General features: G+C 43.1%; 4 protein-coding genes and 5 long non-coding RNA genes across 30 annotated transcripts; 5 read left to right on the plus strand and 4 right to left on the minus strand.

The window, feature by feature from the left end:
* Positions 1–3,979: 3,979 nt before the first annotated feature.
* Positions 3,980–9,958, minus strand: LOC309353859. Of its 2 annotated transcripts, XR_014162086.1 has the most exons (3): positions 9,664–9,958; positions 8,530–8,593; positions 3,980–4,162 (listed from the first exon to the last, which is right to left on the minus strand). It is a non-coding gene; the product is annotated as an uncharacterized lncRNA (long non-coding RNA). The 2 variants fall into 2 exon arrangements; XR_014162085.1 differs by lacking the exon at positions 8,530–8,593 and having other exon boundaries at positions 3,980–4,206.
* Positions 9,959–36,425: 26,467 nt separating this feature from the next.
* On the plus strand, positions 36,426–135,522 carry OSBPL3 (oxysterol binding protein like 3). 5 transcript variants are annotated; one of them, XM_081883187.1, is made up of 24 exons: positions 36,426–36,544; positions 72,858–73,066; positions 90,928–91,044; positions 91,203–91,256; positions 91,480–91,593; positions 93,293–93,466; positions 94,611–94,737; positions 97,161–97,264; positions 97,377–97,469; positions 98,778–98,876; positions 100,009–100,165; positions 103,792–103,922; positions 112,486–112,593; positions 120,590–120,724; positions 121,239–121,332; positions 122,749–122,999; positions 124,623–124,760; positions 125,866–125,929; positions 128,111–128,189; positions 129,449–129,593; positions 129,806–129,950; positions 130,545–130,671; positions 131,073–131,195; positions 133,377–135,522. In XM_081883187.1, exons 2-24 carry the CDS (start codon positions 72,974–72,976, stop codon positions 133,471–133,473), a joined length of 2,769 nt encoding a protein of 922 aa, XP_081739313.1. In that variant the 5' UTR covers positions 36,426–36,544; positions 72,858–72,973; the 3' UTR covers positions 133,474–135,522. The 5 variants fall into 5 exon arrangements, with proteins under 5 accessions (XP_081739313.1, XP_081739312.1, XP_081739315.1 ...); XM_081883186.1 differs by lacking the exon at positions 36,426–36,544 and adding an exon at positions 37,749–37,884; XM_081883189.1 differs by lacking the exons at positions 36,426–36,544; positions 112,486–112,593 and adding an exon at positions 37,751–37,884.
* LOC309353826 lies at positions 135,311–138,517 on the minus strand. The gene is made up of 2 exons (XR_014162031.1): positions 137,155–138,517; positions 135,311–137,110 (listed from the first exon to the last, which is right to left on the minus strand). It is a non-coding gene; the product is annotated as an uncharacterized lncRNA (long non-coding RNA).
* A 222-nt stretch (positions 138,518–138,739) lies between these two features.
* Positions 138,740–153,559, minus strand: LOC309353824. Its single transcript, XR_014162029.1, has 3 exons — positions 153,439–153,559; positions 151,717–151,807; positions 138,740–139,102 (listed from the first exon to the last, which is right to left on the minus strand). It is a non-coding gene; the product is annotated as an uncharacterized lncRNA (long non-coding RNA).
* A 7-nt stretch (positions 153,560–153,566) lies between these two features.
* On the plus strand, positions 153,567–168,612 carry LOC309353783 (uncharacterized protein). 3 transcript variants are annotated; one of them, XM_081883453.1, is made up of 14 exons: positions 153,567–153,678; positions 154,935–154,970; positions 157,220–157,268; positions 157,365–157,431; positions 158,412–158,462; positions 160,636–160,663; positions 160,930–160,960; positions 161,426–161,483; positions 162,295–162,325; positions 163,513–163,549; positions 163,907–163,942; positions 167,121–167,156; positions 167,778–167,805; positions 168,467–168,612. In XM_081883453.1, exons 1-14 carry the CDS (start codon positions 153,594–153,596, stop codon positions 168,479–168,481), a joined length of 588 nt encoding a protein of 195 aa, XP_081739579.1. In that variant the 5' UTR covers positions 153,567–153,593; the 3' UTR covers positions 168,482–168,612. The 3 variants fall into 3 exon arrangements, with proteins under 3 accessions (XP_081739579.1, XP_081739577.1, XP_081739578.1); XM_081883451.1 differs by having other exon boundaries at positions 153,670–153,834; XM_081883452.1 differs by lacking the exon at positions 153,567–153,678 and adding an exon at positions 154,320–154,363 and having other exon boundaries at positions 154,897–154,970.
* Positions 168,613–169,364: 752 nt separating this feature from the next.
* GSDME (gasdermin E) lies at positions 169,365–195,489 on the plus strand. 3 transcript variants are annotated; one of them, XM_081883346.1, is made up of 11 exons: positions 169,370–169,495; positions 171,291–171,328; positions 177,245–177,484; positions 178,272–178,464; positions 181,871–182,042; positions 184,183–184,303; positions 190,312–190,488; positions 193,105–193,232; positions 193,381–193,576; positions 194,235–194,308; positions 195,013–195,489. In XM_081883346.1, exons 3-11 carry the CDS (start codon positions 177,274–177,276, stop codon positions 195,250–195,252), a joined length of 1,512 nt encoding a protein of 503 aa, XP_081739472.1. In that variant the 5' UTR covers positions 169,370–169,495; positions 171,291–171,328; positions 177,245–177,273; the 3' UTR covers positions 195,253–195,489. The 3 variants fall into 3 exon arrangements, with proteins under 3 accessions (XP_081739471.1, XP_081739472.1, XP_081739473.1); XM_081883347.1 differs by lacking the exon at positions 169,370–169,495 and adding an exon at positions 169,975–170,121; XM_081883345.1 differs by lacking the exon at positions 171,291–171,328 and having other exon boundaries at positions 169,365–169,495.
* Positions 195,490–196,226: 737 nt separating this feature from the next.
* Positions 196,227–234,116, minus strand: PALS2 (protein associated with LIN7 2, MAGUK p55 family member). 12 transcript variants are annotated; one of them, XM_081883308.1, is made up of 13 exons: positions 233,830–234,116; positions 231,372–231,445; positions 216,908–217,008; positions 215,215–215,367; positions 214,570–214,722; positions 213,758–213,985; positions 211,619–211,750; positions 207,479–207,578; positions 207,007–207,075; positions 205,992–206,153; positions 205,194–205,396; positions 204,595–204,723; positions 196,227–203,191 (listed from the first exon to the last, which is right to left on the minus strand). In XM_081883308.1, the coding sequence occupies exons 3-13, from the start codon at positions 217,004–217,006 to the stop codon at positions 203,015–203,017; spliced, it is 1,605 nt and encodes a 534-aa protein (XP_081739434.1). In that variant the 5' UTR covers positions 217,007–217,008; positions 231,372–231,445; positions 233,830–234,116; the 3' UTR covers positions 196,227–203,014. The 12 variants fall into 12 exon arrangements, with proteins under 12 accessions (XP_081739434.1, XP_081739433.1, XP_081739432.1 ...); XM_081883307.1 differs by having other exon boundaries at positions 216,908–217,011; XM_081883306.1 differs by having other exon boundaries at positions 216,890–217,011.
* On the plus strand, positions 217,022–222,965 carry LOC309353892. Its single transcript, XR_014162122.1, has 2 exons — positions 217,022–219,155; positions 219,300–222,965. It is a non-coding gene; the product is annotated as an uncharacterized lncRNA (long non-coding RNA).
* Positions 234,117–234,379: 263 nt separating the features above from the next.
* LOC309353858 lies at positions 234,380–237,313 on the plus strand. 2 transcript variants are annotated; one of them, XR_014162083.1, is made up of 2 exons: positions 234,380–234,485; positions 236,971–237,313. It is a non-coding gene; the product is annotated as an uncharacterized lncRNA (long non-coding RNA). The 2 variants fall into 2 exon arrangements; XR_014162084.1 differs by lacking the exon at positions 234,380–234,485 and adding an exon at positions 235,215–235,305.
* Positions 237,314–288,358: the final 51,045 nt, after the last annotated feature.

Below are 288,358 nucleotides of genomic sequence, written 5' to 3' on the forward strand. Positions count from 1 at the left end.
TTGCAGGGGGGTGCAGCATCCGGAGGTGCCACCATGGTTTGGCTACTGGATGGTGTCTGTAATTTATCTGTGGAGAGGGTCTGGGTTTGGGTCTGGTGTGGTTGATTGGTGATGGCGTTCTGTGTGCCTCTGGATCTGGTGTCAGTTTTTGTGGGGAGGGCTAATTTCCAGATGTCTGGCAAGCGGGATGTGTCGTCACGCTTGTTCATGTTGTGAGGGTGTTTCTCTATCTCGATGGCTTCCATGATTATTCTCTTGTGGTGATGTTCCATGTTAAAGAGCAATTTGGAATCTGCAAAATTAGCAACTAATCCACACCTAATGACCCACCTAAGTGGTACTCAGGATATCACTCAAGAAATCACTCAAGATATCCCTCAAGTAATTAAGGAACAAAAAAAAAAGGCACACTAGCCTGGGAACTTCCTCTCTGCCCAGAACATTGGAGGCTATATACACCACACCCCCTCAACAGTATTTATAGGAACTCAAACACTGAGATCCTGCTCTGTTCCAGTAACAAGAAGCCGAAAGCACCAGCCTGAAGATGACGAGTGAGACCTCGTCGAAACGTCGCCTAGACACCCCAACTTTTACACGGGAAGACACCCGAGGACACCAAAACCTGCATATATATATATATATATTCATTTTTTAACATATCATTTTCAACAGTAATTAAACATACTTTCACATCTTATTCAAATTTTTGACTTCCATCAATCCTGTCTGAAAATTTTCCAATCTCTCAGTATGTATTTCTTATCTTCCCTATTACATTTCAAACTCATAATCAATATCTATCTTTGTAACACTTCGTATATTTCTCCTTACAAAACTTCTTGTAGTCCTACTAGCGTAATTTGTTGATTACAGTTGTTCTTCAAATAATTCATAAACGTCTTCCAATCTTCTGTAAATCTCTGGTCCCGCAGATTTCGAATCCTTCCTGTCATTTTGTCCAATTCTTCATAGTCCATTAATTTCGTCTGCCATTCTTTCATCAGAATTTCTTCTTGTTTCCATTTCTGGGCTAATAATACTCTTACCGCAGTTGTTGCATATAAAAACAATTTAACATCTTGCCTATTAATGTCCTGGCCTATAATACCAAGTAAAAATGCTTCTGGTTTAAAAATAATAATAATTAAAAAACAATTTTTAAGTCAAGAAGGATGTTGACAAGCTGGAATGTGTGCAGAGGAGAGCTACCAAGATGATCAAGGGTCTGGAAACCAAACTTAGGAGGAACAGATGAGGGAGTTGGGCATGTTTAGCCTGGTAAAAAGGAGACCATCTTCAAATAGCTGGGATAGCTTAGTCAGTCAAGCATAAGACTAAATCTCAGGGTTGTGTGTTTGAGCCCAACATTGGGCAAAAGATTCCTGCATAGCAGACAGTTTGACTGGCTCCTGTTGTCCCTTCCAACTCTACAGTTCTATGAAATACCATATTTTTCTCTCTATAGGACGCACTTTTTCCTCTCCAAAAATAAAGGGGAAATGTTTGTGCATCCTATGGAGCGAATGCAGGCTCCTTGGCTTCAGCAAAAGCAACGCGAAGCCTCCAAAGCGCAGAGGGAGCGCTCCCTCCGCGCTCCGGAGGCTACGCGTTGCTTTTGCTGAAGCCTGGAGAGCGAGAGGGGTTGGTGCGCAGGGATAGCTGCCTGAAGCCTTTGAAGCGCAGTGGGACCTTGTGCTGTGCTCCAAAGGCTTCAGGTTCCTTTCGCTGAAGCTGGGACTTCCTTTCAACCACTGCTGACTTTAATCATCTATTGAATACTCTTTAAATACCTGCTTTTGACTTTGTTTTATCAGTCATTTTAATATTCTTTTGTATATTTTTGCAAACTGTTCATAAAGCTCTCTTACCATCATGTGGTTTATAATATATAATAACAAATTCAATTAAAAAACACCCACACTCCTCTTTTCCTTTCAAACAGAGTTTGAGCTTTACTATTACATATTATTCAGTAACTGTATGTTGGTTACCGTACTTCTGGGCCTGGCATACAAAAAAAAATTGCCTTATGCTTTGCCCCAGCTATTGTCACATAGATTTGGAAAGGCCAGGGCGGGGAGGACAGGTTTCCCCCCCCTTTTTCCCCCAAAGCTGTTTTTTAGAAGTCCATGAGAAAAATGACAAAGAGCAAGAGCAAGAAGAAATGGAAAATGATAGCAGTAGTTCAGAAAATGAGATAGAATAAACTGCATGAATATGTTCTGTTTTTTGGGTTTTTAAAAAAGCACTACTCAAAGGGTAGACCTTCTATGGAGCTTAAATATTGAAATGGACCTTAACTTTATTTGCTGTTGGTGCTAAGCGGCAAATCTGATTATTTTTTATGTTGTTGGTTTCTTGCTTTTTTGTTGCTTTTGAGGGAAAGGGGCTGGTTACATGTTTTATTGCAAGCATAATACTTTTATCTACACTGTGTTTCATGCAATTTGTAAAACTACTCCACACTAAACTTTTTTTAAATTTTTCCAAAATTTCCATTTTTTTCTGGGGAAAAACATTCCCCCCCCCCCTCATGGCTTCAAAATTTCCGGATATTTTACATCTCTACACCGGGCACCTCTGAAATTTTATAAACCATCCCTGGGAGGGGGCAGAGGGGGTGTCACTTGTTGCTTCAACATCTTAGCTCGTGCCTCTCATACAGCTGCTGAGCCTTGCAACCTGTGATTTACTTTTCGTACCATTCTAATCTGAAATTCAAAGCAAAACCGGAGTCACGAGTTCCAGTCCCTCATCTGACAGGGAGGGTTAAGACAACTGGCAATAGTGTCAGGCATCTGTTGCCTTCTTGCCTCCTTGTGATCTTCCGCTAGGTGTCTGGTTGACCACTGTGTGGAAAAGGACAAAGGACTAGATGGGCCTTTGGACTAATCCAGCAGGGTGGCTGTTATGTACTGAGTTGAATAGGATCAAACATGCAGCAGTCTGATTGGTCCTAGAACAATAGGATTCAGAATGCAGCAGTCTGATTGGTCCTAGAACAATAGGACCCAGAATGCAGCAGTCTGATTGGTCCACAGGAGCCACCCAATCCAGCTCCAGGTGGAAGTGAACCCGCAGCCTGATTGGCCTACAGGAGAATCCTGGAATTAGCCAATCACGTGGGGCCCATTGTGCAAATAATGTATATAAAGCAGACATTCTGGGGGAACTTCCATTCCTCCTCACCACTATGAGCTGAATAAAGAGCATGAAATCCACTCTCGACTCCAAGTATATTTCAGTGGTTCTTAAGGGAGTGCAGCCAGTTCAGCACATGCTCCAGAAGCTTCAATAGAAATGTACTACCAAGAACTCTACTTACGCAGCCAAAACATGAGATAAAATTCACCCTGCAGGGAAGCATTCTGCCGCAGCTACAGAGAATCCATCTTACACTCTTGACCTTTCTTTTATTCTGTGGTTTTTGATATCCTCCTGTGTTCATTTTTGTTTGCCTATTCATAAGTGGCTGGCGAAACAACAGTGTGACTGTCGCTTGCTGCATATATCAAATGGCGGCTTTGTGGAGTTCAGACTCTGATCCCTCTTGTGAAATGCTAGACTCTTGGGTCCTCCATTAGATGGTATGATTGAATTTCAGAACACTCAGTGTTATCCTTTGATTTCTGCTTGGGATCAAGTATTTATATACAGTGTCTGCATTTGCTTATTGCGTTGAGCAGCAGGCAGGCAAACAAAGGAGAGAAAACGGAGACTGCCTCTATGGATTGCACTTGTGGCTCACTTTAACATTCACAGGATAAATAATCCAGAATGCCTCTGAACAGAGCAAGCAAGACTTCTGGTCTGCAACGCTGGAGGGGGTTTGGATGCAGCAGAGATGTTTCACACCCAGACCTGCCAAACTCTGGGAGATGGGAACCCCTGTTGAAGTTAGTGAAATTTCAGCTAAGAAGCTCAAATCGTATATGTGACTGACACCCTTCTTTGGAAATTAAACCAATGTCAATACTTTAACATTCAAAAACTTTACTTGCAGAAACTTAGTTATAAATGAATTAAAACAGAATATTTACAGTTACGTGCTTCTCCAAGCATGGGCTTCTTCTAACTTCCAAACAAACTGTATTTTAATCCCTTTCCAGAGCTCAGTACTCAGCCTTCTGTATCTCAGTTAGGCCATGCCTTGCAGCTCCTATGAGAGATTTCCACTTTTACCTTTTCCTTCTGCTTTTCTGTCTTTCAAGCAAAGACGAAGCACTCAAGCATTCTATTCAATTTAGCAGTATTCACAGTGGATTCTAAAACACAGTCATCTTGCCTGACATTAAATGGAGTCTCTCATTCACTAGATACCTCCCATGTGACTACTAGAGAACTCTCTAGAACAGTGTTTCCCAACCTTTTTTGGGCAAAGGCACACTTGTTTCATGAAAAAGATTTCGAGGCACACCACCATTAGAAAATGTTTAAAAAATTAACCGTGTGCCTATATTGACTATATATAAAGTAACTCTCTTTAATAGGCATCAAATAAACACAAAGAAAGTATTTTATAATTACTTTATTATGAAATAGGACGCACCTACTTTTTTGGGGGGGGAAATAAAGGAAAAAAATTTTCCCTTTATTTCCCCCCCCCCCCAAAACCAGGTCGGGGAACAGTGGGATGGCAGTGCTGCGCCTCCCCGCTGTCCCCCGAGCTTGTGGGGCTGGCCCATGTCTGCCTGGCGCGAGGGGCGCTCTGCTTCAGGGCGCCCCGCGCGTCGGACGGCAGGCTAAAGTCCGCAGCATGGGGAACCCTCTGTTTCAGGGCGCCCCACGCGCCCCCAGGTGCGCAAGGCTGGCGAACACCAGCGCGGAGCACGGGGCGTCCTCCAAAGGGCGCCCCGTGCTCCGCGCTGCCAACTGCCGCCCGCAAGCCTTGCGCTCCCGCCGCCCGACTCGCCCGCCTCCCTCCCACGGCACACCAGGCAACGTCTCGCGGCACACTAGTGTGCCGCGGAACACCGGTTGGGAAACACTGCTCTAGAATTCAGTTACCAATCAAATTTAAATACATAGTCATGCTTAAAAGTATTTATAATCTCGGTCAATTAAATTACAGTGGTACCTTGGTTCTCGAATGGCTTAGTTAACGAACAAATCGGCTCCTGGATGCCGAAAACCCAGAAATAAGTGTTCCAGTTTTCAAACTTTTTTGGAAGCCGAATGTCCGGCACAACTTCCACTTGAGAGCAGGAAGCTCTTGCAGCCAATCAGAAGCAGCAGCTTAGTTTTCGAATGGTTTCAGGAGTCGAACGGACTTACGGAATGGATTAAGTTTGAGAACCAAGGTTCCACTGTACTATACTTAACAACCTCCACGGAGAGCCCCAATACACCTGCCAAACCAGATATAAGTTACTGCTGGTGGTAACCCATGCAACTGGGTGTTTTGGAGGTGGAGAGTGAAGGTGGCAGGAGCTGGAGCAGCACAGAATCTGCTGTGTCTTAGGCTGGCCCTTCTACCAATATGTGAGGGCAACAGTTGTTTGTGACAAGCCAGAAGCTGGGATTGAAGAGTAAATCAAGACAAAAAGATAAATCAGGATTGATGAGCAAGCTCACTACCCAGGAGTGGCTCTCTCAGCAAATTCACTCCATATAAACTGTCTTGCAAGCTTTTCCTTAATAGACTCCTGCTATGCAAGAGTTATGGAACTCTGCTGATGAAATCAAAATAATTAAAATTCTCTTGCTCGGAGATGAGCGCGTATAGTGAGGCTGCATAATTGCTTCCAAAAGAATTAGAAAATATACATTTTCTAATAAAACTCCCTAAGCTCTTACTTCTGGGAGAGATAATTCTAAGAATTCCTGTAATATATGCTTTCAACTGTGGCAATGAAGATGAAAGACTTCCGTTGTAAGGGTTTTCTCTGAATCTGTTTTTTTTTTTTTTAATTATGATTTAATGCTGTTCTCTGCAAGGAGCTGGAAACTCAACTCATATCTTTGCTGTTATATAACATATTACGAGGAGATGTAATACAAGTGGGGTGAGGGAATAGCCCCACATCACAGAGGCCCCAGGGTGCAGGAACGAGGCAATGGAAGGTGGCGGAAGTCAGTGGGAATGTCAGGGGATGAAGAGAAACAAGACATGGGTAAGGGAGTTGAGAATGAACCGAATCAAAAAAGCAAATACATAGTGGCATTTCAGCCATCACTATGACACAATTATGTGCTGAATATTTGGTACTAATCTTTTCTATTTGAATTCCATCACTTGACAAACATCACATCACAGCAAGAAGAGAAGAGTAGAGTTTGGATTTGATATCCCGCTTTATCACTACCCGAAGGAGTCTCAAAGCGGCTAACATTCTCCTTTCCCTTCCTCCCCCACAACAAACACTCTGTGAGGTGAGTGGGGCTGAGAGACTTCAGAGAAGTGTGACTGGCCCAAGGTCACCCAGCAGCTGCATGTGGAGGAACGGGGAAGCGAACCCAGTTCACCAGATTATGAATCTACCGCTCTTAGCTGCTATACCACACAGGCAAGATGGATTTGTGCTCTTGATTCAACCAAAAAGGTTGCTACATTGGTGCTGTGATGGCCTGGGACTGGGGCTCGGACTCGGAACCGGAGGAGTCTCGGTCCGCACTGGATCCTCTGCCTCAGGCGGCATCTGAACCAAATCTGGGGCCTGATCTGAAGAGCCCCAGTCTGCACAGGTTCCCCTGCAAAAAGCACCATTTGGGCCGAGTCAGGAGCCTGAGCCTGCCCTGGCTCCAGATGTGGGGATTACCTCATTGACCTCTGCTGGGCAATCACGTACAGCTGCTCCACTACCAGTTGGGTCAGGAGAGGCTGAGGCGTCCTCTGGGTCTAGTAACCCACTGATATCTCCCGAGCTGCAGAGACTCAGGTCTGAGAGAAGGAGAGACCTGAGTACTCGCAGGAGGAGTGCTCACCTTTGGACGAGACAGGGTGAGTCACCAGGGGATCAGGACCGGCCATTACCGCATCAGAGATAAATGGCTGCCAGACCCTGCCCCAGGTTACGGGAGCAACATTGCTGCTTGCTGGAACCTGCCTGTTACCCTGTGCCTGTCCTAGCCTGGTTTCCTGCCTTGGCCCTGTTGGACTGACTCCTCGTGGAATCCTTGGATTCGGAACTGGACCTGGACCGCGTTGCTCAGGTTAACCCCTGGGCCCAGCACAGGTGCATCCTACTGGGTCCTGTCTTTACCATTCTGCCCCCCAGGTATTTTGTTGTTGTTGTTTAGTCGTGTCCGACTCCTCGTGACCCCATGGACCAGAGCACGCCAGGCACTCCTGCCTTCCACTGCCTCCCGCAGTTTGGTCAAACTCGTGGTGGTAGCTTCTAGAACACTGTCCAACCATCTTGTCCTCTGTCATCCCCTTCTCCTTGTGCCCTCAATCTTTCCCAACATCAGGGTCTTTTCCAGGGAGTCTTCTCTTCTCATGAGGTGGCCAAAGTATTGGAGCCTCAGCTTCACGATCTGTCCTTTCAGTGAGCACCCAGGGCTGATTTCCATAAGAATGGATAGGTTTGATCTTCTTGCAGTCCATGGGACTCTCAGGAGTCTCCTCCACCATAATTCAAAAGCATCAATTCTTCGGCAAGCAGCCTTCTTTATGGTCCAGCTCTCACTTCCATACATCACTACTGGGAAAACCATAGCTTTAACAATACAGACCTTTATTGGCAAGGTGATGTCTCTGCTTTTTAAGATGCTGTCTAGGTTCGTCATTGCTTTTCTCCCAAGAAGCAGACATCTTTTAATTTCGTGATTGCTGTCACCATCTGCAGTGAACATGGAACCCAAGAAAGTAAAATCTCTCACTGCCTCCATTTTATTTGCCAGGAGGTGATGGGCCCAGTGGCCATGATCTTAGTTTTTTTCATGTTGAGCTTCAGACCATATTTTGCCCCCCAGGTATAGGGTGGTATATAAATTCAATAAATAACAACAATAATAATTGCTGTTATGGCATGTTAATGTAGCCTGATGAGTCTTAAAAATTTCAAAATAACGTGATCTACTCCTCAAGCCAATAGTCAAACCAAATAAATTTGTATTTTCACCACTTTTCTCAGTTTCTCCAATGCCCTAGTCTAGCCACCAGAGGGAAATCTTCCTCTCTCTTTTTCATTAAATTCAGACACAATATAAACAGATCGGTCAACCAGATTTTCAAAGCGGATGTCTTGACACAACTGATAACTGATATTCATTCAGTCTGTCACAACAGTAAAATAAAACTGACGTTTCATATGGTGTCCAAGGTGATAAGTGTCAGAACACTGTCATGAAGCACAGAAGACATGCAGTGTTCTATAGAACACTATTGTTAGTTCAAATCTTGGGGAGGAGAAAGCATTATTTGCAAAATTTGATGCCCTCAAAGAGCACCCGTGTTCATTTTCATCTGTATATAAGAACATTACACACACACACACACACACGGTAGATTAAGTGACTATCTCTGGATCCCTAGGGATGGGTTCTGGTGACTACTTAAAATTTTGCAGATGGCATTAGACTTACGTTCCATTGGTTTGAGAGGACAAGGTAGATGGTCACAACCAAAGTGTTAGGTTCTGATTCTATGCTGGATTATGTACAAAGATTGGCAGAAAATATTAGTTATTAATATTAATATTAAATATGAGTAAAACTGTTTTTGCTTTTAAATACGTTGTCAGCCCTGTTATGCAGCAGAGTGGATTGACCTGCTTCTGGTGGTAGTTTCAAGGGGAACAAGCAAAGGCAAGAACTGGTATATAAACAACGCCTTCCTGTATCATACAAAGTGTTAGCCCTAGATGAATAGCATTTCAGCTCTGCTTCAGGCAGCAAAAAAACTTACATTGGCACTGAAAGTGCTTTTCCCCATAGGAAAATATGACCAGTTCTGAAGATGTGCCATGATCCACAGATCTCTTGGATACCAATGGACACTGTATGCTTTTAGTACCACATACAGGGCTTTGGTGACCCTAGTCATAGCTGCTTCAATGTGGCACCCATAGATGCAAAGGCACCCCGAGGGCTTCTGTTGCTCACAAAGCCTCTCCTCCCTCTCTCTCACAAATGGGATCATCTTAATAGATGGTCCTGGTTGCGGGCAGGCCCTCAAACCGGTTCCCCCCACCCCACCCTGGTGTGGGTGGAGCTATCACCCTTACGCCAGGGTGGCACCACAATCACCCAGGGCTATTGCCCAATCATTTTGAAGGGTGGTTGTGGGGAAAAGTATAAAAGCGGCAGCGCGATATGTGCCAAGCACCTGCTTCGCACTGCCGAACAACCCCTAAAACAGCAATTTAACAGGAATTTTACTATCTAACGAGACCATTGATCCATAAAATGAAAGCAATAATCAATGTACTGTACTATAAAATAAATAAGACAATAGTGTAAACGATAAGAATTAAAATTATTCTTTTTTCTTACTCTCCAACTCCAACTCCAATCACACACACACCCTGCCAGTTAACTCATAGGTTTATCTGGAGGGCATTCCTAGAAGCGTGGCTCAGGATTCATTGCTCTAGGGTACCTTTCCATTCCAGTTTTACCGAGATCGTCATCTAAAGTCTTCACTCTGGTCAGCTTCTACTTGTTAATTTGACCTCAGTTTTCCCCAAGACTGCTGCCAGAGTCCTCCTTAGTTCTCACCTCAAATCATTTCAGCATCCAGCAGAGGTTCTCCATTTTCTTCAGTTTGCTTCGGGCTCAATCTCTCGGCTTCCTTTTGGCTTTCAATGTTTCTTTGCCCATTCTCTTCATTGCCCACCGATGACTGTTCAACTGACCCCTCAAACAGTGCTGATCCCGGCCTTATATTCCCCTCAGCTGGGACCTCCAGCCAATCAATTCGTATCTGACGGAATTCCAAATTCCAAACCTTTGTTGGCCTACAATTATGGACCAATAGCTTGGGATGGAATGTCCACCAAATGACCAACCAGACTGACCGTTTTTGGGTGCTGTGTATGAAAGGCCAAACCAAGCCATCACCTTAGCAACAGTGAACAACTGTGACAGTTTAACTGCCAAGTGACAGGCCTCATATACCCTGTATCTGTAGAAGATGATTCCTCTTCCCATAGCTAAAGGCTTACATTCCAGTCTCTGTTTAAAGCCATCACAGTGTTCCTAGCAAGACAAATGTACCTTACAAAAAATATGGTACCTACACATGAGCTACGGGCATCTGTGAAGAGTGGAGTCAGGAGCTATTGCCAAGATGCAAACCAGCATATGACAGAGCAAGGAATGACTCTTCTTATCTCTGCAGCCGCTATCTCCTGGGTGACATGGATGCCATTAGCCAGCTGAATGCGCATGCGCACTCCATCCATTTCCCTCCCCCCCCCACCCATCTGCATAGCCCCAGGCACTGGCAACCCACACTATGCCACAGTTCCAGTACAGCTACAACAATGCCCAATCTCCTACCTAAACCATTAAAATAACCGTTAGAATGTGAGAAATGCCTTGTGGACCTTTATGCCTCCATGCTTGGGGATGAATCCCACTCTCCCCTTCATTTTGGGTGCAAACTGTGGTTAACGACTATTATCTTTGCACTGGAGCTTATGAATCATGCTTTTAATTTTAAGCACGTACTTCTAACAACCATAGTTTGCAACTAGCCACATTTAGATACCAGCTATGCTATCCATGGTTAGCTCTGAAAATGAAAGGGAGAAGATAAAGCAGGAGTAGTAAGTACCAAAGCCCTCACTTTCTAAACTATGATGAGAGGACCAGGTAGCTTTATAACTGCTCTCAACCTCAAAGTTTGCAATAGAAACCCTTATGTATTCCAGCAAAACTATTGTCAGGCTCATTTGCCTGTCCATTTAACTTCCTAGAACTAGATGTTCCAGTCCAATCTTGGAAAGCAGATGAGGCTGGGTCAGATTCAGAGCCAAGAGACATGACCTTTGTAATTAAAAAGATAAAGCACTCTGGTGGAGTAAGTCAGGTGTGTTTTTTCTATTGCTTGCTTCTGCACAGCAGCAAATCATCTTTGTGACCCAGAACACTCAGTGACTTAGCTGAGTTGTACTTCCTGAGCAGTCGTGAGGAAAAGACCTAGAAACTTGTTTACTGAGTCATCCAATGGTGCACAGTTCTAAGAACTGCTCCGTGATGCTTTGCTGAGCTTGGCATGGCCCATAAACTCAGTGCCAGCAGGGAAAACAAGAACAGCAGTAGTAGCAACTTACCCTGTAGGGAGACACATAGCCATGTGCTTTCATTGAAGTCAGACCCAAGCTAGGGATCCTTGTAAACACAATTTTTAATCATTGTGTGGCCAGGCAGAGACGCTACCCCAAACCCCAGGCAACCCCCATGAGGAATAATGACTCATGACAATGTGTTATGGGATTAAAATTGACTACAACTTTATTAAACTTTCAGATGTAGGGAGACCTTGGCTTAGGCATGGGGCGTTTATCTCTCCCCGTCCCCATCCGGGGATCTGGGAACATCAGGGTTATCCAAACTGTGTGGGGATCGGGCTGGCTCTGGAAAACCTATGTTTAAGCAGAGAGCCCGCCCCCCATTTCGCCACAACACAGGGGAGAGCACTGACAACATAATGGCATATGGCCAGTGACTCCCTTCCACACAACCCCTTTAACGGGGAACCCTGGGATCGCAGCCACGGGGGGGGGGGGGCGTGGGTCACCGCTTCGCACACACACACACACACACCCATTTAGGGAAGATAGACTAAAGGATTCTGCCCAAAGCCTGAAGTTGTGATGTTTTGCTACGGGGAAGGCAAAACCTGTGAATGCAGGAAAATTCCTTCCCGATCCTTCAACAGCAACCATCAATGACTGTAGCAACACCCGCATACTTGTAAAGAAGAGGTTAACCTGCAAAAGGAAGGCATAAACGGAGGGAGGGCAGGGTGGGAGACGCTCTGGAGCCAACTGAGGACTCCCAGGTAAGTTCCACCCTCTATTGTGTGTGCAGGGAGGTCCTAACCCTACCAGGTCAACTCCCCTGGCAACACCTCCCCAGCTGGGGATGGCTAACTGTCTGAGGTTGGGCAGGAACCTCCAGGTATCCAGCTTGGGGAGGCGAAGACAGGCTACATTGCCGGGGATTGTGTAGGATCAAGGGGCTGCACGCAACCCCGCAAAAAGCACCCCCCATTTGAGGTGGGGAGCAGTCATTACTACTACAATGGTTAAGATCCTGTGCTATCCATCCCCAAAGGATGCCCAAGGTAGTTTACAAAACAATCAAAACCGTAGGTCCCTCCAAATACCTGCGTAATCAGAGCATTCATCATGATTTGTGATCATGATGTTACTGGGACAGTTATACACAACCCCATTTTGAATACCCTTTTCACCTGTTTTGCAGCGGTCGTATTGCTTCATTTGCCTCAGGCACATGACCCATAATTTCCTGATAAAATCCTATAAGTTTTACATCACAAATGTTTAGGGGCAGGTGCCGGGAGTGGGATATATTGGTACACTATAGTGCAAGAATTCCCTTCCAGGTGTCAACAGTGCAGCAATGTTGGGGAAGCATCACAAAAGAATGAATAAAAAGGAGTGATGCGTAGAAAGTCTGTTTTGTTTTGTTTTATTCACAATGAATGACATTTTATTGGCATTTAAAAAAGCCAATAAAATGACTTTTTAAAAACACAGTGTTACCTATCCTGTGAAATCTCTATGCCTGTGCAAGATGTGACCTGCAATGGTGAATGCAGAGTCCATGATTCATGTACCGTGGGCTTGCCAGGTGTCCAAAAAGCCTCCTATTCTATAGTGCCAAGCAAGGAGCAAAAACAAAGAAGTGAGCGCCTGATAGATCATGATACATGGTTCTGTTTGCCCTGGTGAGTTAAGGTAAAAGAAGGACACCTGGATGGTTCAGTCCAGTCAAATGGGGTTGCAGCGCTCATCTCGTTTCAGGCCAAGGGAGCCGGCGTTTGTCCACAGACAGCTTTCCAGGTCATGTGGCCAGCATGACTAAACTGCTTCTGGAGCAACAGAACACCATGACAGAAACCAGAGCACACAGAAATGCCATTTACCTTCCTGCCGCAGTGGTACCTATTTATCTACTTTCTTGGGATCAGATCATCCCCTCTGTGACACTTCCATAGGACTCATGAAAGTGACTCAATCTCATGGAAATTTCTGTTTGTGTAGGTGAGTTCTGCTATCAAAGGGTAGCATCCCTAAAATAGCCATCTATGAATCCTGACTTTGCAAAAATAAAAATCTTTTCTGTGACCCTGGTTGGCATTCCATCTTTTCCTTTAGGTGTGTTGAAGATCAGGATTTAATATGCTAATGACAAAAGTCGATATTTAAATTTTTAACAATAAAAAGTCTGCACTTTTACTCCAAAGTGGCTACTGTTAAGTTGGCTTTGAGAAGCAACGTGCTTGATGCATGAATCACTTGGTGCCCTGCTGCTGTCACTCCATTTAGAATCCTTTACTCCAGTTTAGCAAACTTCCTTTCCAGCACATTTGAAAAATAACTTGGACTTGAGTGGTGCTTAATGCCCTCTGCTCCTCTGTCAAGTATATCAGGAATAATGGCCCTTGCAATTAAATAGAAGGAACACACTATTGCTGTTTTCCTAGGGCACTCTGCAGCATTCGGGTTTAATGACTGATCTAAAATTTAAGCACAGTGTTGGAACAGAAAGATATAGATTCCACTGGAAGACAAAGTTGGCTGGAGAATCAGATTGAAAGTGCATTAGCAAGGCATTACTTCATTTCAAGGCATTAAAAAGTTAGTATTTACAGGAAGGCAAGAATGAGATTGGCAAATGTGACTGAGCTGCTGGTTATTTAAAAAAAAAAATGACAAAAGAGGTGGCATCATCTTGAAACCATCATTTCATTCACCTCTTTCATGTTAGAGCTCCAGTATAGAGAAAATATAGAGTTTATTTGGGTGGGCTTTCTAATACCACACATGAGAAAAGTCCAAACATCTCAATGTTGGGATGCAGCAATAAAGATGAAGAGAAAGACAAAATTCCCAGTCAAATGCACTTGAGAGAAATGTACTTAAAGCCATTTGCAGCCAATGAACTTCAGCCTGCCTGAAGGCCTCTCCAGATGTCCTTTCTGCTGGACATACATGATGACTTAGACTCATGATGCTTTCAGGATGTCAATAAATACAATCACGCTTTCAATACTGTTTGCATTTGCAAGGCTCTCAGGGTGGACATACTGCTTCGTTTCCAGCTGGTGCATGCCCCATAGCTTCCTGCTGAAATCCTGTACCTTCTCATCCCACAAATGCTCTGGATTGTTGTATGTGTCCCACTTTTGTTGTGCGATAGTGTCAGAGCGCCCCTCCAGAGGGCATTCAAGTAGCCACACTCAAGAAGCATTGCAGAACAACAAATAAAGATGGATTGCATGTGGTCAGTCCAGGATAAAGCCACCACTAATGGGCTATCAATGCATCAACGACATGTTGCAGAATGCGCCCATAAAAAGCACCGATCAGGAGGAGCCTCATTTGCTGGTAGATTGCTGTACTTCTCAGGCATTGCTATGGATAGACCTCCCTCCACCCTGATCAAAGTACCGTTACTGGCTTCTCTTTGCAAACTGCTTATATAATTCCTTCCTCTTCTTTGCTGCAATGCTGTCTGGCCTCCCGGCTCAACTCTCTCCAGCCCCAACAAAGTGCAAGCTCCCTCCAAGGCTGCTCTGTCCACTTTGAAGATTAGTGATTGTGGCACCCTTCTATGATGACTACCGGGTGTTGGGCTCAAAGGGCGAAAGGGCATTTTTTTGCTAGTCTGAAATGCAGTCCTTGGGTTCCTATCAAGGTTGCCTTCGTGATGCTGCACAAAGCCAGCGCAGATTGTGAGGTGTTATGTACTGAGTTGAATAGGATCCAAACTGCAGCAGTCTGATTGGTCCTAGAACAATAGGCTCCAAAAGGCAGCAGTCTGATTGGTCCTAGAACAATAGGATTCAGAATGCAGCAGTCTGATTGGTCCTAGAACAATGCAGCAGTATGATTGGTTAGCAGGAACCACCCGATCATGCTCCAGATAGAAGTGAATCCACAACCTGATTGGCTTTCAGTAGAATTCCGGAATTAGCCAATCATGTGCAGCCCATTGTGTAAATAATGTATATAAAGAAGATACTTTGAGGGGACTTTCATTCATTCCTCCTCACCACTATGAGCTGAATAAAGAGCATGAAATCACTTTGCGACTCTGAGTATATTTCATGAGGTTTCCCTTCCAACTAGTCAAAATGAAATCAGACACTGCCTCACCTTTTAGGATGGCGGTATGTAGTATTTAAAGGGACGCGGGTGGCGCTGTGGGTTAAACCACTTGGGCTTGCCGATCAGAAGGTTGGCGGTTTGAATCCCCACAATGGGGTGAGCTCCTGTTGCTCTGTCCCTGCTCCTGCCAACATAGCAGTTCGAAAGCACGTCAAGGTGCAAGTAAATAAATAGGTACCGCTCCAGCGGGAAGGTAAACGGCGTTTCCGTACACTGCTCTGGTTCACCAGAAGCGGCTGAGTCATGTTGACCTCATGACCCGGAAGCTGTACGCTGGCTCCCTCGGCCATTAAAGAGAGATGAGCGCCACAACCCCAGAGTCATCCACGACTGGACCTAACGGTCAGGGGTCCCTTTACCTGTACCTATGTAGTATTTAACTTGCTTCAACATGTGGTAAGAGGTCCCTACTCTGCGTGCTCCATCTGTTGAGCGAGGCCCTGGGCTTCTGCCCTAAAATCCTAGACTGAGGGCCCTTTGGACAGCAATCATCCTTTAAGAACAAGCATATTTCTTCTTTTCCATTCAGCTGCACGTTGGTATCAGTGACTAGATGTCAGGTTTCTGTCCCCATTCCGTCCTCATTTTTCATTTTGAAAGGCTGATAAATTAGGGGATCTGGAGAGGTGGCTGGGACTGAGAATTGTTGACTGTGCACCAAAGAAAGAAAGCACTCAAAAGCAGTTCAGTATTACACAACCCCACTATCAGCTAGGGATGAGGTAGAAATTTAGTTCTGTCCTCATTTAAATACGAACCTACCAAATGATTGAAAAATAGGATGTGGAAATCCCAAGGGAGCAGAACAGACTATTTATGTAAGCGACCGCAGCTGAGCAGATGTTATTGGCCCAGAGATGGAAATAAGATAAAGTCCCTACCAGAGAAGAATGGCAGATCAAGTTGATGGATTATGCTGAAATGGCTAAAATGACCAGAAGAATCAGGAAGACCAAAATTTTAATAAGGAATGGAGAAAATTTATAATTTATCTTAAAAGCCATTGTAAACAGTTAAAATTATTAGTAGGATTGGAATAACACTTGTACAGTGGTACCTCAGTTTAAGAACAGTCCTGTTTAAGAACTATTCGGTTTGCAAACTCCGCAAAACTGGAAATAGTGTCCTGGTTTGTGAACTTTACCTCGGTCTAAGAACGGAATCCAAATGGTGGAAGGGCACCGGAGGCGGAAGGCCTCATAAGGGAAAGCACGCCTTGGTTTAAGAACGGTTTCGGTTTAAGAACGGACCTACGGGATGGATTAAGTTCGTAAACCAAGGTACCACTGTAGTTTAATGATGAATTTTGGACACAGTGGAGAGGTAAAATATCTGGATTATTACAAAAGATGCAGGAGGAAATGATTGACAATAGGAGGGAAAGGAGATGATTGACAAAAGGAGGGAAGTCCAGGAGATTCCTTGGAATCTTGTTTCTGTGTTGTATGTTGGATATGTGACTGTAAAACTTTAATCTGAAAAACCAAATAAATAATTTTTTTATATATATAAAGGAAAAATAGGATGTGGAAATGTAGAGAATGAAACTTAAAACTGGAAAAAAATGAAAAACTGATATTGTCAGATTTGTCCATAAGTAGTCCCAGCTAGCCAATGTTCAGGGATGATGAGTGTGGGAGTGTGAGGCAGGGAGAGCTTCCAGGATCAGGCCATTGGCCCATCTAGTCCAGCATCCTATTCACATATTGACCAGTCAGATGCCTGTGGGAAACCGGCAAACAAGACCTGAGCACAGCATCACTCACTCTTCCTTCCTCTGGTTTCCAGAATTCCAATCTCTGGACAGCACCATACAAGGTAAAGGTAAAGGTACCCTGGCCCATACGGGCCAGTCATGTCCGACTCTGGGGTTGCGTGCCCATCTCGCTTAAGAGGCCGGGGGCCAGCGCTGTCCGAAGACACTTCCGGGTCACGTGGCCAGAGTGACAAGCTGCATCTGGTGAGCCAGCGCAGCACACGGAAACGCCGTTTACCTTCCCGCTAGTAAGCGGTCCCTATTTATCTACTTGCACCCGAGGGTGCTTTCGATCTGCTAGGTTGGCAGGCGCTGGGACCGAGCAACAGGAGAGCACCCCGCCGTGGGGATTCGAACCGCCGACCTGATGATCAGCAAGCCCTAGGCGCTGAGGATTTACCCACAGCGCCACCCGTGTCCCGTACCATACAAGGTACTCCTGTTCTAAATCCCCATGGTCAATTCCCATGGTTTTGGGGGCAGGAGTGGTAGCTGGGAGAGAATAGCTGAATTATATATGGGACAAATTATATTTGAGCTCCATAATCAGAACTTCATTTGGTATGAGGCTTTTGGACAAATATTGAGAAAGGACGGTTGCCTTGGTGCTCGACTGCTCTGTGCCACAGGTGTCCGAGTCCCAAGCAATGGTTTGATTACTCCAAAGAAAAATGAGAAAAGAAGGTCCCTCATGTATTGCAGTGCACACCCAGGGTTCATAAGTGGAATGCCAAAGAGAACAAGGAGGATTAGCCTTAATGAAAACAGAGGAGGTCCCTGCTGAAATAGAAAAGAAAAAGTTTTACTAATGTTCGGAGTTACTTAACAGAAGTCCTTTTGCATTCTTTTAGAATATTTACATATTCTCACCTCCAGAAATCTCAAACAACATATTTAATGATAATTTCTGAGGTCATAAGATGGTCATGCACTTCAAAATGTCACTTGCAAGGTCTTAGCACAGAATTTCCATTATTTTAAGCCAGGATTCTGTCTCTTTAGACTGGCATCCCAGTCTCCTCCTAATCTTACTTACTAGGATCTAAGACCTATTAAAATCAGTGCAACTGACTCCCAAGAAATATGCTAGGCATTAGCCTGCCAGCTACCTTCAACAGTTCCACACACCAACATAACATTAAATGGACTCTGATAGCTGGATCCTAAATATGTTTACTTGGAAGTAAGCCCAAATGAGTTCAGAGGGACTTGGCTGTCACTAAGTATTAAGCCATTTTCAAATGCTTCAGAAAAAAAGAATTCTAAAGAGATATTATTATATTAGCCAAGGGTAGGAAAACTAAGGCCAGGGGGCCGGATCCGCCTTCTAAATCCAGCTGCGGACAGTCCGGAAATCAGCATGTTTTTACATGAGTAGAATGTGTTCTTTTATTAAAAATGCATCTCTGGGTTATTTGTGGTGCATAGAAACCCACATGGTCTGAGGGACAGTGGACCGGCCCCCTGCTGAAAAAGTTTGCTGACCCCTGATATTAGCTTTCTTTGGAGGGGGGATTATTGCTTTTATTTTGATTATGTATTTTATGGTTTTATATTTTGAGTTTATTCTGTGAACCGCCTTGAGACCTCAAGAAGAAGAAGAAGAAGAAGAAGAAGAAGAAGAAGAAGAAGAAGAAGAAGAAGAAGAAGAAGTTCCTGCATTCTCCCATGTACTTTATGCAGTACACCACACAAGTTCTGACAACAGGTTGTAGTCAATGGAATGGCACCTCCCAGGTCTGCTCTTGGAATTCCCCTAATCTTTCCTGGCAGAGATTTGGGGGAAATCCCCCTGAACTAGTGCAAAGCCTTGTGTTAGTGCACAAATCTAGTTGAATTGTGCCCAATAGATCAGCCTTCCCTAGTCTCATGTCCTCCAGATGTTCTGGACTATAGCTTTCATCATCCGAGACCACGGGCCATGCTTGCTGGGGCTGTTGGGAGACACAGTCCCAAGTTTCTGGAGAGCATCACATTGGGGAAGGAAGCTAAAGACGGGGTTCTGTTGTTAACATATTTCAAACAGGAGTGAATCAGCTCTCCTAATTTGCTCACTAGGTTTAGAGAGATGAAAGTGATCGATGGAAAGAAATTTCAAGGGCATGACTGATTATCAGTTTATTTATGGAAAGCTAGTGGGTAGATGTCAGATATGGCTATAGATAACGGAGTCAGATTTTCAGAGATTGGGGGGGGGGGAAGAGGCCTGAAACTGAAAGTTTTAGAACCCTTGTTGGAGTGGCCTGCAAGGCTAATAATAATAATAATTAATTATAATATAATATCAGATTATTATTGTTATTGTTAAGTTGTGGGTGAACATATCAGACCACACAGCGATTCTTCAAACAGAGAGCCAGTGTGGTGTAGTGGTTAAGAGCGGTAGTCTCATAATCTGGGGAACCGGGTTTGCGTCTCTGCTCCTCCACATGCAGCTGCTGGGTGACCTTGGGCCAGTCACACTTCTCTGAAGTCTCTCAGCCTCACTCACCTCACAGAGTGTTTGTTGTGGGGGAGGAAGGGTAAGGAGAATGTTAGCCGCTTTGAGACTCCTGAAGGGAAGTGAAAGGCGGGATATCAAATCCAAACTCTTCTCTTCTTCTCTTCTCTTGTTTATCCATAGGCCAGAACAGAACTGAACTGAAGGGTTCAGCCAGCCTGCTTATATAGAGCTCCACTACAACGCAACGGTAACCACTTTCTGTAACTATCCAATCACTGAACGCCACTTTCAATCCCTTATTTGCATATGTGGACCTGAGTGAAAACTATCTACAGTATCCCCCTGCTGGCCCAGGGTGAGAACTTCAGTACATAACAATTATTATAATTTCATCATCATCATTCAATTGATTATGTGCCCTTCACCAGCAGGTCCCAGGGCAGGCTGCAACAATTTAAGATTTAAAAATGAAAAGCAGTTAAAACAGATAATAGTCACAGGAATAGAGTAGGCCCTGAGAACACACACCTCATGTGTCAAAGGCCAGGATAAAGATGTCAGCCATGCTGGTTCTGTCACCATTTTTTTTGTTTTTTGTTTTTGCAGGTATTTCACCAATTAATATAAATGACCTAAGCTTCTATTGAATCTTGTTAATGCCACATCCCCTCCAAAGGGATTTGCCACAGTGAATCAGTTTCTTGCCCAGAAAACAGATGCTCTCTGGAGATGGTAATAATGGATGAGCGGCATCTGTCAAAGCTTTGCTGTTAATGCTGCTAAATCATACCAGGCCATATGGGGTGGTATCTTGCTATGAGAGAAGCTAAGCAGTGTGAAAATACTAGTGCAGCTATTATCTGAGGAGACCGACTGAAGGGATTCTGATTCCCCATGCATGTTGTGGGTTCGTCTGGCGACAGAATCTCGCTGTAGCAAAACCTGAGCATTTTATATCCTTTTATATCTATCTTCAAGTCATGAACTCTCCCTGGGCTTTCTTAACCTGCAAGAAGTGGGGTGTGCAAGCAATGCCCCCGATGCAATGTATGAATAGCAAGGCTGTTTTCTTGAGAACTACTTGTGGTTCACCACATTCGTCACTGAAGAAGTAGGCAAAGCTGACGTACAACAAATATTGCCTCATTCAAGAGCTTTCTCACATATTCCATCCAGAAATGGAAGGCTAGATTGAACTGATCCCAAAATTCATGGAAGAAAGAGTTAACAGATCAGTTAAACTCCCAACGTTTAGGCAGTTTCTGTGACTGAAATTGTGACTAAATTTCTAGCGTGTCCTACTTACTGGTTGCTACACAGAAACTTCCTCTTGGAAATTCAGAAATAATAATATTTTGCTCAACAGCTTTTATGGTTTGGGACATAATTCCCAAACCATCTCATTTAAGACCCAGAATGAGATAGCCTGGAGATTTTCTCCAGGCTATCTCCAGATCTAGATATATGGAATAAACTTTAGCAGAAGAAGATAGGAGGTTGTTTCAGACCTATTGGAGGGGAAATACTAGAGGTTTTATTGAAGTCCTGTTGGAAGGTGGTTGCTACAATTCTGCTTTGACTGAAAACAGGCAAGGGGATATAATCATATCCACCTTTTTCTAACTATTGTTTGAGATACAAATTTAATAATAAGAAAATAAATAAATAAATCTTTAAAAATGTGGATTCCCTGGCAGTTATACTGCTTTTTCCTTTGCTCTGGAAATCACTTGCTTGAGGTACTCATCAAATACAAAATGTCCCTTGCCGAAACATTACATTTTTTCCTTATCATAAAGTCTTTTCCGTGGCTTTGGAGGGATAAAATAACAAAGAATCTAGAAACACCTTAACAGATTTCTTATTGTGGCATAAATTTACAAAGACCAGATTCAATGATCAGAAGCGTGAAAAGCTATCTCCAGTTAGGTCTGACGTCTGTCTGTCTGCCCCTATATAAAATGGTAAACAGTGGAGACAAAATACAGCAAAAATAATACATCATTATTAATGACTACCATTCTATGTAAAGCTTAGATGTATACTTTCTAAGCACCGTGACCATATCCAACAGTAGTAACTGGTGATAACTGACCTAATAAACTCTGTAATCCTTTAATCTTGTAAAAGAAGAGCAGCTGAGGAATCTTTTTAGCATATTAAATCCAACTTCAAAGAAATTATTGTCAATGCACCTGGCTGTGAGGGTCTTGTGAACACTGATCAGCATCCTACATTGGCTCAGATCCTCGGAGTTGATTGGAACCAGTTGTCTAGAAGTTAAATCCCTCCTTCTCTAGCACCCACTTTGAAAAAGGTTTGGCAGCTACTGATGGGTAAATGTCAGATCGCTGTCCATTTGTGGGAACTGCTGTCCATCCTGTTAATGAGATGTGAGTACAGTGGTACCTTGAGTTACATACGCTTCAGGTTACATACACTTCAGGTTACAGACTCTGCTAACCCAGAAATAGTGCTTCAGGATAATAACTTTGCTTCAGGATGAGAACAGAAATCATGCTTCGGCGGCGCAGGAGCAGCAGGAGGCCCCATTAGCTAAAGTGGTCTTCAGGTTATGAACAGTTTCAGGTTAAGAACGGACCTCCGGAACGAATTAAGTACTTAACCCGAGGTACCACTGTACTGGAATTCTACCCTAGTAACTTGCTCACTTTTAGAAACGGCACAGTACTGCAGCTGGTGGAAAGGACGCAAGTAACTTTACTCTCTTTTTGGCTGCTATCGCCTATTTTCATTTTTCTACGCCTTATCAACACATTGTGTTCTAGACAGGTTGTCCCTGAAATCTCTAAATCCACACATACATGTTTAATTAGTTGGTGACATTACGGATCTGAGAGGAAGAAGTTTAAGAGGGTACCTGCATGCGGGATATATATATTCCCTGATGTATTCAAGGAAGCAGGTTTCAAAGGAGTCAGTAGCAGCTGAATAAAAACACCCCACAGCATAGCCCAGAGAAGTAAGTGTGGCGTTCGTACGGAGCCCCTGGTTGTCTCACGGACTATTGACCCGCACACCACTAATCCGCTGCCACTAACCAGGTCCTCCCCGGTAAAATCACTTCAGTCTCAGTCAGGTTCTCAAGGTAATAAAGAAGAGTGTGTTTTATTTCAGACACAAACTTTTATGGAATTCCAAATGTTGTTACTCTTTACTTTCTTAGTCTTATTTTCCTCTCTCTATCTCTTCTACCTCCCCTCACTCAAGAACCCACTGCCCTAACTGTCTCTCTATTTCCAACTGCCTGCCAACTGCTTCTCCAACAGCCTTTCCCAACCAGCCAATCCACCAAAACCAACCAACTACCCACCAACAACTCTAACAAACTTTGGGCTAAGCCCTTTTATACACGTGTAGGCTCCGCCTCCAGCTTTCCTATTGGTTTACATTTTTAACCCTTTCTTTTCCCCCTTGTACAGACAGGCTCTAAACGAACGGGCAAACGCCACATCAGGTTTTGTGGGAATGCACAAGATCATATGTGGGGTTGGGTAAAGCTCTTTAGGATTAGGATCATTAGAAAGAGTGAGGTGGCTTCTTCAGGTGGCAATTGTGTGTGTTGTCCAACGCCTTCTGTACTCCCTAATCTAGCTTGCTTTTCTCATACGCAGTGGAGGAAACTGTCCTGTTGCCAGTGCAGAAACAAGATTAAACTGACTCTCTGGTCAGCATCTGCACATGGAACAGAGGGAGGCCCCATCTTAGAATCATAGAATCATAGAGTTGGAAGAGACCACAAGGGCCATCGAGTCCAACTCCCTGCCAAGCAGGAAACACCATCAGAGCACTCCTGACATATGGCTGTCAAGCCTCCGCTTAAAGACCTCCAAAGAAGGAGACTTCACCACACTCCTTGGCAGCAAATTCCACTGTCGAACAGCTCTTACTGTCCGGAAGTTCTTCCTAATGTTTAGGTGGAATCTTCTTTCTTGTAGTTTGGATCCATTGCTCCATGTCCGCTTCTCTGGAGCAGCAGAAAACAACCTTTCTCCCTCCTCTAGGTGACATTCTTTTATATATTTGAACATGGCTATCATATCACCCCTTAACCTCCTCTTCTCCAGGCTAAACATGCCCAGCTCCCTTAGCCGTTCCTCATAAGGCATCGTTTCCAGGCCTTTTACCATTTTGGTTGCCCTCCTCTGGACACGTTCCAGTTTGTCAGTGTCCTTCTTGAACTGTGGTGCCCAGAACTGGACACAGTACTCCAGGTGAGGTCTGACCGGAGCAGAATACAGTGGCACAATTACTTCCCTTGATCTAGATGCTATAGTCCTATTGATGCAGCCCAGAATTGCATTGGCTTTTTTAGCTGCTGCGTCACACTGTTGGCTCATGTCAAGTTTGTGGTCAACCAAGACTCCTAGATCCTTTTCACATGTACTGCTCTCAAGCCAGGTGTCACCCATCTTGTATTTGTGCCTCTCATTTTTTTTGCCCAAGTGCAATACTTTACATTTCTCCCTGTTAAAGTTCATCTTGTTTGTTTTGGCCCAGTTCTCTAATCTGTCAAGGTCGTTTTGAAGTGTGATCCTGTCCTCTGGGGTGTTAGCCACCCCTCCCAGTTTGGTGTCATCTGCAAATTTGATCAGGATGCCCTTGAGTCCATCATCCAAGTCGTTGATAAAGATGTTGAATAAGACCGGGCCCAAGACAGAACACTGTGGCACCCCACTAGTCACATCTTGTCCTGCAGGAAGATATCTTGGACCAGCCCTGAGAGCCCTTTCAGGGATTGGAACCTGCATTAAAATTACCATTATATTTAACGAAAGAGAATACAGTGGGATAGATATAAAACATATGTTCAAAAATACAGTAAAGGTTTGCTATCTATGCTAGCATTTGATTGACGTTGGAGTGAGACTGAGTTGAGAAATAAGACTAAGAGCACATATTGATATAGGAATGAAGAAGAAGAAGAAGAAGAAGAAGAAGAAGAAGAAGAAGAAGAAGAAGAAGAGCAGCTTGGATTTGATATCCCGCTTTATCACTACCCTAAGGAGTCTCAAAGTGGCTAACATTCTCCTTTCCCTTCCTCCCCCATAAAAAACACTCTGTGAGGTGAGTGGGGCTGAGAGACTTCAGAGAAGTGTGATTGGCCCAAGGTCACACAGCAGCTGCATGTGGAGGAGCGGGGAAGCGAACCCGGTTCCCCAGATTACAAGTCTACCGCTCTTAACCACTACACCACACTGGCTCTTGAATGTATTAGATATTATGTAAAGAAATATACAATAATAAGAGTACATTCATTTGTAAAAAAGGAATATACAACAGGAAAGACAGGAAGTCTAGTATGTTGGTATGTATATGATTTGGGGGGGTGGAATTGTTTTTGTTTTTTCTCTTTGTTCTTTCGATTTTTTGTTTGTCTGTTTGTTTCATTTTCTTTCTAGGTATATAAATTTTGTATATAATTATACAATTGTATATAATTATATAATTATAATTATATAATTTTTGTATACATGTTGCAAATTATATTATAGTATGTCCTGTAATGTAACATGACAACGTTTACCAATGTAATATAAAAATGTTAACAAATAAAAAAAATGTAAATTTAAAAAAAATGAAAGAGAATACATTGGCTTATGTTCCACCAGGAGAGCACTCCTGCCAGGCCTTCTCACTGTGCACTCACGTCCTGAAATAGAATGGGCAGCCATAAGAGAAAGTCTGTGGTGGCTGATACCCATGGAAGCGGGTAGGACAAAAGGCAGGGAGCCCAACAGCAGGTGGCGCTAGATCCAACGACAGGCAGAGCCGACTAATTGTAATTTTGCCTCCATCCAAACTGCTGAGTTCTACTTCTTCAGCTAAGAAGGAGGAATCTGACAGCCAGTGACAACAGTACCATTCCAGAAATTGGCCACAGAGTAAGCTCTTTCATGAGCCACTGTTCCCTGAATTTCACCTACCAGGGAACCATGAGTAGTGCACATCTTAACGCACAGGCATGGCAGTATAGTGCTTTTTAAAGAACAATCTAAAGATAAATGGACATTAGTGAATTCTATGAACCATTTTAGGTGTAACTTCTCCCCTCATCTATTTAAAATTTATATTTTAGTCAATAATTTTGTATTTATAAGATCGTATGCAAACATAAAAAACTCTCTCCTCCCACCCTTCTGCGCTTGTTTCCATCATTATTTTGAATTTCTTTTGGGAGGAATTTGAAAAACACTCCTGTCTATTGGGTGGCTGAAGAATACTGTTTCTGGTAGTTTTGAGATCACTGTGCGGAGGCATGTTTTTAACTGTAATTGTTGTTGGAAAGTTTTAATCTGTTTTAGCATGTTTTCGTTTTTATATTTTATATCTGTTTGCCACCCTGGACTCCTTGGGGAGGTAGGGTGGGAGAGAAATCCAAGAAATAAATAAGTAATTATTTCACTTTCTCTCTCTCCTCCGTCTGCCTCACCCTTTATTGGTCACCTGTTTATTTGGCAATTAAACACACAAGGACAAATTTCAACAAATGGAGGGAAGGATGTTTGGGGAAGAACCCAGCTACAGGACGGCTTGGGGTCCTTTAGAAAGTGGCGGAGGGTGGGAGGAACTACATGAGCATATCGTAACCCAACAGTTAATTAAACATCAGAATATAAAAAAGAGCATATTTAATCAAATATGCTGCAAGCTTTTGAAGACACTTTAATTAGTTTGATAACGAAATTATTCCGCCACTTTTTTTTCCTAAGGAATTTCAGAGAGTTGTTCAAATATGTTGATTTTGAGCTGGACTGAAGCCAAAGTGCTATTAAAGCCAAAGGGATTAATGGACTGGTTAAGTGTGCTGAGCAACCACACTATATTGGCATGAAATACTAGAGCCAGAAACACTTTTGCCTTCCTTTCCTTCCTCCCGTTAAACCCCTCTCCTGCATTCTTAGCCAGCTGCTTCTCTGCACACCCCTCTTGTGCTCCTTGTCCCTTCTGTGTTTTTCCTTCCCTCCCCATTTAAAACATGGTTACAAAGCACGGATCCACATGGATCCTCAGGATCTTTGCATTGGGTCACCCCAAATTCACCATCAGATCACATGTCTGTGGCCACAGCATGAGGCACAAAAATGATACATCCACTGTTTCTTCAGAATTCCCCCCCCCCCTTGTTTTCCTCCTCTAAAAACGATGTGCGTGTTATGGTCACGTTCATGTTATAGAGCGAAAAATACGGTAAATGAAATTTGCACTGAGCTAATTGCATGAATTCAGCCACAATATTAACCCAACTTTCTGTCTGTGCTATTTGCATAAGCGCATTTCCCCTCTCCCTCCCTCCCTCCCTCCCTCCCCTTCACAGTTACAAATTCCAGAGTTTTAAACTAACTTTAGCTCTGGGAGGGAAACAGAGGTCTCCTGACAACTCTCAGCATCCTTCACAAACTACAGCTCCCATAATGCTTTGGGGGAGTCAACAGCTGTTTAAAGTAGCATCTTAAGTGTGAATGTGGCCCTCTCTGTCCTCTCCTGTTGCCATGGCTGTTGCTGTTTTGTTTTTTTCCTTGGGTCGAACCTGACTTGGCAGGGAGAACACAACTTCTAGGAATCTGCAGCTATTTAAGGCAGCTTGTAAAAATATTTCACAATGTGGAAAGACAAACGCGTACTCAGTATCGATTGAAAAGACCGCTCGTGAGGCTTGGGCGGATTCATTTTGCAAGGCACTGACAAGTGGGAGAGAGTTCAGATGAAAGGGGTGTGGGCAGGGTGTATAGGCAGCGAACAGGATGTGACATGAGCCAAACTTAAACCCCTTTCAGTCTTCTTCTGAGGATACAGTGAATGTGTGGGGAAGTAAGGAGCCCGGATGATGCTGTTGACCAGGGATGAGGAACCTCAGGCCCTGGGGGCAAATCTAAACCACTGAGCCTAGGGCTTGCCGATTGGAAGCTAGGCGGTTCGAATCCCCACAACGGGGTGAGCTCCCGTTGCTCAGTCCCTGCTCCTGCCAGCCTAGCAGTTCGAAAGCACGTCAAAGTGCAAGTAGATAAATGGTACCACTCTGGCGGGAAGGTAAACGGCGTTTCCGTGCACTGCTCTGGTTCGCCAAAAGCAGCTTAGTCATGCTGGCCACATGACCCAGAAGCTGTCTGAGGACAAACGCCGGCTCCCTCGGCCAGTAAAGCGAGATGAGCGCCACAACCCCAGAGTTGTCCACGACTGGACTTAACGGCCAAGGGTCCCTTTACCTTTAGGCCTATCTAGGTCACATCCTGCCCTACCCTCCAGAACATGGGTAGGCAAGCTAAGACCCGGGTACTGGATCCGGCCCAATCACCTTCTAAATCCAGCCCATGGACGGTCCAGGAATCAGTGTGTTTTTACATGAGTAGAATGTGTCCTTTTATTTAAAATGCATCTCTGGGTTATTTGTGCGGCATAGGAATTTGTTCATCCCCCCCCCCAATATAGTCTGGACCCCCCACAAGGTCTGAGAGACAGTGGACCGGCCACCTGCTGAAAAAGTTTGCTGACCCCTGCTCCAGGTCAAACCCTTCACTGGTTCTGCTTTGCACCCAGAGGATTCTTGCTTGGTTGGAACGTCTTCTTGAATTCTGATCATGCCTCTTGCTTCTTTGGATGGAGGATTCAGAGGGGCACATGAGCATGTGTAGATACCGGCCTACTGTTTACATTTGTTCTCCACCCACTTCAGTCTTTGGTCCTCACTACTGGCATATGGCCCTCAGGAGGTTGTCAAGAAGGGGCTGCTGACACTGCCCACACACTGGGAATTTAACACCAGGTACTCACTGAGGCCCATGCCCTTGGATGGGACCCGTTACTTAGAGTCTGCTAGCCCTGAGGCTCTTCCTCTTTACTGTTGCCACTTATTGCTTACTCCATCCTTTGGCCCAGAGAGTAGGGGCATGTAAGTGGTGACCAGCGGCGTAGTGTGGAAGGAGGCCACAGGGGCGGGTGCAAAAATGTACAGCTTTGTACAGTGGTACCTCGGGTTACAGATGCTTCAGGTTACAGATTCCGCTAGCCCAGAAATAGTACCTCAGGTGTCAGGGAACTGCCATCGGAGCCAGAGGCGGAGGGAAGGCTCCAGAGGGATGCCGGAGAGGGTCCCAGTAGGGAGAGAGGCAGCCCATCTGCTGGGGAAGGAAATCAGCGTAGCACCAATGGAGAAGGGGGGCAGAAGGGGGAATCGGGGAGGGGGCTCCAGGACTCCTCGCCGGAGACCAGTGGGAAGAGCACGGGTCCTCCGCTGCCCGCACCCTCCCTGCACAGAAGACTTCCGCGCAGGGAGAGTAGGAGGAGACTTGGTGTCAAAGAACTTCTTTGCTGGAAGAAGTTCAAGAAACGCGCACTGACGGATTCTGCCAGCGACTGAGACAGCCACGGGTCAGTGGCTGTCCAGACAGAAAGGGTTCACCCAAGTAGCCCAGCCAGGTGTGGCGACAATTTACGCACGAGCAACCCCTAGAACCATTACATCAGGTTAAGAACTTTGCTTCAGGATGAGAACAGAAATTGCGTGGCAGTAGTGCAGCGCAGCGGCAGGCCCCATTAGCTAAAGTGGTACCTCAGGTTAAGAACAGTTTCAGGTTAAGAACAGACCTCTGGAAAGAATTACTGTATTTTTCGCTCTATAAGACGCGCCAGACCACAAGACGCACCTAGTTTTTGGAGGAGGAAAACAAGAAAAAAAATATTCTGAATCTCAGAAGCCAGAACAGCAAGAGGGATCGCTGCGCAGTGAAAGCAGCAATCCCTCTTGCTGTTCTGGCTTCTGTGATAGCTGCGCAGCCTGCATTCACTCCATAAGACGCACACACATTTCCCCTTACTATTTAGGAGGGAAAAAGTGAGTCTTATAGAGCAAAAAATACGGTAAGTTCTTAACCTGAGATACCACTGTACTTCCGTCACTGGGCTCTGTTGAAAACAGCTTCTCCATACAAACCAGGAAGTGACCTCTCCAGACAACGGAACAACTCTTCTTTTCTTATTTCTGTGGCTACGATCTCCTGGGTGATGGGGACGCTGTTAGGCAGTTGAATGAGAATGTGTACTCCATCCATTTCCCTCCCTCCCCTCTATGCGGCCCTGGGCACTTGCAAACCATGTTATACCACTGGTGGTGACCCCTGCAAGGACCAGGAGTAGTTGCTGCCACTCACCTGCTTACTCATAGCTGCTGGAAGCTACCAGCAAAAATGTTGAGGAGAAGGCCCAGTGAGAAGAACCACACTAAATGTATTTCCCAAGCTGTCCCTCACACAAAACTTGACTTCAGCACTGCTGTGCCCTTGACTTGCATGTCTCTGTGGCTCTACCCTCTGACCTTGTTATGCAGAGCAGAAGGTGGGTGGATGTTGTCAGTGGATTTGTCATTACATGAGAAGAATTTGACCTTAAAGGTTTCCTAGGTTGTGAAGTTTATTTGAGATCACTATATTCCAAAAATTTTCAGCAGGCTGGAAGTGTTTCCCATCTGTTTTTTATTTCCTTCCTTTCCTTTAGAAAAGCAACTGAATAAAACAAAAATATTTTATCAGGTGTTTGGTTTTTTAAAATAAAAATTCTGCAAACCTTAAAATAGCTGACATTTCTGCTGGGCCCCTGCAAACAAATTGCAAGGCTGTGCCTGCTACCAGAATTCTTGATGTCAGGAACCGACCACACTATGTGTTATCCAGCAACAAGATTACAGCGGCTTTCTGACAGGTCATTCTGGTCTATCCAGAAACTTTATCACCTTGTATTCTACCAATCCATTCTCAGCTATTAATAATATATTGAATATTGGCATGGAACACTGGTTCCAACTCTGAGCCATTGGACGCTCCTCTGTTAACTTCCTCCCATGCTGAAAACAGGTAATTTATTTCTACTCTTTGTCCCCTATCTTCTTACTAGTTTTTAATTCATGACTTTCCTAGATCAAGTCATCAAGTTTCCTCTGATCAGGCTTTAGTCAAGAGCCTTTTGAAAACCTATAGAAATTATATCCTTTCATTCTCCTTTGCCTACTGTTTGGGGTCTTTGTTATCCCTTGATTTGCTTAGATGTGGCACATTTTATGGGAAAAACCATATCTGCCCCCAACTCCAGCTGAGGAAGGGTGTTTTTAAAACACAGTTGCTTGCATTTTTGTCCTCCAGCAAGCAGCTTATTAAGTTTGACCCTGATAGGTTTTCTTAAAACAGGCGAGTCAAAAGTTTTCTGATTCCCTAAATGTGGAAACTGTATGAGCAAACTTTTCTAAAGATGTCATTTCCATATAGGAAGTGACATCATTTCCACAATTAAGTTGTAATGTGAAACAACCCACATTGTTGCATGTGCTTTTTGATATGTGTAGGACTGTCTTATTAGATGCAGGAATTGTGAGCTTTCTAAATTCTGTTCGCAGAGAGAAAGGGGATTTGGTAATATTGGTAAAAACAGCGTGATGCAGCAGCAAAAAAAGGGCTAATGCTATTCTAGGCTGCATCAACGGAATTATAGTGTCCAGATCAAGGGAAGTTTAGTTCCACTCTAATCTGCCTTGGTCAGACCACATGTGGAATCCTGTGTCCAGTTCTGGGTGCCACAATTTAAGAAGGATATTGACAAGCTGGAACGTGCAGAGGAGGACAGCCAAGGTGATGAAGGGTCTGGAAACCAAGCCTTATGAAGAACGGTTGAATGAGCTGGGTATGTTTAGCCTGGAAAAGAGGAGACTGGGAGGCTATATGATAGCCACCTTCAAATATCTAAAGGGCTGTCACATGGAAGATGGAGCAAGCTTGCTTTCTCCTGCTCTAGAGGGTAGGACCCAAAACAATGGATTCAAGTTACAAGAAAGGAGATTCTGACTAAACCCCAGGAAGAACTTTCTGGCAGTAAGAGCCGTCTGACAGTGGAACCGTCTCCCTCAGGAGACTGTGGACTCTCCTTCCTTGGCTGTTTTTAAGGAGAGGTCGGATGGCCATCTGTCATGGATGCTTTAGTTGAGATTTCTGCATTGCAGGAGGTTGGGCTAAATGACCCTAGAGGTTCTTCCAACTCTATGGTTCTACATCTGATTTGGCCTTTTCAAGAAGCTGAACATCCCTCACCATGCTGAGTTGCTGTTTCTTTGTCTCTTCCGACTGTTGCATTGCAAAAGCAGTCAGCTTTTTCTGAGTGGCGGGGGAAATGACAAAAGACGCTGTCTCCCGGTTGGGCAGTCAGCTCATTTGGCACCTAACAAGACAGATATTGTACACACATCTCGTGCTCAGGAAGAGCATATGAGCATGAGAAATATTGTGTGAGGCAACTGATTTGCATCAAACCGTTCTGCATTTCCTCCCAATTAGCCTGCCTCGTGTTCTGGAGTTACAGATGAAGGGGGCTGATCAGATTGACAGTGGTACCCAACCCAGCTACTTGGTTTTGGGTAATGATGGACAGCTTGGTCCTAGGTTAATGAATGGCACTCAAGCTTGCACAGAGCCTGCAAGTCAGAGCTTTCCATCTTCCTCTCGCCTCTTCTTTGTTTTCCTTGCCCACACACTGTGCTAGAGGCAGAAACATGTGGGAGGCTTTTGCATCTGTGTTCACAATATTGGTTGATCTTCTTAGATTCTGGAAGGGATCACTTGCAATATTATTGCTTTCGTCCCACTCAAAAATATTCTTATGCACAGATAGAGGGTTTTACTGTTTTGATATTTTCACTTCTGCCTTTCCATCTAGATGGCAATTGTTGTTCAGGGAGGAGGAAGGTGAGGGGTGAGGACTTGGAATCCTGGACCGTGACAGCAAAGACTCATGAATGAACTTAGGAAGCTGCCCTATAGCAGCTCAGACTATTTGCTCATCAGGCCAGTCAGGGATACCAGGTTCCCTCAGCCTCACTCGTATATACACATGTTTATTCATCTTCACTTCTTTAACGTTCTCCTGCCATCAATGTTCTCCTGGGTGCATGACTGAGAAAGTAAATGTGCATTTAGAAGCCTTCCCGAAGTACCAGGAATTGGGGGTGCGGGACAGAAAGCCATTTTAAAAAAGAAAAAAGGGGTTAGGAAGGAGAAAGGTTTATTTCCGCTTCTCCAAAATGCCTTTTCCTTAAGTTGTTTTCCCCTATAAGAAGTGGCCATTTGGGTTTTAGACAGTTATATAAAACCCTTTTCATAGTATGGAAATCCAGGTAGCATAGATTTCCCAGCAGCCTATCATGAAGAAAATGATGTGTCTTCAGAACACATCATAGGAGATACACACACAACACACACACCCAGAGAAGGCTCTGTATCTTCATATGTGTCTGTATATAATAGTAGATATTGTATACATAGATATGCTTTTACCTAGGTATACTGGTCTACTTTTACAGTAATGATCAATAATACATTTTCTACTGTCCTAGATTTCAGCTGTCAACCCCAGTCACACCATGGGATTCATTGTGCTAATAAGGATGTCCAAACTGTTTGGCCATAACCAGCCCTTTGAACTGGGTCCGTTTAGATAGTTCCATAGCAATGTCTGGCTCTCCGTAAATTGGTGCCATCAAACAAACCATGACTGTTAAATGACAAGCTAATTTATGAAAGGCAAACTGCGCTTAGATGGTTGCGATAGCTTAGCTTTTATTTCAGAGAACGATTTGCCTTTGTGATCTTGCAATTTAATGTTGTAGCTAATGTAATTCAATAATGCCTATCAAAGAATAATGGGGACTTCTCGTTCAGACTAGAGGCCAGAGGCAACAATCAAAAGCTCAGCTGCACTCGATTCTTATAATAGGTTCTGGGTGTCAGCTTCCACTACTGGGATGTCAGATGAAAAACTGGAACAGGGCTCCCCTCCTCTCTGCTCCTTCTTCCAGGGCCTAGCAGCTTTTCTGAAGTCATCCTGTTGGACCACTTTGACCATGGCTCCGTCCCTACTTGCTCAGGAGTTTCTAACATGCTTGACCCTTGTCAGTAAGTTGCAGAATCATGATATTTGTTCTCAGTCCAATTCCATCAGTTAGTTCACTTGTGTTTAGAAAGAAAAATGAAATGCAGTTTCATTCTAGAAAGAGTGGTTATCCAACTCAGTGTCTCTGTTTTCCAGGGATAATCCTGCATTTGCAGAAGCCATCCGTTTCTGATTTGATGCTGGAATGTCCTGTTTCCCCAGGACGTCCCTATTTTCATCAGAGAAATGTTAGACGGTATGGAGTTATCCGACCCCTGAACAATCTGAAAGCAGCTCTATATAGTGGTACCTTGGGTTACATACACTTCAGGTTACAGACGCTTCAGGCTACAGACTCCACTAACCCAGAAATATTACCTCGGGTTAAGAACTTTGCTTCAGGGTGAGAACAGAAATGGTGCAGCGGCTCCATTAGCTGAAGTGGTGCTTCAGTTTAAGAACAGTTTCAGGTTAAGAACGGGCCTCCAGAATGAATTAAGTTCTTAACCCGAGGTACCACTGTATAGTGAAGGTTTTTTAAATGTTTGATTAAAACTGACTGCGGAGAGTTGGGAGAACCCCCCAAAACAGATTGGGGGGGCAATGTGGGGAAGAGGAGAGGGAGAGGGTGTTCCTTTGCACAGCCAAAAATTATTGCACTGGTGGTTTGATTTTGCTGGACACTATGCAATATTTCCTCCTTTTTCTGAGGGCAAGGAAGAATGCTAAATTTCCTTTGATGTGAAGAGCATCTTGTTGTTTCCTTCCATCAACACCAAAAATACTGGGCCTCAGAGCTGCATAAGCAAGGCTCTGAAGAACAGCAGGCATGAGAAACTGATGGGGAAGCCCTGCTTTTCTGTATGGCTTTGATGTTGAGTGAAAGGGGTTCTATAATGGAAATAAACGCTGCCCTTGGGACATTGAAGTTCTGCGATAAAGTTCAATGCAAGGTGAATGAGTATATTGTGAAACATGTCAAAAGAAGAACAGGAGAAACCAGCCCCATACGCCATATCAAAGAGAACTACCACTTCCTAGAAAGAATGTTTGAAAAATACTGGCTTCAAGGATATTCCTATTAGCATCCCTTTTGCTCCCAGTAGATTCATTTCCTGCTGAATCTGTGATCTAGAGGATCAAAGTTTGCATTATGTCAGGAGCTGCACTTGCATGGATTCCAGAATACTGGTGCAAGCAGTCAATGCCTGAGATTCCTCCGGTGTGTAACTGTTCTAACCAAATTACATATTTCTTACCACTGGTTTCTGATAGTTCTGCATAGCTAAAGTCCCACAATATAATGAGTGACTATTATTTAAGTGTCCTTTTTGCTTGGTTTCAGCATTTGGGTCAGAGTCCAGTTGCTACTGTGACATTGCAGCTCCTTGCCCTTGAGTAAGGCTATAAAAAGACATTGTGCAAATGCTTCGAAATTAGCAGTAATTAAACCAGCCCACTTCACTGCTCTTACATCTCTGCTCTTAGTCAGCCATCCCCCTCATTGTCAGGGCTCTGGAGCAAAGACCATTGTAGTGCTCTGCACAACTGAATCTCCCTTTTCTCCGTATGCAAATGGTGCCTTCCAGGCATCCGCTATTCCCTAGGGAGTGCAAATAGTATTCATCCTGAATTCTATGCATTGCAACCCACTCTTAAGAATGCTGCAGAAAACTAGGCCCCACTGAAATGGATGGCACAAAATGCTTGGGATCAGGTAGATGCCAGTGCCGTGTGTGTGTGTGTGTGTGTGTGTGTGTGTGTGTTGCTTAGATCTATAACTTGACAGCTGATAATTTACAGCGGGGGGGGGGGGGAGGCAGGGGGAAGCAGGGGGGGAAATATTGGCTATTTCGGTTGTGCATACAGTGGTACCTCGGGTTACATACGCTTCAGGTTACATACGCTTCAGGTTACACATTCCGCTAACCCAGAAATAGTACCTCGGGTTAAGAACTTTGCTTCAGGATGAGAACAGAAATCGTGCTCTGGCGGTTTGGCAGCAGCAGGAGGCCCCATTAGCTAAAGTGGTGCTTCAGGTTAAGAACAGTTTCAGGTTAAGAACAGACCTCTGGAACGAATTAAGTACTTAACCTGAGGTACCACTGTACTTAGGTTTAGTTACAATTGGGCATGAGCGAGAAATATTTTTCATTCTAAGGGCCACTGATTCAGATTTTGGTCTTATAGAAACTTAGAATAGCACAGATGAGTAGTCAATATCCCTCCCAAGAATGCAGGGAGAGAAAATGTGTTTCATCCTCCATTACCTTCTTTAAGAATCCTCACTAGGATTTCTGTTTCGGAAGCCATTCTATTATTGCCCAGCAGCAATGCTGGAGACAAGGAGTTCCGCAGGTCAATTCTGCGATAATTACAGCTGCATTTTCTTACGTTTATTTTCTTGAAGTTATCCTGGTTTTCTGCACCCGGAAGCATGCTCCGTGTCATTTTAACTGTACCAGGGCAAAAACAGACGGAAGGAACTTTGAACAGTTGCTTTCAGAACGGTAAGCAGCGTAGTTTGGGCCCGAAGTAGCATGCAATCCGTTCTTTGCTTTCACCCACGCAAACTGCAAACGTAATATTTTTAGAATGCCCACGTTAAAGGCTGTGAGAAGCTTTCATTTGGATATTTGCATCTTCAGTAGCAAAAATACCTCGCCGCCCTCTGCTCGATTCCTTTTTCGAAAAACAACCCAAACCCCAAACCTCCTGCTAATTTTAACATTGCAATGGGTTTCTATTTTGCGCGGTTGGGGCAGAAAGTGCTCTAATCGGAACCAACGGCGTCCCTGGCATGCGGCAGTGGAATGTGGGAGCCCATCTCAGCCCAGAACTGGGTGTTTACGGGGCAGCGCCCTAATGAGCTGTCTGTTCTTCCGGGGCGAGAAGCGCCACAGTTGGCTCCTCGTCAGCCCAAACCCTGAATGGTGCCAAGGCGTTGATGAGATTACTTGAAGAATGCAAGGCGAAACCCCGCCTCCTTGAAAGCAGCCAGTAAAACCCGCCGCCTGGGCGGAATCTGGGTGGGACTGGCGGACTCTTTCCTTTGTCGCTGCATTGAGAGAACTCACAGAATGGGAAGGGAAGGAGTCTTCTCGAGAGGCAAGTGTCCGCAACTCTGAAATCTATGGCTGGGGCAGTTTGAATATGCCTGGGGGTGCTTCCAGCTTTTTAATGTCTATATGCAAATTAATAATCTTGAGAGCCTTTCTGCATTTTGCATTCTGTCCTTCAGTCTTTGTGGAGTTTGATTTCTCACTCGGATGGTTTCATGATAGCGAGGGGCTATTTCTTAAAGGTTTCATGGCTCTGCTTTAATTATGTGTACAGGCTGCGAGTTCTTGTAGCTAAGTTGTGGAAGTGGTTGGGCTTCTTTGCAGCAGCTTTTTCCAAGCTTTTCCAGCTGAGTTTTCAAATCTGGGCTCGTGTGTTGCAATTATTCCTTAGCTTAAAATGCCTTTGCTTTGCGGTTTGAATGGTTTTTTAAGGTGCTGCGCGTTCCTCGCTGGCGAAATGGGCATTTTTTTTGGGGGGGGGGGAGACACACTTTGGCAGGACGGGCGATTGCAGAAGCGGGGGTTCTTCTAGAATGGTGTGGTCATCTGACCGAGCCGCACTGCAAAGAATGGGAAATATTGCATGCGTTTTGTGGTGCAAATCCGAAGTAATTATGGAAACTGTAAATCGCTAAGCTCAGGAAGAGGTGCAGTAAAGCTGGTTCGGGATTAGTTTGTTGCACTGAAATCCTGACTCTGTGCTGTAACAGAGAAGCGTTCTCCCGACTCTAAATCATGCCTCTTTGCCTTGGCCAGTTTAAGCCCACCTTTCGGGTTAAGCACCTTTGCCTCAGTTCATCCGAGTGAACTGCGATCGCACGCGAAAGTCTTGCCCCAGGGTGACGGGTGCCTCGACTCGCTCTCCTTGGTGCCGGCCCGCCCGCGCCGCATCTCCTCTTCCTACCTGTCCGAGAAACAAGGCTCGCTGACATCATGGAAACACCCGGCGGCTGCCCGCGAAAGCGCGAGCGAACGCCGCCTTGGCGCTCATCCGTCTGGAGGTTCCCCTTGGTCAGCGCCGCTGTCAATCAACCGAGACGATTCTTTGCCGTCTCCGGAACCTCCCTGGGAGGAACCAAGCTGGGTCTGGCCGAGAGGCTCCGCCCCTTTCTCGCCGCCGAAGGGAGTAGCAGGGAGCAGGCAGGTAGAGCTGCTTAGAGGGTGCATCTTTGTGTTTGTCGCTCCCGCCCGCTTCGTTGTCGCGGCTGTCTGCCTGTCAGTGGCTTCTCTGACTCCTGGCTGTGCTTTGGCAGGTTGCTCAGAGGTGAGGAAAAGCCGCTTGGATCTCGCTCCCTCCAAGCCCTGCCTGCGGTGGGGGCACAGCCGCGGCTCGGAAGAGCTTACTTTATAGCCCGACTGATGCTTGCGATCGCTGTCAGTTCCCAGGTAGGAAGAGGGCTGAGTTTCCAGAAAGCTTGTTACTTGTTCTGCTGTAGTTTCCCCCTGGGTTTTCTTTGAGGGGTGGGAGAGTAAGCAACTTTCCAATTGCATACATCGATTTACTGCTCCTTATTTTCTGTCCCTCTCTGGTTTTCCTCTGCAATTTGGCTTGTGTGAACGCTCAGCTGTTATGTAGCTTCGTTTTATAACTACATGCATTGACACTTTTAGCCATAAATATGCCACTGGGGAGGGGAGAAAGGGAAGGGTGTATGCCAAGTTGGTTTGGGAAGATTAGTGATGCAAATAAAAGGACTCTCACTATTGTTTTGTGAGCTTCTACTATCTTCTGGCTGCTAACTGCCAGAATACAGTACTGGGTTAAGGAGACTCTTTGGGTCAATCCAGCAAGGACATCCCTACCCTTTCCTTTCCCCATCTTCACCCAATGGTGGTATCTTACTAGGTTTGGGGAGCTGTATGATACCTTGCAAAACTCTTATATTCTGCAAATCTTATATTCTGTGCACAATTTTTTCACTTGGTTGCTGGAAAGGTTTGCAAAAGGTTTTTTTTTAAGAGCTTGATAATTTGTCTGTGAAGTTATACGTGGCATGAGAAATACTTGCATTGTTTCTTCCAGTACTGAGCTAAATTAGAGAAATCTCTGAGAGAGGTCTTTGCTCAATATCTGGCTGCTACTTTTTATTTTGCCAGAGTTATGTGGATTGATTTGTTGAAAGCTTGAGTACTTTTTCCACCGATGGTAGTTGGCCCTTCAAAAGAGCTTGTATTATTTCCGTAGTTCTTAGGAGGTTTTTTTTTTTTTTGTACTGGTATAGTTCCTGTGGTTCTCAGCATCTCAGACCAATACAGTAATATCACTCTGTGTCGAGAAAGTACCTATTTTCTCCCACAGCAGGCTTGGTGTTGGGCAGCTGGTTTCCTGTGCAGAATTTGGGAGTCTGTGATGATAGCATGAGAGGCTCTGGTCTGGATGATTAAAATAAGAGTTGCTCCATATAAAGGCATTCAAAGTATTAAGCTGGAAGTTCAATGCCCCTGCCATCTGCAAGATACACAGGAGTTCTCCATACTGATTCCTGCTGCCCCAAATAATACACTGGTTCTATCAGGATCACAATAAGGGTGGCACTTTCCATGTTGGGTATTGTAACATGAACTCTCCAGGCCCACTGGTAGTATTTATGAGGAGTAGTAGCAATAAACCACATCTAACTGTGGTTCAAACTGCCATTTGGATGCAGCCTAATCATTGCTTTCTTATCTTTCTTTGTGATGCTGTGCAGCAAGCATAAATGAGCTCAGATCTTCTGAAATGTAGAGTGCAGCTGCATGGTTCCCCTGTTAGCCGTTAACTGGAAATAAACTCATTAGCCTGAATAGGCATGAGCAGATGTCCTAGTTTGCTTGCATTCTCTGAAACGATTCAGATTCTGAACATCAGTCTAGTCATCTCTCATAAAATCTATTGCAATCCTCAGTGGTGCTGTTAGAGAGCAGTATTTGATGTTCCTGTATTTGTTTTTATCCCTTCAAGAATATGTCTGTAGCAGCTTGAAATGGAACTGCAATGTTGAGGATTTTTAATACAATTCTTTTGTTTTGTTTTGTATAATTGTAAGAGTTTACTTTGTGCACTGAAACATATCTAATTCTGGATTAATTGATGCATTCACCATGTATTGCTTACTACATCTGGGGGTTGAATTCTGAATTTCTGGGAGGCTCTTCAGCAGGGAACTCCCACAAATCTTGCCTTCTTGCTGTGTGCCTTGGAAATGGCAATAGACAACCAGCTGGATGTTGAATGTAAGAGATCCTGAGAATATCTGCACTTTTGCAGAAATAGCTTGTGGCCACCCCCACCCCCCCGGTTTGCATCAATGGAAAATTTCTCCTTTCTTGATCACTTCTTAAGACAGGGGAGTAATTAAATCTAGTTTCTTCTGGACACAGTGCTACTGATTTCCTGTTTATTGGTTTCAGAGAAAGCAGCCTGAGCTCATGGCCAGGACAATATGGTCACTGCAGTACCTCTGCATACAGTGATGCAAACACATTGGTGTCAAACTGTCAGCAAGGGACTAGCAATTTTAATGCTAGGCCCAAACTGGTCCTCTGGTATCTCAAAAGTTTTCTTCTTCTGCAAATGGAGCTTCCATTTTTCTGTTTCATTTCATAGGCACTTCAGAATTTGTTTAGGGTGTAGCTTTTGAGCTGGCTGAGGGTGGTATGTGTGTGTGTTCATCTTTCTCTAGCGCTCTGCAGCTTCCTTGATTGCCCACACTTTCTGATCTCAACAATCTCTAATGGAGGATTTGCCTCATGATGTCTTCTCTTGGGCCTCAGTTGAGGAAGGGCTCAGTGGTAGAACATCTGCTTTGCATGCAGAAGGCCCCAGGCTCAATCCCAGGCATCTCCAAGCATAGCCCCCTGTCTGAAACCCTGAAGAAGCACTGTCAGTTAGAGTAGACTATACTGAGATAGATGAACCCAATGGTCTGAGTGTGGGCACCCAAGAAGAACGTACAGTGCAGATCCCCAGTGAGGTTTGTAGAATGTACGAAAGGACACTCCTTTGGACCACCTCAGAAGTACAGGTGAATCATAGAATAGAATCAAAGAATCATAGAGTTGGAAGAGACCACAAGGGCCATCGAGTCCAACCCACTGCCAAGCAGGAAACACCATCAGAGCACTCCTGACATATGGTTGTCAAGCCTCTGCTTAAAGACCTCCAAAGAAGGAGACTCCACCACACTCCTTGGCAGCAAATTCCACTGTCGAACAGCTCTTACTGTCAGGAAGTTCTTCCTAATGTTTAGGTGGAATCTTCTTTCTTGTAGTTTGGATCCATTGCTCCGTGTCCGCTTCTCTGGAGCAGCAGAAAACAACCTTTCTCCCTCCTCTATGTGACATCCTTTTATATATTTGAACATGGCTATCATATCACCCCTTAACCTCCTCTTCTCCAGGCTAAACATGCCCAGCTCCCTTAGCCGTTCCTCATAAGGCATTGTTTCCAGGCCTTTGACCATTTTGGTTGCCCTCCTCTGGACACGTTCCAGTTTGTCAGTGTCCTTCTTGAACTGTGGTGCCCAGAACTGGACACAGTACTCCAGGTGAGGTCTGACCAGAGCAGAATACAGTGGCACTATTACTTCCCTTGATCTAGATGCTATACTCCTATTGATGCAAGTGGTATGAGAAAAGCCCTGTACTCCATCCACTGAATTTCTTTCTCTCTCATATACGCACATACACTTTGAGCATTTTCAATTGCACTTTCTTTTCTCATTCATTGAGAGAGAAGTGGAAATAACATTTCTGATGTTCTTACTAGTGCTGAAAATTTGACACCAACCGCAGTGGTGCTAGTAGCAACCATGTACTACAATTAGCCATTCCCACAATGGTTCCAGACTGTTTCTCGCTATCATTTTTAAATATCATTTTTAAATATTTGCTCCCTGCACCAAGAGAAAGTGGTGCCAGGATTCCTGGCAGTTGGCGCCCTTGGAAACAAATCTGCAGCTCACAAAGAATGGGTCTGGTGGTTTTCCTGTATGTAGTTGGCTCACACATGCTATGAATCAGGGGTCAGCAAACTTTTTCAGCAGGGGGCCAGTCCACTGTCCCTCAGATCTTGTGGGGGGCCAGACTATATTTTGGGGGGGAATGAACGAATTCCTATGCCCCACAAATAACCCAGAGATGCATTTTAAATAAAAGGACACATTCTACTCATGTAAAAACACACTGATTCCCCGACCGTCCGAGATCCGGCCCCCGGCCTTAGTTTGCCTACCCATGCTCTGGATTGTGAACTACTGTATATGAAGTTGTGGGAAATTAGTATCCCTCACTGAATCCTCCTTGAAGAGCCCTATGCATGTGGGAATGCGACATCTTAAAACAGAGAGACAGGTGAATATAGCCAAGGTGGGTAGAAGGTAGATTGGGATTTACAGGCAGATCTCTGGGTGATCTGTAGTAGACTGGCAAGGATTTTAGGTCCCTGATGGCTTTAACAGCAGCAGCAGTAGCATTTCCCTTGCCCTAAATTATACTACTAAAATGAAAAAAGCTTGGAATAATCAGGACTGGGTGTATGTGTGGAAGGACAATGAGCTCAGTTTATGCATCATAAATTACTGGGTTCTGAATTCCTTAATTCAAGGCCTTTTCCTTGCAAGTTGGATGGATCTTGATGTTGTAGTAGCATAACACCTGGAGGCAGCCCTGTATAGGGAAGTTTTTAACGTTTAATGTTTCATTATGCTTTTGTATATGCTGGGAGCCATGCAGAGTGGCTGGGGCAACCCAGTCAGATGAGCAGGGGTACAATTATTATTATTATTATTATTATTATTATTATTATTATTATTCAATCACATATGCTTGTGTGCTTTTCATGGCTTAGCCCACAACTTTTCAGAATGAAGAGTCTGATAGTTAGTGCTGTTTTTCCAGAAAAAGAGGTGCTGGAACTCACCTTGTTCTCTTATAATGGCAATGGCACCCACCTGAGAGGTGCAGGAACTGAGTTCCGGCTGAAAAAAAAGCCCTGCTGCTGACACTACACTGCATTTTAGCAGATCTTGTAAACTAAGTTCTGTATTTAATGCATGAGCAATGACTTAACAGTCGCCTGTGGCGATCTTGAATCTATTTCTAGTTGCGCTTGGAACTATTTAATACTGAAACCAATACAGTAGCGCCCCAATTATAGCATTCTCCACATTACCAGGTTTACTCTGTTATTTTTTTGTTTTCTATATAAGCTCAGCAGCGCAGTGTAACTGGCCAAAGAGCTCTGTTTTATTGATTTTGGCCAAGGCTCTCCACTCAAGTTCTCAGACACATTTCTACCTCAAGGTAGAAAAACCTTGCATAGCCAAGGTCTTTTTCACTTTGTCCTCCATTACCTGTTTCACTTGTACGCTTTCTAAAAAAAAGTTGGCTGCTGGGTCATTTTCTCCAACCTGTTCTCCATCTCCTTCACTGGGCTGTGCTAAGTGCTTCTGGTCCTCATCATGGCCCCCAGACACAGATTTCAGGGACCCCATTTTGCAGGACAAACCAAAGACAGGCTCCCTGAGGTAGAGCTGGCAATTGTGCCGCACCAAGGCCAGTGAAGTTGTTTTGGTGCCTGAGGCTGAAAATCCCACAAGCACCTTCCCCGCTTCTTTGGCAAGACAATAATAAATTGAATAACTAAGTGCGCTGCCCTTTCTGACACCCCAAACAACTGCCTGAGGTGAATATCTTACTCTGCTTAGCTGTGAAATTGTGTCCTAGATAAGTGAAGATGCACCTGATACATGGAAGGAGAAAGACACCCCTTGTCTTAGACCTGGAAATAAGACGCCCCCATGTATAAGGCATGTATTTAGGGGGATTCAGATTTAAGAAAATGTGAGGAGATGGCCCAGAGTATAAGACGCCCCCTAATTTTCGACATTATTTTTTAGGGGGGGGAACCTACTCTTGTACATGGAAAAATACGGTAATTTCAGGCCATACTTGTCCCAGTGCTGTATGAATCTGCCATTTTTCATCCATTAAAAATTACCCTTTTTTTGGATACAGTCTTTCGTAGCCCCAGCTTCTGCTTTGTGGCGCTGTGTGGTATCGTGGCAGGCTTCAATGTGTGTAGGTTGAGAAAATGCTCAATAAAAAACCTCTGTTACTCTCAGTATGAATGGATGCAAGGAAGAGGAGATTGGGTAGGGGGACGGACTTTGCAGCCGTGGTAAATCCTTGGTTTCCGGCTACTCTCAAAGTACAGGAAATATGGATGAGGTTTGTCTCTTTAAAAAAAAGCTTAGCACATTCTACTAACACTTTTGTGAAACAGCTTGGAAATTAGAATACTATTTGTAAGTACTTAAGGGTTGTTGGTGTGTGTGTATGTTTCTTTTTAGTTATAAAAATAACGCTTTGTTGCCTCAGTTGAAGCTTCAAGGATACTTGTAAAAAGAGAATAGTTGTAATGTGTGTATTTTTAAAATTTGAATGCATACTTTCTGAGAGTCGTGGAAAATGATTTAGATTTTTTACAGCAACTGTAACAACCCCAGTTGTCGAAAAAGAATGGCATTCATATACTATAAATGGATTTTTAAGGAGAATATGCATGTACACACACATACACAATATTTAATGTCCATTTTCAGGGTGCTATAATGGAAGATAGCATGAGTGACACTTGGTTATGTATTCAGTCTACAGACAGATTCTGATTCTACTGAGGGTCATGGGGATTTTGCTTCAGTCAAACATTTGAATCCTATAATTCCTCCAAGGATCGTAGGCATTCAAGTAGTTATGCCAGGGGTAGGGACCTCTGACCCACGAGCCAATCTTGGCTTGCCAGGGGGTTCAATTTGGCCTCCCAGGCAGTTTTCACCAAACCACACTTACCCACCTATCAGCTGACATATCTATGGATGGATGAGAGGACAGGGTTTAATCCTGCATCTGCTGCTCTGCCCATTTCCCAGCAGGGAACAGGATCATGCAGCCTAGGCAGCAGGATCGAATCTCTGGGCATCAGTTGATGAGTGGAGATTAAAGATCAGCATGAGATTGGGAATTTAGAAGGGAGTAGGCGAAACTCTCAAAGACTTCCCATGCAAGCCTCTTCCCTTCCAAATTCCCAAACTCGGAGAGTTGGCAGAGTCTCCCCACTTCTGTTCTAAATCCCCAATTTCACCCTGATCTTAAAACGTGTGTATGAGGGAGACACCCAAAGGCTTTTGGATGCTTCCTTCAGCTTCCCTTTTAAATTAACTCGGCTCACAGGACTATTGGATTAAGGTAGGGTGAGAGATAGTGACTTTGCCCTGTGAGCTTCATGGCTGAGCAGGAGTTTCCAGTCATAGACCTGGAACAGACCTCAGCAGCCTTCTGATGCAGAAAACCCATTCTTTCAGCATCCTTGATAGGTGGTTCTCCAGCCCTTGATTTGATACTTATCATACATTGAAAGAAAATGGCTTCCCTCCAGTAATCCTGGGAATCGTAGTTTAACTCTTGCAGATCTCTAGCACCCTTAACAAACACAGTTCCCAGGATTCTTTGGGGGAAGTCATGTGCTTTAGTTGTGTGATGTGTATCAAGTCTCTTTCCAAGTCTGAATTATAGCCAGTCTAGCACATCACAAATATTTGTCGTAGCTCAGAGAACTTGACTAGAACTAGCCTTGTGTTTCAGTCTTACAATTCAAGGACTTGCTTACTGATAAGTACATTTTCTCAGGTGCCCTTCAGTTATGGTCCTTGGGTACATGGGACCCACTTTTTCTATGATGTGTCCCCATGTGATTTGCTTTGTCCTTGTGCGATGGTGCTGTGAAAATCAGCTCCTGCGTGGCTGAGGTTGGCAGCTGAAGGGCACCTCCATAATGCACATAGTTTATATTTAAACTGTAAGCTTGCTTCTTGTTAATGCAGTTGTTACTTTTAAAATCTGCTTGGTCTTTATCTTGCCAGCCAGGTGTTTGGTTATGGGATATGTTTAAACACGGGAATAGCGGTGATTAGATAAACTGCAGTGAAAATCTGTCATTTGAGGTAGGCAACGTAACAGCCAGTGTGTATTTCCTTAATTTGCGGTCATCTCCTCAATTTGTGGCTACACTTCGAAATGCAGCTAAAACTTCTGAATGAAAACTCTCAGTTGAATATATCACCATAGATATATTCCCTGAACTGCACATGCTTAAGGCAACAATCTGCAGCCGCTTAGTTTAGTGCAATCCCAGCGACTTTAATTGAACTGCTCTGGAGTAAATGGGTTGTCAATTACAGCCCAGTTTTCTGGAGCTGCTTGGATTTCTGGAATACAATAGCAGTTTGTGCTGCCACAGTAAAGCCCACATTCTCTATTAAGCCAATGATCCAAAGCCATATGTCTCTGGCAGTGTTCGAAATTAGCTAGGTGCCAGGATTGCACCTAACATCTCCACCATTTGGAGGTGCGTGCCTGGGGATCATTGGATCTGGACCGTTTTCACACACTAGCAACACATCCTGTGGAATTCTATCTACAATATTTTATCTGCACCATCAGAATGAATTTCAGGAACCAAAATGCTTTTTCTGTGCAGCCTGAGCAGGATCAGTGAACAACATTACAGCTAATTGTTGTAGCTGGTCTTCACCCCACCACACTGCCCTGCTCACATGTTGTGAAGACTATTCTTACAGTACGAATGGTCCGTATCACCATTAAGAAAAAGAGGTAGGAATAGGCCAAGATATATGTGGACTGTCCCTGGATTGAGAGACTTTTCGAATTCTCAAAGCTGTAGCAGCATAGTGGATTTAGAAGCTGACATAGGAAAGGGTTGCTTCTCTTCTAAACAAGAAGGCAATTTGTCAGCCTGCAGGCACATTGCATTGTTAGACTCTTACTGTGGCTGAAGCCTGATTTACCTTGAATTAGGAAGTCTTGGCAAGGTTTTATTGCCTGTGTGTGAGAGAGGTCAGCTAGAGATCTTTGCATGCCTTTGGTATACTTTTGAGAGATCAAGGGTTGATCTTTTTGCAAAATAACTTTAGCGACTGTCTTCAGGTGGGAACAGTATCTAAAGGCTTTGTATTTTCTTGTGAGCTCCAGCAGCTGCGCCTTTAACTGAAAAAAGGGCATAATTTGAAGAAATGCATGTGGCTGTTTATAAAAGTTCTTGAGATATAATTGTGGCGTAAGCAATTGTCTTGCCTAACCACAGTTTGGCTGCTGGATGGCTGTATGCCCCCTCTGAGATCAGACATGCCTATTAATACAGGTATGCTGGGAAGCAGAAGTAGGAGAGAGTTATTATTGTCCTCACATCCTGCTTGTAGGTTTCTCAGAAGTATCGCATTGACCACTGTAAGATATAGGGTGCTGGACTTCATAGGCCTTGTGTCTGCTCCAGCAAGGCTGCTTTTATGTTTTTAAGCTTGAAAGGTGAATTCCAGTTTCTGAGGGATTACTGTACTGGAGGAATGCATAAATGCAAGAAAGAAGCTAGCTTGCGGCATCCCTGCTTTTCAGGAGGCAGCTATGATTCAGTAAAACAGGTTTATTGTTTTCACTCCAGAGGATTCTCTTGCAACAAGTATTGGCCTGTCCTAGTCAAATTATTTTGACCATAAAAGCCTGCTCATGCTTGCTTAAAAGCTGATAGGAACCCTAGTTGATAAATTTAACCAATTACCATTTTAAAGATGATTATTATTATTATTATATTATTATTATTATTATTATGTATATGCTACCCATCTGACTGGGTTGCCTCAGCCATTCTGGGCAGCTCCCAACAATGTTAAAAACACAATGAAAACTTTAAAAACTTCCCTATACAGGGCTGCCTTCAGATGTCTTCTAAAAGTCAGATTGTTGTTTATTTCCTTGACATCTGATGGGCACGCGTTCCATAAGGAGGGTACCACTGCCAAGAAGGCCCTCTGCCTGGTTCCCTGTAACTTCACTTTTTGCAGTGAGGGAATTACCAGAAGGCCCCTGAAGCTGGACTTCAAAATACCTATGTGTGCATATGTATGTGTTGTTGTTACATCTTTGGCATGAGAAGGAGAGAGGAAAAGGGAAGAATTCTCCAAGGCCACTGTATGAAAAACCCCATTAAAATATTTTAGGTAATAAAAATAAACTATGTGAAAGCCAGCATCCCACTTGGAAGGAGTCCCGCCATGTTAATTGGTGCTTGCTCTCAGGTAAGTTTGCCTTGCGGCCATCTTCCTTTACAAAGGGTATCAGACAAATTCTATCAAACTATTTAATTCTGCCCTGGTCCCCCCCCCCCCACTTCATTAGTTTTTCCACAGAGCAAGAGTAGCCAGCTGAAGAAGAATAATGTTGACATCTTAAAGGGGAGGCAACATTGATGGACTGCTCATTCCCACTTACAATTAGTCTGGCAGTTCAGTTTTATTTATTGGGGTGGTGAGTTCCTCTGTTTGTCCGATGAAAGACCATCTCTCTGCTGTATAAATAGACATCTCGTGGCAGGGATGGAGGGAGAGGGAGAGAGAATATAAAAGTGATTGGTTGGTAGTGTCTGCCTGTATTTTATAGGTTGTAAAATTTGTGGGAGTGTCATTGTGTGTGCACTCTGATTAATTTTAAGATGCACTAATGTGTTTCACAGCTTTAGTTTGTGCTGAACATCACGGCTGACTTCGCTCAATATTGTGACAGTCTTGCCAGGCACCTTGTTTTAAACATTTCAGTTTAGAGCTTGTTTTAAAACAAAAACTTAGCTTTCCAGCAGACATCTTCTCCAGAATCACATTAAATAGGGTGGTGATGGCAAGATTATCAGTGCCGGTGATACCTTCATTCTCTCATGTGCATTATGCTTCTGAGAAGAGAGCATCAATTGGGAAGATAAAATCCCAGCTACTGTATACTTTTAGTTTGGATTTTGCACATCTAAAAGTGCTTATTTTTTTAAGCTGAGATTTAAGTAAGCTGCTTCTCAGTATATCATGATGTGCAGTGCTATTTTTCTAGAAAAAGAGGTGCTGGAACTCACCAGGAAAACCTCCCCCATTCTCTTAGAATGGCATTGATGCCCACCTGAGAGGTGCCGGAATTGAATTCCAGGGAGTTCCAGCTGAAAAAAGGCCTGATGATATGGTTTTAGCAGGGAAGCAAGGGCACCTATTGGGACGCGGGTGGCGCTGTGGGTTAAACCACAGAGTCTAGGACTTGCCGATCAGAAGGTCGGCGGTTTGAATCCCCACGATGGGGTGAGCTCCCGTTGCTCGGTCCCTTTTCCTGCTAACCTAGCAGTTTGAAAGCACTCAAAGTGCAAGTAGATAAATAGGTACCGCTCCGGCGGGAAGGTAAACGGTGTTTCCGTGCGCTGCTCTGGTTCGCCAGAAGTGGCTTAGTCACGCTGGCCGCATGACCTGGAAGCTGTACGCCGGCTCCCTCAGCCAATAAAGCAAGATGAGCGCCGCAACCCCAGAGTCGGCCACGACTGGACCTAATGGTCAGGGGTCCCTTTACTTTTAAGGGCACCTATGTGCAATTTAGACATAATTTTATCCATCTAGTTTTTTCTTGAGTATATGTATGTACACAAGTACATCTATATACGTAGTGTTTTCTTACTCCTTGCTATTATTATTATTTATTAAGTTTGAACTGGGCCTAGAAACTAATCGGCAGCCAGTGCAGTCGGGTCAGGATCAGACTGCCGCCGAATTCTGCACTAGCTGGAATTTCCGAACCATCTTCAGAGGCAGCCCTGCATATAATGCGTTGCGGCAATTTCACCAGATGCGAGATATTATTGACAATGCTGCATGGTCAATGGCTGTATCTATCCGCACACCTGCTCTCCCTCCTCCCTGTTGGAAATATTCCGCTACTTAATTGGAAACTCGAAACCTGCTTGAAAGTATGGATGTCTAGTACGATGTTTTATTTATTTATTTAAAGAGAAGGTAAATTGCATCTCCCTCTTGTGACTTGATGTAATCTTGCTTCTGGTAATATAGTTGTGTTGCATTACCCAATGTTGATTGCTACGCAAACATGCCTTATTTACTGAAACCAGGATTACCTGGGTGGCGTGGTTGGAAGGACGGTTGCATCCTGCGAAACTGGGCTTAATCTTGGAGGCTCACCCTTGTATATAATGTTCTTGAGGTTTTGGGTCAGTCCTCCATCGGCTTGGCTGTTGAATGGACACGATATTAATTTTAAGATAAGCATCTTTCTTCTCCCTTTTGTCGTTCAACCTGTTGCCACTCTTGGAAGCAGTGTGCTTGATTTTAGCAGAGTCCTGCACATGCATGAGCAAGCGGCTTAGCCTAGCCCCAGTTACCTGGGAGAAAACCTCACTGAATTCTGAGTAGACACTCAGGTTTGCACTGTAAACAATTGTTGGATACATTTTGGCAACAGGGACTGTTTTGCGGTCTTCTCGCCATCAGGTAATGAACTTGTTTGGGCACATTTATTTACCTTTCCTCCTACTGTTAGTATGTGCACGCATGTGTTTGCATGTGCCAGAGACGCAGGCCAATGTAGGGTGCTGGATAAAAATGTTCCAATTGTTTGTGAAGGATCCGTACTCAAATTCCTGCAGACTCATGAAGCTGGCTTGGTTTAAGTAAGGGGTTGTCTCTGTGCAACTTACCGACTTACTGGACAGGTAGCAAAGGGGAACAAGGGAATTGCAAAGCGCTTCACAGACAGAAAACAGCCATAGGCAGTTTCTATCACACAGTAGTGTGCGCTCTCTCTCTTTCTTTCTCTCTCTCTCTCTCTCTCTCTCTCTCTCTCTCACACACACACACACACACACACACACACACACACACATGAAAATACCCATTCTCCCAACTGGCAACTGATATGATGGAAAATGCCCTTTTCTGATGCCAGGACACGTTAGTCCTGTGCTACTTATTTCAGTAACTCATTTCAGCCACAAAACGGGTTGCATGCAGGCTACATACAAATTCGAAAGCTACACATTTCTGTTCCTTTTCCAGGGCCTTCTGCCTCAGCCTCTTCCTTAACAAGTTAAGCAGAGGAAGTACACCAAGGACTCATTTAAAAGCCCACTTTTGAGAACAGTTTCAGACCGTGACATTTTCAAACCCATCACCAAGCCTAGAATCATAACAGTTGGAAGGGACCTTGAAAGTCACTTAGCCCAATCCTCTTTTCAACGCTGGATCTGCAGTTTTTAGGGAAGTTTTTAATGTTTAATTCTGTATTGTGTTTTTAATATTCGACTGGGAGCTGCCCAGAATGGATGGGGAAACCCAACCAGGTGGGCAGGGTATAAATATATTATTATTATTATTATTATTATTATTATTATTATTATTATTATTATGTAGTGTGTGTTGCAGCTACTGTGTCCTTGACATATAGTTGTCCAGCCTCTCTTGTATGAATCTCTCCAGGTAGAGAGAGCCCATTACCTCTTGAGGCAGTCTGCAGTCTCTCCTAATGGGATCTGCTTCCCTTCAATTTCCACCCATTAGCTTTACTCCTGCCCTCTTAAGCAGCAGAGAAGAAGTCTGCTCCATCTTCTGCATCACAGCCCTTCAGGTATTTGAAGGCCGCAATTATGTCTCCTATTAAATTTCTCCTCTCCAGGCTATATTTCATCGTACTAAGTAAGCAGGCTCAGGCCTTTTGAAGATGCAACATGCACAGAGACCAACATCTGTCGCTCGCAGCTGAAAATTAGGTTTTGGAATCAGGAGAAATCGTCATTGTTCACACTAGTGGATATCTGCTTGCGGCAGATTTCTCATCTAGATCGCTTGGAAACATCCCACAGTTCTATTGTGTGCTGCTTTTGTAGAATCTTGGAATTGAAGGGACTTTGAGGGTCATCTGTAGTGTAATCCCCTGCAATGCAGGAATATGCAGCTGGTCCACAGGGGGATCGAAACTGCAACCTTGGCATTATCAGCACCACACTCTAACCAACTGAACTCTCCAGGTCTTCATTTCTATTATAAAATAATGATGCCAGCATAAAATCCCTTCATCAGGTAATATTGCCATGAACAAAAGGTTTAGGATTAGGGACATATATTTTTCTTCAGATATGTTCATAACTGGCTTCCCTCCTTCCTAGAGGGAAAGGAGCAGGTGCTAAACAGGTGATTTACATAGAAACAAAAAGTTGGCACAGATTTACATAGAACTTTGGCTATGTTTTGATGAGAATTAGAGATGATTACTGTAACTTAAATAGCAATGCCATACACTTTACCATAGTGAGGAAGGTTGCAGAAAGTTGATCTGCCTGCATAGCTCAGTCAGCAGAGCATGAGATTCTTAATGTCAGGGTTGTGGGTTTGAGCCCCACGTTAGGGCAAAAGATTTCTGCATTGTAGGGGGTTGGACTAGATGACCCTTGTGGTCCCTTCCAACTCTACAATTCTACGATTCTATGCTATCCAGGTGCTAACTGCTGATGAGAAGCTCAAGGCTTAGCTGCTTCGGGTTTTTAAAAACATTTTAACCCGGTTTGAACCAGGCAGCGCTTCTTCAGAGAGAGGTGTGCCCTCTGTAAAACAGGACACCTTGTCACCCTGGACTAAAAGTTAATTAAGGATCTGTTGAAATGAAGTACAATGTTAGTATGAATTTAGCTTAGGAGAAAGGAGGATTTCAGCAGCTGATCAATACAGATGGCTACTGAAGAAATTGCTAATCATAAAATGTGCTTTGGGTTATGGATTAGGAATACTTTACAAGAGGAATAACATTTGGCATTATGAGGAGTTGGAGATTATCGGATTATCAGTCCAACGTAGGAAATACAGAGTGACAATATCGAACGAGACTCCAAAGCCTTGCCATGTAGGTTAATGTCTTGTTTGTGCAATTTTTTAATGGGTTTCAGGTAACCTATTAAGTAATTCATTGGTCAAACTGCTTTTAATAACTACCTTATACAGCATGTAGAAATGGAGAGCAAAGTCCACCTAAGTCTCAGCCTGGTTTGTGAAATCTTTTCCCAATTCCAGGAAGCTTATTTGTATGTCATAATATTTCTCCTTGGTTTAAAATAGCTTATCTTCTGCCTTACCCCAAAACAAAATGCACACTCCTTGATTGCATCAATTCCATTCTTTTTTAATAAATAAATAAATGTGTGTGGGGGGGGAGGGAAACCCAGACACAATTCTTAAGTGTTTTCCTAATTGACTTCTAGAAATATAGTAGTGAGCGGCAGGTATAATTTGTAAGTGCATGGCTAATGCTGATACTTGACTGCTCTTTGAAAGCACCGAGACGCAAGAACAAAGCTTTTCTTTACACACTAATGGACCGCAGTCATAGTTCCTCCTTTTAAAATTCCCTTGCGTTGAAAAAGAAACAAGTTCATTATAGCAATTTAACTATAGGTTTAGAGTACAGTATGTTATAGAGTTAAAATGCAAGTATGGGGAAGGGGGTTGTTCCTTCGTTTCTCCAACTCTGAGAGCACTTCCCTCTTTTTCCCTGGCATCTTAACTTGGCTAGGTTCTTTAACCAATGGAGCTGTCCCATGGTTGATGTGGTGCAGTGGTTAGAGCATAAGCCTTGGGCCGGGCATGTGCAATCCTCTTTGGGCTGTTTGCAGGGGGAATTACCTCCCCCCCCCTCAAAGAAGTACTTCTGTAAACCTTGAGGTTCCACCAAGCATGTTGATACTTCCCTCTTCTTTCTCAGTGTTCCCTTGTTTTCTGTACAGGCAATTCTCAACTTAGCTAGGGTTATACTCCAGGGATAGAGCATAAATCACGTACAGTCAAAGCACAAAGTGGTGGGTGGGATTGCCAAAGTATTTCACCCCCGGACACCCGCCTTCTTTTTGCCTCCTTTTTAATTTTTCTTTTTGCCAAGTGCATAAAGCTGAACACGCAAAAGTTAAATGTGCGCAAGTTGTGAGTTACCTGTCCAAGCCTGGCAGCGGTGCTTGCCAGCTGCATTTGCTATTAGAATAATGGAAGACGAATATATTCAGATTAAGAGCACAGGCTGGAAAACTTGCGTTTTAACCTGAAAATATTTCTCTTCCATTAAGATAAATGAGATTCGTAAGACAGTAGGGTTCTTCGTGGTTTTATTGCATCATCATCTCGAGGAAATGTGTGTGCTGGGTCCCCATTTGAGGTTGAACTATTTTCCTTGTGGCTGGTGATACAGTGGTACCTCGGGTTACAGACGCTTCAGGTTACAGACTCTGCTAACCCAGAAATTGTACCTCGGGTTAAGAACTTTGCTTCAGGATGAGAACAGAAACCGTGTGGCGGCGGTACAGCGGCAGTGGGAGGCCCCATTAGCTAAAGTGGTGTCTCAGGTTAAGAACAGTTTCAGGTTAAGAACGAACCTCCAGAACGAGTTAAGTTCTTGACCCCAGGTACCACTGTACATGGACTCTCCACTAGCCATTCTAAGGGAGCATAAGAAGAGGAAGAGGAAACCACCTTTTCTTCCTTCTCCTCTCCTAACTGGAATATCAAAAAACTGGCTCCCATATTCAACTAACATATAGTTTCTGTGAAACTAGCACTGGAGAACTTGTCTGGCAACTTTTGTAGGTGTGGCAAGTAAAGGGGATTAATGTTGTCACCTTCGCTTCCAGAAAAGAGACCAGCTTTGTCTCTGTTAATGTGTGTGTGTGTGTGTGTACGTGTGTGCATGGTCAGAAGAAACATCAGTGGATATTTGGTGAACGCAGTTAATCCACAATTAAACAGAAGTAATCCTCAACTGAGTTTCTAGTGAGACCAGTGAAGATGTGAGGCAGCTTCTTCATTGGAGGTAAAAACAGGTCTATAGATGTGAAGTAACATGTTAGCTTCATTGTTTTCTGGAACCCTATACTGTAAGCTTAGGTACGGTACGGTACGGTACGGTACGATAGGAAGGAGGTCTGCAAATAAAAAATGAAATAGTTGGATGTAAGTGACAATGAATACACACCTTCTTTTACTCTGAATCTAGACTTGAGATTACTTAGGAGTTGGATTCAGTGAGTTTCTGTGCCTAATCAGTTCATACATTCATACAAACCATGTGAATGTATTCATGGCATCTGTACATTATTGATAATACAAAAAACTTACTAAAATTCACTGGTTTGCACTGGGAAAATAGTGTCTAGAGATGGAATTATGGGCCCTTTGGATTACATCTTTGGTGTTTCCTCATAACATGGAATGGTTTACTTTGATATCCTTCACTGCTTTCCTAGGGCAGATAATATGTACAGTATGTCTCTGTGATATTCATACTGGACATGAAGAGCTGTGACCTTCTGGTTTGTATTTCTATAAGCCATAGACTTCACTTTGGTGAGTCAACAAAGACAAGTCTGTTTCTGTCTCTGTGAACACAGGGAAGGAAGTCTGACACATCTCTCCTCCCTTCACTAGGCTTTTCTGCGGCATATTTTTGTGTTGTGAGCCTACTTTTCCCATGTTTTCTTCCATTTTTAATACCAATTAGATTTGTTTACTAGGTAGAGATGTAGTTGTATCCTTTCACCTGTGCAACATCACTTATAGCTGTTGACTGGCTGTTTACAAAATCCTGCATCTTTCATACAACGGTATATGAAGCCCAACTCTGATTTCTGAGTTTTTTCATATGGACCTTTGCTTCTTTGCCTTTTTAAAAATAAATAAATAAAGGTGTGTGATAATACAAAAGCCATGTTACTCAGGTGAAAGGAAATCTTTCCCATTGTCCTTCCCAAATAACAATCCATTTTGTGTTGCTGGTACTGGACCTATCACCTCTGTTCAGGAACACAATCCTTACTGGAAACAGACTGAGGTGAGGCACAAGCTGAGAAGGTTAATTAAAAAAAACATTTTTCACCCTGGGTGACTCACAGGTACTCCACATTTTTCCCCGAGTTTCAAAAGTCTGAAGATAAGGAGCTGGTTTTTATGCCAAAGACCCATCTATTTTCTGTTAGGAAAGTATGTGTGATGCCTGTGTGCTGTGTAGAATCTGGCAAAGCCTATTTTAACATTCTGTCCTGAGACTCCTGACTATAAACGAAGGCTAGAATTGTAGTTGGCGGTGGAGGAGAACACAAGTATTTTACATGCCTGTGGCTGGTTGTGCCAGTGCTCTTGCAGCGTAGTTTAAAATCCCATTTCAGTTAAGAGTTTGTGGTTTGCAGTGCTAAGGCTATATTGCTTCCAGAAGTTGGAAACAAAAGACAAAATAAAAAGTACCCAACTGAAATTTTCTTTTTGGGGATAATCCTGGACCTCCCTTCAGTAAGATCACAGAGCAGTGAACGAGCAATAACCATTTTCCTCTTCCTTTCATTTTAGAATGTAGAAGGGACCAGAATAAAGTGGTTCTTAGGATGGCATTGTCTTGCAACTCCTCCTCACCTAAACATTTCCAGTATAAAACTTCATGATAGAAACAGCGTCCCACTTCTCAGATATAGATTTGGATGAAGATCCAAATTTACTGTTAGAAACTGAACTTTGAATTATTGCAGTCACAGATTTGGAAAGATACCTACTGAATTCACAGACTTCCTATAAGAAGATAACTGCAGAGCTGAAAATGTGCACAGTATCTTTTAATTTACAGTGGTACCTCGGGTTAAGAACTTAATTCATTCTGGAGGTCTGTTCTTAACCTGAAACTGTACTTAACCTGAAGCACCACTTTAGCTAATGGGGCCTCCTGCTGCCGCCCCACTGCTGCTGCACGATTTCTGTTCTCATCCTGAAGCAAATTTCGTAACCTGAGGTAATATTTCTGAGTTAGCGGAGTCTGTAAACTGAAGCGTATGTAACCTGAGGTACCACTGTATTGAGTTTTAGGCTACCTACATACATTTAAAGCATGCAGACCCCCAAGGATCTTGGGAACTGTAGTGTACACCTAGCAGAGGCATAATTCCTAACACTCTTAACACACTACAGTTTCTAGGATTATTATGTTTTTAAGGGAGAACATGCTTTATATGTTATGGTGCATACATAGCCTTATGTAATAACAAACCTGTTGCCCAGCCATCAAGTGAAAATTGTTAACAGCAGAATACAGGACCACAGATCTTTAACATGTTATCCTGCTGGTACATAGAAAAAATGAGTGTTGCAAGCAATGACTCTTACTCAAAGAGGATAAAAAAAACCCTCAAGAGGGTATAATTACAGCTAATACAGATTTCAGGGGAGGAGTGTGCTTTCTTAAATCGCATTAATTCCCCCCCCCCCGCACTACCCACAATTTCTTGCTTCATGCCTTAGCCCTGTCTCTTGTACAATGCTTCCTCTAAATTACGTCCCCCCCCCCTTTTCCCATCTTCCTGCTTTGACTGCAAGATTAAAAACAAAAGGAACACTCCTGTTTACTCACCCCTGAATGTTGGCAGCAGTGCTATGAAAACTGTCAACTGGCTGAAAGAAAGCATTTGGTGGAGCTGGGCAAGTCATAGGGATTTGCCAAAAAATTTCCAAAGCGCACAAAGATGGATAGGGATTTTGCAGCACTAAATCTGCGGCGGGGTGTGTGCTTGCCAATAGTGTGTATCAGATTTTGGGGATAAAAACATGTCCTGTCCTGAACTGCGTTTATAAGCTTGCAAAACAATACTTTTAATTCATTGCCCTCCTCCTTGCCATTGTTCTTCTCTTTCCTACCCTGTCAACTGCCAGGGACCGGTGGAGGGGTGAAAGAGAAGAGATTTGCATACTTGTTACCTGGCTTTCAGGGCTCGGTGTTGGATGAGCCACAGTCAATTGCAGATGAGAAGGGCACTTTTGGGGTGGGGATGATTGAAGAGAAGACTACTTGCAACTTTTTAAGTTCCTATCACACAGGAAGGTGAGGTTTAGTTTATTTACTGTACTTGTTCGTGGCATTATGGATTTCCAAACTGGCAAACAAAGGCATCCTATGATGACAGGTGTAATAATATGGCTGAAAATTCTGAATGCTTATTTTGGCCTCCTTGTGATGAACGGAAGCCTGTTTTTGCCTCTGAGTTGGAGCCTGACTTGGAAGGGAGGGATCGGTGACCTGGGGGGAACCTGGAACAGTCCGGAGATGAGAGTCCGAGGCAGGAGAAGCTGCAAGATTGTAGCCTGAAGAAGAGGTGATAGGTCAGGCTGGTGTAGAGTCAAAGGCTTCCTTCTGCTCCCAACTCTCCTGCTCCACTGTCTCCTAGGACCAGTTGAGGATTGAAGAGGGAACAGCAGAAATAGGTTACACACAGGCATGGTTTTCACCAGCTTGTGTGCAGCTCAAGTCTCTGTTGCTGCAACTGCCTCATTGGATAGGAGTAGCTGAAAGACGTTGGGTTGATGGACATGGCTTTTTCTAAGTTGTATGTGTACTTTTAACAGTCAACAGTTACTTCCTCACTCTGGACATTCCTTGCCTGGCAGCACCATGGCAGGCAAGCTTAATGAATCATAACGTGCAGAAGCTTCATGCTACTGATTTGATTCTCTCCTGGATAAACCAGGTGCATGGAACTTGTAGCACTGCAGATGCTCTTGAACTCCAGTTCCCATCAACCCCAGCCAGCATGGTCAGTGGTCAGCGAGCAGAGTTGTTGCCCAGCAGCAGGAAGTCCTCAGGTTCCCTACCCCTGGGATAAACAAATCAGGAAAGGGCTAGCTTAGCAACCCCCTGGGATCATAGTTCATTTTATCCTAGCAAAGCGCAGATCAATAAACCAATAACAAATCATGATTTAAGGCAGCCTAGTGATTCTGGTTTGTTAGGACAAAACAAACCACGATTCCAGGTTTGGCTGTAATTCTAAGCTACTCCCCTTTCTGGTATGTTTCCCTGTTGCTGGGGAAGAGCAGAGCAGGAGTGATCTGACTGAAACCTTGGCTCCCCCTTATAGGTGGTGGCAGCCTGCTCAGCCAATTATCAGTATGTCTGCACTGGGATGTCCCAATGCACAGTCAGAATGCCTGTAAAATCTGCACATGGTCCTGGTAATGTTTTGGGTGAGGAGTCTGGCACTACTTTAATTATGTTGCTCATTATTTCTAGATAGACGCCACAGAGAAAGTAGTCCCCATTATCTTGCTGCTCAGATTAGCATGGAAGGATGTCTCCGTATAAGTGATTAAGACTATTTAGCCTGCAGTCCTATGCCACTTATGTGGGACTAAGCCCCATTGAACTCATGGGACTGAAGTCTTCGTAGGTTTGTATAGGACTGCACTGCTAATGTGGCCTGCCAAGAATTTGGTTAGAGTATTTTCCAGCAAGTAATCTACTTGGCAGTAGGCAAGGTTGGCCAAATATTTTTGCCTTTTAAAAAAGTTCGCTTGCGTTCACCTCTGTCTCCTCCTTTCCCTCCCTGCTGTTGCCCGAAAGAAATGAGCTTGCAAGGAAAGGAGATAAAAAATCATGAAAGTTGATCTTGCCTGCGTGCTTCATTCTGATAGACGAGGTGGAAGAGAGAGTCACACAGCAGCAAAGGAAGGTAGACCGGGCGATGAAGGTACTTCCTCAGTGTTTCTCTTCAATTCTGTGCAAGGAAGAGGAAGTGACATTTCAGTAGATGATACTATTGTGAATAAACATCCATGAAGATTATGTCTTATGTCTGAAAATTAATTGGAAAGTATATGGGGCAGAGGAGGCAATTCTTCTTCTCTGAGAATGAATGACTTGCAAGTGGCCATTTTACAAGGGAGGGGGAACCTCCTCCTCTCTTCTTCCTCAGAGTGCGTCCCTGAGACAATCGAATTGCTGACGTGTGCATTGTACCAGTATGGAAGCAGTGGTGTTCTGAGTCAATGTGTAGATTCGGAACATCTTACCATAGACTTCCAACCTTTAAATACGCCCAAATCGTAGGCAGCTATGTCAGTTCATTGGGGAATAGTTCAAAATCAACAGTAGGGCAATGCCTTTATTAGGCCCTACTACGAGTCTCAGAGTAGCGAGAAGGCTTTTGCGTTGTGGAAGGCACATCTTCAATATGGATATTAAGCAATCAATAATGTGAGGAGGACAAAAAAACCTGGTAAAGATGGGGGGGACACACCAAAGTCTTCTGTTTGTCTTAAGACAGAATGCTGGGAATATTATCGAGGTTTAATGGGATTAGAGCAGACATAGACAAACTCCGGCCCTCCAGATGTTTGGGACTACAATTCCCATCATCCCTGACCACTGGTCCTGTTAGCTAGGGATGATGGGAATTGTAGTCTCAAACATCTGGAGGGCCGGAGTTTGCTTATGCCTAGATTAGAACATGCTATTTGACATTTTGACTTGCATAAATAAACATATCTGGGTGAAAATGTTGCAAACAGAGTTTAAAACACTATTTAAGTGGAGCTGTTTTCACTATGGAAATATTCTTGCTGGAACACAATGTGATTGAGCAACCCTCACCATAATACAGGGTGCATGAACTTTCTTTAGTCTCTGTAAGTCATCTTCAGGATTGATGTCTTAATAGCTGCACTGTTTTCATCACAACTGTTGATAGCAGGGGCAAGTAGGTATGGTTCAGGTTTTTTAAAAAAGATTGCCTAGGTAACAAACATATAAATATTCTAATAAATTGGAGTACTGTTTGTTTAGAGCAAATGAAATTTTATTATGTTATTATTCTGCTTCTTGACCAGATGGTTGAAAAATTAGGCATGCTGCCAAATCAGCGAGTTGCTTTGTATATAAGTCCTGGTGGGCAACTAGTTTCAATTGGAGGTCTCTGATCCAATTTCCTACTGCATAGCTGCAGCTATACTTCTGAGTAGGTTGGATACAGGAGAACTTACAAGTCCATTTTCTTAGCCATTCTCTGGCACAGTTCAGATGCACTGCTAAGACAAACCATGGCCTAGCATGAGCATGTGGGCTCCTAGAAAGGCGATGGCAACCCCTGTGCTTTTCTTCTGGGTCTGATGCCGTGCTACCTGAAGCTAATCCATGGTTTGGTTTAGCATGTTGTCTGAACTTGGGCTCATGGTTTGTCTCCTCCAGACAAACCATGAGCTGTGAACCAAGATCAAACCTTGGCTACAGCTTCTAGGAACCCACACACTCATCCTTTTGTGTGCCAGCTGTTGTTTGACTTAGTGTTACATGCGAACCAGGTTTCACTTTATAGTTTTCCTGCTAATTTGGGTCTTTAAGTTGAGTAATGAGCTCATTCTGCAAGAGGGGGAAATGGGACCATGCCCAGTAACTGCTAGCGTGTGGATGGCATGGGCAACATATGTAGAGAGGAACTTGCTGTATCTGCTATGTGCCCCCCACCAAATGATGTGGAACTCAAATCGATCTGGGTTCCACATCTTGGAAAGGGCCTGTATACATAAATCAGGCTGCGCTTTGCACTCATGCTGCCTCATTAAATGGATGGGGTGTAGGATCAGTGAATACCACTCGGCTCCCCCCTCCCGCAACTTGTTAATCACTTAAGAATGACTGGACAGGGCTTTGCACTTCCAGCTCACAGAAAGGGTTGAGATTAAGGCCTTTAAAGAAACTTCATTACAAATTCTCTCCATAGCTGTCAACTTTCAGATTTGAAAATAAGGGATCAGCAGCCTCACCTGTCCCAGGGACAGTCTACGGGATATCTAACAATGGCGTTGGGAATAAGGGAATTTCCCGCAAAAAATGGCGCTGGAATAAGGGAATTTCCCGCAAAAAAAAGGGAAGGTTGACAGCTATGATTCTCTCTGTGCTAGGTTATGGGGTATGGAAACTGTGGACTCCGTCTCCCATCAGTGCTAGAAACTCAGATATATAAGATAGACACCAAATGGCTCCTTAAACCAGGGTTACATTCGCCAAAATGGAATGCCTAGTTTGCCATTTTGGGGCCAGACAGTCGTATATTTCAATATGGCTTTTTGGTTCCTGAAATTCAGTCTGATTGTGCGGATATAATATCAGAGAGAGAATTCCACAGGATGCATTGCTAGTGTGTGAAAACAGTCAAGATCCAAGGATCCCCAGGCATGCATCTCCAGATGGTGGAGGCCTCAGGCTTGTCATCTTCACTCGTCTACGAGTGATCAATAGCCAGGTGTAAAATGCGCCTAGCCCCTGGCGAATTTCTAATGCTGCTTCCCATCCGCCACAGGCAGTGTGGCCAGTGGCGAGGGGGATGATGGAAGTTGTAGTCCAACCCCCTGTGAAGTTGATAGGAGCTGCGATATGAACTCCAGTAGCTGAGACTAAAGTAGCAGAGCCCAAACTGCAGTGGTAGAACCTCTTCTGCCTCCCTTCTGTCAAGTTGTGTTGATTCAGTTTATATGCATGCTTCCTTCAGGCAGTAGTCAGCTGCTACATTATCCTCCCAAGGACACAGCAAGTGAGCTGTACTGAAAGAGAAGGTCATAGCTGGGTAACTTTGACTGCACTGGTCTTCTGTTTTTGCCTGGGATATTCCAGATAGGTTTTTCATTACAAATCTGTACTTCGTTGCTGAGTACTCGAGTGTTGCAGATGGTTTCTGGCCATGGAGTCACTGAGGTGCCAGTCATGCTTTCTTACACTTTAATGGTTGAGAAGAGAATAAAAATTATGAAGACTCTTCAGCAGAACTGTGAACAAGTAATTACCTCCGTTTCCACACCCAGTGGTTAGGAGCCAATCAAACCAGATCAAAGATCCCTGAATAATGCTTGTCTGGTGAATATTAAGGAGATTATCTCCACAGCCACCAAAAGATAAATAAATTTGCAAGAATAAATTGCCAGTGGTAAGCTACAATATTCTTTCTCAAATCAGAAGCCGCTTTCCCCTGAATTCCCTTTGCAGTGTTTCTCTTGAGGAGTAGTTCAGCTTAACTCCTTGTTAGCACAGTTTTGTGTCAGTAAATTGCACTATAATGAATACCTACTCGGTCTGCTGTAGGGATGAGTAATGTTGTGGCTTGTTAGACAAGCATAAATCTGTGGAATCTCTCTGCTGTGTTACTGACAGCTTTCTTTTCTCCTTATTAGGCATGGGAAGGAGAACTAAAACTGATCAAGAGATAATATCCTCATAAAAGACAAATAAATGTATTTGCAAATTGGTGCCAAGTGTGTTCCATGCTTACGACTGCCAGAATTTATAGCATTAACCACACGCTGTTCCCTTTTCAAAAGGGACTGCATTACACGTTGAGTGTATTGGCAAGTAGAAAAAATGAGATAATGCGGCCCTGTAATTAGTTCCCCAGCCGAGAACAGCAAAGCTCCTCTGAGTAGCCAGCTCCATTATTCCATGTGCCACGGTGGGGAGGACTGAGCCAGGCAAAAACTTTGGGAGCTGGTAAAAAGCTTTCGGCTTACCTGTGCGGCTGACATTCAAGAGAAACACAAAAGAATGCACTAGAAGAACTAAGCGTGTACTCAGCAAGGGCTCTTAAGTTTGGCTGCATCATTCATGCGCTATGATGTTATCCTAGAGGAATGCATTCCAAAACTCTACCTTCTCCGTGAAGCCTTTTGGGGAAACCCCTGGAGCAGCAACAGCTAACCTGTGGCTCTCCAGATGTTTGTCAGGGACAGGCTGGATGAGGAGGAGTGATGGAGCTGCCAGCCCAAGAGCCCCCCAAGGAGGACTCCGAAGACGACACCCTAGAGTCCGGAGCCTGGTGGTGGGACATCGAGGAGCAGTTGGCAGAAGGGATGAGCTGGGAGCTGATAGAAGCAGGAGACTTGAGTGATCAAGGGGGAGTCAGGAGAAGGAGGGTCCTCTAGGACATGATTAGAAGCTGAGAGTCACTCCGTATATGCGGACAGTCCCACTCCTGCTGTCTCTCCTCCCCCTCTGACCCCCAGCTCCAGGAGGGTCCTGCACGTTGCTGAGCAATGTGTCAGACAGGACCAGAGGAGGAGCCAACCTGCTCAACACAGTCTGCTTGGGAGGGATCCAAAGTGAGAGGCTAGAAGGAAAGGGAATGCCCAGAGCTTAGTTTCAGCAACGCCTTTGTTGAGTTAAGATGAACCAAGGACACTGCAGTCTTGTTTTTTCCCTGCTAATAAAAAGCTAATTGCATCCTGGGTCTTCTGTGTGTATGCCTGCCTGGTAGATGACCTGGCTCATGGACAGCTCCTTGAAATTATTGAACTCCCATTTCCAATCCACCTTAGCTTGCATTGAGTCAGGGTTGAATGGAGTTGGAGTCCAGGAACATCTGGAGAGCAACAATTTCCCTACTCCTTCCACCACCACCACCATCATCATCATATTTATACCCGCCCATCTGACTGGGTTGTCCCAGTCCCTCCAGGCGGCTTCCAACACATACAAAAACAAAATAAAACGTCAAACATTAAAAACTTCCAAATGCAGGGCTGCCTTCAGTATGCTACTAAGGTTGCAGTCCTATACACCTGTAGTAGCTAATCTATTTCATCCTGACAGTATTGACAGTCACCAACATCTCCAAGACCACATAGCAGCAATATAGGCTATCTATGGACACTGCACACACACATCATTCTCCCCCTCTTTCACATACACCTTGCGCCCACAAAATCATCATTTCCAGCCCCCACCCCAGCAGTTCGAATCCCCATGATGGGGTGAGCTCCCGTTGCTCTTTCCCTGCTCCTGCCAACCTAGCAGTTCAAAAGCACGTCAAAGTGCAAGTAGATAAGTAGGTACCGCTCTGGCGGGAATGTAAACGGTGTTTCCGTGTGCTGCTCTGGTTCGCCAGGAGCGGCTTAGTCATGCTGGCCACATGACCCGGAAGCTGTATGCCGGTTCCCTCGGCCAATAAAGCGAGATGAGTGCCTCAACCCCAGAGTCGTCTGCGACTGGACCTAACGGCCGGGGTCCCTTTACCTTTTAGCCATAGAATTACTCTTCACTACAGGACCTGTCAAAGTAAAATGCAGAGTTTCCATCCATCCCCGCTCCATTGTTGAGCTGGGGGCAAATGCTGCCTTTTGCTCCAGAAGAGCAGTTGAAATGTTTCGTCTCTAATCTTTGCGCTGTGGTGCTTTGCGCTGAGATGGAGATAAAAGATCCCCCAGCGATGGACAGATAAAGCACTCTGTCTGCCCTTTAGAGAGTTATCTCCCAACCAAATGGAAAGATAAAGCTGTGGGGACTGGGAGGCGACATTTTGTGGCTTGGCGGCCATGTTGTCACTCGTGGCTTGGCCACCCATGCTATGCATGCTTACTCACTCAGGCGCAATGGGAAACTATGGTTAATGAAAACTTCCTGCGTTACCCAGCACACTGAGGAGAGGTGGGGTCTGAAGGCACAATGGCTTATGCACATCTTGGCTTATTGTGCTGAAATATGGTTGGCTGAATGCAGCCTGTGGCAGAAGCAAGGTCCAAAATACTGACTTCACAGGTCACTCTTGGGTGTGCAAACTGTCTGCAGCCTTCTAGCTTTGAATGCAACTGCAAGGGATATGCATGCTCTCTTCTGCATTATTTATTTATTTATTTCGTACACCTAGCAAAATCTGAAAGTTTTCTCTTGCTATGAGGGGTAAATAATATGCCCATGAAAATTTGTGAAACAAAAGATCCAGTAGCTGCTCTGTTTTCTGTTTTCTTTTAAATGAAAAACAGCTTTTTTGTGAGAGTCATTTTGAGCAAAGAATTGGCTAGGGGAGGTAGTGCTTGCCTTACGCCTTTTGCCTGCCTGCTGTTTTACCCATCCAGATCACTCCCAAGTTGTTGTCCCTCACTCCCCAATGCTCTAGTTGCCTCTCTGCTCATAGGCATAGCCAGGGGAGGCAGGGAGGGGCAGCCCCCCCCCTCAATAAAATTCAATAAAAAAAATAGCAAACTGAGGTTCTGCCCCCACAAGCCCCCCCCAAAAAAATCCTGGCTACTCCTATGTTTCCACTCCTCAGCATTGTCCCTCCCAAAGCTTGCTTTTCATTTAAAAATCAAGGAAACACGCGCTGGAGTGCAATGTGTTTGCCCGTCAATAAATGGCAGCTAATTCATTTGTAAGTTGGTCTGCCATATTGTCTCTGTCTGGATTCCAGAATCCAATTAGTACTGGAAAGTGATGATACCTGAGCTTTTATGGCTTTCAGACTAACAAGGGAGGACAGCAGGCTATAAAATATTTAAGAGCCCTAGCAAAAGGACGCAACAGCCATGCACTAAATAAAAGAAAGGGCTGATCACTTTGTTCAAGTGTGGTAAAGGCTGCAAAGTGTTTTCAAATTGACGCTCTCTTCAAGTCTGAAAGGCAGCATTTGTGTGTTTTGAAGAAGCATGCTTGCTCAAAGAAGAGTGATGTATAAACGCCAACGGCCCAATGGGGAAGCTCACTTTGTTTAGGGTGTGAATCGGAAACGGACAAGCTATGTTTCGAAAATCCAAGCAAGTTATTTTTATGAATGTGGAATATATTGGAGGTTAATGGGGGCAGATGGTTGCGCTTGCAACCCACAAGCCGTTCTTCCTCAGTCTAAGCTGTATAAAAGCACCTTCTGGCAGTTGTGCTAACTTAGACGCACTGCAAGGATGAGTACAATCTGATAAGCTGGTAAGGAAACCCATTGCAGGATGCAAGCAGCATGGACTGCTCACATTTCGCTGTTAGGTATCTCAGGCAGAGAAACTGAAGATGAAATTGGCACAGGAGAAGATGGTAAGGAAGGATAGGTCCAAGTGGGCTAGCAGAGGCATGGAACCCAATATGGGAAATCTCTGGTCCTCCAGGTGTTGCTGAATTACAACTCCCATCATCATTGACTGTTGGCCGTGCAGGCCAATGGAATTGGGATTCCAACAACATTAGGAGGGCCAGAGACTCCCCAAGTTAAAGCAAGATGAAAGATGAGGTCGCTGTGTGGAGTAGTAGACTGAGGCATCAAGAAGGAATGATTGGGCCCAACAAGAGAGGAGACTGGAGCAGAATGGCAGCAACAAAAGAGGCATGCATTTGTAACTGGAAGAGATGAAGGATGCAGCTAATGCTCTTGTTCCTGGGGAGAGAACCCAACACAGCCAAAGAGAACTTTCTGCCTTAAGGAAGTAAGGTGGCAAGTAGCACAGAGACTCAGAGTGGGTGGAGAATTTCTGAGCCTGTGGGGCAAGAAAGGCACACGAGGATGATCATTGTACCTATGTTGTTGTTGTTTAGTCATTTAGTCGTGTCCGACTCTTCGTGACCCCATGGACCAGAGCACGCCAGGCACTCCTGTCTTCCACTGCCTCCCGCAGCTTGGTCAAACTCATGCTGGTAGCTTCAAGAACACTGTCCAACCATCTCATCCTCTGTCATTCCCCTTCTCCTTGTGCCCTCCATCTTTCCCAACATCAGGGTCTTTTCCAGGGAGTCGTCTCTTCTCATGAGGTGGCCAAAGTCTTGGAGCCTCAGCTTCATGATCTGTCCTTCCAGTGAGCATTCAGGGCTGATTTCCTTAAGAATGGAGAGGTTTGGTCTTCTTGCAGTCCATGGGACTCTCAAGAGTCTCCTCCAGCACCATAATTCAAAAGCATATTGTACCTATAGCTATGGCTGTTTCAAAAGAGAGCTTGCAAACGGTTGCCAAGACTCAGCAGTGGTAGAAATGTGGAATCTTATGGTGCAGAACTATTCCCCGTGAGTCCTGGGGGGGGGGGGAGTCATTTCTAGGACTCAAAAGACCTTGCATCCAGATGAACCCCACACACTGATTGATAAGCTGTTTTTATTATGAGCAGCAAGGCGATCAAGCCGTTATGATTACCTGAAGCCATGTATGAGCGACTGTCGTGCTGAAAATTTCTCTGGCAGTTTCTTTTCTTTGTAACCATTCTGCATCAATCGACAAGAAAATAAATTGCCTTCGGAAATTATCAGAGGGGAGAGATTTTTTTTTAATGAAGTTCTCAAAAGTGGGCGTATAGGATTTTGGTGGCACCTACCTTACTGATGTGATGTCCTCAGGGGTTTTGTGTGTCCTTTCATTCTACATGCCTTCAGCCTTTTCAGGTCCACCCACTTTCCCCTTTGGCCCCGCCCACCACGGGATTTTGTTCAGAAGGGAATGTGGAAACCTTGGGTTAAGAGAGATTCTGCAACCCTGGTTTACTGGGAATAAAAGCACATCTAGTACACAGGGGGTTTAAAATAAAAAATAAAAAATTGACTGTTCTGTTTTTCCTCTCTTGCTTGGAATGACCAGGGTAAGAGCAGATGCTAGCAGAACACACCAGTTGTAGCCAAATCGTACTTGAATGTCTATTTTTAGTTTCCTACCTGCTTAGGGAGTTCAGCATGTGTGGTGCATTTTGGGAAAGCTCATCAGTTCTTCATAATAGATTCCATATGGCTGGCAAAAGGCTGGGGGGTGGGGTGTCCAGGGTATTTAGGAATAAAAAAATTAAAAGGGTAGGGGGAAGGAAATGCTGGTCGACTGGTGCTCAGGGGCTGTTAATAGATTATAAGTAAACTAATACAAAATGTGGTGTTGCTAACCAACCTATTTAAATGATTTTTTTTTAATTAAAGAGAGAGAAATCCATTTTCTTTCCTTTGTCCTTGTGAGGTCTTCTGTCAAAATCTTGAAATGAGCAACCTGATGGAACATAACTGACTTGATTTTTGTGGATGTCCTGGAGCTGGTCACATTGGGAATCCATTACTACTCTCCTTTTAGCTACTTAAAATACTCTGTGTAGACAAGACCTGAAAATGAGTGTGTTTTCTTTATGTTATTTCAGGAAGAATTGCATGAATGATCAAGCAGGTTGTATTTATAGATACAGTTTTGTATATTCTAAAAATACAGTGGATAACTACTGGGTTAGAGATGAGCCATAATTTCTAAAGAGCTGTAGAAAGTGCTAAGCAACAACAGAAAATTATAACTGCTCCATGGCAACTCCACCGCCAGCTTTCCCCTCTAATATTTCTTTCAGAGGATCTGAGAGCAAAGTTACGCATTGCTATGTAATAATAGTACAACAGATTGTAACAGTGAAGCATTGTGAACATGAATGCAAAGGCATACCAAAATAGTTCTAGTGTCTTGTTGAAATTATTGAAATTTCTAGATATATTTGGAACTTGAGTGTATCGACCAGGGAGGGTGTGGTAGCTGTTCAGATATTTTTGCTGTTTTCTCAACTTCCGTGCTGCTCGCCTTAAAGGTAAAGGTAAAGGGACCCCTGACCATTAGGTCCAGTCATGGCCGACTCTGGGGTTGCGGCGTTCATCTCGCTTTATTGGCCGAGGGAGCTGGCGTACAGCTTCCGGGTCATGTGGCCAGCATGACTAAGCCACTTCTGGCGAACCAGAGCAGTGCACGGAAACGCCGTTTACCTTCCCGCCGGAGTGGTACCTATTTATCTACTTGCATTTGACATGCTTTCGAACTGCTAGGTTGGCAGGAGCAGGGACCGAGCAACGGGAGCTCACCCCGTCGCGGGGATTCAAACTGCCGACCTTCTGATCGGCAAGTCCTAGGCTCTGTGGTTTAACCCACAGTGCCACCCGCGTCCCTTTGCTGCTTCAATTAGGAACATTTTTATTAGGACCCCCTCCCCAAACCCCCCACCACCACCAACGCAACCATTCAATAAACTTGAAGTATGATGCAAATAACCTGCTACATCACATGACCTACTTCCGTAAAGAACTTGTGGTCACATGCAGGTGAAAACTGAGTGTGTGGAGCAGAAATTTGCAAATTGCTGAAACAGTTCTCTGGAGCGAATTCTGTGGCCTTGATGCTGCTTAGCTGTTGCATATTGATTTCCAGAACTGTCTGAAACACCTGCACAGGCATATGTCTGCCTTCTTTATCCTGGGAGATGCTTTATGCTATAAAGTTCTCTGCTGCGTGGTCCCCCCCTCCCCCTTTCTTCTTTCCAGAACAATTAGAAAGAGTGTTGAAAATAGAAAGGCAGAGCTCATTAACCTCTAGGAGGTATTCGTGCAGTTTCCCATATGAAACGCCTAAGCAGTAATAAATTCAGACAGCAGAGCATGATTGTATCTCTGCCCCAAGACTAAATTCTAGCAGCTGAATATGCTGCTGAATTTTGTGGATGCAGGAGGTACTGTTTCATGGTAACAGAAAGTGAAATGGGTTTCACCAGGCCTTGACAGTTGAAATAGGTAATTAGAGGATTGGCTCTTCCAAAAGAGCTCTTGGGAAAAAACGGAGAGTTCCTTTTTAGAACCTCTAAAAAGAGAGGATTTGGTGCTTTAAAAGTAAACCTTGAATCATAATGGAAGAACCTTATTCTGCTAACTGAGAATATGCCCATGCCCAAGAGTCCTGTCTGGGGTTTCCCCCACTCGCTAGCAACAGTTATCCAGCGTGGCACACTATTCCTTCTCACACTTGGACTCGTGGTGTCAGGATCTTGGTCAAAAATAATCAATTCAAGAGAACCGTAGCTGGCCATACAGATGCATCAGTGCATAACTGCAGGTGTCTGTAGTTTTTGTACAGTGGTACCTTGGTTGTCGAACAGCTTGGCTCCCGAACAAATCGACTCCTGAACGCTGCAAACCCGGAAGTAAGTGTTCTGGATTAAGTTTGACAACCAAGGTATTACAGCCACATTAGGCAACTTTATAGCAGAGTTTTTAAATATCCCAGTGGTGCTTCTTAAATGTTGGTTGCTGCATACTAGCTATTGGCAGCCATTCACAAAGGCACTTGAGATGTTGTTGGTTTTTTAAATAGAAGAACGAGCATGATATGTAGTGTTTAGATCCCAGCACTTACGATGAGATGCCTTCTCCTTTCCACATCCCACTGAATAGGAAGAAAACAAATGGGGCCTTCAACAAAATCTTGTAGTTCCATTCTTTCCCCTTTCCCAGTGGCTGGACTCCTATAAGGTGTGGTAAGGCTAAAGCAGTCCGATTCATTCATCTCTATTTACCAGCTGGTTTTCTTTTCCAATTGCCAACATTCCATGGTCCCTGGAATGCTTGAGCAATACTCAATCTTCACTGGACTGTTTCTGAAGGTGTTCAGATGTTTTGTACTTCCTCATACCTCGGGGTTCAGCGGAACATGCTGAACTCTTCCTTGTTTCTCAGTAATCCACATTTTGACGCCAGTGCTGTTGGCACTCAACCACCTGAGTTCACTGTTGGAGGGAATGATGACAGATCTGGCGCCGGATTCACTGAAGCTGACCTTGCCATATGTTGTCAGTCAGGCAGCTTGGGTGAATAAATGTAGCCATGGTTCTTAATTCAGCACCAAGTAGCCAGGCATGTAATGCAACGCTTGCTTGCTGCAGACAAAAACAAAACAAAACAAGGTGAACTGGGGTTGTCTGGGGAGCAAGTTAGTAGAACACACTGCATGAGGCATAAGACCATAAAACTGATTTTAGCAAGAGCATATTCTGTGGCCATTGTGCAGACAGGAAAAACTGCAGCGGCGATATCCGAGCATTTTTTAAAAAGCAAACTCTATAAACTAGACATTGGTGCATGGCATTAAAATGATTGGATTTCATATCCTGAAAAGAGTTGTTGGCAAGACGTAAGAAATGCTTTGCTTAGATTGTTTATATATCGTCAGCTTATATATTGTCAGCACTACTAGAGTCCAAGAGGACAAGATGAAAGTTAAATATTGATCAGTATTCTGAACCCTCCCCCACGTATTACATGTTACATATTACATTACGTATTTTGACCACTGTTGAATAATACAATATTTTGTGTAATAGTACAGTAAGAGACTTTCTTACCTTCGAGTTTGTGAAAGGTGCTGCCCTTTAGTCAAGCTTTTATGAAGTGGGAAAAATCTGTTGCCATGGTTACTCTGGCTCACGTTTTTTACATTGTCACTGGGACTACCAGCAAGGTTCTCGATGCAGACTGCCACCTTGGTGCTGCTATTAAATATTGTTTTCTGCCAGACTCGACAACAGATGCCTACTTAAATACCTGACCTCATCATGCACTGGGATTGCTATTGTGCGGCAGTTAAAGGTGTTGTGTTCTTCGGCAATTTCCATAAATGGGTTTTCCACCAATCTTATTGACATTGTTAATACCTTTGCCTCCTTCTCTATGGAGGTCAGTTATTGCTCTCTAATCATTCCCTGTGGGTATTTTCTGTTGTTTATCTATGCACAGCTGACAGGTTTTTAAATGCCCACACCTTCAAGTGCTGCTTCAGTAATTGGGCAAAAAACACAACATTTTTAAACAACAACTTGGATGTGTTTAAAAGGTGAAAATGACTCCCCTGATCACCTATAAAGATAAGGTGGTCCTAGAAGTATTGTCTTCTGGTAGAGGTATGGTTAGTATGGTCTGTGAGCTCTGTGTATCTGTATGGATACATCAGAACAAGCACCCCCAAACTCGGCCCTCCAGATGTTTTGGGACTACAATTCCCATCATCCCTAGCTAACAGGACCAGTGGTCAGGGATGATGGGAGTTGTAGTCCCAAAACATCTGGAGGGCCGAGTTTGGGGATGCCTACATCAGAAAGTCAAAATCTCTCACCTAAACATCTCTGCACATGGAATCCATGCAGATCCAAGAGCTGGGAAGCATTCCCACAAATCATTCCACCCTCTGCCCCATGCCTAAAACATAGTTGAGGGCTGACATAGCGTACTGGCTTAAGCATGTGGGTTCGAAGACCCTGATTCAAATCTTAGCTTTGGACATAAACACAGTGGGGCTTGTTGCAATTAACAAGGGCTTATCCAGGCTTAACTTTTCCTCGGCACTATTGAGACATGGTCTGTCCTTTAAAGCTTTATGTCTGAGTGCCCTTTCTTTTGCTACAGAGCTTTCCCCACAAAAAAATGTTCTTTAAAGCGGGGAAAGTTTGGGTGTGTGTGTGTGTGTGTGTGTGGCCAGAAATGCTCAGCCATGGAGTTTTAAATCGTGGACCATGCCTGGGAAGAGTGGAGGAAAGTATGGATAAGCCTCAGTATGAAGTGTTAAGAAATACACTCCGGCACTATGTAAATTATTCTTCCATTGCTAATTTTTTTAGTTCTCCCCCCCCCCCTTTCAGAGCAAGCTCTCTCAATTATGCTCATGAACAAAAGATAAAATGATATTTCATGATAAAGAAATGTACAAGAATTAAAACTTCAGCAGGTAATAAACCTTAAATTGAAAAAGAAAGAAAACCCTGCCAGTCTTTATTTTCCGACCACTTCTATAAACTGTCCGAGAAGTGGGGCTAGCAGGTTGTTCCACAGTAATCAAAGGCCGTATGTATCCCTAATATTACCTGGTTCCTATTCAGTTTCTTTTTTAATGCCTCCGAAAAAGGTAGAACATTACGCTAAATAATACTTCATGTCCATCTGCCTTCCCTTTCTTTTGAGACCTATTTCAACACTACTCATCAAGTCTTGAATGGTACCCTTCATAGCTTATTGGTTTGCTAATTTTATAGCAATTGTGTCACGTTGCATTGCTGAAAATTTGAACTCTTTATTGTTGTTAGAATTGCTATTGACTAAAATTGATGGTGTGCTGTTGTCTCCTTTTCCTCCCCTCACCCTCCTGCTTTGTCTTTTAGGAATTTCCTTTGAGCACCGCTGGAATGCATTTGGAGATGCGATGACTCCTGCCTTTCTCTCCCATGTCTTCTCGTTTTGTCGTTGAATTGGTACAGAAGAAACTGTTTCGGAGACCATGACTGAAGAAAAGAATCTTGGTGTGTCTCAGAAAGTCTTGTCGCCTTCAAGAAGTACCAGCAGCTGCTCCTCTAAGCAGGGGAGTAGACAGGTAAATATAAAGTGTTTTTATCATCCCCATTGTGGTGTAGTGGTTAAGAGCAGTAGACTCGTAATCTGGTGAACTGGGTTCGCTTCCCTGCTCCTCCATATGCTGGGTGACCTTGGGCCAGTCACACTTCTTTGAAGTCTCTCAGCCCCACTCACCTCACAGAGTGTTTGTTGTGGAGGAGGAAGGGAAAGGAGATTGTTAGCCGCTTTGAGACTCCTTAAGGGGAGTGAAAGGCAGGATATCAAGTCCCAACTCTTCTTCTCCTTTGTTTAACACCACTGATTGAAAAATATAGATCAAGATCTGTATAGAAATAGAGATCAAGGTTGGAAACCTGTGGCCCCCCAGCTGTTGTTGGTATGACCAATGGTCAGGGATGATGGGAGTTGTAGTCCAACAACCTCTGGAGGTACCACTGTTTCCCCACTCCTGTTGCAGATGATTCACTACCTGATTGCTTGCCCTTTTTCACTGTTTCTGGTACTTAGGATTAATTCACATGACCAAGCTGGTGTTCAGAGTATGTGGGTTGAGTTGATCTGTAGTGAGTTGGTTCTGCCTTGGTTTCACACAACAGGCCAAGTTCACAACCTGGCTTTCAGTAACATTTTAATTGGCACTGCTAGTTCCCCCACCCCCTGCCGTGGATTTCAATACAGTGGTACCTCAGGTTACGTATGCTTCAGGTTACATACTGTGATGGGACGATGAGCTGCTTGTGCGTAAAATGCAAGTCCCTCAGAGTTTGATCAGGCTTTCAAACCTCTGCCTGTGACGGAGCCCCTCCAGCATGGCTGCGTCAATCACTAGTAGAATCCGAAAGTGGCTGCTTTCGGAAACGTTTCCAACATAAAAGCTCCTTAACGGAAACACGTCGTCTGGCCTCTCGGCGTGACAGTTTCCGTCGAGGTGTGGGTGTCCCTATAGGAGGTCCTGAGACCTCCCCACTGGTTTCGCTTGAAGCGTCTCTGAGCCATCCCTCCGACTCACTTTCCCTTGGATTTCTTGCTCGCCCTCTACTGGTTCCCTCTTCCGCTGCTACTGCTCTCTCACCCTCAGTGAGCCTTTGCGCCTCCGGCGCTTTAGATGTCAGTTCCCTGACATCCACCTCCCCTCCAGGGCCCCCTTCACCCCCTCCCGTCTCCTCTCCTACTGGCGGTGAGGAGGTAAAACCCTTGAAAGAACCTCCCTCATCTTCCGACGTCGCGAACACTTCCTTCCACTTGTTGCTGTTCCTACTCTCTAGGTACTCTTCGTCATCAGAGTCCACTCCCTCTTCCAACTCCGACTCCGCGAACCCTTCCATTTCCTCTTCCTCATCGGTGGTGCCGAAATACTCCCTCCTAAACCTTGCTATCGGCTGAGGTTTCCTCGGGAACCTTTGATGGAACGTTTCTGTTAAAACCTCGTCATTGACTTCCTGCGCACTTACCCAGGTGTTTTCTGACTCCGGTTCCCCTTCCCACGCCACTAAATACTCCACCTGATTTCCCTTCCACCTGGAATCGAGGATTTCCGCTACATGGTTGCGGCGTTCCCTCTCTTCCAAGGCTGGTCCCCTGACGTGCTCCCCTTCACCTCCTCCCCTGTATGGTGACAGTAACGACCTGTGGAACACTGGGTGCAATTTCATGTGATTGGGTAATCGGAGTTTGAAAGCTGCCGGGTTGACCTGCTGAATCACCTCAAAGGGTCCCAATCTTCTGGGCCTCAGTTTCTTACAACCCCCTTTGAACGGCAACCCTTGGGTTGACAACCACACTTGATCCCCCACCCTTATGGTTTCACCTTCCCTTCTGTTCTTGTCTGCCTGCTTCTTATATTGTGCCTTAGCCCTTTCTAAGTTGAGCTGGAGCTGCTGATGGATGGCTTCCATCTCTTCTACAAAATGTTCAGCCGCTGGGACGCTCCATCTCTCCCCTCCTTCCCCTGAAAATGCCCTGGGGTGACACCCGTAATTAGCCAAAAAGGGACTCATCCCTGTGGACACATTCTCCGCATTATTGTAGGCAAATTCTGCCAACGCCAACTTTTCGACCCAATCGTTCTCTCTGTCATTGACATAACACCTAAGATATTGTTGAAGAATGCCATTTGCCCTTTCCGCCTGCCCGTTGGTTTCAGGGTGCCGGGCAGTTGAAAAATTGACTTCCACGTGTAACAAGCTCATGAGCTTCCTCCAGAACCTGGAAGTAAATTGTTTGCCTCGATCTGAGATCACCCTCGAGGGAGCCCCGTGCAACCTAAAGATATGTTCCACAAACAACTTCGCCGTTTCTTCCGCTGTGACTGCATGTGAGCATGCTACAAAGTGGCACATCTTAGTTAACAGGTCTACTACTACCATGATGGCTGTTTTCCCCTTGGACCTTGGCAGATCCGTCATAAAATCTATTGATATCGCTTCCCAAGGCCGTTCTGGTGTGGGTAAAGGTTCTAATAACCCTGCCGGCGCCCTTCTTTCCCCTTTGGCTCGCTGACATTGGTCACACCCTCTTACATACTCCCTTACATCTTCCCTCACCTTAGGCCACCAAAATTCCCTGGTAACCAACCACATGGTCTTGTGTTGCCCAAAATGTCCCGCCGTGGGGCTATCATGCAACTGCTTGAGTACTCTCCCCCTCAATTCACCTTCGGGTATATACAGTGCCCCTTTGTAATACAATGCCCCATTTCTTTCCTCAAAACCTCCGGGGCTCTCGCCCTCCCCCCTGAGACCTCTGAGCTTATCCTGGGCATATTCATCATTTTCCGTTTCCTCCACCAGTTCTCGTTGCCCCACCATCGCCGCCCCACACACCCAGCGGTCCTCCGGGATGACATGTCTCTCTTCGATCACCCCCTCCCCTTCCCAATATTCTGGTTTGCGTGAGAGCGCGTCCGCCCTGACGTTTTCTGGGCCTGGCACATAACAAATCTCAAAGTTAAATTTGGAGAATTCCTGTGCCCATCTCACTTGTCGTTGGTTGAGCACTCGAGCTGTTCTCCAATACTCTAAATTTTTGTGGTCGGTGCACACTTGCACCTTGTGTTGTGCCCCAATTAATAAATGTCTCCACCTCCGGAATGCTTCGTGAATGGCAAGTAGTTCCCTGTCATACACCGTGTAATTCCTCTCGGACTTATTCAGCTTCCGCGAGAAGAAGGCACACGGTCTCCACTCCGACGCACTCCTCCCCGGTTGAAGAAGGACCGCCCCTACCGCCCGGTCGGATGCATCTGTTTCCACTCTCATGGGTTTTCGTAAATCCACATGCAGAAGTTGTTCTTCCGAGGCGAAAGCCCTTTTCAGTTCTTCAAAGGCTCGATCCGCCTCTGCCGTCCAAACAAATTTCTTCTTGCTGCTGAGACAGTCGGTGATGGGCGCCGTCAAGTGGGCAAAGTTCTTGATGAACTTCCGATAAAAGTTCCCAAATCCCAAGAATCTTTGCACGTCCTTCTTGGTCTTCGGTGTCTTCCATTCCAGTACCGCTTGGACCTTGCCTGGATCCATGGCCAATCCCTTGTCTGACAAGCGGTACCCCAGGAATTCCACCTCCTTGGTATGAAACTGGCACTTCTCCAGTTTCACCCACAGCTGGTTGGCTTGCAGCCTGCCCAACACTTCTCGAACGTCCCTCACATGCTGTTCCTCATTTTCCGAATACACCAACACGTCGTCTAAAAAGGCCACACAATTCTTGTAGAGCAAAGGTCCCAGAACGTGGTTTATAAAAGCTTGAAAACACGCGGAGCCCCCTTGTAGACCGAAGGGCATAACGAGGTATTCAAAGGCTCCCAACGGGGTAAACATGGTGGTCTTCCATTCATCTCCCTTCCTTATGCGTATCAGATTGTACGCCCCCCGCAGGTCCAGTTTTGTAAAAATCTTTCCCTTCCTTACTCTGGTCAAAATGTCATCAATTCGGGGCATAGGGAAAGCCAGGGGCTCCGACACTGCATTGAGGGCCCTGAAGTCACACACCAGTCTCGGTTTGTCTGTGTTCTTTTTGTCCACAAAAAACACTGGGCTGCCCCCCACCGCTCGGGACTCTCTGATGAAACCTCGCTTCAAGTTTTTGTCAATGAACTCCCTCAGCTCCTGCATCTCCCTGTCTGACATGGCGTACAGCTTGCCTACTGGGAGTTGGGCCCCTGGGAGTAGGTTGATTTGACAGTCAAAGGGTCTATGCGGTGGCAGTTTGTCTGCTTCCCTTTCGCTGAATACGTTGCTCAGATCTGCGTATTGCGGGGGCACCTTCCCTTTGTCCATCACTTCCATCCCCGCTAGGGTGACTCTGTCTCCTCCCGAAACCTTCCCCTCCTTGCAGTGTTCTAGGCAATGCGCTGACCCAAAGGAGACCACCCTCTGATGCCAGCCCACTAGCGGATCGTGTAGCGCCAGCCAGCTCATCCCCAAAATGATGGGCGCTCCTCCCAGGATGGCCACATTAAACGCTATCTGTTCGGTGTGCCTTGCCACTCTCATTATCATCGGGACAGTCTGTTGGCTAACTTCTCCCCCCAACAGCTCTCTGCCGTCAATCGTAGTCACCTGCAAGGGGTTACTTAAAGGGATAGTCTGTATCTGGTGCTCAGCTGCAAACTCCTTACTCATGAAATTACAGGAGCTGCCTGAATCCAAAAGCGCCTTGACCTTTAGTGGGTGTCCGTTTGGCAGTTCTAGTAACACCTCTATCACTAAAGCGGGTCTGGGGGGTTCTGGCATGGGCACTTTCATTGCTCTTTGGCCTGGCTGCTGTGCCCCAACGGTGGCAGCCAGGCGTTGGCTTTTACTTGCTCCTTGCCTTCCTCTTCCTTTCCCCCAACAGCTCCTGCCATCCCTTGCCATTCCTTTCTTTGTGGGCAAACTCTGGCAAAGTGCCCTGGCTGTTGGCAGAGATAACATCTCTTGGCGCTCTTTCCCTCCTTCTTCCGCCCTTCACTGGGATTTGAAACTGCGCGCGCCCGCGCTGTTCCAAATTCCATCGGCTCTGCCGGCGGGAAAGGTGGCTCTGGAATGTCTGGAATGCGGAACTCCCTCCAACGGTCTCCTTTCCCTTCCCGCTTTTCCATAGCCCTCGCCTCCTGGCGCGCTCCTATGGCCAGCGCAGATTTGGTTAACTGGTCCATAGACTCCGCCCTGGGGCCCCGGGAAAGCTCATCTTTGACGGTTGAAGAAAGCCCCTCTTCGAAAAGCATTTGGATGGGCTCCGCCGATAGGTCCCACCCCAATTTGTGAATCAACATGGTAAATTCAGTCCAGTACTCACGGACAGATCTGCTTCCTTGCTGGCAAGCCATTAACTGCCTTCGCACCACCCCCTGCTCAATATCGCTGGAAAACATCAGGTCCATGGCACGAAAAAACTTCCTCGTGTCCTTTAAGATCTCATTATTCGCTGCCATCAGGGGTCTAACCCAATCTTTCGCCCCGGATTCGAGATGGCCAATCACATACGCCACTCGCGATTCCTCATCGGGGAAGTCATCAAACTGCAAGTTTAGAGCGTATTGCATCTCTGTTCTAAAGGCATGATAGTTCCTGGGATCCCCCCCGAATTTCTGCACCAATCCTGGCACCTTTCTGGCGAGCGGGGTGGTTTTCTCCTTTCCCTTTTCTGCATCCTGAGCCCTCCTCTCCTCAAGCCTCGCCGTTTGCAGCGCCAACTGGATCTCCAACGCCCTGTACCTTTCTTCCAGGCTTGGACCTCCTCCAGCTGCTCCTGCTTCCCCGGTTCCGGCTGGATTGCTCATGATGCTTCTCCCTGCACAAGCTGGCTTTCGGAGACTTTCGGATTGCTGTGATGGGACGATGAGCTGCTTGTGCGTAAAATGCAAGTCCCTCAGAGTTTGATCAGGCTTTCAAACCTCTGCCTGTGACGGAGCCCCTCCAGCATGGCTGCGTCAATCACTAGTAGAATCCGAAAGTGGCTGCTTTCGGAAACGTTTCCAACATAAAAGCTCCTTAACGGAAACACGTCGTCTGGCCTCTCGGCGTGACAGTTTCCGTCGAGGTGTGGGTGTCCCTATAGGAGGTCCTGAGACCTCCCCACTGGTTTCGCTTGAAGCGTCTCTGAGCCATCCCTCCGACTCACTTTCCCTTGGATTTCTTGCTCGCCCTCTACTGGTTCCCTCTTCCGCTGCTACTGCTCTCTCACCCTCAGTGAGCCTTTGCGCCTCCGGCGCTTTAGATGTCAGTTCCCTGACACATACGCTTCAGGTTACAGACTCCTCTAACCCAGAAATAGTACCTTGGGTTAAGAACTTTGCTTCAGGATGAGAACAGAAATACGGAGCCATGGCAGCAGTGGGAGGCCCCATTGGCTAAAGTGGTACCTCAGGTTAAGCACAGTTTCAGGTTAAGAACGGACCTCCAGAACGAATTAAGTTCTTAACCTGAGGTACCACTGTAGTAATATTTCATTTTCAATTGTGCCAGAAAGTACATTTGTATAAAAGAGAACATGATGACACATTCTTAGGCTGTGTGTGGTTGAGCGGAGACGTATAAAAAAATTGGCCATGTATGCATGCTATAGATAATTGCAGACCAGATAAGGAAAGTCGATTATGCAAGGACATAAGAGCGTGCTGGATCAGGCCAGTGGCACTTCTAGTTCAGCTTCCTGTTTTCTCAGTGACCAACCCGTTGCCTGTGGGAAACCTGCAAGCAGGACCTGAGTTAGTGCAAAAAACAATCTTCTCTCCTGCAGGTTCCAGATAATATGGTTTCATATTATCATGGCCCCTTGCAAATTCCTTTAGAAAACCAAGATCATGTTGATACTGGCTTTCGTTGTAAAGATCTACCAAAATCCATGGCACTTACCACACATCCGCACTTGAGTGGACGTTCAGAATTTGGTCACACACTTGGAATCCTAAGGACTGGAACCTTTTTTAACAATCAAAAGAGGCAGAAGAGGGGGGTATGATGGATTAACCAAAGATCTGTATCATCCATTGTTTTGTTTCTAAATGCTAGCCATCCAAATGCTTCTGGGAAGCTTATAAGTTCACTCTTGTTTGCTCCCAGCATCTGTTACTTAAAAGAGAGAGAAAGGGAGATTCTGAGCACAAAGATCTCATATTAAAGTGAAACCTGAGATTCTCAAATACATTTCTGAATGTTTATAAAGTAAAAATACACATGCATATAATTTTGAATCAAAATCAGTGCAAGAACCCACACACCCCAATGCAATTCCTTATTTATGAATATTTAGAGATTTAGCAAGACTTGCACTTTTCCTCTTCTGTTCCATTTGGCGTAGTTGCCCACCCCCACCCCCCTTTCAAGCACATACAAATACTGGTTTTAGCCGGACTTTCTGCTTTCTTATTAACCGGCCAAGTTGTCTGGGAACATTTCCCACTTTTTCACACTGTCTGTGCCGCTGATCAGATTAAGTAAATCAGATTATGTGGAAGAAGACTGTATAAACAGCTTCAAGGGATAACAGGAAGTGGGCAGACATTTTGTTTATGTTTTGACGCATCCCTTTCCAGTGGTTGGGCGCAAGGAAATATCTCTGCTGTTAGGGTTGCCAGGGCAACCAGGATATGGGATTTATCCTCGGCTGAAGCCCAATCTGTCTACGGTTGGATTTGGTCACTTTATTAAACACCTCCCTATGTTGTCTGCATGAAGGGGGGCACCACGTGATTATTGGGGAGTTGGGGTGCACTCCCGGTCCCCATGCTGCCTGTCTCTGCTGGGGACATCCATATTTTAGTGTGGTTGTCTGTAATGAAGAAGCCCATGCACAAGTAGCCATTGAGGCTGGCCCATTGAGATAAATGGGGCACTGCCTTACCAACCTCAACCAGCTTACACCTGCCTGCCTTCTTTCTTACATCCTGTCACAGGGTGTCTCTTCCTGTTCTTGGCTTTGGCTCCCCCTACTGTTGGTCTTCCTGCCGTCTGCCCTATCAGTCCCAATTGAGGACAAACCACCACTGCGATCATCTGCTTCTGCCTAGGTGTCATGTACTGAGTTGAATAGGATCCAAATGCAGCAGTCTGATTGGTCCTAGAACAATCCAGCAGTATGATTGGTCCACAGGAGCCACTCAATCCAGCTCCAGATGGAAGTGAATCCACAACCTGATTGGCCTACAGGAGAATCCCGGAATTAGCCAATCACATGCAGCCAATTGTGTAAATAATGTATATAAAGCAGATATTTTGGGGGAACTTCCATTCCTCCTCACCACTATGAGCTGGATAAAGAGCATGAAATCCACTCTCGACTCCGAGTATATTTCAGTAGGCTTCCAACACAATCGGGAAAAGAATAATTGAGAGCCCCTATCTTTGAACTCCAGGACAAAGCATACCTTTGTGGTAACTTTTCCAAACTGGCTTTCCAACTTGCTTAGTTTTATTGGACAAAGTGCAGAACATGTGTAGCAAATCTTCAGCTGGCGGTGGATACCCCCAAACAAGTCTGGAACGTTCATGAATTAAGTTTCAAGCACGGAAGTGTGGTGTTAAATAAAGCTATATGAGACTATTGATTGTCACTTTAGTTTTGGCACAGCGCGGCCTTTCAATATAACTTGGGTGCTGAGCATTGTTCACAGTACATGGTGGAGGTAACCAGAACAAACCAGCCATGCCTACTCTTTTTTAAAAACCATGCTCATTTATTTCAGGGAATGGGAAGGCTGTGCTCAATGCCCATCTGTCCCAGAACAAAGAACCTCTGAAATGTCCCCATGCCACATCCCTACTAATGCTATGGTAGATTTGTTGGGTGCAGAGAGGTTTCTCACATCTCTTTCCAGTTCAGTCCTTTTAAATGTATTGTGTGGTGGGGGTTGTTGTGTTGTCTTTGTTCTTATTTTTAGCATGCATCTTGTGTTTTTTTTAATATTGTAATTTTATGCTGTGAGCCGCCCTGAGATCTACGGGTATAGGGAGGCACAAAAAATTAATTAATTAATTAATTAATTAATTAAAAAAAGTAAGCATATTCCTGGGTCACAAGGGGAAAATAAGAAGGGGGTGTATGATGCATGCTTTCACAAGACAACAACAGAGAAGCTACAAACTCCTAATGCGATACGATATGATAACACGATACGATAATCTTTATTGTCATTGTCCCATACAGAACAATGAAATTGAAAAAATCTACATCAATTCAAAAACCAACAAGCCTGCTATCCCAGCCTGATTAGTCCCCTAAAAACTCTGATACCCCATAATTAAATACAATATACTCCCATAGAGACTACCTTACACTGTGTTTAAAACCAAAATCGCATTTTAATGGAAACTCTTTCTCAGGCGGCTAGGCCTAGACTTTATAACCCTGTACCTTCTTTCAGAAGGCAGAAGCTGAAAGAGATCATTTCCGGGGTGCGCACTATCCATGCGATGAGGTTCATGGAGATTTTACTTCCCTTGAGAGTGCCTCTGTCCCTCTTTCTTTCCCTTTCTCTGATGCCCTCTTGCATCTCTGCCTCCCAAAGGCTTGCACAGATGTTTGTTGCAGTGGCCCTGGCTACAAGCTTCCCAGGCGAATGGTACTTCTGGGGCTGGTTTCCTAGGCCCCTGTGGGGCAGAGTAAGAAGGCGCTTCTCTTTGGGGTGGGGTGGGGGGCAGTTCAGAGACCAAGGATGGCCTCTGCAGCTGCCCAGAGGACTCTGAAGGAGAGGGGAGAGGAGAGGAGAGAATGCTCCACAAAGGAGGGTGTTCAAAAAAGGATGAGAGGCTGCCAGCTCTGCAGGCGAGAGGTGACATAACTGGGTTTCTGAGCCCCACAGGGGTGCCGCAGAAAGAATGTAGTTGGTCAGGGTTGAAAACCTCTGCTCTAACTAACCAAACCTTAGCTCTTGGTCCTCCCGTGACGTTCCTGCTCTTTTAGCTCGAGGTCATGTTTCTATTGCAATATTTATGAGCAAGCAAGGGATTACAGGTACAGCTGAAGACTTCTTTTAGTTTAGTTTACCACCACCTCCACCCCCGCTTTAGCTCCCATTTTTAGAGGGAAGCCATTGTTTTCAAGCCATCATTTGATGGCACTATTCTTTTGCTAGTGCATAACTGATGACTTTGGACTGTGGCCACAACCTTTTGAGTTGCTAGAAGAATCTTTCATGGGTATGAAATAATAAGTTTATTTGATGGTGATTATTGATACCATTTTGTAGGCATAAGATAGGGTTTGGGCATCACTTCTTTGGATCGGAGGCTTCTTTGTTCCGGCCCACATTCGAGATGCCCCACTTCGCTTTGAACCCAAGGCAAAGCTTTGCGCTGGTTTCCCCAAACTTCAGATGTCTCCCCACTCCTATGAGAGTAGCCAGTGTGAGATCAAGCAGGAACTGCCTCGAAGTCACGAAAGAGGAAAATACAGGCTTGTTGTTGTTTAGTCGTCTTAGTCGTGTTCGACTCCCCGTGACCCCATGAACCAGAGCATGCCTTGGAGAAACTAAATTTCTTCTCAAAGCTTCTCCTTTTTCATGTCCACGGAGTTTTCTTGGCAAAATACTGGAGCGGTTTGCCAGTTCCTTCTCCAGGTGGATCACATTTAGTCTAAACTTTCGGCTATGATCTGTCTGTCTTGGGTGGCCCTGCATGGCATAGCTCATAGTTTCTTGGAATCATTCAAGCCCCTTTGCCACGACAAGGCAGTGATCCATGAAGGGGAAAATACAGGCTACATCCCTGTAAATGGCTGGAGCTGGGGAAAGCTAACTAAACAGCAAGGATCCTTGGGCAGTGGGGTTCATGTTAGGTGTTGGGCTTCCCTACAATCATTTTTTTAGGTGCAACCTTTATTTTTCCTCTTCATGGCATGCATCCATGTATGTCTTCCTATATGATAGATTCCCAATATCCTAAGTTCTGAAATTGATTCAAAGCTTTGGGCACAGCCCACTTTGCTTCTGGTTGCTTCAGAGACAACCTGCTTCACTTCAGCAGAAGTCCAAATGCCTCCAACATGACCCTCTTCAGTACAATATTTGGCTTTATCCAAAACGGATGCAACCTCCTTCTACAGAAGGTGGATTACAGAGTTTGTTTCTTGTCACTCAGAAACAAGCAAGCAAGCAATCATTTTATTTGTATGCTGCCTTTCCAAAGTTAAAACCACGCTCAAGGTGGCTTACAACATATTACAAAATACGTAATTAGACGTAAACAATAAATGCAAACATCAAAAAGTGCACAACCAAATTGAACCATTTCCACATAAGTCATAAGATCTAAAATAAAGAGACAAAAAATTGATATCAATACAGTGGTACCTCGAGTTAAGTACTTAATTTGTTCCGGAGGTCCATACTTAACCTGAAACTGTTCTTAACCTGAAGCACCACTTTAGCTAATGGGGCCTCCTGCTGCTGCTGCTGTGCCACCGTAGCACAATTTCTGTTTTCATCCTGAAGCAAAGTTCTTAACCTGAGGTATGATTTCTGGGTTAGCAGAGTCTGTAACCTGAAGCGTATGTAACCTGAAGCGTATGCAACCCGAGGTACCACTGTAATGGCAACAATAGCCCAATTGTTGTTAAGGAGTCTCAGCTTTTGTAGTTGGAGTCAGTCCCTCCCTGGTCAGGTGGGAAAAGGCCTGCAAGGCAGGGAGCAGGTCTTCCAGGACTCACAGCCAAGACAGTCTCTAGCCTCTTCAGCAGCCTCATCTTTTGTAACTGGAGTATCTCCCGATCTGCTTTAGATTTTTTATAGAAATTGAATGCTGTCTGGACTGTAAATATGAAACCCAGGGGATTTGCATCTGGTTACGCTGGGATTTGTTTCAGCTTAACTTGCAGACCTCTTTAGCTTTATTGTGTTAGATGTTTTGTCTGGGGACAATTCTTACCTTGCAACATGCAAGAATTGTGGCTGTCTGCTGATGTTTTTATATTCCAGAAATGTGCTAGATGTGAATTGGAGGAATTACTGTTGGCAGGATACTGGAAGGGAGCAAGACCCTGTTCAAATTATTACTGTTTGGGTCTCCATTTATTACCTTTTCCCCCCCTTCCACCTTGGCTACTCATAAAACCAAATCTGGCTTCTGCCCCCATCATGGTGACTAAACTTTTTGTATCACTTGGAAGACTCTGACAGTGGATTCCATTTCTTTATTGTAGTTCACTGTAACAGTAGCTACTAATGCAAAGCAATATTTGCTACCGCCACTGTATTCTGAATTTAAGAGTCAGTGACTTTGCTGAGCTGCAGAATGAAAAGTAGCAAATCAGTCCTGTGCTCTTTTCTTCAAAACTAAATCCCAGTGAGTTCAATGGGGTTACTTCCAAGTAAGTGTTCTTACAGGCATAGATGCTTAAGAGTGTATACTAATGACAAAAAAGAACAATATTGAGAATATTTGGGTCATGTGTGGTACCAGAGAGAAAGCGTAGCAATGCTCTGGTGGGAGTAAAAAAGAAAATTTAAATTTAAAACCATTTGTGCCAATTTTATGAACCGTAACAAATGTTGGTGCTGCTGATGTAAAACTCTGTCTTCCCCCGCAAAGATGCTTTCTATTTTTGGCGCTTGCAAATACTCACTACAACAGACTGCGTTTTATTCTAGACAGAAGTCTGGCGCTGTCATCTGGTACATTCGAGGAGCTATAAGAACAAATTTCAATCTGATAGTTATTCTGGTTCATCGCTTCATTCTTTTGATATGGCTTCTACACAATATGCATACTGTGCATTGGAAAATGGGTGGCTTCTAGCTTTTTGCATTTAATATCATTTTAGCATCCAGGGCTTTTAGAAATGGGCTATAATTGTCTTACTAGATCACTCCAGCAATCCATCTTGTCTAACATTCTGTCTCTATGGCTAAATGCCTACATAAGCTAACACATAGGACATGATAGAGATATGGTGAATGGGCTGGCTCCCAGCATCCTTCAGTACATGAACGGTCCACCTTAATTATAATGACTAATGAGCATTGATAGATGTGTTATTCATTAATTTGTACAATCCTTTTAAAAGCCATCTGAGTTTCGGGCCATCACCTTTTTGGGCCATCAGATCATCTCATGGCAGGAAATTATTTCAACAGTTCGTAGTGTTTCCTCCTCCTGCGATGAGGCTACATTTTAATATTTTAATGTTTCAGTATTTTAATGTTGTATTTTAATTTTGTTTTTAAGTTGTAATTATTCAACTTGTTTTTATTATTGCTTGTAAGCTGCTCTGAGCCCCGCCTTAGCTGGGGAGGGCGGGGTATAAATAAAAATTATTATTATTATTATTATTATTATTATTATTATTATTATTATTATTAATACCCCACCCACCTGGTCCAGCATTGGACTGACTGGGTGTTGCAATTATAGAATTATTCATATGGTATCTGCTCTGTCTCCTAATACATCAAATATGCATGGTGAAGGGAGCAGAAGGCCGGTGGTGATCCTGGTGTTTCAAAGAAGAGGCTATGGTATTTGAAAGAAGAAACGCTGGAGCAATGTTTACTTTCCTCCGGGCTTCAGCCTAGCGTTTCCAGAGGTTGTATAATGTTGGGCTGTGATATGTTTCTGGAATGTGAACTGGCCACAAATTGCATATTGCAAGATGAGAATTTTCCCGGCAGAAATGACATGAACTGAAATCCTCATCGTGAAGTGCTAGTATCTATTTCATGAACCTTACTTGTTGTCCTAGAATCCCACAGGCTGCTAAATGAATATTTTTAATGACAGGGTTTTGATTTTCTGATTCTTCAGCTGGGATGCGTGGCACCATTTCCACTATCTTGCATCCAGGAGCCAGGAATACCTGCAGATATTCCTACAGTCTTGCTGCCTAGTAGCAGCAATTAAATCCATTGCATTCAGCGTGAGATTAAATTGATTGTGTGGGGCACTCAGCTAGTAGCTGGACTCAAAATCTGAAGAGGCAATTTATAATGCATCATATTAGCTAATTTTAATGGAGAAATCCATCTAAACAGCGAAGCACTTCTATTCCCACAACAAACAATTTGGTGCAATTGTGCTCTTTTTAATGTATTCAGTTGTTGTACAGGCGATCACAGGTTTCGTACACTGGTCCTAGTCTAAATATTATATATTTATGTGGGGAAAATGTTAGGAGACCTCTATTCCCTTCAGCGAGCTGGTTACCAGAGTCCTCCCAGAGAAGGGATTGATTTTTAAACTACTCTGGGAATTGTAGCTCTTTGAGAGGAGTAGAGGTCTCCCTGCAACTTACATCATCCTTAACAAATTTCTGTTCCCATGATGTTTTGTGGTGGGGGAGAATATGACACTGATTTAAATGTTTAGTGAGAAAGGGAATCACTGTATATGTGTGTGCAAAATCTTGCACTCAAGGGTAGAACTACCCTGTTAAGGTCATGCATCATTTAGTCAATCTTAAACTGCAGAATTGTAGGTTTCAAAAGAATACTTTCATGCAGAGCAACTCTATCTTTAACCGAAACGGAGCCTAGTTTTGTGACTTTCTTTTTTTCCTGTTTTTGTTAAAGGACAGATCTACTTTTATAATAGTCCTCTTCTGCTCTCTATTACGCATGTTTTCAAATGCAAAGATATCTTTTGCCTCCGTGATGACTGAGACTTCAGGCTCCAAGTGACAGACGCCATACCTTTTGTCTGCTGAGAATTGGTAATCTGCCCCCTCAGTCCCATTTTAATTAGGTATTGTCAGTTTTAATGAAAAGGCTCATTGGCAGGAAATCTGATGAAATATGAACCTTCAAGCATCCGCAAAGACTCTTTGAGTTGTAGTCTTTTTTTTTTTCCTTTTTCCCTCCTTCCACAACAAAATAGTTGATGGGGAAGCCAAAATGTCCCTCTCTGAACTATAGCCATTTATTTCTGAGGGCCTCGTCCCACACGCTCATTTTGTTTTCTGGCGCAGGTATCTGACAGCCATACCCTCACGTCTGTTGAAAATGCATGCATTTATATTGCTACTTTCGCCCCCGCATAAAGCCATTCTTTGCAATTTCGCCGAGGAAAGCTCTGATTTTAAGTGTACATGCACCGTTCCCTACAGAAGATATGAGAATCTGTTTTGTGCTCTGGTGCCTGCTCCAGACTATAAAAGCGCAAAAATGAGAAAACAGTCCCCCAAGAACATGTTTCGGATGCGAAGCCGTTCTCGCTGTTCTTTGTTTTTAATTTGCTGCTCACAGGCTGTTCTGCTGGTCTAGGCAACCTAGTGAGATTACAGGGGCTTCTCAAAGGCATTATTAAAAGGTTAGACTTCAGACGGTGGAACACATGTTGCTCAAAATGTTGTGGTCTTCCTGGCTTTTAAAAGGTTTGTGTCCCTCATACATGGCAGCTCCTGGAATGGAAATGTTTCCTATTCCCCATTAACCCATCCTAGGAAGCTCCTTTCCAGAAGGCCTATCTGCCTCTCTTGTGGGGACTGGGCCTGCAGGCCTGAGACTCTTTGATGCTCATGAAATCCAAACAAAGCATTTGTGCCATTTCATTTCGCTTTATCAAATCCTTTGCAAGATTAAATTACAATTTTGAAGAAGGCAAGGACAGGTGGCTGAGGGGGATTTGCCTTTGGCCTTGCAGTTTCCAAACCACTTTCAGTGATTTGTCCCTGTTTTCCATGATGAATATGTTCCCTCCTATCTTGTGAAATTAATGTTAGCATTCTTTTGTTACTCCTTATTAATGTGTTTATATACTGTGGTTTGCAGTGTTAAAATACTACAGCAAATCAATGATATTTTAAAAATGGACCGTTTGCCCGGGTTGAGATGGTTTCAAATGACTAATTTTTAACATGTAGGAGTTATTCCACTGACATTTCCGCAAACTTTGTTGCCAATTTGAAATGTGATCAGTTCAGTAACTCCTATTGCTCATTGCTTTCTCACTTGTTGGGTTTGATTTGGGCTCTGAATGTTGTCATACGCATTTTCCTGTTGTCTTGCAGCTCTAAAATGTGGAATAAACAGTTACTTTTCTGCATGCATATTTCATTTGAGGCAACAGAGCATTTTAGGCTTTGTTGTTAAAATCTCTGTTTCATTATTCAGAAACGGGGGAAGGAAAATGGGTAATAAACGTTCAAAAATTTACAAGGATCTTCTGGGCACAAAATATCACATATGGTAGGAGCGGATGAGATTACAAGCGGTAGTTTAGTATGGAATATTCACACTACCATGAGAGCATGCAATGATCATTCTTGTATTGATAAAAACATTAAAAATATTCCTGTGTATTGCTGTATTAATGTACTTCATGATATTGTGTCTGTGTTTGTATATTCATTATGGAAATGAACTTGGGAGCTTTAGGGGTTGCAGGCTCTCTTTCTATGGTACAACTACGAGAGGCAGATCAGAAGCTTTTGCTTCTTCTTTTTTTGGCAAACCACAGTTTACCATTATGAACTTGGAGAATGTCTGGATTTGGACAAACCATGGTTAGTCTTAATCATGGTCCATTAAAACAATTTCCAAACATAAAGAAATTTCAAAGCATGGTTTATGAAGCCTGTTCGTTTTAATAGACCATATCTAGATTAGAAACGGGTTTTTCTGCAGTTATAGAGGTATAATTTCTGTTGTCTCCAGATTTTTTAGCACACTGCCACATTCCATTATTATTCATCTAGTGTTCTGGAACAAAGACCATTTTTTCTTCTGACCTACGATTCTTAATAGTTTCCATTTGTGTACAAGTATTGCCCCAGTTTTTGTGTGGACGTAAGGTTGGTGAGCGTGGTTTGTGAAACATCTGTTTCACTCCACTTCCCTATGACGGTGCAAGCTGTCAGTTTGCGAGCTCAGTTCAGAGGAGAGAGATTGCAGACTGAGATGGTGATAATGATTCAGAGTTTTGCCCATGACAGCAAAAATTAGCTGCGGACAATATACCTCACAATAACTAGGTTCACCAGACACAGTAGTTCCTCTTCTTATCTGCTATACTATTAGAATTCCAGAACACCGTGAATTAAATACAAAAAAAGAGCCACAAAAGTGATATTCCTTGGACATGTTCATAATTCTTACATTTACCAGAGGAATATGAGAGTATGTAAGGGGTGTGACCGGAACCATAGAACTTTTCTCAATTCAGATACAACCTACTATTGTAGAAAGAAAATCTTTACTCGTCCCTCGACCATCAGCTCCTCGTCCCTCGACCATCAGCTACAAATTCACTCTTAAAAATATTGGACCAAACAGCAACTAGACCAGGCATAGGCAAACTCGGCCCTCCAGATGTTTTGGGACTACAACTCCAATGATCCCTAGCTAACAGGACCAGTGGTCAGGAATGATGGGAATTGTAGTCCCAAAACATCTGGAGGGCCGAGTTTGCCTATGCCTGAACTAGACCACTACAAAGGATAAGTGCGGAAAGGCCCATAAGTTCTCACATTTCACTGAACTGTGCAGAAGTGAAAACAGAAGCAAAAACTTCCAGACTTTCCCTCCTGGTTGTGCCTGAGGCATAAAAGGATGCCCTATTCCAAGGCTTACTTAGACTTGCTCCCATAACCATTCAATATAGTTTATTGTTTCATCGGAATGCAGCTGTTGCATATTAAAAGTGTTTAATTTACTTGGCATGCTGGTAGATGGGAATTGTAGTTCAGAACCCCAGGATGGCAAAGACTGCTCCAAACAAATGCATTTATATGCGCCTTTTTGTATTCTGTCCATAATGGCAGTTCAATTCAGAGCCCACTTAGACTGAATTAGCTGCTCTCAATCTGGAAACCCAGTGGGGCAGCCATCTTAAACCCAAGGGACTCCAGTCTGCTTGGGTTGGGATTTTGGCCTGCTGTTAGCATGTTAAAGTTGCTGCTTTTGTTCACTGTCCTCTCATTTGACGAAGGAGAAAAAAGACACTGTTATATATTCTGGGCCTTGTTTCTGAACAGGACAGCTGGGAAATTGTGGAAGGACTGCGGGGAGCCATGAATTACACGCAGGAACCACCGAAACAGGAAGGCTACCTGCTGAAAAAGAGGAAATGGCCTCTGAAAGGTTGGCACAAGGTGAGGACATCTGTCATTGTTGTTTGTTCCCATTAACATTTAAGTCACTTAGTCTGGTGCCCTTGTTGAAAGGCTGGGTGAAGGAGTATTACAGCTCCTCAAGGAACAGTCGCACTGTCTTATGCTTCCTGACTAAAAGAGTTTTCTCTGCATTACAGAGATGCTTCTTTCTGGATAAAGGGATTTTGAAGTATGCAAAGAGCCCAGCTGACGTAAGTACCTCAAAGACACATTGTGCAAACATTGCGTGAATTAATTTGATGTCTGCTTAGGTTTTTGTGAAAGAAATCAGTGATTGTTTGAAAGGATATCAGTAGGCAGAAAGAGGTAATCCTGAAAATAGGGGGTTTTTGTGGGGGGTTTTTGCAGTCTTCTCCCTTGAATTGGGAGTTCAATTGGGAATTGAAATAGTTATTTTTCAATGACTCTTGACAGATAGCGCGAGGCAAGCTGCATGGGTGTATAGACGTTGGGCTTTCGGTGATGTCTGTGAAGAAGTCAACAAAATGTATAGATTTGGATACAGAAGAACACATTTATCATTTAAAGGTAATCCTGTTGTTAAGTAATATCAGAATGTCTTTCTGGTGCTGGAAAAGATTGCATTCAACCTAGAGATCTCCATCTGTTTCCCCAGAATCCTGTTGAATTTGCTATATTTTTCCCTATTTTGCCCAGTTCGCTTAAAATGCAATCTTACTCTCAACTTGCTGCAAGGTCATATCTTACTCTAAGCTTGAACCGAAGGTGTCGTATACGGCTTTGAAAGTGATTGTTTAACTTGAATTCCCACACATGGGAAGAAAGTTTGAAGAACAGCATAGTTTTAACTACTAAATATTATTTTGATGCTTAATATACATTTAAAGTATGTAATCGTGCCAAAGATATATTATTAATAGGCTAAAGATTATTATATGCTTTTTAGTGTGAACGATCGTGATTTTGCATGTTAATATCAAAGGATGTTATATATCGAAGGATATGGGCATAGTGTAATATGCTGCAGCACGGTGCGTCAGAAAATCAGAGTTATACAAGATCTGCTTTTAATCTTTGGAGGGGTGATTGGACTGAGTGAACTAGAACCTCTTTTGCCTGTCAGTAATATGTGTGTAGCTAAGGGAAATCACGCTTCTGCAGTTGCCACTGCTGTTTTCCCATGGTGTTCAGTACTCTGCTTTCAAAGATACATATACAGTTTAACTTTATGTTATCAATTTTCAGCTGTAGGGTATTTCTTAAAAGCCTTTTGATCAGAGCAACCCTGGGGGATAGAACCTGAAGCTGGAATTTGTATTTAGCGCTGGCTCCAGATGAACCCACAGAAAAGGAATAATGATTTGAAGTGGAGCCGCAACTGAGTCACAAGCCATAGAAGACAAAATTGGCTGATGGGGAGTGCATATAAGAAACTCTGCCTTAAGACAGACATCGATTTGTTTTTGTTTTATGCGTGACTAGAGTGTGATGTATTTAATATGTTTTAAATCGTTATAAACTTATATAATTAAGTTGGACTTGGGATCCAAATTGCTGCCCCTGAACTTCAGACTCGAACTTTGGTTCAAAGAATTTGTGTTGATCAGTACAGAATACAACTTGCATATATGGCAAACTCAAAAAGAAATGCAATAGGAATTGAGTATTATGGTGTAGAATCCGCTGCCACTTTAACTTTGGTTCGCTGGTCTGATTGGTTATTTGGAACAGGACAGGCTGCCCATGGTCTCTATGTCATCCCTTGCTTTCTACACGTAGCCTATAGCTTTCCCTTGGTTCTGTAGGTGCCTGGGCCAGGCCCTGTTTGCTACCATAGAGCACTGTGTTTGCTGCCTTTCGTCCTTCCTGCAGCTCAGCATCCCCTTCATAACTAGGCTGAGAAGTAGAAACAAGTTACTAGGACCTCACTAGGACAATTTCCTTCCATCTATTGCAGCAAAACCTCCTCTGTCATTCAGTTCAAAGGAGCGGTGTGGAAGAGTGGTGTTTCACCCATGTCCTGTTTCTGGCCACTGTGAGAACAGAATGCTAGACTAGTTGGGCCTTGATAGGTGTGGCCCAGCAGGTTGCTTCCTATGTAGGTTTTCCAGGTTGCAAAGCAGTCCTAGACTGCAGAATTATTCATTTAGTAAAGACTTTGAACCAACTGAGGGGAGATAAATGAGATCTTTCATCCCACTTACGCTGGGTAGTAGTAATGTGAAAAAATATAACTCTTGTTTTTATAACCTCTGTTTTCCACTAGGCAAAATCTCAGGAAGTCTTTGATGAATGGGTAGCAAAGCTACGCCATCATAGAATGTATCGTCAAAATGAAATTTCCATGTTTCCACATGACATCAACAACCATTTCTTTCCAGCATCAGCTTCTGTTACAGACTCCGTAACTGGCTTTATGGAATCCACGGCAAGCAGAAAGGTAGAAACCACAGGAATGGCAGATGATGGGCTTCCCTTGGGGCTTAATTTGGTCTGACCTCTGTGTTCAGAATAAAACAAGGAATAGAGCTGATATTTGAGGAATAAACGCAATATGTTCCTTTCAAAAAAACCACTGTAGTGCTCATTCTTTTTCCAGTACCAGTGGAGGTAAAGAATGAATATCAACAAAAGCTGAGTGTTTTGTGGCGATTTGGGAATTTGGTGGCTTCAAAATAAAACAAAGAAATCAAAACAAAGCTTCATCCAAGTCAATTGATACTAAGCAGCATAGTTTACGTTTCCATTAACTGAAGAAAGGGCTACTTTTCATGCTTTCTTTATGTGCTGTGTGACCTGATGAGTATATGGATAAGCAACACGGTGCCCTTCAGACATTGTCAGACTACAACTCCCATCATCCCTTCCCATTGTCCTAGCTGATTGAAACTGATGAGAGTTGGAGTTCAGAACACCTGGAACACACCAATTTGGCTAGCCTTTTTCTGTGGCGTTTGGGAGGATACAAAGTGCACTATAGCCCGTCTCATTCTTGTTGTTCACTTTCCTCACTTCCTGTTGTTCTGGCAACAACCTGGTCATTTAGGTAGAGAAACTGTCTTCACTAGGGCTGTCCAGTTGCCTTCCTGACGGACCATGGATTTTCTTTGCCCAAATGTCCGTAACGGCCTGAAGGCCATTGATAGGAAATGTCAGTGTTGAAGCAGTTGGGAAGTATTTGCATTTTTGGCTTGTGGAAATGACAGCATGAATGGGTCTTTACTAGTATGTAAGAATTTAGCTTGAAATTTGGTAATTTTAGTGGGGCAAGGCCACTGAGTGTACTTTATCTTTCAGCCAACCTGCAGCTAGCAATGGCGCAGGTTGAGCTTTACTTCAGGGATGGAGAACCTGTGGCTGCCCAGATGTTGGACTCCAACTCCCATCAGCCCCCGCTCCAGGTTTCCCATTCCTGCTTTAATGCATGCAGCTTTGGGGAAATCGCTTTTGCAAAGCCTTTCCCACCTGGAGTTAAACATCTGTGCTTGCTTTTAAGTGTCATTCATCATAACAAAGCATGCAAAGTATTTCTCCCCTTACTGGAATATTTTTATTGATGATGTAATCCTGTTTCCACGCAACAGCGAGGCAGCATGACTCAACAGAATTCATTGCAGACTGGAAGTAGTTTGTCATTCTCCTGCTCAAACAATGACTCAAGGATCCCACCTTGGCTGCAGTCTTCGGAGGATATGGAAAGATGTTCAAAAGGTAAAAAGTAGAAATTCAGTCTTCTAAGTTACTTAGCGTTTACAGAACGTTCTTCATGGTTCTATGGCCTGATGCAACATCCGCCTTAAAAAGCAATTTTTAAGGCGGAAATTGGAAAGCAATTGGAAAGCAATTTTTAAAACAAGCTTTGATAATAGACCATGTGACTCTGAAGTTAGGGTTACTTCTCCTCCTCTCCATTTCAAGAGCCTATCACCTGCCTTGTCAATTGCTTCAGCCTCTAAAATGGACTGGACTCCAAATAACAGGTGACTGAAGTTCAAATGGAGAGTTTGAAATAACTTGTTCCTAGGTGGGACATAGATGGGTGGTGGAAAGATGTGTAAAGCGTGTGTGTGTGTGTGTGTGTGTGTGTGTGCACCCCCTGGGAATGAAAATGGGGGTGGGGGGTTGGTTTCTTTACAGCCTTTGGGCTGGAGTTCCTTGGGCTAAAGGTGATATTATCAGAGGTGTTACAAAACATACGTTAGGCAGCATAGCTAATGATCAGGGTTGGTGAGAACCACAGGGCAATAGGTTCCCCACCCCTGGCGTAAATCATTGTCCTAGCACTATGCTCACCCCAGCTGCAGGACTCCTCACTGTGAAACTTCTTTTTTAAAAAACAAACAAACCCTGTTTGCTGCTAGTGTCCTTTTTAGGCTAGGAAGGAATGAGGAACGTGTGGTTGAGTACTCTCAACATGGGGAGAAAGGCAGAGAGGACATGCAGGTGCATAGGAACTGAAACTGGGTTTCAAAGCAGATTAGGAACATGGGCAGCAGCCTTCTAGTGAGTCAAGCCAGTGAGCTACAGCCCTTCCTTGGTTTGAGAAGAACAGGTGGAAGGCGATTAGAATGCCCTTGAAAAAAAGATTTGTTCCAAAACACATTGAGCCTAATAAATCCTCTTCCTATGTACTTCGGGGTATACTCCATTTCCTTCCTCTGACTGGGGTCTTCCTCACTTCTGAGCACTGCCAGGATACCAGCATCTTCTGCTATTGTGTTCCTCTCTGCTTTCCTACCCAAAACTCTCTCAGGAGCTCTCTTTGAGTAAGCAACTGGGTCAGGCATGCGAGCTACCTTTAAAATACCTTTTTCTCCTAGCCTATGTTTTCTAATGGAGTGTGTATGGGTTTGTTTGGGGTTTTTTTGGTAGGCATGGAGAGGGAGGGAGAAATTCAGCCGTTCAAGAAAAACTAGCCCCCAGAGCCTAGTTTGTGTGGAACATCTTCTCCAGTCTTGTTTACACGTCACTCAGTTTTACTGCTTCGGTTTTTGATAGGGCTGTTTCAAGTTAAATTCTTGTAAGAGAGTGCTAACTTAGCTGCGTATTAAGAATTAGACAATCTCATCCAGTCTCTTGAGGAAGCTAATAATTACAGTGAGAACAATGCTTTATGGTGCTATTAGTCTAAAGAAATGGAATAGAGGAGGGCCAGGACTCCCTCCGAAGGTCGTGGACTCTCCTTCCTTGGAGGTTTTAGATGTTGGATGGCCATCGGTCAGGCATGCTTTAGCTGAGATTCCTGCCTTTCAGGGGGTTGGACTGGGGGGAGGTCCCTTCCTACTCTATGACCTTATGCTCAAAGATGCTGCTTAAACTCTCTTCTCCCTGCAAACGTTATTGCAACCTGTGAGGTGAGAGTGTGGTTGCTCACGAAGATAACAGCCAGGACTCCGGCCTGTTTTTACAGGTTTTATTGAGTGCAAAACTTATGTACAGTGTAGAAGTCCAAAAACCACGTCTGCCTTAATCGCTAGCAGATTCCGGAAGTGCCTTCTTCCTGTTTGCCCTCCAGCATAAAAGCCCGGGAAAACCTCCTCTTTTCCTTACGTGAAATTCCCTGGCGAAAACTATGCGACGGAAGAGGCACATCCACTTCCCTGGGAGTAGTGTCTTGGCTCCCCTCCGCCTGACTGAGCCTTTGCCTCGTCTCCCCCCAACCTTTTCTCTCTTCGTCCGTGTCTCCTGAAGGCTTCTTCTCCCCAGACTCTGAGGAAGTGCAGCTGCTCAACAGAGGAGGAGGCTGTCTGTACGTTCCTGTCCCCCCCCCCCCCCCGTGAATGCAGACCCCTGACACAGCCCTTTTAAACATGGATCATATATTTCATAGGTGGTATGTTTTTGCGCCACTGCTTTGTGTGTGCTAAAATCCTACCCACCTATTCGTAAGCTTTGCTTTTAATAGCTGTTTCAACAGATCCTGGGAGAGTAACCACAGAATCAGAATGTAACCGACAGCCAGACACATCTGTCATAATCTTCTGAATTACCTAGTAATCAGTTACCATTAGAGTTCTGCTGAAAGATACATTGCGCATACACTAGATAAATGGAGGGGTAGATAACCTCTTCCTCCCTCTCCCCTCCCCCTCTCTTTTACAAAGCACTGAAAATCGTTTCTTTCTTCCCAACAGACCTCTCCCACTGTCATAACTATCTGCTGGAAATGAGCCAGCTTCTGCAAAGCATGGAAGTTCTCCACAGGACATACTCAGCGCCCGCCATAAATGCCATGCAGGTTAGTTGTGCAAATTGCTACCTCTGTTCGGTCATGCTGCTAGCTCGTGTCAGCTTTCTTCCTAGAGTTGTGATAAATGCCGTTCTTCTCTTTCCCGTGTGCTGTTCTAAAGGGCATCCCCTTTGAAAGTCCTAAAAAGGAAAAAAGAACACACAGGAGGTGGCGTTCCCGAGGTCTTAGTAAAGATGCGAAAGGAATGTTGCAGGTAACCAGCCTCTCTTCACCCATCCTCTTCCAGGCTTAGCCTAAAAATGTAGGTGTGGATGAACTGGTGAAAACTCATTTTCTCCAATATAATTGACGGTCTTAGTAATTGCTCTCGGTGACAGATGGTGATTCCGTTCTGCTGGTGTGATATAAGCAGAGGGTGCTGCATTCACTAATCTATTGAGCCTTTCGTTCGCTGAACTTTTGACAGCATAATAAATAACATTTATATCCAAGATTGGCTCCATCCATCTGGAGAATGCACATTTATTTGGGTTGCTGAGTTTACAGGGGTCTGCAGAAGGGTGAAAGGGGTAGCGCAGTCGTAAGAGTACACACTTTGCATGCATAATATCTCACGCCAATGCCAAACATTTCCCATTAAAGAATATCTGGTAGTGGCTTCTTAAGCCTTAGAAAGCTGTTGTCATTTTGGGGTAGGGGAACTAGGCTAGTTTTGGTCTGACGCAGATGAGGCTAGGGATGTCATGCTGGTCAACTGATTGGTCAAATACGATTAATTGGCTGCAGTCCAACATGTTAGGAGCACCCTGTGTGACTAACAGCTTTCTGTTGCATCCCAGTGTCATTTGACAGCAATACAAACAGTGAGAGTCCCTTGCTGTGCAGCCCTGAAGGAATCAGGGCTGAGCATGCGAGTCCACTCCTCACTTTTGGGAACAACTATTCCTTGACTTCCTGCCTTCTCCCTCACTTTTAAGCAGCATGGGCGAGCTTCTCCTACTAGTCACGTATTGTAACCACAGCCATACATTCCAGTAGCAGGTGGGACCAGACCCACACACCATTGCACAACAATAGGTCTGTTTTTATTATTTAAACTTCACTATCATTAGGTCTTTCAGGAATCCACTGCTTATATTTCAAATCCTGCCCGCAACTTCATATCTGGGTGATACTTTGATAGATAATCCATCAATGGTCCCAATTCCTCCTTAGTCATGATGTCCTCTTAGTTTGGCAGTTAATTTCGCCGTTTCAGCCTAGTCCATCAATTTCATAAGCCATTATTCCTTTGAATTGTTTGCGTTTCCTGTGGGGAGGAAGGGCTTCAAGTGTTCGTTCTTTCATAGTGCTCTATAAAGCTTCTGGGAGGTCCCCTCGTTCTTTGGGCAGCTAGCAAATTCTCTTTATAGCATACATGTTTAAATGCTTGTCTATTATTTGGCCAGTCAATTGACCAAGTTTTATGTTTTTGTTTCATTTTTTTTTATGTTCTTGACCGGTCAAATACCACCCCCCTAATATACTGGCCAATACGCTTTCTGCCATGTCCGTACTCCAGCCTAGCAATCCCACCACCCCTTACCTTTTCCTTCCCCATACCTCCAATCCTCTGAATTCAGCAAGGCATTTAATGAGGAGCATGAGCACATCCTTTCAGGTGAGTGATTGACAACTTCCTCCGCAGCTTAGGTGGGGACTTTCTGATAGAGAGCAGGAAGCTTGTTTATAGCTAGGAAAGGAGACAGTTGAACTGAGGGGGGGGGTTGCATAGATCAACATAGGAAGGGAGGATCGAATCCTGGACCAGAAAAGAGAGTTGAATGGTGTACTCTGTAATCACCTTTTAAACATGAGTTAATTGACATTTGTGATGGGTATTGGCATGGCCTCAAATTAACCTCATGTCCCCCCCCCCAATGCACAAGCAAATCCCACAGTACTTACACTTATTTAATGTTACAAAGAGTCTGTAAAGAACATAGAAAGGATCGCATTAGGCCCAAGCACATGGCTTGGCATTTCCTGTTTCAATTGTAAGCTGCTGTGGGCATCTGCTTGTGAAGTGGGGAATAAGTTTTGTTAAATAAATCAAGAAATAAGGAGAAGGGAAGGAAGAGATCAAGGGGTGGTAAGTAAGTAGTGAGGCTAAGGAAGGGGGAAAGCGAGGTGTGGTATAGCCGTTGTTCCCAGTGATGCTGTGATTGTTCAACCACGGTTTTGCCTGAAAATGTGGGTATTGAGGGAGAAGAAAGTGAAGGTGTTCAAGGAATAAGGAAGTTCCCAGGCGAAGGAGGCAGAAGGAAATTGTTGGCAAATGACTGGGTAGAATGGAGTGAGCAAGTGAAGGAACTATAATTGTGGATAAGGAGCAGGAGAGTTTTCAGGGTGAGGTCTAGGGAAGGAAACTGGAGCAGAGGATTCAGGATAGAGTGGATAACTTAATGGAAAGAGAGTAGCTCAGCATCGATTTTTCTGAGCAATCTGAAGTGAGAAGAGAAACAGCAGGAAGGAAAGCTTCAATGCGGAAGGTGCAGAGATGAAGAGCACCACTTGAAATGCTCAAGCAAAACTTCAAAACCCTTAACTAAGGGTTTGGGTAAGCTCCACGGACAAATCTGTGGCGTAAAATGGGGGTGCAGTAGGGTACGGGGGGTTCTTCTGGTTTGCGAGTGGCAATGGTCTGTTTCAGATCAATGTCTTTCCCTTCCTTTCTGAATCTTGAATGTAAGTTGCTGGCAAGCTGGAACCTTTTGTACTAATATCGCACCGCTGGTGTGTGTTCCTTATAGGTACCAACTGTTCTTTCTGCTCCATTGAGACTGCACGCTTCCAACCCCAATTTATCCACATTAGATTTTGGCGAAGAGAAAATTTACTCTAATGGTTCCGAAACAACATCGGAATTCTCTAAAATGCAAGAGGACTTGTGTCACATAGCACACAAAGGTAAATGGGATTTTGCTCAGTGTCAATTTTTTTTAAAAAAACCAACAACATGGAAGTTAGAGGTGGGGTTTGTGAGAAATCCAGTAAAAAAGTGATGTGCGGTTAATGTTGTAAGAATTCAGATGCTTTTAAAATGCCTCTTGCACAATGAGTTATCAAAGTATGGAATTGTGATTTGAGCTTTGGACTTTCTTTTGAGCAGCTTGAACCAGACTAATTATTGTTTCTTTCAGCCTTATCTGAATTAATGCATAACTTTATGTATGCGCACATATTAAGGAGGCATCTAGAAAAGAACGCTCAGGTCCATTTTGCAAATCCTTCCCATTCATCAAAATTCTCTGAAGCTGGCCTTCATCCAACACCCCTCATGAATAGTTGTGGCAATCTAATCCATTTTTGAACTGTTTATGTAAGTCTAGGGAATCTTCTAACCTGAAGAGCAGTTGTGAAAGCCTTTATCTGAAAATGCAGCTGCATATTGCATCTGGTTTATGTGTACAGATGTTGAATGTAGCTTCCTGAATTTTAGAGTTGGCATTTGTGATGTAAGGGGGTTGCTATGGTAGTAACCTATTTTTAGTGGATGCAGAAGAGAGGGGGGGGGTCATTTTAAGGCGCTATGAGGCCAGCTCAAGCTGGCACTAGTCAGCCCTTTTGCAAGATTAATAAATAAACCAGCAGCTCACACTTTATTAGTATGTCTGCTAAATCGTGCCATCTGTATTCATTTTAACAGTGTTCTAGTAGCAAAGGGAAAGGGAACCTTGGAAATGACAGAGATAATTATTCAAGTCTTTTATAAAAAGGATTTTTTTAAAAAACACATTTCATTAATCACAGAAAATATTCCGTGACCTCACACCTTACACCATCTTGTTTGTAGGTAAAACTTTGGCTTTTTGAAGCTGCTTTAAATCCCCATGTTGCTTTGTATGATTAAATCCATTATTTAGTTCAGGCTTTGCTTAGGGTTAGGTGTGAAGCTGTGTTTGTGCAGAATCACAGAACTGTAGAGTTGGAAGGGAACCCCAAGGATCATCAAGTCCAACCCCCTGCAGTGCAGAAATATTTTCCGCCAACAAGGGACTCAAAACCACTGCCTAGAGATCGAGAGTCTCTTGCTCTACCAATTGAGCTATCCCAGCATAGGGGAACATGGGTGGCGCTGTGGTATAAACCACTGAGACTCTTGGGCTTGCCGATTGGAAGGTTAGTGGTTCAAATCCTCGCAACGGAGTGAGCTCCCATGGCTCTGTCCCAGCTCCTGCCAACCTAGAAGTTTGAAAGCACACCAGTGCAAGTAGAAAAATAGGTACCGCTGTGGCAGGAAGGTAACCGGTGTTTCTGTGCGCTCTGGTTTCTGTCACGGTGTTCCGTTGCACCAGAAGCGGTTTGATCATGTTGGCCACATGTCCCAGAAAGCTGTCTGTGGAGAAACGCCGGCTCCCTTGGCCTGAAAGCGAGATGAGTGTCGCACCTCATAGTCGCCTTTGACTGGACTTAACCATCCAGGGGTCCTTTACCTTTACTTGTCATCAGCATAATGATGAAATACTTAATTATGCACCCAGAGAAGCCATGCCTCAGAGGTATCTTGGTTCCTCCTGCTGCCGTCCCTCCCTGTATCGTTGTTAGTATATATTTCTGGTCTGTCCCTCTTACAAAGGATTCAGGTTAACACATTCATATAAGGACTGAAACTGTGACCTAGAGCCCTGTAGCTGTCATTACATGGTGACTTTGAACATTGACTTCAGCTGGGAAAAGTGCCCAATGACAAGGTTACAATTAAGCAATGGGTAGTTACGTCATGCAGGCCCACCATTAGCTGGTGTTACATATTTCCTGGTATCTTGCAGTGATAACATGTCAAGTTATTTTTTGCTCAAGGCTGTAGATGTACATAAAGACTCTCCTCCCTGCAAGAGAGGGGAGTGGTTGTGGGCGGGAGCCTGAGCTCCGCCCCTAGCAGGGGGCGTTAGCCCCCTGCCTTCACCTCACCTGGCTGGCGCCCACGCCCCTCAGCAGGCATCCAACCAGGTGTCTGAGGGGGGGCGTGTTCAGCAGCCTTTTGCTGCGGCGACAGCCTTCGCCCAGCCTCATTCTTCGTCCTCTCACCACGAGTCATATTTCCTGGTATCTTGCAGTGATAACATGTCAAGTTATTTTTTGCTCAAGGCTGTAGATGTACATAACATGAAAATAACTAACCTAACCCTGAGCTTTGCATTCCTTACTTCCTGTTCATTTGTATTCTGTTGTTTAGAAAATGAACACACCGAAGATCAGTGCTCTTAAAACTCATTTCAGTTTAGGTGCTTACTGCTTTTTATATTGTTGAGAAGCAGCCTGGTGCAGCAGTTCATATTGGACCTAGGCTCCAATCCCCGCTCGGCTGCGATATCTCAGCTTAACTCTATCCCACAGAGGATAGAGTGGGATAACTCCAAATACTGTATAGTGCCAAATACAGATACAAAAGTTATTAGATCAGTAGAGAAGCTTTGCAAACAAGCCCAGAAAAGTTACTAAGCTGCAGTTCTATTAGCCTTCTAAGAAGCCTAGTGCCTAGTGGTGTGTCAGGGGCAGCAGGCCTGAGAGCCAGTGTGGTGTAGTGGTTAAGAGCAGTAGTCTCATAATCTGGGGAACCGGGTTTGCGCCTCCGCTCCTCCACATGCAGCTTCTGGGTGACCTTGGGCCAGTCACACTTCTCTGAAGTCTCTCAGCCCCACTCACCTCACAGAGTGTTTGTTGTGGGGGAGGAAGGGAAAGGAGAATGTTAGCCGCTTTGAGACTCCTTAAAGGGAGTGAAAGGCGGGATATCAAATCCAAACTCCTCCTCTTCTTCTTCTTCTTCTTCTTCTTCTTCTTCTTCTTCTTCTTCTTCTTCTTCTTCTTTGTAAATCAGTTGCTGGGATTCACATGGGGTGAAAGCACTGTTGCACCCAGGTCCTGCTTCCAGGCTTCCCCTTGGCTGTCATCTTGTGCTGGACTAGATGGGCCTTTGGTCTGATCCATCAGAGAGAGCTCTTCTCATGCTCTGAGGTTTTTAAATTGTGGATTTCCCGCTGTTTTGAAAATTGTGCGAAGCCGCAAGATAAATGAATAGTAGATTGCATTTCCATACTGTCCGTAGAAGACGGAAAACCATCTCTTCTCTAGCCCGCATGGAAACTTGAGCTACCAATTGCAAAGGAGGGATGGATTGCTCTGTCTCTTGTGTCAGCTCTTGCATTTCCCTATTGACCACCGAGGGAACAGGCTGGTGGGCTGGAGCGATTTGTTGCTTCTCTGCTAGCCTGCTCACTCACCTGCATGAAATTCATTAAAGCTGCCAAGTGAGTAATTAAATGCAAAGCTTATCTGGTCATGAGCAAATAATCATAATCATTGCCCTCGGTTGCATTAGATTGTGGATTTGGTGTGTGTGTTTATTTTATGAATCTGTATCCCCCCCCCTTTTGCATTAAAATCTTGCAAAGCACTTTGCTTTGTATTTATGTAATCAGCAACAGAAATGTTTTCATTCTCGCTTTTTGCCATGCTGTGTTTGTCTCTCCAGCTGCTCTTCTGCACACATTTTGCCCTGGTGTCATTTCTGTAACTTTGACTATTTTCTATAGTGTACTTCACCTTAAAGTCGGCTTTCAGTACGATCTCGACGGAGAGAGAGAAGCTGCAGCAGATGTTTGAACATGATTCAGCCTCATCTCCATCTGCGCAAATAGCTGGACTGAAGAATGCCTTATCATCTGTAAGTGACCCACATTGATCGCTCTGATGTTCAGAGGCATGCCTCATAAATCACTTGCTTATCTCGTCTTGGTTTGATCTTTGCCTGTGTTTACAACTCACTGAAATAAGACCGATGGAATGCCATCGAATGCATGAGGAGCCTTTCGTGTCCTGAACCTTTTGATGTGTGCATATTCATTTCTTTCAGTCATGAGTTGTCAATCATTGGAGTGCCAGTTTACATATGAACAACCTTGTATGCCTAAGGGGTGTTCACAGGAGACACGATGTTTGTCTGTGTGCTGCACATACAGATTTATGTTGCAGACCCCTAAACCAACCTTCCCCAGCTTGGGGTCCTTGAGATATTTTGGACTATAAATTATGCCGGCACAGCTAATAGTTGAGGATCATGGGAGTTGTGGTCCAAAACAACTTGAGGGCACCTGGTTGGGAAAGACTCCTCTACGCATTGTGTGGGCAGGTCTTGCATCTTCAGCAATGTTGCGTCCCAAGTGCTTTCCTTTTTCCTCGTGGGAATGAACGATAGCCTTTCTGCTACATGGCGGAATGAGAAGTAGAGTAGTTGAAAGCAACAATAAGGGCTACTTGAGACATGAATCTGATTATGTCCAGAGTGTGTTCCCAACACACTTAACCGCGGCTCGGATTTTAGCCCTTTTTTCTTTGCTTTATATAGTTCATTGAGAGATACTGAGAACTATCTGCATAGCTCTGGTGTGTGTTCTACTTCTTGGCTGAATGCTATTTTTCTGGGCCATGGGATCAGGTGACAGAACTCAAGGCAGCTTTATAATGCACAGGGATATTTTTTTTTGGGGGGGGGGGTAAAGTAGACTAAACCAAGCGTCTCCATTGTTGGAATCCATCTGTCTCAAGAGACAATGGAGTGCACCTCCAGGGGTGAAGTTAAACTGCTGGAGAATCACAGCGCCTGTTGTGGCTGCTGAGACCAGTTACTCATAACTGCTGCCTCCAACATTGTTTTTGCTGTGTTAGCAGCACTGAAGTGAGCACAAGCCTGGGCAGAGTGTATGGAGGTCCTGGGCTGTCCAAATGGCAAGATCCTGCCCCCCGGCATCGCTTGTGGGCCAAAGGAAAGCAGAGCAATACATTTGGCATCAACTTGGCTACAGGAGTTGGAAGAAGGAGACGTACAAGGCACCATCCAACCGTCTTAGGGACGCCACTCCAGATTTGTGTAGGGTTTACTCCTTAACCCTTTCTTCTCCCTAAAATATCCCACAAGGCAGTGGGTAGAGATTTTTCCTTAGGGTTTACTCCCAAATCCTTTCTCACCAATGAGTATAGCTGCAAAGCAAGTGGAGGTTTAGGTTCAGAGTTCTCCTACTCCTCCCTGATACCAGGTGTATCAGTGATGGCTTTTTCAGCCCATGGCCAAGATGGGTAGTGGGCTCTTGCTCACTCTTCCACAGTCTTCATGCAGAGGCTGGATTATGGAGGATACTCAAACTCTGGATTTTCTGCATTGAGCACTAGAGGCCGCCTATAACTCGAAGACTCTAGGCAAGCAATATGTGGGCATTGTATAAATATTAATAAACTTATTCAGTACCTATAAAGTAGTTTTTAGAAATTGTGAGGAATTAGTCAACAACAGATTAAACTGAGTATTTCTCAAAGTTCATGTAGGTGTAGTTCATTTTTAAAATAATAATAATATAATAATTTATTATTCATACCCCGCCCATCTGGCTGGGTTTCCCCAGCCACTCTGGGCAGCTTCCAACCAAATATTAAAAACAATACAGCATCAGACATTAAAAACTAAACAGTTGTTTATTGCCTTGACATCTGCTGGGAGGGCATTTCATAGGGCAGGCGCCACTACCAAGAAGGCCCTCAGCCTGGTTCCCTGTAACCTCACTTCTCGCAGCGAGGGAACCGCCAGAAGGCCCTCGGCGCTGGACCTCAGTGTCCGGGCTGGATGATGGGGGTGGAGACGCTCCTTCAGGTATACAGGACTTAGGCCGTTTAGGGCTTTAAAAGGCTGTTTTACTTTTATTGTGAAGATTTTTTAGTGTGTGCCCTGTCTGCAGCGCTATGTGTTGGGTAGAATGCACTTCACACTTTCTTTCTTTTTGTGATAACAAAATCAGGCGAGGTTTTTGCTAACTTGATGCTACTGCCACTAAACAAGCCGGAGCTTAAAAACCGGATTACTCTTCTTCCTTGGATGCTCAGTGACATTCCAGCATTCACCTGCTCTCCTTGCTCGGTTCTCTTGGCAAACCTACGATGTTGGCTTACAGCTTAGGTCCTGCGTTGGAAACCAGCCTGAGACCTGGGGAAGATGAGAAGATGACTTACCGTTTTATGTATTTTTATTACGTGCGTGGCTTTCTTCCCAGGAGGCATCTCAAAGTGATTAGCAGTGAAGTTTGGCTTTTGAATACCTTCTGCTTGGGCTGTCTGTGATGTGAGTCATCAGGTTAAGGGTTGTTAGCTTTGACAGGGGAGAGAACGGCATCTGCTGCTCTCCTAGGTTAGAACATATGGTGTGCACTTGTAGTTGGAAGGCAGGAATGAATCAAGGACCGGTTAACTTGACAGAAATGCATATTCAACTGGAGTAGATGCAGGGTGGCAGCTACTGCTCATTTGGTAGTTGCTTTCTGAACACTTTTAAGGTTGCAAGCATTTGGATTTTTCTGCACCTTAGGCCTCTGCATGGAGCAGGATGAACTGGTAGGATCCTGTAGAGCCAGCTTGAAGGGGTTGGGCCGTTTTTCATGCTCCCCTTAGGTATGTCATTGAAGCAAATTTAAAAAACCAAGTACATCAGGAAAAGGGGTTCTAGACCAGTCCTCTAGTTTTCTGCTGGCTTGAAAATGGTTGTGCAGAGAAGAACATTTTTTAAAAAAATAGCACTCCCTATCTGAAGGGATGCTGTGCATTTATCACTTCATGACTCTTATTCCCTCTTTATGCTGCCGCATTTATAGGCCAGGCATGAATCGGAGAGCATCACTTCCTAGCACTAGTTCAAGTTCAGTTTCTTAGCCATTTTAGCCACTGACTTTTGTAAAGATGGATGAGAAAACGGCAACAAGCAACATTAAAATTTTTCTCGCTTTCTGGAATAAAAACAGCCCTAGAGTGCATAAAAGTGTTACTGTATGTACAGGAAGATTACTGTTCTTCAAAGGTCCCACGAAATCGAATTATAAAATCATTTTAAAACACAGTACTATTAAATCCCACAGCAAAGTAACCGTGCACTAATGCTGCGTCCCATTTGTCTGGCTTAAATATTATGCATCCTGCAGCTCTTGATTGCTGTACACTCTTGTTCTGGATACAATACCTTGGCTTTTGTGAAGAGCTTTAAAAATTTTCGTAGAATAAAAACTCAGGCTGTGCCAAACTATTCAGCCATATTTTACGGAACTCTGTTGGAAGTACAACCTTTCAGCTGCCTGTTTCTCCTTTCAGCTCTGCCCAGCCTTGGCAAGCTGGTATTTGTGCCTGAACCAGCAAAATGCACAGGGGTTGTCAGTGGCAGATGGTTTCTCCCCCAAAGCAGGAATGCTGCAAGTCCCACACAGACTTATTAAGAAACTTCTTTCTGCTCTGTCTTATCAAAAGCTTCTCTACTAAAGCTCCACCCATAGGTAGATTCTGTGAGCCATAATAGCTAAATTGAGCTTCTAAGATCAGGAGCATTATGTCTGTAGAGAGGAGCAACAGTGAGCGTGGAACTAGATATGATTTGCCTAGGCCCTAGGACAACTAGTGATGTGAGAATATTCTCCGGACAACAAAGCAGGAACAAGGCATGGGTGGATTTCAAACCCCGAGCAGTTATCACTCTCTTCCCTGCCGTTTGTTGCAGTCGGACATGCTCTGGAGTGATTTCCTCTCTCCTGCGCCTTTCTGTACAAGAAAAAGGAGTTCAGGCAGTGTTATGAAGCAATACTGCAGACATTTTTCCCTGCAACATGTCATGTAACTTAACGGAATTCACAGCCACGAGGCACAGTGATGAAGTCCTACCAGGAAATGTTGTTTCATACCACATGTGTTTCCTGAATGTTTTAACACTTGGTGTTTGGTGCTGTCTATTTAAGACACTCGGTCAAGAAGATTTCGTTGGTTTGTTTTTCTCTGTCCAAACATAATGGGAGGAAAGATGAGCACCTTCTTTTTCTTTCTTATCTCAGAAAAGAGTATTATATTCTTCCTTCTCTTACTCTTTCACAAACAAAGTCTGCCATTATTGAGACAGTAGTAACTGGAAACCTTGCCAGATACCTGTTGGTGCTGATCCTGAACACTCTAGCCTGCACACAAACATACCCAAAGTGCACTCCTATTCTTTCCTTTCTCCTTGGTTCATAGTAGCTATAGCTTGTCAGTGCGACCAGCTCAGTTACCGTCAACAATGGTTTACCTCCGAAGTGGTTTGGGAGTCCAAAACTGGCCTTGGAATACTGTTTCAAGCTGCTGAACGCGCCTTATTGCAGCTTGTTTTTTGGCCATGTAAACACATGCAGACAGTGTTTGGTCTGACAAGTCACAGACAAGAAATGGCCTTGAAACACCTGGATGTATTCCTAGAAGAAATATTGACTATAGCTAAACGTTTCCAGGAAATGCTAGGGAGGAAGTGCTTGGCAAAAAAGGTGTAAACACGGTTGACCCTGCCAAATCCCCCTAGGAACAAGAGGATACAATTCAAAAGTAGTTAATGAAAGTGGTCCTCTGGCATTATTCCCAGCCACATAGGAAAGATTTGATGCCTGATGAGAAATGGATGCTTGGATTACCGGCGTAGGGAAGGAGACCCATCCCCCTTAACTACTGACTTGTTTCGAAGGCAGCAGAAGGAAGGGCTGTGATTTTGCTCAGGGAAATGGAGTGTGTTGGGTTTCATGTTGGGCGCTCAATAATTCTAATACTCTGGTAAATGTTAGGTGTACTTTTAGCTCTTTCTACCCAAAGAACTATCACAGTTCAGTAAATAGAACTGGCACCAGCCAGGGAGCCAAAGTCCCTGTTCACTGCTGGACAGTTTTGACAGATTTTAAAACATATTTTAAATTGTGTGTGTCTGGGGGGCAGGGGCAGGTATTGATAGAAGAATGCGGTATCTTGATTTACAAGTGTTAAAGGAGGGCTTCAGCATTGCCTCCACATTCATATCTTCTTGTTGACATCTAAGGTTATTAAAAGCCTGAAACAACAAATGCCATGGCATTTTCCTTTGCCGCTTCTTTAATAGCAACATCGAGTTCCTTTGAAATTTCATTCTGTATATGTAAAAGTGCCTAAAGATGGGACACGAGATAGAGTGGGCGAAAGAGTGAAATTTATTATCTTGAGAAGAGTATGGAGCATCTCCAACTATCTCAAAAATAAAATAAAATATGGAGACAAGATGGGGATCCTCTGACCCATGAGCGGAATGCTTTCCATCCAGCCACCAGGACTCAACTCCCTTCAGGCTACTGAGAGAAAGGAAAAGCAGGGGCCTGATGATAATAATAATAATTCTTATTATTCAAAAAGTGAACTCCTATTCACATGGAGGAAGCCTAAAAGACCATTAACTGTTAATAACTCATTCTCGAATTCCCCCCCCAATCAAATTGCCCCTCTGTGGAGCGTGTGCCCCACATTGGGAACCACGGGAGTAGATGGTGGATCAAGGGGGTGTTCTTGTGAATGTGAGAGATGCCCACATTTGACTCCACCCTGGGATCCAGCCCCTGACACATTTCCCCTGAGCTAAGATTAGTCTGTAGCTGAATATAGATCAGACCACATTAATGGGCCATTTAAGGTTGCCAGGTCCTAAACTGACCAACTTGAGAGCCCAGGGGATTTTAGGACTACACATTGGATAATAGCATGGCTTGCAGCCACAACATGTTGTTGTTTTTTTAATTAATTTGTGTGTGGGGGGGGAGTGATTTGCGTCAGGACTAGTGCCCAGGGAGAAAAGGTTTAACCCTCCTCTCCTCAGCCAGGACCCTGCTGTTATGATCCTGTTGTGGCAGTGAGTCTGAAGGTCTTCCTGGTGCCAGTGGGAGTTTTTTCCCACTCTTGCAGCACGTGGGTCACTTTTCATCAAGTAGGATTAAACTTTACCTCCCCATGCACTGGAGTACCAATGAAAATCCAGGGATCAGGAGGCCTTTGGCTTATTTTTTAAAACAACAACAACTTGATATTACAGTTAAGTTCCAAGCCTAAAGGGAACTGGTCCCTTTTTATCTAGATGCATTTGGGATTGTGCTAGAAATGACCCCCTAAAGATCAGAGTAAAAGTCTTAATTAACCAATTTTTGCCTCACCTGATTTTATCAATAAAGGAGGGGCAGACGTATACAGACTTTGAAAATTCAGATGTTTTCAACTTTTCCATCAAGTTGAGATCATCCTAGTGTAGCCTTATTTGGGTTCACCGATTGGGTCTGCGTTGCTCAGGAGGAAGGAAGTCAAATGACACCGAGGTTGATTCCAAGAAAGAGTTTATTCTGCTCTCCGGATTGCGTGATCAAGTCCACAGCAAGTCCAAAGAAATGACAAGTTTCATGCAGTATATATATCCTCCATGCACCTCTCCCTCCTTCCCATATAAATCCAACCACGTCAGCCTATGTACGCAGGTTGACATCACATATGTTCTTGCTCTGGTATTCTTAACCATAAAAGGGAATTCCTTCCTGTACTTCTGACCATAAAAGGATCTTCCTCTTCCTAGTCTTATCTTGGAGAAAGAGGTCATCATCTCTGGGACCACGCTTCTGGCATTGTTCCCGGACTTCGGTTTGTGCGTCTTTTGTGGTCAGCACAAAAGATAAGGCACAGACGTGTCTTCTCTGTTCTGCTGGTGCAGTCAGGGCCATCCGCTGTCACAAACTGATAAAGGAGAGGGCTCTGAGCCGGGTTTTTGTTTATACATTGTCTCAGAGCTCAAGTTAATGGATTTTAGCTAAGGAAAAATAGGGATTTTGGTGCAGTTTCAAACTGCCTTCACAGTCAGTTTTGGGTTTGGGAAACCCATTCCTTCACTAGCTCTGAAGATCTCAGGACATTTGTCATTCTGGGGACAATGTCCCACCCATAGAATTCATGGCATTTGCAAGTGCATTTCAGAATCCACACTTCTGGTTGCCCCGCTGCTTCTCCCTGGGGAAACCCCTGGTTTTTCGTTGAATCGGAGCAAGTGGCAACCAGGTTTTCTGTGGGTTGCTGTTGGTTTCAATTTAGCACTAAAGAGTAGGCTTTCTGGGGGAAAGGCAAAACCGCTTGTACCTACTCATAGAACTACATTGGCTGCCACTCATAGAATCCTAGAGTAGAAAGGGACTCCGGGAATCATCTAGTCCAACCCCCTGCAGCTGCCCCGTACGGGGATCAAACCCACAACCTTGGCATGATCAGCATTAATCTCTAGCCAACTGAATTAACACTACTTATCCAGAAGCAGAAGTGTGGGCGAGCCCTTAGTTTCATTCAAAATACGTCTTTCTTTTTTTTTAAAGCTAAGTAGAATAATTAAAAAATATAAATTCTCAAGTGATTCGTCATGCTTGCCCCTAAAAAACATATTCTGTTTGAGGAAAGCAAGTGTTTACTCCCACTTGCTGAAGAGGCATGTTTGATCTTGCCCTGGTTATTCATAACTCACTTTTAATGTCAGTTCGTTATTACCATCTGAGAGTGCTTTTCCTGTCTTTCATGGGCTTTGTAATGGGTTTGGCTACATGCCAGGGCCACTAGAACTTTTCTATGGAAGCAGGGCTGGTTTAGACGTTAGTAGGCCTTACGCTTTTAACCCATTGTCTTCTCCGGTCTCCTTTAACTGGTCTAAATTTGAAGACTGACAGGAGAAAAGTCTCACCCAGACACTATAATGCCCATTACAGTTTTCTAATGCAGAGCACGGTAAGTGCTCACTGGTAGATGTTTGGTTATTTTGTGTGTAGTGATCTGCAACAGAGAAAATAAATAACCAATGTAAATTCCAAAGTAGTTAGTCATATTCCGTTCTAAGGAAGCCAAGGAATGTGAGGAAATGGGTGTTGCAATGGTTTGAGACGAAGATATAACCCAGAAAATAGTATATATATATTTACCAAATATCTAATGAAGGGCCTTATCTGAAGTCACTTGCTACGTCTCCTACCTTCGTACATTCCAAAGGTGAACTTCAATGTCTTCAGGTGAAACTGGACACACAAGAACCACTTTAAATGTTACAGTGTGAAATAGGAATACAATAGTTTCATTTAAGCCCAATGTTAACCACACTTTTTGTTTCTAGAAATTAGAATAAAATATGTAGCACAGTAAGTTTTTAAGCAGCTAAGGTGCAACTCCCCGTCACCTAAATCTACTCTTTACTTTAGAGGAAAGGAGAAACTATTTGAATTAACTGATGGTGCAAAAAGACCCATGTGGGGTGGTTGTTTTTCCCTTTCAAATATCGAGACTGTGTTTTGAACCATAAAGGCAACCATTTAAGATCAGCTGAGACACCTTAATAGCCCAAATGTACTTTTTTTTTTTTTTTGTCTTAAACATTTCAGGCCATAGCACAAAACACAGATCTTAAAGACCGGTTACGCAGAATACATGCCGAATCTGTGCTTCTTGATTCAGCAGCTAATGCAAAATCCAGCCCTGATTTGGCAAAGGTGGGTATAGATTTTTCTGCCCTGGTTTGGCAAAGGTGGGTATAGATTCCCTGTCCTTCCGCAAAGCTGCCTGCTGCTTCTCTCCCCCACCTCAGCCCGACCAATGCCCTGTTTCTTTTTCCACCCCATTCAGCTGCTCCTTTTCCTGTGCTTGTGACTCATCTGTTGCGACATGAATACTTTGCATAGAACAGTTTTATTTCCAAGCATGTTTTCAGTGTTTTTTGCTGACAGCCTTGTTGCTTCCCTTCCGCTGCTAGAGTTTTGTTAGAAAAAGTTGTCCTGTCGTTTTCTTTGGTGTCGCTGAACAGTTTTGTGTCTCTAACTAGTTTTCTATAGTTCCTTCCATTACAGCTTTTGCGCGTGCTCTCACACACCCACCCCATGTGTCATGAGACACAACTTGCATTCTGTTTTGTAAATAGCCAAAGTAGAATATTTCAACACTGCTCATCAGCCTGAAAAGCACATCTCTCAAAAGCTACTGGGGGAAAAAGGTGCTATAATATGCCAATTCGCCATCACCATGCCAGGTTCTTGATATTTGGAAGAATAAGGTGAAATCGCAAAGCATCGCTGGAGCTGCAGAGTCTCCCTGCCAGTAGCCAAGTTTACCTCTTTGCGTGAACGTCTTTCTGGCACTAGCAACTGCGATTTCCATAAAGCTGAACAGAAATATATTTATAAATCGTAGCAGGTAGATGGCGGCTATGAAGGAAGCGGGGCTGTGTTACTTACAACACGCTCTCTAAATTTTGACTAGCACAATAACTTAGTCTGGTCTTATGTAATATTTTTTGAGAAGCCAGATAGAAATTGGTAGGCTGATTTAACATGGACTGACATTTTGAGTAAACAGGTGGTGCCGGTGAGCACCTCGCGATTAAACTCTGGAACGTACCTTGTTATGACTTGGAAGGGAGGCAAGATCGAAAATTAATGACCTTGTTTGAACATAGTGCTGGGCCAGTAGTGCTTCCTATGTATTTTGTTCGCTGATAACACAGAGACTCACAATAACACCACAATCACAAGAGGCGGCAGAGAATGCATGCAAGGGCTGTGACAGCCGCTAACTTAGATAGTTGGTTTTAAAAGATGATTATACAAATTCATGGAGGACAAAACGATCAATGGTGCTAGCCCTAATGGCTGCTGTCAATAGTGGCTATGGTGTACCTCAGAGGCAGGATGTCTTTGAATGCTAGTTGCTAGAAATGACAAGGGCGGGATTACCACTTTGCTTAGGTTCAGCTTGTGGGCCTCCCATGGGCATCTTTTCCACACTCTGAATATCATGCTTTGTGTGTTCTTACACCCCCACTGCGTTCTGTCCACAGCAGTAGGCATAACATAACCGTATTTTGGGGGTGGGGGGATAAAAATACACACAAGGGCACAATTTTAGCTATGAGTTAATTCTTTAAATATATATTTTTTAGATTCGTGCCCAAATGCTTCTTTGATTTCGTGCAAATTTTAAAATCTTTTAAAAACAAAACGCATCTTGTTAAAACAGCACTATCCATAAAGAATTATAATGGAGGTGCGTGAAGAGAAGAGACGTGGAAAATAGGGCTCAACCTGATGAAAAGTTTAAAAAAGATGGAAGGATTTGCACTAGCTTCTTCATTTGCAGAAACTCTGCTACTGTTCCATTTTTTATTTTATTTTTAAAGTGGTGTTTGTGAATGTTCAAAAGAAACAGGCAGGAGAACAACTGTTTGCTTACTTTTTAGCGGCTGTCTGTGTGATGTTGTCATCAAAGTGGCAATTCCAGAACCTGCTCTGATTGTTGATCAGGATGATGGGCATAGATTTCACCAGTTCTGAGCAAGTGATTTGATTTATTAGACTTGTATATCAATTTATACTTTTTTAAAAAATAAAGACGTATCAAAATGATGTACAATATTTTTAATACACCAAAGCATGATAAAACATATTAACATAGGAAACTGCCACATACAGAGTCAGACCAATGGTCCATGTAGTTCATTGTTGTCTACACTGACTGGCAGAAGCTCTCCAGCAGGAGTCTTTCCCAGCCCTACCTGGGAAGGTAGATTGAGTGACTGTAATAACAATATCACTGGAGCTGCCCAGGATGCTCAAAACATTTTTACGCAGCCCTGAAATCATAGTAAAGTAGACTCTAAGCATTCCTATCTGGGAAGCTCATTGAAAAGACAGAGAAGGCATATTCTCTAGTCACCCATTCTCCATACTTATTTTGGACACAGCAAAAGGGTGTGTCTCAGATGACAAGCGCATAGTCTAAGTGGGAAAAGAGACGATCCTTTAGGTATTGGGGTTGCAGTGAGGCTGGAGGGGAAGAAGTGGGAGTTCACAGTTTAGAATTTAAAGATGTTACCAACGGTGGCTGGTTGGTTTTTTTAATCCGTTATTTTCATAATGCATGCCTGCAAAAGACATTTGAAGAGACACTGCTCAATTAGTTTTAGAGAAGCCGGTAAACTTTAGCCCACCCTTGGTCTGGATGTATTTCATTTTGCAGCTGAACCATATGACATTATATTTATATTAGAGTTTGTAAGACGATGTTCCAAGCCCAGGTTTTGCAAAATGGGTTTTGAGGATGCATTGATTTTTCAGTTTCAAGAGATGCAATTGATCTGCTTAGGGTGGAATGTTGTTGGTGAATTATCCTTCACAACCGTATATTTCTGATTGCTAAAGATTAGTTGTCTTCCTTGAGCTGCAGGAACGGCCAAGCTATGTTCTTAGGCGCAGTGTCAGGACTTTAGCCTCCCATCAGTTTTGAACTGAAAGCCTGAGGGATATTGGGCAGTGGCTTAAAGTGCACCACCACTGAGCTCTGTTGAAAGCAGAGAGCTTCAGGAAATAGGCCTCATCTGCCAAGGAAGTTTCCCTTGCACTGGTAGGGCAGAGCTGGTCTGCCGATGCTCCATTAGCTCTGTAAAATCTTCTGGTTCAGGACTGTTAACCATCTAAGTGATAAAGTGACAAGCTCTTACTGTTTGCAGACTTCCATTCTTCCCTCTCTGTTTTTGTCTCCCCTCACCATTGGCTTTGTAGAAGTTGAGTCTGATGCACAGAAAATGTGAAAGAATCCCAGTGCTGGATCATTAAATGCAACTGCTTTACGTCGTTTGTTTCTCATCCTATACAGCGGAACCTCGGTTTTCCGTTCTGGAAGACCGTTCGACTTCTGAAACGTTCGAAAACCCGAGCAGCAATAGGCTAGCTGCAAAGTCAATGGGGGAAAATGAAAAATGCGCCTTGGAAGCCGTTCGACTTCTGAGGCGCGTTCGAAAACGGAAGCAATTACTTCCAGGTTTTCGGCATTCAGGTTTCAAATCATTTGGCTTCCGAGATGCTCGAAAACCGAGGTTCCACTGTGCCAGTCTTGCGTAACCTAGAACCCTCCAGATGTTTTTGACTATAACCCCCACCATCCCTGGTCAATGGCCTTTCTGGCTAGGACTGATAATAGTACAAAACATTTGGAGAGCAGCAGATTGAGGAAGGCCATTGGTGAGAATTTAACTTGCCTACGCCCCAGACCTCTCTTCTAGTGGTTGTAAAGCAGGAGTAGGGAGCTTATGGGTTCTCCAGATCTAGTTGGACTCCAACTCCAACCCGCCCCGCCTATGGTCAAGGATGAAGAGAGTTGTACTCTTTCAACATGGAGATCCACAGGCTTCCTGCCCTTGCAATAAAGCGTAGAGCAGCTCACAACAACTATTTGTGGTGTCCTTCCCCCCCCCCCCATGGAAAGCCTCTTTGCATTGAGTCTGGATATAAATGGCAGCAGTGAATGGGACATGAAATCTTTTTACATGATGGGGCTGAGGTTTAATACTGGGAGTTGTGTGTTTGTTTGTTTTTTGTGAACAGCTGGGCTATACTATCATATGGATACCTTCCCCAGAACCTTTGGGTCACAAACCGTGAAGAAATGGAAAAATGAGGAGTTGTAGTGATGTTTTCTATGGCATAATCGTGGCTGTAACCGCTATGTATTGCATTACACCAAATCTATTGGTTGATTGATTTTAGACATTGTCAAACAAACAAGAAACAAATGTTTTTACCCATCCTACTTTGGTAACAGCACCTCTTCTCCTTTCATGAATGCTTTGATCCATCATGGTGTATTTATTGATAAAGGTAAACCTAGCAGTTCAAAAGCACACTAGTGCAAGTAGATAAATAGGTACCGCTGCAGCGGGAAGGTAAGCAGAGTTTCCGTGAGCTCTGGTTTCCGTCACAGTGTTCTGTTGCGCCATAAGCGGTTTAGTCATGCTGGGCACATGACCCGGAAAGCTGTCTGTGGACAAACGCCAGCTCCCTCGGCCTGAAAGCGAGATGAGCGCCGCAACCTGGTTGTTGCCTTTGACAGGACTTAACTGTCCAGGGGTCCTTTACCTATTTACTTTCTTACTTGTTGATGGTGAGCTTCTCTTGCATAGGGCCAAATCCAAGAATCCTAGTAACTTACTTGAAAGCCCACAAAAAACTATCAGTGATGTAGCTAAGGCTCATGGAGACGAGTGTTCCACGTGCAGTTGACTTTAATGAGTTATTTTAATAATATGTGTAGTGCCAAGGCCTGACACATCAAATAGCTCTTGATAGTTAAGTGCCCAAATTATCAGAACTAAAACAGCAAAACTGTTGAGTGGAAAACACTCTTGTAAATGCCTTTTTTTAATAGAAAAAACACATTACAGATAAGCTTGTGGATAAGCTAAGGATGTCAGTTTCAATTAGCCAAGTGTGCTGCTTACTTCCCAATCAAAATCTATAAAATGCACCATAGAATTGTAGAGTTGGAAGGACAGATCCCTTGGGGGGGGGGTTAAAGAACCTTTCACTGGCACAAAAAGATTGCCCAGATTTTACCCACCTCAAGTCTGTGTAAAATGAAATTATGAAGTAGCCTTCCCCGTGCAAATGTTAGATTACAGCTCCCATCATCCTCAACCATCAGCCATGTTTGCATTTTGACAAGTCAACACAAGTGTATTGAGGGGTATTGATACACCTGCCCAATTCTCTGTGGTGGACAACAGGAAAAGGTTTTTAAAAAATGATTAAAATGGGAGCTCCCTCCTCTCCTTTTTTTCCTTTTTGTTTTGTAAAACCAGGCAATTAGCCTGATTTGATGAAGTGTCGAGGGCACTACCACTTTGCTGTCCTGCTTTAATTTCACAAGGGACGTGCAGAAAGTTATTCAGAGCCTGTTGTTCATCAAGCATTTATTCTGATTTGCTTGTGGGGAGTTTGTAGGACATTTGCCTCAAGCAATTGTTTTCTCATACTTCCCAGTGCACATTCCCACTAACCTAACACAAAAAGCCCCATTTCTTAAAGCAGGTTTGTTGCACAATCTGCTTTAACTCCTCGATCCAAACTTGCTGTACGTATGACTGTGTCTCATCCGTTAAAAAACACAGTAGTAATAGCTTGAAAGTGATCTTAGAGCTTAAGCCTGTTGATTTATTGTGGGGAAGAACAAGCTGATAAGGAGCGTTCTAGCAACTGTCTTTCAGGCAGTGCAAATCAAGATGTGAGGGCGGAAAAGAATTATACCAAGTACATAATGCTTGTCTTTATTTGACATTTTGCTGAATCCTTCTGTGCTTTTGCTCCTTGTGTCCTTTCTAAAGTGCATGCTGCCCTCAGTTCTTTTTACTGCAGGGAGTATCCAAGGTGCTGCTTCCCAGATGCTGGCCTTTGGCAATGCTAGCCGAGACTGATGTGAGTTGGAGCCCCACATCTGGAGAGCAACAGATTAGCTACCCCTGTTTTGCAGCCTGTACTTCAGTTTTTCCAGTAACAATCTAAGGCTCCTGGTCACTGTTCTTTTTTCCATATGAGGTTTGGCAGCATGGGGTTTCTCTTCCCTTCCCAACGTCTCCATGTTTCTCTCTTAGATACAGTAGATACAGTAGATAGATAGATAGATAGATAGATAGATAGATAGATAGATAGATAGATGATAGATAGATAGATAGATAGATAGATAGATGATAGATAGATAGATAGATAGATAGATAGATAGATAGATAGATGATAGATAGATTTAATTTTCTGTTTTACAATTTAGAATACAGTGGTACCTCGGGTTAAGTACCGTATTTTTCGCCCCATAGGACACACTTTTTCCCCTCCAAAAATGAAGGGGAAATGTATGTGCGTCCTATGGGGTGAATGCAGGCTTTCGCTGAAGCCTGGAGAGCGAGAGGCATCGGTGTGCATCAGGAAGCTATCCGCAAGCCTTGCAAGCCTGGTGGGAGATCCCGCGGGCTCACAAGGCTTGCGGGCAGCAGCCCGAAGCACGGGGTGCCCTCCGGAGGGCTCCCCATGCTTCGGGCGAGTGTCCGCAAGAACCTGGGGCGGCAGCCGCGGCTGGGGGGTGAAATAATTTTTTTTTATTCATTCCCCCCCCCCAAAAAAAAACCGAGGTGCGTCCTATGGGCCGGTGCATCCTATAGGACAACAAATACGGTACTTAATTTGTTCCGGAGGTCCGTTCTTAACCTGAAACTGTTCTTAACCTGAAGCACCACTTTAGCTAATGGGGCCTCCTGCTGCTGCCGCGCCGCCAGAGCCTGATTTCTGTTCTCATCCTGAAGCAAAGTTCTTAACCCGAGGGACTATTTCTGGGTTAGCAGAGTCTTTAACCTGAAGCGTCTGTAACCTGAGGTACCACTGTACTCATTAACATCCTTAAAATATCAATGGCTTCCCTTCTTCTCTTTCCATGGTTCATTTTTGCATATCATAAATCCCTGCATATTTTACATATTCCATTATTACATCCATCAAAACTTATTTACACTGTTGAATTTATCTTAATGCTGCCAACGTTTTCAGGTGTACACAATTTCCCCTATATATTTAATAAACATTTTCCAGTATTCCCTTATGTTCTTCTTGTTCTCTTATTCTATACGTTAAGTTCGCAAGCTGCGCATATTCCATCAACTTAAGTTGGCATTCTTCTTTAGTTGGGACCCCGCTTGTTTTCCGTTTTGGGGCTGATCAAACACAGGCCACAGTAGTAGCATACCTAAATAACCTTTTTTGACACCTGGGAATTTCTGTCTGAATTATCCCCAATCCACGTTTCTCTGTGGTTGCGGTGACAGTGGATACTCTGTTCACACCCGCCATTCTTTTTATTAGGCTTGATTTTACATATGGGGAAATGTGTCTTTTGCCAGATCACTAGTGGACCCCACAAGCAGCAAGCAGCGCTTTTAAACAAAGTAAATGGAGCCCTATGAAGTGTGACAGAATGCTGGGGCTGCTCACCCTATAAGCTTGTTTGAGCAAATAGTACAGTGGTACCTTGGTTCTCAAATGCCTTGGTACTCAAACAACTTAGAACCCAAACACTGCAATCCTGGAAGTAAGTGTTCCAGTTTGCGAACTTTTTTTGGAAGCCGAACGTGCTCTGTTTTGAGTGTTACGCTTCCAATTTGATAGCCACACTTCCGTTTTGACTGTTACACTGAGGCCTGTCTGTTTTTGCTATTTATTTTGCCTTTTTGTTTTTGTGACTGTGTGGGACTCAGTTCAGCTATTGATTGATTGTGTAAACATGGTTTATTGCTTTCATTTTATGGATCAGTGGTCTCGTTAGATAGTAAAATTCATGTTAAATTGCTGTTTTAGGGGTTGCTTTTAAAAGTCTGGAATGGATTAATTCATTTTTCATTACTTTCTATGGGAAAGCGTACCTTGGTTTTGGAATGCTTTGGTTTTGGAACGGACTTCCAGAACGGATTAAGTTTGAGAACCCAAGGTACCACTGTATGTGGCTTTTGGTATCTTTGGGGCTGAAACTCAAGGGTAGGGCATCCACTTTGAATGCAGAAGGTCCGAAATGAGACACCTGAGAGTCTCTGACAGTCAATGTAGACATAGGGCAACTCCCTCTGTGTTCTGCACTTAACAATGACACTTTCGCTGAAGGCTCTTTTCTGTCTCTCATTTGCAGGAAATCTCGGATGACGAGAACAGGGGTCTAGTTCACCAGCTTTCCAACGAAAGTCGGCTGTCTATAACGGATTCGCTCACCGAGTTTTTTGATGCTCAGGAAGTCTTGCTGTCTGCCAGCTCTTCAGAAAACGAGGTCTGGGCACCGGCATCGGAAGCAATGGTCTCATGTCGCTTGTTTCAAAGCTGTTTGACCTTTACCGTCTCTGCACACTAATTGCAAACCCAGGGCAGCAAGCGACATGTTATGTACCATTCAGAATACACAATTATTTATCACTGCTAGGTTTAAAAAGCATTTTGAAAAGGGGGGAGGAGGGGTTTGCAGGAAATGCTGCTTATAGATGTTATCATGTTTGTTTTGTTTTTTTTAAAAAGCATATGTTCAAATATTATTTGCCCTGTGTCCCTCTGACAAATGTTACTAAGATTTGTGGGTGTGTGGGTGTTAAACATTGGGGTGTGTATTTAGGCTTTTGTTTTGCTCTTGACACACAAGTAGAGTCCCTAACAGCAGGGTTTTGTCGTTGCAATATCCATTTCAAACTTCATGGCCTCTTTTTATCCACTTTTTCAGTTTCCCAAATACTGTGGTGGTGTTCTGCATGTTCCTTTTAATCAGAATGAAAGCATATTTCCTTCCGCCTCAGGTATCTGATGATGATTCATACGCCAGTGATGTGAGTGATAACATCTCCGAAGACAACCTAAGTAACGACATAGAGAATGAAAGGCAAACCCTCGGTAGGAGTTACAAATTTCTTTGCGGTCTGTCCTGAGGGTTTCTGCTTTCTCTTTACCAGAAACTTGTAGTGCAGAAATGAAGATGCAGACACGTTCAGGATCGTGTTTCCTTTTAAAGGATTATTTTTGCAACAGTGAAATGGCACACAGTGATCTCTCCCCATGTAGGAGAAACCACCTGGACATAGAGCGAAATAATAATAATAATAATAATAATAATAATAATAATAATAATAATAATAAACCCTATACCCACAGGTCTCAGGGCGGTTCACAACATGAAATCACAATACAAATGCGCAAAATACATAATATGAATAAAAACAAGAACCACAGAGCTCAGAGGTTCTTGCCCTCCCTTTCCCATCCCCTCTGTATAGGCTTTGGAGCCTGTACAGTCATACACAAATCCTTCATCCCTAGTAATGGCCTGATGCGCTGCAGCACACACTGTCAAAGAGGGTGAGGGGAGGAACATGGCTCCATTGACTCCCATGACATTGCTTCCAAATTCACAGCACTTAAGTGGGGGTGGATTGCGCCCCAAGGCCTTAGTCCAGTAAGCATGCAGCAGTTACCCACTTTTGTCACACAAGGCCCAGGTGTTTCCATTCCAGGCTGTGCTCTTGCTGAAGTGATATTTCTTTCCCCTTCCGCTTGATCAGGAGGTGCCAACTACAATAAAATATGTTGGGGCAGGTAAGCCCCCCCCCCCAAGATGGATCTCAAGGCTTGGCACACGCACAACATTTTAATGGCAATACCCATCAACTTTCGGGAGGCCCAGCCCTCTCAAATATTTAATTGGGGGGGGGGGAAGGACCTCAGCCCTTAGGAGTTGGCACTTATGCACTAGATTTACTGGTTGTTGTTTTCTCTTTCTTCACAAAGGAGGCAGAACAAACAGAGCGGTCCATAGCTATCAAACATATATGCTTTCCCTGGAATAAAAAGCCCTGCTTAAAATGTGGCAGGGTGTTGTTGTTGTTTTTTAAAAAAGTGTAGCTGATAAAACATGTGGCACCTTTGGGATTCTTCTCCATGGTTCTGTGCTGGCAATTAGCTGCACTGGTCCCACGTTGCGCATCGTTGGTGCTGGAATTTGAAAACTAATTTCCTACTTGAATACACAGAGATGATCTTCCCAATTCAGGCAAAATTAAACACTTGCTTAAAATGGGGAGCAATTCAGTTTCAGGGAAACAGATGGGGGGGATGGAGAGCCAATTTGGTGCAAGGAGTCTCAAATTCCTGCACAGCTATGAAACTTTGCTGGTTGGTCTTGGGCAAGCCATAACCTACATCCTCTTCAGGACTGTGTTGAAAGGAAGCCTCTTTGCGTTTTGCTACAACTGCAAAAGTGTGGATATTAACCATGGGATGTTGCCAAATTTAATCCTGGCCTCTGTCTTCTAGACAGTGTTCCCGACGACAGCTTGGAATGCCATTCCAAGCGGAGGACGTGTCTGCCGGCTCCGTGTCCCAACACTAGTAACATCAGCCTCTGGAACATTTTGCGGAACAACATCGGGAAAGACCTCTCCAAGGTGGCCATGCCAGTGGAGCTGAACGAACCGCTGAACACTTTGCAGCGCCTCTGCGAGGAATTGGAGTACAGCGAGTTGTTGGATAAAGCGGCACGTACACCCAACCTGTTTGAGAGGATGGTAAGAGGAAATTGGGTCCCTCGGCAGCTCTAGAAGGAAAGTGAGTTCTCTTTTGCATGTCCACAGGCATGTAATGGTTCGTGCATCAGCTGTCAGGAGCGAGCCGGCCAGCAATAAATCATACAAAGTAAGTGGAGTTAACGCTTGACCAGAAGAAACAGGAGATGAGCACAGGAACTCTTCTTCGGTAGGTCTTGCCCCTATGAAGCAGTTGCGGAGACTGAAGATTCCTGCCTTCCCACAGTTGCCTTTGTCCGCAGGTGGCGCTGTGGTCTAAACCACTGAGCCTAGGGCTTGCCGATCAGAAGGTTGGCGGTTTGAATCCCCATGACGGGGTGAGCGCCCGTTGTTCGGTCCTAGCTCCTGCCCACCAAGCAATTAGAAAGCACGTCAAGTACAAGTAGATAAAGAGGTACCGCTCCGGCGGGAAGGTAAACAGCGTTTCTGTGCGCTGCTCTGGTTCACCAGAAGCGGCTTAGTCATGCTGGCCACATGACCCAGAAGCTGTACGCCAGCTCCCTTGACCAATAAGGCGAGATGAGCGCTGCAAACCCAGAGTCATCTGCAACTGGACTTAATGGTCAGGAGTCCTTTACCTTTACCTTTACCTCCTCTCCAGGGCTTTTCCCAAGCAATCTGAGACTGTTTCTGTGTCCCTTTCTCTGCTCCTTCATCTCTCTCCTGGTTCTGGGAAACTAGGGGTGAGGGGAGCTTGGCACAGCAGGACGGGGAGACACCCATACCTTTTCACCAGCCTGACTCATCTCTTCCTCTTGGCCTCCCTCTTCCCACTCGCCTGCTTCAACTTCTGCCTCGGATTCTGGACATCTCTCTGCCACAGACTCTCCCAGCTCACTAAACCCTGCTTACCTCTTCAGCTTCTGACACCTCCCCTTCCCAGTCTGCTCCTTCTTCTCTCTCTGACCACTCATCGTCATCCCACCACCCATTGAGATGAATCTCGAGTGTGTTGGATACAGTAATGTATAAACTGTCCCTTAAAAAATAACCAGCAAGTTTTCCTCTGTTTCTTTGTATTTGCCTTCTGGAAGCTATTTGGTGGTGTTATGACTGCAGGGTGCCTGGACCCCCCATGAAAAGCACAATAAACTGTTTTTGCACCCCTTTCATTCTGTGCATGAAGCAAACATTCTGGCTGCCATTCAGAAAAATTCACGCTGACAGCTCCATCTGCCCTCGATGGAGCTTTGACATGGTTTGTCATGGGAGTCTACCTCTGCTGTTTCTATGAATTGGTCTGGAGATGCTTACTGTGCTTTTAATGAGAATGAAACCATAATAAAATCCAGTAGTTGTTTTATTCATTGCAATGGAATTTAGTTCAAAACAGCCATTTAATTTTGGTTTTCTTCTTAAAGTCTATTTCAATTCAGGAACTTTAGTGTCATTCTGTAAATACTGAGTCATGTTCCCATGCTAAAGATATTGTTCCAGATTGCAGGAAACGTATCTGCAAATATTAAAATTGCAGAGTAGAGAAAAAATGGTGTCTGCAGTCAGTGTGAGATCAGAACATCCTCCCCCCAAAAATCAAAATGCAGCAAGACATGACACATACCCCTTTATTAATGACCAACATAATATGATGTCTTCTGTTTTTAGGTATATGTGGCTGCTTTTGCCGTATCTGCTTATGCATCCAGTTACTACAGAGCTGGAAGTAAGCCTTTTAATCCTGTGCTTGGAGAAACCTACGAATGTATCCGAGAAGATAAAGGCTTTCAGTTTTTTGCTGAACAGGTACTACTTTTCTGTTGTGGTCTAGGCTGAAAAGTTTGCTAGTTCTGATTATGTGGCAGGAGGTTAATTTTATACTGAATTGCTTCAGTTGACTTTTGCATGCGTACATAGCTTGAACTGAGATTGTTGAAAGCTGTGGAATAGCGTGGTTACTTTGAGGAACCACCTCCAAAGCCATATATTTTAGAGTGGGTGCCTGGCACCTTAGTGTTTTCTTTGCACTCGCTATAATATTTCACTTTTACCACTGCCCTGTGTATCCAGATGCCAAGTGAATTATATCCCTTAGTTTCCTGGCAGTAACTATACATAAACTTGATACAAAACAGCACAGGCTCCACTTTAAAGTGAAAAGCAAAATTAATCATATTTTAAATGACTACAGTATAAATAGATGGTTATGTTAGCTTGTACTTTATGCTGAGCTTGGTTGCTATTTCTTGTAGCTCAGAAATGTTACTGTTTCTTTTCCGTTATTTAAATCTGTAGCAAATTTCCGTAAACCACTCCAACCCGATTAAACACTTCTCAGTCTAGAGACTATATTTCTCTAAGGTGAGACAGAAATGAACTTCAAAAGGGCACATTATTACTCAACAGGAAATACTTCACTTTTTCTCAGGCCTGATCCTTATCGTGTACAAAATAACACCCTCTAACAATAGCTCTGACTGGAAACCAAACTTGATGTTCAACTGCCTTCTTTTGTTATTTGTGTTTCCCTGCATCTTTATTTTATTTTATTTTTGGATTTATTTTATTTTTTTGGATTTTATTTCTTTGCAAGTGACTTGATTTAAGACAGTTTATATACCGACATTTATTTGTTTTTATTATTTATTTTAAAAAACAACAGTCCTCATTAACAAATTAGTGTTAATCGCTTTACACCTGCTCTTCTGGGTTGTTTTTCTAAAACATTTTTTTAAAAAATGTTTCGTTCTCCATATCCAACACTGGTTTTGCTATCGCAAGCTCCCTCTTGTGGTCAGTGCTGTGCTTAAAATAAAATGAAACTATTAAAATAATTCATGAGAGAGGAATGGAAGTCATTAAAAAAAAAAAAAACCTGTAGCTGTAACGGAAACTTTTCCCTTCCTCTTAGGTCAGTCACCACCCACCTATATCTGCATGCCATGCTGAATCTGATAACTTTGTGTTTTGGCAAGGTAATTTTTTAGCTTATTCTCTCTGGTTTTTACTTGACTATGAAGGAAATCTATAAGCTCAAGCTTTAGTGGCAGATGTTAGGGCAGCTTCAGATGTTGTGCTGGCCGTGCCAAAGCATCTCTTTGTAGGCATTATGGGGAAGCATAGACATTGACATAACAAACATATGTCTCCTCAACCTTGGCTAACCTCAACCAGCCTTCACCAACCTGGTGTCTTCCAGATTTTCTGGGCTGTAGCTCCCATCAGCGATGCTGGCTGGGGCTGATGGGAGTTGTAGCCCAGAACATCTGGAGGACATAAGGTCGGCAGCCTTGGACCTTAGGATTTAGTGAACCATCTGTAATTGAAACAGCTTGATGTAGCCAGTTTGGAGGGCAGTGTTGTTTTAGAAATGGCTGCTTACCGCCTTCCCAGTAAGCGGTGGTTGTGGCACCAGCCGGGTCCCCTCGCTGCACGACGCCATCTTTGCGGCCGTTGCTGCGTCCCCTCGTATGGTGCGGGGGTCCATGGGTTCCCGCGAGGACCCTCAATTCAAATAGGCCAATCTGCGGCATCTCAGAGGGGCAGGGCTTGGGGAGCGGACCTGGCTGAAGCAGGCTTCACTCAGGTCCACTTCCCACCTATTTATCTCGGCTGGCCCTGCTTGCAGCAGCACAGTCGGCTGGGAGCATCACATTTGTAGTGTTCATTCATTTAGCCCTCTCTAGCCAGGTGCATCTGGGCAAGGGGACTCTGTAGCTGGGCACGCAAGGCAATTGATATCATCTTGCTACCATAGACTTGAAACTGGTCTGTGGTATCAATACTACTCTACAATAATAGCATATACAGTGGTACCTCAGGTTACATACGCTTCAGGTTACATACGCTTCAAGTTACAGACTCCGCTAACCCAGAAATAGTGCTTCAGGTTAAGAACTTTGTTTCAGGGTAAGAACAGAAATCGTGCTCCGGTGGTGCGGTGGCAGCAGGAGGCCCCATTAGCTAAAGTGGTGCTTCAGCTTAAGAACAGTTTCAGGTTAAGAACATACCTCCGGAACAAATTAAGTACTTAACCCGAGGTACCACTGTATAAGTGGGGGGGGTTTTTTTGTGTGTGTGTCTTTTTAAACACACACAGAAACAATGTAATAATGGGATTTTACAACATTTTTTGAACAAACCAATAGGAAAACGAATTCTTGCTCTATCGAGTTTACATTTGAACAGCCCTGAGTGGGTTTCACGCAGGGAAACGAATGCAAGGACAGTTGGCTTATGCTTAAGTCTTCTGGAAACCTCCACTACTTAAGAGACTGAAGGATTGTATTCTCTGCTTGTCATAAATGTTTCAGATGACTTCGTTGTCTAAAACAAGAGTCCGGTTCCAATCTCCAAAGAGGAAAAATTAAAGCATCTAGCCAAATATGCTGTGGTTATACGAACTGCCATGATTTAGGAATCATGATATGTTTGCTTTAAGCATCTTAAGTCAGTATAACTATTTGTCACCAGGCTGAGTTTTGTCCTGGTTATATTCAGCCCCATTTGAAGCTTAGGAGCTGTGATGTTACGGTAGTGAAATACGAGATTTCACTATAGACTTACATCTGACTGCAAATCTGTAAATGAGCAATGGAATGTATACTGGCCATAGTTTTGTGCAAAGTGAATGAGCCGCAGCTAATTTCAGGCTCACACACTCCTCTATCCTCCTTCAGTGTGGCTTGTTCAGATTTGGGTGAAGCATGGTCTGTTGTGTTGTCTGTGTGGTTCACTTTAGTTATGATTCATTTCAAACAGGTCACTTCCAACCATGGTTCCTGAAGCTTCTTGTTTAAAGTAACCATTGTTATTGTCAGCCACAGTTTCAGGGCTGCACGATACACCAAGCTGTAGTTAACTAAAAGTGAACACAAAAGCTTCCAAAGTCATCATCATGGGTGACTGGGAGCATAAGAGAGAATCCATGAGCTCCATGTTTAGTGTGATTGCTCACATACCGCTAAACCATGGTTTAGTATGACATTCAAACGCAGCCACTGTTTGATACCTTTGTCAATTTATTGATGGTCTCAGGCTTAAAGTATAACATTTAGTAAACAATTCAGCTCAACAATAGCAATATGTGTTTGGTGTTAAGGATGTACTTAGTTTATTACTGACTTTTTAATTGATTTTTTTTTTTTTAATTTCAGATATCAGATGGAAAAACAAATTCTGGGGGAAATCCATGGAAATCGTGCCAGTTGGTACAACACATGTAATTTTGCCAGCGTAAGTTCTATAATTGTATGCGGGCTATAGTTCACGTTTTGCAGCTCTGGGGTTGTCAAAACTCCTTTGGCACAAAAATCTCCATATTTTTTCACTTTCCGTAACCGAGCAAATCATATGATGCCATAGAGAGAGAATTATGTGCATAACATGTATACCAGATACCTGCTATCAGAAATTCTTTTAACTAGGAATACCTTTGGACTGAACCTGGGACATACCATTATGGGCTCAACATTCTGTCACTTATAAAAATTTCACCTGTTGAGCCAACAGCTTAAAATTTATCATCCCATGATCAAAGTTTCTGAATGTGGCAAATTCAGACTGATCTGATTGCAACAGGTTTATTGGTTTTAAATTGGCTACAAATTGACCCTTTTTTAAACAGGCTTATCATATATTTCTTTCCAATTTTGATGAAAACTATAAATGCACTTTATTAAGGTTTATTGAGGAAGGCCATTGAAGATCTGTGCAGCCGTTGAAAAGTTGTTAAAGCTTATGGCAGCAACTACATGCAAAATAAGGGGTTGTGTATGCAGTTGAGTTCCGAAGGGGAAATTCTGCTAGCACTCCCAATATTTGCTGAGAGCGCCACCGTGTGGATGCCATGTGCAATGCCTATTCCTTTCATGCCTATTCCTTTATGTGTATGGCAGCGTGCTGTAATGATTAGGAGATGCAGTCGCTAACCATGTGCACAATTGGAAATCTAAGAAACGGTTCTGGGCAGCACATACCACAACCCCCAACACGCGAACACGTTGTGACCTTCATCATAACCCCACTGCCCACTTGCACTGCCATTCCCTGTGCTCCTGCACTGACACAAGCATGAGTCAATTCTAAGGAGGATTCCTCCAGGAATACAATAAAATTCAGATGCTTCAAAAGGCAATTCAGAGCCACGTATTTTACCTCTTTTAGCATCTGTTGTTTTTATTAATCTTTTGGATTTTTAAAAATACCTGTTCTGTTTTTATTGAGAAATTTAATGTTTTATATTTTTGCAAACCAGGTTTTCTTAGAATCAAGTGGTATATAAATTTTGCTAAATAAGATAAATACCAGTAAATTTGTGCAAGTTTTCTAACTCGGTGAGATATTTTCTCCCTTTGCTTTGTCTCTGCTTTTCTTGAAAGGAATCAAAATTGGATATTCAGGGTGTTTGAGATGAACGTTTTAAGTCAAACCATTGATTTTGTTAACTAATACTTTATTACAACATGAAATCACAGTCCTCTGTTTTCTTCTAGCTATAACGACCATTATGAATGGAATAAGGTGACATCTTGCATTCATAATATATTAAGTGGACAGCGGTGGATAGAACACTATGGGGAGATCATAATCAAGAATCTGAATGACCACAGCTGTCTCTGCAAACTTACTTTTGTAAAGGTAATATTAACATTACCTTGGATGTTCTCAAGAGTCTGTGCCATTTAATTTAAAAAGTCAGTAAGTTTACTAACAGAATTTCCTGGGCAATGAGAATGTTGAATAATATCCTGAAGTTGTAAGCTTACGTAGTCATTTCTGGGCATATCTATAGGAACATTTTTTTTCCTGATCTTTTGAAGTGATTTTGGTTTTGCTCATTTTATCTCCAGACAAAATACTGGAATCACAATGTACATGAGATTGAAGGAAATGTTTTGGACAAAAATGGGAAAGTAGTACATCGTATTTTTGGGAAATGGCATGAGAATATATACTGCGGAACACCATCTTCGCCAAAGTGCATCTGGAGAGCAAGTTAGTGACCAATCAACCATTTTATTTTTATGCACATATAAAGTATTTGCACTCCCTGCCTATGCTCTTCTATTGACTGCTACCTGCCACAATCTTAAGTTTCAGTACATTTTACTATAGTTCTTTACCATGCTATATACTATGGATGGAGTCTTGTAATGGATAAATCTATAATAATTCACTATAAATGACTGTCTAGATAGGCCACATTTAAGACATTGGCCATATGCAGATAATGCTCAACCATGGCAAATAGTTCAACTGCATCCATGGTTAAGGGTTATCTTCAAACCAAAGCATAGCAGTTGAAAACAAAACAGGAGTGGAAAACAAAAATAAAATTGGGTTTTAAAAGTGGCATAGAATAAAACCACAGAGACACATAAAATCCATTGTTGTTAATTTTAAAAAACTTGTAGAAAGGCCTCTTGATGTCTAAATTACTGTAACCAATTTTGTCTGGCATACAAATGGAGGGAGTTCAGAGACTGGGGTGTTGCCACAGATATGATGTATGTAATCATTGCTCTTAAGTCATGAAATTATGAATAGATTTGGGCTGGAGAAAATAATCAAATCCATTTTTATTTGCAGATCCAATGCCAAAAGATTATGAACAGTGGTATGGTTTCACACAGTTTGCATTAGAATTAAATGAATTGGACCCGCTCACTAGGCCTCTGTTACCATCTACTGATACCCGATTTAGACCAGACCAAAGGTATTATTATTATTATTGTTGTTGTTGTTGTTGTTGTTGTTAAATAATTAAGTTTCCTGTAGCTGAATACATACTGAGGCAGCACTTATTATCTTGTACCCTTCAGAGGCAGGATGTGCATGTGTTGTGCCCATCATCAAGGAAAATCAGTTCTTACTGGTTAGTTTTTTGGGAAAGACAAAAAGAGAGTAGAGATCATTACCTGCCTCTGAAATGTCAGGGTCCCTCCCCTCCCATTTTTTTGTTGAGTTCTGGAATCAGTTCACTGGTTGTTTTTCCCAATCTGTAGCCTGGGACAATGATCTGGTTGTTGCTACTTCATGGTTTGCAGATACTAAGCTAAGGGAGCCACAAAATAAAATGCCAACAATGCTTTGTTCTTTTATCGTTGCTTATGGCAGGCTCCTAGAGGAAGGGAATATTGAAGGAGCAGAAATGCAAAAACAAAGGATTGAGCAGCTACAGAGAGAGCGGCGAAAAGTTCTAGAAGAAAACAATATGGAGCATCAGCCTAGATTTTTCAGGTATTTTTTTTAACATAGCAGATTTTTTTGCTGAAATGTCTGCTAATATGCTAGAAGAGTGGCACAGAAAGTGATCCACAAGGTCCCAGTTCATGGTTCATTTCTCAGAATATTTACCTAATTGCTAAAGCCATAATTTTATTTATGTCTTGTAGCTAAAACAATGGGCTAGGAAAACCAAAGAAATTGTTTTATTGCGGTGGGGTGGCTGGAAGCTAACTCGGAAACATGTTGGGAGAAGTGAGAAACCAAGGAATAAATGGGGAATCCTGTGGCTCTCTAGATGTTGTTGGACTACAACTCCAGTCATTCATGACCATTGGCTATGTTGGCTGAGGCTGATTGGAGATGGAGTTGAATAACAGCTCAAGGTCCAGGACAGAGCTCCCAATATCCTACTCATGGATTTTTCCTCCAGAAACATTGGTTCCTCATCGCTGCCACACAGGATGGCATTTTTGAGTTGCCTAGCTAGTTTGGGAGTTGGCATACAGTTGTACCTTGGATCCCAAATGCCTTGCAAGTCGAACGTTTTGGCTCCCAAACACCGCAAGCCCGGAAGTGAGTGTTCCATTTTGCAAACGTTCTTTGGAACCTGAACATCGGACGCAACTTCTGCAGCTTCCGATTGGCTGCAGGAGATTCCTGCAGCCAATCGGAAGCCGCGCCTTGGTTTCCGAACATTTTGGAAGTCAAACGGACTTCCGGAACAGACTTCTGGAATGGATTCCGAGGTACCACTGTACTGTGATGGTGGTTTCAGTTCTAGCTATCAGAAGGTGATCATAGGGGATTACTGTTCTACTTCATGAGGTTTATTTTGTGGTGTGCCACAAGATTCAGTCTTATCCCCTGTGCTTTTCAGTATCTACATGAAACCTCTGGGGAAAGGGATTTGGGACAAAGTATCATCAGCATAGGGACGCAGGTGGCGCTGTGGGTTAAAGCCTCAGCGCCTAGGGCTTGCCGATCGAAAGGTCGGTGGTTCGAATCCCCGCGGCGGGGTGCGCTCCCATTGCTCGGTCCCAGCGCCTGCCAACCTAGCAGTTCGAAAGCACCCCCAGGTGCAAGTAGATAAATAGGGACCGCTTACTGGCGGGAAGGTAAACGGCGTTTCCGTGTGCTGCGCTGGCTCACCAGATGTAGCTTTGTCACGCTGGCCACGTGACCCGGAAGTGTCTCCGGACAGCGCTGGCCCCTGGCCTCTTAAGTGAGATGGGCGCACAACCCCAGAGTCTGTCAAGACTGGCCCGTACGGGCAGGGGTACCTTTACCTTTACCTTATCATCAGCATATGGACGCGGGTGGCGTTGTGGGTTAAACCACAGAGCCTAGGACTTGCCGGTCAGAAGGTCGGCTGTTCGAATCCCTGCGACGGGGTGAGCTCCTGTTGCTCAGCCCATGCTCCTGCCAACCTTGCAGTTCAGAAGCAACTCAGAGTGCTAGATAAATAGGTACTGCTTCGGCGGGAAGGTAAACGGCATTTCCGTGCGCTGCTCTGGTTCGCCAGAAGCGGCTTAGTCATGCTGGCCACATGACCCTGAAGCTATACGCCGGCTCCCTTGGCCAGTAAAACGAGATGAGTGCCGCAACCCCAGAGTCAGTCACGACTGAACCTAATGGTCAGGGGTCCCTTTACCTTTACCTTATCATCAGCATATACAAACCTATACCTAATTTCAGTATTCCAGGTGAAGCATTGTATGTCTTAAATGCATTTGAGATATAGTGTGGGATCCAGTGAGATTAATAAATGGAAGCAGATGTGGCAAAGGTGTGCAGTGTGAAAGGTCCAATTGATCTGGAAGTGGATGGTTCTCTTGCTCTGGATAGGGTTACACTTGCAGCCGGTTCCCATGCTTCTGAAATCTCCGGTGGCAGCTGTGCCCAGGAGTTCAGTTTTGCCAATATAGCTTGATCTGCCAACTGCTACCACTTTTAGAGAAGCATAATTATTCATCATTAGCCACTGCTGAGTGTGTGAAATGTCAGACTCAGACCAGGGAAATACCAGTTAAAATCCTCACTCAACCTGAAGCTGGTTAGATGTCTAGTCTTACTTTGCAGGGTGGTTCTGAGGATTAAATGGGGTGTGGGAGGAGTATGACTGCCACACTGAGTGGCATAAAACATGCATGTTTCACAGGAGAATTAAAAAAAGCTCTGTTGATTGTTTGACAGGAAATCTGAAGATGACTCCTGGGTCAGCAATGGAACTTATCTAGAACTTAGAAAAAACCCTGGCTTTTCCAAGGTGGATAATGCTGTCTTATGGTGAAAAAACAAAAACAAACGAAAAGGACATTATAAGCTGCTGTTTCTCTGATTATAAGAATGGAAATGCTGCGTATCACCATAACCTTCTAGACTCCTGCTTGATTTAGATTTTTGACAAGCACATTTGTGTTATTCTGTTTGTCTTTTGCTATTTTGATAGTAACCATGATTTATTTGAATGTACAAAAAACTCTAATTTTCTTGACATATATATTTAATAAATGATGGTTGAATGTTATCTCTGAAAGGGGGGTGGGGTGGGGAGGAGAGAAGCTTTAACACTATTTTTTCCAAAGGATGATGCAAGTTCAGATTTAATGCCTTATTGAGTTCTGTGATAAACAGTATTGGCCAGGAACCTTCAGCCGCACTACAGTAACTGAATGGAGGCATCTGATCCCACCCCACAAGATGTCAGGAAGCTAACCAAAGCTGGAGTGAGTGTGTTTCTGTCTCTTGCCTGAGATTCCATCTCAGTTACTGATCTTTTTGGAATCTGTTTTTTTTTTTTTTGTGGTTTGGATTTGCTTTGTTTTTGAGCACATGGGCAGAGCAATGCATAAGACCACCAGTCGCGTTGGATGAGATGGAGCTGTTCCTTCACCCAGTTCTGCCTGGCTGTGCTGGGCACTGCTACCATGGAGCGGCTAGCTGCACCCACCTCAACTGTGGATAACGGAAGGCACTCCTGTGGAATCCCTGCTGGCAGTAGCTGCTATATATCCCCAAATCAGGAGTAGAGCTGCATAAGCTAAGGATCGCTTGGATCCTCAGCCAGTCCAGCCACCAGTTACTTGTGGAAATGGGCCCAATCTGGGCCTCTCTGCTGTACCAGCCTGGAGCTGGTATAATAAGGAAGCAACATGGTTGTTGACCCTACCCTAGCTGCCATCAGGCTCTGGGATGCAGCGGTCGGTCTTCAGTGCTCTGTTTAGCCCTTCCTTTGCTGCCTGCTGGCGGTCTGGATCGCTCCTGTTCTTTTTACTCCATTAGCTAACCTATTCCAAGAAAGTAGTACTAAGCGGTAGTAGCATTGATGGTTCTACTGCTTTACAAGCAAGCAAAAGGACGCAGACACTTAGGAACTTCTCTTATGCCTTGTTGACCTTTACGGAAGCTGGACCACCGCAGACTCCAGCAGGGCTCGCACAGTGGAAGTTCCAAGTGGAACGTGTCCCAGATTTGTACAGTTGGCGTATATGAATTGTGCTGTGTAGACTGAACTTTTGAGGCACGGTCCAACCAAAGTTAGCGATGGCTTAATTCATGTTAAAATTCAATAGAAAAGCTGTTAGTTGCGAGCAGCTACCTTTTCCCAGAAAGTACCATTTGGTTAAATGCAATTTAGTGGTACTCCTAAACAGAACTTGTGGGTAAAAAAAAATGACCAAATGGAAAAGAAACACGGTTTTCTTTGGGGCTGGCGATATCTTTACAGAGCATGGACTCTTTATTTCACGATTCTGGTTTGTTTTTAATAAAAATATCCTGCTAGACAATTTTTTTAAAAGCCCTCCTTTTTAACTATTTGCAAAGTAGCTAATTGTGGTTAAGAGACAGGTGTTTTCTGAAATAAGATTTCGGTATTTTCTACCTCTTCTGAGCAGCACATTTATTATCTTGTATTATTAAAAAAAACAACCATCTGCCTTAGATACAATGTATGGAATATATGATCTTCCTTTACCTGTTTAGTGTTTTAAGGTAAATATTTGTCTTGCACTAAAATGGTTATGTTTTTCCTATATCCTCTCTATATATTCTAATATCTCCATGAGCATCTTTAGCTTGTTGAAGAAGGAATCCAAAGTAGACAAAACAGCACTTTGGAATGTAGGTGGCAGTCTTGTTTGTTTTTCTTTTGTTAAATCACAGTTTTAATATAATATCATGCTAAACAGGAAACGTGTGTGCAGAAAATTAGAGTCTGAAACACATACTTCTATAAGCTTTCAGGTCCATTGCCTACAAACTGATGGGAGAGTGGTCCTGGATTACAGTGTTGAATGGTACTTTCTGTAAATTAGTAAAGCATTCTTTCCTCATCTTAGTATGTAGTACATGTCTTGCATCCAAGTGCTGTGAACAGAAGTAAAATACATCAATTTGAATATGCTTACGGAGCTTTTCCCTGTGTGAGCTGCCCCAAATCACTTATGGCAAAGGGAGCAGCTCCATACAAGCATTTTGTCCCACCTGGTTTAGAGCTGTTTCTTCTAATAAGCAAACAGGTTCAGGCAGGTTTTTTCCTGCATACTGTATAGCGCACAACTAGATCACAACTAATTTAGCTAGACACAAGATGCATGAGGATGAGTGTTCGCAACAGCACAAGCACACAACAATACAAAACTAAAGCTAACATAGTTAACCAGTTTGTTCTGCAGATGCACATTGATGGAGTGGCGAAATAGAAAACGTTAATGACCTTCTGAACTCTCCCATTTATATATGCCTAAGCAGTTTCAAGGGAAACCAAATTTTAGCAAAACTTCATAAACTCTCCAACTGAAGTGGGGGTGGCGAAAATCCCTCAGACATCAGTTAATAACTTTTCCATTCATTTATTTATAAGATCTTCCATTACAATAATATCATGTCTATCACTCAGCATAACAATTGCTTGCTGCCTCATTAAACACTCAGGTCTAACTAGGCACTATGTTCGCCCCATATTTGTGCCCTTAACTTCAATGGTGTTGTTGTTTTTTATACAAATTGGTAGTGTGGGGTGCAGGCTCTGAATTGGGACCTTAGCATGAAGGGTTCAAGGCTTTCCGCCATTGCCCCCTGCTTCAGTCCTGGTTAGGATCTGGGCGGTCCACCAGCGATGTACATTAAAAAAAAATGTTCTCATTCATTTCAGTGGAAGCTCTTTTTTTATAGGCAAGTTGCTGGTGTGGGCAGTTCAGATTAGGATTATGGAGAGCGAGGTAAATAAGGTTACCAGATTTTTTTCAGTGAATCCGGGGACACTTTTCAACTCCCTACTAACTAGATTGATTTTGTCAGGGGACTGATTTATAAATCCGGGGACTTTCCCCGGGAAATGGGGACATCTGGTAACCGGTAATGCCCCCCCTCCTATACTAGAGTCCCAATGTGAATTTGGGACCCTATATCAATATGGAGATAACATACCTAGTTTTTCATTCATATAAAGCAATGACAGTTATTCTAACTTTTCTTCCCTACGCCCTTGCATCCACATAGCAATTTACTTGCAGTGTCTCACTATTTGACAATGTCACACATTATATGTTTTTTGCACTGATTGAGATTTCTTGTAACTTGTAATTTTCTTTGGGACAATTCCTTCTTTAAAAATGTAATTATTTTCCAGACAAAGTTTGTTCCATTTTTGGACAGGTTCACTCTTTCATTTACAATCCATTTATTTGTATATCATCTCTGGCATAAATCATATTCTGTGCTTACAGTCAGTTAAGATTTGGGTATGTAATTTTGCCTTGCACTTTCAGAAATGTCACTGCTGCTTAGCTGCTGCTGTCCTTGGAAACGCTTGTTTCCTTTTGTCTTTTATTGCTTTGTACAGTTGAAATGCAGTTTTTAAAAAAACAAAACATTTAATGCAGCTTTTAAAGAAACAGATACAATCATTGTTCATGAGCCAAGAGCTTACCGTAATGCATGCATTAGTCAGTTAATGCTGGGATAGAACTCTAGGCTCCAATTCAAAAAGGAACATTGCTCTGTGCATTGCTCCAATTTTTGTTTGCTAGATTTTGTTTTGGTTTTTAAAAAGAAAGATTTGCACACCCTGTGGGTCACCATGTTCATTTTGCTGTTTTCTCGATTTCACATACATAGAACGGGTAACTGGAAGCATGATGAAACAGTCATATGGCCAGTTCATCACACACATTGCATCACTTATGACAGATATCTTAGCATAATTTCATCTGACTTTTATCACATTACCACAGGACCATGATTTCACCTTTTACACACATATCATCCAGTCTTCTGCAAAACCCATAGCTTTTCTTTTTCAAGGGAGGGCCAAGCCCATGAATGCATCAATTGAAATTAAGGGTTTAATCACGTATTTTTGTGATCTTTTAAATATTTCCCGCCTGATCACCTCTGATTCTCTTGAGTATATGCATATGGTAAGAGGAATTATCAGCCCACCTCACTAGAGCAAAACGTGGCAGGGAAATATGACAACGATCACCATCACCATAGTAATCCTGGATATTAGGCAGCTTGGTTTCCCAATATTTGGGGGAGGATGCTCAAGGATGGTGGAAGGGCATGCACACATCGCTTGGTGCTGTCTTAGCCCTTCGGATCCAGTTATGTAATTGGACTGGTCCCACTCCACTGAAATTTTGCATGTTCATATTATTACCTGCAATTACCACCTAAACAATTAGATTACTGTAATTCACTCTAAAGGTGTAATTAGGTGTAAACCTGCATGATTTACGTGCCACGAAAGAGGAAAGGAAACCTGGCTGGGACCTGGCTGCATATCCATACCAACTCATTCTATACATATCTGATATTATTTGAAGGTTTCTGTCAGGTACCTGACAACTGCACTCTGGCACTGGCAGGACTGTCTGTTCCCTTTCTGGTTTCAGCTGCTCTACACTGATTGGCAGCATTGGCACAGGAGGAACAGCAGATCAAGGAAAGTATTAGCAGCACTCTCTTCTGCTGTGGTCAGACCACACCTGGAATACTGTGTCCGATTCTGGGCACTGTAATTTAAGAAGCAATGAAGCACCAAACCAGTGGTGGAAGCTTCTGTTAGGGTGATAATTTTTTTTTATTAAGTTCTTTTCTGTTTTTGATACCACAAACTACCCTCTGGAAGCACCCTTAGTATCTTATCAATTAAATATACACCCAGATACTACTACTACTACTACTACTACTACTATTATTATTATTATTATTATTATTATTATTATTATTATTATTACCAGCACTATATTTATGTCCTACCTTTCTCCCATAACTGGGAATCACAAAAATTAAAACAAATACAAATGAAGCACACATATAGCTAAAAACATATTAAAGTTACAGGTAGGTAGCCGTGTTGGTCTGCCGTAGTCAAAACAAAACAAAACATTCCTTCCAGTAGCCCCTTAGAGACCAACTAAGTTTGTTATTGGTATGAGCTTTCGTGTGCATGCACAGAAAAAGTGTGCATGCACACGAAAGCTCATACCAATAACAAACTTAGTAGGTCTCTAAGGGGCTACTGGAATGATTTTTTGTTTTGCTTCAGCATATTAAAGGTTATGGTTAAAAAGCAATTAAACTGTGTTGAAACTGTATCCATTAAAATACAGACAGTGGGAGGAAGGGACACAGTACATCACACTATTAAGAGCCCTTTCCTTATATGCAGTCAATTCCCAAAAGAACGAGGAATAAAAGAGTCTTCACCTGCCAGTGAAAGGACATCAAGAAGGGAGCCAATCTAGCCTATCCAGGAAGGGTGTTCCAAAGCCTGGGAAATAACATACGTACAAGTATATGAGGTTGGATCCAAAGGGACTTTCTCTGCAAAATGTTTTCTGGGGCAGGACAAGTTGAAGCAACTATCCAGGGCCAGAATTACTGGTCGCTTGCTCCGGGCAGAACCACCACTTATGCCTTGCATCACTAAAGGAATGAGTTTAAAGATGATACAGATTTGGTTATGCAAATTTAGAAATAAGTACTATAATTTAATTAGAAAGTCAATACATCTTATAGTGGAGAAGACTGTGACCAGGTGAGCTATTTTGCTGTCCAGGTATTAATCGTTGATGAGCAACTTCAAGGTCTTCTCTACTCTCCTTTCCTGTGGTTCCTAAATCTATAAACCAGACTTGAATCTGACAGTCCTTCAAATAGAGGATTCCCTTTTGAGAAATAAGGCACCCTAGCGCCAGGATAAGACCATATCATTGGTAACCTTGTCTGGGGTGTGCTAACTGACCGTGGCTACAATCAGGTGGGGTACAATCTTGTATCCATCTATCCCCACTCTTATTTTTGAATTAAATTGTTCCACCCTTGTCATTATTTTGTCATGTTCATTCTATGCTTGGTTCAAATGTACCAAGCACAGAATCTCCTCAGTATGGGGCTGGTGCAGATTTGATATATTGGATGAGTAAAAGTTAGCTGCTTTTTCTACTGGTCTACATTTTTTTCTGTTCTCTGTTACCCTATAATACGTAAATACGGTATACAGAACAGTGGAAGTTGTTTTTGTTTGGGAAAAATATATGAGGGAATTTCTTGTATTCTCTAAACCAGTGTTTCCCAACCTTGTGCCTCCAGATGTTTTTGGCCTACAACTCCCATCATCCCTGACTAGCAAGACCAGTGGCAAGGGATGATGGGAATTGTAGGCCAAAAACAGCTGGAGGCACAAGGTTGGGAAACACTGCAGTCTAAACCATCTGAAGTAGTTGGAAGGAGAAAAATAACAGTTTAGGGTGCTGTGAAGAAGGTGGATTGGATGGTCTCTCTCCATACTGAAGGACTTTGGGAAATAAAGAAGGAAAATAAGCTAGCTTTCTGTTGTCAATAAAACATAATCAGTGTTACTGCATATCTTTTTTTACTTAAAGCAACTATTTTTTCACCTAAATCTAAGGACAATAAAGCTATCGCTCTTCTCTACTTTTCTCCCTATTTAGCTGCCACATTAATATATTTCCAAATTCTTTAATATTGTTTTGAATTTTTTCACAAAATCTTGTTAGACTCCTTGCAAAAAACAACAACAACAACAAAACCAACAACAATCCTGGCCTCCTTCAGCTCCTAATTCTGTAGAAACTAGGTGAAATTGTTACCATTTCAGAATCAGGCTGATCCTTTAACATTTTGGTTTTCAAGTTACTGTTCAGAAGTTACTCTGCTTCACATGAACGCTTGATTGCTACAAATATTTCATTGTTCAAATGATAAACTCATTTGGATTGGGAAGGTACTTACTTTAACCTGCTGATGGACTGTATCATTATACAATGGTTGTTTTCACTGTTGCAATATTATTGTCTTCCAGTTTTCTTTGTTTTTCTTTTTATACCATGAACTTGCTATAAAAGTTCTGGCTCATCTTACTGTGTAACTGTCAGGGTTTCTGGGAGAGAGGAGGAGATGACAGAGGAGACGGAGAGCGAGTGGGAGGAGGGGCAGAAGGATGAGGAAGAAGATGACGGAATTCTAAGGGAATCCACGAGTCTGAGCAGCGAGTCAGAGGATTCTCAAAAGGGGGTTACCTTAATCAAGCAAAAGGGAGGAGAAGGGAGAAGCGGAGAGGAGCCCAGTGGAAGACAGACGCAGCAAGAGGCGTCTCAGCTGGAACGGAGTAAAGGGGGTGGAGTCGTCAGCCTCTCGGAGGGAGCAGGATTAGGAGAGAACAGAGAAAGGGGGTTGGAGCAAGGTGTTCAGCCGGAAAGGGTGGAGAGCAGAACAAAGGGTGGTGTAGCGGTCGAAAGAAAGGTCAGGAGCAACGTACGCGCGCCAAGTTCAAACGTAGAGGCGCGCGGAAGTGGAGAGAGCTCAGGGGAGGAGCCCGGCCCCAAAGCCAGAAGGAGGGGGGAAGAGGCGGCAGAGGATTCAGCCTCAGGCGAGTCACGGAGAGAGGGAACCCAGGGGGGCAGGAAGACCCTGCGGAAAAGAAAGGAGAGGAAGAGGTGGTCTAGAGCCAGGCTATTAAGTTGGTGTGGAAGAGGGGAGGAGTCAGAGGGGACTTCAGCGGTCTAACGTGACAGACGTACGGCCACAATGCTGAACTGTATGAGAAGCAGAAATCTTCAATAAACTTTTCCTGTAAATAAACTGCAACGGAGTGAGGTCTCTTGTGAGCTGGGACCCATCCTGGGTGGCCGTGACAGTAAGTCCCCTCTCTGAAAGCAAAAAATTTTTTTTTTGCGAAGCTCACGAACGGGAGCAGCCATGAGCGCTGAGGAGCAGCTGGTTGCACTGCGGGATCAGGTTACCGCTCTCACATCGGCAGTCATTGCTTCGCAGAAGAAGAATGACGACTTGGAGAAGACGTGCCAGGATTTGCAGGCAAGGTGGGAACACGCGGACAGGGCGGGGGCCCCAGGATCCAGAGCGGAGGGCATTGCGCTTGGACGGCGGGGGGGTGCCCTGGTTCCGCATTTTAATGGCAACTTGCAAGACTATCCCAATTTCAGAGCGGACGTCGTGTATGCACTGCATTTACTCCGTCACGATTTTAAAGATGAGGAGGAGAAAGTGGGGTTCATTGTTTCGCACCTGCATGGGGAGGCCAGGGCTTGGCTACGCAATCTGTGGCGCGAAGATGGACCGGCCCGTCGCAATTCAACTGCGTTCATCAAAGCGATGGATTCTTGTTTTCAATCCTCTGTGGATGTGGACATTGCGCGCCGTCAAATGCACGGGCTGAGGCAGGGGAAAGCGACTGTGCGCCAATACCACTCTAAATTTTTTGCATTGCTCACCGCCTTAGATTGGCCAAAGGACAGTAAACCGGTCAGAGATCTTTTTTGGGAGGGATTGAGCCCCCCCATCAAGGATGAGATCGCTAGGGGGGACAGACCCCAGACCCTAGAAGACGTGGTGCAACGGGCTTTAGCTATTGGAATTCGACATGAGGGACGTCCGTGGCACGAGGAGGGCGGGCCCCAAGCGCGTGCGCAAGCGAGGACTCTCCCTTTTGTGCACAGGGATTTCAGCCGTGCGCACCCCTCGCCAATGGGGAAGGACAGCGAGGAGCCAATGGAGATTGGTGGTGCTAGGGCTCAGAAGCCATCCCAGAGCCCTGTCCCTGGTGCAGCCAAAGCGAAGCCTCCTAGAGGAACCAGGAAGTGTTACATCTGTGACAGTGCGCACCATATGGCGAAAGAGTGCCCCCAGAGGCTCCAGAAGCACACTGCGGCACTGGCAACTGTGACAGCAGAGGTGCAACCAGGGGAGCGACTTCAGGGAAACGACAGTGCCTGGCTGGAAGCAGAGCTCCTGGGGCTCAGCCAGGCGGATCTGTAGACAAGCCCCCAGCATCGCCGCAGAGCGTGGACCCTTTGCCTCCCAAACCGGCAGTTCTGCTCACAGCAACACTCCAGCTGCCTGATGGGAGACTCCTCGAGGTTCCAATAACGATCGATTCGGGAAGCAACGCCGACTTCGTGGGACTGCAGTTCGTTAAGCAGCACAACATGGCGCTCCTGCCTGCAACGACGCCTCTGAACGTGGTCACGGTAGACGGCAGGAAGTTGCTGGGGGGGCAAGTGGTGCAGCAAACCCCTCCCATGCTGATGCAGATTGGCAACCATCGAGAACTTATTAGTTTCAATGTCACCCACTTATCGGACACGCCCATCGTGTTAGGCATGAGTTGGCTGGAGAGGCACAGTCCCGCGGTTGCGTGGTATCAGCGGCAGATCACCTTTTGTTCATCGTATTGTGCTCAGCATTGCTTTCAGACCGATCAGGGAGGAGAAGCCGAGCAGCAGTTGCATCTGGGTATGGTGCAAACAGTGCCTCACAAGTACCAGGACTTCTTGGAGGTTTTCTGTGAGAAGGAAGCTGACAAGTTGCCGCCTCACAGACCTTACGACTGCGCGATTGATTTAGTGCCAGGGGCGCAACTGCCTGCTGCCAAGCTGTACTCCATGTCGGAGGACGAAATGCAAGAGCTTCGGGAGTTCATAGACCATAACCTCAAGCGCGGTTTCATCCAGGAATCTAAAGCAGCGGGAGGCAGCCCTGTTTTCTTTGTGAAGAAGAAAGACACGCCCCAAAAAAGGCTTATAGTGGATTACAGGTTCATAAACAGCTTGACTAAGCCCAAAGCTTTCCCCATGCCCAAGATTGACGACCTTTTAGCGACCGTCAGGAGGGGCAAGATTTTCACCAAGCTGGACCTACGTGGAGCTTACAATCTCATCCGCATCCGGAAAGGAGATGAGTGGAAGACCGCCATGTTCACCCCTCTGGGCACATACGAATACAGAGTCATGCCTTTCGGCCTCCAAAATGGCAGCCACGTTTTTCAAGCATTTATGCACCACGTGCTAGCAGGTCTCCTCTACAAAAAGTGTGTCTGCTTTCTCGACGATATCCTGATTTTCTCGGAATCGCCGGAGGATCACGATAAGGACGTGAGGGAGGTCCTGCAGAGGCTGAAGGAACACAGGCTGTACGCCAAGTTGGAAAAATGCCAGTTTGATGTCAGAGAGGTTGATTTCCTTGGCTACAAGTTGTCCGACGAGGGACTGGCCATGGACAGGGCTAAGGTTCAAGCGCTGTTGGACTGGAAAAGCCCTCGAAATCGGAAAGAGGTCCAGAGGTTCATCGGCTTTGCCAATTTTTACCGCAAGTTTATTAAAGGCTTTGCGAACGCGACGGCGGCTATCACTGACACCCTCAGTTCCAAGAAGAAGAAGTTCGTCTGGACCGAACAAGCGGAGCGGTCCTTCCGGACGCTTAAGGGTCTTTTCGCCTCCGAAGAGCAGCTGCTCCACGTGAATCCCGGCAGACCCATGCGGGTAGAGACCGATGCGTCAGACAGAGCGGTTGGGGCCGTTCTTTTGCAAGAGGATTCACAAGGCAACTGGAGACCGGGTGCGTTCTACTCCCGGAAGCTCAGCAAGACGGAGCGCAATTATACCATATGGGACAGGGAGTTGTTGGCCATTCATGCAGCTTTCAAAGCGTGGCGACACTTCTTGATAGGAGCCAAGCACACGGTGCAGGTCCGCACGGATCACAAGAACTTAGAGTATTGGCGGACGGCTAAGTTGCAGACCCAGCGACACATGCGCTGGGCGGAGTTCTTCGCGGACTTCGACTTCAAAATAGAATACATCCCAGGAGACTCCAATGTTATTGCAGACGCGCTATCCCGAAAGCCGCAATACTTGGAGGAAGCAGCTCCAATCGCAGCAAAGCACATTTTCGCACCGCAGGCGTGGACGTGCGCTACCATCGCAGTCGACCTGGACGCGGTGCGACGCGCGTTGCAAAGGGATCAGTTTGCACAGTCTAAGATGGAGGAACTACGCGGAGGGTCGCGAGACAACGATGAGTTTCAATTGCAAGATGGACTTTTGACTCGTAAGGGTGCCCTTTACGTGCCCACCGACGAGCTTCGAGCCAAGGTTCTGCAACAATTGCATGACGCCCCTAGTGCAGGCCATTTCGGCAAAGAGAAGACGATGGAGTTGGTGGCTAGAGACTTTTGGTGGCCCCAGATGAGAGGAGAGGTGGCGGACTACGTCGCCAGGTGTGATATCTGCCAGAGGTCCAAACCAGTGCACCAGAAGCAGGCGGGATTGCTAGAACCGCTGGAGACACCGCAGCAACCGTGGGAGAGGGTAGCGTTGGACTTTGTTACAGACCTGCCCAGCTCCAGAGGTAAGACGGCGGTGTTAGTGGTGGTGGACTTGTTCACCAAGATGGCGCACTTCATCCCTTGTGCCAAGGTGGCGACGGCAGAACAGACCGCAAAGCTCTTCATCGATCACGTCTTCAGAGTGCATGGACTTCCGCAGTCCGTCTTGTCCGACAGGGGGCGCCAGTTTGTTTCCACTTTCTGGCGAAAGCTTCTGGGCATCTTGCACGTCAAAATCAACCTGACATCGGCGAGGCATCCACAAACCAACGGTCAAGCGGAGAGGGTCAACGCGATCATGCAGCAGTACCTGCGGTGCTACGCCAACCAGCGACCTGCGGCGTGGGTGGACTATCTGCCGATGGCTGAATTCGCCTACAACAACACGAAACACGCATCCACCGGGGTGACGCCTTTCTTCGCGAACAATGGCCGTCATCCCAGGACCTTCCCGAGATTTGCGGCACCAGGAGGGGGGGGGCCTCAAGATGCCGACCAGTTTGCAGCGGAGTTGCAAGAGGTGCACGAGGAGCTGCGGAGACATTTGGAGCTGGCAAAACAGGCGTATAAGGTGCAGGCCGATAAGCACAGGAGGGCGGGAGAGGACATCCAGGTTGGGGACTGGGTGTGGTTAGCAGCCCACGCGATGCCGGCCAGGTCATTGGCCAAGAAGAAGTTAGGACACAGGCAGCTAGGGCCATATCAAGTTGAGGCTAAGATCAATCCGGTGGCTTTTCGTCTAGCCCTTCCGGAGGGTTCCAGGGTGCACCCGGTCTTTCATAGGTCGGTGCTCACTCCCTACAAAACCCCACACAGGTTTCAAGAGTCAGGAGCACCCCCAGAGCCACGTAGGAGGGCGCCTGAGAGGGGGGAATCGCCAAGACCAGAACCTCTTAACGAGGTCACAGAGATACTGGACTCGAGATGGGGGGAGGAGGGAGTTGAATATTTTCTCGCCAGGGAAGGCACTCCGGCCTCTGCCAATAGCTGGGTGCCGGGTTACGCGTTGGACGAACCCCTGTTGAAGGAGGAGTTCCATGCACTTTTTCCGCACAAGCCCATGCCCGAGGAGTATTTTGATGATTGGCTTTTCACGCCCACTTTGTCGGACAGCACGTTCGAGGGTTTCTCCTCGCCCGAGGGCCATACGCCCGAAACAAGCCCGACCAGGGATCCGAGACTGGGGGGGGAGGAGACAGGCCCTTGTTGGTGGGTGGATCAGCCAAGGGAGGCATGGAGTCAGAGATGGATGGTAGGTCCTTGGCAGGCAGCGCCAGGAGAAACAGTGATGGAGGAAGAGACTGTGATGTCTTTGGGTGGGGAACCCGAGTTCGAACACACATATACGGAGCTGCCAGAGGAGAACGTTGAAGTGGACAACCTGTATCCTGAACCGACCCCGGAAGAACCACGTTTTCCTCAACCTGCACCCGGCGAGCGGGAGGGGGGAAGGGGGGGCTTCGAGGGGGGGATGGATGTCAGGGTTTCTGGGAGAGAGGAGGAGATGACAGAGGAGACGGAGAGCGAGTGGGAGGAGGGGCAGAAGGATGAGGAAGAAGATGACGGAATTCTAAGGGAATCCACGAGTCTGAGCAGCGAGTCAGAGGATTCTCAAAAGGGGGTTACCTTAATCAAGCAAAAGGGAGGAGAAGGGAGAAGCGGAGAGGAGCCCAGTGGAAGACAGACGCAGCAAGAGGCGTCTCAGCTGGAACGGAGTAAAGGGGGTGGAGTCGTCAGCCTCTCGGAGGGAGCAGGATTAGGAGAGAACAGAGAAAGGGGGTTGGAGCAAGGTGTTCAGCCGGAAAGGGTGGAGAGCAGAACAAAGGGTGGTGTAGCGGTCGAAAGAAAGGTCAGGAGCAACGTACGCGCGCCAAGTTCAAACGTAGAGGCGCGCGGAAGTGGAGAGAGCTCAGGGGAGGAGCCCGGCCCCAAAGCCAGAAGGAGGGGGGAAGAGGCGGCAGAGGATTCAGCCTCAGGCGAGTCACGGAGAGAGGGAACCCAGGGGGGCAGGAAGACCCTGCGGAAAAGAAAGGAGAGGAAGAGGTGGTCTAGAGCCAGGCTATTAAGTTGGTGTGGAAGAGGGGAGGAGTCAGAGGGGACTTCAGCGGTCTAACGTGACAGACGTACGGCCACAATGCTGAACTGTATGAGAAGCAGAAATCTTCAATAAACTTTTCCTGTAAATAAACTGCAACGGAGTGAGGTCTCTTGTGAGCTGGGACCCATCCTGGGTGGCCGTGACAGTAACATATTATGTATTTGATCCCCTGTAACTAGTTTAGTTAGATGTTAATAAATTTTACATCTCAAATACCATCACACATCCTGGTGTTTTGTGTTGCAGTTTTTAAAATTCCATTGCAGTCTGCCTTCCAAGTAGACAGTTGGAAGCCTGATGAGTCATATTTATACTCGCCCCAGGATATCACCATTGTACATTTTGCCAGGCAAAAATCCTCAATGGTTTGCTGTAACATCTGCACACTCTCCAGATTAATGAGGCGAATGAAAGAACATGCCATAGAAATCCCATGCCACAGCACAGATAAAAAAAAATACAGATTTCATGGAGTGTAAGAATGCACACAGGCTTAATTAAGTTGGAAAGAAACCCTGAATATGACGCACACTAGAACTTGCTCAATCTGCAGGCCCAGGTAAGCAGGCCCTTCAAATGAGATACTTCTGTTCGTTTTATTCCTTAGATAAGCAACTCTGGGGAAATAGACGGCTATTAATGGAGCTTCTGGTCTGCTCAGTCTTCCCAGTCTCCATAGTCCAGAACAAATAGATCAACCTAAGACAGTGGTGGCAAACCTATAGCAATTGTGCCAGAGTGGGCACTCAGAGCCATCTGTGGGCATGTGCGCCATCGCCCCAGCAGACGAAGTGGCCAGCCGCTCCTCCCTCTCCCCCCCCCCAAGCCAGTGCTGGCAGAAAACGCTCACTAGAGTGTGTTCCGGCCACAGGGTCATTGGTGGATGTTGCATGCCCCCCACTTCTGTGAGCCAGAAAAGTTTCGCCCACAGTGGCATTGGGAGGAGTTGCATGTAAGCATCACCCTTGAGCCAGTGCCACCAACTGGACTCACACACTTCAGCCCCTACTGGGCTAGGCAAGCTGGGTAGCACTTCCAGAGACCACCTTCTGCACAGGAACAGGTCAAAGTGCTGTGGACTCACAGCTTAGAGGTGTGAGCACCGGATTCACTTCCACAAGAAGACAGTTGTCGCACAGCAGAGTATAGCAGAGCATAAACGACTCGGAGAGCAGTTCTGTAGAATATCTTCTTTATTCTATCTACAACTAGATAGTTGCTGAGTGGGCAGGCGCACGCTGGCTGCGTTGACGTGAGGGAATTCGGCGTTTCGAAGAGTGGTTAGTGATTTTCTGTATTCTTAAAAAAAAAAAAGCTGCAGAACGCTGTGCAATTCCTTCCCCCCTAGAAAGCTCAACAATTTTGGGCAATCTTCCCCCCCAAAAAGCCCTAACCCTAACCCATCTCCCCCCATTCTCTAAAATTTGAGTCCCCAAATTCTTAGTCTTGGACACGGGGGCATAAATTGCCGTGTTGGCACTTTGTGATAAATAAGTGGGTTTTGGGTTGCAGTTTGGGCACTCGGTCTCTAAAAGGTTCACCACCACTGACCTAAGATGACATCTAGTAGGCTCCTTGACAGATGGAAACCATTACAAACTGGCCAGGCCGCCACACCTAATTTTCACACTGCATGCAAAAATGTGCTTCTCTCATCTCTGTCCATCTTCTGTGCTTCCTGTGGTGATCTGGAATTCTATTTGTGCCCGAAGGATTGACCGTATTGAGCCAAAGCTCACATGGCACAGCTCTTGCTGGACAAAGTATTGTGGTACCAGCACCAAGAAAATTGCCTCAGTGATATAAAAAAATGTCTTCAGGATTACATTTAGCCACTCCCTACATCCTCCATTGCCCCACCTTCCTCCACTGCCAGTAGTTTACTGTGCAACAACTTTACCCTATGTCAGCCCCCAAATCGCCAAAATGGGCAATTTGAAGCACACAAGGATGGTCATGTGACTTGCAGCTCAGAGGTGTTTACTGAATCCTGAAACTTTTTTTGTGTTATTGGTTTTATCTGTATGATGCAAAAATTACTGGAAATGAGCTTTAAAAACAATGATCAAGGTGCTACCAGAAACCTTTTGTTTGTGCATGTGTTTTGTTTTATGAGAACCTCTGGGTTTAAAGTAACAAAAGATGGTGAACTTATTGCTAGTGGAAAGAGAACAGGTTTGCTATTTTGCTTGCTCTGCTGTCAGCTTGGCAGCAGCTTTGACATGCTGCCATATCCCAAAATAAAGTTGAGAGATCATGCTACTGTATTTCTCCCTATTCATTTCAAAACTGTGGGGTAATAAAATATCTGCCATTTATTTAGCCCTTTGACAGTGTTCAAAGAATTACATATACATTTTCTTGTAGTTTTTATAACAGCCATATCTTATTGTAGTTTTATAAGGACCATGTTAAGTATGTCTATATCACTTACATATCCAGCAGGTTCATCTGCAGCAAAGACTTCACCTGAATTGTACACTAAGCCACTGAATAATAGAGTTCAGGTCAGTGAAATAGAGGGAGAGACAAGCAACAGCCCAGCCCAGAACACTTTAAACACCCCATATGGCAGATGGCTCATCTAAGGCATGGGTAGGCAATCTAAGGCCTGTGGGCCGTATCTGGCCCAATCACCTTCTAAATCCAGCCCACGGATGGTCCGGGAATCAGCGTGTTTTTACATGAGTAGAATGTGTCCTTTTATTTAAAATGCATCTCTGGGTTATTTGTGGGGCATAGGAATTCGTTCATTCCCCCCCCAAAAAAAAATAGTCCAGCCACCCACAAGGTCTGAGGGACAGCGGACCGCCCCCCCTGCTGAAAAAGTTTGCTGACCCCTGATCTAAGGCCATCTAGCGAGCTCAAGGCAGAGGCCACGTTTGAACTAGGAGTTTGATGATTTATACTGTAGTCTCTTAGCCCCTTCACTACATCTGGTAAAAGAAACATAATTCCTATGGTTTGAAAAGAGAAGATCACTACCAAAAGCATTAAGCGATTAACCTGTGGAAGAGTGGTGCAAAATTCAGTTTTCAGAGAATTTCAGAATCCAAGTTTCCAGCACTAATAAGCTTTAAAACTGTTTGGGTGATGCTTGTTAAAATCTCCATAAGGGTGGCTGAATAAGATTTTTGGAGACGACGGTGGGGCATCAGAGGTTTGCATGGGTCATTCGCTTTCCCTCACCCCTGAGGGGAAAATACATTATGAAAACTGATATGTACCATACTGTAGGTAGCAAGGGGCATTAATTATAAAAAAGTAGCCAACTTTCATCCAAAAATGGATTCTATGGTCACATTAAATTACAGCAAGTGGACTGTAGCATTTAAAGGAAACTTCAAACTAGAGAAACATGACATCATTACAACACAATTCAATGGTAAAATAAGATGAATAAAGCTATTCAGTGTGCTAAAAATACGGCATCATGCTCTGAAATACCTAGGCAAGTGAAACATTATTGAGTTGGTGCTTAAAAGAATACAGGCAGGGCATTCAGGAAGGCATTCCAGGATCATAGTGCAGGCTCTCTTTCATACATTTGTGTGCTAAAGATGTTGGGCTGCCATATTTCAAAAAGTAAAAACCAGGACACCCCGAAAGTTGTTGAGCTTATTTTAGGGAGACCTCTAAATTGTTGAGCTTTTTTTCCCCCAGGCCAAAGAGCCACCTTTTGGACCCCCCCCCCTTGGATGTCATTTCTGCCTTTGAAGTCCCAATAATATCCTGGAGAATCCAGACATATGGCAGCCCTAAGAGATGAAACATGGAAAAGGGTCTTCTCTGCTGATCTTGGTGCACAAGCAGGTTGATATGGGAAGAAGCATTCCTTAAGAATTTGAGACCCAAGTCTTTAAGAATATTCCAGAAGCAGGCATAACCTATGAAGGGGCTGCAAATGCCAGATACTTTGCAGATTGCTTCCAGGTTGGCTTTGGCTTATGCTTGGCCTGCAGTGCTATTAAAATATTATAATTTTCGAATGCCCATACGTAGCCACTAGATGTCACCAGAAATCACTTAAAGTGTATTGCTTTTGTAGAAGAAATAAATGACCTTAAAATTATGCAGTTTTTGGTGGGGCAAGAGTCAAGTATATGGTATATCATTGGAGTGTATTCTATATTGAAAGTTAAAATTGAGCACCATGGCAGCCTTAAAGTAATTCAATCCCAAGCCAGTCTTCATTCACCTGAGTTACAAGCTCATTTGGGAATCATTACTAATGTTACAGAAACTCTGGCAGCAATCCTTAGATCAGCAGCTCCCAAGTTAGGGGTCAAGGTACACTAGTGAGTTGAGAGAGATCTGAAGGGTGCATTCAAATTTGAAACAACAATCTATGCCCTTTGGAAGAAGTGAGGAGACCTAGCCCAAGTAATAGAATCAGATTTCATTGGGGAGAAATTACTGGCTCCCACTTTCAGTGAAGACACAGATCCTTCAATGCAACATACTTGAGGTAGCATCTGGTCTGTAAAACTCCCTAGAAGAGCTTGCTGTTGTCCTGTTCCCCTGCCTTCAGAAGATAGGTCAAGCAGCTGCTGTTTGGCTTGGGCAATCCACTGATAGGCAAGGAGACCTCAGGAATCAGTGATCCCTGCTCTGCTCCTTATCTCCAGGGCATGAATATAAGCGCACTAGGATTCCTTATGCATCCCATGCTGCAGCTGACTGGAGTCAGGGAATCCCAGAAGCAACACCATTGCTCAGAAAGAAGAATCCCATGACTGCCTGGGAAAGTGGAGGAAAAAATCTTGGAAAGCAATGTGAACAAAGCTATCTTACAGTTGCAGGTGGGATGGCTGGTGGTGGTTCTAGGGACTGGTTGAGAAATTTTGAGCTGGATTCAGACAAACTCAATTCCTGTTTAATTTAAGAGGGCTTGTTAAATCATTACTTATTTGTTCCATTGATTCCAGTGGCATCCAAGTTTAATGGAACAAGCTATACATGACTTGGTAAGTCCCACTGATTTCAATGGAAGCGAAGCACAACTAACACAGGCTGGTTGCAACCAATATAAGCAAGGATAAAGTGAGAAATCAGTGAAAGCCAAATTGACAAATGGATTTTCAAGAGTGCAGCTCACTGGGGGCCTTTAGCTAGGTTGAAAAATATTCCTGGATTATTTGGGGTTGGTTTTTAATTGGGGTGGGGAGCTGGGAAAGGAAGCATGTTTGACATTCAACGTCATCTAAAGCAAATATTTATACTGAAGTCAAGTTACATGGTAACATAACATGCATGAAACAATGCTTTATCGGGTGGTTTTTTAAAAAATCTTTTTTATGACTAAGCCCTAAGGCAGCAAGTGTTGGAAAAATACAGATCCAGATGGTTCCTAATAAAACATGAATGAGGCCAGATGGCTCTTAACAAAGTACTGCTGAGGCAAATCTTTTAAGATATATCAGGGACTATTGTTCAAATTTTATTTGAAATTCACAAAAGTGAACAATCAAGAAATGAGAGATCAATTTATGTTTGATCCACATAACATGCAGGTGGTAACCACTTAGATTATAAAGGTGCAACTATATTATCTCTGTATTTGTATGCCCTGTGGTGTCTATTGCTCACAAGCACAATACTAATCCTGCAAAATAATTCCCTCATGAATGTGAGTTGTACAAAAATACAGATCTGTTCCAGGGTTGTTCCCTCTCACTTAAATAGTTCTTGTACAGAAAAAATGCTCCTGCGTTAAGTTTAAGCTGTGTACATCATTTCTGAAATTCTTTGGGGAGGGGTCCCTCTGTCTATACTATATACCCATAACTTTCTGCAAGGATTCCTACTTTTTGTATACATGAGCAAAAAAGGCCCATCTGTTGCAACAGTTGGTAGATATTACTTGGTTAAATTGGCCTCTTGGACTATGACACCTGGTGGCTGAAAGAAATAACTGACACAAAGTTCTGAATGTGTTCATGAGTAGATTTTGCAGCCAAGCAACCTCTCTACCAAATCTCCCATTACTGTATTATCATAGTCTATTGAAGTTATTTCTTTAGCTAAACCTTCCTGGAATGCTGAAACAACAGAACCCATTGGGTTGTATGTATCCAGTGCTTTTTTTTCTGGGGGGACGCATACCCCTAAAAATTTTGTGAATCTTTGTACTTGTGCCCATTTACTATATCCCCCCCCCTCTGAACTATAAAATGGTAATTTTCTGGAGTCGAAATGAGAGTACCCCTAAACATTTTTTAAGGGGGGAAAAGAGCACTGGTTGTACTGTATCTCTGAGGTGCAAGTAAGAAACATTCCTTGGGGGTGATTCCTTTACAAAGAAATGAATATCAAGAGGGTTTTGTTGTTTTTTCCTTCCAAACATTCGGGAAAAAGAAGGAAAATAATTCCAAGGGCGCTTGTGATTCAGGCATTTGAGATCTATCTCGCAGTCCCTTCAAATCCACCAGTCAAAATCCCCAACTATATTCAGTGGCAGCTAAGGCAGCACTGATTTCAACAGGACTTCCCCACGGACTGACCTAGGAAACCCCGCTGCCCAGGTGCGTGGCTGCGCGTGCGCAGTTGGTATGGCAATGCGTGAGCCCCAGGGCGACCGTTGGAACCAGACGTCCCTCCCCCGCCCGGCTACTAACGGGCTTTTAACGCTCGCCTGGGCCTGCTCCGCCCCGCGCGCATGCGCACCTCTGGCATGAGAAGCGCGGGAAGGCGCCGTGGAGTGGCTGGTGGGCGGGGCAAAGAGAGAGCGAGACGCTGTCCGGGTGGGTGGAAGGAAATAATAGCAGCAGCTAATGCGCGCTCTTCCACCTCATGGTCCCTTTATTTATTTTTATGGTCGCCTTATTTTATTTTACAAGACACTTTCAGAAAGGCAGCGAGAGCTTTCGAAATAGAGGGTGGTAGGGGGGATATGGAGGGTGAGAGGAAATTTATTATTGTTATTATAACGCATGGATTTCCCCTTATTATCTTTCTCTATATGGGCTTGTTTAGGGGAAAAATTGGGTAAAATCCATTAAGGAATGCAGTACAATATGAGATCATCACCACCCGAACTTCAGAGCATGGGAAGTCACCCAAAGATATAGAATTTGGCATAAAATTTGGCTTTTTAATTGTATTATAATTTGGAATGTTTTAATGTGGATTTTGTTGGATTGTTAAAATGGAAAACTTAATAAATATATATGTATATTTTTTAAAAGGCGGGGTGAAATCCTTAGGGCTAAATGGGGCTGCATTTTTACGTACACCCGCCCCCAAAAGAAGAAAACACCCTGAAATGATTCTGCCCTCACTTTTCTGGACCTGGGGAGAAGGGCATATCATGCCTCATTCAATTCACCTCCACCTTTATGGATTTAAAAGGTTTCAGCCCCAACTTTCCACCTGCCAACAGGCCTCCAAGGCAGCCGGCATGAAGAGTGGTTGGGGCAACTCAGCCTGGTGGGTGGAGTGTATATATAATGTAATTATTGTTATAAGTGACAAAACATTATACTAAATTTAAGGCAAGGTTCTCTCCTCCCCCTGACTTTTGATGCATGCTTATTTATGGTGAAATAGGGGTTTATTTGTTTATAAAATTTGTATACCTCCCTTCATCAGTAGATCTCAGGGCAGTTCACAACCGAAATTAGTGATTGTAAATGAGGGGAGAGGGATTTATTCCAGATTAATTTGCAGAGTGCATGGGGCTGTGACCTTTTTGTAATTGTATCACCATATACAGAGACAATGTTATCTGGTATCTAATCTGGATTCTGTACATCTGAAACATTCTGTTTCTTCTTTGTTGCTCACTGCCAATTGTTCAGATTAGTTATAAAGTTGCTATTCCACCCCCAAGTGCAGTTAATAATTTGTCTTGACTATATATAAATTAGGGTATTGATGCTCCCACACATCTTGCAAGCATTTTAAGGATTGCAAGATGTGTGAACAATAATAGTCTTTAGCTGTAGGTTGTGTCTTATCAGGTTTGATCTGATGGCTTCATGTTTATTCCTGGTTCCAGGTTTTTCTTTTAAAATGCCACTACTTGAGAAACAAGGTAAGACAGACTTATTTAATGCTTTTAGTATCAGATAATATCTGCAAAGAGTGTTTATCAATATAGAATTGTACTGTGGTGAGTGTTTTGCTAGCTGATTAACAGCTCTGGCAATAATTTTAAGAGCTATTTTATTTGTATGTATGATATCTTCTCATTTATAGGCATCTTTTAAAGCTCCCCTTGGCTAACCCTTAAGCCTGTTGCAAGGTATTGTGAAGGATTTCTGTAAAAGAGATATTATTTGGAAGACGCACTGTGTGCAGGGCACCCCGAGCTGTCCTCTTTATGTACGGTATTTGTGGCCAGGGAGAGGTGGAAAATACTGTTAAGTATGTATTTATTACTCCATGCATAATTGTCCTAGGGATAGATTTCTCAATGTGAATCTTCAGAATTTCCGTTTTGAATGGTAGGAAGAAAAATTGCACTTCCTGATGGATATACTACATAGAAGGTTTCTACATTTCCTTTAAGAGCCCAACAGGTTAAACAAAATTTCATTTTACAGCATGGGTTCCAGTGTGCTAGGGACTGGTTATGCTAAAATGTACCTCAACACTGTATTTTTGTGATGATCAATAGTTTTTAGAAAATAAATTTGACTGAGTGATAAGGAATTATAAGTCTATCTGAAAATATTGCCTTTAGAACATACTGGCCCATGGCAGTGATCTATTAACGCAACAGCAGCACAATAGCAAGGCTGCTAATGGTGGTTAACTAGGTGTCTCAAAGTCATTCACAATTGGGGTTTCAGGTGGCGCTGTGGGTTAAAGCCTCAGCGCCTAGGACTTGCCGATCGAAAGGTCGGCGGTTCGAATCCCTGCGGCGGGGTGCGCTCCCGCTGCTCGGTCCCAGCGCCTGCCAACCTAGCAGTTCGAAAGCACCTCCGGGTGCAAGTAGATAAATAGGGACCGCTTACCAGCGGGAAGGTAAATGGCGTTTCCGTGTGCGGCTCTGACTCGCCAGAGCAGCGATGTCACGCTGGCCACGTGACCCGGAAGTGTCTTCGGACAGCGCTGGCCTCTTAAGTGAGATGGGCGCACAACCCCAGAGTCTGTCAAGACTGGCCCGTACGGGCAGGGGTACCTTTACCTTTACCTTTATTAATATCAGACACTTTTTACCTCTATGACCCAATTTCACAAGATGTAGAGAAAGAGCACATTCTGAAAGTCTATTCTGAGTGGAACCATTTGCGATACAGATTTGAATGATACCCCATGTTAGCACCTCACTCCATGTGAAAAACTAGTGCATTAGGGACCAAAGTTTTAGCCTAGCCATAAAACATTCCATGTATGCTTTATGCAGGGAAATGATCAGATTTTTGTCATTTTCCTGCATTTTGAAGTAGAACAATCTAAGGCAGTATCACATGCTACTTCTGCAAATGATGGGCCGCACTGTACAGTCTCTGGAGATGAGGGATAATTGCAGCTCAGCTATAAAGGTCCATCCTGCAATCTGTCTTCCTATTTTAAAATCTATTGATCCTAATAGTGAGTGGAAATGTATTCCAAGTGTTGGTTCTTCCAGATATGATAATTTAAGGAAAGGGTGCTCTGTATGTAAACTGCCCTAGAATCTCTTCTTAATGGTGGTCCATAAATTTTTCACAGAAATAAATGTAACATTGAACAATCATGTTCCAAAGGAACTTGCAAAATGATCCATATGACCTGGTTCCATAAAATTGCTAAGGTGTGTGTGTGTTATTATTTGAAAATGTCAAAGCAATTAGTATCAAAACTAGCAGATACGATAAAGTGAAATACAATCTACAACAGAATTAATCAAATAGACAACATTCTTCCCCCCACAGTAAGTATTGTGTATCAAACCGAGCACGTCCCTTTGCAATTTTCTGCAAGCAGAGCTTCTGAATTTCAATTGTATTTGGCATAAAATGGTCTGATTCATGCTGGTAATTTCTCATCATGCTAATCATCAAGATTCTGCAACTGTTTCTTAACATCCTGGCCTCCTTCCGTGACATTTTGCCACCATTCCCACAAATATAATTCTTTATTAGCACTTTGCCCTCACTGATATTCTTAAATGTTTTTATCTTGTAAACTCCACTCTATCTCACAGATCTGAGTGGGGGTTAATATATTCAGTATTATATTCAGATGCAGTGATGAACTAACTTATGTAAGCAAGTAGTACAGACACAAATATATTTGTCTCTAATTACCTGTTTGTGATAGTATAACCTACCATCTCTGCATGTTTAACCATAGAAAATAGTGAGCAGATGCTAGTGAAAAATGAAACCTATCTGCAGATTTTGTAAGTACTCCCATTTGAAAGATTGATGTGACTTTTAAAAATTAAATTGTATGTAAATTAAAATTCATTATAAAAATGGATTTTTTTTTATTTAAGAAAAAACAAGGACCAGAGAAAGAGGCTTGTACATGAAATCTGCACCTTTTTGGACAGCAGCCAATCTGTAAGTAATTTATGAAACAAATCTTGCCCATGAAAATGAAAACTGTGTATATGCAGATAAGGAATGTCTTATGGAGCAATGCTTAATTTTATGGGTGCTCTTTAATTTTCCCCGTGTCTTTGTGTTGTGTGAGAGAGGGTTGTATCTGCTCAGAGTAAATGCCTAAGTTAATAATGTCTGTTAATTTCAGTGGGTCTACTCTGAGTAAAAGTAACACTGGATACAACCTAGAGAGTGTCGTCTTTGAAATAGTTGGTAAAGCCCACTTACATCTCTTTTCAAAATGTAGATTCTGCCAAGAACTTTCACCCACTGGCTTTTACTGTACATACAGTTACCACATTATTAGCGCAATACGTTTGGCGTATACTCTGAGATACTATTATTGCACCACATACGGTAGTCTAGGCCTGTGTGCTCATCATTCCTGGCTCAAACTGAGCCCTTGGAGTTGCCTATAGCTTCCTTGAGGTAAAGTGTCAGTGGGCCACATTTTAAAGGTGCCATAAAATTTGGACTTTTGGGGAAGTGGATTGTGTCTGTTTTGGAAGACTATGGCCAATACTAAAGCAACATTGCTACTTAAAGCAATCCTAACCGTGTCTACTCACAAGCAAGTCCTGTTGAATTAAATGGAGCTAACTCCCAAGTAAGGGGGGTTAGTGTTGCAACCTAAATTATTCCACAACTTTTTCAGAATTTAATTTAAAAAAATAAAAATATTTAATAAATAATAATCTACGTGCTTGGCCACATGTACCTATATATCAGTTGAAAGCCTAAGCAGTGGATGTTTCTCAGAATTGTGATATGTCAGAAGCAAGTCTGGAACTGCCAAATTCCACGTATAAAGCAAAGAGCAACCATTAAAGCCTTTGGAATTACAATTATCTGAGAAAAGCAAACCTGAGCTTTGAGATATGTTACTTGGACTGCAACAATAATGTTTTGTTTGGTTGTGTTTTTGTTTGTTTGTTTAGGTCCAGGAGATTGATGCTCTGAGAACAGAAAATAGGAAGCTAAAAAATGCGGTACCTATCTGACATTTTATATACATTTTATGAATGGCTTAAAGCCTGTTCTTATGCTTCGGTGCCAGGGTTGGGGGAGGTTGTTTCAATCAGAACTTTACTCTTGGTGGCCAGAAATAATCCCTTGCTTGAGTTCTGAATTAAATATTAGCAACAGAGGTAATTTATGCCAATTCATAGGATCTAAGGCAGTAGTTCCCAATACCCCACCCAACAGACCTCTTGGAAATAGCTGAGGTACTTGGCAGACCACTTAATGACATTTCTGCCTGTTGTAGCCATTGTAATACACTGTGCCAAGTGCTGTCTGATTTTTAATTGCATGTTAATTGCTTTTATTTCTTACATATTGTATTTTAGTGTATTACAATTTGAATTCCATACAATCGAAAAATTGAAATCAATTAAAAATAAAAATGAATATGTTATGCAATCAACGTGCCACGTACTGTTTTCAACTACAAATTAATTAACATGCCACACACCACCTGAATGAAGCTTGTGGATTACTGATGGTCCATGGACCACAGTTTTGGAACCCCTGATCTAAGAGGAAATATATCCTATATCTCAAATCTTCTGGTTTTGGGCAAGTTGTTGGAGCATGTGGCTTCTCGGCTTCTGGTAGTTTTGGATTATTCCAGTCTGCTTTGGGGATGGAAGCAGATTTGGTCATGCTGGTGGATGACTTCTGCTGGGAAATAGATGCAGAAAGTGCTACCCTGTTAGTTCTTTTGGACCTCTCAGTAACACTTGAAGTCATTGAAGATGTCATCCTTCTAAGTTGTTTATATGGGTTGAATTTAGGATGCATGTTATTCTTCCAGTCCTTCCTGGATAAGCAGCCATAGAAGGTGGTGTTGGGGAGCTACTGTTCCACTCCATGCCTATTGAGGAGCCGCAATGCTGATGCTTTTTTAACTGTTGCAGGAAGTCATCTAGAGGTTTGAAGTGTCATCAGTATGTGGATGACACCCAGCTCTGCATCTCATTTCTATCTTCCAATCCCAGGAGGCCTGCTGAGCTCTTGAATGGGTTTCTGGAAGCAGTTTTGGTGGGGATGAGGGCAAACAACCTGAGGCGGGATGGCGTGTCCCATTTTGCAGCTTGAGGCAAAACTGGAAGTGCCTCCCCATCCTACTGCCGCCACACCACCTCACTGAAGCATCCCTTACCTGGGTTGTATAGCATCATTTCGACATAAATTGGCTCCAATGCCAGCACCACTTCTCTGCTGCTGGCAGAAGCAATGGGGCATGAGGGGTGCCTTGTGGGTGAGCTGGCTCTGACCTGAGACTGCATCCAGGTAAAATGGAGGTATTTTGGTAGTGAAACTGACTGCTCTGGATTGAGGTTTACAGTTTATCTTTGATGGGGTTGCAGTCTCCTTTAAAGACCAAGTGTGTAGTTTGGTAGTTCTCTTGAACTCAGCACTAACAGGTTAAGGTTAGCTGGTGGTGGTAGCCAGGAGTGCTTTTTTTAGCTTAGGCTGGTTTGCTAACTGCAGTTTTATCTGGAGAGGTTAGACATTATCTTGGTTATCCATGTGCTAGCCGTGTTCTGGCTGGACTACTGCAATGCACTCTGTGTAGAGCTGCCTTAAAATACATTTCGGAAACTTCAGCTGATACAAAATGGATCATGTGATACCAATACTGTACTAGTTGCACTAATTGCTGGTGTGTTTAGGAGCTCAATTTAGAGTTCTGTTTTAACCATTAAAGCCCAAAATGAATTGTGTCCAAGTTATCTGAAGGATTTCCTCCCCGCATACCAGTCTGCATGTATTTTGATATTCTTACCCACACACCTCTGAGAGCAATTAGGTTTGTAAGCATGAGGGAAAGGGTCTTTTATGCTGTGACCCACATTGCTGAAATTATTTACTAGCTGATCACTTCAGGAGTTCAGGAAGGTCCCCAGACCCACTTGGTTTTGTCTGCTTTTTCTTGAGTTGTGATCTGTGGATGGCTTTTGTTGTAGTTATTTACTGTACTTTGTGGGATGGGATGCTTGTTGATTTTTTAGTGGTTAATTATTTTGTTCTACTGTATTGTATTTTAGTTGTATGTGGCCTTGGTGAGATTTTCCTCTTAAAGGAAGTGGCTTAAAATAGATAAAATAGTATGTAAATATTTTGATCTAATACTGTTCTAATTCTTTTCCACATTAGAACTCCCGGTTGCGTTATAAAACAAAAGGTATGTATTTACAAAAGTAAACCCATTGAGGAGCATTCTTAGAGACGCAGCATATTTTATTTTGTGATAGGCAATAAGGCGATAAGGATGAAGATATATTCAAGCAAGTAAGTAGGTTTCAAAGAGTAGGGGGTTTGTGGGTAAGAGAACAGGTAAGATTTGTAGTGATTATTGCAATACCATGTTGGGAGAGGGTACTTTTATCTTAAAATAGCAACTAAAATTCCACTTGCAAGGAGCAGAATTATATTTTTCTTTCTTCTTAGATTGGGCCCTAAAGAAAGAAGAATATGAAAAGTAAGACATGATATGTTAACACAACATTTTAAACAACAGACTGTGGTTGTATCTAAACTTCCACAATTTTATGGATATGATTCAATACACCTGGAAATTTAGGTTGCACAATTGAAGTAAATTTAGCATTCTTGCACAACAACCACATCCCCCCCCCAAAAAAATACTCTGGATTTTTTGTGATAAGATATGTGACAGGGAAATGTATGGAACTGTGTGGGATAACACTGACAATTAACAGCATCATATAACTTCTGTGCATTTCGGAACAGAAAGATCACACACACATGCACACATTCATGGGCTTGTGGTCTGTCAGCCTCCATCATTAGGCTAGCAGCTTGTGAATGCACATTTTATATTTGCTAACCATTTTGGTTAGCATCCTTCACATGATAAAGAGTAGCATTTAAATGTAAACATATGGATATGAATTTGTGTTTGTATTCTGATTTACTTTCAAAGTGAGATTGAGAGGCTTTCGGGTGAGATATCAAATTACTTGAATGTCACAAACTTCTGGGTGAGTATAAATTACTTCAGGGGTGGTATATGCACTTCTGAAAAAGTGATATCTGGTCAATTGGGTTATCAAGTCATTGGGTTGTATCCATTGCTGTGCCATCAGAGTTCATTGATTCAATAGGATTTCTGTTTGCTCTTCTCCCCTTGTCCCTCTCCGCAAATCTGCTCTAGAAGGTCTCCCAACCCAATTTTGAGAGTGCACAGAGGGCAGGAAAGGGAAAGAAGGTTCCTTTGTTTACATGAAAATTCCTGGCCCCACTGGAGCTGTAGCATTGGATACAGCCAATAGACTGGCCCAATCTAGCTAAAGAAACCCATTAAAAAGCAAGGGAGAAAGTAATAATAACTATGGACTTTCCATAGTACTTAATCATGAATACTTTTAGCTTGTTGAATCTAGAGAATGGCAGAAGCCCTGGCCATGAATTATATACATTTGTTGCTCTTTACAGATACAGTATTAGAAAATGTTTTGAAGTTTATTTCTCCAAATGCAACATTCATTCTTGGCTTATTATATGTTCTCTGCTGAATTTTTATGCTGATTTTTTTCCCTATGTTGTTCTGCTTTGTGTATGTGTGGATAGTGATATTTTTATCACTAATAATTTTGTATGTGTATGATTTCTTACTGAAGGGTGTCCTGCAAAAAAACAAAACCCTTCCACAATCTAATAAACAAATAAAAGTAGGATTGGAAAGATTGGGGTTGTGACATGTCATATATCACTTTCCATTACACTTTCCATTATAAAGACGTTTTGCTTGGTTTGCTGAAATATCAGTTAGATTGTGTCTTTCTTTTTTAGTATGAAGAGTCTGAGCTTCTCAATAGCCAAGGTATGTTGTTTTAGTGACTGTAAAGGACATTGATGTTTATTATACATCTGCTTATTTTTATGTTAGTCTGTATGCCCTTCCTAGTAATCCTACTGTGTAAGGTGCCAAAATTTCACATTACTGTACTAAATATTTTGACCCATTGTAATCAGCAATAAGAGGGGAACTTCAAACTGAACCTTCATATGATATTGAAGGCTAAACCTTGATTTTGAACTACAGTGAGATACAGTAGTAGTAGTAGTAGTAATAATAATAATTTATTTATTTATACCCCCACCCATCCGGCTGGTCCTCCCCAGCCACTCTGGGTGGCTCCCAACAGATTAAAAACAGAATAAAACATCACACATTGAAAGTTTTCCTAAACAGTCCCTCTGAAGGAGCAGGTATGCAGGTTAGAGGTACGTCTGGATCCATTGCTGTCACTTGAGACCCAGGTGGCCTCAGTGGCGAGCAGTGCCTTCCACAGCTTTAGCTGGTATCCCAGCTTTGTCCCTATCGGGACAGGGGTAGCCTAAATTTTATGTTCTGGTAATCTCTAGGTTAGATCATTGCAATGTGTTATATGTGGGGCTGCTTCTGAAGACAGTTTAAAACTGCAGCTGGTGCAGAATTCAGTAGCCAGTGGCAACACAGTTTGAACATATAACACCAATCCTAGCCTGACTGCACTGGGCATCAGTTACTTTCTAGGCCCAGTTCAGAGTGTTGGTTATGACTTATAAGGCCTTTGACTTATAAGGCCTTAAATGGCTCAGGACCGCAATACCTCAAGGACTCCCCATATGAGCCAACCTGGACCCTGTGATCATCCTCTGAGGATGTTCCTTATGTGTCCCTCCACAAGAGGTCCAGAAGGTGGCAACACAAGAATGATCGTTTACTGCAGTGGCTTCCTGTCTGTGGAATGCTTTCCTCAAGGAGGCTTGCTTGGTGCCGCCATTATATATCTTGTCTAGGGCAAGATAAAGTGACTAACAAATTTAATAAATAAAATAAAGTCTTTGGCACTGGTTAAGATCCCTGGAATTCTTTCCATCTTTTCTAATGTTAGATGCTAGAAGTATCCTCCATCTTATGCACTTGCTGACTGATACAGCAAGTTTTAGACTGTTAGACCAAGCAAAGAGATATTGAAAGATTCCCAGATGTGCCTGTGTATAATATAATATTCAATTTTACAGATAAAAGAATTCTAAGTGAACCTAGAAAACATGCCAGGTGAGGGCTTGACTTTTTCACCCCATTGTCTACTTATAGAAAGTTGTTCTAAGTGATTGACTGTGTATGAAGTTGGATAATATATTTTCTTTAAAATTCAGTTATTTTAGCTAAAATTCTGCAGCCACACTGCTTAGCATAAGACTATATAAAAAAATTCCGTGAGTTCTCACTTGTCTGTGGACATATTTTTCATATGTGCCTAATTGAAACACAGTTTTAATTAGAAGATGCCTTTTCCCTTTGAGCTCTTTTCACCTTGAACTATGTACCTGAATAACCTATCTTCTATTTTTTACATGTAAATCAATATCTGTGACTTTTTAAATGATAAAATTTTCATTTGAATATCCACAGCACTCAGACAGAGGGTGCTTTTGTGCTGGAGAAGAGGTAAGGGCAACTGCATAATTTAATTCGTTTGGAATTGCTTGAATGTGAGAGGCATATCCCTGGTGGAGTTTTCCCAAGGAATTAATGCTAGTTTGACTAAGAAGAATAAGATGATCCCTGTTTAGAAGCATGCTACGCATTTGCCACTTTCGCATAGTGCAGAGTGTGTATGTACAAATGCACTAGCATATTCTACTGGAATATTTATTAACTAAAAGGGAATGGTTAAGGAACCTGAAAATAATACAGCTTCTATTTAAACACCATTCCAGGTAATGGCAGGGTACATGCAGTTTCACATTCTCCTATGAAGTAGATGGACATTTATGACTATGTGGGATACAGAATCACTACATTTATTTGTTTTTGGCTGACTGACATCAGTGCTTACCAGCTTCTTGAGGCATTTTATGTAGCCAATTGCTATAACAATTACTTATCTCAGTGTTTCCCAACCTTTTTTGGGCAAAGGCACACTTGTTTCATGAAAAAAATCTTGAGGCACACCACCATTAGAAAATGTTTAAAAAATTAACTGTGTGCCTATATTGACTATATATAAAGTAACTCTCTTTAATAGGCATCAAATAAACACAAAGAAAGTATTTTATAATTACTTTATTATGAAATAGGACGCACCTACTTTTTTGGGGGGGGGGAATAAAGGAAATTTTTTTCCCTTTATTTCCCCCCCCCAAACCAGGTCGGGGAACAGTGGGATGGTGGTGCTGCGCCTCCCCGCTGTCCCCCGAGCTTAAGGGGCTGGCCCATGTCTGCCTGGCGCAAGGGGCGCTCTGCTTCAGGGCGCCCCGCGCGTCGGGCGGCAGGCTACAGTCCGCAGCATGGGGAACCCTCTGTTTCAGGGTGCCCCACGCGCCCCCCGGGTGCGCAAGGCTTGCCAACACGAGTGCGGAGCACGGGGCGTCCTCCGAAGGGCGCCCCATGCTCCGCGCTGCCAGCTGCCGCCCGCAAGCCTTGCGCTCTCGGGGGAGATCCCCCGGGTGCGCAAGGCTGGCCAACAGCAGCGTGGAGCACGGGGCGTCCTCCAAAGGGCGCCCCGTGCTCCCGGCTTCCGCCCGCAAGCCTTGCGCTCTCGGGGGGAGATCCCCCGGGTGCGCAAGGCTTGCCAACACCAGCGCGGAGCACGGGGCGTCCTCCGAAGGACACCCCGTGCTCCGCGCTGCCAGCTGCCGCCCGCAAGCCTTGCGCTCTCGGGGGGAGATCCCCCGGGTGTGCAAGGCTTGCCGACACCAGCGCGGAGCACGGGGCGTCCTCCGAAGGGCGCCCCGTGCTCCGCGCTGCCAGCTCCCTCCCGCAAGCCTTGCGCTCTCGGGGGGAGATCCCCCGGGTGCGCAAGGCTGGCCGACACCAGCGCGGAGCACGGGGCGTCCTCCGAAGGGCGCCCCGTGCTCCGCGCTGCCAGCTGCCGCCCGCAAGCCTTGCGCTCTCGGGGGGAGATCCCCCGGGTGCGCAAGGCTTGCCGACACCAGCGCGGAGCACGGGGCATCCTCCGAAGGGCGCGCCGTGCTCCGCGCTGCCGGCTGCCGTCCGCAAGCCTTGCTCCCGCCGCCCGACTCGCCCGCCTCCCTCCCACGGCACACCAGGCAACGTCTCGCGGCACACTAGTGTGCCGCGGAACACCGGTTGGGAAACACTGACTTATCTCATTTGATTAGTTCTTGTTTAATGAACAATAACATCAAAATAAGTTTCTTAAGAGGCCTCTGTTGCCAATGCCAGTTCCTCGAAGTACCTAAACACGAGGGGTTGCCAACAGCTACTCTACAATTATTCAGAGTGTAAATATAGAGACACTAAAGGCCAAGTATTTTTTATTATTTTCAGAATTGTATCACCTGCTTTTTTGCCTTCAAAAAGCAGTCAGTCAAAGCAGCTAAGAAGTACAAAAGCAAGAGTGATTCAACCGTTAAGATACAATTCATCAAATTAAAACATCAGCAAAAAAATGTCGTAAAGGTAAAGGTACCCCTGCCCCTACGGGCCAGTCGTGACCGACTCTGGGGTTGCGCGCCCATCTCGCTTAAGAGGCCAGGGGCCAGCGCTGTCCGAGGACACTTCCGGGTCACGTGGCCAGCGTGACGAAGCTGCTCTGGCGAGCCAGCACCAACGCAGCACACGAAAATGCTGTTTACCTTCCCACTAGTAAGCGGTACCTATTTATCTACTTGCACTTAAGGGTGCTTTCGAACTGCTAGGTGGGCAGGAGCTGGGACCGAACGACGGGAGCTCACCCTGCCGTGGGGATTCGAACCGCCGACCATATGATTGGCAAGTCCTAGGCACTGAGGTTTTACCCACCGCGCCACCCGCGTCCCTAAAAAAAAAAAAAGGCATAAGGAACAGCAAACAAACAAACTAACAAACATAGAACCAACAACAACATATTGCTTTAAAAAAGAGTGTTTTCAATGCTGGTGGAATATAAATATATGACTACAACCTAACTTATTGAGCAGGGATTTCCACATATGAGGTTCCACCACAGAGAAAGGCCTCTTGCATATGGTCATCAGTTTTGTCTTAGAACACATGCAAGAGGCAGGGGTGGTTAGATTGGCTCCTGCCAAGGGCCCAGGCATAGAGTGAAGTCAGTCTGCTCGCCTGCCTGTACACTTCCAGGGCCACTCCTTTGCTGCCTTGCGTGGCCGGATGAGGCGTACAGGCTCCTCAGGCAAGGGCACAAGGGACAGAGCGGGGGAGCACCGATACAGCTCCTTGCCAAGGGCACCAGGGAGCCAAGTTTTACCCAGACATGGGTAAAACAGCTGACCTTAAATGATAGATCTTAAAGTTCACATAAGAGGAGACAGTCAAGCAGCTTGACCCCGTGCTATTTAGGGCTTGGTAAGTAATAACCAAGACAATGAACTGCACTCTTTTGATGTAAAGAATATGTAACAAACTTCCACAATGAAATGCTTAGAATCATGCCAGATATGAAATTGGTATAGGCTGCAATCCTATACCAATTTACCTGATAGTATGCCTCAACAGGACTTATTCTGGTTTGATATGTATGGGATTGTACTATAACTGCAGGATTGACCCCTTGTTCATTTGGGGACTGTGCTATATGAGGAAGAAAGATTAAATCTTTCCTCCTGCTGTAGTCATGATAAAACTTGAAGGTTAATTTTGCTTCTATTCCATCCCACAGAACTGTTGAAACTCAGACTGGAGAAGATGGCTCTAGGTATCATACAGTGAAAAATTAATTCTTTAAAACATTAATTTGATTCTCTGTGTATTTAAAATTAATGAAGCGAGGGGGTCACTAAATAATTCAAGTACTTTGCGAATAGTAACTCTTTGGATTTTCCGTGAGGGTGACAAGGATTATCCTTGGTGGATTTTAAGGACAAGTTGCTGCCCACTGACTTAGCATGGCAAAATTGCTGAGACTTTCATATTCAGGTCAAAGAATGGTTGCTGTGGACAGGCAACTTTAGTGACAATAATGTGATGATACAGTGTAGCTATTGTGGTGTGGGGCATTCAAAACTAGTTAAATGTTGAGGCCTTAAGGATTTTGCACCAATCCTTACATGGCCACAAGTGTGCTCTGACCTGAATAGAAGAACAGGACATCTCTTATCACTCCCACTTTCCACCTTTTACCTCATTGTCCTGAAGACTCCTACAACCTTAAAGGGATTGACAGACTGTAGTTCACAGTTGCATGTTCCATACAACACAATCCACAATCTGGAATTCAAGATTGACTCTCCAGCGAGTATGTATAGGATTGCAGTCATAAAGTGGTGGACCACATCACAGATTATGAACCTGATCTGTTATTATTTCCCCGATTTAGCTATGTTGTTGAAGACTCATTATCACAGGTAAGCAAAGTGTCTGGGGCTAGGTGGGCAGCTGCTGTGCAATTCTTATACCTTAAATCCAACACACTGGACACAGAAAGTCATGCTGATTCTCTGCTGAACAATTTCTTTAATAATTCTAAAATCTGATCTGCCCACTTTTTACAGCCATACCAGTCAGCTTGAAATTTTAGCTGTTTTTGCAACTTCCTGTGGTGGCGGCAAGCTGGAATCTTGTACTTGCTGTGTTTCTGTGTTTCTGTTGTGTTTGTCACTGCCTGTAGAAGAGTCCTCACCTATATTAACAATATGAAGCAAACACAGGATCGAGTATTTCACATTTTATTCACTATAGTTTATTGTACTTATATTTTATGTATTCCCCCTTGATGCCTATTTATCCAATTATTAAAATTAGTCAGTAAATACAAATAGTGAATTTATCCAACTAACTCATACTCAGAGTAAACCTTCTGAAATCAAAGCATATGACTAACTTAAATCCATTGATTTCAATGTGTCATATGACTTAAGTTGATACAACCCAGTATTTTTTTGGGGGGGGGTGGGAATCACATCAGCTGCTTAATCTAGGTGTTTATTGGTTGAAGTGGACTTTTTTTGTAGAAATGCTTAGAATATATTTTTTAAAAAATTTATTCATCTAATATTCTCTTTGCAGGATGAGTTTGAATAGCAGAAGTCCAGTGTGGTGTAACAATAACCTATTTGAGTGCTGGAGAGCTTTCATGTTTGACATTTTAAATTTTGGTGAACCATATTAAAATGTTTATAGCTATATGCCAAATAAAGATATTTTAATCCTGCTATAGTTTGAGTTAGTATAGTTATTAATAATAAATTGTTGGTGTGAAAAGCATCAAAGATATCTGTCTTCACTTGGACAAAATTGCATTTCTTCTGGTGCAGTTTAGAGATTGTTTATCACTACAGTAAAGCATCACATAGGCATTGGGTCCATAGGGGCTATGCATGATCTCTACCACTTGTGAATAGGCAGCAGCTGCATGTTCTACTGAAAGCCACTCCTAAAGACTGAAATGCAAAACGTACAGTCTGTGACTGCATTGAAATACATGCAGAGTACAGTAGGCACTTTGATTACTAACAATTCTAATTGCAATAGGTTAATAGTGGATTCAGGGAACCATTGTCTCTATTCGAGGTCAAACATGAGAGTTAGGATTGCTTTTGACATCATTAGAGTATTTTACCCTCCCTCGCATATAAGAAGCCCCTTCCCATTTCATGCTGGCCAGACTGACAACTATTTTTAGGGTGCTTCCTAATGGGTGTTTATTGTAGAATGGGCGCGCCTCAAATGCGCGCATCTTTTACAGCGCATATTGTTGCCATCAAATGCCAGCCTGTATTCTCCCCCCCCCCATTTAATTTTATTTACCATCGCAGGAAGTAGCCTTAGTTAACCCCAAGAAATCGGTGCAAATCCACCCTTTCCCTATCTCTAGGCCCGCCCTTTGTCCTCCACGCGCTCTTCCCTTTTCCTAGCCAGCGGCATACTGGGCGGGGCGGGGGGGGAGAAAAGGGCGTGGCCCCGCCGGACTGGGCGTCGCGGCCTGGAGTGAGAGGCAGGCGCAAACAATGAGTTGCAGTCCAGCTGCGCCGAAGAGGGTCGCGCAGACGTCGGGTTCGCGAGCGGCGGCGGCGCGCGGGCGAACGCGGAGCAGCCGTGAGTAAAGGGCCCTCCTCCGCGCGTCAAGTCTCCACAGCTTCCCCCCCTTCGCCTCTTCTGTCGCTCGCGGAGTTCTGCCTTCCTTTCTCTCTCGTGCTCCTCTCGTGTAACGCCCCACAGCCCTCCCTTTCGAAAGCCTTGCCTTAAAAAATGGAAAAAGACAACAAATTCTGGACGTGGGTCCGTCTCTCCCGCACCGAAAAACCTGCTTTTCCTCAGGGCTCGCGCTATAAGAACGCAAAAGAGCCCCACGGTTTGAAGGGCAAGGCTGCTGAGACTGCAGCCCTTGGACCTTGTCTCCTCAGAGGGAAGCCTTCCTCCCAGGTCAAGGGGCTTGACGCTGCAACCTCCAGTTCCCCACAAGTGGCCAGGCAAGGGAAGTCCACAAGCAGGGATAAAGCCAGCAGTGGAGGAGACGGCTATAGATGGCCACTACTGGCAGCCGTGCCTCTGAAGACCAGTGGCTGGAAAACGCAGGAGGCGCGAGGGCTCTCGCTTGTGCTCCAATCCTGCTTGCACTGTTCCCTCAAGCATCTGGTTGGCCGCCGTGGGGACGGGATGCTGGACTCATCCAGCACGCTCTTCTTATGTTCCCTCCTTGTTTGCTGCCCAACACCTGATGAGTAATATTGGCTAATACATTGTTTGTTTTCCTCTTATTTTCTTGCCTATCTTCTGCCATGGAGCCAGCCCCGATGGGCAGGGTACAAATAATAAAATCATCAGCATTATTATCCCCTGAGGTAGTGTTTGTGTGGTTCCCAGGTGGTCACCCATCCAGGTATTAACCTACACAGCAGGGCCAAAACTCGACTTTATTTCAGCTGGGTTCAGCTTGACACCTCTCCCCCCACCCCACATGCATTTGTGTACACACACACACACACACACACAGGATGGAAACCTCAATTGTACCCTTATGGAGACTTCATCTGGGGCAAAAAACCCAGCTAGTCCACCCCCAGTAGCTACGGTACTGTACACAGACTGGTTTAGCTTCACTGAGCTGGTGGCCTCGCGTTTCTCCAGATCATGTTGCAGTAGCCATTGATAAATTTGCTCTTAGGCTTTCCATTTCCTTTTAAAGTCATCCAGGGCCAGCAGGCATTGCCACATCATGCAATGGTCAATTCCTAATATTAATTATGAATACGCCGAAGAGCTACTTCCCTTTGTCCTTCCTGGAACTTCTGTGATGTAGTTTCATCCTGTCTGCTACTTGCCCCGCAACACTCTAGTATTGAAAGAGGAAGAGGAGGATCCTCTTTATCCATGTTCTCTCAACTATACGTAATTCTATAATGTCACGGCACCCCTAAAATCATTTAAAAGTGTTTCGGCTAGTTTAAAAACTTAAGTTTTTGTGCCCTGTGGACACCATATACTATATTCCATATTGAGTTGCTTCACCTTTTTTTCTCATGCACACTCTTAAAATAGAATTGCTGTAAAAAAAAACCAGCAACCTTCACACACATATGCACCATTCCCTCTTCCACCCACATATTGTATACCAGTGATATGTTTTCATGGGTCTTATTTATACACAGCCATGCTGATTTTTCAGGCATGGTTTGTAGCCACACAACAGTGTTGGCCTCTTCCCCATACATAACTGTATAGCAATGATGTAAACGATTTACATTTATCTGTATCCTGCCTTTCTTCAAGAAGCTCAAGGCGGTATACACAGTTTTGTTTATTTAAATACTTATCTGTTGCCTTTCTTGGCCAAGTTAATTTCTCTCTTTGCATTTCATTCACTCCGTGTTTGTTCTTCACAAGGACACAGTGAGGTCTGAGAGATAGTGACTGCCCCAAAGTTAACAGGTGAGTTTCATGACTGAAGTCGTGGGTGCAGTTTTCATTACAATTGCCCAACAATATACTCTGCTCTGATTAGTCTTTCTTTTGTCTTCTGCCATCAATGCATTTCCACTTCAGGTTTCCTTGTAAATGCAACTGCATTAAGTATTGGTAGGTTTCAATCACTTGTTACCACATTTTTAAGTATAGCAGTTTGGCTGGCATTACTGGGACTTGTATAAGTATTTTACTATCCTCTCTTCCCCTGCGCCACAAGATCCTACATATGATTACTCAAAAATAAGCTCCACTTAGTCCAATGGGGCTTATTCCCAGATAAGGTGGTGGACTCTCCTTCATTTGAGGTTTTTAAAAAGTGTTTGGATGACCATCTATCAAAGATTCTTTAGCTGTGATTGTTTAGCAGTGACATTGCAGGGGGTTGAACTAGATGGGCCCCTTCCAACATTACAGTTCTACCATTCAAAATGAGAGAAGTCTTCATCTGTTACAGCCTTCTCTCACTGTGCAGATCATTTGAAATGTCTGTAAAATTTGGAACCAATTCATACATTTATTTTTGAGGTTCAGTAAAGTTCATGTGATGTCTTGACCACTTCATTTTCACCTCTGAAAATAAGGAGCAGTTTGTGTGAAAAACAAACTGTTCCTAAGAGCACGAGTGTATTACGTCGATTAAAAAACAGTTATTTCATTCAGGACTACTGCAGCTTTTCAGCTGTAGGGAATTTTGCACAAATGGCTCCCTGTGTGAAAATAAAAAGTACGAGGCCATCACACAAGGGTATTGCAACTTCAAAATAGTTATGTGAATTGTTCCTATGTTTGACTTGGAAGAACATATCCAGGGCCCTCCACTGCATTTTAAAATAAGGAGAATGCAAGGCGTCCTGGGAACTGTAGTTTGTTATGGATGCTGCAAAGGGAGTAACTACAGTTCCCAGGATTAGGGGAAAAGCAATGTACGGTACTTTAAATGCGCATCGAATACACTTTTAATGTATGGTGTGGATCTGCCCACAGCTTACTTTGTTTGCATTTAAAAGATATAATTTTAACTCAAAAATGTGGGCACAACCTACTGATGACCAACCACTTTCCATTATAATGGGGAATTTGGTACCCATATAATTCTCCCATTGAAATAAAAAATATTTGAGTTTAGTTGGTATGTGCTCTTGGAAGGGACTACAACTCCATAGTAGAGTACAAAGGGTTTGAAATCCTGGCCTCTCCATTTAAAACCACCTGGCAGCTGGTGAAGTGAAGTACACTCTCCCTGAGACCTTGGTCTAGTGCAAGGCACAGGCAAACTTGGCCCTTCAGATGTTCTGGGACTACAACTCCTATCATCCCTAGCTAGCAGGACCAGTGGTCAGGGATGGTGGGAGCTGGAGGGCTGAGTTTGCCTATGCCTGGCCTAGTGAATCAGAGTTGACAATACTAGGCCCGATGGAGAAATATAGTCTTCCTTGCAGTAAGATTATGTGTCTTGTGTTTTTTTAAAGGTAGAATTTAATTTATATTAGTAATTTTTGGGGGACGGACAGACATGTTTTTAAGTGAAAGTTGGAATTGACTTAGTGAAATGGTTTTTGGAGGCACTGCTTTACAGCAGCCACAATCTTATTTCCAGGGTCAAATTATTGGGTGATTGTCTTTTAGCAGTAGTGCTGTGGGGTGCATCAAGGTACCATCGTGTACCCAATGTTGATTAACATCTATATGAAGCTGTTGGGAGTGGTGGTGGACTGGATGAGGGCCAACAAACTTGACTCTGAATCCTGGCAAGACGGAGGCATGGTGTGTTGCTGATCCTCAAGTCCAGATAACTGGTCAGTTGCCTGCTTTGGATGGGGTCGTACTCACCCTGCAATAGCAGGTTTGTAGTCTGGGGTGCTCCTGTGTCCATCTTTGCTTCTAGAGACCCAGGGAACCTCAATGGTAAAAGGAGTGCCTTTTACCAGCTTCAATTGGTAAGACAGCTGCAGCCATTTCTGGACCGCATTCACTGTCCACTGTTGCCTGTGTGCTGCTAAACTCCAGGATTACTGCAATGTGCTCTTTGTGGGGCTCCTCCTGACGTTGGTTCGGAAATGGCAGCTACTGCAAACTACGGAGGTTCAGCTGCTCCCTGGTCACTGCCTTAGTACGTTATTGCTGAAATAATTCCTCTGCTAGTTAGCAAGTAGACAAAGTTTAGGTTTTGGTGTATAAAGTCCTATACAGCTTGGGACCAGGATACAGGAAAGATTGTCGAAATTTGTCAGGTGCATTTTGCAACTGGCTATTGGCCACTTGCAACCAAGTGAAGATGCTTGGGTGCCAGGATGACGCCTGACATCACCATCTGGAGGTGCGTGCCTGGGGATCCTTGGATCTTGTCTGTTTTCACATACTAACAACACATCCTGTAGAATTCTATCTGGGATATTTTGTCTGCACGATCAGAACGAATTTCAGCAACCAAAAGATCATATTGAAAAATAGAACCTTCGAGCTGTCTGGCCCGCAAACAGCAACTAGACATTCCTTTTTGGCCACTTGTAACCCTGGTTTTAGGGACACGGGTGGTGCTGTGGGTTAGACCACAGAGCCTAGGACTTGCCGATCAGAAGGTCGGCGGTTTGAATCCCCACGACGGGGTGAGCTCCCGTTGCTCGGTCCCAGCTCCAGCCAACCTAGCAGTTCGAAAGCACATCAAAGTACAGGGAATAGTACCTAGATAAATAGGTACCGCTCTGGCGGGAAGGTAAACGGCGTTTCTGTGCACTGCTCTGGTTCACCAGAAGCGGCTTAGTCATGCTGGCCAGATGACCCAGAAGCTGTACGCCGGCTCCCTCGGCCAATAAAGCGAGATGAGCGTCGCAACCCCAGAGTCGGCCACGACTGGACCTAATGGTCAGGGGTCCCTTTTTAACCCTGGTTTAAGGAGCCATTTGGTGCCAGGCTTACATATCAGCGTTTCTAACACTGCTCCCCCATTAATATACCCAACTGACCATTGTGAGCTACAGCTGAGGGCCTCGTGCTGACATTATTTATGTGTTTGCCATCCTGAGCAAGTGCATATTGATTGAAATAATGGTAGTAGTAGTAGTAGTCGTCATCGTCATCGTCGTAAGGAATTTCCAGCCTTCCTTTAGCAAGTAGTTTAGTGTGTGTTAGAATGATATCTGGAAAGCCCAAATGATTGTTGAGGGTGGGGCAGACTTTCACTATAATTCCCACGCAGAAATATTCTAGTGCAGCAGCTTGGATATTCATTCCTGCACACAAGGGTTCCTCCACAAAACAGATGGTTGGCACTGCTAGCTTTGGCAGCGCTGATCAGACATTTGGGCGGGGGTGTATTTGGAATTGGTCTTCCGCCCGAAACAGATGATTAGAGCAGGGAGTGCCAACCATCTAGAGCAAAAAGCATTCTCCATTCCACAAGAGTCTTTAGCTGAGATGCCGAATGCCCTGCCCCACTTTATCACAGTCTAATGCAGGCCCTGTTCTAGAAAAACTATCCATCTGCTGGTCTGAATCTGTTTTGAATGAAGGTGATGGTGTTTACTCACATTATATTTTTTAAAATGATTTTAAAAAATGTTTTAAAAATGATTAAATTTCAAAACTTGGCTTTAGGCAGTAGATCTTACATGCTACAGTTCAGAGAAGAACATTTGCTTCACGCTTCATTTAAATTCAGAGAAGTTAGGTGTTTTGATTTATGACAGTTAAATAACTATCATGCTATTAATGTTTGGCAAATAGCATGCTTTTTAATAAATCTCATCTCTGTCAGAAGAACCCTGTCAGAAAGGAACCTCCCCCCCATCCATTTGTTGTCAATGTGCTGCAGCTATTCAGTTCATTTCACAACAGTTATTCGCCTACCAAAATAGAGATAAAAATTAATAGCTTGCCCATTGCTACATGCATGAATTTTGGTGTGGGGGAATCTTTAATTTCAGTTTTAGAAAACACTGGTTGTAAATAGCTAGTTGTTCTGAGGATTACCAAACTTTTCTTAAAAGAAGAAACCCTTAAAAGGGATGGGGCAGGAAATACTTTGACTTTTTTTTTTTTTTAAAAAAATCACTTTTATGTAACCTCAAAGGAATATATAGAAAAATCACGGCCAGAGTCTGAAAGAGAGGCTTTCATTTTATGTTCTTCTTTAGGAATTCTAGCTGACCAGTGCAGGAACAAAAAACTTTTTTGCCTGAACTCTGACTGTGGGAGTGTCTATATACAGTGGTACCTCGGGTTAAGAACTTAATTCGTTCTGGATGTCTGTATAACCTGAGATACCACTGTAATCTGTACAGGTAAACTGTACCTTTGTTGTAATCTCCTCTTTATCCTTCTTATAAGTACAGTGGTACCTCAGGTTACATACGCTTCAGGTTACATACACTTCAGGTTACAGACTCCGCTAACCCAGAAATAGTACCTTGGGTTAAGAACTTGGCTTCAGGGTGAGAACAGAAATCATGCTCCGGCGGTGCGGCAGCAGCGGGAGGCCCCATTAGCTAAAGTGGTGCTTCAGGTTAAGAACAGTTTCAGGTTAAGAATGGACCTCCAGAACAAATTAAGTTCTTGGCCTGAGGTACCACTGTATCTACAGGGAAACTCCGAAGCACTTTATATCTGAGTCAGCCCTGATGTCTTTCTAGTATAAGAAAGAACAAGGGATAATTGGATGACATTTCTACTTCACTTCTGGCACTCAGAACTCTTTTTAGCTGAAAACTATCTCTTAATATTTTTGCTTAGAATCGAATCTAGACCACTAGTCTGTCAAGGAGGTCTGGCACTTGCATCTGACACTTTTTGTGCTACAAAGACACATGTTGTGTCTTCAGCAAAGTGAGTTGTTTGCTACATTAGTTAAAACTAATTAGTTCCAGTTTTAAGGATTATATGTTGCCTGTTCCAATACATGCTGCCTTGCGGCTTGCTTGGTTCAGTATTTAGTCACATGTTCCAGTCAAATTGTGGTTGTATAAAAACGGCAGATTCATCAATTAAACTCAGAGTTGTGCACATAAATTATAACTGGCAGTTACATTAATATAAGTTGTTTACAAATTGGATAAAACAAATTTCAAACTACTTTACAGAAATGTATTCGCAAGTGCTTTACAGATGTTGGTGGTTTGGGGCTCTTGTTCTTTCCCCTGAATGTTCCAAAATCTTTCCCATATAGAATCATAGAATTGTAGAATTGAAAGGGACACCACAAGGATCATCTAGTCCAACCCCCTGCAATGCTGGAATCTTTTGCCCAACGTGGGGCTCGAACCCACAGCCCTGAGATTAGGAGTCACGGCTTGCTTGATAGGCACTCTGTCCTTGGTGCAATCATTCTTCTTGCTGCATGGAAGTTTGTACTTGGTAGTGGCACCCAAGCATACACACCCTATCAGATATAAAGCGTGCTTATGTATGAAATGGACACTTTCGCTTTAAAATAGGTTTATTTAAGCAGAAACGCCTTTCCCAGTCATCAAGAACATGTTTTTTGGAATGAAAAGTAAGAATTTACATGTGCACATATTGTTTTTCGTTTATTGTGACCATTTGTAGTCTGCTGTTTATTCAAAGGTCCCAGTGTAGAACATACATAAATATTTAAAATCAGAAATTAACAATATAAAGCCTTGCAAAATACAACATCAGTACAATTCGCAACATTATTTATTTATTGGTTAAATTTGTATCCCACCCTTGCTCCCAATAGGGCCCAAGGTAACACCTGTAGTGTAAACTTTGATACTGGCAATGGAGGTAAAAAACATCACCTAGGGAAGCAACTTTTTTCCTTTCTCATATATTGCAGTATACCTGCACTGTTGCAATTAAAATTTCCCCAGGAAATCACCTATCCATGCCTGCAGCCATCATGTCTTGATTTTGCCCTTTCAGGTATTTAAGAAAGTGAAAACAAAACCAGGATGTTTGCAAAAGCAACGAAGAATTTTGTGAGAGAAATTGACTGTGGAGGAGACTTGATCCCCGTATCTCAGCTCAATAACTTGGACAAATTACAGTTCCTGAACATAGTGACAAAGAAGAAGAAAACCTGGTGCTGGCAGAAACCCAAGTATCATCTCTTATCAGTCACATTGAATGATGTGCTTGCTAAAGATGAACCCATAAAACCAGGTAAAATTAGTTACACGTTGCCACAGGAGATAAGGAAGTATAAAGTCCAAGCCGTTAATAAAAAAGTATTTCAAATCAGACTGCAGAAGATTTGCCCGCTTTAATTTTTGAAAACTTTTAAATATTCAGTTTCGTAAAGGCAGATGTTGCCATGTTAATGCATTTTAACATGTCCTTTTAAAGTATATATAAGATACTAATAATTTTTCCAATGCAAACACAAGTGGAATTTTATTGCACTGATGTTCTTAAGTGGCTATCAGGCTTTTCTGTATTTCAGATACACATCCTCAAGTTAGTAACTTTCAGAGGAGTAAGTCTGTTTCAGAAGAAAAACCCACAGCATTTTTATATGTATTTGTTTATTGATAAAAATATGAATATACCACTAACTTTATAGAAAACATGTACAGCAAATATGAAACCCACAGGAAACACAAGAAAAATGGGAAAGCAAAAAAATTACAAGGAAATGGCCAATCACATAATATTCATCCAGTTGAAAAGTCCTGTTGACACACACTCACAAATAATGCTAAGTATAATACTGATGGCACTTCACTCCCAATGTTTCCAGAGTCTTGTGACACCTCACAGACATATAAGATTTATTGTGGTGCAAGTTTCTGTGAGCTATAGTCCATTTCATCATCAGGTGCAGTCAGGATGAAGCAACTTCAGCAGAACATAGAATCGTAGAATTAAAGCATTCTATGATTTCTACTTGTGTTTCCAATCTAATGTTTTGATGGCTAAGCTACTTCTATGTTTTTGCTTGTTTTCCAAGTGGTTGTGGAGTCTGATTTTGTGAAGTACGAGGGGAAGTTTGAAGACTATGTCAAAGGAAACATTGAAACTTCATTTGGGACGATTAATCTAGGAGCTGGAGGAAGAGGTGTTGTGGAAAGCCAGTCGTCATTTGGAAATCTGAAAAAGCAAGAAGCTGACTTACAGAAGCTTATGAAGGATGTCAAGGGAAAGTAGGTATTCAGCTTCAAAGCTGAATTGTGAAGTTTTTTTTAAAAAATGCACTTAATATTAAGGCAATGTAGTTGAAGGTGCAATATTTCCACCGTATATTCCAAAATTGTGAATTTCTTTATATACGGTAAGTATGTATTTGTTATGAAACAATCTGCATACTTAAAATCAGAATTAACTGACTTTACAATATGTTTTGCCATTTTGCTCTGATGGAAGCTCTCAAGGTAAGCTTTTTTTTTTTTAAAAATGTCCATAACTTCTAAGGGGTAATTATTATTATTTCAGGACACTTTTAATGTGTGATGTTCTGTTGTGTTGTTGCTGGGTTTCTGTACATCAGAGATTTCCAAAATTCTTGTTGTGATATTAGAGTGTTGGCTGCAATGTGTAGGTGCGTTGCACAAATGCTCTCCGCACTCCTCACGGGGCTGGGAAGGGGTTAGTTTAACCTCCAATTTGCTAGTAATACTGACTATGTCGTGAAATGATGCATATCTAAAAAGTGTGACACCAGCATGGAAAGTTTGGAAAGCTCTGCTGTATATTATGTTGGAAGCTGTGCAGAGTGGCCGAGGCAACCCAGTCAGATGGGTGGGATACAAAAAATAATATTTTTATTAGCTGAGTTAGTCTGCTATGGCAAAGGCAACAAAGGGTCTTCTAGCACATAAAACCTTAAAAACCCAAAAACCTTATGCCATCATAATTACGGTAGCATGGTCGTTGGTGCCTTTACTGGTCTTTCCATAATTGCAGTGAGCTAAGTAACCACCCAACTGGGTGTGGCTTTTAAATGGTTTTTAATTGAGGAAGATACAGAACAAGGTACTGCCACAACCCGGTAAGCTGTTGGGCCAAACTGAAGCTTTATAGTACGGATCGTGCTTTGTAAGCATGCCTGAAATTAATCCACTGGAAAGCTGTATTTTGAATTGGATTAATAGACGAACTAACATGGGGCTCTGCTTGGTGGAATGTGACAGAGGATTAGATTAGTGTGTGCTGGTCTAGTTAGCTCCCTTCCAAGGGGATAAAACTTGGCTTTATATAATTGCAGACGGTGTTTTGGGTAGAGGGAATGAGGTGGTGGCTTATTGCTCCAGCACGCTGAGGAGAGACAAGAAACAAGATCCAGAGTTCAAACCCCTTTGCAATTTCATAACTACTGTATTTTTCGCTCTATAGGACGCACCGGACCACAAGACACACCTAGTTTTTAGAGGGGGGGGAGAAATCACTTTTTCCGCCCCCAGCCCCAAAGAGCCTGTCCGCTTCTTCCAGAGCTTCTCGGGGCTGCAGGGGAAGCCTGGGCCCCCCCCAGCCCCAAAGAGCAAAGAAGCCAAGACAGCGAGTGGGATCCATCCCGCTGGGTGTCTTGGCTTCTGCCATAGCCATGCAACCTCTCCAGCCGGGAGCTAAACCTCTCCAGCGCAGCTAAAGAAGCGTGGCTAAAGAAGACAAGGCAGCGAGCGCAATCCATGCGGCTCGCTGCCTTGGCTTCCTCTTTGGCCTTGTGCAGCCTCTCCAGCCAGGGGAGGCTGCGCGCGGCTATGGCAATTCCCCCACCTCCCGCAAAAGCCCATAGGAGCCATGCACCCTTTAAGGACTGACTGTGTCAGTCCCTTCTCCCTCCTGGGGAGAAGCCCGCAAGAGCCGCGCGAAGCTTGTGTGCGGCTCTTGGGGGCTTTTGCTGCCTGCCTCCCCCCTGCATTCGCTCCATAGGACACATAGACTTTCCCCCTTAGTTTTTAAGAGGGGAAAAGTGTGTCCTATGGAGCGAAAAATACGGTATATACTATGGGGTTTTTTTCCACCAAAACAATAATTCTTCCCACCCCCCACCCCCACTTCCTTTGTGTATACTTGTGCTACTCCTGATCAACATCTGTAGAAACCTACTGCTTCCTATGGAATTGAATAGCCGTAGAATGAATTATCCTTGGTGTTGACCAATCATATAGACTTATTTACTGATATATGTCAGTTAGGTAAAGTCAAGAGGGGATAGGTAGAGTGCATACTATAGATTATAAATAGTATTTGTACAACCTTGAAGAAGAGAGACAACAGCAATGTGTTTGGAATCCTATGCAGAGAATGCGTATTTGGAATCGCACAGAGCAGGGCAGTAGGTAGCAACAACAACAAAAGGGGGTAGTGAAAGGACCGAGTACTAGGTCCTGCTTCTCACCTGTGCACACAAACCTTCTGCTTCAAATACAACCTCCTTAAGTGGCTTTTCCTTGGAGGACCATCTGGGATTTGTTACAAATGTTTGCATGTAACATCTAGTTCAGGTATTGAGTCTCCTTGAAACAGAGGAAGGAGCAAGAACTTTTGCACTTAACTGTGCAAAAGAATGAATATATCCTTAGTTGCTATCCTCTTAGATTTACCTGTTAATTGATATTAGGATGCATTTTCTAGGCACTGTAATAGCTAGCTTGTAAAAGCTTGCTGTAATTGACATTATTAGCTTAACAGTGTGCCATTAACAGGTTTCTTTGACTATAATGAATCCTGCTCTCTGGAGATTATTAAGGAAGTCTACAATCTTCTTTGGGGAAATATTTTTTCCCATTCTCTTGGCACATTGGGACATGATTACCTATTAATACCATTAGATTTTTGAAAGGATTGCTTGCTCCCATACAAACCAGCCTTGTTGAGACTTTCATCGGAGGTTCTTCTTGTGAATGCCCCTGCTAGCTCACGTGACGTGGCTGGCTGCCAGGCATAGGGTGATGCCCCAGCTATGGAATTGCATCCTCAGATTGATTTACCAGACACTGACAAACTAGCAAGGAACATCTGCTTGCAAAACTCTTGTTTGTGCCTCTCTGGTCTGCAATTTGCCACCAAAGAATGAACACTTTATCAGCCTCTTACAGATCAGTGCTCTGCACGTAGTTCACAGGTTGTCAGCCTGGTCCCTACCGACCACTAGTGGGCGTTTCAGGATTCTAGTTACAGATAGGTAGCCGTGTTGGTCTGCCATAGTCAAAACAAAAAAAATTCCTTCCAGTAGCACCTTAAAGACCAACTAAGTTAGTTCTTGGTATGAGCTTTCGTGTGCATGCACACTTCTTCAGATACTTCAGGTATCTGAAGAAGTGTGCATGCACACGAAAGCTCATACCAAGAACTAACTTAGTTGGTCTTTAAGGTGCTACTGGAAGGAATTTTTTTTGTTCAGGATTCTAGGTGGGTGGTAGGGAATTCTACAACACAAGCTGAATCATCCTTCCATTGAGCACTGATGGGCAGTAAGGAGATTTTTACCATCAAGAAAGATGCATTAGTGGGCGGTAGGTATAAAAATTGTGACTACCCCTGGTGTAGTTAATAAAGATATTTTTTTCCTGGGTAGCAATTTTTGTCTGTTTCATACTCCTTCCTCAGGGCTGTTAATCTGCACAATACATTGCTGCAACAAATGCTTGAAAGAAAGCATGAAGTTCTTTGTATCCTGACAAAAAGAATAGTAACAACCCAGAAATGTTTAATATCTGAACATATTCAGACAGAAGAAAAAATGGCTAGTATGGTGGGGATAAAGACAAAAGTTATCAAGGTAAGAACTGGGGGAAAAATGAATGCAGTTCATTATAGATACGTACTGTTGAATTGCACCTCGCACACATTTAACTTGAGTGATTTCAGCTTTACGTACTTGGTGTCTGGCCAGCTGAAATCATAAAAATTAAATGCACGCAAGGCAGAGAGCTGAAGAACTCTCAGAATGGCTTGCCAGGCTTTGGGAAGCTCTTGTGTGGACTCTGGGAGGCTGTCACAAGATCTCAGATAGCCCTGCAAGATCTGGCGAAAACCTCCCCAGAGCCCAGTAAGCAAGGCGGAAAGCACCTTGCGTGGGGCAAGATCTGGGCAACTTCAAAAAGGTAGGGATGCTTGCACGGGATACATTCCAGGGTTGTTTGGACTATACACAATTTTGGCTTTATGCACAATCCCCGGAACATAACCCCTGCATAAGTTGCAGTTTGACTGTGTTTTCCTAAAGTAAACTGTGACATGTTCCATTTAGCTTCTTAAGATTATCTGTGCTGTTATAGGCCCCTGTAGCTTTCCTGCTTCTGAACAGTTCTTCACAAGTATGCAGTGATTCCACATGCCGAGGTGCAGCTCTGTGGGACATTCTCCTACGGAAGCTCAGTTGCAAGGAAAGCTTTGCAATGATACATTCCTTTAATTTCCTTGTTTCATTTCGGCACATACTAAGTCTAATCAGGGGTGAGAAAATCTTTGGCCCTCCAGATTCTTTTGGACCACTACCCCCCACCATCTGTAACCTTGGGCTGGGGTAGCTGGAGCCCCAACAACATCCAAGGAAGCCACAGGTTCCACATCCCTGGTCTGCTTACTAAAAATTACATGGCTTCATAGAACTAAAGTTCTGTATACATGTTTGTGCCTGCCCAACCCCCCAGCCCCACGACTTTCTGCTGGCAGGTGTTTAAGAATATTGGTGCCTATGAAAAGAAAAAATCAGGATTACTCTGGAGCAGTGCTAGCTGGGGTGCCTTTGGGCAAGATACCTCGAACAGGCTCCGCTCTCTGCACCCATCTCCACCTTGCCACTGCCCATTTGCTTGCCCTCTCCTTCTGGCTGCAATCTGCACGACCACCCAGAGGGAGAGTGCAAAGCAAGTGGAGAACATTGCTTTATTCTCGCCCTGCTTAGGGAAGGGAGGCAGCCAAAGAAAGGAAGAGGAGCAGCAGCAGGGCCACCAAGCTCAGGAAGTCAGTAGCTGGTCTCTTACAAAGCTTTGTACCCAGGTGCCCAGTGATGCTGGCCTCTGCCCTTGAATCTGCTCCAGATTAAGATTTTGAGACTGCTCCTTTAAAAGAGTGAACCCTGAGCGATCTGAGGGACGTTTGTCAGGATGCTTTTCCTAAATGTGTACTTAAGACACTGCAAAAATGGTGCACCATCTTTTCAATGTGGAAATATTCCTCTCCAGGTTGGAAGCTATATATTAGCATAGAGGTGCTTTGCCAAACCTATATCACAAACTCAGGCTAACAATATAAAACACTTGCGTTGGACTGAAGTCCTATTAAGTCTACTGCTCTGGTCAGCGGTGTAGAAGCTCACAAGCAGTGTTACAGAGATGGTCCCACATGGCTGTGTCTCTGGTACCCTGGTAAGCAGAAAGTTATATACTGCCTCTATTGCTGGATGATCAATATATAGCCATGGAGGATCATTCTTATGGTAGACCTGTGGGCAATTCCGATAATGGTTTAAAAACCAATTTAAGCTGTTTGGGCAAAGCCAACTAGCAGAGGTTGGTATATTAGGACAAACGGGGCACTGTCCTGCCAAACTCAGCTTGCCCTCTGACATTCCTCATCTGTCTACCCTCTTTCTTCTGCACCAGGCAGAGCTCTGCCTGTCCTTTCACCTAAGGCTTCTCTAATGGGCACCAGTAACTACCTGTGGCCAACCTTGTGGAAACAAATTCTGTAACGTCTGCACCCTGTGAAAAAGAACTCTTTTTTGTTTTCTGTTTCATCAACTTGTGTAACTGGCTTAGAAAGGATGGAGACAGCCTTTTTTGTGGTGTGTTTGTTTTCTGTAGTGCTGCATAACTAAGTATGTTGTTTATCTTGACATTCATTTTGTCTGCAAGTTATTACTGGCACTGAATTAAGCCAGTGTAAATTAAAGAGCGGATTAATATCTCCCTCAGGTATCAGTGAGTGAAAATGGGAATGTGATAAAGGATTCTAATGTGATCTTGGAGATCCCTGCTCCCACAGCTATTGCTTATGGTGTAATAGAACTTTATGTAAAGCGTGACGGACAATTTGGTAAGTAATATGTTCATCTTCTTCCCTTGAGCAGCATTACCAAGCTCTGTAGCTTGATGAGCGATGCATTTTTGCTAGGATTAGGACATGATACAGTCAATCAAGTTGTTCACTGTCCGATAACTTTTGAATAGAGTTAGAGGGGAGAAACAATACAAGGATTTGGAAGTGTACACAGTTGCTTAAAGCCATTCTTGCCTTTGCTGAATTTGAAAATGCACTTACTTTTAAGAGGGACTCTGTCCACAGTGTGTTGTCTTGGGCGTATTACAAAAGAGTCTTTCTGTTATCGTAAATGAGCAAACGTATTAGTGACACAAGAGTCTTCCTCCCCAGCAGATCCATCTGTCAGAGTCGGTCTTGTTCTTTTGCTAACTCATTCAGCTGCTATAATCCATTGTTGCTCATACACCATCTGCTTTTACAGTAGAGTTTCTCCTAGCCTTTTTTCCAATCATTCCCCTCCTGCTGAACCTCTATAGTACTTCATAAGCACCCTGCAGGGTTTTGTGTATTTTTTGGTGAAAGTTTCAGCAATTTATGGATGTGCAACACAAAAATGGAAGCAGAGAAAACTTCTTCCACTCTGTTTACTGCCTCTGCCTCCCAAACCTCCCACGGGACTCAAAGCATCAGGCAGGATCGAGTTAAAGGAGTTCTTGAAAGGGAAATTCACACCTTTGCAGTTGACATCATCCAGTGAGGGTTGCCTTATTTGACCTGCAAAGGATGATCTGACTAGTGCAGGGGAACCAATTTGTCAAATGGGTAGGACCACCCGCCTGTCAATCAACTGACATCATAATAGTCAGGGGTGGCCCAAGACATTTGGGTATCTGAGGTGGACCCCAGAATGGCTCTCTCCCTATCAGGGAAGATCTACATCAGGAACAACGGGAAGAGAAGGAAGATCAACCCTGCCACCTTGCCCCATGGGTGGGCTGGCTCTCATAATGGTGTCAGGTGGTTTGGCACTTTGACGTTCCAAAGTCAGGACTTCGAAGCACCTTGCATGCAGCAAGGTGTGGCTATAATGAAGGTCTTTCCCTTCATTTTAGCTGCTGCTGTGCTGTGCTGATACAAGGAAGGAAAAAGCTATTTTAGCATGACTTTACTGCTTGTGAAAGTGCTTTGAAGCCCCAACTTGAGGACTTCACAGCACATTCAAACTGAGCAGGATTCAGGATGGGGTTGCATTGAAACCACTGCTTGAAACAAAGGGGAGAACTTCATTTTAGCAGAGGTTTCTATCCTACTTAACACTGGCTTAACCCGAACCATGCAGGATTGACCTCCCTGGCCAATTCTGCTTTGTACAATGCTTTAGAAGCTCCGAATAACCAAGTGGTGGTTTGGCACTTCAGAAGCTGCCCAAGGGGGCTTTGTGGGTGTAGGGTGGGTGAGTAGGTGTGGCTTGCCCAAAATGGCTTTGTGGGCAGGCAAAGTTTGGCCTGTGGGCAAGACGTTCCCAATCCCTGAACCAGTGAGAGGAATCAAAGGTTTCCTCATTACGTCCCTCCAGAGTTGGTGACCTGCAGTGCCTCAGACTTATATGTGTCCATGTCAGAATTGATGTTCGAAGGACCTGATGCCTGAATTGACCCTTGCCTGCTGGGGATCTAGTTTGCAGTGATTTCAGACAGAATTTCTTTTCTACCATTTATGATCCTCTTCCACTTGCTCATCCTTCTCAGCAGTGCAAGAGTATCTTATAGGCTTGCCTGGAACTCATTTGACATTGGCAAAAGGCCAGTGAAAAGATCCATCTGAGGGGCAGGTTAAATGCAAAGCCTTCAAGCACCTCATTTGTTTGCAATGTTCATTGGTGCTAGCATAGGAGTTTTATTTGGCTGATATAAGAGAATGGAGCAGATATTATTGTTGCTGTAGTTGTCAAGATATTCTGGTTCATCTCCACATATCAATTTTAACACTATGGATATAATTTGATAGAGTGCTTGTGTGTATGCACAGATCTTAAGATGACAACTAAGCATGAACATTAATGATAAAATATTAACATTTCCAGCCTCTATATCTTCTCCCTATTGGAATGGTTTGTTTGATTGAGATAACAAGTGCAACACCCTTGGGTTTATTAACTTATGCCCTCGTTGTTGCTGCCCTGCCCTTTTTGGTATTTGGTGATCTTATCTCTCAGGCGTCATATAAGATGGATGTCTCCACTATCTCAGTTTATGTATAGGGAAAGTTTTTAATGTTTTATTATGTTTTTATGTGGGGTCTGCCACAGAACAAGAGTCCACAACCCTACCTCATGGGGGGATGTCTAGTGAACGAAGTGTGTCATCAAGCAAACCATATTTCCTCTAATACCCAGTTAGTCACTCCTCCCGCAGGAGCTAGTGAAATAAGTATGTCAGCATGGGAACGTAGATGCTGCAAGGCAAACTGTTTCCACTATTCAGGGAGAATACGCTATAGCAGAAGGGCGTTCCTGATCTCTTTCCTTGGTGCCCAGCAACTTGAGCAAAGAATAACTCCCTTCAAATTGGGACCATAAAAGTTTTATTGACTTGTGTAGTAAAGTTTTATGGCAGCAAATTGCAAGGGATTATTGTATGCATGATGCTCGATCAGTTTTCCATACAGTGGTACCTCGGGTTAAATACTTAATTTGTTCCAGAGGTCCGTTCTTAACCTGAAACTGTTCTTAACCTGAAGCACCACTTTACCTAATGGGGTCTCCTGCTGCTGCCACGCCGCTGGAGCATGATTTCTGTTCTCATCCTGAAGCAAAGTTCTTAACCCGAGGGACTATTTCTGGGTTAGCAGAGTCTTTAACCTGAAGCGTATGTAACCTGAAGCATATGTAACCCGAGGTACCACTGTATTCTGTTTCTTCCCATTGAATTGCAAAAAGGACCAAGTCTCAAGTTCTGGATTAGCACCATCTGTACCCTTGGTATATCATCTCCTTTATACTGTTGCAACGCTCTTCTGTTTGCTATATTTAAATTTCACAGTACGTTTGCCTCTCTGTAGCCCTGCCCATTAAGATGTCCTCCATATGGCCAGAATGTGTATGAACACAGTCTCGGCTCACTTACAATCCCCATCTCAGATTCTTGCTCACACAGTGAGCCTCTGGTTGCAAATTGATATATCAAAGTGAGGTAGAAGTAAATCCTTGCCACATAATTTCAGGGTATCTTGTATTTGCTCACAAGGGGGTGCTTTGCTTTATGCTTCTATGTTTTCCTTAATTTCCAGTGCTCTTTCTGGTAGTATTGGTAGCACATGTGGCTCTTGAGTGCTTTATAACTCTTAGCAAACCACAGCCCATATTTCTTCATGGCTTTGCCAGCATGGAATACACAGTGCCTTTTTGCCTGCTAGAATTAGGGAACTGTAATCATGCAAATAGGCTTTAGGAAGAGTGGGAAGGGGAGTGCTCTAGCAGCCACTGATATCACATAGCTGTGAAGCTTGGACAGTTGACCAGCTATGATATGATTTGTCCATATTGATATTTTGGGGGAGGTCCTTTGGCTGTATGTACACTCTACATTTAAAGCACATTTCGCCGCCTGCCCCCCTAAAAAAATAATAATATTGGGAACTGCGGTTTGTTAAAGGTCCTGGGAACTGTAGCTCTGTGAAACGTAAATTGCAGTTCCCAGAATTCTTGGGTAGGCAATAAGTTTTAAATTTGCTTTCTGTATGGTGCATATCTGGATCACAGGTCCAGATGCCACTTACTCCTCACTGCTTCCTATCTGGCTTATGAAGATATCTTTTCCTCCTGCCGGATCCTGGAGTTCAGAAGGATAATGCAGGCTTCCAGACAGACTTACTCACTTGGGACATTATTAGATAAGATTGCCCTGGGAACAGAAGTTAATTCAATAGCGTTACCAATATCTCTTCTTTCCAATGTTCGCAGCCAGCTCTTATTAGCTTTAACAGAGGCACGAGGAGCGCCATGGCGGAGTCTCATTACTCTTGGGAATAGCTTTAATTTGTATTGCTCTCTCTCCACACCCCCCATCTTGCCATGTTGCTTGCCTGAGTCTCAAAGGGTTTTTAATATGCCAACAGCTCCACAAACAATTGCTTCCTTCATCTCATTCTCCAGCGCAGAGGTTTGTGTGGCTGCGGCCTTTTTTATCTTTGATGGAAATGCTTCTTTCCTGGTTCTCTGTTTGTATTTCCCTTTTTATACACGTCCTCAATTCAGCGAGAAGGGATATGGATGTGGAACAGTTATATTTGAATTCCGAACATGGGCTGTGAAGTTGACAGTTAGCATTGCTCCTCCCGTCTCACATTTATCCTTAAGTCGGCCGTTCTCTTCATGCAGATTTCATTACAGTTTTGCAAGAGTGCTGGGGAAAGTGAAATCTCTTCCATTTTCTCATAGATCCGTTTCTCAAAACATCCGTGTTGTTAACTCTGGCTCTGATGAGAATTTATTTTCTACGCAATTGACATGGAATCAGTTACCTAGATGATTGATGGACTCTCCCTCACTAGGGGTCTTTAAAAAGAGCCAGTGGAAAGCTATCATCCGTCGAGGGATCTTCTAGCTCTTGAGTTTTTTCAGAGGAAGGAGTTGAGCTAGAGCAGTGATGGCCAAACCTGGCCCTCCAGCTGTTTTGGGACTACAATTCCCATCATCCCTGACCACTGGTCCTGTTAGCTAGGGATGATGGGAGTTGTAGTCCGGAAACAGCTGGAGGGCCAAGTTTGGCCATCACTGAAGTAGAGGGCCTCCAAAAACCACTCCCACTCTTTTAGAAAGTTCCCATCCACACTACAAATTAAAAGAGCATGGCTTCCACCCCCAGAGAATCCTCGAAACCATAGTTTGTTGAGGGTTCTGGGGCAAACTACAGGAATCTTTGGAAGAGGCAATACGCTTTAAATGTATGGTGCAGCTGCATCCAGAAACAAAGCATATAATATTATTGTAGTCTTTCCTTCTGCAAAATGAGAGTGCTGCAATCTGACTTCTATATGTATTTTCTAAAAGCTTATAAAGCATAGAGTGAATTGATGGTGATACTCAAAAGTGCTTGCCCTCTCTTTCTCTCTCTCTCTTTTTCAAAGAAGATCACACCTTGAATAGAAATGGGTGGGTCGTTTAGCTGCTGCCTCTTCAAGATTCCATACGAGTTCTCTGAAAAGTCAGGAAAAACCTCCTTGACTCAAAGTCCTTTCCTGGCTGAGCTGCATGTGTGTCCTGATGTCCACTAGGGGGAGAGGTGGAGCCAGATCCAAATCTAACCAGTTCCATCCTTTGTCAAAAGCAAATCTGCACATATTTCTGTGTGGGCCACGCAGAGCAAACTTAACCCAAAGGTGTGTAGTCAAGTAGCCCATCCTATGGGAATGGTACTGAATGATAGCAAGCCACACTATATTTAGTTTTTCATTCCACTCTCTTTCTGTACAAATGGGACAAAGAGGGAGTATGAATCCTGAATCGCTAGGACTTAAGTTCCTTTCGGTGACAGCAGAAAAACTGTTAACGGTATTCATCCTAGTAGTTTGCTTCTATTAGCAAATGTGTATTTTGATGAATGGACAGCTGAGTAAATGGACAGTTAGATACAATCTCTTTCACATAACTGCGGGTCTCGTGGTGTGATGTGTTATTTACCGTAACATGACGGGGGGGGGGGATGTTTCTCATGGCAACCTTCACTAGTTAAAAAATAAAAAATAAACTAGGTACTTGGATCCAATTCTCATTTATATCTTTGAGGAGCTGTAAACTAAACATACCATGTTTTAGCAAACTTGCTAATTAGCTACGATTGTGTAGCCCTCCTTCTCAACCAGTTAAAGACTTGCTGGGCAGTAATTTAGCAGTTTTCTTTTTCTCTCTAAAAGGTGCACAGGAAGAAAAGTTTAACGTGTGTGTGTGTGTGTGTGTTTGGCAGGCTAACATGTAATCAAAAGGCATCTGCTGGGTATTTTTGTTGTTGCTGTGTTTCCAAAGTATTTCTGGATAACTCAATCAAGCCCTTTCTGTTTGACAGAATTCTGCCTGCTACATGACCAAGAGGGTGGCTTTGAAAGGGACAGCATGGAAGGAACGGCTTATCATTCTGCAGCTTTCCGATATTCTTTCTTCCCCCATCTTCTGGATGCTGTCGATAGTGAGAATCCGCCGGGCCCTGTCCCCAGTGATGCCCCATTAAGTGTTTTGAGCAAAGGTAGGACTGAGTGGAAAGTGTTAAGAAGTACAAAAGAAAACCTGGCTCACATTAAGAACAAAATGGGAGATCAACCTGTTTTCAGTTTTAAATAGGCCTTCTGATTTTTTTTTTAGAAATCAGGGTACACAAAGGAATGTTGGGATGTGCGTAGGAGAAGAGTGTTGGAGATAGTTTGCCAACCTGATTGCTGCAGCATGGAAAGAGGGGTTTAAAATTCCCCTCCTGGTCTGTATTTCCAGCTCTTGAACCTAAGAAATAGAAAATTATATTGGTATTGCAGCAAACCTCACACCCAGCCCTTAGCCTGAGCAAGACAGTGTTGTGCAATTTACTGTTAAATGGAGAGGAAAACACTGGTGTCAGCTGCTGTTTCATAAAATTCTCATCCCTCCGAGTAGAAAAGGCCACATGCTCCACGTGTTGATATGTACAAAATAAAGAGGGGGTGTTTTGGATTTGGGCAAGGATTTTTTTTTTTGTTATCAATGAATTGAGATCCTCTCAATGGATTTGAGATTGGTGTTCACCATTGGATCCATTTATACCACTCTTCCCCTCAAAGTACATATGTGGGTTTGCTTTGTATTCCACCCCCCAAAATGGGAGGAGGAACAAATTATATCTTCCCCTTTGTCCACCTCCAAGTTGCTCTGTACAATTGCATTCATATTTCTGGAGTGTTTTCTATGCACACGTTTTTCAAGCTTTGGTTTCCTTTTACATAGCATGCTATTGGTCTATAGGCTCCTCTCCTGGACAACCGTTACGGCATGTGAAGGTACCAAATGTCAAAATGTGGTGCTTTGGAACACATGCTTCCTGTTCTGCTCGGAAGGTAGATCATCCCTTGCCGTGAACTTAATTGCGAACTATTTTGGCTACGCTGTGCCCCTTCCAAACTGTTCCAAATTAATGTTTTAGGATGCACGCATGGAATAGCAATTTTTTGCAGAGCATTTGTTGCACAGCATGGAAACATTTTCTTAATTAAATTCCCCAGCAGAGGCTTACTTAGCACCTTGACCCTGCAGAACCTTGTTTTTGCTCAGGAAGCGCCGCCTTACTCGACAAAGCCATGAGAGAGGTAGATGCAGAAGCTGTAAATGAGGGTCAAATTGAGATTTAGGGCAGCGAAAATTGGTTGCTGGTGTGCGCTTGCTGTATCTTGCCCAATTAAGGTCTAGTCAGACAAAGTTGTGACAAGAAAAAGAATTAGTTTGCAGGACAGGGGAGAGCAGGTTGCAGCTTGCTTTGCCTTACAGCTTTGTAGCTGCTTTTCCTGCTTCATCAAAGCGTTTCCATAACACCTTTGCATAAGGCCTCTGAATGTGGTCTTTTCCCCAAGTTCCCAAGTTCCAGAGCTATGATAAAAATCAGCCATTTTTCAATCAATGAAACAAAATAGGACTTTCTTTGGAACAGGTAAATTGATTGAAAAAAATGAATCTCTTTGTATTGCTGAAATTGAAGTGATTTTTGTTGAAAGTCTCCCCATGACTGTTTTCCTAGTTTGCTGCTCTGTGTGACTATTTCAAAGCCTTGTGGCTGCTTCTTGATTTCATTGGCTTACTCTAGCCAGTTCAAACAATCCTTAAACATATTTGCAACTGATCCAAATTTAGGCCTCATTTGCCATTCAATCCCAGGTTTTATTATCTGCTCTATAAATGAATAGCACATGAATGTACTATGGGTTTTTCTCTTTTACTGGCTGAGTGCATCCAGAAAAAGCATTTATGTTGCAGTTTGAGTTATGTTTGAGTTCCGGGCATTCACTGTGCTAGCTACTCTTCATACATTTTCTGCACATAAGAGCTTCCTCTTTCTAGAAAGAAATCAGTTTTCAAAATAAATGCTGCCCCATATACACCCTGATAAATCATAATGGAGTAAAACATGTACAATATATTTACCGTATATAGATGTAGCATTTATTAAAATGAAACAAAAAACAAGAAATAAGTGGTGCATTGGGTGAAAAAGGGCAAATTCAGCATTAAAAAAAAGTTTCTGTTAATGAAGAAGAGGCACAACAATAAGTAGGAACAGATATGCTGTTAAAACAAAGGTGAGGAACCAGGGGCCCTCCAGATGTTGAACTCCAATTCCCATCAGGTCCAGCCAGCATGGCCAATGGGAGTTGAAGTCCAACTTCTGGAACAGCACCAGTCCCCTGCACCCCTAAACCATTTGCAGAGTTTTGCCTCTCTAGTGCAGTGCAAGCTTTCCTGCAACAAAACCCAGAAGTGGAGTGCAAAGTAGTTAACAAATGGAGGGCAAATTTGGCATTGCGCTGTGATTTCTGTCCCAGGAAAGATTGTATTATTACGGCTTGGAAACATATTTAGTAATGCTCTAATTCAGAAATGGAGATTTTGTCGTTGTCCCCCAAACTGCAAGCCCCAGCCCCAGCCAGCATGGCCAGTGGACAGAAATGATGGGAGTTGCAGTCCAATATCATCTGGTGCCGCATCCCTGCTTTTAAAAATGTTTCCTTGAACTGGTAACCTTTGGTTGAGATGCTGTTGAAAGTGTTGCCCCTTCAAATCCCTTTTAGTGTGGTTTCTATCAGCATGTAGTTGCTTAATGTGTGTCCCCTTTTGTCTCTGAAAGATGCCTTGCAGTTCAAGACCCATTTCCAGCCCTTCATGAAGCTAACGGAGGAAAAGCAGGGAACTTTATACCAACTACTCTGTGATTTTCTGCTTCAGGAAGAAATGGTGACTGAGCTGGAGGATGTGGTAATCTTTTTCTTTCTTTCCAAATACACAAACGTTCTCCTTTTTATTTATAAGCAATAATAGCTGATTTTCAAACCACCACCCCCATGGGCTGATGTATTTCTGGTCCCATATTCAGCATCCCATCAACATTGTCTGTTCTTTACAGCTGGACCATATATGTACAGAAGACAAACCAGAGCTCCTTGTAATGGTGGAATCAAAGCCATCAGAGCAGAAAAACATAGAGGATTTCTTACAGCTTGTTGGAATCCGTTTACGGAACAAACAGTTCCTGCAGAAGGACCCACTTTCCAACAAAGAGCTCCTCTTAGCGGCTCACATCCTCCTCAGTGCTATAGCAGGTACAGTAAGAAAAAAGAAATTAGCTGCTTGGTGGTTCTAGAACTGGGAAAGAAACACCCACCCTGAAAGACTTTGGAAAACGGACAACAGCTGTAGGCTAGATTGGGTCAATGGCCAAATTTTGTGTGAAGCAGTTGCCATTTCTTCCCTTCCGTGACATCATTTGTCTACTCTATTGCAACTCCCTGCGATGAAGGAATATTTCGCCCAACGTGGGGCTTGAACACTCAACCCTGAGATCAACCCAGCAGATGCTCTGCTGACTGAGCAATTTTGCTTTATCCTGTGATAGAAATAGCATGCAGTCTTGAGCAGCAGCATTGTGAGTGCAAAGCTCAGTTGCCTGGTTCAAGAAGCCAGTTTGCTACATTTTGTGAAGTTGATGGCTGGTAAATTGAGGCTGGGAAGAGAGATGTTCGCTTCTGCTGGGAAACTTGTTAAGCTATTGCTCATTCCTGAAGAATAGCGATGTCTGTTCTGCTACTTGATTATTATTTTTTAGGATTATTTTTCTCATTGCCTCCCCCGTCCCCCAATTCTAGATTTCATGAGTTTACATTGTTAAGGTTTCCATATAGGCTTGTTTCACTGATATGTACAAATTTTCAATTTCATCCTTCTGAAAGTTTCAGTTTGCCTCTTATTTCCTTGCTGCAGAACTGTCCGATTATGCGCTTGTCCTCCTTCGCGCCTGCTGCGAACTCCAGGTTGTCCCTGCTCTATGTTGCTTGGTAAGTCCTGCAATCGCAAGTGTGCAAAGTCACGATAGCAGCATGGCTTTGCCCCTTGCATCATCTGCGGCTGGCATGGCCAGTTGACAACTGTCATCAGTAGCATGTGGATGGCCAGAGGCTGTGTCATTCCTGGCACATATGGCCCCACCCCAATTATAGCCTCACATGAGCCCTAGGATAGGCTGATACTGACTGACAAGGTCATCTAGTGAGTTTCCTGCCCGAGCGGGGATTTGAACTCAGGTGTGGGTTAAACCACAGAGCCTAGGACTTGCCGAACAGAAGGTTGGCAGTTCGAATCCCCACGAAGGGGTGAGCTCCAGTTGCTCGGTCCCTGCTCCTGCCCACCTAGCAGTTCGAAAGCATGTCAAAGTTCAAGTAGATAAATAGGTACCACTCCAGCGGGAAGGTAAACGGCTTTCCGTGTGCTGCTCTAGTTTGCCAGAAGCGGCTTAGTCATGCTGGCCACATGACCCGGAAGCTGTATGCCGGCTCCCTCGGCCAATAAAGTGAGATGAGCGCCACAACCCCAGAATCGGCCACGACTGGACCTAATGGTCAGGGGACCCTTTACCTTTACCCTTGTTCAGCACTCTCTCTAGACACTTCCTAAATATTTTAAGTTCACCCTCGCTACTGAAGGGGTTCACTTGAAACTTCGTTGTAAATGCCTCTTAACCTTTCTCTCTATCTCTGAACAGCCTAACAGGACCTCGGCGGATGGCACGCTAACACTTGCAGATCCAGCGCTAGCTCCCCTTGCTGACACCCAAAGGTTTCAGATAGCACAAAGGCTGTTTGCTTTATCAAACATTAACCTTGAGATGACCGAGTCTTGCATAAAAGCTGTAACCATGAAGAAACCCAGATTTTCGCCAATCATTCTCTATATAGCATTGTATGGACTTCATGCATTAGGCTGTAAAACAGTTCAGGCTTGAAGCAGCGGCCTGGGTGGTTTAATAGGATAACTAACGGCAGTATTTAATATCTGTCATAATAGAGTTGGACCTGGCTGATTTGCATCATTACAATGGGAACATGGGCAAATTGGCTGTGCCTCTGGAGCATGGCAGAAGTTGAAATGGAGTGTATAAATGAAAATATTGAAGAGCCATGCAAGGGCGCTTCATCTGCAATGCACATATTAAAATACATCTTTAGTTTTTGTCTCCTCAGAGGTTACTTCAGAAGCATTTATTTGTTCTATAAGCAGCCTTTGCTTTATTGCTTGGTTAGCATTTGTATATACTAGAGCAGAGGTCTTCAGTGAGTTGGGGCCAACTAGTGGGTCTCGGCCTGATCTACCGGCATTGCAAATATATGGTGAAAGAGTTAAGGAAGGAGTCTCCAAATGCATGTTTCAGTTAAAAGTGGATCTTAGGCCTGAAAAGGTTGAAGATCCCTGTACTAGAGAGTTTTGTTATCCAAAACATCTTTGTGGAAAGAGTCGTTTCAAATCTAACCCAATTCCCTTTCCTTGAGGAAGAGGTTGTAGCCACACATGCTTTGAGTGCAAAAGACCCTTGGTTTAATCTCTGACATCATGTAGGTGTTAGCAGAGACTTCTCCTTGCACCCCTAGATTTCTGCTAAGTGGGCATAAGGAAACATTGTGTATTCGTCCTGCTCATCTGTGTTCCACCCCATCCTTTAAAACAGATTGCTTTTTCCAAAGGTCAAAACCAATGGGTTTTGAAACATGCTCTATGTTAACTGGGATGGCGTATTCAATAAAAGAGGGAATTCACTCACATGGCTAATCTATACATTTCTGTATGGCCCCCTCTTTGTTTTCCCCATTTTCTCAGCAAAGCAGTGATGTTCAGTGGTGACATTTACCCTACAAAATGATGTTCAGCAACATTCCGTCACAGGCATTCAGGAAAGGGCTAAGAAAACTTGCAAGGCAACCCTTTTTCCAATATTAAATTTATTTCATATATACAAAAATACTTTATTAGGAGTTAACAGGATTTCACAGCTTTGTACATTTCAACAATTATACAGAACAACATATGCCTTTAACGTGAAAACATTGAGGGTTTTAAAAAAAAGTTACTGTAGTTTAGCTGAGTAGCACTTAGCCTTGTTCTATGGAACTACTTTAGCAGTTAATCAATTTCCCCGTGGTCCATCAGAATAGTCTAAATTGATCAATGTACCAGACAATATTTTTCTGGGATTAGGCTATCAAGGGACATCTTACAATTCTTATCGACGAAAGTCCTCTTCGGGTGTGACTGCCCAGTGAGGCAACATGCACAGAATGGAGCTGCAAGGCTGTGCACTTAGCTCTGTCTCTTGAGGCCATGCAAATCCTTCCAGCCCTTTGCACAATTGAAATAAACTTCTGCAGCGAGGAGCCTTGTTAGTTCCATTGAAGCTCCCCATGATACCGCAAACATTGACTTTCCTGGTTCTCAGTTGTATAGGAAGCCTCCAGGTTGGTACAAGTCTCCTCACCACAGAAGTTTACTTAAACTACACAGCGCCTTCCTCTACCAATGCTGTCTCTTAGGGCAATAAGGCCTGGAGAGGACTAAAGTCCAAGGTTGAATCAGATTGCACAAATAATACATATCAACTTCAGTGCACATACAGAAACCAAATAATAAGTGATAGATGCTTCATAAAAACCTAAAAAGTACCAGCAATCTAAATTATGAATTGTATAACCTTGACATAATTCAAAGTTTTGGAATCTATCCTTATAAAATACAAATAATAATAATGTACAGTTGTGTAGGACTTGAATATAAAAAATGCATGTTAGTGGCAGTTGATATGCTACGTTAGTTTGAATACTGATGCCTGTACAAAGGTTTGTTTTTCCTGATCAGTGCACTACCCATTTGATAAAGCTTACCAATTTTCTAGTAGCATGTAAGAATGGCTTTAGGACAGCCTCAATGACACATTTCTCTTGTCTTTAAACTGAAACAACCAGGTTAAAATTAATTCATGGAAGACTGATCAAAGTTCTCTGCCACAGTCCTGCCAAAACAACAGATCCATGCCTATTCAGTAGGGAAAATTAAGGGGAGATTACTCTCCTAGCTGCAATAAACTATTTGTTTGTCTACTATAGAAGCTGCACTATAGCATTCTACAAAATAAACCCATAGGAGGCAAAGCCCTTCAATACTTTTTTATAGATCTTTTAAATACAAAAAAGCACTTACCGGTATAACTAGATTGTGGCCAACTGTTTTATCCTCTTCATAGCTGCTATTTACTTAATTTTTATAATGACAAAGTTCCTCTTTAGCAGCTATAGTCATAACACTGAACTGTAATTTAAAATGTAAGCCAAAGTTTACAGCCAAGACAAAAACTTCTGATTAAAATTTGGGAAAATATTTAAAATTTGGATCAGTGATACCAAAACTGTGATTAACTTCTCCCAGTTAGACCACACAACTTCCTTACGGCTTATGGAATGCTGTACCTTGCTCCGAGGGTATAAAAAAATACTCAAGATCCCAAATCAGCAAGTTTCATACTATTTCATTACACCAATGACGTTTGCTTGCCTTTTTTGTTTGTGTCTAGTATCATCATTCCCAGAGTGAAAACCAATATGGACTTCCTAGTTGATACCCAATTCTGTGCACATCTGTGTCATTTGAAGAACAGAACAAGATCATCTTTCTCCCTTGCTCACAAGACTCCACTGGAGTTCTTGAAAGCAGCTGCCACTACCCTCCCAAAGATTCTACAGCCTATATAAAATAAAGTACCCAAGCCGACATATAGTTTCTTCTGCATCTGTAGACAGTATAAAAACAAAGCACTGAAACCCTGGATATACCACCGCATCTTCCTTTTGAGATTTCTAGCCCATACATTTCACTCAGACTTGATTTTTTTTTTTTATGAAGCCTTAAGTTGCTGGGTTTTCTTTTCTAAAAAAAAAGTTCCCAGGAAAAACTCATGCTTGGAAATCTGTGACCCCTAAAGCAAGATCTAGCAACCTTCCTGTAGTTTTCTCCAAGGTTAAATGGCTTCAGTTTATTCATAGATTTTCTTAAAAGAGAGTTCATTACAACTGTAGCAAAGTTGTTAGCACAAGACAAACAGGGCCTCATACTTAAGCAAAGGGATTTGTGTTTTTGGCATACACACCCAGTAAGTTTCCAGGTTCTGCATTGAAGACAAAGAGATACATATATCTCTAAGGCATCACTGCATGATGTGAAGCAGAAAGGGAAACACTTGCTCACCAAAAACCCCTAGACTCAATTCCCCATGCCTTCTGCCCTGCCCTGGCTCTACCTCCACCCTTGTAGTTTTACATTGCAGACTTATAGTCTGTCACTAGATACCTTCTACTCCTTACGTTACAGTATAATATGGAAATGGCCCAGGCAATATATTTACAAATTACTTGAGAATATTTTAACACTATAGCAGCTCTGTTGTTCAAAAGATCAAGTAACCGGATACATACAAAAAGCCATATATAAGCTAAACTTAACTTTGAGTAGATCTGAATCAGCCTGATCCATATTGTCTGCAATCCTCAACATTTTGGTGTGAATTTTTCAAGTGAAAAAACTGCAAGCAGAATTCCAATATTCTCATTCTAAGCTTATGTACAAGTATTAAACTCTGTATGGCGCAATGAACTGCATAGTACCCAAGGAAGTCAAAATAAAACATTTTCTTTAAAAAAAATACAACCATATAAGTTGGCTTAAGATCTACAGTTCACTTTTAGAAGATTGCCAGATTTTTATCCCTCAATAAAAAGCTCTCTCAAGAGACACTGAGCACATATTTCTTTGAAGGTGGGTAATAAAATGACCAATGCACTTTTAAAGGTGTTCCATTTGTTTTCTACCAGACTTACCTACTACTGTAGGACATTTATACCCATCTTTCTAATTCCTGCTGATCTGTGTGACTTTAGACTATGTCCAATAGAGTCGGATAAACCAATCCTATTTTTATTGTGGCGCTGTGGGTTGGCGCTGTGGGATAAACCACAGAGCCTAGGGCTTGCCGATTAGAAGGTTGGCGGTTTGAATCCCCATGACGGGGTGAGCTCCCGTTGCTTGGTCCCTGCTCCTGCCAACCGAGCAGTTCGAAAGCACATCAAAGTGCAAATAGATAAATAGGTACCGCTCTGGCAGGAAGGTAAACGGCATTTCCGTGTGCTGCTCTGGTTCGCCAGAAGTGGCTTAGTCATGCTGGCCGCATGACCTGGAAGCTGTACACCGGCTTCCTCGGCCAATAAAGCGAGATGAGCACCACAACCCCAGAGTCGGCCACAACCGGACCTAATGGTCAGGGGTCCCTTTACCTATAGGTGGCACACAGCTGATCATGTGCAGTTCAGTAAATGAAACAAAAAGCGGCAAGCAATTGTGTTTTGGCAGAAGTGACAAGTGGCTTCATTGGGTAATTAGAATGTAGAGCACAACCCTGTATGTATGTATGCATGCATGTATGTATTTGAGTTCACTGGTGCTTACTCTCAGGTAATGGAAAACACATGTGAAGTTGCCCGCATTCTTCTCACTTTAGAAGGGAGGGAAGCAATTTTTTTAAAACCCAGCTTGAGCCCCTAAAAGTACATAATGTAGCAAGTGCTCTTTCCAGTATCGTTTGGGATCATTATGCACTGGAAACTGCAGAGGCATATGGTCATCTGCCTCGGACTGTAGCTACACTGGCAACAGTTCTCTGAGAGTTCAGACAAAAGTCTTTCCAGGACTACCTGGAGGTGCCAGGGATTGAACCTGGTACATTTGCATGCAAAGCAGATTCTCAGCCAATGAGCTGTGGCCCCTCTCTTTAAAAAAAGTCTTGATACAACAACAGTACAATACTGAGCACATCACCATGGCACTGTCCTCAGCAGAAGGACCGGGATTTTGGCTGCTATTATCTGCCTCTCCCCTCCAAACGTATGATAACAATACAAGGGCTCAACATTTGAAAATGCTGCAAGCTCAGCATTTTAAAGTACAAGTACAGCAAAAGTTGATTTAGTGGCACTGTGGTGTGGAAAGTAAAATCACTTTTTGAATATTAATTAGGGAGGAGCTAGCTCGACCCTCCTTTGGCATCACAGTTCAAAAAGTCAGTTTATTCTGCCATCTTGTGAAAAGGCATGATTTCATGTTAAACACAGTTGTTCCTAGATCTGTTTCCTGCTGGAGAATGGCAATGACACGTTGTTTTAAACACACAACAGACCACGGTTGGACTCAAAAGGATTAACCCATGGCGTGGCTATTGCTGCTCCTAATGACACAGTTTAACCAGTTCTTCCAAAATCTTCACAGTAGCAGTATAAAAACTGCATGTCCACAGAGCTTGCTAGCTCTCTCTCAATGTGCCTGACTTTAGAGGCAGCCGTTAAGACAAACATTAGTGCTTCCTATCACTTTTCTTTTCGTCTACTGCCCCTGGGCAGCACTATCCATTTTCAGAGCTTGTGGGACTTATAACCAACATCTAATTCCTGTTAATTTTTCATGAAACTCTGACCTATTTGCTAGTAGCTCTTCCTGCTTTCCAACCCAAGTGAGCCATACCCATCCACTGTGCTAAAAGCAGAACAGAACGCTAAGAGGATAGGGAGCAGATTATGTGGCTATTCAGTCTTAGGATTCTCTCTCTCAAAAATAGTTCATGTTTGGAATCTGAGCAAGAAGAGCCCCAAAGCCCAGGCTTCCTTTGCTCAAGCTGGTCCAAAGATGATGCACCAAACCTACTGAAGCACTAGAAAACAAAGGAGCAGGAGTTAACATCTGAGGTTAGGATTCACTGACCTCTTGCAAGGTGCCATTTAAACACAGCTTTGTCCACCAAAAGTAATCATCACATTGTGCCTCATCCTTTAATCCTACAACAGCATCAAAACTGCAGACATATTCTTTTAAAGTGTCATTCTGGGTACCACACAGGAATATAATCTTTCCACAGTCTCAGCTGAATACATTTTTCAAATACATAGCCTAGAGATTTAACATAATAGAAGTTTTTAAAAAATATGTTATATTGTTAAAAGCTAAAATCTTAAGTAGCAACAGCAATTAAGACAAAGGTATGCAATAATCTGCATAACATTTACAAAATATACTGAAGTATTTAAAAAAATACCTTAAAGGTTTTAAATATATAATACCTTTTTGGTGTCTCATCGTGTCTCTGTATAAGGTAAAAACTATCCAAACCCTGTTTTCTTGTGCACAATCAAAAAAAATTATAAAACATTTTAAGAACTTGTTTGCACTGTCTCAGCCTTTTCCAAGCTTCTCCTTTGTTGGCATCCTATGTATGGAACTTTGGTGTTGAAAATAAAATCTGAAGCCAAGTGCCTGCCTTCACATGGAAAAAATAAATGAAATGGCAGATGACACCCAATTCAGGCACCTAGCATGTTAGTGATGAATGGGCGTATTTACAACAGCAAGCATAATATAAACTATGGTCACCAGACTAGTCTGTCTAAGTGACAATCTGCATTTATATTCATTAAACAGAATATACATCAGCAAAAGTATTTAAGTGAATATGAACCTAAGTTAGTAGATGAATTAATTTTGCCGAAAGAGAAGAGTTACGATGAACACTGGAAGAAAAAGAAACATGATTGTAAAACATAAATAAACCCACTTATAAATAACATTGATTTTTAGGAACTGACAATAATTTTAGGTTCACAAGCTATTTGGTGAATAACACAAGGTAACATGTAGCTCAGAAGTCCCATCACATCATATTTCATAACACACATAATCACTCATAATATTCTGGCATAAAATAAAAGCGCGTCACAGAACAATATAGAAATACAGAGCAAAGTCATTGTAAAGGAGCAGGTTCTGTTATTTTAAAGCAATGGTTTTTCACAAGTGAGAACAAACATCCTACATGCTGAGCCTCACTGCAAGGTTCTGTGTTGTAAGGCTCTCTTAGGCTATTTCACCATGATCCCAAACACAATGAATCACATTACATAACTCAGACAGTAATACTTGTTTCTAATGGGTAGAAATGTTGGCTCACCAGAGCAGCCTCCTAGGGAAAGTTCAAGGTATTGCTTTTACTGTCAGTAAAAAGATATACAGGGAAGTCTACAGTACATCTGCCTAAGACAAGACAACTGCAAAACATGTCTATAAACATTAAGCAAAAAGGTGTCAGTAACATGGCTCAGTGCTGGTTGCTTAAGTATTGAAAATTCTGATCACGTCAAGGAGAGATACATGTTTATTAGGATAAGGATTAGTGTCTTCTTCTAAATAAGAAAAAACCAGCCAGATAAAACACTTGATTTAAACAGAGTTTTACAAAAAACAACAACATTTTTTCAAGTATTTTTCTCCTTATCACAGTGAAAATGTAAGACCAGATGTAGAAGTGAATGTTCCTTAGATGAGTAAAAGGCAAAGTAGTAAATCAAAACATTTATAAAAATGCTTCAACGCATTTCCTTCATGTGGTATGAATAGAAAGATTTGTAAAAAGTTAGAAAAATTAAAATAAATTACATATTAAGTACACTTTCCCTTCAATATATTGTATAAAAACTTGGAATAGCATACCATTATCTAAATATACACAGAATACAAATGCATCAGGTGCTGTTAGTGACTGGCACCTCTGTACAATGTGTTATCGGTATAATGTTTATGATGTGCAGAAAGCCTAGTTTGGTGCTTACACCAGTCTTCAAAAAGAACTGTCAGTATACCCAGCTAATTGGAACCCACTGTGGTTCCGTCCTCAGCTTCTCTGTAGCGGTTTGCAACTTTTCAAAGGCTTTGTCTAGATTGTCATTCACAATGATCAGATCAAAATAGTGGCTGTAAGCTCTCTGAATCCGTGCACTCTCATCAACTGTTTTCTTCAAATCAGTGTCCTGTTTGAAGATTGAAACAAATAAAAACATGATCTGAAAAGCAAAGGAAACTATAAATTCTGCTATTGTTTTACTTCAGTTAAGGTTTTAAAACTAGCACCCAGATTTTAAACATAATTTATTCAGAAGACATTCTTGAGGATCTCAGTGGGAACTGCTTCCTAGCAAAATGTGGTAGAGGCAGGCTTAGAAATGCAATGATATCCTAAAGAGTACAAGTTTTATTCAATGCATGAAAATACTATATTTATTATATGAAGGTCTAAAATCCTCGATGCCCATAATTACATATAAACACTCTAGAATAATATTTGCATGTTAGTAAGTTGACTATAGCTCTGAATCAGCCAACTCTGAAAATATTTTTTTTTCAAGTAGCACTATTGCCTCCAGCTCAGATTACAGCAATACAATGTACATGCATTTGAAAAAGCCCTAGAAAACTTTAGTTAGCAATACAGTGAAGCAGCTGCATCTGTACCAACATATCTCACCACTAACACTAACCCTACAAATGATGCCAGTTTGTTGCCAAAGACATTTCAAAGAGCTAGTGATTATATTATAAAGCTCTAAAAAGCCTAGGACCCAAGTACCTGAAGGACAGCATTCTACCACACAAATCTGCTCAAAGTCTGGGATCATCATCTAAGGCCCTCCTCTATCTGAAGTTTTATATGAGTGGTGACTTGGGAGATGCCTCACCTGAGAAATATGCTTCCCAGGGAGCCTTTATTCTTTAAGTTCTTTTTATGTAATTTTAGCACCAGGGAAATGCCTTTTAATTTGCCTAGCTGTTTTTAACATGTAAAGCAAGTCATCACTCATACTGGTGAATTTATGGGTTGCCTTCATTGTTCCTCCTGTTTCATTATGCAGCTTCTATATACTTTCTGTTTTCATTGTTTTAATGCATTCTACCCCCAGTGATTTTACTGAGGGATGGCAGGAAAAAACCCAGGTGCCATGCTATGATAAGTAGATAATATAATGCATCTTTAAGATCACATCCTTTCACAGAAACAAGGTGTATGGCCATCTTTCAATTAAACAGCCACATTTCTTGGAAATGCCGCATTAACTTTATTTCCTGCATTAATCATATTCACACACCCCAATCCTCGTGTATTGGGAGGTTAAAAAAAAACAAACCCCATTATGAACATCACTTAGGAAAGCCATCTGCCTACCTAGAACTTGTGTAAGGCAGCAGTTATGAAGGGGAAGGAAAAGTACCACCTGCAGCAATGTATGGAAGCGTTCATGGTGTAAAAACCCAGGAAAGGTAAGAAACTTAGGGACTGAAGGTGTCCACCAAGTACACAAGGCATAGAAATGTTAGTGTTGACGCAATGGGCCAGGTTTGTTCATATATACATTTTTTAAAGTTAGATTTGCCTTACTGTAAGAAGTTTGGTTGTAATCCCCGCATCTACCACGGCTTTGTGCATGGCACGCAATGTCTCAAGTTCTGGAGCAGCAATGAACACTACGTAGGGCATAAACTCTGAAGTCCGCAATATTTTCAGTGCCTAGAGAAAGAGAGCATCAGCTAGATCACACAACATTCTGAGATAGAAAGGAACATTATTGAAAACAACTTCATACACTAAAAGCAGGAAACTTTAAGAGGCTGGAAAGTGTGCAAAATATATATCCCCCATTTAAAATATTAAAATTCAGCCTTGCACGATTCAAAGAAATTAGCAAATAGGGAGAATAAATTATGTAACGTCGCAACTGAGTGTTACTTGCTTCTCTAATGATGACTAAAGGCTGCAACCCTGGAGTAAAGTATCTTTAGCTGCACTTTTAATGAGAAGGGTTCTGCTATGCTTTGTCACCTGCAAATCAAATGTTCTCTTCACTGATTAGTTAATGGGATTATAGTCACTATCTGTAATGCAGAGGCTCTCTTAAGGTTAAAATTGCCTTCATATGGTCAGCTATACAATCTTTCCTTTCGATGCTTCTTTTTGAATATAGTATTACTCCAGCATACCTGTGGATTTACATCCAAGATGCACGTCCTTCCAGTCTGAACCACTTCAAGGATAGAATCTATTTTGGTGCCATAAAGGTTTCCTTCATATTCTCCATGTTCCAAGTATCTTCCAGCTTTAACATCTGCCTCCATTTCAACTCGGGACACAAACCTGTAGGCTTGACCATCTTTTTCATCATCCCTTGGCTTTCGTGATGTAACTAGATAAGTTTGACAAATGCACAACACATCAAAAGTTAGACTGACATGGCCACTTGTGTATTCATGCAATTAGATCTTACAGGGCTCAGATCCAAAACGTGTCCTACATGAGCGGAATGGCATTTCATCCAAGGGTGGGGTCCCAATTTTTACCAATTTGTATTCTCAAATGTTGGCACCAAAAACCTGAGAAGTTCCTGAACAGGAACATCAAATGTCACTCTTAAAATTATAAACAAAATTGTCAAGGTATTTTTAAACTGGAACTGCAGACATTCTTACATAACATACAGCCCAATGTTGAATCAGAAATAAATCCAAGCTCCATGCAGCTTATTCTCCCCAAGCGAGTGTGTTTTGGTATGCAGTTTGCTGGCACTCAATTACTGCTAGTCAGACAAAGCTACACCACCACCCCAAAAGCACTGTAAAAATGTTTACTTACAAAATATGAGCCAAGTTTATTTCTAGTGTTTTAATCTGCAGTTACTCTAGCTTTCTTCTTGCATCACAATATATAATACCAGCCTGAATCTAACATCATCAGAGAGAAAGAAGGGAAAGATCAGAATCAAGGGTGACAGTATAACTTACATGGCACTGTGGTTCCAAACTTTGTGGGATTTAGTACAATAAACCTGTTTTTCAAACTTCTTCGGCCCACTCCCTGGGCTCCTATTAACACCAATGTCTTTCTTTGAAACGGAGGCATTTTGGCTACTTCCTCATATATCTGAATTTCATGGCGGTCAAATTCTGGACACATTTAACATAATAAAAACAAGACAGTGAGGCATTATACAGTTTCAACACTGTTCAGTGCTCTTTCTATACCTTAGGATACAGACAATTTCCTCCAGAACTTTTGCAAGGATGCTAACATCCTTGCTGGGCTTTTGGCGGTATACGGATGTTCTCTACATACTCATACTGAGTCATAACATCCAGGCATTGTGAAAGGGGTTCACTCCTTCACACAAATTAGGAATAATAATGACCCCATGGTTCCCAACAGAATGGAGGAACCTATGCACATGGGACTCCTTGCTCACTAGTGCTGAATACAGACACAGAGCAGAGCCAGTGGATATACTCCCACTCCCTACATTTATTGCATATGCATGGAGCTGCTTGCACATCACAACACTAAACAATATGGGGAAAACACTTTGCAGTTTATTATTTTTACTATGGGTTCTGCATTTACTTTGTTATGTCCTGTATTTTAATACTACATAGAAGCCATTGGGAAGACAGCTATCATAAAAAGCAGCATATAAATATTGTGAATTTCAAGAATAATATAAAATATTCCAAATATGATTTGGAAAACATTATGTTAGATTGCAAGAATATACAAATGGAAATAGAGAAAAGCTAAATTTCCCCAGGAGCCATTTTCTGGACTGGTATGGATAAGAACAGGTGCTCAATATAGAAGTATCGTAACAGGAGGAAATGAAGATAAAAGCGCTTTTTTCAAATTAATATTCTCCTTGTGTTGAAAATTATAAATTAAGAAACAAAATACAAATCAAGCACAATTCAAAATGTTCATACTGGGTTTGTTCTGTTGTGATGCAGTATTTAATGCTAAAAGTTCATATACCTGCATTTCTAGTTGTGAGATACATCATCTTTTTCTTCTTTTTACTACTTATTGTTCCACAAAAAGGACCTGAAAATATATGTGGAAAAGTAAAAACAGAAAACCGAAAGTTTTAAATACTCCATGGCAACTTAGAATAAACTTTCATCAATGCTAGGAAAGATTGGAATTATCTTTTACAAGCAAAAGCTATGCTACCCTTGAGTAAATTGGGTTTATGAAGCTGTAAGCAGACAAATACTTGTGTTTATAAAGTCAGTTTGCTTTCTACTTAATATTGCCTGTGTACCAGCAGGTGGCAGAAAGGCCTCAAATTTGCAAGGGAGTGAATATTTTAATTGTTGCTTTTTGTTTTATCTCAGGTCAAATAATTTGTAATTGCCAAAACCACTGATGCACTTCCATTATTCATACCTTCTTGAACTTGAAGATTCAGAAGTGATGCAAAGTACTACACTGCTGTGCTCCTTACCTGAATTGTCCCAATCCCGTCGAACAAATGCTTTCCTTTTTTCTTCCAAGAACTGGCTAGGGATTAGGCCTGCACTTCCTCCTTCTTTGACATGGCTAGCCTGGAATCAAATTAAACATGTTTTGGCACCAACCCATAGTAAAACAACAACTACTACTACTAATGTAACAAAGATCTTATTTAATATGCCTCAGTTTAGCTACATCAACATGTTTGGATTTAAAGCAATACCACATACTGCTACTAGGTAATAACTGGAACATTTAGTTCAATGTGGGTGTCAGAATAGATGGGTCTTCTGAAACAGTGATTTGAATTTTCTCCCCTGTACTCCACCCAAAAAACCCAACTACAACTCACTCTTCAATGAACATTCCCAGAGTATAGTTTTGCTAGTTTATTACCAGTTAACTATTTAAGCATTCATTTCATAGTCTTATTTCTAGTATGAAATGTTGACTCAAGTGGTTCATAAACAATTTCAAACATTTTATAGCCAGATTTCGACTGAGGTCTACATGAATCTTCCAATTTCTTCAGAAATCTCCCAAGAACTTCATTTGTTGTTATTTTGCAAACTAAAATGTCATCCCAACACAAGGAAGAGCTTTGCATAATCAGATCAAAGATCCATCTATTACAGCATCCTGCTTTTTGCTGCGACCCAGGAGATGCATTTGGAAGCCCACAAGCAAGAAATGAAAGCCATAGCCTTCTTCTGCTGTCAAAATCAGCTGCTGTGACATATTGTCTCTGATCCTGTAAAATGCATCATGACTAGTACTCCATACTAGACTTATCCTCCATGAATTTGTCTATTCTCTAAGAAGCTAGAGGCCATCTATTTAGAGGTCACCTCCAGAACTTGTGGCAGCAAATTTCACAATTTAACTGAGCACTGTATGGAGTCCTTCCTTTTTTCTTTCTTCCTTTTTTGTCTCTCCTTTATCTCTTTTCAATCAGCTTCATTAAATTACTTCAGAGTACAAGTATTACGAGAGAGAAAGAGAAACCTTTGACCATTTTCCCCCCCTTAGACATAATGTTCCTTTGTTCATCTCCCCCCTCCCCTTACTCACCCCTTTTCTAAACTAAAAAGCCCCAGATGTTGTAGCCTTTTCTTGCAAGTTACATCCAATCCCTGTTCATTTTGACTGCCTTTTTCTACACCTTTTCCAGCTGTGGGGTATCATTTTCTGAGATGCAGCATCCAGAACTGCACAAAATATTCCAAGTACAGATGGACCAACAGAGCACATCATAGATTTGTATAAAGGCACTACAATGCTGGAGGTTTTATTTTGGACCTCTTTCCTAATCATTTGTAGCATGGAATTCACTTTTTTCACAGCTGCTGCACATCACAGCATCTTTAGGAGCTATCCACCATAACAAAAATGTCTTTCCCGATTAGCCACCACTAGTTCAGACCCCAATGTGAAGGTATGATTTTCTGCCTCATGTGCATCGCAGGACAGCACAGAAGCCTGCAGGATCTGATAGCATTAGCAACAAGGAGTCGGACAGTAACTGCCAAAGCCCCCTTCTAGAGCCCCTTCGTGAACCACTGCAAAACCCTCTTAATGCCTACATCATAAAGCCTATACAGAAAGAAACCATGGTCAACAGTTATCAAAAGCCACTGAGAGGTCTAGAATGTTTTGCTCTCCTTCTGTTTTTCTCCCAGCCTAGGAAGGACAAAGCAGTCTCAATAGCCTGCCCATGCTTCAAAAGCCAGACCTGACCCTGACTGAAGAAGATCTGACTGATCCATGTGCCTGGAGTTCTATAGCAACCTTGTGCTTGAATATTCAGCCCAGAACAGGAATATCAGCAACAAAGCAATAATTAAGAACTTCTGGGCCCAGAGCAGGCTTATTCAGAAGTAGTCATGCCACTGTCGCTTTTAAAAGTAGGCCACTTTGACTATCAAGCAGATGTTTAACACCTTCCTGGACACAGCTGATGAATCCCTTGCTGTTTGTAATGAATCAAGATGGGCGAGGGTTGAAAAGTGGGCTGTACTTGTCCAAGCAGCTAGTCCACATTCCTCAACCTCAAAAACTGAATCCAACTGAATCAAGACCACAGGACCAAGTAATGTTCTAATCACTTTATAGACGGACATGACTAAAATCGTTGCATCTGATAGACAGCAGACACAAGTGCCTTTATCCTTGGAGTGCTTTGCATACAAGTCCCACTGGATTCCTTATCATCAGCATATGGGCCAAATTGCAGACCTTGAACCACACAGAAAAGTTCCATTGGAAAGCACCCTGAAGATAAAACATTGTTGAAAAAGAACTGCTTCTTTACTGACATTCCAGCCATGGGGTATAATCTATAATGAGCTCCAACCAGTGATCAGATCCACTGGAAGTCTTCCACCCCCTCCACAAGTCTTCATAATTGATTCACTGTCGTCAGCTCCCCCGAATACTAAGGAACTGAAGTAATTCTCAGTAGAAAAATGGTGCTTAGGAACAATTGTGCCAACTGCCTAATAACTCCACAGAGTGACCAAGGTATTGACAGAAGCATTAAACATGCCAACCAGAAAATCCCAATGTTTTTGGAATGCTGTAACTGCCAATGACATGTGTTTCCCATTCATCTAGTATGGAGAGTTCCATTTAAAGCTCTTCATTCTGCTTTTTTTAAATAAAGTGCTAAGTAATTTTGTGTCATTTCTCACTTCACTGCCCACCCCTAACTTGAGATCACTTACCAGCAACTTAAGAAGCATCAGTTCCAAAAATGATCCCTGGAGAATCCTTCTTATTATCTCTCTATGGTAAACATTCAATTTATTTCTACTCTTCGCTTTCTGTGTTTAACCAGTTATGAATCTCTTATTCCAAAGTTTACTCAGGAAACACTGATGAAGACTAAATCAAAGGCCTTTTGGAAATCCATGTACAGCACTGTCTACGTGATCACCCCTATCCACATGCTTGACACTAAGAACTAGAAAAGTTTAGTGGGTGACTCCCTTTGCAGAACCCATGCTGATTCTTCTTCTGAAATATTAGTTCTTCTATATGCTTGACAAAATCATATTTAATAAAGCTTTCTACCAATTTATTTGGAAGAGAAAGCAACACAAACCACAACTATTTCCTCTAATTTCAGTAGATTGTGGCCTTAGAAAGTAACCCAACCATAAGTGTTGAAGATAGCAGGTGTCGTTCCTTCTCCTTATACTTATTCCTAATACTGGTGTATAAACTTAAATCCAGTTCAAATTCAAAAACTTGCATATGTTGCCAACAGCCCGTAAATAATGTAAGAAAATGCAAATCAATCTAATCCAACCAACTTGAATAAAATCACAATATTCACATGAAATTCAGGGGTGGGAGAGTGAGGGAAAATGGAGCAAAAACAGAGCAAAGCTGCTTATAGTACTAAGCTATATGGAAATAAGGCAAATAATTCCATAGGAAGTGTTTCTTCCATCTCCATTTCTCTTGAAATATCTGGGCTGATCTCCACTTACACAGCAGGATCCCCAGTCATGCTGTGGAAAGAAAGCTAGAAAAAAACTAGAATGCAGTGGGCAGAATGCTAGGATACACCACAGCTGCTAGAGCAGTGAGCCTAGTGAAATGAGATGCTTTGAATCACAGAGCCAAGGTAATATCAAAGTTCGATCACATCCTTTTTTGCTCAATAAATACACAAAATCTGCCAACCTCGCTAGCCTAAAGTTATATAAGAAACCTACCACCTCATACATTGTTCCTCACTAGGTTTTCTATAAAACATTCATGCTATATTCCGATTGAATAAAGCAGCCTCAGGTAACCTGGCTAGTAATCAGCAGTGGACCAATTTAAAACATTCCTGTCTCTCTCATTCCATTATTTTTCTTGATATAAAAATTCATTGCAACCATTTGGAATGAACTAATTCTGACCACGAGGGGATGTACATTAAAAATAGCTGTCTACAATTGAAGTTTGAAAGCAATCCCTTATGACACTGAATCATAGGCAGATCAGTCTTTAAAAATACTGCAATGTGCATTTGAATAGGAAGACTTTGCACAACGATAAAATATGCAACAAATAAATGAATAAAGCTAAAGAAATGACAAGTCTAGAGAAGATTGTATTAAACTTATTGTCTTCTAACCTGCCACCAGTTTGGGTCTTCACGATTGACAATTTGAAGAATTTCTCCTTTAGAAAACTTGAGCCCTGCTTCTTTGCATGGAATCAGGTTGTCGTTATATGGATTATAATCAAAGTGACACTTAACAAATACCTGTAACGAATAATGAAAGAACTTAGCAAGTTCACATGGTGCTTTCTGCTTAACTCTAGACAATGCACAATTTTAAGAAGACAATTAATTTTCTAGCAAGTATAAAAGCAGTTAGCACAAATGGGCACAAATTACTGACATTGGTCTGCATTTCACATCACACTTACCCCGACCATGGCTAATCATGGCTTAGCCCAAATGAGTAAGTGTGTGGGCTCCCAGAGAGCAGAACACAGCCAGCCTGGTCTTCCCTGGTTGTTTTGTTATTGTGCTTTGCTAAGCCATTGTTTTGCTGAACTTGTTGTCTGAACCCAGACTTGCGCTTTAGCTCATTCCAGGCGAATCACAAGCTGTACACCATAGGGTAAACAGTGGTTAAAGATTGTGGCTTGTCTAGAGAGAGCTGACGCACAAGCCTGGGCTCAAACACACTAAGCCAAACCATGAACTTGTCTTAGCAAAGCATATTAATGAAACTGGAGAGCAGCACAGCAGCTACAATTTCCCCTCTGAGTGCCCACACATTCACTCATGCACATTTGACTTGTGTGATGTATGAATGAGGGCATTAAACTTAGTGGCTGCATAAACTATGTTTTAAGTGTTAAAAATATTTCCCAAACATTAGCTAACAATAATCATAGGAGGTGAGAGCAATGCTTAGTTTTTAATTAAGAAGGGTGCACTACTGAAACTTGTGTGGCGATCTCTGCTATCTATCATGAAAAGAAACCTGCTCCTTAGTTCCAAGTGCAGAAAGGCTGCAGTTGACCAATGGAATGAGGGAATGTACTCTTTACATGCTCAGCTAATATGGCTTCCCTGCTCCTCCTACTACAACCACCTCGGTTATCAATGGAATAGTAAGCCTTAAGAGACTTCTTTTTGAATGCATTTAAAGTTTAAATTTATGTGGTGTGCTTTATTCCAGTTTTTCTGCAGGTCAGCAGAGCATATATGGGTGGTTCTACACTTTATGCCGCATATTGCTTTTTTTATATATGTAAAATGCACACTGCCAAGAGCCTTTTTGGGAGAAAATACTAGGAAAAAATCAAAACAAAAAGGTAAACACTAGTCAGATACATATTACGGAAAAATTGAGAACACTTTGAATGTCTGCCAACAATTTATATTTGATGACAAAACTAATACTTTCCAAACATTTCATCAGTATAGTTTGTTCTGTGCTTTTCAAAGAAAAATATCCCTTTTGACATAACAAATTGATCCAGCGAATCCTTCTTCTGTAAAGATGGGCTCCCTTCTTATGCAATGAGGTTTTCTTTTCTACTCTGCATATTTGAGAACTGGATCAGAGCCCAGCCAGCCAAATGTAGCTTCACAACATGTTAGTACTGTGTAGACTTAATATTTTTCATAAACTTTTTAAATATAGAAAGCTGTAATCTTGAGCAAAAACAAAATGCTAACCTAAGAATTTATAAAAGAAGACTAAATGTAGCTCATTTTTTGTTTTAACTATAAACTGTATATAGTTTAAGCATATGTTGGACACAAAGGTATCAAAGTAAATGATACACTTTTTCTCATTTAAGAGTAATTCACAAAAACAGAACTCCTTTAGGAAAGTAATATAAAGCCCTTTTGTAGACAGTAAAGAGCAGCTTCAGAGGTGATCTCCTGCTCTGTTGATACACTGACGAGTTGTGGCAATGTATGTATTCTAAGTGAAAGAAAACCTTGTGCAATTATGGCACATTATAATCTAACAAAACATAGTATAATCTAATCTAACATAGTATACACTCTACATAAGGATTTTATATTCCATCAAGTGGCCATTGGTCATCAAGTGGCCATTGGTGATCCATTGATTGTAGACAACTGATTACTAGTTATGAGAATACACACACACACACAAATATAAAGAAAAAATAAAACATATAACCAAATTTATCCCCTGCAATAGTTGATTTAATTAACATTAGAGTAAAGGAAAGGAAACAAATGAAGTCCTTTCAAGTGAAACATAGTACTACTCACCTGTTGGGGAATAATATTATCTCTGTAGCTAGGAAGGATCTTCAGAGTGACACTTCCACTAATACTTTTCAGAAGTTCTTGCAACTCTTTTGGATTGTTTCCAACTTCATGACCATTAACCTCTTTAATAATATCACCCACATGTAGAAGGCCTTGTCGATCTATCATTCCTCCATGAAGGATTCTTGCAATTACCAGATCGTTATTCTCCACCCTAAATGTCACACCCTAAATGAACAGTGGAAGGGCATCAGAGTTTACCTCTACAACATATATCCACATTTTAAAACTAGACTCTTAAGACTGATTGCGTATCACAAGAGAGTTGTTAAAACTTTTATGTTCCTGAAATCCAAAAATCGAAAAGTACTTCAAATAAGGAACTGTAACAAAAATCTATTTGTCAGGCTTTCAGCTGACAGGAATGATTCGAGACAATTCTGAGTTCATTAAGGTTTATTCCACGATGTAGGTAGCAATAATGTATGCTACCCAGTTAACATATATAAAATCAAATTTGCAGTTACCGAGGCCCCTGAGGAGTTTCTGGTAAATGGCATTATTTTACCCAACACAGCTAAAGGTTTGAACAGCTCTTGAAAACTCTGAACTACTCAGATGCACTTAAGAAGTTTCCCCTTCCCTACTTCTGTTCCACCTTAGGCTATAGCTTCAGTTGAGACTGCATTTATCTTCTTACAACATAGGTTAAGAGAAGCAAGAAAGTCAATATACACAGACATGTCAAATACTCCTCCCCTCTGTATGTAGGGAAGGTGGGAAAACTGAATGTTCTTTCACAATTTACTTACCAGCGGCTCCCCTGCTCTTTTGTGAATGCCAAGTATACGGATGGCATCCACGGGCACTATCTGATTGTTCACTGAAGAATTATTGATTTCTGGGCTAGAGGGAGGAGATTCATAACACTTTGATGCCACAATATCATGGGCTTCCAAGAGTGACTGCAAAAAACAAAACAAACAAACATACATATGTAATGGAGTGTAGCAGTGTAGTTACTAAAGTGGTATTTGTTTCTACCTAAGTGATAATTGCCCCAACAGTCATAAAAGGAGAAATGTGATAACTTCTTAACATTTCTGTGTACAAGTGGACACTGCAAAATTTCATAAGCTCAATTCGCATGTCAAAAGTGCAAGACAGTAAGCCTCTAGTTACTCCTTTTTTACTAGTTTTCATTTTAAGGTAATTGTTCCTATGCACGTTCTGCAGTTTAGAAAGTGGTGCTTAAATCTCATATAAACTAGAGCAACAAATTGTTTAAGATTAACAGAGGTTTCTTCCACTTCAGCAAGACGCAAAGCATAACTATCTCTCTGGATAAAGGACACAGTGTTTTATCTTTAATTAGATGAAAATTGATTTTGATACATTATAGTAAGTTAGTAAGTGAACAAAAGTATTTTTTATTGTTAAGAATGAAGTAATCTTACCAAAAAGTGTGGCTCCTTCAGTATACCAACCAACTCTGCAATGTTTTCATCTTTGTTTATTAATGGACTGATGTCTTCAAGAATCTCATTTACCAATTCCAGATTGTTGTCACTGACAGCCTCAAGCTTAGAATCTTCCAGTCGTTCATGAGCCTGTGAAGATTGGAAAACAGACCTTAGATTGACTGGAAAGTTTTTGATTAACAACTCTGCTTCTCCAACTGTATTGCCTCTGTTTGCTTGTTCAGATAGTCTAGCATACAACTCTATCTTCTGAATAGTTATTTGGTTCCCCTACCTCTAGCAAAACAAGCAGGATACCATGGCTAGCATACAGCTCTGTGGGAGCAATAAAATGTATCTAGCCACAGAAACAAGGTTAGCAGGTTTTTTCCTCACCTTCGCAACTGTTATGGGGACTAGTGTTCACTTAATCCTGTGCACCATCACCATACATGCAAAACTGATTTCTTAAAGCATAAATAGGCCAACAAAGTTGGCAGCTGTGGGTGATATAGTGAAAGCACCTTTTACCCGGAATCACAGAATTGTAGAGGTGGAAGGGACCCTGAGGATCATCTAGTTCAACCCTCTGCAATGCAGGAATATGCAGCTGTCTCATCTGGGGATCGAACCTGAGACCTTGGTATTATCAGCACCATGCTCTACCCAACTGAGCTATCATAAATCCTCATTGGGAAGGCTTTTCTCTGGCCTTCCTGAATTGTGATGTTGCTGTCTTGTATACTGTTTTGCTCACTGATCTATTTATGGCACTTTATTACTTTAGTCTGCTCTTCACCGCTATGAGTGCCTTTGAGCTAAAAAACCAGCATACAAATAAATTGTAATCACAATCCTTGAGATCTTGATTCAAGGAAAGTGTTGCTAGTAAAGTGTAATCTGGATATCCAGATTTCCAGCATATACATATTTTATCTTTAAAAGTCTATTAACCGTGCACTGAATAATTCTGATATGGAAACTTTAAACTCATATATTTAGTTTCTCTCTTTAAGCAGCCATCAGATTCTCTACTCGATTTATTTTTTTTGGCACAAGTATAGTTGTATCCTCAACCATTGTAAGTTTTAGAAAAACAGATCAGTGTTCCTTTACTGAAATTATGTATACAATTTTGTGATCCTAACTATCTATAATATGGGAAACTGCCTTAAGTAATAGTTGCCAGTGAACTCAGTCACCAGAAACCTAACTAGAGTGTCTGTGGGAAGAGTTGAAAGGAGCAGACAAAATCCCCCCGAAATACTCAGCCTTTCAAAAGGCTTATAATTATAATTCATTTAATTTCTATATCACTTTGTATTATTAAGGGAAAATAATCTGAAATCAGTTTTCAACACATTAAAACATCAAATACAACAATCCAGTTCTAAAACATTACACTCCTCTTTCCATGCTGGATGACATCACTTTGTACACAGGGACTTGAAGCATATTCAGCTGTGAGTGTGTGGGGCAAGTTCTTCACACTCATTGCCCTGCAGAATCTTGCTAGTTCATACCAAGAGGGTTATAGACACAGAAATCTAGGCCCCACTGCACACATGATAAAGTCCAGCAACTCTCCATATACTGAGCTCTTTCCAGCCCCACCTTCATGCTAAATTTTGAAGTTAATATTAATATATATATATTTATACAACACTGTCACCTTAGCAAGCGATCTTACAATAGGATTCTCCATAATTCCTTTCAAGAAAATAAGGTCTATTTCTTCAGCTCCTGCTGATGGAGGCAAGTCCGTAAGGTTGTCCAAAACTTGCTGCATTGCTGCTGAAAAGATGAAAAGGGAGAAGTTGAGCAAGAGCTCATTTTTTAAAAAGTTAGGCTTAATCAAATAAATTTAGCATGCCGATTTTTCCTTTAAAACTGTCATTAAACTATTTAAGGCCCAAGCACACTGTTTTCATGTCATCTGATTATCTATTTTTTAAAGAAGCATTTGAACAGTTTACATATAAGTGTGTAAAAAACTAAGTCATCATTAGTGCTTATGGCACAGTTCAAACCCAGTTACTGTGTATGTTGTTGTAAGTGGACCGATCTGTATGCTTAGAATAGAGATATAAAAGACATGGTCAAGAGTGCTGAACCTAAATGGATGTAATTAATGGTCCACAATTGTATTTGAAGGCACAAGTATACACTCACAGTTGCATTAAATTTTAGCTGATCAAAATAATCCCACCACCATTAAACAAAACATCTTAAGTGCATAATATTGAGAAAAGGAGGTATGGCGGTATTCAGAAATAAGCTGAAAAGAAAAAGCAGCTACCCCTTTCAAAACCACAAAAACACAAGCAACAAGTCTGTTAAGAACACAAATCTCATTTGAGAAAATTCCAGTAGATTCTGCACTGTTGTAATCTAGTTGCCTTTATTGTATAAGATGAACAGAAGACACTCTTAATAGCCCCTTCTTCAAAAATCTATTTCTTTTTCTAGCCAGTTGTACTAAGTACAATTTTTCAGCCATATAGTACCATTCTCAAAGTGAAATGGAGTTGGGTTTTAAGGAATAGCTGCTATACCCACACTTTCTAATAAATGCATCCCATTTCTTCCTAGCAAACAAGTTCTCACTGAAAGCATGTGTAGGAGGCTAATGACAGTCACATTATGCTTTCAGAAATTCTGACAGCAACGGGGATTTTTTCTTTAGTGGATAAACCAAGGTTGTTGCCAATCACTCTTAAGGTTTCTGAAACATAATGCAGTTGTGCTAGTTAACATAAAGATTAGGGGGAGCAACGCAGGCATAGCAGCAAATTCAAGTTAATAATCCAGGCTGTTCTGGAACTTGAAGAAACAGATACTAGCACCCAGCCATCTAAAATATTTTTCCAGTTCTGCCTAAAGAAACCAAGACAACTAGTGTAAGCTGCCACCATGTTTAAACTCAAAGATCTTGAAAGATGCACAGAAATTTTTCTCACATGTAATATGTCTGTGTACACCCACAGGTTTTCTACATGCTTGAGACAAATGTATAAGCTACATAGTGTTCAGTTCCAGTCTCTACACCTCAGAAAAAGGTATTATACATCTGGAAAAGGACAACCAAATGATCCACTCCCCTATGATGAAAGGTTACAATATCGGGAGCTTTTTAGTTTAGAAAACAAGAAAAAGGAAGGGGGCAGGACATGACAGACGTGTGTAAAATTATGCATGGTGTGAACAAAAACAGACATACTAGAACAGGGGCCATCCAGTGAAGCTGAATATTGCAAGGACAGTTCAGGACAGACAAAAGAAAAGTACTTCTTCACAGGGCACACAGCTAAAATTGTCTCTCAATGGCTATATTTCACCAAGTAACTGAAGTTGCCATTGTCTTAGGGAGTAATGTGGTAGGGACAAATGATGTTTGTATAATACCTATTAATGGAACCAATTTGTATAATAATTGAGAATATACGGGGTGGGACTAAAAAATTCTACTTCACTAAACCCAAGGCTCACATCCTAATCAATATATATAGTAGCTCTTGAAATTTTATATTGTGCCAATTGTACAAAACACAATCAGTCTTGCTGTTGTAATTTATTTGATATGGCCCATTTCAGGTACACATCTTGCACTATGAGCCCACGTTATAAAAGCAAATGAATTATTATTAGAAAATGAATAATATGCTCTTTCATAAAATGTAACAAGGCTGCTTACAACATAATAGTAGCAATAAAATCAGTCTTTAATTACATTTAATAGATACCTATAGACTGAATAAAGCAGCAGTAGATACAGGTTGGTTTAAAGAAAAACTCATAATATGAAAGCCTATCTAAACAGTTCAGTTTTTAGAAGATGTCTGAAAGTGGGCTGGGACAATTTCCCTCTAATAAATTTGGGAGCATGTGCATGACACCGCCTCTCTATTCCAATTATTTGATCCAAACAACCCTGTAAGGTAGAGCAGTGTTTCCCAACCTTGGGCCTCCAGCTGTTTTTGAACTACAATTCCCATCATCCCTGACCACTGGTCTTGCTAGCTAGGGATGATGGGAGTTGTAGGCCAAAAACATCTGGAGGCACAAGGTTGGGAAACACTGAGGTAGAGGCTATTCTGAGCAATGACACTGGCCCAAGATGACCCAATTAATTCCATGGCTAGAACATAACCTATTACAGTATGACTGGCAGTGAATCACCACGGCTTCTTTTCCCAACATCCCATCCCATCCCATCTCAGGGACAGATCCACAAATTTTGCACATTCATACCACTACCACCAGACTTGCTCATATCTTGCCTCATATCCTCGCCACTCCACTGGAAGTCTGAGGAGCAACAGCTTCTCATTTCAGCTCTGTCCAGTTGCTATAGCTGGAACAAAGAAGGACACCATGGTATCTCTAGAGTTATTTTGACTTTCTCTTTTGTGTGTATATTGGCTGGATCTTCAAAACTCATTTGCTCAACAGACATTTGTCCTTTATTTTAACACACTGTCCTTCGGATTATATAAAAGAATAATTTAGTGTGTGGATAGGTCTGCAATTTTAATGAATGTTGATTCCCTTTATTCAAAATCCAGAGATAGATGGCAACCAGCCCAATCCATTATGTTCATGTCCACCATTCTAAAAAACAACTTCACATCAGACTTCTATCAACAGTTGTTCATATAAAGCTCCACATACAGGCAATTAAGACTAATCTCAACCATTTTCAAGCAGTGACGGTGTATCCAACAATAATATCAGTCTTGTATAAATTATATTAATCTATACTATTAAAATGCAGTGGCTGACATTTATCTTTGTGAGGAAGCACATACTTCCTCAGCAGGATATAAATGATCCTAACAGGTTAGGTTAATGTCCGTCCAGCCCAGAATATTCAACTGTGGTGGCCAGTATAATTTCTTTCTAAGGGCATGTATTACAAGAAAAGTTATATGGAACTGTAATTCACTCTAAGCTTAAGGAAGACAATGTTTTAATGGCATCTTACAAATGAGCTTCATCATATTGGTTAATAGCTATAAATCAGGACTACCAGTTTAGACATGTCTAATCTTTTTCTAAACCCAGTCATGCTATTGGCTGTGATAATATCCTTCAGCAATTAATCAATAGCTCCTTAGTACCATGCATGAAGGCCTTTTCTTTAAAGTAAACATACAAATTATACAATTCTCTTGAAACAAGTTATCTTTAAAGAAACCAATTATTTATCATCATGAATTATGCCCATCATATTCCACATGAACACCAATTCACATTTATCAAGGTTATAAACCCTAAGCCTTTACATGTGATTGCATGTGATACTATAACGTCTAATCTGAAAGCTACACACATCTTAGGAAAACAGCCCTGGTCTATCTAACTCGATACTGACTGGCAGCAGCTCGCCAGGATTTCAGAGTGGAGTCTTTCCCATTCCTACCTGGATATGACAGGAATTGAACGTGGAACTTACAGTATTCAAAGCAGACGTGGTACCACTGAGGTATGGCCCTTCCCCACAGCAAAACATAGGATATTTCAAACATTCTTCATCTTAAGGTACAATGTAAAAGGTTGAAGGCAACTGTTTCTCATTTCAGGGTCTCTCTCTCTCTCCCCCCCCCCACACACATTCTATTACTCTACAATTTTGAAGAAAATATGCATTTTTCCATCAAGAGTAGCTTCAATTCAATGCTTCCAGCAGAATCATGTAAAGAACGGTGGATATATTAAAGTCTTAAATATTGTTTCTTACGCATTAATACAAGTATGGCCAATGCCATTCTTTTAAAAAAATGCTTTCCAAAAGTAGGCCACTCCTTTGCTTATTCCAAGCTCGCATAGTTACCTATTCATAATCCACAGCAGCTATGTAGTGTCAAAATTCCCAATGCAATTCCAGGCATGCTTACTCCAAAATCCCACTGAGTATAATGAGACTTGCTTCTAAGTAAGTGCACTTAGGAATGAAGCTTTAAACAGATTACATCTTTCTATTTTCCCACCCTAGCTACAAAACTATGTTCTATATAGATTAGGACTCCATGATATTTAGAATATGCTTGCCATTAGTAATCTGCCCATACTATTTATCATGTATGTAGTTCTCCCAACAGTTGTTATCACAGCCACAATTCTACATCAACTGTGACATTTATGGCTTTTGTAGGCTACTGGAGAAAACTGAACATCTGAAGGACAGAAAACAATCTTATAATTCAATACAAGCAGTGACTCCCATCAGAAAGTGACACAGATGCGGTAACATTATTTGTTATCTGCTAGATTTCCAATTGGGTCCCTAACTGGGTTACAACAGCTCCTATCATACAAATACAAGCCCTCAGTTTGAAAATGTCACAAATGTTAGAATGGTCTTCCAGGCTTGTTCCCACCCACCACGCTGTTTCACAGCAGTTCACACATTAGTGTGGCATGCAAACATGTTAATGTGGCACATCAGGTTTGACAGGCAGAAAAGCGGGCAAATAGGTTGACTGAGCATATGTATACACAGAATAAATCCACATCCAAACTTGGAGAGTAGGGCACATCTGACTTGGTCCTGGCACCCTACCATGAACATAGAGCACATGCTGCGCCAGAGTGCAAGCTGACCCTTGATCTGCATGCAAGAGTCACAGTTTATTGATCATTCAAAACCAGGGCTTCAGTCTAAGTGGAATCAACTCAAGTATTATAGTTTGATTCAGTTAAGGAAGAACACAGGAAGTTGCCTTATACCAAGTTGCCACAGGCCAATCTATTTCAGTGTTTGCACTGACTGGCATCATCTCTCCAGGGTTTCAGACTTTGCTTTCCTATAGGTCAGCCTTTTCCAGCCCTCTCTATAGTACATGAGTGCTATTGCATTCATTTTCTGTTTGTGGGCTTCCCATAGGCATTTGGTTGGCCACTGTGGGAACAGAATACTGGACATTTGGTCTGACCCAGCAGGTCTCTTTATGTTCTTAGCCTTGAGATGCCAGGTTGCACCTAGGACCTTTTCATGCCAAGAATGTGTTCTACGACTCAGCTATATTGATTCTCCTAAGGCAGGGATTACCAACATAGTGCCTGCAGGGTCCTCTCCCCACATTATAAGCTTGAAAACAGCATCCTATTGTAGCCAACATAGATTATGTGTTACCCCACAACTATTTCTCTATTTTGCAATTGTACCCAAGAGAACTGGGTGAGTTAAGGTTTAGTTCCCTATATTTCAGATAATGTTACATCGTGGTTAGAGCCTCTAGTAATTTTGAGGAATATATAGCAGCTATGTGGAGATCCTAGGGATGAATATATGGATACAAACAACCACCACAGGGGTCTTTTTTCCATGAAAGATGCAAAGCTGATACTAGCTGATGCCTTTTGGGGGTTACAAAAATGTTAAGTGATTGCCTCAAGTGTTTTAGATGACTCCTGCGAACATTTAATGAGTCTTCTGGCACCTTCAAGAGCAACAGATTTGTGGTAGCATAAGGTTTCATGGATTAGAGCCGACTTTGTCAGATGCATGCCATGAAGTGTTCTCAGGACACAGATGTATGTGCACACATGGGTACAAAGGGGGGTGTGTGCAAAGAGTAGAGCCAAAAGGACCTGTCATGCAAGAAAAATCATTGTCGGAGACAGAAATGATCAGCTTATAGAGAATGCAAACTGGGGCCCTTCCCAAGGAAACTGCTTACTGTCTAGGGAACCCCTTATCCATGGTATCATTATGAAAGGCTCTGGAATGAAGTGTGTATGTCCAACTAAGTGTGTGTGTTCCTTATTAAGTGTGTGTATTCCTTATTTGACACATTCACAAGCTGAGCAATTGCTAAAATTCCATGACAACATTTTAAAGTTTTCTGAATTGTCCTCCAAGGAAAAATTTAAGCCTTGCTTTCAGTGTTTAAATGGCTATTTTTACAATTTAACTTTCAGCATCTGCTTTGCCATCACCTACTGCCATAGTTTTTCTTTCCTCCTGCTTCTAAGACTATTGATTTAATGCATGCTCCAATAATACATTAGTGTTAAAAACTGCCTGAAGCTGTAGAAGTTTTTCTATGGCTTGTGATATGGAAGGGGCATGATCACAGCAATAGGAGTAATCAAAGGGCCATAGGCAATTTTTATTGCTATATAGCTGCATGTATAAGATGAAAGGACCGCAGAAGTAGGCTGCACTGCTACCAGAACTCTACCTTTAATCATTTGAAGCCAAATCTACCGAAAGTTGCTAAAAATATATCAAAGCTGTACCACTATCCCAAAAGAAATCTAACAGGGCACCAAGTTCAGTAAGTTCTAAATAATTCAATAAACCTAACTAGAAAAATATTAGTTTGCACTCTGGTTGCAAGTGTGCCTTATTAGCAACTGATATGGAGTGCACAATTACAGTGACAGGAGAGGAAATAAAACTGCATCTGGGCTTCTTGAGTGATTTTGCTCTCAAGATAAAGAGCCTAAATAACAAAGATTGAGAATCCCAAGGATACATCATATAAAGAAGCTTATTATGGATGGAAAACAAGGAGAAGGAAGAGAACACACAATGACAATGGAAGCCATGTCCTGTTTCTGACTTTAATTATGCTGGTTGGGTTGGTGGAGTCACTGATTATGCAGTAAGATTCAGGCCTATTGAAAATCCATGCTGATAAACAGAGAGAAGATCTGAGCTGCAAAAAGCCTATAGTTACAGCAGAAAATAAAGGAAATGAAATATTACAATGCCTGAAAAGGAGCATCAGCCTCAAGAGTTTCAATTCTAGTAATAAGAGCACTGACAGATTGACACTTGACTGATTCCTCCCAGAAGCTTTACAAACCATGATGCAGTTCACACAGAAGTCTCTCCTCCCTAAAGCAAACATAAGACTCAATGGTAGCCAAGATGCAGGGACATTGTGACCTGTGCCACTAATATCCCAGTTAGGCAGTCCAGAAAGATAAGATACTGATAGGTTAAAAAAGAAAAAAGATAATAGGGTCATGTTCCTCCTGCCCATCTCCTAGCACTGATAATCTGCAAGGGCAACAAAGGCAATTTCAGTTTCAAAGTAAGTCCAAAAAACAAATTTCAAGATCTAAATGTGTTTCCTCACAAAACCTGGAGCGGGGTTTTCACCACTTAAAATATACTCTTCCAATGCTAAACCTGAAACACTGAATAATAAAGCTTCCTATTAGGGCAGAGGAAATGCGTCATCTAATACTAAGAATCACCCTTGTTCAATTCACCTGATCCTGTATTAACATTCAGTTACTCAGTTACTTATCATGCTAATTGCTTTACTAGTGAATTGTATGCCACTTCCAAGACCCACATGCCAAATTGGTTCTTGTTGAAAACACCAATAATGTTCTAAAATCCATTTGAACATTATCCAGAAGATTGTAAACCCTTTGTTAGGAATGATAGTGAATCTTTTGCCAAAAATTATGCAGCTCATCAAGAATAAATCAAGGTATATAAAAGATTGCATCAATGTATTCAAGTCTAATTTCAGCACCCTGCCAAAAAACCTTTGAACACTGTATTGTTTTTAATTGATACTTTCTAACCACACTTATTATAGTTGCATAGTCAGAAGACTGTACAAGACAAATTTATTCTAATCTTAGGTACAAAAGTACCTATGCAGGAAACAATTCTCTCTCTGTGTGTGTATATATATATATTAATATATATTAATGGTCAGGCTTTCTAATTTAACAGCCAAAACTTTAACAATATTCCTGCTTATGTTGTGTGTGACTAAGTAACTGCTAATGTCTAAAGGAAAAGATGGGTCCAACCAAAAATGTGACTACAATCTTTCAGATGAGCAGATTTTCAATCTGTACAATCTGTACAGATGTAAGTGGTCTGTCATCATCCGTGGCTAAACTTGGATGTCTAAAACTTGGCTATCTCCATCCTTTTTCAGGGAGAAAACTTTTTTCCTTCCAAATTTCAAACTAAGAGTTGCAAATGCATGTACTATTTTGATTATTATTAAATAAATTTTATTGGAAAGAACAATAGCAGTGCTTGCTTCCAAGAGACTGCCAACTGAGGAAGTGAACATACTAAAGAAAGTTGAAGTGCTTCTGAAAAGGAAGACATTTTGACAATTTTTCAATGAATCCACATTCCTTTAAAATTAATTTTCTCATCTCAATCTACCACTGTAAGAAGGGGGGTTTGTGTCTTTTGTTGTCTCAGTATCATACATAATCAGACAAGGATGGTTTTTTTAAAAAAAAAAAGCATGCTGTTTTTTGTATTTAGCCACATTAATTAACTTACAATCGTCAAAAACTGCTGATGAGGGAAGAGGTCTAAAGTTTACTCTATAAATCAAACTGTTTGGGCTTTTTCAGTATTAAAATGTGATTACAGTCATACCCTGGGTTACAGAGGCTTCAGGTTGCGTTTTTTCGGGTTACAGACTCGCCGAAACCTGGAAGTACCAGAATGGGTTACTTCCTGGTTTCGGCAGTCGTGCATGCACAGAAGCTCTAAATCACACTTTGCGCATGCGCATGCGCAGAAGCGCCAAATCACAACCCGTGTGTGCGCAGACGCGCTGCTGCGGGTTGTGAACACTGTGGGTTGCGAACGTGCATCCCAAATGGATCACGTTCGCAACCCGAGCATCCACTGTAAAGCTTCCCTGTGCTGGAAAATAGATATCCACATTTAGTTTGTTAAAACAATTATCTGAAAGGCAGATTAGAGTGTGTCAGACAATTTGTACATTTAATTTGTATCAAACTCAGATTTCTCAGGTGGTGGGAAACAGCCAGCCTTGTATACCTGGCATAGTCATCAGTTTAGCTGTAGGAATCCTAAAAATGAACCACTGTTCAGCTAAGAAGCTCAATTAATACACTGGACAAGTCTGGCTTAAACACTGTTGTAAGCTCCTCAGAGGAAAGAATCCAGCAAGAGCTATAGCTGAAGCTTGTGTCATCCAACATAGGATGGCTTTTCTGCCAAACCCTGCCTACACAGGTTGATGAAAGTGTGTCATGTGGCAACTGTTGACTGAGCTACTATGTAAGACTGATTAGCAGCATCCTGTTTTGTGTTAGTTCAGTCTTAAATATTTTCATATTTCTTGTCTAATTACATTCCAAACAATCTAAAGCTGCATTCCTAACCCCAATTACCTGGTAGCCTCATTAACTCAATAGGATTTCCGAGTAAACAATGTCATTCATACAAAGCCATTAAATAAGTAGGAGCACTTGGTTGATTTCCTGCATTCTCCCTAGTTCTGTTCCAGGCTTTATGCCTTCACTCTAGCAGTTAAGTATGCTTGCTTAAATCACTTGCTTTTCAAGCATCTTCTAGAAACTGGTGTCTTGCTCACTCATACTTGTGGGGCAGCTTGTAACCTAGACCAATTTTTTGACAAGAGTACCTGATGTAGTTGAGGTCTGAACAGGGAGCACACACCACACAAATGTAAACATTTATTGTACCTTCAAATGGTTTGGGCTCTCATTTCCAGAACCAGGAAGAAGTAAAATACATGGCTGCCCAGACCCCATTAACCAAGAAAATTATGTGAATGAACTGAGAAAAGGGGGTTAAGGGGATCCTGCAAAGGGTTCAGAGATGATATTCTGGTCATATTTTAAAAGGGAAGTATGCTAGCGTAGAAGAAGAAAGTTAAGGGAACTTCAGAAGCCGGGTCATTTGGAATGGGAGAAGGAGACAATTTTGTATCATAAACAGAAAGATCAGGCTACAATCACCTAACCAATTCAGTCATATGGTTATAGTGAACTGAAATGTAACAAATCAGAAATGCTACACAAACAAGAGAGTAACTTAACACATTCATATGGCAACTCATGATAGGCACAAATAGAAAGTCAACCAAACCAGAAATAACTCAAATAGTGCTGAGAATCTGCTAACAGTCCAATCCTAATCATGTTTGCTCAGAAATATTTCAATGGTACTTACTTCAAAAGAAGCAAGTAAGTTTAGGATTGCAGCTTAAGTCTCCTAGCAACAACAATAATACTATTTAGTTCAACATGTATGTGGGCAGGGTATCAGTCATTCAATTTCAAGGAGAACAGCACCAGAAAGAAAGAGAACTGGCTAAAAAAACCAACCTAAATACACACAGTTGAGAATCAGATTACTGCAGAGAGCATGGGAATTACTAAAGGATTAAATAGGAGGCCCTTCTTCATGTGTCTTCTCCATGAGAGGTGTGGAGATGGCAATGTGAAAAAAGGCCTTTTCCGCAGTGGCTTTCCATTTGTGGAATGCTCTCCCCAGGGAGGTTCAGCTGGCACTTTCATTGTATAGCTCTTCAACCATAAGATGATTAACATCTTATGCCCTTTTAAATGTGTTTGCGGGAGGGGGGTTACTGGTTTGTTTTTTGCTTGTTATTATGTATTATATATTTTATCTTGTATTTTTATGCTGTGAACCGCCTTGAGATCTACAGATGAAGGGCGGTATACAAATTTAATAAATAAATAATAATAAAACTGAAGATTGATGCAAAGGAAAAGAAATACACATATCCAATCAAATTATGAAGATCCATATTCACTTGCTAGACCAGGTAACCCAGGCAAACCTGCATCTGTATCACTGGTGCAAATATGCATTCTGGAAAATCAAGACCTCAGTTGACGAAGGACAAATGCCAGAAAATACCAATATACCAATACCAATTAAACAGAGCCAAGGAAGAGCTACAAAGCAAAGGAAGACTTTATAGAAGGAAAAACCTTCTCCAAATTGATGAAACGGAAGAACACAACTCTAGCAAGGTACTGTAACTATATTTTAAAGGGCACCAAGATGTCTGTTTAAGAACACTCAGTAGCAGCACTAACTCAGGACACAGAAAGGATTAGATGAAGGTCATAAAAGCAACCCTGAAAAACCTTAATTTAAAAATTCCATTTGCTTCATCACAGACACTATTGAAGAAAAATAACCACCTAAGCTACAACTTTGTCAATACAACAGAATCATACATTCATGTAGAGGGAATAAAGGGAAAGGAAAAGAAAATCAATTAAACAGTAAGAAAGCATAAGAATCAGGTGTCACTTAAAATCTGAAATGGCAAGGCAATTTTACTTTTAACAAAATGTTAGCCCCTATCAGACAATAGAAGGTAGTCAGCACAAAACTTTCAAAAAGGACCCAGGTAGCTATCAGTACACAGGACATCAACCAAACATTTGACAAGCATTATGGGTGGAAACCACCAACGCTAGAATTGTTAAAAATAGATGTACATGCCATGCATAGAAGTGTCAGCACAGCTTCAGCAAAGTAAGTAACATGCCACCAAACTATCTGAATCCTCCAAGGGTTTCAGCAAAATGAACTCCATATACTGGGTTTTTCAGAATATAAAAAGTCCTTCCAACAAAGGATTTCAAGTGCAATTTGGGTGTAGCCAAAAGCATTTTAATCACAACCCTCAACATTTTACTCTAACATTGTTTTTTCTGCATGTTTTGGAGGCTTTGTACAGTTCCTTTGTTCACAATACATGCATAACTCCTCTAAGTTTGACTGAATTATTATTTGCATTTGGGGAATATGTGAGCCCCATTAGATGCTGCTGACTCTGCTTGGTATGCAAAATAATTAAGAGGAAAAGAAAACTAAAACAGAGGCCAAGAGCCAGACTCTTTTATGAGTGTAGTTTTCCAGCACCTTATCTTCCAATGACATATAGTTCACCCCTGAAAGCTGCTCCTGAAGGTTTTGCATCCTCCACAGCAAGATTTAACATGGTGATAGGAAAAACTGATATCCCCCATGCCAAGTGTAATAAAGTTCTTTCAACCAAAACAATGCAGAGCAAAGGTCATCACTCCTGCTTCTAATAGTAGTTTCTAGGTCATTGTGCTAGGCAATAAGTCAGCTCCTAGTAATCAAGATCTTCTGTAAGACAACTCAGTACATTTGTTTCTCTGAGATACATTTTGACCAAACTTCCCTTTGCAGTACAAGACTGATCTGTGGTACCAACCACTGAATAAGGTTGGTATTCTATGCAAGCTTTATTGCCAGCTCTTACATCAAAGGCTCTCTTATATACACTGCGCCTTGATATCATCTGATGTATTCATTCATGAATTCATGAAAAGCCTCTCACCAAAGAACCAGCAGCCATCTGATTGATATATATATATATATATATATATATATATATATATATATATATATGCTGTCTAACAATTAAAGGCACATTTGTAAGGGTTGTCAGTAACTAGTGTTTGGATAACCCCAGAGTAACATGTAGCCCAGCCTTCTCCATGTAGTCCAGCAACATCTGGAGGAACACAGGTTCACAGTGCCTTGCAAGTAAGGTGGGTTTATAAGAGTCCTACTGAATTAGCTAAAGTCAGTTTTTAGTTTCCTTTATTATTTGCAATGCTAAAACTACTTCAATGCTACACTACTTGCTACTGTAATAGGAAAAACTGTCAAGCTAATTATTGCCATTCAGAATATCTTTAGATCAGGACTTCCCAAACTTGGGTCTCCAGCTGCTTTTGGACTACAATTTCCATCATCCCTGACCACTGTTCCTGCTAGCTAGGGCTGATGGGAATTGTAGTCCAACAACAACTGGGAAACCCTGCTTTAGATGTATAGTCACTTTAGCATGGCTGTGAAAACAACTTCTGGTCTAACCCAATCCAGGTGGGCAATGTCAAGTTACAACTGCCTTTTCTAACCCTCCAAAAGTATTTCACTGCCTTAAAGAAGGGAAGGGGACCCTGTTAACTGCCAGATAGTTGGACTGTAACTCCCATCATTGTTGGTGCTGGGTGGAAATGATGTGAGTTATAGTTCAGCAACATCTGGAAGTCACCCAGTTCCCAATCCTTGCTTTAAACTGATGATTAACACAGAGAGAATGTCAACTTAAGATTTAATTTCAGGATATGCACCAAAGTACACATAAGAAGTTCCAGTGAAACACACTTATTTCAAGAACACTATTTAAAGTTAATATTTTTTAAATTGATACAAAACATTTGATGAGATTTTGTGACTTTATTATTGTATCTATCCCATTTCATTTATTAACACCAACATTCCAATGAAATGTTTTTCAAGAGCCCTATTGATTGTCTACTATGTATAGATTCAGGCCATTGTATTACCATGTGTGTACAAAACTCACAGGCCAGTGACATAAGAGAATGACTTATTCAACTGGATTTTGTGTGACAAAAGACAATCAGACAATCACATCACACATTTGACAAAGATATAAGATTGGCAAACACACCACAGGGCATTGTATCAATGCAGTGTCAATTTGCAGAACTACTAGTCTTTACTAAAATCCACTTTCATAAGCAGCATATTGCACTATGGCTCCAGCTTTCAAGTTTAAGAAAGGAACACCATCATAAGGCAATGATTCTGGGGATTGCAACATGTTCTGGTAGCATTTCAATCCCCCCAACACACTATTACCACACAAATCAATATATCATTTGTCAGTTTACAACATTTAAAAGTGTTCATACCCTTGAGACCCCCACTAGATCCCACTATGCCTTTTTCTCAAAACTCTAAACTATGACACCGAACGGATATCATATTCCATATTTACATGTTTTTACTTATCATACATACACAGTGCATCCTCCCCAAGTAGGCTAAAAATGATTGAGAAAGTGAACAAGACACAAGAAAAAGTCTAAGGTCTAAAATCGGCTTATCCAACAGCCCCCTAGATACTTCAAATTCCATATTCATGCTGTCTGAAAATACTTTCTCTCCAAACATAATTTTCACTTGTCCTTTTTGCAGCCATCAACAGCTGCATACTAATAATGTGCTATGATCTACAAGTTGCTTCGATAATTTAAATCTTATCCAAATGTACCTTAGCATGCACTGAAACCTGGAAATCATTGTGAAAATAAAATTCATCCCTAGATGCACAGCTTTCCACATATGTCATTTATTTATTCCAACAGTATTTATATAAAGCATTTTTTTAAAAAAAAAACCCTCTAAGCGGTTTGCATAAAATGATTTCCTCTTATCAATGTTTTCTGACAAGGAATTATTTTCAATGAGCTGTTAAATAATATCAAAAAATTATGTATGAATACATATCTAACACTGCAATTCATTAATAAAGCTTGCAACACACCTGCTTAGACACGTCTTCATCAGGATTTTAGGCTAATACGTGAGACATCATTTTTTCCTCCACACAGCCATTCCCTTTAATGAAAGGGAATAGGAAGTTAATTAATACATGATACTAATTTATTGCCATTTGTAAATACAGCTGCTTCATTTAGAAGAAACACTATTGTACCAATTTTACAAGAGCTATTCAGGCTTTTCATAAAGATTTTTGGCTTGCAAAATTTGTCCCAGTACAGCAGACAGTCACTTCTTCAAGGTTCTGTCAGTCTCCATATTAAATTATTGACAACATAAATATGGTCAGAATAACGATCCAGGAGTAAAACTCTAGATATGATCAAGGCTCAGATGAGACGGTGTACATACAGTGAAATATTGAGATGTCACTGTAATATTAATATACAAAAGACAGCTACTAAAAAGAACATTTAACAAAATTAAAGTGGCCTATATATCCAAAAACAAACTCCATTATCATTCAGGGCACAATGCCCTGCTGCAATAAACATCTAGCTCTAATTAATAATTTCCAAGTAGTCCACAAACAGCAAAAAGGAGATGGTTGAACCGTCTACCATTTTATCAGCTTATATCTCAAGTACAAGATTATTAGAACGACAGAGAACAGTAGCTAGCCTTTTAGAAACAACCCCCCACTGACATGATAGAAGCCATCAGCCATAATAAGAACATTATGACAGTCATCCAATAAACAGATACTAGTGGTTCAAATACAATATACCAGAATTTGCTCAAAGCTTCCTCTAGTCCAAAGGTCTATTTATAGTTACCCTGCCTCTGTTCAGTTTCCAAAGCCCCTCCTCTTCCCAAAGCCAATAAAATGAAGTTTAATGGATGGATGTAATCCTGAGCTCTGTGCAGCAGAATTGGAAAGCAGCTCTGCAGCACCAGTCATCCAGATCGCTGCACCTAGCTCAAACAGGTGAAAAGGAACCACATAACCAGATCACCACCACTGGTTCTACCACGAGCCAAACGTGATTATCTTATACTGCTGTGTCGTCAGAGCATTAATTTAAATGACGCCCGCCCTTCCTTCTGTCAGCAATAGCCACAACCAATTGGCGGAAAGCCAGAAGCAAGTCCACTCCATTCAGAGCCCAGCCCAACTTACAACAAATGACATCCATGCAGGTTTTTTTTCCCATTCACATTTTGTGCCTTAAGTAAAACTATTTCAACTGCTGTGGCGTGAGAGGCACTTAAGGCATTTCGAAGAGTTAAAATCCAAAAAATTGGGGGGTAGGGGTGGGTTAGTAGGTGGGAGAAAGCTACGCTCTACAGTTTCGTAAGGACGAAGCCGATCACACCAAGAAAGCATGATCAAGCCAAAGAACCGACTGGCTCCCTTCCCCTTTCCCCTTGTATAGCAACACCCTGGGCACTCAAGAATTGCGGGCGGGGGGGGGGGCCTCTGGCACGTTGCCACCCGCAACCCCCCACCTCGCTGCATTTGTGGCGGATTGCAACACTTACCTACCTTCTTCCCCCCCCCTCCAGCCTCCCTTCCCCCGCGGCCAATCCACGCTCTCGCCCTGCCTCCCGCCCTCCTGAGCTCCAAATCCAGCGAGGTGACAGCACCGCCGTGGCAATCGCAGCCCACCCACCCACCACCCTTTCCCCCCCTCCCTTTCCACCTTCAGTTTCAATGCGGATCGCAGCCACCGGTTTCCACCACCCAAAAAATAAATTAATAATCAACAGCCCAACAAAATACGTGCCTTTCACCTGGTGGAAGAAGCCCAAGGTTTTTGGGGAAGGGGAAGAAGAGCGCGCGGGAGCGACTCTTGGGTGGGTGGGATTTGTCCCCACGCCGCCCCGAGGATTTGCTGGAGGAGGCGGGGTGAGCGAGGGAAGGGGGGGGAGAGGGAAGGAGGGCGGACAGGATAATCCCGCAGAGGGCGGGGAGATAATCCCGGGCGGGAGGGAAAAGATTATCTCCCCTCCCTCCCCCGGCAAGTATTTTCTCCTCCTCCTCCTCCACCACAGGGGATAATCCAGGGGAGCGCTAGGAGAGGAAGGGGCCATACGAGGCCCGGCAAAAAGGGCGGGGGGGGGCAGAAGAGAGGCGCCAGGAGCCCCTATGGCACAACGGGGAGGAGGGGGGAAGGGTCTTCTCTCTACCTGAGGGAGCCCCTCTCAGCCCCAGGCAGGCGAGGCGAGGAGGCCGCCCCATGGCTCCCTTCGCGCTGAGAGGAGAGTCACGGGGCAGCTGCCTCCTCCTCCTCGTCCCACACGAGCCTCTCTTTCCTCAGCCCGAATAGTAGAGAAACTCCCAGCTCCACACACAAACACCCACATACACCCGGGGGGGGGGGAGAGCAACAGGACCGCCGCGCCGCCCCTCCGCGTGGAGAGGCGCAGGCGCCCCCGCCCGGCCCCCGGCACCGCTCGCGCCGGACTGTTGAGGAGGCAGTTGCTGCTGGGGCAGTTACCGGCGAGGCGGCCGTTGGTTGGTTCGTTGGTTGGAACGTTGGTCGGTCGGCTGCCTTGGGCTCGTCTCGCTCGCGCCCGCGCGCGCACACCCTCCGCCGCCTCCTCCTCCTCCTCAGTGGGCGCCGCTCTGCCTCAGCCCCATCTAACGCTCTGGAAGTCTCCAGCCAGGAGCCCGCGAAACCGCCACCGCCACTACCGCCGGCAGCAGCAGCAGCAGCAGCAGGGCGCACGCGCGCGCGTAGAGCGCTCCCTGCCTCTTGAGAGAGGCACCGTATCTCTCGCGCGTGTGTGGCTCTGTGAGCGCGCGCACTCCCACAATACACGCACAGAGGAGAAAGCGGGAAGCCCTCGCGCGCTCTCTCTCTCTCGCGCCCCCCCCCCCCCGATGGAGGCGCGCGCGCGAAAGTTTTCCCTCCCGTTCGGCTCGCCAATTGATCTTGCTGGGAGCGGGCGAGCGCGCGGGAAGGACGGGGAAACCCCACCCCTTTTCTTCGAAGGCTCCTCCCTCCCTTTAACCCCTTATTATTTTTTAACAACTCGTCTTGGTGTTTTGTTGGATCCAGCCTCGCTTCTCTTGGGAGCAAAGGGTTGCCTGATTGAAGGAGTAAAGCGCTGCAGCTTTTCATATCTAAGTAAACGTCGCAAGAATTTCACTGTAAATATGCCTTCTTATCAGAGGCTTCCCCCCCCCCACTGCAGGGCGCGATGTGGGGGAAAGGTAGCTCGGGTTTATGTAGGCTTCGGGCACACCGTGCATTTAAAGCGCATGGCTTCTCCCAAGGAATGCTGGGGGTCGTAGTTTGTGCCCCCTTTCACAGAACTACAGTTCCCAACACCTTTAAACTACAGTTCCCAGGATTCCAAAGGGAGAGACTGTGCTTTAAATGCGTGGTGCATATGCAGCCTAACCTCCCTCACAGAGCTGCTGTGAGAATAAAAGGAGGAAGAGGGAACCACCTTGAACCTGTTGTTAGGACATAAATGGTGTAGTACTAAAAATAAAATGAAAAATTAAAATGATTGTTTCTTCTTTTTATCTGAGCTAAGTGAGAATGTGCTCCTGTTGTTCATGCAGTACTTTTTTTTACTCCCAAGACCAAACGTATACTATTGACAATAAGCGCTACTGATTTCCATACAGTTGACCTTCAAATGGATTATCACTTGTTCATAGTTTGTGTGGATGATTTTGCAATACAGCCTGTTTGTTTAATAATAATAATAATAATAATAATAATAATAATAATAATAATAGCAATATTAGCATTAATAGTCATGATAATAACAATGTGTTATAATGTTACTGTATAACAAACAAAATCCACATGGAAAACCCTAGGCTACATGGATTATGAATAACAAATATGAAGCTTTGCTTCCCACATTTAAAGATCCAGGAGGATTTTCATAATCTATTGAAATGGTATTAAAAGCAGGGAAAGAGGCTGTTCTTAAAATCAGGAAACAACCATGAGGTAACAGAGTCCTTTTTCTGTTTTAGTACAGTATAGCTATACTTCCTGTTCCTATATCATTGTATACTACAGACTGGCTTCAACATGTTTTCTGACTGAACAGTCACAAATGCATTGTTCTCCCCCTTTTTTCTTGTTCAGTGAGGTCCACGCCCCAGGCCTGTGTGCCAATCTCAGATTCTCACTTCTACTAAAATGGCAGACAGGTGTGGTTAGTTATTGATCTGCAGTCCTTTGGGGGCCCAATATGTGCGTTTTAGTGCATATCTTAACCTGATAACCTCAACAGAAATCTTGAGGGAAACAAAGTTAAGGGCTTAGAGGGAAATTTGATGAAAAGCTCGTGTGCTGTGAGCCTCTGTGCATTTCTGTGTACTGAAGAAAGGAACTGGCAGCCCAGTACAACTGATTTCAATGTGGCTTTTTCCTGAGTGTGTGCAGGACTGTGGCATAAGGCTCATGCAAGAAACAGAATTTATTTATTTACAAAATGCATGTAACCATCTCATCAATAAATATCCCCATAGCAACTTATGAGCGAAGCAATGTTAAAAATACAATACACGGCAATTCCCAAACAACAATAAAAGACAAAAACAAAATGTTCCTTGTAACAGATACAGTTTGCAACCCAGATTTAAAGCAGATGAGAGGGTGCCTGCTGTACACTATCCAAAACAATTAGCTCTGTCTCTCGGTGTGCTTAGGACCAGAGTCATGGAGGGCAAGGGAGCTGCTGCAGTGACCTGTAACACTGTTGCCATGTTTGCTGTTCTGTCAGAGAACAAGCAACAGTACACTTGTAGCAAGTGCAAGATGGTTGTCTTGCTGGAAAAGAAGGTGTAGCAACTTGAGACCCGCCTAGCCACACCTCAATCAACAGTATAAGTAGATAAATAGGTACTGCTGCGGCAGGAAACTAAACAGTGTTTCTGTGCGCTCTGGTTCCATCATGGTGTCCCATTGCTCCAGAAGCGGTTTAGTCATGCTGGCCACATGACCCAGAAACCTGTCTGTGGACAAACGCCGGCTCCCTCGGCCTGAAAGCGAGATGAGCATCACAACCCCATAGTCACCTTTGACTGGACTCAACTGTCCAGGGGTCCTTTACCTTTTACTTTTTTTACCTGGTTTAGTGCTGTGCCTTCCTGACACAGAGATTTGGAGTCTTAATCCTACCCAGTGGGCACAAGTTAGTTAGGATGACACTGACCTTTGCTGAAATTAACAAAACCAATCTTCCCTATTTTTGCCTTTGGGAATGGCCATACTGAGAGTCATTTCTATTATATACAGTGGTATCTTGGGTTAAGTACTTAATTCGTTCCGGAGGTCCATTCTTAACCTGAAACTGTTCTTAACCTGAAGCACCACTTTAGCTAATGGGGCCTCCTGCTGCTGCCACGCCGCCGGAGCACGATTTCTGTTCTCATCCTGAAGCAAAGTTCTTAACCCGAGATATTATTTCTGGGTTAGCAGAGTCTGTAACCTGAAGTGTATGTAACCCGAGGTACCACTGTAATATTTTAGCAAAATGTTTTGAGATACCAAAATGCCCAATGAAGTTTTTAGAAAGAACCGAGACTCGAGGACTTTTGTTGTTTTGTTGTTGTTGTTGTTGTTGTTGTGCACTCACTGTGTTATTCATTATATTTGCCTTAATAGGACTACTCTGCAACAATTAGATTATAGACTGCAGCCAAGTGCCTTTTACTCTCTCGCATTTCTCTGCAAAATTTGGTGGCATTTGAGAATAACCAAGCACAAGTGTGTGCCCTACCGCATCGTTTATGCTGACACTAACAGCAGTATCAACACACTGTACTAGAGAAAAGGCAGAGCCAGTGACCAACAGTAATGGTACCAAGGAAAGTATCCAAGCAGAAGAAAGGAGCTAATCATCCAAACAAATGGCCACAGCGTAGCATTCATGGCTCGGGAACGAGTTTGATCCATCAAAAGAAAATCTAAACTGTCAAGTGAGCAAAAATAAAATCAGATGATGTTTCATGTTTCTATTTCCATGCCAAAACGCCACTGTTGTTGGCTTTTGTGATGGCATTTAAGAATGCACAGAGACATGGTAATGAACTTTATTGAGAGAACGAGATCACAGTGAACATATGGGGCTAAATGCACCCAAATGCAAGCAGTTTGAACAACTCTCATTAATTTTGATAGCTGGGTTAATAAAAAAACACACCTGCGTGTTCTCCCACCAAAATCTATGAGACGATGGCTGTAGTCCTAACCCTGTTTACCAGGAAGTAAGCCCCCTTAGGACTTATTTCAGAGCCAAAGAGGTGAGGATTGTGCTGTTAAATGAGCTGAACTTGAATGCATCCTTACTTAGCCTTCATATTGCAGTCAAAGAGGATGATACATATTGACAGACTGGAACTCAGAAAGTGTGGCAGGGGGAGAATAATGAGGTGCAGGAACACAGCCATTCAGGATTAAAGTTCACTTGCAAACAAAATTTATTACATATTGATTTTAATTTGCTCGGCAGCAGTAGCCCTTTCCACCTGACAACAAACAAGCTGAATTTCACATACCTGGAGTCTCAAAAGGTACAGATTTACATTTGACCTACCAGAAGAAATTGAAACGGTAACCAACCCCTAACAACCCTTTTGTAGATTCGAAAACCAGGAATATAAAGCCTTGCTGCACGTGAGCGAGGCCTGTATCAAGGGACTGAAATATTAGATGCCTATGTGGCAATTGCTTGAATTACAGTAGCAACTGTGGCTCCATGATCTGTGCTCTGATATTGCGACTGTACCAAATCCACTGGAAGGCTCTGCTGGCCCAGGACATCAGGGGAAATGAGGAGCATGGGATGCAGACAAGGAAAAATAATGATTTCCTAGTAAAACAAGCAACATTCTTTTAATCATATTTTTGTAAAAAGAAATCAAGCGTGAGTTGCTTTTTAAAAGAAATATCAAACAACTTTTCAAACATCAATTATTTAGGGGCTTGAATCGCCTAAGGATTTTTGCCAAAAATGTTAAAAGTAAAGGGACCCTTGACCATTAGGTCCAGTCGTGACTGACTCTGGGGTTGCGGTGTTCATCTCGCTTTACTGGCCAAGGGAGCTGGCATACAGCTTCCGGGTCATGTGGCCAGCATGACTAAGCCGCTTCTGGCGAACCAGAGCAGCACACGGAAACGCCGTTTACCTTCCCACCAGAGCGGTACCTATTTATCTACTTGCACTTTGACGTGTTTTCGAACTGCTTGGTTGGCAGGAGCTAGGACCAAACAATGGGAGCTCACCCCGTCACAGGGATTCGAACCGCCGACCTTCTGATCGGCAAGCCCTAGGCTCTGTGGTTTAGACCACAGCACCACCCACATCCCTGCCAAAAATGTTACGCAGTATATACATTTTCTAAATACACCTGGTGACCATTTTAGGTGCACCCAATTCATGCGCAATTGCCAATGCATGGGCCCTTTGGGACCTGGAAGAAGGCAGCACAAGGGTGGAGTGGGGCGTAACAGGGTGGGGGGGCACTTATATTCACTTTGCCGACACGTGAAGGCCAGGAATGAAACCCCCACGCGAAATTTTCACTGCCTGTAAGTACATAGCAAACATTCCCATTAAAGCAGTGGTGGGCAACCTCTAGGCCACAAACCAAATTGAGCCCATCAGACATTCCTCTACCAACCATGCTCACCTATTCCTACACTTGATGTTATATGAGTGGGGCAGGTAAAGACACTGAGGCAAAGAAACCATTGGGAGTCTTAAGGGAGTCCTTGGCAAGCAGGCCGCAACCACACTCAAAAACCATTTACCTTTCTGGTGGCTTCTCCTCAAAACGGATATTGTAGAGCTGGAAAAGGTGCTGAATAGAGCAACCAAAATGTTCAAGCTCCTCTCTGAGAAAAGGTTACAACACTGGAGCTTTTTAGCTTTGAAAAAGAGTCAACGGAGAACCCGAAAACTGTCTATAAGGCTATGCATGGTGTGGGGAAAGGGGATAGAGAGAAGCTTTCCCCCCTCCCTCATAGCGCAGAACACAGGGAAGATTTGGGACAGAAAAAAGAACATGCTTTTCACACAGTGCATGGTTAAGCCACATAATTTGCTCTCACTAGATATTGTGATGCTTGCCAACTTGGATGGCTTTAAAAGGGTAATTAAGCATATTCATGGAGGATTAAGCTATCAAGGACCACTAGTCATAATGGCTGAACATACCCAAATACTATCCCCACAAGTGGCGATAGTGCTATTGTGCTCACGTCCTGCTTACAGGCTTAATAATAATTTTATTATTTATATACTGCCCATCTGACTGGGTTGCCCCAGCCACCCTGGGCAGCTTGCAGCAAAATCTAAAAACACAATAAAACATCAAATATTATAAACTTCCATATACAGGGCTGCCTTCAGATTCCTTTTCAAAGTCCGATAGTTATTTATCTGTTTAACATCGGATGGGAGGGCACAGGTGCCACTATTGAGAAGGCTCTCTGCCTGGTTCCCTGTAACTTTTTCTTCTTGCAGTGAATTTCCCATAAGCATTTGGTTGGCCGCTGTGAGAACAGGATGCTGGGCCAGATGTTATGATCTAACAGGATTCTTCCTATGTTCTTACGCACCAGGCATATCAACAGGATTAAGCTAACCATAACAAACATCATAAAACATATCTATTTCTCATCTTCCTTTGTATCTCAAGACAGTATACATAAAGTTCCAAGGCAGTCACCCATCTAGGTACTGACTGGAACAAGACCTGCTTGGTTTCATGAAGGCTGCTGTATCACGGGCCTTCAGAGCATGTTCTGGGACCATGTGAATATGCCAGTGCAAAAAAAGAAAAAAGAAATTCAGACAAGTCTGATAAAGAAATTGGGGGCTGGGATAAGATGCAATACTTCACAATACAAGCCTGCCCAGTTGACTCAGAAGTAAAACTATTGAGTTTGATAGAACTTACAGCCAGGTAAGTCTGTATAGGATTGCAGTCTTGATCTCTTTAATAACACCTCCATGTTTTCCCCCTTAAGAACAGTTTACATGGAAGCCAATAATTTCATAAAGGCCAGTTCAGAAAATACACACAAGGGTCCCTTGCTAGGATCTAAATCTGAATGAAATTGTATAAGTGTTTTGAGCCAACAGGAGTGTCTCTAAACAGTAATCCTGTGCATATACCAAAGAAAGCTTTCACAAACCCTGCTATTCATGGTTTTATAACTGTGTGGTGAGCTAAACGCCTTTCACTCATTGGGTGTGAGTCAGATATTGCCACACACAACCTAAAATGGTATTTTATCCATTGAACACCCTGCACCAAGGCCAGCTGCACACATGAGGGGCCTTTACAAAATAAAAAATACAAAAAAATCCTATGATAGACATTTTTGTAGGCATCCTGTCAAGTATTCATGCTTCACATGTCTCAAACTAACATCACAGAAACCAGATTTTTCTTTCACACTCGGGCATTAAGATCCTGGTAGTTTGGTTTGATTTGGTTATTTTGCATTCTCCTTCCTGTACAAAGCCCAGGGAAATAAGCTTTGCCATCTATAGAAAACTTTCATTTCTGTGTCAGGAAGAGTCGTACTGAGGCTGATGGGAATTGTAGCCTAAATCATCTGGAGAGCACCACTTACACAGGAAAATTTCACAGCAACATAGTGGGAATTTCCCCCAATAGACACTTTCCCCATGCAGTTTGGCTAATATACACATTTTTTTGCAAGCAATTTCCCCATGCAATATTTTTTTAAAAACAATATTTTCCTGAATGCATTCATTTTTATGCACACTTTCTCCAATTGCATCACAAAATTTGGAGAAGTGCAAATTTCGATGGGCAGTTCTCACATTGGAGTGAGAATGAGGCTGTTGTCTCTCTTTAAAGTGCTAACAAAACTCACTTTCTCCCCCATCCTTAAACATAGCACGTCAGCAACATGCAGCAGCAGGTTGAGACAAGTCCAGCTTTTGGTGCCTGCATGGGGTAGTCAAAAGAGGGAGGGGCTGTTGAGCGCTCGCCATACATGGCTGAAAGGCTGCACATGAAGCATCACACAAGGTTAGACCTCATCAGTGGCAGCATTTCCTCCTCCTTGCCAGCTCTCCAGGAGCCCAAGGGTGGCATCCAGCAGTGGCCATAGAGAGGCCATGGAGAGGCCATGGGGAGCTCCCTCATAGCCACCACTGCTGGTGCAGCTTAGGACAAGCACCAGGTCCTCCTCCTCCCCGAGCTCAGTGGTGCTGGCACTGATGGGGGGGGGGACATTCTGGGATCAAATCAGAAGCCAGGATACTTTCTTCATTCAAGGACTGTCCCTGGAAAATAGGGACACTTGGAGGGCATACAAATAAATCTGCTCTTTGTTTTTAGATGCAAGGTTGATTGGAGGGAGTGTACTTGCAGGACTGGCCCTTAGCCAAATGGTACAGCACATGATGAACAAACCTTCTGCTCTCTTTTTTTATTTCCTGAATTTGATGCACAATTTATTCCTGTCACCTGTTGTTTAGTCGTTTAGTCGTGTCTGACTCTTCATGACCCCTTGGACCAGAGCACAGCAGGCACTCCTGTCTTCCACTGCCTCCCGCAGTTTGGTCAAACTCATGCTGGTAGCTTCAAGAACATTGTCCAGCCATCTCGTCCTCTGTGTCCCCTTCTCCTTGTGCCCTCCATCTTTCCCAACATCAGGGTCTTTTCCAGGGAGTCTTCTCTTCTCATGAGGAGGCCAAAGTATTGGAGCCTCAGCTTCAGGATCTGTCCTTCCAGTGAGCACTCAGGGCTGATTTCCTTAAGAATGGATAGGTTTGATCTTCTTGCAGTCCATGGGATTCTCAAGAGTCTCCTCCAGCACCATAATTCAAAAACATCAATTATTTGGCGATCTGCCTTCTTGATGGTCCAGCTCTCACTTTTATACATCACCATATAAGATGATAAATGTCTGTGCATGGATCTGATCACAGTTGTTCACATGCACACTCTTCGTTGAACTGTGAATTTTCTCATGAATAAAGGGGGAAGGGAACCCTACTGTTAACACAACACAAGTGTCGCCAGTTTTACAAAGGAAGATGAACTGTTGGTGCTATTTGTTTCAGCAGTTGAATAGGTAGTTGAGGAGTTTGTTTGTGGTCAGCACACCACTAAGACTGGTGCTTCTTCAAGATCTGCACAGCATGCTTTCACCTCCCTGCAATCCCAATCCTGCACACTTTGGACTTAGGCCATGCCAAAGATAATAAGATCATAGTGTTTGGAGGGATTTCAAAGGCTATTTCATCCAACTCCCTGATCATGCAGGAAGTCCATTAGTAATTCTCCCCTTGGTAGAAGTGACAATCTAGCTGCTGCCTGAAACCTCCTAAAGAATGAGATTCCACCACCTGGCAGGGCAGTCTGCTACACTTCAGGATAGGAGATAAATCCAGTTTGGATCACTAATTTGACTTTCGAAAAAAATTACACAAATCGAAACATGGCCATCTTTCAAAATTTGCAATTATATGAATTTTGCAGTGATGTTCTCCAGCCAAGTAATGTGTGCAAAAATGCAGAAGCTAGAGTAGTGTGGCATAAAAAACACAAATATTAGTAGAAGTAATGTTCAGATATGCATTATTCAAGAGCCAATTGCAGAAATATGTATATTAGGCAAAAATGCATGCAAAATTCATATTAAAATGCTGTTGAAATATCACAGGGACTTTTAAAAAATGAAAACTGATGCAGATGTGGAAAATCAAACTTATGACTGGAAAAATGAGAAAACAAACTTGGTATATTTCCTCATTTCTAGTTCCACTGCCAAATAGCCTGCCCCATATCAGGAAGTTCGTTCCAATGTTTAGCTGTTGGTTCATGTCCCACCCTCTGTTGTGGTAGAAAACAAATTTGCTCCATCTTCTGTGTGTCGGTCCTTAAAACATTTGGCAATCATATCCACTCTTAATCACCTCTTCTCCAGGCTAAACATACCCAGCTCCTTCAACCTGCCTTCACATGAATGACTCTCAAGGCCAGTGCTTTTTTTTTAATGTTCTGGTACTACTCTCTCTCTCTCTCTCTCTCTCTCTCTCTCTCTCTCTCTCTCACACACACACACACACACACACACACACAGGTTTTACCTAATTTTATGCAGTTTAACTTTAACCATTTCAAACATTAAAATGAAAGGTTCCTTTGAACCTATCGACCTCCCTCCCCCTCTCCATGGGTTCCATATTTAAAATAAAGTTTCTGCATTTTTTACCATTATCCATCTGTTATATATCCATAGTTACAGTGGTACCTCAGGTTACATATGCTTCAGGTTACATACGCTTCAGGTTACAGACTCCCCTAACCCAGAAATAGTACCTCGGGTTAAGAACTTTGCTTCAGGATGAGAACAGAAATCGGGCTCTGGCGGCGCGGCGGCAGCAGGAGGCCCCATTAGCTAAAGTGGTGCTTCATGTTAAGAACAGTTTCAGGTTAAGAACGGACCTCCGGAACGAATTAAGTACATAACCCAAGATACCACTATATATGTAACAGAAAAGCTTCCCGGTACTGCATACTCTTGAGTATCCCCAGAAAAAAAGCACTGCCAGGGCTCATATGACTAACTTTCCACACAGAGAACATTTCCATTTGGATTTTCCATGCAGGTCATGATGTGTGTTGTAGGATGAATACCATAGGCTGCAAAGCACATTTGAAGGATGTGTCTGCCCACCAAGAATCCTGGGATCTGCCATTTTTTAAGAGCACTTGGAATTGTAGCCCTGCCAGAAATAAACAGCAGACCCCAGGATTCTTTGGGAAGAAGTTTCATGCTTAAAATGCACTATAAATGGATGGTGTGTGAACAGCCTTATCAGTCCCAGGGCAACTGGCAGAGAGGGGAAGCAAACACCCTCCAGCAACAGCTTCGTTGCTGCCAAATGTTCTTCCTGGGAAGCCGCGTGCAACCTGCCAACAGGCCCTTGATCTCCTTCCCTGGTCCAAAACGTGCTCTGTTCTGCGTGCCAGTCTCTGTTAGAAACACTGAGGATGCTTTCAAATGATTAGAGCAAAACAACAGGATTCCTTTTTTAATGTTCATTCTTGTCCCCCCTCTTTTTTTCCTTTTTGGCCTGTCACATAATTTCTTTCCTTACCTTTTTTCCATTTCCCTAATCATGGACATACACACACACACACACACACACAGTAGTTTTTTTAAAAACAAAAATGTTAAAATGCATTTTACCAACAACCGAGACACTTTGAAACCTTTGGGTGAAACATAAAAGGCAACTTGTGAGATGTGTTTAAAGCTTAAGGGGCTGGTTTCTTTTTGGAAAATAAAAAAGCAGGAAAGTTGCCAACTAGAGTCAAGGTAGGGGAATATTGTCTGAAAGCCACAGTTGACCTCCTACCTTCAAAAGGTAGGATGAAAGTCTTTTTTATATATATAAAGAGAAAGAAAGAGAGACTGCCGGTGGCTTTTTAGCTGTGTGCCATTCATCTGTGGCTGTGTCAAGCAGGATTTTTATTCTTGCTGGAGACGAGCTACTGTAAATCTAACAAATTAAACACTTCTTTAACTGAATGGTTTTTCGCAAGGAATTGAAAGTGAACAGCAGTGCCTTGTTATAAGCGACCCAAAAGCTAAGCCAGATCATGCGAATAATGACTCACAACATGGAAGGAGTTTGTTGTGTGTATCATAGCAGACAAGAGTCTCTGAATCAGGAGAAATATATATGCAAGAGAAGCTCAAATGGGTCAGACAGAATTCCTAATTGGGCCAGCATCCTGTTTCTCACAGCGGACTTATGGGGAGCCCACAGGCAGGACCTAAGCACAACATCACTCATCTTCCCACTCACAATTCCCAACAACTGGTATTCAGAGGCAAATTGCCTTCAACACTGGCAGTGCACAACCATCAGGGGTGGTAACCTCATCCTACATGAATTTGCCGAATCTCCCTTTGGAGCTTTTGAGTTGGATGCCATCATTACATCCTGAGGAAGCAGATTGACCAGATCCTCCAAGTATTCCTATTTTCCAGAATATACAGGAGCTGCCCTGGTTTCTGATTTCAAAGAACTGTCAAGTTGGAAGGGACCCCAGTGATCGTCTTTCTAGTCCAACCCCCTGCAATGCAAGAATCTCGGCTAAAACAAACATGGCAGGTGGCATTCCAACCTCTGCTTGAAAACCTCCAAGGAAGGAGGGTCCACAACCTCCTGAGGGAGACTGCTCCCAGGATTTGATCCTGGAATGGCCCACTTTTCCTTAGGATGTCCCTATTTTCATCAGTGAAATGTTGGAGGGGATGGAGTTACATGACCCAATAGCCAAGGAGATAAGTAACCATACAACCTTTAGAAAACATCTGAAGGCTGCCCTTAGGGAGAAGTTTGTTTTAATGTTTGATTTTTTTATCGTTTTACATATGTTGGAAGCTGCCCAGAGTGACTGGGGCAGCCCAGTCAAACGGGCAGGGTATAAATAATAAAATTGTTGTCGTTGGTATGGAATGGGACATTCCTATTTTCATTGGAGAAATGTTGGAGGGTATGAGGTTCTACAGTTAGCTGAGCACCGGGTGAGGATTTAATTTGATCCTTAATCTTGCAACATTCAGTTTCATTGGATGGCCCTAAATTCTAGATTTGTAAAAGAGGGAGAAGAACTACGGCCTCAGCCCAGTATACCTGAATTAGTGTCTCCACTCCCATCGTTCTGCCCGGACACCGAGGCCCAGCTCTGAGGGCCTTCTGGCGGTTCCCTCACTGCAAGAAGTGAGGTTACAGGGAACCAGGCAGAGGGCGAGCTCCCTCCCATTAGATGTCAAGGAAATAAGCAACTATCCGACATTTAGAAGACATCTGAAGGCAGCCCTGTTTTAATGTTTGTGGTTTTATCATGTTTTTAATATTCTGTTGGGAGCAGCCCAGAGTGGCTGGGGAAACCCAGCCAGATGGGCAGGGTATAAAGAATAATAATTATAAATAAATAAATTATTACTACTACTACTACTATCCACTTTCTTCACATCCATTTTATACCCCTCTTACTCACTTAAAAAAACCAAAAAACTAAAATGTCCCAAACTCAGCCTTTCTTCACTCCCTTAATCATTTCGATTGTTCTTTCCCTCAACTCTTCTATCTCTGCAATATCCTTTTTGAGGTACACAGTATTTTGAGTGCAGTTGAATAACTGCAGGAAACTCTGCATTTGCAGATCTTCTCTTAGTCCTCTAGAGAGTTCTAAAAGTATGAGTAACTTACTCTGAAATAGTGTCATACCATCTAACACAAGTTATCCCCAGAGTGCTTCTACATTAGGAAGTCAGTGTGGGAACTATCTGCTTATTTTTCTATGTGGGCTCGCTTTTTGGTCTAAGGAATGCGCCTGCAGACACACGAGCCGTGGAAAGTTTAAAAATAACAAACGCAGCAGCATTCATATTACAATTATTTCTGATGGCAACTGGTGTGTGCGAGAGAGAAATCGATACTTTTTCTTACCGTTGGTAATAAGTTAACAGTGACTGCACCTTCTGTATCCACCATTCTGGTGTGGCAGGAAACAGAAGTAGCAGGTTATTATTAGGTTTATTTTGATAAACATTCATCAAAATACATACACAAGCAGTTTAAATTAAGTTTAAATGAGCTACATGGAGAGGAGGAGGGAATGCACATAAACACATTCCTCAGCCATGTTTTTGTTATATTCATATTTAATTACAAAAAGAGGAAAACAACCTTACTTCACTACCAGGTCCATAAATGGGCATACTCTGGGAAACGACCTCTTCTACTGGTACATTTAGTAAAATCCAAGCAGGTTCTAACAAAAATATATTGTTTACTTTGGCCATTTTAATATTTTCATTTTGTTGATAATTTTTTTCCTGAAGCGCTACCTGCTTTGGAAACAAGATTTCAACGTAGTAATGCTGATGTTCTTCATAAGTCTGGCAACAACAGCCGTTGCTGCAAGAAGTGGTTTCGAAATCAGCATATTGTTCCCCCCCAAAAAAAGGGTTCAATAATGCCGATTGTGGAGAGGGCAAGATTGATAGTTTCACAATTCATCCAATTTCTCTGAATACTAGTTCCCATAAACTTTGCACTTTGCCCCATTCCCGCCAGATGCATATATGAACCAATAAGATGACATCCTCTCCAATCTAGTGGGGACTCAGGAACCACCAGAGGCATTTTTCAAGATATGAGGTACCACTTATGAGTGATCGGTAAATACAATTCTGTGGTGTTGGCGGACATAACCTAAAAAAGAGGCTTGGGCCAGACTGGAATCATAAAACTGCAGAGTTGGAAGTGACCCTGACTAGATTGTGAGCAACGCAGTACATCCGCCCCATACCTTTTGCGGGATACCATCATCGCTGGCACAAATAATCACGAATGCACAATAATAATAATAAGATGCCTGAAAGGACTCTATTTGTGAATCGTTCCAGGATCAAATCAGAAACCTGGGCGGCTTCTGTGAATCCTGCAAAATAGGATCTGTGAGAAGCGGGCAGATCAAAGTTTAAAAATGGGAGACAGAAAAAGTCATGTGTTTTCTTTATTTACTAATTTACATACCCCTTCTGAAACTGGTGCTTGCCCTAATAGGAAAAACATATATGATAACAGCATCTGCTTTGCAGAGATCCTTGGCCTAGAGCGGGGATTGGCAACGTGCGGCCCATGGGCCACATGCAGCCCACGAAGACCATTTTACCAGCCCACGAGCAGCCCCCAAACTGAGCCGCCCACTCACTGAGTGGCACCAAAAATTGCATCTGTGCAGGCGCGATTTTCGGCGTCGGGGCATGCACAGAAGCGATTTCCGGCGCTGCAGACATATGCAGACACGATTTCTGGCATCGTGCTGCACCAGTCCAGCCCACGGACGATCTCCGTGGGAATAATCTGGCCCATGGCCGGTAAACCTTGCCAACCCCTGGCCTAGAGACAGCAGGAGCAGAGAGTTTCTTTCTAGAGGTAGCTGAAAATCAGGGCGCAACTTTGGGGAGGTTGCACAAATTGCTCCTGGGAGATCTGCTGCTTCTTTTTATCAGTCTGTTAGTTTTGAGTGGGCTCCGTATGCATCTTTGTAAATAAAGCAACAATAGCAAAAACCAGTATAAGTTTTCAGTACTGTCCCCCCCCTTAATCCAAAGGAAACTAAGTGTTGCAACAGTCATCCTGGAACTTCTCGCTGTTCAAAGAAGTGGGGCAATGTGTATAATCCATCCTTTTTTCTTACTATCATTATTTTGCTGAGAGTGTTCACTGCTAAAACCTCTTAGCAACACTCTGCTGGTAATTTCTTCTCTATCCCATTTTACACAGAGGCAGAAAGACCCATACAAATGAAAACTTTTCTCTTTCTTTCTGAAAAGCACTCAAGACTTTGCAAACTCTAAAGGGAAAATCCATTTGGGGGATATTTCCATTTACAGCTGAAACCTCTGGAGCCACAGTAGGTGCAACATCTGAGTCCTATCATGAATGTATGTTCAGCTGAGGCTAGGAATGAATTATTTATTTGTTTGTTGAACAAAATGTATAGGCCACAAAATTTTAAAAAATGTAGGCTGTTGACATAAAATCGTATAAAATATTCATTAAAAATAGCAATAAAAGCAGACTTTCAACACAGTAGGCATGATACAAATGATTTTAAAAATCAATAAAATTAACAGTTTGTTTTTTAAAAAATGTGCAAAATAAAATTACAGTGGTACCTCTGGTTACGTACTTAATTCGTTCCAGAGGTCCGTTCTTAACCTGAAACTGTTCTTAACCTGAAGCACCACTTTAGCTAATGGGGCCTCCTGCTGCTGCCGCGCCGCCGGAGCCTGATTTCTGTTCTCATCCTGAAGCAAAGTTTTTAACCCGAGGTACTATTTCTGGGTTAGCGGAGTCTGTAACCTGAAGTATATGTAACCTGAAGTGTCTGTAACCCGAAGTACCACTGGATTTATACCCCATCCATCTGGCTGGGCCTCCCAAGCCACCCAGGAGGCTCCCAAAAGAATATTAAAAAAGCGATAAAATATCAAACATTAAAACAGGGCTGCCTTCAGATGTTTGCTAAAGTCAGGTAGTTGTTTATTTCCTTGACATCTGATGGGAGGGCGTTCCACAGGTTGGGCGCCACTTCCGAGAAGGCCCTCTGTCTGGTTCCCTGTAACCTCATTTCTCGCAGTGAGGGAATCGTTAGAAGGCCCTCGGAGCGGGACCTCAGTGTCCGGGCTGAACAATGGGGGTGGAGACACTCCTTCAGGTATACTGGGCCAAGGCCATTTAGGGCTTTAAAGGTCAGCATCAACACTTTGAATTGTGCTCAGAAACATACTGGGAAACGTATTTTATATACCACCCTTCATCATAAGATCCCAGGGTTGTTCACAGAATAAAATACAGGATAAAAACAAAGTAAAATGAAACAGCAAAACAATAACCTCCCCCTTCCCACAGACACATTTAATAGGCTGTAGAATATTAATCAGCCAAAGACCTGGTTGAAAAGGAACGTTTTCGCCTGGCACCTAAAATATATATAATGAAGGTGCCAGGTGAACCTCTCTGGGGAGACCATTTCACAAATGATGTAGATGCATCTGCGCACACATTACATTAAACAGTTTCACATGCAAGCCCTGATCAGCATTATGTGTGTGACTCCTGCCGCTGCCCTGATGACTACCAAGAAGTCCCTCTTCCTGGTTCCCTGTAACCTCACTTCTTGCAGGGAGGGAACTTTCATTTAGAGCTTTAAAGTTCAGCACCAACACTAAATTGTGCTCGAAAATGTACTGGGAGCCAATGAAGATCTTTCAGAACCAGTGTAATATGGTCTTGGCGGCCACTCCCAGTCACCAGTCTGGCTGCCGCATTGTGGATTAGTTGTAGTTTCCAGGTCACCTTTGTAGAATTCATACACCTGGAACCTATTGCACCTCTGCCTAGGAACATAGGATTGAGCTTGAGGTATCACTTGGTTTGCTCCCTAAATGGTCTCGACACATTTTGCAGTACATTACTTCTGCCATGAAGCTCAACAGGACATACATTAATGGCCTATTAACATGCGATTTCTGTGTGCAGAGTACATAGCTTCAGTCCTCTGAGTGGTGTACTAATTGCCTATTTGCATATGCCTAGCCGTGCTATGAAAATTCAGGCCCTTTTACATCCCCTGAAAAATGTCAATGCTGACTTTAGCAAATCGTACGTATCCTTTGGTTGCCCTTTCAGTATGAGCAATCCATGCTAAGAAGTGGGATTTTATTTACCTGTTGGGACAGTGATTTAAATTAGACAGCTTTGCATATCCTTCTGAGTAATGCCTTCTTGCTAGCTCAGTATTCAAACAAATTCCACCCCCCACTCCCCAGTTGATATACAAGCTCATAGAGCCATGCAAAGCAAAACGGAAGATGGCAAGGGTTTTAAACACACACATAGGCTACTGTTGATTGTTTCACTGTCAACAGGAAAGTACAGCGGGAGCATAGATGGATGTGTGTCAAGCCACACACTCTTCTTAGCCACTCCTAATGGAAGAGAAGAAACTGCTGATCCAGGCAACGGAATAGATGCTGGCAGGCTGAGGGAGGGGAGCACGAGGAAGGGATGCTAGCAGGAGAGCTCAGCCACTGCAGTGTTACAGGTGCGCTTTTCCAACATTGTCAGCATTAATTTATACCAGTTCCACCTTAGTGGAGTGACAACCTGCCTCTCCTCAGTAGGGTTTCAAGGACAGCAGCAGGTAGACAACAATTGGTTCTGCTTACTTTGCAGTATGGAAGACAGGCACCTCCATCGACCACACTGGATATTGACAGAGTTTTCCAAGCCAGCCCTCCTACACACTCTCTCCTGTGTAAGAATTAAAAATCCCATAGACCAGCAGTTCTCAACCCGTGGGTCCCCAGATGTTGTGGGACTACAACTCCCATCATCCCTGAGCTCTGGCCTTGCTAGCTAGGGGTGATGGGAGTTGTAGTTCAACAACATCTGGGGACCCACAGGTTGAGAAAGGATGCCATAGATCCTCCAAGTGCCTCTATTTCCCAGATTCACAGAAGCTGTCCCAGTTTCTGATTTGATCCCAGAATGTCCTGCTTTTCCTTAGGCTGTCCCTATTTTCATTGGAGAAATGTTGGAGGGTATGGAGTTCTGCGACCCCCTGAGCCAAGGAGTTCAGCAGATATACAAACTTTAGAAGGCACCTGAAGGCAGCCCTGTATAGGGAAGGTTTTAATGTTAAATGTTCTATTATGTTTTTATATATGTTGGAAGCTGCCCAGAGTGGCTGGGGCAACTCAGTCAGGTGGGCGGGGTATTATTATTATTAATATTATCATGAAATAGGACGTCCCCATTTTCATCAGGGAAATGTTGGAAGGTATGCAGACACACCCAAGAGACATTCATTTCAGACCCCACCCTTGCAGCTGGAATGCCTGGAGGAAGTCATCCACAGACATTAAGAAAGATTAACATTGCTTAGTCAAGTCCGTGACTACTGATTCACAGGAATCAAGAGTACAGAACGAGTCAGAGCACTCTTTTCCTTCGAACAAACCTCCCGCTTCTTTGCAGTATTGCCGACTTGGCGCTACGTCCCAGTCCTAGTCTGTAGACTCCATTGTGTTGCCCCTGGCAGACATTTCAGGCCGTTTACAGTCCTTGGAATAGCTATGCTTTCCAATTGTAATTTTGGCTTTCCTCAGAAAGTAAGACGGAGGCCAGAGATAAGGTGATTCATGCTTAGGAATGAACCTGAGGTCATTTTGATTCTTAGAATTGCTATTTCTGCTCCATGACATCGCCCTGAGCTTACACGGCTCCTTGGGCAATGCTTTGTTCAGCTGGGAGTGATGCTCCACCCTCTTTCGTTGAAGGGTCAGGTGTGACAGCAAGATACAAAAAGGAGTCCATAGCATCATTCAGCCACAGCTTAGCATTGCCCTGGAGCTGTTTTTCAATGCGGGGGGGGGGGGGGGGAGGGAGCTGAGGATATTGCTATAAGAAACTGAATGCCCTTGGACATCTTAGAACTCAACCTAGTATGCCAATCATCTTCCATTTTTATTGTTACTTCCATTCTGTTGTTTCTATTGCACTTAAGTTATAGTGTGGCTGTTTCTAAAAGCTGGCGCAATGAGATCATTGTAGAGACTTTCTTTTGCAACGTAAGGTTGAGGAGCTTAGGGTCAGAAACAGAGGGCAGGCATAACCAGTGCTTCTTTTCTGGGGGTACATAATAATAATAATAATAATAATAATAATAATAATAATAATAATACAGTAATAATAAATTACTTATAACCTGCCCATCTGGCTGAGTTCTCCCAGCCACTCTGGGCAGCTCCCGACAGAATATCAATAATAATGATGATGATGATGGTAATGATGATGATGATAATAATAATAATAATAATAATAATAATAATAATAATAATAAAGCGATTAAATATCAAACATTAAAAACTTTCCTAAGTTTTTGGTGCAGTACTGGCACCTCTTTTTTTCTAGAAGTAAAGTATTGATTTAAAACTGTGGCACTTACTGTAACAACTTTATAGTGAGTACTGGCACATTTCTTTTCTAGAAAGGAAACATTGTGGCTGAGGAACAGCATCTGTGCTGCCTAAGATTTAGGAAGCGGAGGTGGGGTGGGGGGCTGTGGTCCATCAATTGCTGGTGAACTCCATCAGCCTTTATGGAGGTTAATTTCAGCATCTTTTGTACTTCACAGTCAGTATTTCAAAACACTGATAGCCTGTCTCTCTTCTTACTCTATTTATTTCAATTGCATACAGAGGGAACTATTGCAGTTCCCTTATGGATGTGGTACTACCCATATATTCTCTTGCATCGTCACACAAGAAAACATACTTAAAACATATTTCAAAGGTATTGAATTAAAATACAGTCAACGTGTGATTTGTTAGATGTATTCATATTTTCTTTAAAAATTCTTTATTCTATCTATCTATCTATGAATTTTTAAAGAAAATTCTTAAAGAAATTTTAAAGAAATAGAGAGGCAAACAAAATGTTCATATATATATATATATATATATATATATATATATATATATATATATGCAGGTTTTGGTGTCCTCGGGTGTCTTCCCGTGTAAAAGTTGGGGTGTCTAGGCGACGTTTCGACGAGGTCTCACTCGTCATCTTCAGGCTGGTGCTTTCGGCTTCTTGTTACTGGAACAGAGCAGGATCTCAGTGTTTGAGTTCAAACACTGAGATCCTGCTCTGTTCCAGTAACAAGAAGCCGAAAGCACCAGCCTGAAGATGACGAGTGAGACCTCGTCGAAACGTCGCCTAGACACCCCAACTTTTACACGGGAAGACACCCGAGGACACCAAAACCTGCATTCCTGTACCCGTGAAAATCTACGAAAGCAAATTTTATATATATATATATATATATATATATATATATATATATATATATATATGATCATTTTGTTTGCCTCTCTAAGTGGCTTCATTGTCAGTTTCTCTTCCCACAGGGGTGGAAAGCTTTAATTACTCATTCCAACTTTTCTATTCACCATAAAAAAAACACATGTCAGGATATCAGTTATTACATTACAGTGGTACCTCAGGTTAAGTACTTAAGTCGTTCCGGAGGTCCGTTCTTAACCTGAAACTGTTCTTAACCTGAAGCACCACTTTAGCTAATGGGGCCTCCTGTTCTGCCGCGCCGCCGGAGCACGATTTCTGTTCTCATCCTGAAGCAAAGTTCTTAACCCGAAGCACTATTTCTGGGTTAGCGGAGTCTGTAACCTGAAGTGTATGTAACCCAAGGTACCAGTGTAGTATGATTTCCTCCCAGCCGAAACTGACATTGAGGGAATTGCAGCACACTATGATGCCTATCAGATCAGAAGCATGTATTCTATGCAGGGCTTCTCAGTTCTGGTACCTCTCAGGTGGGCACCAACCACTGCCATGCTAAGAGAACGAGGGAGGCGTTCATGGTGAGTTCTGGCACCTCTGTTTCTAGAAAAATAGTATTGCTTCTATGGAAGTAAATATGGACACGTTGGAACAAATGGACCTTGTGGATATGTCTGACCAAGAAGCCTTAGATATTTTCCTTAATTCAGGAGGAGAGGACAGTACTATGCCATCTCCTACCAAACTGTAAAAAAGGTAAAAGGTAAAGGGACGTCCAGTCGTGACCAACTCTGGGGTTGTGGCGCTCATCTCGCTAAGCCACTTCTGGCGAACCAGAGCAGCGCACGGAAACGTCGTTTACCTTCCCACCGGAGTGGTACCTATTTATCTACTTGCACCTTGACGCGCTTTCAAACTGCTAGGTGGGCAGGAGCAGAGACTGAGCAACGGGAGCTCACCCCATCGCGGGGATTCAAACCGCCGACCTTCTGATCGGCAAGTCCTAGGCTCTGTGGTTTAAACCACAGCGCCACCCGCGTCCCTTTGGATCAGACTGTAGAACTGGTCAAAATGAAATCAGCCTTCAAGTTCCTACTCAATTGCATTGAGAGAGTTGTCTTCCACAACGTCAGCCTGGACTGATTCTGCCAGCCAAGATTCCAGTGACGGGGAATCACCTGTGGTCCAGTCAGATGAGGAAGATGTGCAAGTAGGCACTGCCCTTGTTGCTATAAATGCAGAACTGAAAGGCGCTTCTGATGTTAGTGAGGAGAGTGATTTGTAAACAAATTGAGGTATTATGCTCTAAAGGAAACAGGACCCTAGAATGAATGAATGAACGAACGAACGAACAAATGAATGAATGAGTAAAGAAGTGTTTGAGCTTGCTTTTGTTACTCTGAATTATTATTATTTTTGAATTGGTTTCTATTGAGGCTTTTCTTGTGCAATAAGCAAACAAATAAACAAAGAAAAGTAAAAATAAAAATAAATCAGAAATATTTGATTTCAGTGTGACTTACTTGAAGGATATAGCAGGACAGACTTGGGCTATACAAGGGGCAAAGCAGCAGATATTCTTCGCTAATCCCCTAGGCTGGTTCAACAAGAATCAATAAAACAAACAGAATCTGCAAATTGGGAGCTTTCAGTCAGCTTTAGAAAGGATCTTTGCTCAATGGAATTTACACGTGAATAGGCATTCTTGAAGGATCTTGACTGTTGAGATAATTCAGTGCTTTGTAGAAGCTCTAATTCCACTTTCAGCTAATTGCAGAAAGACAGTAACCTGGTGCTTAACAGTGCAATCCTACGTCTTTCTACTTCTACTCAGAAGTAAATCTTACTGAGTTCAATGGGACCTACTCTCAGGTAAATTTAGATCGGAAGCCTAGATCTGAATCAACGAGACTGAAAAGTGCTCAACTTTGGGTGGATCTTGCCCTGCAATCCCCACCCCCACCCACAGCTTAATACTTTTAAGTGATTAATGTTTTAAAACTTGCCCACAAGGCAAAGTGACAGCATGGTCGCTGACCTGCAAGATCAGAGGACATACTCAGCAGCCCATCAAATTGGAATATAATTTCCATTGCTGTGCTTTCACATTTGTATGTATAACAGTTGGAGTAGCCTGGAGTGAGCAATGTGGCTCTATGGAACTTCTAATGTATTTCAAAAGCAATACAACCTACATTTCTCTGAACCAAGTATTCTGATTTTAGCAGTATCCTTCCTGCTGCACACAGTATTTCGGGTCCTCTGAAGAAACGAGAAAACGTCTCTCAAAATGCAATCATTCATAAAGAAACATTTTTCATGGAAGGTGTGAGAAGCATAACCAATTCTATTAACGCCCAATTCATAAGCTAAAGGGTACTTGTTGGCATGCTGTACAGTTAACCCTGTGCTACTTCAGGTTGTAGGTAGAAGGGGACATATTTTTGAATGTGGCCTTGCAATAGAACACTTTCTCCTTATTATATCAAGGAGTAAAAGGTAAAGGGACCCCTGACCATTAGGTCCAGTCGTGGCCGACTCTGGGGTTGCGGCGCTCATCTCGCTTTATTGGCCGAGGGAGCCAGCGTACAGCTTCTGGATCATGTGGCCAGCATGACTAAGCCGCTTCTGGCGAACCAGAGCAGCTCACGGAAACACCATTTACCTTCCCGCCAGAGCGGTACCTATTTATCCACTTGCACTTTGATGTGCTTTCAAACTGCTAGGTTGGCAGGAGCAGGGACCGAGCAATGGGAGCTTACCCTGTCACGGGGATGCGAACCGCTGACCTTCTGATCGGCAAGTCCTAGGTTCTGTGGTTTAACCCACAGCGCCACCCGCGTCCCTATCAAGGAGAGGGCTATGCTAAACTTCTCTCTTTAATATATCAGTTTGTGACATGGATGCATCAAATTTATATATTATGAAGCCGTTGAAAAATGAAAAACAAAACTAGAACCTGAAGTGGTACAATACAGTCCTGGGTCATAACCACACCATACATTTTAAGCACATGGGTTGTTCCAAAGAATTCTGGGAACTGTCATTTGTTAAGAGTGCTGCGAATTGTAGCCCTGGGGAGGGTTAACTACAGTTGCTAAGATTATTTGTATGGTATGGATGTGACTTGTGTAAGATGCTGGTCATCCAATCTATTGTGCTTCAGTAGAGCCCAGTGGTATTTTCGTTTTAGGCAATAAAAATCTCCTATGCAATGTATGGTAAACTATGATAAAATCCCTAATTCCTGCATCTTCTTCCTGTCTTTGGAATATCCTTGCCTCTTGGTTCTCAAAATCCATAGGCTACAGTTGACTCCATCTAAGCAATCTAATGGACAAAGATGCCCTAGATAATGAACTAAAGTTAAAAAACCAGAGCCCTTTTAATAGGCTATAAAGATTTAATTCAATGTTATTAATCATCATCATTATTCTTAGACTTCCATCCTTGAGCTTAAAAATTGGTCTCTGCCAGAGCCTTTAACTGTCTCTTCTCCCACAAAATTTGCAGAGGTTGTTAATTCCTCAGTTTGCACTCTGATCATATTTTATAGTGCCAGGAACTTGCCTTTAACAAAATTAAATGGATTTCTAGTGCCTACCAGGGCCAGATTCAGATGAAGAGAGGCCCCAGGCTACTCCACTTATGAGGCCCCACCCCACCCCAATGTTAGGATTCTTTTCCCGTGTTGCAGTCATGGGATTGTTTATATCACATGACGGTGTATATTTTCATTCCACATTGTGGGAAGCCATGAATTAAAAAAAGAGGTGCTGGTGAGTACAGTGGTACCACTGGTTACGAACTTAATTTGTTCTGGGGGTCTGTTCTTAACCTGAAACTCTTCTTAATCTGAGGTACCACTTTAGCTAATGGGGCCTCCTGCTGCCACCACATGATTCCCCTAGATTTAGAGGCCCTAGGCTTCAACCTACTCAGCCTATACATAAATCCGGCACTGGTGCTTACTTACAAGGCTCTTCCTGTGGTAGCACCAGAAGGGAGAAAAGGGGTGTGGCAAGAGGAACAGATAAGGCACAATGCATTTCTGAACTATGCCCTATTTGGTTTCTGTAAGCAGGTGGAGAAATAGGAACATAGGAAGTGGCTTGTGCTTATTCAGGCTATTGGTTCATCTAACGGCATTGTACACAGTGGTGTAGTAGCAAATTCAGAAGGATAGGGTCTCTTCATGACAGTCACAACCATGCCCCCTCATAGCTATGCCACTTCTAAGATTATACAATAATCTTATACTGGTAAGGGACACATAATGCTCCTTCTGGGGTTGTTTACCCACCTTTGGTCCCCACCCTGCACTCAGCTCTCACCTGTGGTGAAATATGGACTGGACAAGGTAACTGTTAGGTGGATTCGTAACTGGTGGACTGACTGAACCCAAAGAGTGCTCATTAATGGTTCCTTATTATCCTGGGATAAGGGGACACAGGTGGCGCTGTGGGTTAAAGCCTCAGCGCCTAGGACTTGCCGATCGAAAGGTCGGCGGTTCGAATCCCTGCTGCGGGGTGCGCTCCCGCTGCTCGGTCCCAGCGCCTGCCAACCTAGCAGTTCGAAAGCACCCCCGGGTGCAAGTAGATAAATAGGGACCGCTTACCAGCGGGAAGGTAAACGGCGTTTCCGTGTGCAGCTCTGGCTCGCCAGAGCAGCGATGTCACACTGGCCATGTGACCCGGAAGTGTCTCCGGACAGCGCTGGCCCCTGGCCTCTTAAGTGAGATGGGCGCACAACCCCAGAGTCTGTCAAGACTGGCCCGTACGGGCAGGGGTACCTTTACCTTTACCTTTACTATTATCCTGGGATAATTGACCATTGGAGTGCTACAGGGTTCTACCTTGGGCCCATTGTTGTTCAGTGTGTTTCTAAATGACTTGAAGGAATTGAGGGGATGCTTGTCAAATCTGCAGATGATGCCAAACTGGGAAGGGTGGTTAATGCTGCAGAAGACAGAATCAGGACTCTGCTTCATTGGAGGATTTTAAGCAGAGGTCGGAGGGCCATCAGTCATGAACGCTTTCGTTGCAATACATGCGTTGCGGGGGTGGTTGTGGTTTGGACTCTGTGTTGGACTGATGTCAGCAAAGATCAGATTTCTGCAGAGGAAGGATAGATACAGGGTGCACAAGTCATTTCTTTTGTTGTCATGGCGTTTGAAAATAATTACTTGACTACCCCAGGCTCTGTAATTCATATAGATCGTTCTCTCATATTTTACATGATTTAATTTACTTTTTAAAAATGTAATCTAGGCACACCGGGAAGCCTTCTCAGAGCTATTCAGATGGGCACAACGCAACAAAAATGTATCATTATCCTCATTAAACACATAATCTCCCTTGGTTCATCTGCGAAAGAGGCTGTTGTTCGCCAAAGGCAATCCTGGCAGTCGCTGAGTGCTGAAACTCCTTAGAATGAACCTCTCCAGGACAGAGCGGAGGTGTTGCTTCCAATTTTTATTTACAAGAGTTTGAGCAATAACATAATGGATTTTGCATGCAGAAATGTGTGCTTCATTTGCAGAAAAGTTTGACTTTTTACTTAAATTATATAGCGATGCTAAGCCATGTTTTAAATGCCGCATTACGACCATGCGCCACAGGTAGATGTATTTTGGAAAGCATATAAGGCATGGTAGAATTTTTTGGTGCAGCAATTTTAACTACTCCCATGCCCTGCATGTTCATCGAACTATTGGAGCTTCCATTGGGTTTCTGAAAACAGACACTGAAATCTGCGATTATGCATTATCCACATAATGGTAACCAGAGTTTAACATTACATGGATGAGCTGGGGAAGTGTGGGGAGGCACTCTGTGAAATTAATTTCCTCCCTTCCATTTTCTCCTGTGGGTTGGATTTATTTACACCTGCCCTTTTGAATGGCCTTTTGGAAGTCCTGCCAGGTTCTGAGGAAGCAGTAACTACTTGACAAGATTTGGCTGTGGCAGATCAGTGCCTCCTAGCTTTGACCATGCCCACTCCCAACCCTCAGTAACCCCATTTGTAGGATTCCAGCTTCATGTTTGAATCTAATTAGTGCACGAAGGGGTTAAGCCATAGAGTAGGCTGTCCTGCCAGGCTTCGCCTATGTCACCATTTCCCACCTTGAGAAGAAATGAGTCATCAAGCCTTTGATTTCTCTCTCTCCCTCTCCATGTGGATTTCAATATGTAAGGAGCTCTGAGCATGGCTTTAACCAGCCTCTTTGGTTTCAGACCAGAACAGAGTCCAGAACGAGTGGGGGGTTTTTCTATACCAATATTGTGGCATTTTTACATTTTGTGACTAAGCAACATTTTGACTGCCTCTGCATCTATTCTGACTGCTGTATGGAAAAGCCCATGAATCTGACCTTTGAAGAGTTTTGTAGGTATTTTATCACTTGCCGAACATGTGATCTCTTTCTATGCTAGGGAAGTGGGGTAGCTTGGCAAGAGACTTTAAAAGGGGACTCATGGGACTCATGGGAAGGACACATTAAAAAAGTTTTACAGCCTATATTTCTACGCTTTGCTGCGTGTTTTGCAATGTTAAATCTCTGCTGGGGTTCTCTCACCAAAGAGTACTTGGGTCTTGGCGACCAAGATTCAGCACTATTTTTGACCTTTCGCTTGATGTGGCTCCCACTAGGCAAAACCTCCACACACCATACTCTCCCTTGGTAGGCAGATAGGATTCCATTGGTGTGTGGGTTTTCTGTCAGCCTGATCTCTCCATCAGATGTGTGAGTGATCCACCACATAATCACCTCTCTCAGCCTGTGGATCTGGTGGTTTGAATTGCTCTGTTATCCCATGTTTGATGAGGAGAAATAAAAATAACTCTTTTAATGCTTTTATGGCTGCTCACTGTGGCTAAACAAATCTGTCAGTTTTGGTTCTCCAAGTTTCTCCTTATTTCCAGTCTTGAATTTATTTCCCTTTACAATATTTCTGCAACAATATGCAAGTTGTTGTTGTTATTTTATAAAATGCTGGTGAAAATTCGCCAGCATTTTAGTGCAAATTTCTTCTTTGTATGCAATTTTGACTAATATACATATTTTTGCAAGTAATTCCCCCTTATAAAACATATTTTTGTATTTCATATGTTATTTTCACCAGTACATGCATTTTAATGCACTTATCAGTTGTATTTTTGTACACATGACTTGACTGGAGAACTGCAATACAAAATTCTCAGAAGTGCGAATTGTGAAGAATGGTTTTGCTTTGCTTTGTGTATTGTTTCAAAAAGTGTGAATTTGGTAGATTCACCTTTAAATGCAAACTGAATCTAATTTCTCTCCCCCCCTTTCTACTATTTTAGCACCTCTTTTTAACAAAATGCTTTAATAATAAAACACTGCATTCAGCTTCCCCACAGTTTTTTTCTGCTTCCCTTCATTTCAACAAAGAAACATTGTAAAAATGTGATATTAAAAAGAGAGAATGCAGATCTGTAAGCAGTCAGCATAAAAAGTCGCTCATTCTTATTATTCATTGTTGTGGGGAGTTATTCTTGGTTTGACAATATAATTATAAACACTTCTTTAGTCTATTCCAGAAATTTTCTTATTTTTCTCTGCACATGTGTTTTTTCTGCTCACATTTATGCCAGTCTATTTTATGCTATTATTAATTTCTAAAAACCATGAATGTAGCTTAAATTGAATCCTATGATTCCCCCACTTATTTTTATTGCCTCTATATCTTCCTGCCTTTGGAAGGAATGAAGTATATGAACACCCTGGTTATTTTTTTTAATAAAAAAATACAATTTCCCTCGCACTGAGTTAACCTTCTAACAGCTGGGTGCTCCTTTTCTTCCACAAAGTAGTTCCTCCCCCCTCACACACAGGATTTCAATTTTAGCAGACACATTTACATTTCTCCTTCTTGTCTAAGCTCCTATAATTTATTTCCCAACTTTTTATAATTGCTTCTTTCCTAACATGGATATCTTATCTATGGTTTTCTAACTGCCAGGCCCTTGTGTTTCCATATCTATTTCTTTCTATAATTTTGCTAGCTTTCTCTTTCTCTGTGTGTAATTTTTTCATTCTCTATGGAGTGTTATCTGTCTTATATCATTGTGCTATATTATTTCCTCCAGGGTGTGTGGGGTGTTAAGAGAGGGGTAGTACTTCTGGGGGAGAACACATCATATTCCTTCTGGAGTAGTTTGTCCACCTTTGGTCCCCAACCTGCACTCTGCTCCCACCTGTAGCTCCTAGAAGCTGTCAGCATGAGACAGTGGGGTTGCACCCCGGAAACGACTTCCATCTCTGGGCTAGTAGCATTCTCGCTGCCATTGTTGCATACATAAAAAGTCTTTTGTCTTCTCTTGGTAGTTCTTCTCCTATTATACAGTACCTAGTAAAAAGGCTTCTGGTTTTTTAATAAAAGTATTTTTAAACATTTTCTTTAATTCATTATATATCATTTCCCAGAAAGCCTTTACCAATGTACATGTCCACCACATATGATAAAAAGTACCCTCCGTCTCTTTACATTTCCAACACAATTTTGAACTTGTTTTTCTACATTTTAGCAATTTTACTTGGTGTTAGATACCAACGGTTGGGGCTCGTCAACCTGGGAAGGTAGCCCATCTAGGGGGAAAGAAAGCTCTGATCCTAAACCTCTGCTGCCTTGTGCGATCTCTTCAGGAGAAGAAAAGGCTAAGGAGTAAATCCTACACAAATCTAGAGTGGAGTCCCTAAGACGCCATCTTGTATACCTCCTTCCAGCAACTCCTGCAGCCAAGCTGGTGTCAAACATGTTGCTCTGCTTTCCTTTGCCCAAACCCTCTGCTATTGTTTTTCTTTCTTGTGTGTACTCCTGTTTCCCTTTGCTATTCCTCATACGGCAACTTCATTTATCCCTCTGCCCATGCTCAGAAGTTCCCACACTCCCAATGTTCTGCTAATACTGTCTGTTTTGTGGTCTGCCTTGAACTCCTTTTCAATCTTTTCTAAACTGGTTACTCTTTTGGTTTAATTGTATTCAACTGTCTAAGAAGCAGATGGTTCTTCTTATTCAGTGTCTTTGACACAGTCGATCATTCTTTTCTCTTTTTTTGTATACTCTAGTTTTAGTACTCCTGTGAAATTCTTATTCTCACACCATATTTCTACCATAGTTACCATGCTTTCCCACCATCAATAATTCATTCTCCTTTTCCTTTCTTCTGTCCATCAGGGCTCCTCGACGGTCAGCTTCTAGGCTTTTTATTCTCTAATCCTTTAGCTCAGGGGTGGGCCACTGTCTGGATCAGGTCCTGCAAGCCGTTTGAAGTAGTTCCTCTGCTCCCCATCTTCTTCCCCCCCCAACTGTGTTGCCTGAGACAAAAGTGCTACTAATGTGTCTTCAAATCTGAACGGAACTGAATCCTCACCTCCCTCCAATTCCCCCACATCTCTACCTCGGAGCGATTCCTCTTTGAACATGGTGGGATTTCCTTCTCAAGCAGTTACCCAATCCCACCTGGCGAGGCGTTGCCAGGGGACCTGGACAGGTATGGGGAGGGACCGCCATACCCACACATTGGAGGGTGGATCTTACCTGGGAATCATCAGTTGGCTCCAGAGCTTCTCCCACCTGCCCTCCCTCAGTTAAGCTTCCTTTGCAGGTTAACCTCTTCTCCACAGGTACGCGGGCGCTGCTACGTCATGGTTGCTGTTGCAGGGCTGGAAAGGAATTCCCCTGCATTGGCAGGTTTTGCCCTCCCTATAGCAAAACGTCACAACTTTGGCGGTTTCAGGCATTGGGCATCCTTTAGTCTATCTTCCCTTAATGGGGGGGGGCGTAAAGCGGTGACCCATGTCCCCCTTGTGGCAGAGATCCCAGGGTTCCCCGTTAAAGGGCTTGTTTTGAGGGGAGGCATTGGCCATACGCCAAAAGGTTGGCATTGCTCTCCCCTGCAATAGCGGCGAAATGGGGGGGGGCTCTTTGCTTGAACTTATGTTCTCCAGAGCCAGCCCATTCCACTCATTCTGGATAACCCTGATGTTCCCCAGATCCCTGGCTGGGGACTGGGAGGGATAAACGCCCAATGCCTAAGCCAAGGTCTCCCTACATCTGAAACTTTAATAAAGTTGTGGCCAATTTTAATCCCATAGCACTTTGTCTTGAGTCATTATTCCACCCAGGAGTCACCTGGGGTTGGAGGGACTTTGCCTGTCCACACAATTATCCTTACTACAGATCACAGATTAAAAAGGTATGCTGTCATGGGTGGTTCCGTTCCATCAGCATGATTTGGCTGGAAGAGGAGGAGGAAGGAAGAGCAGATGGGCTGGAAGGCTGGCACTCAGGGATGGAGAGCAGCCCCTTGTGGCTCTGGATTTCAGAGAGGGGGAAGCAGATCAGCCGGTTCTCTCCAACGCCCCTTCTGTGGAGTGTAGAGCCTCATCTGGGGGCAACACATTGTGGCCGGGCCAGCTCTGTTTCTGAACGACTGCAAGAGCCTGTTGAGTGGCTGCCATCCATCATTCCTCCAAAGGATTTAGTATGCCAGGCAGATAGGCAAGATAAAGAAAATGTATTATTATAGTCATCCATATCATAGCTATGAAAGCAGAGGAGCAATAGGATGAAAATCTGTCATGATGATTGCCTTCCATGAGCGTTCAGCAGTTCTTGAAAAAAACAGGCCAGGAAGGCACCATCATTTTTATTCCTTTGACTTGTAGGTGTTTCACTCAAGGAGTCTCTTCTGCCACCTGAACCAATAATTTTCAGATGAGGCGAAGCTATGTACACACTACATTTTAAAGTGAGTTCAATGCAGTTTGCGCGTTGTTGTTTTTACTGTCGTCAACCGGGAGATATCCCAAAGTTTCTTCTGATTTTAATGTGCTCACTTGCGTTTTAATGCCAAAAGAAAAGTATGGTTAATTAGGATTAATTAATTAATTTGCAGTGTGGTCATTTGAAAACACCCGGTTTTGCATCTGAACCTGCCCTTGAGGTTGTCAGTGGACATAAAGGTAAAGGTAAAGGGACCCCTGACCATTAGGTCCACTCGTGGCCGACTCTAGGGTTGCGGCACTCATCTCACTTTATTGGCTGAGGGAGCCAGCGTACAGCTTCCGGGTCATGTGACCAGCATGACTAAGCCACTTCTGGTGAACTAGAGCAGCGCACGGAAACGCCGTTTACCTTCCCACCAGAGCGGTACCTATTTATCTACTTGCACTTTGACGTGCTAGGTTGGCAGGAGCAGGGACTGAGCAACGGGAGCTCGCCCCATCACGGGGATTCAAACCGCCGACCTTCTGATTAGCAAGTCCTAGGCTCTGTGGTTTAACCCACAGCGCCACCCGCATCATAGAACTACATTAAGTTACCCCCCTTCCTTTTTGTGTGTGTTCCTGTTCAGACTGCCATTCATTTTTATTTCTGGTACCCTCAGATACCAGTCTGACAGAGCAATGCAAAGTATAGGAAGTTAGTGGAATTTAACACTAGCTTACGTTAAGCCTGTTTAAGTTACCCCTATTCTGAATTCCATTCAGGAGCAGGGCTGCTGCCGGCTGAGCCAGGCTGTGTGGCAGAGGGAAAACAAACCTTTGAAAAAGAGCCAGGCTTACGCCATCCGTTTTGCTAGTGTAGGTTCTGCAGGGCTGCTGGATCATAAGTCCCTCCCTGACCCCTTTTGTTCCTGCCATACACCTCAGATGCTCCCTTTCTTGAGACTTAGACCAGTGTAAATAAGTCCCACTAGCATAGCCCTGGCTAAGCCAGGTTGAAGGAGTTATGCTGTCTTAGCCAGGACAGCCCTCTCGCTCATCCTCCCAGACGCTCTTGGATTTTGATTGTGCTGTTAACCTGTTTGCAAAGGTAACAGACGAACCTGCATCCCTTTCTAATTACTGTTTACCAAACCTCAAAGCAACTCCAGGAGAGGGGGAGGGAACCCTAAAACATGCCTCTTGCATATTAAAACCAAACTCACGGCACAATCCGTCTTTCTGTACCCCATCTCTACATGCTCTGCCTACAGTACGTTGAACATTCGATGCTTCTGACAGCATGAAAGAAACACGTTAATGCCCACAGCTTTTTATTAGCCGAGCCAAAGTTGTTTTAATTTTCTGCTGGCAACTGCAGTAGTTCCATCAGACTGCACACCTGAGTTGAATCCAGAACAGAACGCCTTCCTCGCTCTAGTTAGGGGAGTTTTTAACGCTTTAACAGCGTATGGGAAGACCCAGAGCTGCAGAGTACATGACGCTGAATGATATTCACCTCACATCTAGCAGACTTTTTCAAGTCAAGGACAGCCTGTATTTCATGTAATGCAAATATAAGCTACCTGGGCACATTTATTACCTAAAGTCTATCTCTGTGGCAGAAAACTGTCTTTTTAAATGATTCCAAACAAGAGGCATATCTTCCCAGCTTCCCAGCGTACTTCTGGCTTTATGAAACCACATGCCAATAAAGAAACCAAGATCATCACAGACAAATAATGTGGTTTTGACTGAGCATCTTCCTACCCATATGATTGATTGATTTGTACCCTGAAGGTAGATATTTAAGGCAGTGTGCCAATAGCCTGGGCTCATTAAATCATTCAGCCTGTTATTCTAGCCATCAATTCACCTTGAATTGGCATTTAAAAAAATGAGTTAATGCCCAGCATAGCTATCTAATCGGCTTCCTTTCTCTCTCTCGTGTCTTCCAGGACTCATGTGCCTTTAATAACTGCATAATGCATAGAAATTCAGCGTGCGGCTTTCCCCAGCATGGAAATGAACTGAATGAGAAAATAAACTGCCTGAGTTAAATTTGTGCCTGTTGTGCAGGCAGGGCAACTCAGCAGTTCCAGATGTCAAACTCCCCCCTTCCCCACAATCACTTTCTCCTTGCTTGGTTTGGATTGATTTTGTTTATAAGCTGACCAGACGTTTTATGAACAGCTGAGCTTTTCATTTCTTTTTCATACCAACCTATTAGGGTTGTTGGTGCCTAAAGGATATATAGCCAAACAGGGCTGGTTGTTATCTTTTGACAGGACTGTCATGAGAGAGGCTCTATCCGAGCACATTCGTCGACAGTTGTGGCAGCCATCGCAGTTGGCCTGAGCTCTTCTTCGGCCTCTAGAGATCTGCTGGGAAGCAATTTGGAGTCGATTGCACAGGTTGACAAAACACCCTTGCCTCAGCTCGCTGGCATCAACAACAGCTTCTAATTCCAGCTAGGCTTAGAGTCAAATCAAACCTGCCAGCACTTAACTTAAGTGGCACAGTCCTCTCAGTCACCCTGGAAGACCTGTGAGGATGACTTGTCTCCAGGAAGCTCCAAGTGTAAAATATTGCTTGGAATGCAAAGGCTGGAAAGCGAGTTCAACCTCTTAGAAGGAGAACATGGGATGGTACTTTCCACATGGACCGTGACATCAAGACACTTTCAAATCTGTTATCCCCTTTATGCAATATACAGCAAGGTGATACTGGTCTGTGCGGACTGTACCACGTGTTCTTCATAAACATTTTAATTGGTCCAGAAGACGTCTTCCTGATGTGTGTGATTTCTACCCAAAAAAGGAAATAAATGCCCCCCCCCACTGAATTCTGGGGTAGTACATGTGGGACACGGGTGGCGCTGTGGGTAAAACCTCAACACCTAGGACTTGCCGATAGCATGGTTGGCGGTTCGAATCCCCGCGGCGGGGTGCGCTCCCGTCGTTCAGTCCCAGCGCCTGCCAACCTAGCAGTTCGAAAGCACCCCGGGTGCAAGTAGATAAATAGGGACCGCTTACCAGCGGGAAGGTAAATGGCATTCCGTGTGCTGTGCTGGCTCGCCAGATGCAGCTTGTCACGCTGGCCACGTGACCCAGAAGTGTCTGCGGACAGCGCTGGCTCCCAGCCTCTAGAGTGAGATGAGCGCACAACCCTAGAGTCTGTCAAGACTGGCCCGTATGGGCAAGGGTACCTTTACCTTTACCTTACAGTAGATTAAGAGGTCTCTATATCTGTTGACTACAGATGTTAATCTATTTTTCAGATTCAGAATATGAATTGGGCACTCCTGTAATGCACATTTATGTTCTGAATAGTGAATATGTCTTCCATAGTTCTTCTCTGGCTCGGATTATAATATAAAACCAGAGAAGAATTAAGGGGAAGAATGAGTTGTTCTTCCCTCCAGCCGTTACCCACTGACTGTGGCTGTTTACTACAGAAACAGCAAACACAGCCAAGAAGTAGGTCTCCCTTTCCCCTCCCTTGTTCTCTTCCCCTCCACTCCCATTTCTTTCCCTGGCACCAGGACTAGGCCCCCTGGGGAAATCACATTTCCCTGATCCCTTGGCATTTGGAACACTGTATTTGCAGCGGGATAAGTGATATGAGAGAGATATAATCTAAGGGGTAATGTCGCTGTACTTAGGTCCTTGTGGTTATCTAACCTACAGTGAGGCCCCCCCATCATGGTTTGGTTACGCATTGTGTACAAACCATTTCCGCACTGCAGTGTTTGCTGCCATGTGTCCTTTAAGCTCTGGGGAGCTTGAGGCAAGCAGCTCAAGATCTACGGTGGCAATTTTCCTCAAGATTGCTGTGGGAGGCTGACTCGTTCCCTGGCCGGCCTGTATATTCAGCTCCACTTATGTTTCTCTCACATGCTTAATCTCCACAGAGGCATCTCCTCACAAACATGGACCCTCATCACGAAGACACCTGCTTTCTCCATTTTATTTGACATTTCTATTCCAGGTAGGACATGGCGCCTACATTTTGTTGCTGTCGTTTTTATTGACCTCCCTTTACGCTTTCCTACCCCTCCACCCAAAAACAACAACAACCCGCGAAACACTTATGCCTGATTGGAATACTTATTGTCCTGCTTTTGCCCTGCTTTTCATTCACCGTGATCTCATTTTGTAACCGGCAACGCTCCACACTGCTGGTTTACTGCACGTCACAAACCAAAGATCCGCAACCGAGAAAGACAAATTGTGCAGTTTCGCCGCATGTGGAGTAAATGAGAAAAATGACATCAATTATGCAAATGTTATTGAGGGTCTAATATAATTACTCAGGCTTGATTTATGAGACACAGCATATGAAGGTGCATTATCCTGAGTCAGATGATTGGTTTTTCTGGCCTAGCGTTGTCTACTTTGACTTACAAAAGCTGCCTAAGATATCACTGAAGACTAAACATGGGACCTGCATACAAAAAAAGATGTGCTCTGCCACTGAACTATGACTCCTCTCCAGAAAACTCCATTAAAATTATCTGTTGTTGTAGGAACTGATGAGACACTTTCACATAGGCTGGGTGCTCTGGTTTCCTTGCAAAAAAAAGGGGAGCAAAACCAGAATACTTGTCAAGAGAGTTTCCATGCCACAGCCTGGTGATTCCCCTTGTAGTCCAAAAAAATCAGGCTACATCAAGTCGGAAGAGACTTGAGCATGGAGGAGGAGGAGAGGTCAGGTTGGGGTGGAGGAAGGGGCCAAGCGGTGGCAAATCAGCACCATGCTAGATTGGTGGGCAGTGGCTGAGGAGGAGCACCAGTGAGAGGGAAGGAGGGAAGGGGTGAGGGAGACAGAGGAGGTCATTCCTTCCTCCTTCTCTCTATGGTCGTTTGCTTTGGGCCAGGTTCCTCATCAGCCACAGCAACAGTGATGCAGCCGCCCTTTTGGGCAGGCCAAGCTCAAATACGGGAAGAAGTCCAAACGAGACAGGGGACACTTTTGTCCAAAAACGGGGAGATCCCATTTTTCCATGGACGGGGGGCAACCCTAGATGGTTATACAGTCCAAACCAAACTCTCAAATGCTTAAAAAAAAATGCCCAGCATTGATTAACAGCACTTTGCTATCCTTAGTAGCCTGCTTCCTAGCCAAACATTAATTCTGTCATTTTGTGGGGAACAGAATTTTTGCACACAATAGATACTACATGCTAATGAAAGCTTCTTACTTTGACACTGTTCTTGGCTTACAGGCACCTTTGACAAAATGACAAGCTCCCACAAGGCCTCGCTTCTGTTAAAAGAGCAAACACCATATCTCTTTGACTATGTCCGCACTCTCTAGTCCAGCATTCTGTGCACTAAGGATTATTGCTCCTTGTTCTCTGTTTCTTACTTTCTTTGATATTGTGGGGACATGTTCTGAGAGGAGGAACAGCATGGTTACACAGCTCCTATTTATAGAAACAATACTCTGTATTCATCATCGGTCATACAGCAGAGCAATTAATGGCATTAAAGAGATAAAAACTGTTTTTATCTCTATACCCCAAACCATAATACCTCTTCTGTTGCCAAAACAATATATATATATATTGTTGTTACAGGTAGCAGGAAATGCTTCTCCCTGTGTGGCGTTGCCCGAAACAATAAACAGATGATTGCCTTCCAGAAACTTCTTCTCATTCCAGGTTCCCAGGGGGTAGAACACATCCAGTAAACATGGAGAAATCTCCTTGCTACTACTGATTAATGGATCCTGCTAATGTAGCACTTTTTCAAATCAGGAAGTGGAGAATTAATGCCTGTCTGAGTCAAAGCTCTCCAGTTATTTCCAGACACGCAGAACTTAATATTCACCAGAGCTCATTTCCTGATTCTTTTCTCAATACCAGGGCTCAGACTTTGGATAGAAGAAATGTTGGTAAAGAACAAAATGCCTCTGAGTACATCCTGACTCATGAGGCTGTGCAATGAGGTGTAGGATTCAGATCTTGCTCATGGGTAGGGTAGGTTTGCTGGTCAGTCCCTTCTTGGCCTTCATGCTGGTTCTTATCTCGAGCACAGCCTGATGCCTCTACTTATCTGCTGTCTCGTACCCTCATACCCTTCAACATTCCACTGATGAAAATTGGGATACGTGACTTTTGGGGTTGGACTAGATGATCCTCAGGGTCCCTCATAACTCTACAGTTCTATGATGTATGAACTATGTGAGGCAGGCTGGGGTTGTGTGGAGCTTGCCAACTGCATGATGGTTTCAGCCAATGGGGGTCTCGTCTTCTTCCCTCCCTCCCCCCCGCCCCTCTGCCCTTCCCCTTATGGTCTTTTTCTCCTCCTTGGAGCATTTGCTGTCTTCTCCTCACATTGATGGGTCCTGTGTGCAACTTCCCCCAACTTAGATCATCCCAGTCTGTTCACTGGTCAACAACAAATTTGTTGTCTGCATTTTTTCAGTTGATTTAGGACGAATCTGATGCACTGAATCAAAAAATCACATTGGTTTTGCTCAATCAGGTCAAGTTTTTGAGCTATGGCCACATGTCTTTTTTTACGTTTTTGTTCACATGTATGCTTGCGTGGAGCATTTTAGAAGAAGTTGGTGGGGGTAAAATGCCATGTCGAATAATTGTTTTGATTGGAAATGATTATTTTAATGACAAGAAGTATTCAGGTCCGATAGTTCTGGGTGATTATGTCGAAAAGGGATGAGTTTGAAGTCATAAAACCTCGAAATCTTCCATAAATTGATGCGGTAAAGCATAAAGGTGGGGGATCAAAACTAAGTTAATGGGGCAGCCGCCCCACGAAGTATCCTGATATTCAATCATCACGCCGTCCTGTAGCTCATTGTGATGAAATTCCAGTGCGTATCTTCGGAGAACTTCCTGACATTAGTGACGAAGATGCCTCCAGTGTTGAAGGACATGAAGAAGAAGAAGTGGTTCTTGAAGATGATGCTCCACATCCATTTTACCAAAAGGAGTTGAATGATCTAGTTCGCGACCTCAGCTTGTCAAAGGACTCTGCTGAACTGTTGGCATCCAGATTGAAGGAAAAAAACCTCTATGACAGTGCTCGCATCAGCTTCTTCCGCAACAGGCATCAAGAGTACATCCGTTTTTTCTCGGAAGAGAAGGACTTGGTGTACTGTGCAGATATTGCGCAGCTTCTGCTCAAGCTTGGAGTGCCACAGTACAAACCCAAAGATTGGAGACTGTTCATTGACAGCAGCAAGCGATCACTGAAATGCGTTCTGCTACACAACGGCAACCAGTTTGCCTCTATACCCCTGGCTCACTCGAGTACACTGAAGGAGAACTATGAAGCGGTGAAGTATGTGCTGGAGAAAATTGGTTATGATTAGCATAAGTGGTTTATTTGTGTTGACCTGAAGATGGAGAACTTTTTGTTGGGACAACAGTCTGGCTTCACCAAGTACCCATGTTTTCTGTGCATGTGGGATAGTAGGGACCGTGCTCAGCATTACACGAAGATGGACTGGCCTGTGCAGGAGGAATTGGTGCCTTGCAAAGAAAGGAACGTCATCAACGACCCTCTGGTGGACAGAGACAGAATACTCTTCCCACCGCTGCACATCAAGCTCGGCTTAATCAAGCAGTTCACCAAGGTTCTGAGCAAGGATGGTGACTGCTTCACTTACTTGTGCCAGGCTTTTCCAGGATTGACCATGGAGAAGTTGAAATCTGGCATCTTTGACGGTCCTCAGATCCATCAGCTCATCAGAGATCCAGAGTTCGGAAACTCAATGAATGAAGTGGAACTGGAAGCGTGGAAGGCATTTGTTCTGGTAGTGAAGAACTTTCATGGCAACAATAAGGCCAAAAACTACCCAGAACTTGTCAACAACATGCTGACTGCTTTCAGAAACCTGGGCTGCAACATGAGCATCAAGATGCACTATCTATTTTCACATATGGACCGGTTTCCTGAGAACCTGGGTTCAATGAGTGACGAGCAGGGAGAGAGATTCCATCAGGACATGAAAGAGATGGAGACCAGGTATCAGGGTCGCTGGGACGCAGTCATGATGGCTGACTACTGTTGGACTCTGAAGAGAGACCTCCCTGCCGCTGAGCATTCCAGGAGTTCCAAGAAATGGAAGTTCAAGCCCTGAAGTTTGAAAAATGGTGAAGCAACATGCAAATTATGTGTACTTACCTTTATCAATGCCCACCATTCAGTTTACAGTAAACCTGACCTGATGGAGAGAAACGGATGCCATTTCCTGATTCAGCAGTGCAAAAATACCCTAAATCAGTTGTAGAAATCTAGACAACATTCAAAAAGTAAAAAATTATTGCCCAGTGACTAGCTGAGGCTAATGATGGGATCCAATAACCTCTGAAGGGCTACATTTTCCCCATCCCTACAAAGTGTTGCCAATTTAATGTACAGTCATACCTTGGATCTCGAACTCCTCGGCTCCCGAACAAATCAGCTCCCAAACAGTCGAAACCCGGAAGTAAGTGTTCCAGTTTTCGAATGGTTTTTGGAAGCCGAACGTCCATCGTGGCTTCTGCGGCTTCCGATTGGCCACGCTTTGGTTTTCAAACCAAAGAAGCCATGCTCTGGTTTTCAAATGTTTTTGGAAATTGAACGGACTTCCAGAATGGATTCCGTTCAACTTCCAAGGTATGACTATCTAGGTCTCACCCAAACACAGGTGAACAGCTTTAGTGCAGAGAGCCCTTTTCCTTCGCTGCCAAGAAACCCTGATACATGGGATGATTTGCAGTTCAATGTCCATGGAGTGTACAACCAGGTTAGTCGTCTCCTTGTGGGCATCTCATGCTGTAGAAATGATCGCAGGAGAAAAGGAAATGCTCTGCTTTCAATTTCTTCTCCTGTTTCCCATTTAGGAACGAGATGTCACGAAATGGCAAAGTGTGATTCAGTGACAGCAATACTCTAGATGGGCCCCCCTAGTCATTTTCAGACACCTCTAAACAGGCAGTGCTTGGTGAAAACCTATGGTCATTACTTTTTCGGAAATAGATCCAAAACAGGGAAACAGAAAGACAAAAGCACTAGCAATCTTCTAAGCCCATCAAATCCACATAAAGTCTAGACTGCTTATTTGTTGCTGACTTTTACTTTGAACGTGTAACAAACAGATCATGATGCTTTTGAAAGGTTTCCTGTTTTTGTCTGTGTGCGCATCTCCTTTTCTCTTTGCACTACATTCGTTTTTCCTCTGTAGCTGCCCATTAGGAGTGTAATTTTGTCATATTCTGCTCTGTTTTGACCAAGTAGGTACACCATCTGTTTACATCTTGCAGTTAAACCCAGCAAGGGCTAACTGTTAGTTGTGAATATAGAATCGTAGAATTGTAGAGCTGGAAGGCACCCTGAGGATCATCTAGTCCAACCCCCTGCAAAACAGGAATATGCAGCTGTCCCATACGGGGATCAAACCCACGACCTTGGCATTATCAGCACCACGCTCTAACCAACTGAGGTAGGTGCTGTTTCATGCTCCCTGCCTCCCTTGAGAATCTCAGGCATGATTTTGAGGCATGCTTCTAGTACTCATGAAGTTAAGAAGAAAAGATAGCGGGAACATTCCTGAAACAATATGTCAATGAAAACACAGCCGTCTTTCAAAAATCATATTTCTCTGAATTTTGTAGTTTAGTTCTCCAGCCATGTAATGTTACAAAAATGCATATGCTAGGCAGGCACACTCAGACTGCGATCTATTCCCAATACAAAATAACTGCCAGTGATCTACCCATTGTCATTGGATGATTGACCAGAGTTGTTGAGCTTTTTGGGGGGGGTTGGTTGAGAACACCCCACGTCGACCAGGAACGCCCCACGATCGACCAGTAGATCGCGATTGACTGGTTGGACATGCCTGTGCTAGGGAAAAGCATGCATGGGCACACATATATTTGTGAAAATACAAACATGTATTATATTAAGGGGAAATCGCTCACGTGTATATATGTGTATATTATGTGTATATTAGGCAAAAATGTGTATATTCACAGAAATGTGGCCTAAAATGCTGTTGAATTACTTTTAATTTTTTGCAACAATATTGTTTTTTATTGTTAAAAAAAGAAAAAAACATAATTACACTTTATGTACCATACTTCACAAACACAAACCTGTATACACCAGAATAAAAAATATATAATTTACACGTGTGTGGCTTCCCTCCGCCACACCCCGACATCCTTTATACTATAAGATCTTGTTGATATTGTGTCTTTATATTAATCGTCATATAGTAAAGGTAAAGGGACCCCTGACCGTTAAATCCAGTTGTGGACGACTCTGGGGTTGTGGCGCTCATCTCGCTTTACTGGCCGAGGGAGCCGACGTTTGTCCGCAGACAGCTTCTGGGTCATGTGGCCAGCATGACTAAGCTGCTTCTGGTGAACCAGAACAGCGCATGGAAACGCTGTTTACCTTCCCACTGGAGCAGTATTAAATTTATCTACTTGCACACTGACATGCTTTCAAACTGCTAGGTTGGCAGGAGCTGGGACCGAGCAACGGGAGCTCACCCTGTTGCGGGGTTTGAACCGCCGACCTTCTGATTGGCAAGTCCTAGGCTCAGTGGTTTAGACCACAGCGCCACCTGCGTCCCTTAATTGTTATATACCCATTGTTAATTTTACCCTAGTTTAGATCAACTTTACATACTTAATCTATGTATATCAACATGTTCTCTTTAGAACAGTGTTTTTTCATATAATCCTCAAAGCATTGCCATTCCTTCCTTAAATTCTGGTTGGACTGGTGTCTCATGGCTGCCGTTAGTTTGGCCAATCCTACAAATTCGCATAATTTACTTATCCAATCTTCTTTTGTGGGGATAGTATCTCCCTTCCAGTTGCTAGCAAGTAATAGTCTGGCTGAGGCTGTGGCATATAAGAATAACCTTTTCTTATCCTGATGAATTCTGATGAGGACTTAAATATATATATATATACATTTGAAAACTGATGTGGCAATGTGGAAAAATGCGAAATGAAGGTCAAATGACAGAATCACTCATCCCTATGCATGCCTGATCATTCCTTCAGGAAAAAAGAAGGCAGAAGCTTCAAGGTGTTTGTTGGGGTCCAGAATCCAGGTACATCTCAAGGAGGAGAGGGGGGGGGAGAAAGTCAATAGAGGTGAGAACATGGGCTGGATCAAAAGGCTCAGTGGTCCAAGTCTGGCCCAGACACCAGCAGTTCCCCCTCCCTGCTTTTCAGTTTCCTATATTTGTACATTGAACAAAGGAAGCAGCCAGATATCAAGTCAGACAGTGACAGCATTAACATCATCAGTTCCTCCCGTCACTGCACCACAAACAAACAAACAACAATGCACAGCTTTTTAGTTTTCCCCAAGGCTGCTTCTCGCCAGCCAGCTCCAAAACTCAAATTTCTATCTCCGTTGTGGGCTACATTCCAAACTCCAAGATCAAACTCTTTCCTCCAGTTCCCACTCATGAAGGGTAGGCTGTGTTCAGGAATCAGGGCAAGCATCATCAGCCAGCAAACTGTTAACGAGAAAGCCTTAGGAGAAGAACATTTTGCATATCTAACTAGGATGCTTAAACAGTATTTTTATTCTATCTGAACTGCAGAGGGTTGGGGGGGAGGAATACCCCTCCCCGCTATTAAATTATGCAGTGAAATTTGTTTTTGATGCTGCCTGCTTTTCTTTTTCCTTTTCCTTTTTTCCAAGTGAGCTGCATATGGGACACTGGAGAAGTTTTTAGCTGCTGTAAAGCAATCTAGATAAGTAGTTTTTCCTTTGGAACAAGACAAAACAAACCCAAAGTAGCAATAATAACTCTGTGATGCATACACACTTCCATTGGGTACATTTCATCGCTTTCTTCTTTCTTGTCTTATGACTAGATATACAACATGGCTGATGAACTAAAAAAAACACTTTTCCCTTTTTGTGTGTGTGATGGCTCCATACTCTGACTTGTTATTGTTGACATTATTCTCTTCCTTTTCTCCTTTAAAAATATATAATTCGTTTGTAACTGAAAATCAGTACTTTTAAAAAAAAGAACTGTAAAACTCTGAAGAGGTAGCTATGTAAGGAACCTGCAGCAAAAACAACACATTTATGTTTTACAGCACCTTAAAAACAGAGCCGTTCATAAATGTGCTAGTCTTCAAGGTACTGTGCCTCAAGACTTCTTGTAAAATTCTAGAAGCAGATATCCCCCATAGGGAAACATATGTTTAAGTCCAGCAGAAATTAAGCATTTCTCTACCCCTCCATTTTGCTCAACCACACTGCTCGTGCAGTGGCAGCTTGTGGCGGAAGACTACATATGGGCAAGCAGAATAATTATAATTAATCATCATTCACATAAACAGCAACCCTCAGGTACTGAGTTATGATGACAGCTAACTAGCCAAAATGGGACTGAGAAACAAGAAGTGTGAAACAAGACGTGGGTAACCCCAGTGTTGGCAGCTGTAGTGTAGTGGCAAATTCAGAAGTGCAGCTACGTCATTCACTAACTGATGCGCCTCCCTCAAAATTGGCAGCATAGGAATGATGTGGTTCCGCCATCAGCAAACAAGATGGTCGGCCACTGCTCCCTCCCCCCCACTTCTTGCCTTTACGTACTTCTGAGAAGCCCAAAATGGACATTTCAAGTCAAAAGAGACCATATATCACCGGTCCTGAAAGATCTCTATTGGCTCCCAGTATGTTTCCGAGCACTATTCAAAGTTTTGGTGCTGACGTTTAAAGCCTTAAATGGCCTCAGCCCAGTATACCTGAAGGAGCGTCTCCACCCCCATCGTTTAGCCCGGATACTGGGGTCCAGCTCCGAGGGCCTTCTGGCGGTTCCCTCACTGCAAAATGTGAAGTTGCAGAGGGCCTTCTCGGTAGTGGCACCTGCCTTGTGGAACGCCCTCCCATCAGATGTCTAGGAAATAGACAAGTATCTGACTTTTAGAAGACATCTGAAGGCAGCCCTGTTTAGGGAAGCTTTTAATGTTTGATGTTTTATCATGTTTTAAATATTCTGTTGGGAGCTGCCCAGAGTGCCTGTGGAGGCCTAACTATTATTATTATTATTATTATTATTATTATTATTATTATTCAGAAGCTGGCCAACATGTGCGAGTCTACACTATTTTTTGATCTGTGCCAAAATCTGGTGCCTCCCGCCTCTCACTTTCCATTGGACATAATAGTGGCGGTACCTGCTTCAGCGCCCCAGAAACTCTGCACGCAGTGTGACCATACCAGTTGCATTCCCTTAGAGGCACCTCTGCTGGCTGGAACTGTCACAAAACAGTCCCACAATGTCACAGGATTCCCTACCCCCCCTCTTTTTTTTGCTGCATCACTAATCTTCTTCTCACTTCTCTTGAGCAGGAAATCCACTGCATTCTTCCTCTTTTACCTTACTTGCACCTTTGGCTATTAAATTAAAAGCATAGCGCAACCATTTCTATACTTTATCCAGCCTGGTGGCTGCGCTTCGCTGAGAATTTTATTTATTTATTTCTGTGTTGTGTTTGGCACTGCATGAGCCATATATACAAGTCTCTTTGCTCAACAGTCCATTAAATAATAGTAAAACGCATTGTCGTAAAGTACGGTGGTATGATTGACCTGGCACTGTGTGAAATAGTCTTTTTATGCCTTAATTAAGCCTTATTACCTTTAAGTTTTAAGGTAATAAAAGCCATTGAGGAGAAATCTTAATTTCTGGATTGGGTATCAAATGCACCATGAATTAATTTCATACTCAATAAAAACCTTACAGCTTCTGACCAAGCCACATTTAGTCTTGTAGTGTCCAGCGCCTCTGTTTCCAGTTTTCCCCCCAGTTTAACACTTGGTAATTGAATGGAAACTAATTGGTGAATTCAGGAGACTCCATATTTCAACATTAAAATGTACAATTATGAAGGACTTAGAGATTAGCATTTTGAGTTGAGATCTCAGCCACAATGCAATCAGAGGAATGAATTTGACAGCATTTAGCTACCTTTTTTAAATTACGTGTCTGAATATACTGAGAAAAACACAGTTCACCGGAAAAAATAATGCAAGTTGATAAAAAGGATTTGTTGCTCAATTTTTTTGGCATCGATTCCCCTGAATTTAGCAAGAGTAATGTTGCATTTGTATTGCAAGCACAACCGGTTTAATTCCCTGGTGCGCATAATCAAGGGAATTTGAAAAGATAATTTCATGTTAGATGATGCGTGAAGATATAAATAATTTAATTTATGGTTTATATATGCAAGCACCATAAATATAATTAAATACATTAATAGAGACATTGGGCTACAGAGCTGCACTGTATAATCTTATTAATGGCTTTGAGTCAAATTTTCAATAGAATGTTGAGGGCAGTTCCTCCCTTAATTTATAAATGCAGTCAAATTAAGGGCTGAATTCAATGATGTACCAGGATTTATCGTGACTGGAATAAACTGCACCGAACCTAGGTCTCACACATCTCCCCTTCTCTCTCTTTCTCCTATTTATTGAAGATTTCAATTTTAAAAACTAAAACAAAAAGGAACCACAAGAAATACAAGCTGTAAAACAGCTCATTGATTAATCTACATCACTGGATAGAAATTATTAATAAAATCTTCAATCAGCCAGAGAAGGAAGATTTGTCAGAAGCCGTGTGAGATGGAGGAAATACTGTATGTCTTCTCAAAGGGTCTTAGGAGAACTTCTGCTTTCCCCATCAGTTTAAGGAAATAGATTTATAGTGTTAAGGAACTTCCACATTCCTAGATGGGGAACTGATATATACCAAGAATAAGAACTATGTTTATAGCACAGAAGGGTTGTTATCCCAAATTTTAGTCCCACAAGCCTATAAAGTCAGCTCGTACTTTATCATAATAATGTCCCATGCTTTAGACATCCAGTCTTTATGCGTTGGAGCCTCATGTTGCTTCTGCTTCCTTGTGCAAGCTGTCTTAGCTGCAAGATAAATCATGGTTTTTCATGACGTCATTATACTTTGGTTAACTTCAATAAGAACACAGAGAGTATTCAGCCATTTGGCAGAACGTTAGCTTAACACCTGTTTCTGTAGAACTGGTGGAAAGATTATTAAAAATAGAATTGCCAAATATGTAGAAGAACAAGCCTAGCTTGAATTCAGCATGAATTCTCAAGAACCATTTAGAATGAGTATGTCAAGAAGCATATAAATAAGAATCGTGCAGTCAACACGGTGCTATTTCAAGGAAGCTTATGATAAAGTCCATCACCATAGACACTTGAGTAGGCTTAGCAGTCACAGAATAAGAGAAGAGGAAGTTGCGCCAGGCTACCACGGCTTGCGGAGAGCTGCCTGCATCCCAAAACCTGGGGCATGCTGAGCAGTCGCGCCCCCGGCTTCGGGTAGCTCTCCGCAAGCCATGGGAGCCCAGTGGGAAGTCCTGCCGGGCTCCCACAGCTTGCAGATAGCAGCCTGTTCTGGGGGCTGGGGTTGGGGGAAGCTCGGGCTTCCCCCGCCCCAGCCCCGTACCTGGGGGAAAATATTTTTTTCTTTATTCCCCCCCCCAAAAAAACCTAGGTGCGCCCTATGGGGTGGTGCACCCCATGGGGTGAAAAATACGGTAAACTGTGAAATTCGCTCCTGCAAGATGTAATGATGGGTATCAATATGAATGGGGTAACTGTGCCCCTGAAGGAGCAGGTGCGCTGCCTGCGAGTCATTTTGGACTCACAAGTGTCCATGGGCGGCTGTCTACCAGCTCCATCTACCTGCCCACAGACTGTCTTGCCAGAGTGGTGAATGCTCTAGTTATCTCCCGCTTAGACTACTGCAATGCACTCTACGTGGGGCTCCCTTTGAAGGTGACCAGGAAACTGCAACTAATCCAGAATGTGACAGCTAGACTGGTGACTGGGAGCGGCCACCAAGACCACATAAAACCGATCCTGAAAGACCTACATTGGCTCCCAGTATGTTTCCGAGCACAATTCAAAGTGTTGGCACTGACCTTTAATGCCCTAAACAGCCTTGGCCCAGGATACCTGAAGGAGTGTCTCCACCCACATCGTTCAGCCCAGACACTGAGGTCCAGCTCCGAGGGCCTTCTGGCAGTTCCCTCACTGTGAGAAGTGAGGTTACAGGGAACCAGACAGAGGGACTTCTCGGTAGTGACGCCCACCCTGTGGAACGCCCTCCCTTCAGATGTCAAGGAAATAGGCAACTATCCTACTTATAAAAGACATCTGAAGGCGGCCCTGTTTAGGGAAGTTTTTAATGTTTAATGCTGTATTGTGTTTTTAATGTTCGATTGGGAGCTGCCCAGAGTGGCTGAGGAAACCCAGTCAGATGGGCGGGGTATAAATAATAAATTACTACTACTACTACTACTACTACCACCACCAATATGGATGGCTTTAAAAGGAAGCTGTCAGTGGCTACTAGCTATGATGGTTCTCTATTACCTCCAATGTTGGCAGCAGTAAACCTCTGGCGAAAGACCAGTTGCTGGGAATCTCAAGTGGGAAAAGTGCTGTTCTGCTCATGTCCTGCTTGTGGACTTCGCACAGGCACCTAGGTGAGCACTGGGAGACCAGGATGTTGAACTAGATGGGCCTTTGGCCTGATCCAACAATTCTATTCCTATGAGAAGAGAGAGCCAGTGTGGTGTAGTGGTTAGAATGTTGGACTATGACCTCAGAGAATAGAGTTCGAATCCCCACTCAGCAGTGAAGCTCACTGAGTGACCTTGGGCCAGTCACTGCCTCTCAGCCTAGCCCACATCACAGGGCTGTTGTGGTGATTAAATGAGGGGGGAGAACCATGCATGTCACTTGGAGCTCCTTGGAGAAAACGGTGGGATATAAACGCAGCAATTAATTAATTAATCTTGCTAAAACGCTCAGAGCTGGTTCCTATCTCGAGCAAGCTATAGAATTTTGATTATAGATGTTAATGAAAAACAAATCTCCAGGAGACAGAAGGCATGCTAATTTAATGCTTCCTAGTTGCAATAAATGTAGAATCTGTTTATTAGTGCTTATTGAAGGAACCACACATTTGCTGTCATGTCAGATTACTAGCTGGTCTGCACACGATATAATTAAAATAACGAATTAGTGCCCACATACATCTTTTTGAAATCTCTTGGATCTGGAGGGCCTTATCGGTGAAATTGGTTGAACAGGGAAATGCAATGAAACTGTTGCTGTGAATTGTAAGTAAGTAAGTAAGTAAGTAGGGACGCAGGTGGCGCTGTGGGTTAAAGCCTCAGTGCCTAGGACTTGCCGATCGAAAGGTCGGCGGTTCGAATCCCTGCGGCGGGGTGCGCTCCCGCTGCTCGGTCCCAGCGCCTGCCAACCTAGCAGTTCGAAAGCACCTCCGGGTGCAAGTAGATAAATAGGGACCGCTTACCAGCGGGAAGGTAAACGGCGTTTCCGTGTGCGGCTCTGGCTCGCCAGATGCAGCTTTGTCACACTGGCCACGTGACCCGGAAGTGTCTCCGGACAGCGCTGGCCCCTGGCCTCTTAAGTGAGATGGGCGCACAACCCCAGAGTCTGTCAAGACTGGCCCGTACGGGCAGGGGTACCTTTACCTTTACCTTTACTTTAAGTAAGTAAGTAAATCACATTTGAAGATTCCAGTAAAATAGCAATAACCATAGAACTGAAAGATTGACACAAAATCAGTATGAGACCTGAGAGCACTAGACTGAACTGATTCAAAAGCTCAATGGTTCCTTGGGATCTGAAATGTGTCTTGGACTTCCCTACCTGAAAGTGCTTCTATTCAATAGAAGAGATTGTGTCAAATGCACAAAGCTATCCTTCTGTGGAGTAGTGGCTGACAGGAAGAGGCAGGGATGGTCTCCCCCGGTGTACCCACACAGCATCAGTATCCCTGCTGTCTCTCCCCATCTTCTATTCCTTCTGGTAAGCTGCAACAACTCTGCTGCTGGGAGGTCTGGTGTGTGACATCGTCCCTCATCGCCGGTTGCTATCACCTTTGTAGTAGGGGACGTACATTCAGATAGCAGCATTTATCTGCATATTTGCCAAGAGGGAAAATGGAAACAGCAAGGCAGTGTTGTTTGGACTGCCAAAAACTATGACGACCAATGAGAGGGTGTCCCCTTCCTTGGGGACAAGGGAGTGCACTTCAATGGAAGAACAACAAAAGAGTGCTGTATGAATCAACCCTAATCTTGGATTTCTTTACTCGTTGCATCAACCTTCCCTGACCTGGTTTGTTTTAGACTGCATGCTAGCTGGAGCTGATGGGAATTGTGATCCACAACATTTGGAAGGCACCAGGTTGGTTGAAGGCAATTTCGTCAATTGAGTTGGATCCAGAGAAGCATCCTCCATCAGAGGAAGGTCCTTCCTTGAACTGAAGAAGCTTCCATTCATTGGAAGAAGCACATTTCTCCTATTCACTTGCATTTCAGCTCATAAAATGCTTGAGAAGGAGGAGGAAAGAGGAGGAGGAGAAAAGGACCTTCCCAAGGCCAACTTGAAATACTTGTTGTAATATTTTCTGGATATTTAGAATGCCCTATTGCAGAAACAAATAAAATGGATGGACCGGCAACATCAGTCAAACAGAACCAGAATCTCCATTACAGAAAATTTCAGTGTCTCTATAAAAATGAATGATATTGTGTTTCTATCACTCGGGGAAGACACTTGTATTTAATCGTATTTCACTTTCTGCTCGCTCCTGATCTTTAGGAATTGCCTGCGACTTGGTAGGCTGTTCAGATTAATCATTCTGTGGCAGCTGCTAGATATATCAGCTTATGCATAAACTGCCAATCACATCTGGGAGGGAAACACAGATGTAAACAAGGTCATCAGGGTGGTACCCATGGAATCTGTTTTGTTATCAGCTGCTGAGAAAAGGCCTTGTGTGTGTTTAGCTTACAACAGCTTTGCAGCGGGGTCAATAACAGATCTTTGAAGATTCTGTAATGTGGAGAGGCCTTGTTCCTTAGAGAATTTCTTATTTATGGCACTCATAAAAGCAATTCTTCAGTTCATATAGTTTTGCACCCTTCGGATTCAAATGCTCTCAGAGGTATCATTGTTAACAGAAACCTCCCATTACTGCTAACTACTGATTCCTTTCTTTTGATTTTTTTTTCATAACAAATAAATCATGTTTTATGGTGATAGTAATGGAACAAACATAAGGCAAGGGGCAACATAAGTGAGTACATAACAGAGAATGTTTGAGGCAAATTAGTACATCTGTACTAACTGATAAGGAGAAGATCATTTGGAGAAAGAAAGCTAATTCACAGTTTCTGAAGCAATAGGAGAACTGAAACACATTCCTCTGAATTTTGTATTGCAGTTCTTCAGCCAAGTAATTGGTACAAAAATGCATACCCTGGTGTAAAGTATGCATATAAATAACAAGGTAACAAGAAGGGCTTTTTTTTAAAAAAGCAACAGCTAAAAGAACTATTAAAACTATTTAAAAACTCTGGAGGAGTTAAAATATATATTATAAAGGGGTTTCAAAGGTTGGCTCGGTGTCGAGCCTATTTAAAAAGCCAATTTTAAGAACTTGCCTCAGATAACCTCCAGAACTCTGCAGCTAGTTCGGCGGCCATCTTTTCAATATCTCTCCTGAGCTTCTCAAAGCCAATATTGACTGGTGGGCCCCAGTCCTTGCCACCCTATTCACCAGCATAGATCAACAGCAATAATACCAGAGGACTGGGGATTGGCAATCATCGTTCCCATATTCAAGAAAGGCTGTAAACTTGATCCAACCAATTACAGACCAATCAGTCTCTTAAGCATCATTAGCAAACTTTATGCAACTCACTTACGTGAAAAGTTTGCGGACTGGCTGGAACAGGAGCACATCCTAAAGGAAGCCCAGGCTGGTTTCAGGGCACATAGATCAACTCTAGACCAAGGACTGGTATTGCAACATCTAGTGGAGAAATACACCTCAAAGAAAGGAGGCTCCCTCTATGTAGCCTTTGTAGATTTCAAATCAGCTTTCGATTTGATACCCCGGCACAGACTTTGGGAAAAATTAAATGCCACAAACATCGATAGACGTCTTTTGCTTCTTATCCGTAGACTACATGAAAATACTCGGATCCGTGTTAGATGCGACCGTTATGGGAACCTATCAAAGGAAATCCAAAGTTTCCATGGTGTCAAGCAAGGCTGTGTTCTTGCCCCTATTCTATTTAACTTCTATATAAACTCCTTAGTCGGAAAGATGGAGGAAGCAAGCACTCATCCCCCAAACCTAAATAATATACCAATCCCAGTCCTTTTGTACGCAGATGATGCGGCACTTATTTCCTTCTCTTGTGTGGGTCTAAGAAAACTTTTACGAGCTCTTACAGAGTATTGCGAAGCTGAACACCTAATAATAAATTACACTAAATCAAAAATTATGGTGTTCTCCAAGAGAAAACTCCGACATAAATGGAAAATTAATAACCAACCTATTGAGCAAGTAACATCTTTTAGATATCTTGGAATAATTTTTGATGAGAAGGGATCTTGGTGCCATCAGATTAAGAATTCCATTGTAAATGTGCAAAGATCTTCCAGAGCTATCATAAGATTCTTTTACAGAAAAGGAGGTCAATATGTTCCTGCTGCCTCCCAGGTCTTTGTTGCAAAAATACTTCCACAATTGATGTATGGCACCCAGATATTTAATTGTCAAAAACTCAAGTCCCTGGAATCTGTACAAACTAAATTTTACCGCTCCCTACTAGGGTTACCTACCTGTGTCTCCAACACAGCCATCAGGCTGGAGGTAGGTCAACTCCCTATTAATGCCAGGATATGGATCCTGAAGATTCACTTCTGGCTAAAACTCATATTTTTCCCAGTGGGAGTGGCTCCATTGACTCTACTAGACCCGTTCCAGTCTAAATGGAGATTGTCGCTTTATGAAAAATTGAAGGGCCTGGGGCTTTCCCCACAAGAACTCATAGCCTCAGGTTTTGAAAAGGCTAAAAGGATGGTGAGCCAGCGAATAGGAGATGTAGAGCTTCAGGACCATATGAGCAAGATAGATAAATATCCAGCTATCCAAGATTATGGAAAAGGGTTTAATCTAACACCATATTTGCTGGATCTACAAATCGCAAAATACAGGCGGGCGTTTACCCTTACCAGATTTGATGTACTGCCATCTGCCTTACTAAAGGGCAGATACGAGGGCACACCCTATGCTGAACGAGTTTGCCCATGTGGTCTGAAAGAGGTGGAAACGGCTTCACATGTGTTGTTACACTGCGACCTTTACGGGGATATTAGGTCACTGTTTATCTCCCCTATCGTTCAGAAATTTCCAGGTCGATCTGAATCTCAGCGGCTGAAAATCCTACTAGGAGATAAAAACCCAGAAGTAACACTGAAAGTGGCCAAATTTTCTGCGGCTGCGATCAAGCGGAGGGCATTAGCTGTAAAAAAGTAAAAGACTTGACCCCTGGACAAGCCCCCCCATTTTTTAAGTCTATACATATACTGTAGTGCATATATGTGTATATATGTGTGTGTGTGTGGGTGTGTGTGCATATGTGTATTGCTTTTATGTATAATTTTACAATTTTTAATTGACACCATTATTCCCTTTGTAAACTATTGTTTTTTATGTTTTTTCTGGTCTATGACCGTAATAAATTCATTCATTCATTCATTCATTCATATAAATGTGTATATTAGTGAAAATAGCATACCAAAAGCATTCTATTAGGAAAACGTGTTTTGCAAAAATGTGCAGATTAGGCAAAATTGCATACAAAAATGTGTACAGTAGGAGAAATTGGCACTACAATACCGACAAAATTTCCTGAGGACATCCCACCACCACCACCACACACAGCAAAAATAACAAACAGATATAAAACTTAAGTTTTCAAAAGTGAGAAACCAAAATAGACATATGCATCCATTGCTGCTGCCAACTTCCATCTGGACTTGGGAGCACTTCTCACAAATCACATCTTTAACTAAAAGAGTATAAAGAGAATTAAAAATAAATAAATCCCTAGATGAGTTTTAGGTAATTACTACTGCTGCTACTACTTAACGTCGGTATTAAGTATGAGGAATATTGAAAGTATGAGGTAAGTATGAGTAAGTATGAGGAATATTGAAAAAGAATTCCCAACAGGCCTTAGCAGATACCACAATGCTCAGCAATAAAGCTCCATTAATTGCATCTATATATTCCAGTCAAATTGCTGGTAGCCACAAAACAACAGATATAGTGGTACCTCGGTTTACAAACTTAATCCATCCTGGAAGTCCGTTCTTAAACCAAAGCATTCTTAAACCGAGGCACGTTTTCCCTACTGAGGCCTCCCGCCGCCAGTGCCCTTCCACCGTTTGGCTTCTGTTCTTAGACCGAGGCAAAGTTTGCTAACCAGAACATATACTTCTGGTTTTGCGAAGTTCATTTACTGAATAGTTCGTTAACAGGGCTGTTCGTAGACCGAGGTACCACTGTATTACATATATAGGGTGGGACCAGTGTGTTAGTGGGAAGTGATTCAGTTGAATTCATGTTGACCTTCAGGGCCACCTTGAGAATGAGGCCGAGGTGATGAGTCGGCTGCCAATGCTGATTGTTCATCAGTTGCTGAGGTTGTACAGTACAGTCGTACCTTGGTTTTCGAATAGCTTAGTTTTCCCAAACGCCACAAACCCGGAAGTGACTGTTCCACTTTGCAAACTATTTTTGGAAGCCGAACATCCGATGGGGCTTCTGCGGCTTCCGATTGGCTGCAGAAGCTTCCTGCAGCCAATGAGAAGCTGCGCTTTGGTTTCTGAACGTTTTGGAAGTTCCAGAACGGATTCCATTCAACTTCCAAGGTACGACTGTACTATGCATGTTATGATCATGTACAAGTAATGACTGATTTACGGACATTTGATATGTTTATGACACATGCATTGTAGTGATCCAGAAGTGGCCGGAAAAAAGGAAGAAAGGGAGGGGGTGCAATCAGGACATAAAGGGGAATAATGGGTTTACGGGTGCTCTGCTGTCACACTCGATGACCCAGAATGCAACACCCGCACAAATCAGGAGTTGCCTATAGTTAGTAGTGTGTGAGTAGGTGCAATTATTTCTCTACCCTCCTGGGTGAGAGCATGTTGTAGTACAGATCTGGGCCTTCTCCGATGAGAGATGGAAGAGGATTATTATATAGTTCAATGGACATAGAGCACAATTTCATTAGGGTTTCAGAGATGAGGTGAGTGCCTTATATGTGTATGCTTGGCAGCAGTCCTTTGTAGATGGGGTTGTAATATTGCTGAGTGTGAGTGGCTTATGTATGAGTGGTTGCTCGATATCATGCTTGAGGTAAGGAATGGTTATAGTGCTTGCGTAAAATGGATGGTGAGATTGGGCGAGTGATTCTATGTTGTGTTGATTGAAATGTTATATTTTGCTGCCATGTCATGTTCTCTGGTTTTATTGTTAAATCATATTGTTTATGTGCTTTGTTATGTGACTCATTTGACATGGTTTTAATGTACAGTGGTACCTTTGTTCCCGAACAGCTTAGTTGACGAACAAATTGGCTCCCAAACACCACAAACCTGGAAGTAAGTGTTCCGGTTTGCAAACATTTTTTGGAGGCCGAACCCTGGCATTGTTTCCAGGGCTAATCAGCCAATCAGAAGTTGCACCTTGGTTTCTGAACTTTTTGGAAGTTGAACGGATTGAGTTTGAGAACCAACGTAGCACTGTACTTTGTTTGTTTGTGTGTGTGTGTGTGTGTGTGTGTGTGTAGGAAAACATGCTCTACAGGTATGATTGAATGTCAGCCAATGTAAATAAAAAGTGCATACTTAGGACCTTTTATTAAACCCTTCCTAGTTATTTTGTTTGTTTGTCTGTGTGTGTGTCCATAGTAC

This window comes from Podarcis melisellensis (assembly GCF_964234715.1).
Source record: "Podarcis melisellensis genome assembly, chromosome: 12".
In the NCBI taxonomy this organism is placed as follows: domain Eukaryota; kingdom Metazoa; phylum Chordata; class Lepidosauria; order Squamata; family Lacertidae; genus Podarcis; species Podarcis melisellensis.

What these genes read in the sequence shown, in the direction of transcription:
- PALS2 (XM_081883317.1), bottom strand. Translation starts at nt 217,006, where the DNA reads ATGCAGCAAGTTTTGGACAACCTTACGGACTTGCCTCCATCAGCAGGA. An exon ending in ACGGGATTGGGACAATTCAG is followed by an intron (nt 207,076 to 207,478) that starts GTAAGGAGCACA and finishes ATATATTTTCAG; the next exon opens with GTCCTTTTTGTGGAACAATA. An exon ending in TCTCACAACTAGAAATGCAG is followed by an intron (nt 206,154 to 207,006) that starts GTATATGAACTT and finishes AAATGTGTCCAG; the next exon opens with AATTTGACCGCCATGAAATT.
- GSDME (XM_081883345.1), top strand. Translation starts at nt 177,274, where the DNA reads ATGTTTGCAAAAGCAACGAAGAATTTTGTGAGAGAAATTGACTGTGGA. An exon ending in ATTAAGTGTTTTGAGCAAAG is followed by an intron (nt 190,489 to 193,104) that starts GTAGGACTGAGT and finishes TGTCTCTGAAAG; the next exon opens with ATGCCTTGCAGTTCAAGACC. An exon ending in TGACTGAGCTGGAGGATGTG is followed by an intron (nt 193,233 to 193,380) that starts GTAATCTTTTTC and finishes TGTTCTTTACAG; the next exon opens with CTGGACCATATATGTACAGA.
- OSBPL3 (XM_081883187.1), top strand. Translation starts at nt 72,974, where the DNA reads ATGACTGAAGAAAAGAATCTTGGTGTGTCTCAGAAAGTCTTGTCGCCT. An exon ending in CTAAGCAGGGGAGTAGACAG is followed by an intron (nt 73,067 to 90,927) that starts GTAAATATAAAG and finishes GTTTCTGAACAG; the next exon opens with GACAGCTGGGAAATTGTGGA. An exon ending in TGAAGAATGCCTTATCATCT is followed by an intron (nt 103,923 to 112,485) that starts GTAAGTGACCCA and finishes TAAACATTTCAG; the next exon opens with GCCATAGCACAAAACACAGA.
- LOC309353783 (XM_081883453.1), top strand. Translation starts at nt 153,594, where the DNA reads ATGCGCACCTCTGGCATGAGAAGCGCGGGAAGGCGCCGTGGAGTGGCT. An exon ending in GCCACTACTTGAGAAACAAG is followed by an intron (nt 154,971 to 157,219) that starts GTAAGACAGACT and finishes GTTTAACCATAG; the next exon opens with AAAATAGTGAGCAGATGCTA. An exon ending in GAAACCTATCTGCAGATTTT is followed by an intron (nt 157,269 to 157,364) that starts GTAAGTACTCCC and finishes TTTTTATTTAAG; the next exon opens with AAAAAACAAGGACCAGAGAA.